General features: G+C 42.1%; 2 protein-coding genes across 5 annotated transcripts; both read left to right on the top strand.

Annotated features, from left to right (window-relative positions):
• The first annotated feature begins 60,679 nt into the window (after positions 1 to 60,679).
• Positions 60,680 to 142,593, top strand: SCML2 (Scm polycomb group protein like 2). 4 transcript variants are annotated; one of them, XM_055121696.1, is made up of 14 exons: positions 60,680 to 60,751; positions 77,560 to 77,604; positions 81,549 to 81,596; positions 88,358 to 88,428; positions 89,619 to 89,853; positions 91,686 to 91,774; positions 103,122 to 103,365; positions 117,407 to 117,621; positions 119,387 to 119,495; positions 122,514 to 122,717; positions 125,132 to 125,317; positions 132,541 to 132,651; positions 139,230 to 139,366; positions 140,918 to 142,593. In XM_055121696.1, the coding sequence occupies exons 2-14, from the start codon at positions 77,583 to 77,585 to the stop codon at positions 141,044 to 141,046; spliced, it is 1,800 nt and encodes a 599-aa protein (XP_054977671.1). In that variant the 5' UTR covers positions 60,680 to 60,751; positions 77,560 to 77,582; the 3' UTR covers positions 141,047 to 142,593. The 4 variants fall into 4 exon arrangements, with proteins under 4 accessions (XP_054977671.1, XP_054977672.1, XP_054977670.1 ...); XM_055121697.1 differs by having other exon boundaries at positions 119,384 to 119,495; positions 125,132 to 125,272; XM_055121695.1 differs by having other exon boundaries at positions 119,384 to 119,495.
• Positions 142,594 to 157,589: 14,996 nt separating this feature from the next.
• On the top strand, positions 157,590 to 223,181 carry BEND2 (BEN domain containing 2). Its single transcript, XM_055120135.1, has 17 exons — positions 157,590 to 157,704; positions 174,128 to 174,268; positions 176,052 to 176,081; positions 177,995 to 178,143; positions 182,316 to 182,475; positions 183,755 to 183,853; positions 184,965 to 185,102; positions 186,266 to 186,415; positions 189,188 to 189,325; positions 192,897 to 193,016; positions 194,511 to 194,603; positions 205,829 to 205,948; positions 208,530 to 208,724; positions 210,785 to 210,906; positions 212,918 to 213,125; positions 215,846 to 216,049; positions 219,626 to 223,181. Exons 1-17 carry the CDS (start codon positions 157,590 to 157,592, stop codon positions 219,817 to 219,819), a joined length of 2,376 nt encoding a protein of 791 aa, XP_054976110.1. The 3' UTR covers positions 219,820 to 223,181.
• Positions 223,182 to 288,358: the final 65,177 nt, after the last annotated feature.

Below are 288,358 nucleotides of genomic sequence, written 5' to 3'. Positions count from 1 at the left end.
TACAAGCCACAGAGCCCGAGACCAAACTCAATAAGAAGCAGGCCGGGATGAGTGAAGAGCATCCAGGACCATTGACTTGGTTGCTCTAAGGCGTGTCTGTAGGAAGGCAGCAGCGTTGGGTGAGCACGTACATTCTTCCACCGGCCTCTTCAAGTTCTGCTCAGCCACTTCATAGTTGACCCTGGACGAACTGGACAAGTGACTGAAGTGCCTTTACTGCTCCGCAAGGTGGAGAAGACTGACCACACTCTTCCTCTAGGGGTGTCCAGAGGATCAAGTGAATGAGCGCCTGTGAAGGATGTAGAGCAACGCTGGCACACTACAAGGGCCAAGTGATTGTTCGCTGATATTATTATGGAGTCAGCAGGTGATTCTTCACAGGCAGGCACTTTGGAGATCAATAACCCTGTGAGCACAACAGCTCCAACCACCGTTTCACCACCATCCTGGTTTCATGGCAGGCCTCTGGTGACGCTGGGAGCAATCCAGCCTCCGATGGAAGCCAGAATCGATTGGCACGTGGCTCCGGATGCCATACTTGGAAGGCCAACTCCTTGGCACCCATCTGTGCAGCTTCTTCCTCCAGATCTGGGCTGTTTCAAACTCGACCACTTCCCCCAAACCCAGGCCGGATCCTAGCTCCCTCCCAGCCCGAGTAACTGGGTTAGCCGCCTCACCGCACTCTTCACGAATATCTAGGCCTCACACGAATCTGTGTCAAGTGCAGATTTCCAAACGTCCAAGATGAATCTCTCTAAGCTTCTCACTTTCTCTTCATGTGACCTACTGACCTTTTGAGAGAATGCCACAGAGCAGTGATTCTGCAAGTTTAGGTTGTGCAATTTCAAGTGGGTGTGCAACACCGTTGTGGAATCTTGCAGTTCATCTCCGTCTCCAGAACTCACTGAGCAGTCTCTTTCAAAACTCGCTGAGCTTGAAACACCAAGTCTACCCAAATCCCTTATTCCCGATTTATACCCTCCCGTTCTACTTTGAGGACATCAGGTCATGAAACATCTTTTTCTTTATCTGCATCTGTTTTGTCCTTATTAATGACTAGAGGTTGCAGTCCTCTTTCATTCTATATGCATTTATTTTGTGGTGCTAAGGATCAAACCCAGGGCTTCCCATATGCAAGGCACTTGCTCTATTGCTAAGCCCCATTCCTTGGCCTACAGTATTCCTCCACCCAGTTTTTATAAGTGTGTTTATTTTATGTTATTATTATTATCATCATTATTATTACAATTATTTTGCTTTATCAGGTCACACCCGGTGATATTCAGGGGTTACTCCTATCTCTGCACTCAGGGATTGCTTCTGGAGATGCTTGGGGGACCATATGGGATGCCAAGGATTGAACCCGGGTCGGCTATGTACAAAGCAAAAGCTTTACCTGCTGTATTATCGCTCCAGCCCCACACCTCCAGTTTTTGAACCACTCTGACTGTGCTCAGGGCTTACTCCTGGCTCTGTGCTCAGGGATCATTCCTGGTGAAGTTCAGAGGACCGTATGTGGGATGGAAACCGGTTTGGCTACATGCAACGTAAGTGCCTTACCTGCTCTACTATCTTTCTGGACCAGCCAGTTCTCTTTTTAAAAACCAAATCCCCGGGGCTGGAGAGATGGCATAATGGTCAGGGACACGCCAGGTGTGGCTGAAAAAAAAAAGTAAAAAGGAGAAGGAGCAGGAGAAGAAGAACAACAGCAACAAATACTACAACTACTATTACTACTTCTGGACCTCGTAATATGTCACCCAAAGAATTCTTGGTCAGCATCCAAATGCCAAAGCATACAGTACTTGCCTGTCCTTTTGTGCTGGACACTATGAACTTTTAAAGCTTTTTTCAATTTCAAGACCCACACCTGGTGGTGTTCAGGGGTCGCTCCAAGTGGTACTGGTCGGGGAGAGGGTGATGCTGAGAATTAAACTTGGAACTTCTACATGCCGAGCATGAACTACAGCCCTCTGATCTCTCTCTCTCTCTCTCTCTCTCTCTCTCTCTCTGGCTTCTTTATCTTCCATATAAGTGTGATCATCCCATATTTGTCTTTCTCCTGCTGACTCACTTCACTCAGTATCACCTCCCCAGTTATATCCATGTTGTCACAAATAACAAGATTTCACCTTTTCATTTAGCTGGGCAGTATTTTGGCAGGGGGTAGGGGTGCTCAGGAGCTACGGGAGCCACTTCCTGTGATACTTGCCAGGCCATGCACATCTGAAAATTCACACCAGTACTTGACCTGGAAGGTACTTGCGGGGGCGGGGTGGGGGAACACTCAGTGTTGTTGCTCAAAGTCAGGGCTCAACCCTTGAGCTATATCCCTGGCCCTTATACCAACTGTTTTGTCCACTCCTCAGTAGAACATGGGTTGTTTCCACGTCCTGGCTATCGTAACTAGGTCTGCAATAAAGTCGATGGGCATATATCCTTGCAAATTAGTGGTTTTGATTTCTTTGGCTACATACTTAGGAGTGGAATTGCTGGATCACATGTTAATTCTCTTTGCAGTTTTTGGGAGAACGCTCCATCCTGCTCACCACAGAGGCTAGACCAATTTCCATCCCCACCGACAGTGAATGGGGGTTCTTGTTCTCTACACCCACTTGTTTTTTTTCTCTTCTGAAAACCTTTCTTTTCTCCCTTTGCTGTTGTGTCAACAGGGGGCCCAGCCCATACTGGGTTGCTGTGCCCCACTGGGAGTGTGAATTTGGCATGTGGGCGGCCTGTGTGTGTGGAGGGTGGGCACTGGATCCCATAGTCCAGGCCTTGTGTGAGATGATGGCTCATGAGTGTTTGGACTTACAGTCCCCTGGTAATCAGTGATGATGAACTTTTTCTCCAGTGGCTATTGGTCATAGTTCTTTTATTTTTTGGAGGAATATCAGTCTCTGCTTCTTCTTCTGGGGACATTTTGCATCTGTCTCTTTCCCTGGCTCCTTCTAGCTTCCATCTCTAGTCTCCAAGAAAAGGCTTTTGGGGCATCTTTATTCCCTTTCAACCATTCATCTCAAAAAAGTGTTCCCGACCCCGAAGTTTCTATTGAGTGCCCAAACCTGTGTGACTTAGCTCAGAAACCCCCAGGCTCAAATTGCCCGTTTCACAGACTGCTGGCCAGCTGACATCATTTTAGACTCGACATTTATCAAAGGAACTTCTACTCTTCCCAAATTTGCCTCCTCTCCCAAATCCACGCCCAGAGCGAGCCTCCAGACCCCCGGGCACCTCTCCTCTGCCCCGAGCATTCTGGAGGCAGCAGTCACCCGGTTCTATCAACGACTGCCCAGTTTCTTTTCGTTTCTTCCCGACCTGCTCTCCTGAAGCCCCCGTGCAAGTTTGGGCCATCACCTCCACACCCCTTTCCACACTAACTTCCACCTTCTGAACAGTGCTTCCTGTCTCCGGCTCTCTCTTCCCTGTCGTCCACCCGGTGCCGAGTTGCCAAGTCGATCTGCCTAAATCACAGCTTGGATCCTGTCACACTGCTTAGCTAAGAAAAGCTATGACTGCCCACGCTCTACAAAGAAAGATCCAGGCTCCTTAGGGGGCTTCGGAGCCTTTTGCAGGCTGCTCTCTGCCTGGCTAGCGGAGGCACAGCAGAAGGGCCCAGGCGGAGGTAAGCTTCAGGAGTCCTTCCTGCTTGGAACCGCAGACCCCCCCCCAACCCTCAGCTACCAGCCGACCACGAGGGGGTCCCACAGGGCTCCACACTTGCAGGGGTTGCTTTAAGAAGCGCTGAGCCTCTCCCCACCTGCTCCCCAGATTACCCGGTTCTACTGCAACGCCACCTTCCCAGGACCTCCCAAGCCCGGAGGAAGGTCAAGTTCCACACGGCTCCTGGGTGCTTTCTACGCCACGGCAAGTTTCTTGCACCGGCATATCAGATTGCTGGCTTTCTCTACATTCTGGTATGTTCAGCACAAAAAAGATCACACTACATAGCAGTGAGATATATTTAACAACAATCAGCGCAATAGCTAACATTGCTAAATTTTTTAAAAATTCTAACATACAGAAAGAGACCAAGAAAACAGACATGTGACCAAGCTCCAGATTTAACAGATGCTAATATTTAACAAAACTTGTTTCAGAAATGTTTTCAAAAGAAAGACAATGGAAATATCCCAGAGAACAGTCAGTCATCCCACTCCCCCAAGCCAGATAGACACGCGCTTGGTACCTTCTGTCCAAAGGTCAAGGACAACCCTTGTCCCCCAGAACGCTGGAGTTTCAGAGATCATGTAGATTTCCAGTAGGAATAATATCTACAATTACTTTAATTATCTAGCCTGGCAAGCCCCCCCCCCCGTGGCATATTCGATATGCCAAATACAGTAACAATAACAGGTCTCATTCCCTTGACCCTGAAAAGGGCCTTCAATCGTTGGGAAAGACGAGTAAGTGGAGGCTGTTATAATGTCAGGGCTGGGATGAATGGAGATATTACTGGCGCCCGCTCGAGTAAATCGCTGAACAACGGGATGACAGTGATACAGTGACCTAGCTATAATTTCTTTGTGTGCCTCAATATTTTACACAGTTTTTCACAGTATCCAAATATATTGCGCCTACTTATTTCCAAGGGACTTTTACTCAAAATCTAAGGTTATGCTTTTGAATCTGTTTATGTTAATACCTTCCTCCTCGCCAGTAATTGCATCAGAGTCCCTATGAGAAATGGCAGATTGACTGAAGGGAATTCACAGTGGGGCATTTTCGAGAGATACTGGTAGAGGGAAGGGAACCGAGGAAGGACAGAGAAGCCCTCTGGAGCAGCCCAGGATGCATCCTTCACTGCCGGCAGAAATCTGAGTTCTCGTAACTCAAGCTTGAGCTGCCGGGAGCAGCCAGCTGGGGGTCCAGGGCACCTGCCTCTGAAGGGCTGGCAACCTCCACTGAGACCCCTTCCTCCCTTGGGGGCTTGCCCTAGAGCCCTGAGACCTGATTCCCAGCAAGTTCCCTAGTCCAGGGGCCGGGGCGATAGTACAGCAGGTTTGCCTTGCACACAGTTGAACAGGTTCGAGTCCCAGGATCGCCAGGAGTGATTCCTGAGCACAGAGCCAAGAGTAACTGAGCATTGCTGGTTGCGGACCCGAAATAATAAAGATTGTTAACTGGGGTGGGGAGATGAGAGTCTGGTTTTTCTCTTTACAGAAGGCGGGCTTGACTGGTTTGGGGCACATTTCTCCCTGCAGCAAAGTTAACCAGTCAACTACAGGATGCTGGTCCAATGTGAACGTCAGAACAACAACTGATCTTTAGTACTACTATGCCCTAAATATCGCGGTCCACAGAGTTATGCTTCCCCCCCACCCTGCTCGCTGCACAACCATTAATCATTCCACCCCGAGCCGCATGTCCCTGGGAGTCCTTGTCTGTGGAGCTCTTCCACCTGGGGAGACTCGTGGGCAGATCTTCCCAGCAGGTTCTCTGGCACGGCTTTCTGGAATTGCGTATGATGTTTCTGGAGTTGCATAGGACGAGTTGGCTTCATGTTTCAGCGATGTCCCCAGTCTTCGTAACCCCACATCAGATATGCCTTCGACAGGTTCTGCAGGCAGAGCTGTGAAGGCTGGTGACTGCGGTCAGGGTAGCAACCTTCAATGAGGAAGATTGTCCTCAAGGAGAAAGGAGCGTCCCCATCCTCACCTCCACCCCAGACAAACTCTGGACTAGCCGCCACCCCCCCCCCCTTCCCTCCAGTACTGGCAACTGCCAAAGGCCCATGCGAGTTCACCTTTGCACCCCAGCTCCCTCCCAGAGTCCCTGTTCCCTGAGTCCTAGCGCCCAGTGGAGTGAGCTCAGGGGCCCACCCTGACTTATACTACCCCACCCCATGCCTCACACCATACTTCAGCTTCTCCCTGGCAAGTCTTGCCTCTGTGGAAGCGTTTCTTTGCTCCCTGACACCCGTGGATTATATGACAGAGCCAGGAGACCAATTCATGCCCACAAAAGGCATTCAATCTGTTGCCTGCTAGGAGTATTTTCAGGGGGGAGGCAGCCAGGATTGAACCCAAGTTCTCAAATATGCAAAGTAGAAGACACACGCCCAGTCCCAAGAGATTTTGTGGTTTGCACAGTAATGCTGGAGTTTTAACATGGATTGGGGGGTTTGGTTTGGGGCTGCACCTGGCGGTGTTCAGGGTCTATGACTGCCTCAGTGCTCAGGGATTGCTCCTAAGCAGTGCCGGAGGGATCAGTGCCAGGGACTGAACCTGTCCCTCCCAAATGCAAAATGTGCGCTCAGCCCGTGGGGCTATCTCTCCAGTCCCTCTAACACGGATTTTAAGAGACAAATTCAGAGAAACTTTGGGGCACTTAATACAGTCATGCAGCTCCTTTCTCTTCTTCCCGAGGCAAGTTCTTGTCTCTTTTTAAATTGCCTCCTCCGCAAGCAAGATTATTTCACTTTCCCTTATCCAGAGAAGTTCCTAATCTTCTGAAGAAGAAGCAAGAGGATAAACCAGAGTAGCACACACGCTGAGCCAGGGGACTTTTATAACAACCTTCCTTGGAGATGGAGATTTTTAAATAGGTCCAGATCTGTCTGCAGATTGTGGTGTTGGAGGATCCTGCTTTAGCCCGGCTTCCTCCCAGCCTCAGGAAAAAGCGGCTTTAGCCTTGTCTCACAGTACCATCTGCTGCCTGAAAGCAGCAGGTGCTGCGAGTTCAGAGAGCTGATATTTTACAAGAGCAGTTTTTTTCTTAAAGGGAACGCGAGCTATTTAGCTTTGCGTGGTTTCACTTTGAAATATTGATGAATATCCGTGCGTCTAGAGCACTGAAAACTTGTCAGAAGTTTAGGTCCGCTAAGAAGGCATTCTCCAAGGAACAGATCGGACCTCAGTGGGGGTCCTGGGTTACAAATTCTGTGCTGTAAGAAGCGGAAGCGCCGAGGACCGGCGTTTGCGAGCTCTAGCGTAGTCCCACAGTGCCATCTACCGGTTGAATGAGGAAAATTCCTGAAAGTTGGTGCATTTCAATGAGCAGAGTTCTTTCCTGATGCGTTTGTTTCTTGGGTGTTCTTTGTTGTGTAAGACAATCAACTCCTGCGGATCTATTTGGCAAAACCTTTCTATAAAGTCCAAAAGTTCTTTATAAACAACTAAATAATGATTCTAGGACTTGTTTGGGGACTTGCATGCTCTATTTTGTGGCTGCTGCTGCTTTCTTTTGGGGCCACATCCCAGAGCTCTCAGAGCTGACTCGTGGCTCTGAGCTCAGGGATCACTCCTGGGGGACCATATGGAGTGTTGGGAATCGAACCTGGGCCAGCAGTGTTCAAATCAAGTGCCCCGCCTGCTGCACTACCTCTCTTGTCCTAAGTGCTTGCAAGATCGAAAGCTCTGATTTTCCGTGTCACCATTGGATGGTGCCAGAAATGGTGTTTTCGTTTAGTTAGGCTGCTGGGGAGAAAACAATTTCTCCTCTCCCTTATTGTAGGTAGGTGTTGGCTGAGACCTCCCTGTAATGAAGGTTATAGTAACGGAAGGAAAACAAATAAAAATTTAGTAACACGTGTGCATTATAGAAACCCAGGAAAACTTCCTGAAATGGCCCAAGCCACCTTTTTAGTGAGTTCCCCCCACCTTTCTCTTTTTAAATTTTTTTTGGGGCACAGCTGCGCACAGGCTTACTTCTGATTCTGTGCTGGTGCCACTCAAGAGACCATATGTGGTGCTGGGGGCTGAACTTGAATTGGCTAAGTGTGCGCAGGGCAAGCGCCTTATTCCTATACAATCTTTCCAACCCCAACCACCATTGCAAATACTAAGTTCCACTAAAGACAAAAGATGTTGAGCAGTGGGGGAAAATCAATTATGGGAAGATTTTTAGGCGCAGCAAAATTAATAATTTCAAATAAGAGAGTGGAGGTCCTGGAGCAATAGTCAAGTGCAGCGAGTAAGACTCTTTCTTGCCTTGAATGCGTCCCACTCAGGTTCCCAGAACCACATATGGTCCCCCAAGTCTCACTGGGAGTGATCCTTAAGCACAGAGCCAGGAGACAGCCCTGAACACTACTGGATGTGACCTAAAAATGAACAAAAAAGTGAGGCCATAGCTATTATACAATCCAAATTTGTGCCTTCTTAAAAAAGATATGGATTGAGATTCTATGGTTTGCAATACTATTAATAGTGGTTTCTCATGCACAGAATTCCAACACTACACCCATCGCCAGAGACCCTCCTTTCAGACAAGTTTCTAGAGAGTCTGAAATTTCAGAAATCTCTCTTCCTGGTCCAGAGAGGAAGACAGACACCCTAACAATGTAACAATGGGAAATTTCCCTTGAATAAAGAAATGTCTCTTTCTAAAAAAAAATTTATTTATTTTTTAATTAGTGAGTCACAGTGAGGGTACAGTTACAGATTCACACATTTTCATGCTTGTTTTTTCCTCATGCAATGTTCGAGAGCCCATCCCTCCACCAGTGTCCATTCTCCACCACCAATGAACCCAGTATCCCTCCCACCCCCAATCCCATCCCCCCAACCCACCCCGCCTCTGTGGCAGGGCATTCCAATTTGATCTCTCTCTTTCTTTTTGGGTGTTGTGGTTTGCAATAGGGGCGTTGAGTGGTCATCCTGTTCAGCCTCTAGTCTACTTTCAGCACGCATCTCCCTTCCCGCGCAGGATCTCCAATCACATTTTACTTGGTATTCCCTTCTCTACCTGGGATGACTTTCCCCCAGCGTGTGAGGCCAGCCTCCAAGCTATGGAGCCAACCTCCTGGTATTATATACTACTATTTTTGGGTATTAGTCTCCTACTCTGTTATTTTATATTCCACAGATGAATGCAATCTTTCTATGTCTGTCCCTCTCTTTCTGGCTCATTTCACTTAGCATGATACTTTCCATGTTGACCTACTTATATGCAAAGTTCATGACTTCATCTTTTCTAACAGCTACAATGGAACATCTATTCCATTGTATAGATGTACCAGAGTTTCTTTAACCAGTCATCTGTTCTCGGGCACTCTGGTTTTTTCCAGATTCTGGCTATTGTAAGCAGTGCTTCGATGAACATATAAGTGCAGATGTCAGTTCGACTATACTTTTTTGTTTCTCTGGGATATATTCCCAGAAGTGGTATTGCTGGATCAAATGGAAGCTCAATTTCTAATTTTTTGAGAAGCATCCATATTGTTTTCCGAAAGGGCTGGACCATTTGGCATTCCCACCAGCAGTGTAGAAGGGTCCCTTTCTCCCCACATCCTCTCCGACAGCGGTTGCTTTTGTTCTTTTGGATGTGTGCCATTCTCTGTGGTGTGAGGTTGTTTTGATTTGCATCTCCCTAATGATTAGTGATGCAGAGCATTTTTTCATGTACCTTTCAGCCATTCCTATCTCTTTCTTGGAAAAGTTTCTGTTCATTTCTTTGCCCCATTTTCTGATGGGGTTGGATGTTTTCTTCTTGTAGAGTTCAACTACTGCTTTATATAACCTTGATATCAACCCTTTATCGGATGGGTATTGAGTGAATATCCTTTCCCATTCTGTAGATTGCCTTTGTATTCTGGTGACTGTGTCTTTTGCGGTACAGAAGCTTCTTAGTTTAATATAGTCCCATTTGTTTATCTCTGTTTCTACTTGATTGCTTAGTTCCGTGTCATCTTTAAAGATACCTTTAGCTTCGATATCGGGAAGAGTTTTGCCGACCTTGTCTTTGATGTACCTTATGGATTGTGGTCTGATGTTGAGGTCTTTAATCCATTTTGATCTGATTTTTGTGCATGGAGTGAAGGTCGAGATCTAAGCCCATTCTTTTGCATGTGGTTGTCCAGTTATTCCAGCACCATTTGTTAAAGAGGCTTTCCTTGCTCCACTTCACATTTCTTGCCCCCTTATCAAAGATTAGAATATCATACATTTGGGGTTGTGTATAAGGATATTCCACTCTGTTCCATTGGTCTGCGGCTCTGCCTTTGTTCCAATACCATGCTGTTTTAATTGTTACCGATTTGTAGTAAAGTTTAAGGTTGGGGAGGGTGATGCCACCCATCATCTTTTTCCCAAGAATTGTTTTAGCTAAGGGAAATGTCTCTTACAAAAGACTAAGAGCTTTCTGTTTTCTCTTGTGGTTTGCAGTACTTTTCCAATATTTCTATTTCTTAAAAATAACAAACACCAATACTCCTACATTGTTAAAAAAATAACAAATATAAAATAATCGTTATACCAAAGAGGCATATATGTATATATATATATATATATATATATATATATATATAGAGAGAGAGAGAGAGAGAGAGAGAGAGAGAGAGAGAGGCTTGGGTTCTCTTTTTTTTTCTTTTTTTTGCTTTTTGGGTCATACCCGGCAATACACAGGGATTACTCCTGGCTCTGCACTCAGGAATTACCCCTGGCGGTGCTCAGGGAACCATATGGGATGCTGGGAATCAAACCCGGGTCAGTCGCATGCAAGGCAAACTCCTTACCCGCTGTGCTATCGCTCCAGTCCCAGAGAGAGAGAGTTTTGTTTTGGGCCACACCAAGCTGTGCTCAGGGCTTACTCCTGGCTCTGCACTCAGGGATCACTCCTGTTGGTGTTCAGGAGCCCATATGGAATGCTGAGGATTGAACCTGGGTCAGCCACGTGCAAGGCAAGTGTCTTTTTTTCTTTTTTTTTTTTTTTAATTTTGTTGAATCACCATGAGATAGTTACAAGCTTTCATGTTTGGGTTACAATCACACAATGATCAAACACCCATCCCTCCACCAGTGCCCATTCTACACCACCAATATCCCAGGTATACCCCCGTTTCCCACCCTCCCCCTGCCTCCATGGCAGACAATATTCCCCATACTCTCTCTCTACTTTTGGGCATTATGGCTCCAAGGCAAGTGTCTTAACCTGTGTAATATCTCCAGCTTCCATTCTTTTTTTTTATTAGTGAATCACTGTGAGATAAAGTTACAGACTTATAAATTTTCATATTCCATCCTCCATTCTTATTTTTGACAATTAGATGGGAGAGCACAGTTCTGTGTTCAGAACTTTGCGGGGACTCATGTATACAGAGAGTGGTCTGGATGCTGCTGGAACAACACAAAATAAAAGGTCCAGAGAGAAAGCTCAGAGTGACTTCCTGATGGGAATTGGGGGAAGGAGGAGGCTCGAGGTGGGGTGATGGTGGTAGGCGGCTGGCAAGATGCTGGAGAGGCACCATCTCCCTGTTCCCTGGGTCAGGAAAGGAGTCTACTCCAACAGGAGTACTGAGATCACTCCCAGCATCAGGACTCAACCCCCAAACTCCTCTTGCCAAGAATCTTCCAAGCCCACTATGGTGTGACTCATGTGCAAAGGCACAAATCAGGGGTGACCTTTGCCACTCCTACAGAGTCTAGGTGAAAGCGTTTCCCACTTTAACACTTTAAAATGTGAAAAGGCTGCTGCGGAGATGTGACCCTGGGGGCCGCACATGTGTGCGGCCTCTCCGCAGCTGCATGAACGTGAATCCAGACCCAGCTAAACTACTTTCGGCATGGGCAGCTCCTCGCAGAATGTCTCCAGCCTGAGAACTAAGCCGCGGCCCCGTGCCCGCCCAGAAGGGGAAAGGTATTTCTCTCTCTCGCCTCTTCCTTTCCGGGGATGAAGGGCGTCATATTATGACGACCACAGATGGGGTTTACAAGCTGCAATGATCCAATATCTGGAAGAAATCTCCCTGGACTTAGTTGTTAAAGTACAGAAATACAAAACCGTGTGGCCGCGGCGGACCTCATTTCTCTTCACAACAGGTCTGACTCTAGTAGGGTACTCCTAACAATAATAGTGAGGTTTGTGTTGAAATATTGAATGTAACCAAAGTAAACAGAAAAACAGAAAATAAAGTGAAACTTATCAGTTACAAGGGGGGGAGTGCGGGGGGGGGGGGGGATGGGAAGGGATGGTTGTTTCAGCATTGTATAACTGAGACTTAAGCCTGAAAGCATTGTAATTTTCCACATAGTGATTCAATAAAATAAAATTCTTATTAAAAAATAAATAAAATGTGAAAAGCTTCTTGTCCCTCCCCCCAGTTAAAAGACCGGGTTGGAAGGGAGCAAGGTCAGGAGATCAATTCAAGCCTCAGTTCCTTTCTGGGATTCTTCACAAAGCTAAGAGTGGGTCAGTTATTGCAGGAAATTTGAGTCTTTGTTTCTGTAGGAATTGTTTGTGCCTTGGGAAGTTCCTCAAGCTACATCTGGGCCTTTGCAGCTATAAGGGTCAGAAAGTCAAATCAATTGACTTCAGCAAAAAGGGGGAATGTATTGGCTTGTGCTACTGGGAAATCCAAGGTCGAACTGGAGGTCTGGATGCATCCTGAGGCAGCCGTGCTTCAAGAGAGTTTGCTCTCTTTCCGGCTCCTAGCTCTGCTTCCTCTCCGGCTTCATTCGCTTCCTGTTTCATTCACTTCATTGCATTCTCCCTCATTCGCTTCACTGCATCCTCCTTGTGGGTAAGAATGTGACCAGTGAAACTTTGGTTTAGAACATCACACTTGGGACCCCAGGAAAAGAGTGGCTCCAGCCCTCCTGGGGCCCAGATGTGTGCTTCTCAGACCTGCATTCTGCCTACCCAGGTTTGTTGTTGTTGTTGTTGTTGTTGTTGTTGTTTGCTTTTTGGGTCACACCCAGCGATGCACAGGGGTTACTCCTGGCGGTGCTCAGGGGACCCTATGGGATGCTGGGAATCGAACCCGGGTCAGCCGCGTGCAAGGGAAACGCCCTACCCGCTGTGCTGTTGCTCCAGCCCCTGCCTACCCCTGTTTGAGGCCTTCCTTGAACATAGCAGTGGCGAGGGCAATGGGATCATACTGACCTCCAACAGAAAGCAATCAGTTATTTCATTACTAAAAGAAGTTAATTTGGAACCACAGTGAAAACAATTTGGAAAATGTAAGGTTATGGGAAGACATAAGTTTGCTCCCCTAGAGCTAAAGCCAGAGCCTCCTTTTGGAGCAGCTGCTGTGACTGGGTAAAAACTTCCTTCTGCAGGGGGGAGGACACAGCATCTCTCCTGCCAGAAACGCAAAGCATGCTGGGGACTGTAGTCAGCTGATTGTGGGTGTGTGTGTAGTCTCATCTCCTGATTTCACCTAAATAGGGTTTCTGCATATTACTCTTCACATTAGCCTGCTTACCTAAGAGAGTCACCTTTTTTAATTGAATCTCTGTGAAATGTAGTTACAAAACTTTCATGATTGAGTTTCAGTCATACAACGATCGAGCAGCCATCTCTCCACCAGCGCGCATTTTCCACCACCAGTGTTCCCAGTAGCCCTCCCACCACCCCCACCCCACCTCACCCCCTGCCTCTATGGCAAACAATTTCCTTCTTAGTCTCGCTCTCCTTTTGGGCATTAGGGTTTGCAATACAGATACAACACAAATACAGATACAAAACAGTTTGCAATACAATACTGAGTGAGATGGCCACCTTGTTTTCACCTTAGCATTATGTAACATTTTTCCACATTATGGAGGTCTGCTGTGAGCAAAGCAACAAGGCAAATGTGGTGTAATGTTTCTTTTGGAAGGGAGCAGTGGGGGGATTCAGGTGTACCTTGTGTTTCTCAGCCCTCCTGCTTCTGCCCTCAGGGATCTCCCCTGGTAGGCTCTAGAGACCATATGGGGTGCAGAGGATTGAACCCCAGTGACCCACTTGCCAGGTAAATGCCCGACACTGTATTTATTGCTGCAGACCCTGAAATGTCAGGTCCTAACACTTCCTACAACTTCTTGGCCATTCTGATGCAGGCAGGCAGGTAGCTAAGGAAGGGCCCCTATGGCATTGGAATTCCGAGATATCATGAAACAAATCGCCCTGAGGCTGCAAAAAGCCCACTCTGCAGAAGCAGGAATGAAGGCCTGAGAAGGCCTCACCTAGCATCAACGGACCCAGACAAGGCTGGACCCCCTCTGAGAGAAGCTCCAGCAGGAACAAAGACCAGGAAAGGAATTCCAAAGAGGACCCTTGACCACTCACATGGCCAATATAGGGTTGCAGAATCCCTATAAATGCCACCTTTGAACAAAGAAAGGGCGTTCATACGCTGCTCAAGCCCATGTGCTGCTTGTGCCCATGTGGCCGAGTACATGTGGCGCCTGAGCACATGTGTCGCCCACATCTCTCCTCTTTTTTTTCTTATGATTGCTTATTTTTTAATTTTTGCTTTTTTGGGTCACACCCGACAATGCACAGGGGTTACTCCTGGCTTTGCACCCAGGAATTACTCCTGGCAGTGCACAGGGGAACCATATGGGATGCTGGGAATTGAACCCGGGTTGGCTGTGTGCAAGGCAAACGCCCTACCCGCTGTGCTATTGCTCCAGCCCCGCATCTCTCCTCTTGAGATGTGTTCTGGGGCTCTCTCCATCTTTGCAGAGGCCCGAATTCTTTTTTTTTCCTTTTGGGTCACACCCTGCAATGCACAGGGCTTACACCTGGCTCTGCACTCAGGAATTACTCCTGTCGGTGTTCAGGGAACCATATGAGATGCTCGGAATCGAACCCGGGTCGGTTGCGTGAAAGGCAAACACCCTACCCACTGTGCTATCGCTCCAGCCCCCAGCCCAGTCTTTCTTGAATGCTTAACTCTCTCTCTCTCTCTCTCTCTTTCTCTCTCTCTCTCTCTCTCTCTCTCTCTCACACACACACACACACACACACACTTACTCTCCCTCTTTCCCTTTCCTTACAACCTCCAAATAAAATCTATTTTGACTTCACGGCTCATTTAGTCTTGAAATTCTTTCCCGTGAGACAGGACAAAGTACCTGGGAACCCTGGGTAAGGCCTAGCAGTGACTTTCTTTTCCGGCAAAGAGCAGTTCCTCTCCCCAGGCGGACTCCGAGGCTCCCAGAGAGACCGGGTGGTGGGGATCAATTCCTGTGCCGAGAGGACCAAGTGGACATCAGGTGTGGCTTGACATCCCGGTGGGGCCGGCGGGGCTCTGCCCCGTGCCATGCAGGGGTTCATCCACAGACTTTATCAGTCCTGGCCTTCCCAGCGGTCCGGGGTAGGCAGAGGAGGATCGGGAGAAAGTGACTCTTTCCTCTCCACTTCATATAAGCCACCCGTGGGGGCCCACCGGCTTCAGTGCTCTTCAATTCCCTCTTTGGAGGAAGCCTGGGGGGGTCTGTAGCCTGGGCCACCATCTGCACTGTCACCACGTGAGACACCTGGAGACAGAAGCACCCCCCGTGAGACCCCTTCTAAATTCCCGAGCTGGCGTGTATGCCGGCCGAGCCCGTGTGCTGCCGTACTCATATAATGCCCAGCACATGTAGTGCCCAAACACATATGTGTCCTGCATTTCCCTTCTTGAGATGTGGACTTTCATACGTGCAGATTTAATGCTGGGGTGTGTTGTGGGGCTCCCTCTCCACTCTGGAGAATCCTGTGATCTCTCTTGAGTGCGTTATTATCTCTCTCTCTCTCTCTCTCTCTCTCTCTCTCTCTATCTATCTATCTATCTATTTCTCTCTCCCTCCCTCCCCTCTCTTTCCCCTTCCTCAAAACTTCCAAAAAGAACAGTTTTTTACTAAACAGGTAAACTAAATCATTAAACTAGTATTTCTGAGTCATTGGAAAGTGTGGGCTATAAATGTTTGCTGTTGAAAACTAGTAAGTTTTGAAGGACTCTTTGACCAGTCCCTGTGCCAACCTCTGTGGTCAGGGAAAGCCGGTGATGCAGTTTGAAATGTCACCCAAGCCAGAAGCAAACTGAATAGGGTAAGTGGCAGTTGTTTTTGTTTTTTTTTTTTTTTTTGGCTTTTTTTTTTGGGTCACACCCCGCAATGCACAGGGGTTATTCCTGGCTCTGCAGTCAGGAATTACCACTGGAGGTGCTCAGGGGACCCTATGGAATGCTGGGAATCGAACCCGGGTCGGCTGCATGCAAGGTAAATGCCCTACCCGCTGTGCTATCACTCCAGCCCCGCAAGTGGCAGTTTTCTGAAGAAAAAATGTAGATCTTGCTGATCCTGGAAACAATACCGGGTGGGCCATAAAATTAACTGCCCAGAATTGGGCGCTTACTTGCCTTGCATGCAGCCCACACGGGTTCCATCCCCCATGCCCAGTATGAATCCACAAGCCAGGGAATAAGGCCTAAGCACTGCCAGGTTTAAGCCCCTAAACAAAACAAAACAAAAAAAGCTGTCCAACAACATCCTTTTTTCCCAAGCGGGACTCAGCTGCCCGCCAAGCCTTTGAGTTTTTCCAGGTGGGTCTGACGCTCAGCCATGGGATGGGCTGGGGTTGCAGGAGCCACCACTACTAGAGGGTTATCACTGTATCAATGTATCATTGTCATCCTGTTGCTCATCGATTTGCTCGAGTGGGCACAGTAACGTCTCCATTGTAAGACTTGTTATTACGTTTTTGGCATATCAGATACGCCACGGGTAGCTTGCCAGACTCTTTCGTGCGGGTGGGATACCCTCAGTAGCTTGCCGGGCTCTCCAAGAGGGGCAGAGGAATCGAACCCAGGTTGGTCGCATGTAAGGCAAACGCCCTAGCCACTGTGCTATTGCTCCAGCCCGAAGATTATCAAAATATGAAATTATTCCTGGTTCTCATTTTCCCTGCCACTAAGAGATGGAGCTGGACTGCCAGCTGTGTAAAAAGCAGGCGACTTGCCATTCTCCCTCATCTGCCTCATCTGCAGCATGAGATAATAGTTGTATCCACCTCTTGGGGTGATGGTGAGGATAAAATAACATCCATGTGCTTAGTTCGGTATCTCCCACGTGATGCATACCAATAAACACTGTGGTTACTATCACTTATATCTGCAGTAAGCTAAGTAATGCCCCTGAAAACATCAGGTTCCACCTCTGAGATCTTATATGTAGACTTTGCAGATATGTTAACCTAAGGAATTTGAGGTCAGGGGACATGCGAAGTCCTGAATCTGATCCCTGGCACCGCAAAATCATGAATGATATTTATAGTAACAAGAGGAAAAGGAAGACGAAGAACAAGGAGGAAGAGAAATAACATAATTTAAATTGAGGATATAATCCTGGATTATCTATATTGACCTTAAATGCAATCACAAGGATCCTTATGTCAGGGAGCTAAAGGGAGATTACACACCACATACACACACACACACACACCCCCCACACCAAAGAGGAGAAGGCAATATGAATATGGAAGCAGAGGTTAGAAGTATGCTGCCACAAGCCAAGGAATATCAGCAGTCAATGAAAGGCAAAAGAGGCAAGAGAAGATTTTCCCCTCATGCCTCTGAACACCTTGATTTCAGCGTAGTGAAGCTGATTTCAGACTTGGAGGGGCCTCCTAGGGCTGGAGTGATAGTACCACAGTTAAGATGTTTGTCTTGCACCCGTCCAGCCAGGGTACAATTCCCAACACCTCATATGGTCCCTGAGTGCAGAGCCAGGAGTAACCTCTGTGTATCCCAATATGTGGCCCCCAAACAACAATAACAACCAAAACTTCTGGCCTCCAGAGTTGTAAGAAAGTAAGTTCCTTCTTGGAAGTAAAAGGTGGGGTGATAGCAAAAGTAGAGAGTATGGGGAAAATTGTCTGCCATGGAGGCAAAGGGAGTGCTGTAAAGGGGGGTATACGTGGGACATTGATGGTGAGAATGTGCACTGGTGGAGGGATGGGTGTTTGAACATTGTATGACTGAAACAAACATGAAAGCTTTGTAACTGTATCTCATGGTGATTCAAATAAATAAATAAATAAATAAATAAGAAAGAAAAGAAAGTCATCACAAAGATAACTTCAGCTTTTTTTCTTCTTTCTTTCTTTTTATTGCATACAGATGAAAATATGGATGCTAGCAGACTCTCCTGTGATTGTTTTATAATGTTTGTAAACATGACCCTCCTTTTAAAAAAAATGAATCCTTTACAGTGGTTTCACTACTTTTAGTTTTTCTGCCCCTCTCCTTTAAAAAACAACCCCCACGTTGGAGGCCAGAGAAATAGGAAAGCTGCAGGAGTAAATCCTGAGCACAGCCGGGAGTAGCAAAACAGCAAGAACTGCTTTGCAAAAACAGCAAAACCCTCCCACCCCTTCCTCTTCTCCTCAGGTAATCTTAGCTGTCCTCAGTAGTCATTGGTTTCTCTTTTTATTTTGTTTTGTTCATTCACCAATTTTGTTTCTTTAGAGTGGACATGTAGGTGCAATCAACCAGTATTTGTCTTCTGACTTATTTCACTATACATAATCTCCTGGAGTTCCTTCATTTTTGTCACAAATGGCAAAGTTTCATCTTTTTTTTTTAAACTTTTTATTAAATCACCATGTGGAAAGTTACAAAGTTCTCAGGTTTATGTTTCAGTTATACAATATTCAACCACCCATCCCTTCACCAGTGCCCCTATTCCACCACCAAAAACTCCAGTATACCCCCCGCCCCCGCCCCCTACCCCCTACTGTATAACTAATGAATTTCACTTCATTTTTTCTTTACCTTGATTACATTCCATAATTCAACACAAAACTCACTATGGTTGTTGGAGTTTCCACCCAAGAGAGACAGACCTACTACCAAGGAAGCATTTGATAATTAGTTTTCCATTGCTGGAAATGAAGAGATATGTAGCCCCACTGCTACAAGTACATAACTCTCTCTTTTTTTCCCCTTTTTCCTTTTCCCTTTTTTTTCCCCCCTCATCCCCCTTCCCGCGCCTCATAGTATGCTGTACGCCACGCCGAGTCGGCTAGCGTGGGTCTTTTGCTTAGTTCACAGTCCAGAGAGGTGGCTGCTACATTAATAACCTTCAATATTTCAACAAAAACTTACTGTTATTATTTGGAGTTTCCCCCCCAAGTCAGACCTGTTCAAAAGGAACCGTTTCACATTGCTGACAATTATAAATGTTAAGTTGCGCGGACGCAACAGCGTCCGCGCGGTTTTGGATTTCTGTATAAAGTCCAGGGAAAATTCTGCCAGAAATTACATAGCCCAGCTCACAGTCCCAGTGCATTGCTGTAAGAAGTCTCTGGAATCAAAGTCTTTAGGCGCAGAGGGTCCGCTTCACGCTCAGCGGCTCCGGATTTATCTGGGCCGAGGGCGTGCCGGTTACGCCCCCTTCCCATGAGTTCCTGGGAGCCCCAAAAGTAAAAACCGAATACCTCTGGGTTTGGAGTCATAGAAGATGGCGCCTGCCACGTGGGTGCCGCCAGCCCGCCGTTTTCCGTGCAGGAAGACAGGGTGGGGAGGAAAAGAAAATCCACCCCCTGGCAGCACAGAGTTGTAGCCCAGTTCGCAGTCCCAGTGCATTGCTATTAGATGCAGCGCTGGATGCCCGAATGTGTTAGATCTCTGGAATCAAAGTCTTTAGGCGCAGAGGGTCCGCTTCACGCTCAGCGGCTCCGGATTTATCTGGCCAAAGTTTCATCTTTTCAAAAAATTTTATTTATTTATTTATTTAATGAATCACTGTATCACTGTCATCCTGTTGCTCATTGATTTTGCTTGAGCTGGCACCAGTAACAAATCACCATGTGGTGTATATATACAGTTACAGACTTACAAACTTTCGTGCTTACGTTTCATCCAGTACCCTTCCCTCCACCAGTGTCCATTCTACACCACTAATGTTCCCAGTATCCTTCCAACCCCCCTATGCCCCTCCTCTGTGGCAGTCACATTCCCTTTTACTCTCTCTTTCTCTCTCCTTTAGGGTGTTGTGGTTTGCCGTGCAGGTATTAAATGGCCATCATGTTCGGTCTATAGTCTACTTTCAGCATGCATCTCCCATCCCTAGCAGGCCCTCCAAGCAAAATGTTTCATCTTTTAACAGCTGAATTGCATTTCCCTCTACATATCTACCACATCTTCCTTCGGCAATCGACTATTAACATGCACTTAAGTAGCTTCCAGATTTTAGCTGTTATAAATATATAATGTTACTGTAAACATGGACTGAATATAGCTTCTGCATTGATATTTCCATATTCTGTGGAAAAATATCCCAAAGTGAGCCAATGGGCTCTCTCTTAGCTCCTTTGTGGGGTGTGGGGGAGTTTGGGACACATGCAGTGATGTTCAATGCTCAGGAACTCTTTACAGTTCTGCACAGGAGTGACCCTGGCAGTGCTCAGAGAAACTTGTGTGGAGCTGGGAACTGAACCAGCGTCAGCTGCGTGCAAGGCAAGTAAAGTGCCTTACCGCCTTGATTATCTGACTGCCTCCTAGGTTCTTTTTTTTTTCTTTTCGGGTCACACCCAGTGATGCACAGGGGTTACTCCTGGCTCTACACTCAGGAATTACTCCTGGTGGTGCTGGGGGACCATATGGGATGCTGGGAATCGAACCCGGGTCGGCCGCGTGCAAGGCAAATGCCCTACCTGCTGTGCTATCACTCCAGCCCCATGCTTCTTAGCTTCTTAAGGAAACTCCATGGCATTTTCCAGAATAGTTGCACCAATTTATATTCACATAACGCACTAGTCCTGGACCTTTCCCCCCTCCGACACTCCTCTTTAGAATTTTTCTTTACCAACTTGTGATTGCCTTTGCGTTCTGGTAGACTGAGAATATGCTAGTAAAATTTGTCAGCGGAGCAAAGATTTATCTAAGCCATCTATTCAAATTCTGTTTTTCAGGCTTCTATTTCAGGAATGTAATTAAAATCCACTAGAGCAGCTTGAATTCTCGCTGGATGGAATCTCTGTTGGCCAATCTCTTGTGGATTTTATGTTAATTTTATATTAATCACAAGTTTCATCTAATTAAAGTTTCATTACTTGTGGTCCGTCTCCTACCCCATATGCCTTGATATTCCTAAGACAAGCCTGGCCGTGATTGTTTTGTATGTGCATTAAGCTTGTTTCCTGAGTGCTTGCAGGCAGTCCTGCTATGTAGAAAATTAGAATATGTGCCTTAAAATTCATGTTGTCTGGGGTGCCGCGGATGTGGCTCAGTAGTTGGGCATGTGCCTTGAATGTGTGAGGTCCTAAGTATGATATCTGGCTACTACAAAAAAGGGAAGGTTTCCTATTGTATGGGGACTATTTCTCGCAAATATTGCCCTCATTGATGGGAGATCTGTAGCTCCGAGATCTTGGTTCTCACCAAGCCACCTTCTAAATCACCCTCTCCCGGGTGCCAGGGCAAAGAATGTTAGAACTGCATGGCACAGATGCTTGGGTGTGATACAGACAAAACCCCAGATGGTACAGCCACAGAGACAAGAGCTCCTGCTGCTCACTGATTTAATTGTTGCGTGTGGATACCAAAAATAGAAGTCGATTCTACCTCTCCTTCTGTGACTTCCCACTAATGACATAATGATGGAGCAAATGTCAAAACTTCCAGAGCTTAAAAATCCCGATTTCACAGTAATTGAGCTTCTTTAAAATTGTCACAACCATGTGACACAATGACAAAGGAGGGGGTTGTGCGAGGCACGAACCGTGTAGAACAGAAGGAGGAGAGAGAGGCGCACAGCCCATATGCCCTATAGACCACGTGCGCGGGGATCCGAATGAGGCATCGCTTCAACAGCAAATTCCACCCCGTGGCTCCTGGGCTTTGCATCATCTGGGTCTTGGCGCCCTGGTCTCATGGCCTTTGAAACTTTATCGTGTTTTCATCTGTGGTCAATTGCATGCTATTTCTCTTCAGCAGCTCTGGGTTTGTGTTGTGTTCAGTTTGTTCTAAGCTGGAAATGAAATTACGTTTAAAAATCGGGCCAGAGAGCCAGTACAGGGATGAAGGGTATTGCCTTGGATACGGCCAACCCCAACCTGATTCCTGGCACCCCACACCCCCTTCAGAAAAGTAACCGAAACACACCTCCTCGTTTGGCCTACAGGGTCTGAGAAACTACAGGTCTTTGGGCCATGTTGGAGAATTGCTGGGAGGGGCCTCCAGGTCTTCTGAGCACTGCTTGGGAGCAGCCCTCCCCTTTCAAATAGTGAAACAAATAATCAATCAAAGGCAAAGACTCTGGGGACTGGAGCAATAGCACAGTGGGCAGGGCATTTGCCTTGCACACGGCTGACGGGGGTTCAGTTCCCAGCATCCCATATGATCCTCCAAGCACCGCCAGTGGTAACTCCTGAGTGTAGAGCCAGGAGTAACCCCTGAGCATCGCCGGGTGTGACCCAAAAAGTTTTTTTTAAAAAAAGCAATGACTCTGAAAGGGAATCTCTTGAAACCAAGCAGAGCCTTCCAGAAGGCCACACTGCCTGCCTATGACACAAGACAAAGAGGCTGCTTGTCAGTTACAGAGATATAATATCTTCTCAAAAAATCATTGTCCCTGCTGCTGCCTCTGATAATTACAACTAAATCCCCATGAAGACTTTACCAGCAACATTAACTCTGTGGTTGACTTGAAGCGGATCTTTGAAATTTTTTTGAAATACAAATGGAAAATCTGTTCAATTCATTGTGTAGAGGAGGAAGCTGATTTCAATTCCTTTTGAAGCAACCCATTCCAGGCAACATGTATAAAACACTACATCAGCAGGCTAATAACAATGTTCTTTTATCTGTATGCTAAAATTAATTTCCTGAATGGTGTGTTATTAGTCCAATTATGGGACCAGGTATTCCCATCCCCTTTTCTTTGTTGGGATTATTGCAATGACAGATATGACAGAGTCACACACACAGACACATACACCCCGTGGTGCTGCCCACATCACTCAGCTGGGGTACTTGCTGGTGGTCAAATAATTTCAGTTGTGGTGTTTGTCCATATGCTCCACACCAGGAGTTAGTTGCATTCCTTAGTTATGGGACCCCCATATACCTGCCTGCATGCACATGAGGTTGCACACTTCACTGTGGCACCATGGAGGGGCGTCCCAACTATTAGTACCACCAGGAATAGTAAATGCTACATAGTGAATACTATGAAAACATGAAGCGGTCCCCGGCATCCCATATTGTCCCCCAAGCACCACCAGGAGTAATTCCTGAATGCGGAGCCAGGAGTAACCCCTAAGCATCGCTGGGTGTGATCCAAAAAACAAACAAATAAAGGACAACTGAAGATGGGGATGTGACAAAAAGGAACACACATTCCTTGCTGGTGGGAGTGTCACATGGTCCAACTTCCATGGCAAACCAACATGGAGGTTTCTCAAAAAAAGTGGGAATGGAGAACCCATTAAAATCCAATAATATCACTGCGCGGTATTTATCCCTGAAACACAACATTCATTTGAAGAGATATTGACAAGCCTAAGCATTTCAGCCCTTAGTGCAATAAGCAGGATATGGAAGCAATATCAAAATGAGTAAAGAAGTCTTAGTGTAGGTATTACACAGCCACTAGAAAAAAAAAGTCATGTAGTTGTCATCAACTGGGATGGAATTGGAGAGCAACAAAATGCTGAGCAAAAAAGCCAGAGGCAGAAGGACAAATACAGGATGATCTCACACATCTGTGGCAAACAGAATCAAATAAAGGGTAAGGACGGTCGCAAACAACAATAAACTTTGAAGACTAGAATACAGACCTGACAGTGTCAGGTTAGGTTGGAATGGGAATGGGGGTAACGGAAATAAGCTGCTGGAAAGTAATGCAGGAAGGTAGAAGGAGGGTCTGGAGCCCATGGGCACCAACCATAACCATCAGTTAATAAATGGGGGCAGGGCTGGGAGGGAAGGAACATTGTACCAGAGTGGATGTGTGCTGGGAGTGTTGTGGGCACTTCAGTGGTGCGGGAGTATCTTTGTGCCTCTGTATCAGAAATTTGAGCACTATTTTAATCCAATCACTTAAACTATAATGAAAAAGTAAAATAAATAGAATAAAATTACAACGCAAAAGATGAGTCTGGAGATAGCCTGGTGGGGTGGCGGGAAGAGCCATCAGGCAGAATGCAGTTCACGCCCAGAGGGTCAGAGGTGAGAGAGAAAGATAGCTTCTTTGAGGAACTGAAAGAAGTTCCGTGTGTCTAGAGCCTCTGACTGCGAGGAGAGGGAAGAGGAGAGAGAGAGGAAATTGGAGGAAGAGAATGAAATCTTGAAGGGTTTTTCCAAGTCTGTTAAGGAGTTTAAGATTTCTCTAAGGAGCAATAGAAAGCCACTTAAACAGACAGCGAACGTGATTACATTTGCAATGCAGAAATTCACTGTGACTGCCATATGGAAAATGGATTGCAGGAGAAGAAACTGGAGTCTGAGGGACCAGCTGGAAGACTGTTGTCATGGGCCAGGGAGAGACAATGATAGCCTAGATGAGGGCAGCAGCAGATGGCAATGTAAGTGACCCAAAATACCTTTCACAGACAGATCTTCAAGGCATCCCTTTGAGCTATTCTTCTGAAAATGAAATTATATTTCAAATCGTGTAAATGGAAACGTGGACTTTGATACTCCTCTCATTTGTGCACATGGAGTGGCCTGACCACTGGGATACCCTACGAACAGACACATGCGCAGCTGCTGAAGTGAATGGCTTAGGGCAACATAGACCATAACCAAGTCCGATAAGGTTGTGGTGCAAAATTAAATCAGTTATGTGATGCCAAATATCTCTGAAGTTTCTCCAACCGAATGTTTTTTAGCTGTTTTGGGGGGGCACATCTAGCTGTGCTCAGGGCTTGCGCCTCATGGGACTTCAGGTCCATAAGGAGCTAGGGCTAGAACTCTGGTTGGCCACATCCAAGACAAACACTTTACCTGCTCTACTGTCTCTCCTGCCCCTCCAACTGAATTTTTTTATGTAAGAGAGAGAGAGAACACAGAGAGAACAGAGGAAGAGAGGATAGAGGGTAGGGCACTTGCCTCGCATGGGATAACCAAGGTTCCATCCCTGGTACCATATGGTCCCTGAGCCCTGCTAGGAGTGACCCCTGAGAACAGACACAGAAGTAAGCCCTGAGTACTGCCCACTGTGGCTCAAAAGTCCCCCTTCCCCTCAAAGCAGGGGCTTTACCCAGTAGTTCTCAAGTGCTATTCCTCACTCTCAGCTCAGGAGTAACCCTTGGTGATGTTCAGGGGACCGTATGCAGTGCTGGGAATTAGAATTAAAGTAAGTCACATGCATGACAAGCACCTACCTAACCTCCTGTGCTAAGTCTCTGGACTATAAGAAAAAACATTTATAGTGACCACACCTGTTGGTTCTTAGAGAGTCACATGGCCAGGCCAAACTCAGGATCTCACATATGCAAGATATGTACTCTATCACTTGAGCCACATTCCTGGCTCTCCAAATAAATTCTTTGGTGAGGGGCCAGGGGCATATCTGGCTGTGCTCAGGGCTTACTCCTGGCAATCTTGGGGGGCCCTATAGGGTATTAGGGATCGACTCCCAATCAGCCATGTACAAGGCAAATGCCCTACTCTATCGCTCTGACCCTTCCATATGAATCCTTTTGTATTTTTTTTGCCAGGTTCACCCTATAAAAGGCATTTTCTTTCTCCCTCTGCTTCTGAACCTGCCTTCCTATCTGCCTTCCTGCAACAGTAAAACCAACATGAACTATTAAATAAAAATTGTAACACCAATACATCCTGTCATTAATTTTTATGCCCAAATTGTTCCATTTTCTATTAATAGGAGCACCTCAAGGTACTTACAACTCATTGGTCCTTGAACTCGGGGTCTTACCAGCCTCAGGATTTAAAGACATTTTTTTGCCTCTCAAAGCAGTTTTGCCTTTGGGCTTCCCCTGGAGCCCCAATTCAATAGTCTTTGATAGCTCTTTCACTACCTGATTAAAAAAAGGATATTCTCATGTATCACACACACCAGATCTGGAATCAGCCTTTCTTCAAAGAGCTCTGGTTCCCTTATGCGGAGAATGGTATTTAAAGACTACAGTCTGTGTATTCGGAGAAGATTACTTATTAGGTCACAAGAATACAGGAGGGCAGAGTGGATGAATGCAGGCCTGTTAGGAAGCTATAGCAGTGGCCCACATCAGGCGGTTTAGAAAAAGGAAGCCATGGTGGAAATGGGGATACAATGGATAAAATGGATAAAACTAAGGATATTAAGAAGGTGAAATTGACAGGGTTTGATGGATGGTGATGATTCGGTATGATGAAAGATAGACAGGGAGATGCCGGGTCTCACTCATAGCTTTCTGATAGATCTGTCAGTAGGGTAGGCTGATTTTGAGAAATTAATTGATTACATCAATTTCTAAGAAAAAAATAATGTAGACAAACTTTTTTTTTTAATTTTTATTGAGTCACCATGTGGAAAGTTACAAAGTTTTCAGGTTTAAATCTCAGTTATACAATGCTCGAATACCCATCCCTTCACCAGTGCTCATATTCCACCACCAAGAATCCCAGTATAGCTCCACCCCACCCCCTCACACGCCTAACCCCCCCACGCCCCTAGCCCCCCCACCCTAAGCCCCCCCCACCTGTGTAACTAATAAATTTCACTTTGCTTTCACTTTGATTGCATACAATATTTCAACAAAACTCACTATTGTTGTTTGGAGAGTCTCTCCCCTAAAGTCAGACCTGCTGAAAAGGAAGCATTAGATAATTTGAGACAAACTTTTTTTTTCGCAAGAAAAAGGATGTCGGAGTGGACCAGATATATGTGGGAAGATCATAATTCAGTTTGGGGCCTGATAAGTTGGAAGAACATTTCAGTCATCCAAGGGAGGATGAATACAGATGTTTGGCGTTCATGGGAAAGCCTGGGATAAGGATAAAAGTGTGCATATATGTGTATAAGTGACTGTTTCTGTTTTCTCTAAATGAACCCTAGCTCTTGGCTGGAGACTGTAGTTCAGGGATAGAACACATGCTTCCTATTTGTTCGTGTGAAAATGGATTTTCCTATGCTGGTGCGTTCTTGAGAATTGTATGAAAGATTTGCATACAAAACTCGGAAGAGTAGAGATACTTTATTGTCCAGAAAAGGTAGATGGTTCCAGGTCCCTCCCGGGACAGCCAGGCCTCTCCTGTACCTGTGAACGATGACCAGGTCCTAATGCTGCCCGTCCCGTGAACGACTTCCCTGTCCTGTCCCATGCTGTCCGCTCGCCTCCCGTGCACAATGGCCGGGTCCTGTCTCTGCGCTGCTCTCTATTGCTATCCCTAGGATGGTTTCCTCCGTCTCCAGTCACAGCTGCCCCGCCGCAGCAAGAGCCCTAGGTTCCGAGTCTCACTGGGCCTCCCAGCTGTCCCCCAGCAGTTCCTGTCGTCTAGTCCTGGTTTTCCTACGCTCTGCCATGGCCACTTGCTCAAGGTGAGAGTCCTGTGCTCAGTACCTTGTCACTACCTGGGCACCTGAGCCTGCCTGTGCCTGAGCTACCCTGGGCACCTGAGCCTGCAAGTTCCTGAGCTACTCTGGCCTGTTCCTGAGCTACCCTGGGCACCTGAGCCCTGCCTTTGCCTGAGCTACCCTGGGCACCCGAGCCTGCCTGTACCTGAGCTACCCTGGGCACCCGAGCCTGCCTGTTCCTGAGCTACCCTAGGCACCCGAGCCTGCCTGTTCCTGAGCTACCCTGGGCACCCGAGCCTGCCTGTTCCTGAGCTACCCTGGGTACCTGAGCCTGCCTGTTCCTGAGCTACCCTGGGCACCTGAGCCTGCCTGTTCCTGAGCTACCCTGGGCATCAGCCCTGCCTGTTCCTGAGCTACCCTGGGCATCAGCCCTGCCTGTTCCTGAGCTACCCTGGGCATCAGCCCTGCCTGTTCCTGAGCTACCCTGGGCACCTGAGCCTGCCTGTGCCTGAGCTACCCTGGGTACCTGAGCCTGCCTGTTCCTGAGCTACCCTGGGCACCTGAGCCTGCCTGTGCCTGAGCTACCCTGGGCATCAGCCCTGCCTGTTCCTGAGCTACCCTGGGCACCAGCCCTGCCTGTTCCTGAGCTACCCTGGGCATCAGCCCTGCCTGTGCCTGAGCTACCCTGGGCACCTGAGCCCTGCCTGTACCTGAGCTACCCTGGGCACATGAGCCCTGACTGTGCCTGAGCTACCCTGGGCACCTGAGCCCTGCCTGTGCCTGAGCTACCCTGGGAACCTGAGCCCTGCCTGTACCTGAGCTACCCTGGGCACCTGAGCCCTGCCTGTGCCTGAGCTACCCTGGGCACCTGAGCCTGCCTGTGCCTGAGCTACCCTGGGCACCATCCCTGCCTGTACCTGAGCTACCCTGGGCACCTGAGCCCTGCCTGTGCCTGAGCTACCCTGGGCACCTGAGCCCTGCCTGTGCCTGAGCTACCCTGGGCACCTGAGCCCTGCGTGTACCTGCCCCTGTCTGGCCCGCCTGTACTGGGACCATGTCTTGGTGCACTGTCCTACTTGATGTGGGCAGAGGAGAGAGTCCAGAGAGAGGGAGGGAGAAAGGGAAAAAGAGATGGGGCTGGGGGGATTCCTTTCATCTTCTACCAAATCCCACCCAAAGTTATCCCATTCTACATTCTGATTGGCTACCTGTTCCATGAGTGGAGATTTAAAGTGACCCAATACTCCAAACCTCAGCTTCTCCTTTATCAAACTTGTGAAACCTTGGATTTAATCCCTGGTACCCTACTCCCTAAGAAACTCAGATTTTTATATATTAGAGATATTTATTTTTAAAAAATATTTGTTGTGAATTTCAAATATTTGTTGCAAATATTTTCTACTAGGTACCTATTTTTAAACTTGTGGTTCTCTTAATATGGGACACAGGTATAATTTTTACTTCAAGTTGTTCATGTTTCCCTTAGATGATAACTGGTGAATTTTTTCTTGCTCAAGATAACTGACACTATATCAAAATTATAAACACATTCCTGTGTATATTCTTGTAATATTTTAGTATTGTTTTTAGAGTTGTACCCTTAATTCATCTGGAATTTTTTATTATGTGAGATATGAATCTTCCCCCCTGATAGATAACCAGTTATTCCAAAACTTCTACTGACAAAAATGTTCTCTTCCCCACTGATTTTAAATAATATCTTTGGGAGCAGAAGAGATAGTACAGGAAGTAAGGCTCTTGACTCATACACAGTCAATCCCTGTTCAATCTCTGGCACTACATATGGTGCCCGAGACTGCTGGGAGCAGTTCTTAAGCAGAGCCAGGAAGAGCTCCTAACCATCACCAGGTAGTGCTCCAGTCCCCTCTATATAAAATAAAATATAGTGGTAGAGAACTTACCTTACATCACAGAGAACCTGGGCTTCATTCCTCATATCTCAAAAAAGAAATAAAAAAGCAAGTCAACTTTATTATGCTAATTGCTCATATATTATAGTCTATTTCTAAATTCTCTCTTAAGTTTTATTGGTTTTGTTTCTTTAGTGGAACCATACTGTTTGATTTATATAGCTTTAGAGAATGTTTTGATAGCTAGGGTAGTGCTTTCTTCACTTGGGTATTATTTAATCCAATATTCTAGTTCTGACATTCATTCCTCTTGGTAAAGAATTCATAACATCCATGTTGGTTACAAAATATAAATGCACACTTTACAGTCCCCAGGTTTACTGGAAAATTTCCTTCACATTTTAGATTGAGAACAGATGGTAATCTTAGCATTAGTCTGTCTAAAATAACGCCAAGCTGATGGATTCTGGGGTACTTTCTGCTTGCCAACCTTCCATGAGATCTAGATTCTGGTGAAGACTTATAATATATAATTTTTATTGTGTATCTTAATTTTGGATGAAGATTCATGTTAGTTTTGACTAAACTCTAGCCACTTGTTAACTATCCACATTAAATTGGGGAACTTGGAATCGTAAACATTTTGCATTTAATTGAATGTCACCAACTATTAGCTTTACTTTTATTCTGACAGAAAATTCCGTTTTTGTTTGCTTTTGTACATATGTTTGATTTGGATTATTTTGCGGGGAAGAGGGATGGGTCACACCCATTGGTGCTCAGGGGCTATTCCTGGCTCTGTGCTTAGGAGTGACCCCACTGGTGCTCAGGGGGATCATATGTGATGTTAAGGATTTGAATTGGGGTACGCCACGTGTAAGGTAAATGCCTTAGCCTCTGTACTATTTATCTGACTCCCTTACCAGACTTAGAATTTATACAGTTAGAAAGTACAGGGGAGACTTTTAAGTAACTTTTGAATTGCTTTTAGAAAAATATTTTTCAGTACCTCCAACGTAGTGTTAGCGAAAGCTTCATGTGAAGCTAACTTTGTAGCTAAGAAAGAAGGGGTGACTTAAATACTAAAACTTGCCTAATGCATTCCCTTTAGGTTGAAAAAAGATATACATATTTTTAACTTGAAAAAAGAGTTTGTCATTAATCTGATCGAGATGTTACTATTTCTTCTGGGGATGTAGCTCAGTGGTAGAGCACTTGCTTTGCATATATGAAACTCTGGGTTCAATCTCTGGCACAGGGAGAGGGGGCGGAGAAACTAGTTAAAGTTTTCATCATTTATCAAAATCCTTATCACTTCAACTCTTAGAAGGATTTTTTAAAATGTGAACACTTCACACACAAAATGCAACAGAAATTAGTTCTAAAAATAGGTTTTGTCAGAACTGTTTCAAGCCTGGAGTCTGCCACATGTTCAGAATTTTGAAACCTATTAGACATCAGTTCTTTTACAAAAGGAGCCTTTTTAAAGCACTAATTTGCATACTAACTAGACAAGTCATTTGCATGTTCATTGAATGCCTCACAAATTCTTATACTTACCTTGCTTTGCTTTAAAACTTTACCATACATTTGTACATTTCCTGTTCAGTCCTAAATTTATCAGGACTATTGTGACTTCTCTCTTGTCTGCAAACTCTAATTCATCTATAAACATCCATTCAAATGTCATATCCTTGATGAAGCCTATTTATTTTGCAAGTCATAATTATTCACTTTTTTGAGGTGGGGGGTTGCTCTCCCAGGCGGTGGTGGGGTATTATGCAGTGCCAGAATCAAACATGGGCTTCCACACAAAGCTCCACCCCTTAAAACTATCTCTTCTACCCAGAATTATTCACCTTTTCATAGCAGACTCTCCTTTGCTTTGTATGTTCGGCTGTTTGTCTTCCTTTCAAAACTCTGAGTTCCTGGACTGGAGAGAACTCTAAGGGCTGGAACACATGATTTGTATGCAATAGAACAATTTTTACATGGTCTTCCAAGAACTGCAGGAAGTGACCCCTAGCACAAAGACGAAGGAGCCCATGAGCACCACCAGGTGCAGCTCCCACACAGAAGAAAGAAATAAGAAAAACTCTGAGTCCCTCAGTCCTAAACAATATTGCACAAATTTATGCTCAATTAACTCAATAGATGAAGGCATATTAAAAGTTGAGGTTGGCAATCTCAATTATGAAGGTTCACGAGGCTGAACCTGTAACAACATGTTAGTAATATCTTCTACAAGGGATTAATGGGTCCATAGTGAGATACAACACTATTCATACACTTTCTTCTAAGGAAATTTTAAAAATAATTTTGAGTGAACTACAATAAGCAATATTAAATAAATTATTCAGGGCCTGCTATAGGAGCAGGCTTGAGGGATGGTTGGGAAAATTGGAAATAATGGAGGTGAGAAGGTGCACTCGTGGTGGGATTGGTGTTGGAATATTGAATGTGATAAATCATGAACAACTTTATAAAAATAAATAAATAAATGTTTTTTTAAGAGTTGAGGCTCAGGGGAGGGGGCTGGAGCAATAGTACAGAGGGTAGGGTGCTTGCTTTTCATATGGCCAACCCAGGTTGGATTCATTGCATCCCATTTGTTCTCCCGAGCACTGCCGGGAGTGATCCCTGAGTGCAGAGCTGGAGTAACCCCTGATCATCGCTGGTGTGAACCAAATAAATAAATAAAAATTGAGATTTTCTTCAAATAAATAAAATTGAGGTTTCTTATCTTTCTCTTATTAATATTCCAGTCCCTAGTATTTTCCTTAATATGCTCTGAATTCTTCAATAATAATAATAATAATATTCTGTTTTACAGAATTTTTTGGTTTTGGAGTCACACCCAGTGGTGCCAGTGGTGCTCAGGACTTGTGCTCAGGAATCACTCCTCGAGGGGCTCAGGGACCTATATGGGGTCGTGGGAATCGAACCCAGGTGGACCACATGCAAGGGAAGAATCTTCCCCCTCTACTATGGTTCTGGCCCTTGCTTTTCAAAGTTTTACAATTTTTGTTTTTTATTGAATCACCATGTGGGAAGTTACAAAGCTTTTAGGCTTAAGTCTCACTTACATAATGCTCAAACACCCATCCCTTCACCAGTGCACGTATTCCATTACCAAGAACCACAGTAAATTTCCCCTCAGCCTCCCAGCCCCCCAAGCCCCCACCCCTCCTGTGTAGCTGATAAATTTCACTTTACTTTCTCTTTACTTTGATTACATACAAATTTGTAAGTAATAGTTCATTTATTGTGAATTAAGATGCAATTTATCAATTCCTTTTAAACCTTTCAGCATTTTCCCCAGTGGTTACTACCCCCCGTGACTCTATCATTATATTTATTTAATTATTATTATTGTTTTAATGAATCACCATGAGATACACAGTTACAAAGCTTTTCATGATTGAATTTCAGTCATACAGTGTTCCAACACCCATCCCTTCACCAATGTACATTTCCCACCACCAATGTCCCCAGTTTCCCTTCCACCACCCTTCAAACTCCCCTCTCCCTATCTGAGCCTATGGCAGGCACCTTTCTTCTTCTTTATCTCTCTCTCTCCTTTTGTGCATTATGATTTGCAGTACAGATGCCGAGGTTATCGTGTTTGTTTCAGGGCGTTCAACACTCTTACTGGGAAAGTACATCTGGAGTAGTTTTTTTCTTCTTTTTGGGTCACACTCAGCGATGCACAGGGGTCACTCCTGGCTCTGCATTAAGGAATTACCCCTGGCAGTGCTCAGGATGGGATGCTGGGATGCTGAGAATCGAACCCAGGTTGGCCGCGTGTAAGGTAAATGCCCTACATGCTGTGCTATCGCTCTAACCCCTGGAGTAGTTGTTTTTTTTTTTAGAAAAAAAACTGGATTGCAGCTTTGGGATATGGATGTAATTGCTGGAGCTTCTGGAGGTACAGGGAGGTGGGAGAAGGTAGCCTATGCTGACTCTGAGAAAGCCTGGATATTACAGTCAGGCTGAAATATCCAAATTTTCAGCAGATTAATAGCTTGGTGAAGTCTGTCCCAAGACCTTGGCCAGCCGGGGGATTGTGGAGATTTGGATTGTGGGACCAAGTGACTGCTGAGGGATCTGCTTGGGCAGGCATGAGGTAAACCCACCCTTCTCTGGTGTACGCTGGTCTGTTCAGCCTTGCACAGGTCCAAGACTAACTGCAGCTTTTGATCTCTTCTGAGATTATTTATGGGTCTCTGGAGCAAGGCTGATAAGTGAGCTTGTATGGCTGAGCTGTATATGGTTTGTGGGCGTGGCTCCCATATACCTAACTTGGCCGCTTAATTTCTGGGAAGACTTGGTCCTGAGTTGTTGAAGTCCAGCCAGAGGCAGAGCGGCAGTTTTGGGGTGTCAGGAAGGCTGAGGGTACCAACAGATTGCTGATGCCCTCACCCCTCCACCCCATATCCAGGTTGACCTGCTGGTGGCGCTTTGCCTTCTGGGCCTCTGTGGTGGTGGCAGCCAGAGCCTAGGCAGAGACTTGGATGGAAGCCAGCTTTGCTACCACTTGCGGCTTGGGCTCTCTGGGTGGGTATAGCCACCAGTCTGGCCGAACCTACCCAGAGGTCACATGCCCCCATGCTCAGTCTCTGGACAGTTGGTGCTCAGGGAGGTTTTCCTCCATAATATGCTGTGGGCAGTTGAGTCTCATCTAGGGCACCCCGGAGTGGGGGGGCATGGGTGTGTCCCACCACTCGCCCCAACAGAGCTCTAGCAGCTGAAAACCTCCAGAACCTCCATGCTCACAGCCAATCTCCACAGGCTCGAGAGAAGCCTCATCCATGCATGAATCTGCCGAAAAACTCAGGTATGTGGGTTTTGTGACGGAAATCTCCAGGCTCTCACAGAGCTGGGAATGAGCGGCCTCCCCCCATCTCCCTGTTCTTCTGAGAGCCTGGCAGTCACACCCATGAACTGCCTCATATAAACTCATTTACAAGCCACAATCCAGAGACCTACAAATCAACCCCAGAAGAGAGCAACAAGCTGCAGAGTTGCCTCCTGACCCCAAAGTCACCATCCAGTTAAAAATGTAACTCCAGCTGTATTTAAAATTTTAGAATTCCTGGAGCAAATGGAGTGGTGCAGCATCTCATACTCTACACCACTGATGTACCAAGAATAGCACACCTCATCTGATGGGGTGTAAAGTAGAAGGCAACTGTTCTCATCTAAATATATATATATATATATATATATATATATATATATATAGTATATATAGTATATAAGAGAGTCTCTTGCCCACACGCCTGGCTGTCTTCTCCGGGACCCCTTGGAGGGATGGGCTCCAGCTTCCTTCCCCACCCCGAGCAGAGCTCCTGGCGGCCGAAGACCACCGGAACCTAGCTACAGCCATGCTCGAGGCCCCTCTCCACACATTTGGACAGGCCTCACGCATGAAGGTACCAGCAGAGGAACCCAGGTGTGTGTAATCCCATCAACAGCCAACATCCAGAGACTTAAAAGCAAGCTCCCAGATATCTTTTAGCCTACTTCTCCCTCTGGGAGAAACTGGCAATCTTCTGAGAGTTTCCTGCCCACATGGGACAGCTTTGCAAGCTTCCCATGGTGTATTCATATGCTAAAGCCAGTAACAAGCTGGATCTCATTCCCCTGACCCTGAAAGAGCCTCCAGTGCGACATCCTTGGGAGGGCCAAGTCGAGAGAGACTTCTAAGATCTCAGGGAAAGGATGAATGGAGAAGTTACTGAGCCCGCTCGAGAAATCGACGATTAACGGGATATCGTGATCGTGCGTATATAAGGCTCAACCTGTAACAACATGTTAGTTATCTCTTATACAAAGGTTTAATGGCTCCAGAGTGAGACACAACAATCCTCATACACTTTCCTCTAAGGAAATCTTTTGGGATCATTTTTACCAGATTATTCATAACAACCAATACAAAATAAATTATTTAGGACTTGCTTTTGGGGCAGGCTTGGGTGGTGGTGGGAAAATACAAAATACTGGTGTGGGGGATGCCCTGCTGGAAGCGAGCTGCCTGACCGGGCCTCCCATGGTGGGAATCTGGGCATCCCTTCAACTTTAGGAGCCTCGTTCTGCAGTAGTGCCAGACTGGACCCAAAGAGCCCCACTTATTCACACTAAGTTACTGCCACCATGGCAGCTGCTCAGAGTCGAGAATTCTGGTCAGGCATCCCATTCCCACCCATCTTCATGAGTCCCACTCCGGCCAGTACTCTGCTGAAGCCACCGGTTTGGTTCTACTTCAAGCCACTCTTTTTGAGTGATAATATATAAAGGGTACTTAAAGTCATTCACCGGTTATCCATATCCATATCCACACAGTGACCAAACGCATTGAAGTTTCGCGAGAGTTCAAGATGCCGCTCTGTCTAACGTTCATCAACTTAAAGAAGGCCTTTGATTCTGTTGAGACTGAGGCAGTCATCGAAGCCCTGGCCAAACAGGGCATTCAAACTCAGTATATCAAAATCCTCCACGAGCTGTATTGTGGATTCACCACCAGGATCTCACCATTCTACAAGGAAGTGATCATTGATGTAAAGAGAGGGGTACGGCTGGGTGATACCATTTCACCGAAACTCTTCAGTGCCACCCTCGAGAACATCATGCGATGACTGGAATGGGAAGGAATGGGAGTGAAGATAGACGGTCGGCAATTACACCACCTCCACTTTGCTGATGACATTGTTCTCATAACACCAAACATTAGCCAAGTGGCACAAATGCTGGCCGACTTCGACCACGAGTGTGGAAAGGTCGGATTGCAGCTGAATCTCAACAAGATGATGTTCATGAAAAACGAACTGGTCCCTGAAGCTCCATTTGCTCTCAATGGAACGAACATCTCCAAATGCAGCAGCTATGTGTATCTGGGTCGAGAAATCAACATGAGGAATGACTTGGTGCCAGAACTGCGCAGGAGGAAGAGAGCAGCGTGGAATGCATTCAAGAACGTCGAAGAGGTGGTTAAGAGAAAGAAGAACCTCCGACTCCAGGCACATCTTTTCGATTCCACCATTCTTCCTGCACTAACATATGCCTCAGAGACCTGGGCCCTACGCAAACAGGTTGAGAATGCTACTAGGGTATCCCAAAGAGGAATCGAAAGAGCTATGCTGGGAATATCATGTCTCACTCAAATGAGAGAAGGAATCCGGAGTTCTGACCTCTGTCGACGGTCAAGAATCAGGGATGCTGTCTCGTTTGCCAAGGCATCAAAAATCAGATGAGCTGGTCATATAATGTGATTCGGAGACGACCGCTGGACTAGAGCTGCTACCGACTGGATTCCACAGGACATCAAAAGACCTCGTGGCCGCCCACCAACTAGATGGTCAGATTTTTTCTGTCAAATCCCTGAATGAACGATTTGAGGCTCTTCCTGTTCCTGGAGCAAGCAGATATCATTGGGCTGCACTAGCATGTGATAGGGACAAATGGAGACGTTACTGGCGCCCGCTCAAGCAAATTGAAGATCAATGGGACTACAAGTGACAAGTGAAAGTCATTCACACAGAAATTTTATGACCCCTATCAGCCCCGCTGTTCAGAGAGCTGAAAGCTGCTGCCACTGTGCCAGCTCTCACGTCTGCTGCCGCAACACCACCATCTTCTCTCCTTCCCTACCCCCAGTGGCTCTGGAAGGACCAAGGGTCACTCCTGATCACTTGGTGCTTGAGCTCCATTCTTGTGCAGGAGTTATAAAGATGGCACACAGTGGTAGGGGGCACACAGTGCGAAGGATCCAACTCACAGTACGCATATGGTAGTACGCATATGCTCTCTCTCCAGGCCTTAAGCATCATTGATGGGCAGGTGAGACCCCCCCCCTATAACCAAACTTTCACAGAGCTTAATCCTGGCTCTGTGGTCATGAATAACTCCTGGCTCTGTGCTCAGGAAAAACGCCTGGCAATACTCAAAGAACCATACTCGGTGCCAGAGATTGAATTTAGGTTGTCTGCATGCAGGGCAAACACCTTAACACATGCACTATCTCTTCTTCCCACACACTTATTTTGTTTTTGGTTTTTTGGGGAACCATACTATGTGATGCTCAGGGGTTACCCCTGGCTCAAAACTCAGGAACCAATCCTGGTGGTGGTTGGGGGACCATATGGGATGCTGTGGACTGAACTCAGGTTGGCCATGTACAAGGCAAGCAAGGCTATGCTACCTTTCTGGCCCCACCCCATTTTTATCAATAAGGAAACATCCTAAAGTGCTAATTGGCGGTCGGGGTCTGGAGCCCCAGGCCCCCTGTCTCGCGCCTCACAGGCCCCCCGAGGCAGCCCTGAACTCTGACTCCCCACCAGGTAAATTGGGACTTTTCCTCTGAGACCGTGCTGCCGGCCCAAGAGCACGCCGACTCCCCCCACGTTTGCGGTTGGGGTCCGGAGCCCCAGGCCCCCAGTCTCACGCCTAAAGTGCTAATTGCCATAAGATTGTCCAACAAAGTAGAGAACCAGAAATGGATTTTGGTTTGCTGAAAATCGCGTAAGTTTTCTCCTCATAACACCACACTTTTTTCCTACTGTGTCTTCTATACTTTAGAGATCTTTATTTTAAGCACAGCAAATTCAAAGTAAATAAAATGTTAATGTGAAACTGTTAAAAGCTTTTCTTTTAATGAAGAAAACATTAAAATGACTATTTTTGCCACTTCGAAATGATTTTTTTTTCTTTTTGGGGCACACCCGGCAAATGCTCAGTGCTGACTCCTGGCTCTGCACTCAGGAATCACTCCTGGCGGTGCTCGGGGGACCGTATGGGATGCTGGGAATCGAATCTAGGTCGGCCGCATGCAAGGCAAATGCCCTACCCGCTGTACTATCGCTCCAGCCCCATGAACTGATCATTCTTAAATGCTCGCAATATTGCACAATTTGATTAAGGGCTGGAGAAGTAGCTCAAAGGGCTGGAATTCATGCATTGGATGCAGGAGGCCCAAGTTCTATCCTTGACCCCCCAGAGAAACACTTTGAGAAGCTCCGAGTACCATGCTGGGAGTAGTCCCTGAGTACTCCCAGCTGTGATTCACCTCCCCCCTCCATAAAAAGTACCTTAGAAAAACATAGTCCCCAACTTTCCAGTCTTTAATTCCTGCTCTAAATAATAATATTTCTTTTAATCTGGAAAAATAACTTTGAGTTTTTAAACAGATACTCTAAAATATATCCAATCCCTACACTGACATGCTTCAGACATTTTGGAGGACTATGTCTCTTTGTAGGACTGGAGTGATAGCACAGCGGGTAGGGTGTTTGCCTTGCACATGGCCGACCTGGGTTCGATTCCTCCGTCCCTCTCGCTGAGCCTGTCAAGCTACCAAGAGTATCCCGCCTGCACGGCAGAGCCTGGCAAACTCCCCGTGGCGTATTCAATATGCCAAAAAGAGTAACAACAAGTCTCACAATGGAGATGTTACTGGTGCCCGCTCGAGCAAATCGATGAACAACGGGACAACAGTGCTGTCTCTTTTTTTTTTCTTTTTGGATCACACCCAGCGATGCACAGGGGTTACTCCTGGCTCTGCACTCAGGAATCACCCCTGGCGGTGCTCAGGGGACCATACAGGGTACTGGGAATAGAACCCGGGTCGTCCATGTGCAAGGCAAAGGTCCTACCCGCTGTGCTATCGCTCCAGCCCCACAGTGCTATGTCTCTTTGTAACATCCACATGACAAGTTTTATAAATTACCTCAAAGGGAGAGAGAGCAGTACAAAATATGGTTTTGATTACTGATCATTTCTTGAAGTAGCGTTTGAACGTTCTGAAACTCTCCCTCTATTGATTTGAAATCTGCTATCTTCTGCTCCTCATAATTGATATATCCTGAATCTCGTTCTTTGTTTCATTTTTTTCTACATCAACTGTGCTTCTCCTTGGATGAGTCTAGCTACTCTCATGGTTTCACCTAATGGGCAGCAGCTTACAACTGGCACCACTGTAACTCCACCATGATCAAAGCCCTCTCTGCGTCTCACTACCTGATATCTTGATATCTCTCCCCTGAAGTAGCAGTCAGACTAAACATGGACTCAATATTTTTAATCATACACCAGGGTTCTGCCTTCTTCCTCCGCCCCCTCCATAATTCCTAGAGAACCCTCTCTAGTTACAGGCTTCTTCCTTGTTCAGGTCATTATCTCTAGCCTAGTCTGTTTTATCTGATCCTTAATGATCTGTCTTCTCCCACCCGAGCCCATTCTCTATACTGCCATCAGTTTCCCTCCCCCCAACAAACTCTGAAGGGGGCTGGAGCGATAGTACAGTGGGAAAGGTGCTTGCCTTAACGCTCTAAACCCGGATTCAATCTCTGGCATTCCACAAGCTTCCCCCAAGAACTGCCAGGAGTGATTTCTGAGTACAGAGCCAGGAGTAACACCTGTGCATCGCCTAGTGTAGCCCCAAAACAAAAACAAGCAAAATCTGACAGTCTAATTGTTATACTTAATAAAATCCCCTAGGGGGAGCAGTGTGCTAGTACAGAGGTTAAGGGGTTAAAGCCTTGCATGTGGCTGACCTCAGTCTCATGGTCAGCATGGGGTATGGCTCTCCCCCCTCCACACACCACCACTCAGAGTGACCCCCAGCACAGAGCCAGTTTTAGCCCCTGAGCACTTGCCAGGTGCGGCCCCCTAAAACAAACAAATAAAGCCTCTGTAAAGTAGAAAAGAAGTATCTTTCATGCAAAATTCTAAAGAATGTATCCAAATACGATATTTGTCCTAGAAGAAGTTTCTCCTGAGGGAAGGACTTTACATCTGTTGATTGTATAACCCCACCTGTGTGTAATTAACTACCCCCCACCCCTCCTGATTTGGGGATATAACTAAGGTTGTATATATCCCTTGAGTGGGCACGGGGAGAGGGAGAGGAGGAGGTGGAGGAGGATTACAGGAGTGGCCGAGACCCGGAAGGAGGCAGAGGGAGTGGAGATTGGAATAAACTGCAACTGATCAGCAACCAAACAAAAAAAGAATGTATCCAAATACTCTTAATTCAAAGAGGTGAGCTTCTCTCCTCTCTCTCTGTGTATCTCTCTGTGTCTGTCTGTCTCTCTCTCCCCCTACTTGAGTGGGGCTGTACTGAGTGACTTATTTCCAAAGAAGTTGTTCAGTGTCACAAGTGTCCAGTTCGGGATGAGATGACTCACTTCACAGTGTAGAAAGCTGATGAGGCCTGTCTCGGACAGGAGGTCAAGGTTGACATCACCAATGGGAAGTCATGTTGACAGCGTCCCCCCTCCCTGTAGTGTGATGCAATGAGAATGGCACTTCCCCCTCCGATCTTCGTGAAACAGCACAACTCCTGTCTAATACAGTCTAAGGCATACTCCAAATATGGGACATTGCACACAATTTCTGTCCAGTCCTCCTCGAAACTGCAAGGTCATCTAAAAAAAATGAAAAGAGGGTCCAGAGCTATAGTGCAGAGGACAGGGCATGTGCCTTGCTCAAGGCAGATCTGGGTTCAATCCTTGGCACCTCATGATCCCGCAAACCCTGCAATGAATGATCCCGGTGTGCTGAGACAGGAGCAACCCTGGAGTATCGCTGGAGGTGGCCCCCAAACCAAAACCAGACCCAACAAGTAAAGCACACAGCAAGTCCTGAAGTTCTCAGCCAACAGGATCCCAAAGGACATGACAACAAAATATGATGTGGTATCCTAGCTAGGTTCTTCAAACAGTACATAGAGAATGGATAAAAGCTGAGATCTGAACCCTGGGTGGGCTTTAAGTAATCATAATATATCAATAGTTTTCTTGAACGTTGGTTGGATCATTAATTGTGACAAATTTACCACACAAATCTTAGATGGTAACAGTAGGAAAAACTGTTTGAAATGTTTATGTGATTCAAAACAATTTCAGATTTGAAAGTGTATCTCAATATCTTCAAAGGAATTTAAAACCTCTCCTGTTAACTATTTGATACAGATCACATCCAAGTCCAATATTTTTGACATTGGAAAAACCCTTCAGCGTCCAGCCTCACCCACCCGCTGAGTCGCCTTCTCTGCCACTTCCTACATACGTAGTGTTTCAGCCTCAATGAATTTTTCACTGTTCTCCATATGTACCCGTTTCCACATATTTATTGGGCCAATGATTAGATCTGCCCACAGAGCTCTACTTAGCCAAATACACATGTGTTTGGCTGCACTCCATTTGTTATCTAAGCTTCTTGAAAGAGCATGGCAAGTTGCCTTCTCCAGTTTGTTGCAAAGCACCCAGAAAATTTCCCACGTAGTGCCTTCTGCTTAGGCCACTAGAGGCCATCAGGATTTCAAAGAATCCCAGTAAGATCAGGGCAAAATATTAGTAAAGAGGGAAAAAAACAGTTTGATCTTGATTTTTTTTTCAGTATAATCTCAATGTCGTGAAAACACACCTCAAAGGGCATTTGTGCCTAGAGAAAAAGAACAGCAAAGAGAAGTGTGGTCCTGGAAGCCCCGCATTGGTGGGGTGGCTCTGGTGCTCCCCAGTGCTGCAAGGCCATCCATAAAGAAAATTCATAAAGATGTATACACTGCATATTCCTAAATGGTATATTATAAACAATTTTTCTTTTTTGCATTTTGGGTCACACCCTGGGATGCACAGGAGTTACTCCTGGCTCTGCACTCAGGAATTACTCCTAGCGGTGTTTGGGGAACCATATGGGATGCTGGGAATTGAAGCCGAGTCGGCTGCATGCAAGGCGAACGCCCTACCCGCTGTGCTATCGCTTTCAACCTCAATTTAATCTTTTTATGCTTTCCCATATTTACTATTTTTAAATTAGGAAGATAGCCCTCCCAATGTATTTTTAATATATGCACTTTAACCATTGTAACGATCACTGAAACCATCAGAACTATCAGTGACATGAAGCTTCCCCACCTACCATCTCCTTGATCAGGACCACAAGCTGCTCTTCCAGAGGGCCCTCCTACGGCCAGTTAATCAACTCCTGGTTTTCACATCCCTTCTGGGGTTTGTTTTACCCATACATAAGTTTGCATCTGGTTGTGAGTATTGTCTTAGGGAAATCATACTTTAGGGGTTTCTCTTTCTTCAGGTATTTAACCCAGTGATTGTGAGATTCTGTCCATGTCACAGCATGTAACTGCCTTTGATTCTGTATTCATTCCATTGAATGAGCGCATCACTTGTATTACTTGTATCACTTGTCGACCCATTGATCTTCGATTTGCTCGAGCGGGAGCCAGTAACGTCGCCATTTGTCCCTATCACATGCTAGTGCAGCCCAATGATATCTGCTTGCTCCAGGAACAGGAAGAGCCTCAAATCGTTCATTCAGGGATTTGACAGAAAAAATCTGACCATCTAGTTGGTGGCCAGCCACGTGGTCTTCTGACATCCTGTGGAATCCAGTCAGTAACAGCTCTAGTCCAGCGGTCGTCTCTGAATCACATTACGTGACCTGCCCATCTGATTTTTGACGCCTTGGCAAATGCAACAGTGTTCCTGATTCTTGACCGTCGACAGAGGTCAGAACTCCGGATTCCTTCTCTCACTTGAGTGAGACGTGATACTCCTAGCATAGCTCTTTCGATTCCTCTTTGGGATACCTTAATAGCATTCTCATCCTGTTTGCATAGGGCCCAGGTCTCTGAGGTGTATGTTAGTGCAGGAAGAGTGGTGGAATCGAAAAGATGTGCCTGGAGTCGGAGGTTCTTCTTTCTCTTAACCACCTCTTCGACGCTCTTGAATGCATTCCATGCTGCTCTCTTCCTCCTGCGTAGTTCTGGCGCCAAGTCATTCCTCATATTGATGAGTGCATATATACACATATTTTGCCATTTTATTAAATGGACATGTATGTACATACATATATTGCCAATTTATTATAGGTGGACTTGGGGTTTTCATTTTGGGGTCTATTATATTCTCCAATGAAAATTCTTTTTTCTTGTTGATTTTTCTGTCATAGTCAGTGCCATTTAGAGGTTAATATGGTCCTTGGGGTATACACTGGGAGTGCTCAGGGAACCATGAGGTGTTGGAGATTGAACCCAGTACTTCCAGTCCTCAAAAGCCTGAGCTCCAGCCTTTGAACCCTCTCTGCCCCCAAATATTATTGAGCACTGCTCTTGTTAACAAGGGGTATGCACACGTGTTTCCAGTATGCACATAAGGATGGAAATGCTCGGACTATAGGATGTGTTTATCTTCAAGTTTATTAGATAATAACAATCCGTCTTCTGAAATGATTATACCAATTTATATTTCCATCATCAGACTGTGAGAGTCCCTAGAAGATGCATTATTATCAAGAGCTGATATTGTCGACCGTTTATTTGAACACCTTTTTATTGATGCATAATTGGCATTCTTTTGAAGAGGCTGCCAATTAAAAATTTTGCCACTCTGCTGGGTTTATAGTGGCATCCCACTGTGGCTTTAATTTGCATTTCCCTAATTGCTAATAACTGTTGCATATATTTATATTTAAAAGCAAAATCAAAAAGGGAAAATTAAGCAAATATGACATTTGCAACATCAACAAAGTATAACATCCTTTTTTGCCCTTTTCCTGGAAGTGTTATAGAACATTTTAACTCCATTTACCTATCTTCCAATTTACATAGCCTCCAGTTTGCCCAGAAAAGTCCTGTTCAATGCTCTTGTTCCTCTATTCCCTTTCATTCTTAAACTGTCCTAAATGGTATATAAAATAATATATTCCGGGGTGGAACAATAGTATGGTGGGTAGAGCATTTGCCTTGTAAGTGGCTGACCCAGGTTGGATCTCTGGCATCCCATATGTTCCCCCAAGCACCACCAGGAGCAATTCTTGAAGGCATAGCCAGGAGTAACCCCTGAGCATTGCAGGGTGTGACCCAAAAAGCCAAAAAGGAAAAGAATATGTTCCATCATATTTATGTGCTATTTCTTTGTATATTTTAATTCTCTCTCTCTTTTTTTTGCTTCTCTGTCTTAGATGTATACTTCGAATCCCCAAACCTCCCTGTGGTGGCTGAACCCCCATGATGGCATTATTGCCCTTAGAGAAGAGAGAGATGCCCGCCTGCTTCTGGGCAGCGGTGAGGTTGTAGGTGAGGAGAACTGCAGAACCCAACGCTGTGGGCACGCTCCCCTGGCATTCCCCACCTCCTGGACTGGGAGAAGCACATTTCTAGAGTTTAAGCTAAGTAAGCTTCTTAAACTTTTCCCACCCACAGCCCTTTTCCCCTTGAGAACTACCACATGGTATTGAGCTGCCAGAAACAGCTCGAGTTCACTGGTTTTGACTTCAAATTCGTTTTTGGTTACTGCACAGTCGGAAACCTTTTATTATTGCCACTTTTTTTTGCCTTTTGGGTCACACCCGGTGATGCAGAGGGGTTACTCCTGGCTTTGCACTCAGGAATTGCTCCTGGTAGTACTCGGGGGACCGTATGGGATGCTGGGAATTGAACCCAGGTCGGCTGTGTGCAAGGCAAACGCCCTACCTGCTGTACTTACCGCTCCAGCCTCAGATGCCATTTTTCAAGTATGTGTGAGTCCCGTAGTAACTTTATTGTTGCCACTTTTGTGTGTGTGTGTATTTGTGTGTGCCCCTGTATGGGGTGTGACTCACAGTTTAAGAAGCTAGGTCCCAAGGACCCAGTCTTTGCTACTTGCTTATGACCTTCTGAGCTGGGCGAGTTGGAGCTCCTGCAAGACATCACTATCATCTCATGCAGTCACCGTGCATTGAGATCCACCATCTACTTAGCAAGTTCTTATCCTTTCATTGTATCTGTTTTGTTTTGTTTAATCTGCTGACTCCCCCGCTGAAAACGCTTCAATAAAAAACCAAGATTCTTAATTTACCTTACAATAATGCATACCATTTGGCCTTTGCTGACCTTGCCAGCAACATCTTACATTATTACTCTCTGCGGTGATCTATTCCTGCCTCACAGACCTTTTGGTTACTTGAACATGCCATATATTTCTTTCTCTCTTTCCTTTCTTTCTTTCTTTCTTTCTTTCTTTCTTTCTTTCTTTCTTTCTTTCTTTCTTTCTTTCTTTCTTTCTTTCTTTCTTTCTTTCTTTCTTCCTTTTTTTTTGCATTTTGGGTCACACCTGCGATGCACAGGGGTTACTCCTGGCTCTGCACTCAGGAATTATTCCTGGAGGTGCTCAGGGGACCATATGGGATGCTGGGAATTGAACCCTGGTCCGCTGCGTGCAAGGCAAATGCCCTACCCTCGGTGCTATCCCTCCAGCCCCACCATACGTTTCTTGACTTGTAATTCCTTCCATACTTTCTCCACCTAACTTTTCTCAGGATAACATGTTGTTGTTTATTTGGTTTGGGGGCCATTACCAGTTGGCGCTCAGGGCTTACTCCCAGCTCTGTGCTCGGGATCAGTCCTGGCAGGCTGGGGGACTCCTGAGATGGAACCTTGCTCTGCAGCGTGCACAGCAAACGCCCTCCCCCTCGAGCTTGACTGATTCTTCCCGAAATCTGCACCTGTGTAATCACACCCACCCCCTAGATCTAGGCCTTGGATGTTGCCAGTGCTGTGGTAGTCTCACTTGCATTCCCCAAGGGCTAATGCTATCCTTATAGCTAGAATGATACATCAGTTCTTCCCTTTTCTTTTACTGTTGTTACTTTTACTGTTGCTATTGCTGTGGGGGCTGCAGCAGGCGAGGTTGAGGCCACTTTTTTGTACCTGGGATAAACTCCAGGGCCTCCGCACCCCCAGCCCTGTAAATAAGTTTCGCTTTAAAAATTAAAAGAAAGAGGGCCAGGGCTGGAGTGATAGCACAGCGGGTAGGACGTTTGCCTTGCACGCGGCCGACCCGGGTTCAATTCCCAGCATCCCATATGGTCCCCTGAGCACCGCCAGGGGTAATTCCTGAGTGCAGAGCCAGGAGTGACCCCTGAGCATTGCTGGGTGTGACCCAAAAAGCAAAAAAAAAGGGGGGGGGCGGAATGACAGTACAGAGGGGACGGTGTTTACCTTGCATGCGGTCGACCTGAGTTTGATCCCCAGCATCCCATATGGTCCCCTGAGCACTACCAGGAATGATTCCTGAGCACGGAGCCAGGAATAATCCTTGAGCACCTTCATGTGTGGCCCCAAACTGGACAACTTAAAATTAATAGAAAAACTACCCAGCTCGCTCTGATAACATCTTAGGGACCTAAATAGAGTGGGATCTTCTCTGGTTTTGATTGGTGGCCAGTGCCTCTTATTTGCAATTCCAAACTTCTCTGTTTGTTATTGGACTTCATTTTCCCCCATCCTGCAAGTTTAGACCAATACCGATGTTCCCGTTTTAAATTTGGTTTGACTCTTAGTTCAAACCCCGCCTTTTTCCTACTTCCGGACGCTGGAGTGGTACTCTGCAAATCCTATTTTCTCCTTTGGCCGTGTTTGCTTATGCTACGGCAATAGGGGGCGCTGGAGGGCTTTCTGCCTGCTTACTTCTGCCCATTACTGTCAAGGGCTTGGTGGATTTGTGTGTTGGGCTTTTCTCACAGTTCTGCCAGCTACCGCGGGGGTGGGGTTGGCGTTTTCTCCTCACCATCGCCCCAAAGGTCAGAATCTCAGCTCCGCAGCGGTAGGGTGGAGACTGTCCTGGAATAGTCCAAGTTCCTTCTACGTCATTTTCTCCTCATCCTTTTTCAGGTTGTGTGTGTGTGTGTGTGTGTGTGTGTGTGTGTGTTTGATTGCACCGGGGCTACTCCCAGATCAGTGCTCCATGTAATGTTGGGGATTGGACCTGAAAGTACTGCATGCAAAGCATGTGCTCCCGCCCATCGAACCATCTCTCTGGCCCTTAACTAGTTCATTTTTAATTTATTCTTTTCTGTTCAAATCATTGATGTGACTCCTGTGTCCTGGCTGAACCCTGATTTAATTTTGATTCTCCTTTTTCTTTTACTGTATCACCCCTTATAAATCTCCTTCAATCCGTGACTTTCAGCTGGAGATCTGTACCTTTCCCGAAGACTCCAGTTGAACATGACGGATTGTAAACTGGTTCAGATCCCGCCTCCATCTCTTTCCCTTGCTGTGATCATGTGATTTATAATGAGAAATACATATTTGATCTCTGGCCCATTCCTGGCACACAGCTCTTAAAACCCTTGGGCCTTCCAAAATGTTGAGCACTGTAACAGTGTACTTCATATTAATGAGGTGACTTGGGGAACAAATCTCAGGATGGGGGATAGTTGCCAGGGGAACCACCACCCTGTTACAGGGTTGGAACTTTCAGGATCGCCCCTCCCCCACACGCCCCCTAGAAGCGGAACGGGACTGGAGGGCGAGCCATTGCCAGTGGCCAGTGATTTGTCCACTCATGAGTCTGTAAGGAGGTTCAGAGAAATCCTAGGTTGGTGAATATGTGGAGAGGGGGGAGAGCTCTGGCGCCTGGAGGGTATGGCAGCCTTGTGACCTGCCTCATGCCGGGCCCCAAGCATCTTTTTCATCTGCTTGCTCTTGATTTCCATCCTTTTCTACTAAAACATGATCTAGTAAGGAAACTGCTTCTCAGAGTCCTTTGAGCTGCTCTAGAAAATGAATCTAATCCAAAAATGTCATAGGAGGGGCTGGAGTGATAGTACAGCGGGTAGGGCGTTTGCCTTGCACGCGGCCGACCCGGGTTCGATTCCCAGCATCCCATATGGTCCCCTGAGCACCGCCAGGAGTAATTCCTGAGTGCAGAGCCAGGAGTAACCCCTGTGCATCGCCAGGTGTGACCCAAAAACCAAAAAAAAAATGTCATAGGAGGGAGCTGGAGAGGGTAGGGTGTTTGTCTCGTATGTGCCAACCCGAGTTTGATCTCCAGCACCCTATCTGGTCCCCTGAGCACTGCCAGGAGTGATTTCTGAGTATACAGCCAGGAGTAACCCCCGAGCATCACTGGGTGTATTCCCTGCCCATAAAAACCAAGGAAGTCATGGGAGTTTTTGATTTAGAGCCAACGACATTTATTTATTTATTTATTTATTTATTTATTTATTTATTTATTTATTTATTTATTGCTTTTTGGGTCACACAAGGCGATGCACAGGGCTCACTCCTGGCTCTGCAGTCAGGAATTACCCCTGGTGGTGCTTAGGTGACCATATGGGATGCTGGGAATCGAACCCGGGTTGGCTGCATGCAAGGCAAACGCCCTACCCGCTGTGCTATCGCTCCAGCCCCAGTCAATGAGATTTAGTATCAGCAACTTGCAGTCTGGACTTGTGAACCTCCAACTTGCAGTCAGTAGGCCAGAAGCACAAGATGACAAGCTGGACTTGTGACGACTCCAAAGTGGTGAGGCCACCTCTGGTAAGACGAAGCCTTGATTCTGTGGAGTTGGAAGCTCTCTTGAGTACACAGTGTCAGAACTGAGTTAGATTCTAGGAATCCCAGCATGGTTTGTGGCTGTCAGGGCCCTCCATGTGAAAGCGGTGACCAGCAATCCAATTACCTGCATCCCTATTTCTGTCAAACACACACGGTCGGTCGTTCTCCTAGTTTGCAGTTCACACACCAAAATCACCCTTGACCCGTGAAGGCAGAGAAGAGGAAAGTATCAGTTGTGGCAGTCCCCCCTTCTATCTCCTATTAACTGTCTCTCCTCTGCCACTCTGATAGCCTCGAATGGAATACTCCCGGCAAGCCGCTGTACGCGCACTCCACAAAGACTCTATTTTCTGTTGTTGTTACAACAAAAATATTATGGTCATAGGGGTGTCAACCCACTTGGTTGTGCACTCACACATTTGGTGGAAACTTGTTGACAATTGGGTTTAAGGTTCCAGGCATAGCATCTGTCTGTACATTTAATGGCATGTGGGATGATGCAGGGGATCAAACTCAAACATGCAAGACTGGTGGCCTTCCACTAAGCCACATTCCTGGGCCCCCTGTGGTCATTCTGCATTGTCATACTTGCAGGAGGCAGTTTCTACTATCATATTATAGACAAATAATCAGGAATATATATATAATTCTTTTTTTTTTGCTTTTTGGGTCACACCCAGCGATGCTCAGGGGTTACTCCTGGCTCTGCACTCAGGAATTACCCCTGGCGGTGCTCAGGGGACCCTATGGGATGCTGGGAATCGAACCTAGGTCGGCTGCATGCAAGGCAAATGCCCTACCTGCTGCACTATTGCTCCAGCCCCAAATCAGGAATACTTTTGTGCACAAGACAACTCCCCGGTACAAAAAAGTTATTTTTTTTTCTTTTTGGGTCACACCTGGCGATGTACAGGGGTTACTCCTGGCTCATGCACTCAGGAATTACCCCTGGCAGTGCTCAGGGGACCATATGGGATCCTGGGATTCGAACCCAGGTCGGCCGCGTGCAAGGCAAATGCCCTACCCGCTGTGATATTGCTCCAGCTCCAAAGTTATTTTTTAAAAAATAGAATCACCTTGATATGCACAGTTACAAAGTTGTTCAGGATTGGATTTCATTCATACATTGTTTCAACACCCATCCCTTATCCAGAGTTCAACTCCTGTTCCACCACTTCACCTCTCCTCCCTTCCTCTCTCTCTGTCTCCCTTTCTCCTGTTTTCCTTTTAGGCACTATGGTTTGCAATACTGTTACTGAAAGGGTATAATGCATATTACTTTACCTCCTTTCAGCTGCAAACAATTCAAATGTCCCAGAACAGATGACTGGATAAAGAAACTATGGTACATCTACATAATGAAATACTACACAGCCATTAGGAAAAATGAAGTATTGAAATTTGCTTATACATGGATGGACATGGAGAGTATCATGCTAAATGAAATGAGTCTAAAGGAGAGGGACAGACATAGAAATGATCAAACTAGGGGGCTGGAGCTATAGCACAGAGGGTAGGGCATTTGCCTTGCATGTGGCCGACCCGAGTTCAATTCCCAGCATCCCATATGGTCCCCTGAGCACCGCCAGGGGTAATTCCTGAGTTCAGAGCCAGGAGTGACCCCTGTGCATCATCGGGTGTGACCCAAAAAGCAAAAAAAAACCCGAAATGATCAAACTTATTTGCGGGATATATAAAAATGTATAGCATGAGAATAATATCCAAGGAGAACAGAAATGAGGGTCAGGAGGACTTGTCTATGGTAGGACTGAATCCTGCCTCTGTGTTCAGAGGTCATTCCTGGTGGGGCTCAGGGGACATAAGAGGTGCCAGGGAGTTGGGCCACACCTAGTGATACTCAGGGTTTACTCCTGGCTCTGTGCTCAGGAGTTATTCCTGGCATCGCTCAGGGGACCATATGTGGTGCTGGGTTTGTATTGGGGGTGGTTGCATGAAAGGCAAGAGTCTTAAGCTCTGTATACTCTTATACTACACTTCTCTGGCTGGAGCAATAGCACAGTGGTTGGGCGTTCGGTGTTCGCCTTTCACGAGGCCGACCTGTGTTCGATTCCTCTGCCCCTCTTGGAGAGCCTGGCAAGCTACCTAGAGTATGGAGCCTGCATGGCAGAGCCTGGCAAGCTACCCGTGCGTATTGGATATGCCAAAAACAGTAACAATAAGTCTCTCAATGAGAGACGTTACTGTTGCCCGCTCGAACAAATCGATGAGCAACGGGATGACAGTGACAGTGACAGTGATACTATCTCTACGCTCTTCCATCCATTTTCAATTCAGTGTTCTTGAAATTAACTGCATTCTAGAAAGGAGCAGGGCCAAATGTAACCCAGGTTCTCTAGACTCTTGGTGCTCTGTTTTGTTGTTTTGTTTTGGGCCACAAGCAATGGTGCTCAGGACTTACTCCTGGCTCTGAGCTCAGGGGATCACTCCTGATGTGCTCAGAGAGGACCATCTGGGATTCTGGGGTTGGACACGTGCAAGGCAAAAACCCTAGCTGCTGTACTATCACACCATCCCTGACTTTCTGTGCTTTCTATTACTCTCGTGCTAGATCCTAAGTGCTCAGAAACCATGAACACAGGCAACAGGGGTACCACTATAAAGTGTATACAGGATGTTTGAATTGTAGCTTCATCTTTCTGAATTCAAGCCCAACAAATTTGACCAACTATGCCTTATCTGTCGCCCTCTCCAATATCACCCATCCATTATCATTGTTATTATTATTTATTATTTGGGAGGGACGATGGGCCACACCTGGCAGTACTCAGGGTCACTCTTGGCCATGTCAGAGAGACGTGTGGTGGTGGGGGTTGAGCCTGGGACTGCCCCAGGCAAAGTATGCACTTGACCCCTTGAGCTCGATATCCAACTCCTCCATGCTGGAGCAATAGCACAACGGTTAAGACGTTTGCCTTGCACGCGGCCAACCCGGGTTCGATTCCTAGCATCCCATATGGTCCTCTGAGCACCGCCAAGAGTAATTTCTGAGTCCAGAGCCAGGAGTAACCCCTGTGCATCGCCGGGTGTGACCCAAAAAGCCAAAAAAAAGTTTAAACTCCATATTTTGTATATAGCTCCTTATATCTTTCTACAGACTGATTTACTAAATCACAGAACAGCTTGAACGTTCTATTGCTGCCATAGCAAGTCACCATAATCTTAGCAGTTCAAAACAACAGAAGTTTATTTACCTCCTCGAAGTTTAGGAGGCTGGAAGTCTTAAACGGGTGGGCGGGGCTTTTTTCCTCCTGGACTCTCAGGAGAATGAATGCGTTCCCTGCCCTTGGCAGTTTCTAAACAGCACCAGCGGTTTTTGGCTTGTGACTGCTTCCTTCATCTTCAAAATGGCATCTTCAATTCTCTTTCCCTTTCACTTCGACCTTTTCTTCCATTATTACGCTGTTCTGACTCTTCTGCCCTGCTCTTGCCTCTGTGAGGCCTCTGATTACATTGGTCAGACCTAACAGGGTTTCTTTTTTATTTTCCTTTTTTCCCCCAATCGAATCACCATGAGATGCGTGGCTACAAAGTTGTTCACGATTAGATTTCAGTCATACAATGTTCTATCACTTCTCCCTTCACCAGTGTATGTTCCCACCAATGTTCCCAGTTTTTCCTCCCACACCTCCCCCAAGCCTGCCTCCAGGCATTTCCTCCTCCTACTCCTTCTCATAGTCTTAGTCTTCCTCCTCCTCTTCCTCCTCCTCCTTCTTCCTCTTCTTCTTCCCCTTCCCCTTCTCCTTTTCTTTTTTCTCCTCCTCCTTCTCCTTGTCCTCCTCCTCTTCCTCCCCCCCTTCTCCTTTATCTTTCTTTCCTTTGGATCATTGAGGTTTGCAATACAGGTGCTGAAAGGTTATCATGTTTGACCCTTTCCCTACTTCCAGCACTCAGTTCTTGACCCGAGTGATTATTTCCAACTATCATTGTCAATGTTCCCTTTTCCATCTCTTAACTTCCCTCTCCTCCCACAACTTATGGAAAGGTTCCAACCATAGAGCCTTCCTCCTGGCCCTTGTTTCTACTGTACTGGGCTATTAGTCTCATATCAATTTTTAAAATATACCACAAATGGACTGGAGCATAGCACAGTAGGTAGGGCGTTTGCCTTTCGTGCGGCTGACCCGGGTTTGATTCCTCCATCCCTCTCAGAGAGCCCACCAAGCTACCGAGAGTATCCCGCCCACATGGCAGAGCCTGGCAAGCTCCCCGTGGCATATTCGATATGCCAAAAACAGTAACAACAAGTCTCACAATGGAGACATTACTGGTGCCCACTCAAGCAAATTGATGAGCAATGGGACAACAGTGCTATAACAGTTATGATCCATGTGGTAGCTGCAGTGCTACCACAAATGCGTACAATCATTCTATATCTCCCCCTTTCCCTATGACTCATTTCATTCAACACAATACCCTCCATGTCCATCCATTTGTAAGCAAATTTCATGCCTTCATTTTTTTTCTGGTGGCTGCATAGTATTCCATTGGGTAGATGTATCATAGTTTAAATTTTTTAAATTATTTTGTTATTATTATTATTAATATTATTATTTGCTTTTTGGGTCACACCCAGTGATGCTCAGGGGTTACTCCTGGCTTTGCACTCAGTAATTACTCCTGGCGGTGCTTGGGGGACCATATGGGATGCTGAGGATTGAACCTGTGTGGGCCGTGTGCAAGACAAATGCCCTAGCCACTGTGCTATCGCTCTGGCCCCTCCAAGTTCTTTAAAAATCCATTATTCAGTTCTCATGCACTTGGATGTTTCCAAATTCTAGCTATTGTGAATAGTGCTGCAATGAACATAGAAAATGCAGATGACATTTCTATTGTGTGTTTTTGCACCCCCAGGTTACATTTCCAGAAGTAGTAATGCTGGATCATATGGAAGCTCAATTTCTATGTTTTTGAGGAATGCCCATATTGTTATCCAAAAAAGGCTTGCCCAGTCGGCATTCCCACCAACAATGAATGAGAGTCCCTTTCTCCCCTACATCCCGCAAGCTCTGGTTGCTCTTGTTCTTTTGGATGTGGGCCAGTCTCTGTGATGTGAGATGATATCTCATTGTTGTTTTGATTTGCATCTCCCTGATGATTAGGCGTGTAGAGAATTTTTTTTCACGTGTCTTTTGGCCATTTGTATTTTTTCTTTGAGGAAGTTTCTGTTAATTTCTTCTACTCATTTTTTGATTGGATTGGATTCTTTTTTTTATTGTAAAGTTCTACCAGTGCCTTATATACTTGGATATTAACCCCGTATGAGATGGGTATTGAATAAATAATTTTTCCCATTATGTGGGCTGTCTTTGTATCTTGGTCACCATTTCTTTTTGTTGTTGTTGTTTTTGGGTCACACTCGGCGATACACAGGAGTTACTCCTGGCTCATGCACTCAGGAATTATTCCTGGCGGTGCTCGGCGGACCATATGGGATGCTGGGATTCGAACCCGCATCGGCCACGTGCAAGGCAAGCGCCCTACCCGCTGTGCTATTGCTCCAGCCCCAGTCACCATTTCTTTTGAGGTGCAGAAGCTTCTTAGATTAATGTAGTCCTATTTTTTTAATCTTTGCTTCCACTTACTTGGTCAGTGGTGTTTCGTATGTGAAGTTTATAATTTAGCTTATATCTGTAGTGTCAATGGCATGGAGGGTCCTACACACACATTCCTTCATGTACCTTATGGATTCAGGTCTGATGTTGAGGTCTTTAATCCATTTTGATCCAACTTTTATGCAGGACATTGGAAAGAGGTTTGAGTTCATTTTTTTTGCACATAGCTACTCGGTTTTCCCAGCATCACTTTTGAGGAGACTTCCAGGGTTTCCAATTTGTTTTGGCTTTTTGGGTCACACCCACCCAACGATGCTCAGGGGTTACTCCTGGCTCTGCATTCAGGAATCATTCCTGGTTGTGCTGAAGGGATAAATGGGATGCCAGGGATTGTATATACCAGAGATATAGGTATATATAATATGAATACAAATAAAATATTCATTGAAAATTAATCATAAAGAAAAATTTTAAACAAAATTGTTTAAACTTACCCCATATAGGGTTAAGACCCATAGTTCAAGAAGTGAAAAAACCCAGATAATCCAAAATTATTTCCTAGAAGACAAAAAAAGAAAGAAAACAGAGAACAAAAACAAACAAACTAAAAACAAAAGTAATTTCTCCATGCAGGATTCATCATTTCTTCATACATTCATGGCCCCATACAAGCCCTGTAAGATCACATCTGCTACAATCTTTTTTTTGCCACAGGTTCCATGAGATTAGGATGTGGACATCTTTGTGGCAGGGCATAACAATAATATGAAATATAACCATAATACCATAAAATAATTAGAAATAATTTGTTAATTTTATCACCTGTACATTTATTTTTCCCATTATCAGTTGTCCCATAAAAATTGCTATGGGACTGAGGAAATTCAGATCAAAGTGCTAGAGCACATGCTTTGTATGCAGGAGGCTCAGATTTGATTCCCAACACCACGTGATCCCCCAGGTACTTCTGGGAGTGACCTGTGAGCACCCAGCCAGGAGTAGGACCCGAGCACTGCCAGGTGCGGTCGCCAAAACAAGCAAGATAACAAAGCAAAACCACAAAAACAAGAGACCCCTTAGACCTATGCAGTTCTAAAGCAAACACATTGCAGTAGGATGGCATATTTTTGAAGTCTCTTTGTTTTTCCTCTTGATAGTGCTAGTGTTTATGTTACGACTATACAATGTTGCTGCACCAAGCCTCCACCCAAGAGGCCAGATGCCTCTATGAGCTCTCCTACTGTTTAAGTCCCTCCATCTCTTTTTCCTTTGCAATTCATTGGTTAATGAATCCTGGTTCCCCATGCTCTGTATTTTGCTAATTGTACCCTCGTGGTTTAATATATTGCTCTGTAATATTTTCTTATAAATTGCTTTTCACAGTTATCTTTAACCTTCACTCTAGGATTCGATCGTCAAGTTGTGTTTGCTTGTTTTGTTTTTAGCCACACCTGGTGGTGCTCATTGGTTACTTCTGAATGGATGCTGGAGGGCTGGCTCTAGGTAGTGCTGAGTGGGGACCAGGTGGCTGTGCTGAGGATCGCCCCATACCTCCTGCATGCATGACAAGTGCTCTACCACTGACCCCTTCCTGTCCCTCCAAGTTGATTTTATCTACTCTTTTTAAAAAATCCTTTTTGGGTCACACCCAGGGATTCACAGGGGTTACTCCTGACTTTGCCCTCAGGAAATACTCCTGGCGGTGCTCAGGCGACCATATGGGATGCTGAGGATCGAACCCGGGTTGGCCGCGTGCAAGGAAAGCCCTTTACCCGCTGGACTATCGCTCCGGACCCAGTTTTATCTACTCTTGGTTTGAAATATTCTAGTGATTTGTTAATCCCTGTCTCAGGTGGTGAGGCACGTAGGGGTTATGGGCCCAGTGCTTTAGGTCTGTAGAGTTCTCATAGGACTTACAGAAGTATTTGAAACACCAACCTACTCTCTCAAGTGGCTGACTTGAACTATAAAAACCATTTCACTGATGCTTCTAGCAGGAACAATGATGGAAGATTTTGAAGAGGATTTAATGATTCTTTACGGAGAAATAGGTAGGTTTAAGGGAACAAGGAATGTTGGGGCTGTCCAGAGGCTAGGAACTGGAATCTGGGAGGTCTATCTGCTCCTTAAGACCCAGTGAAAGGCAGCCCCCTGAAAGATGGGACCCTGCCACCAGGAAGTGTCCTTGTGGAGCTTCTATCAGACATAGGTCTTAGGAAGGAAAAGGAGTGGATTAAAAGTTTCTCCCTCACTTTCCCCCTCCTGCCTTCGGTGTCTCGCTGGCTCAGCTAGGGCTGCTAAGAGAGCTATGGCAGCATGTTACTGAGTCTTCTGGGGCAGAGAGAACAAAGTGTGATGGTTCATGCCAGAGGCTCTCAGCTTGATTTGACCTCTTGGCCTTGTTCCTGAAAAAAAAATTATACTCACTCCCCCACCCCTCCCCGGAAATCTATCTTCTTTAAGCAAGAAAGTAGAAATAGGGCCTCCACCCCCAATTGTGCTGGAGGCTACTATACTCCCTTGGGTCTTTCTAGCACCTTCAGGGGGTGGTATCAGCCACTTTGCAAAACATTCATCTAATTATACTCTACATATATTAAAATGTTGTGATAAGGGGTGTGATAAGAGGTCCTAGCTCTTTTTTTTTCTTTTTGGGTCACACCCAGCGATGCACAGGGCTTACTCCTGGTTTTGCACTCAGGAATTACTCCTGGTGGTGCTCAGGGGACCATATGGGATGCTGGGAATGGAACCCGGGTTGGCCATGTGCAAGGCAAACACCCCATCAGCTGTGCTATGGCTCCAGCCCTGAGGTCCTAGCTCTTATGAAGATCTTAACTTTGGACTTCTTGCTCAACTTTGGACTGATACAAACTCCAGGAATTTTCAATTCACCAACTTATCTTAGTATTCCTGCCTCTATTGGAGTCACATTAATCAAGCATTCAATCAATTCTTGGTGTCTGAATGAAGGACTGAGTGAATGGAACAGTGCTTATGTGTACTATATAATGTTCATTGAGGTCATGCCAGTTTTCACAACCTATTAAATACTTGTCTTAGCCAAAGTCAACTTAGAATGGCTATCTATTTTGTTGATAAAAGATAAACCTATGTTTTAGATAATGTAGGATCTGTTAAAGAAGCCATGTTTGTTTGTTTTTTTATAGATTTATTTGAGTGGCACTTTCTCATCTGTGCAGTAAGCGTGGTGGATTTTATTATTTGTGCTTTAAAAATGGAAAGAGCCGAGGCATGCAAAAATTCAGAAAAATCTAGGGAGCAGATGAGAGACTGGATTCAAGAAAAGAACTCTGAAGTCTGGGGCAATAGTACAGTGGGTAGGCACTTGCCTTACACACTGCTGACCTGGGTTCAATCTCCGGCATCCCATATGATTCCTCTGAGCCCACCGAAGTGCCCCCTGAGTAGAGAGCCAGAAATAAGTCCCGAACACCTCCGGGTGTGACCCCTCACAAAAAAAAAAAACAATGGTTGCCTGTTACTATATCTTGTGAGCCACCAGCTTCACTCATATCAGACTTCACCTCACAACTTTCCCAGGAAGTCAACTCCTTGCAAGATAGGAAAAGAAATTTCTTGCAAAGGATAGTAGCAACACTAAAACAGCTTTTATCCTACTGATAAGTGTTCTTGATTCAGTGGAGGAAAGGGGTAATTTATTAGAAGCAAGGCAGTGGAAGTCTAAATTCAATTATTACTGTAGTAAATTCATTAGTCATTTAATACTTCACATGGATTTCCTCCTCTATGGTGGAGATATGGTGAGTTTACTGGTAATGCCTCAGATGTCTAATCTCTCCCACTGTGTTTTACGGAGAAAGGAATACACAAAGCAGCTTAACTAACTAGAGGAGAGAGACTCGATTAATCACCCCCAAATGTTAACTTTACCTATACAAGTACTATCATTTCAATATAAGCATATATGTTGATACAAACCTTGCTTTATTTGGGCTGGGGCTTGGGCTACAGCTGGTTGGATTTACTCCCGTCTCTGTGCTCAGGAATCACTCCTGGCAGTACTCTGGGAATTATATGGGGTGAGAGGCATGCAAGGCAATTCCCTAACAAGCTGTACTATTTTCCCAACCCCTACGAGCCTTTATTTAACCTTCTCTAGGAAAAAAATCATATTTTCATTCTGATGGACTAATAGTGCACCTTCACAAAAAGTACTAAAGGAAGTAACTAAATACACATGAGATATAGGATTTTTTTTTGTATTGCGTCTCAGCTGGGTGGAAGGTTGTCTCAGATTTTGGGATGAATCAAAAGAACTGTAGAAGATAATGTAGAAAGGAAAATCTAAGGTTTAAAAAATAACTCTTGAAAATGTGGATTTTTACCACTCTTAAGTCTTTATTCTTTCAGTTCAAATAGGCTCCTTATTCTTATGTTTTCCAGGCAAAATTATTTGACCACAAATCAATGGGATTCATTTGTTCATTCTCTTAGGAATTTGAAATCTACTAAATCCCTGCTATGTTTAATAAAGAAATGATGATGTCTGAATAGCATTAAAATCAGTCTCAAGTTTTGATAAAGGGAAAAAATCAGTTTTACATAACTGAAAGAACTATTATTGACTACTTACATACTTGGTGAAAGACAAAAGGACACATTTGGTGAAAACATTTGATATTCAGATGCTGATTTGCTATGCAATAATTGCCTCGTAAGATGGGAAGAAGGGTCCCTATCTCATTAAAACTTTGGGAAAGAGCATTGTGAACACTGAAAATCATGCATCTGAAGAGGTATCCTGACCTTCAGCACCTGACCCTGACCTTCAGAGTAAGTGCTAAGTGGATGGGAGCTATGGCTATCATTACCAATGCTCATTTATCATAACAAAGAGCCACACTCCTAGACATCCTTTGGTGAATGCAGTCATCAAGATGCCAAACACATAAAATGCAAATTTTTAGAGTGAGGTTTAAAGTAACTTATGTTAAAGACATATGGTAAGAGGCATAAGTAGTATTACTCATATTTAACAATCAGAGTAATATTCCTATAATTTTATAAGGGTGCCACATATATTAAAAGACAAATATATAACCTAAATCTCTCATATATAGAATGTAGAGATAAAATTCAAATATTTCCATTGCATTAGTTTTAGGATAAATGCCACCAATTCAGAACTTAGGTCTCCCAGTCTTACTGTAGCCCATATTAAGTCTACAAAACTTCTGTTTAATTTCCTTATATTATAGATCCTTTCTGGCTTTTAAACACATGTTTGAAACTTCATGGTAAAACATTTAGACACCTCCTCTAATGTGCTAAATATTGTACACTGGATATGACCCAAACTCTCCTTAATATTTGCACAGAAGTGTCTCAGTCTTTATAGTTTCCACTTTAAGGTTTTTTTAAATAAAATTTGGGTGAACACTTAGGAATTCATCTGAGAAGATTTGACATCAGGGAAATTTGGTTTTGTGCCATTCGTCAATGTTGAGATATATAAAAAAAACCCAACAATCACTTTAACTTAAGGATTGACCCTTTCTAATACGGCAAATTGGCTTATAAGATACTTTTCTTCTGTGCTGTAGAAAACGGATATATCCTGCTTCCCCCCCCCCCCCTGTAACGTCTAAGACTTCTATTTCCGAATTAGGATTTGGAAAATGCATCATGCTCCATATACTAAGTTAAGGCGATCGCAGATGCAAAACCTACATTCAGCTTTTGGAAAGAGTTATAGAGCCAGGAAGCCTGCCAATGATTTGCTTTTGGCTAGCCCAGCACATTGTATTATTTTTCAAACAAAAGTTAAAATCTGCTGATACTCAGCCTCACTACGAGGGGTGGGATGTTGTTCTCTGGTTTTCTGTTTCGTACATTTTGTGCTGAGAAACCGCTACATCGAGGGGCCAGCCCGGGGCTACTTTTTGGCGCCCTCCCCCTCCCTATCTTAGAGACCTCCACCTGCGCAATCGCTCAGTCTGTGGCGAGGCGGGATCGCGGAGAGGAGACCCCCGCCTCCGTGCAAGCGCACCCTTGAGGATCTCGCCGATCGCCCCTCGAGCCCGTGAGCAGCTTCTTTCTTCCTCCGGGTTAGCCGAGTTCCCCCTCGCGGCGTGAGTCGGGCTAAGTCTAGAAAGCGGACTTGGAAAGGGGAATGCATGGCCCGAGGCGAACAAGAAACGGGGTGGGGGGGGGAAAGCCATTTTAAGGAACTGCAGCCACCCGCCAAGGAGTGGCTTCGCTCGAGCTGGATCGGGTCGCTTTTGCTCTCGCTCCTCGAACTTGCTCGAGTTTTTAGGGAAGTGCCCGGCCGGGGGAGGGGGGGTGCGCGGCGGCCGGGCCGGGCCGGGGCGGAGGGCGGCTGAGCGTCCACGGCTGTGCCCGGGGCTGGAACTTGACTTGGCTCCGGGGGTCCCGGCTCCGGGGCCGTCCTCGGGTTCGCGTGCGTGCAGGGGCTTTTTTTTTTTTTAATTTTTTGGCGGGAGGGGAGCGGCCGGAGGCGGCCGGGGTGTGGGGGGGGCGATGAGCGGCGCCCGGGCCGGGCCCTCGGCGGGCCGGGTGTCGCGGCGTGGCCCCGGCCTTCCGGCCGCGCGGGGGCCGTCCGGGCACGCGGCGGCGGTCAGAGGGCGACGGGCGGCGGGCGCGGGGCACGCGGGCCCGCGGGCCGGGGGCGGGGCGGCGGCGGCGGTTGCGGGGCATGCGCGGCGCGGCGCGCGGCTTCTCAAACATGGCGGCGGCGGCGTGAAGTCCGTTGCCGGCTGTCGGGATCGGCGTGTCACACTTGCGCCTCTTGGCCCGGACGGGAGAGCCCAGGTGCGTGGCGAGGCCGGGGACCCCGCGGGGACCCGAGCGGCGGCGCGGCGGCGCCCGCGCCCCGATACCGCCCCGAGGGCCGGCGGCCGGCCGGGAGCCCGCAGCGGCACGTCCCGCGCGAGGAACGCCCCCTCAACCGTCACTCGGGGGGTCCGGCGGCGGCCGCGGCCCGCGCCCCTCGGCGCCCCCTCCGCGGCCCCGGGCCTCAGCCCCGAGATCGGGGCGCCCCGGGCCCGTGGCCGCCCCTCGCGACGCCCCCCCACCCCCGTCCGCCCGCGCAGCGCCCCTCACTCGGCGGGGCCCCCCGCGCGGGTTCAGCCCGGCCGCCGCTCGGGGGCGTGAAGTGGCTGGCGGGCCGCCGGCCTCCTGGGGTCCCCGAACTTGAAGCGGGGACAACGCCCCCCGGGGCAGCGGCTCTCCTCGGAGGGGGTCGGGCGGGCGGGGGCGCGGAGCGGGGGGGTCCCAGGGCCTCGTGGGCGGACTTCGAGGCCGAGGAGCCCGGTGACTTGGCGGGCTTGGGCGGGGAGTCGCCGGGCGCCTCTCCGGGGGACTTTGGAGGGGGACGAGGCTTTGGACACGGACCCTGCAGCCCGCAAGGATGCTCCCCGGGCCGGAGCGCGGGCGCGGACGCGGGCCCCGGGGCCGGCCACCCGTGGGACTGGCGCCCGGGGCTCCCGATGGGGACGGGGGTCCGCTTTGCGCTCGGGACCGAGGGCGCGGCCCGCGCGCGGCGCCGGGGCGGGGGGGGGGTGCGGGGGGCGCCCCCACGGCGGTTGGAGCGGTTGGAGCGGCTGGAGCGGCTGGAGCGGCGAGCGGTTATATCGCCGCCGCACGCTGGCGCCCGGGACCTTTGCAGCTTGCATCGAGACACAGAATTTTCGGCTCCCCCCACTCCCCCGCCGGTGCTCCCTTGGAGAGTGGCAAGTTTGGGGGGACAGCAGGGTGGCGACAAGGGTGGGGCGAAAATTTGGCTGCCCCCTTCCCCTGCCCTTTTAAGTGTTGGGGTAACTCAAAGATTTAGTTAACTCTGCTCCGTGGAATCCTCGATTTTTTTTTTCTTCTGAAGGTTGTTGTAACCCATTTGTCATTCCTTCCAAAGCTTGATTTCCGTTTGAAATGAACCTCGGCTTTGAAGAATGACGAGATTAGCGTTTATGACTTACCTGTAGGATAGCTTGGGGCACCGTTAAGAAGTCTGGGGAGGACGGGCGGGGAGCGTGAGTGCCCCTTGGATCCTCTCATTTATCTAGTGATTGGAGCTCATTTTCTTGGCCCCAACACCTTGCAGGTGCCATGCATTTTTAATGCCCCCCAGTAACTGAAAGTTCTGGAAGGAAGAGTGATTTAAGATGTGCAGCATTTATGACAAGCCTTTTTATTGTAACGATAGTCCCTAGACGCATCAATTTTGTTTTTCAGTAATGGAGCTTGAGAATGTTCTTCAATAATGACAGTTTGCCTTTCTTGCCACACTTTTAAATTACTCATTAGACAGCATCTTTCCAAGTTCACTGTTCTTTCTAATCTGTGGTTTTGTATATTTGATGGGAGGAATGCAAAAAATAGCCTTTTGGAAATTAGTCCAGTTGGAATTTTGAGAAGAGTCTTGTATATGTTGAGCTGTAGTTTTATCCATGGTCTTCACAACAATCCTCGACTTTTTTTTTTATAAAAAGAAACAACATTTGATATTTTTGAACAAATTTCATGTATGTCATGCAACTTCATAAGGAAACATGCCTGTTTCCCCCAGAGATCCTGAATTGTTTTGGAATTGATAATTCGGAAAAACAGTCAATGTAACCATTTCATTATTGACATCAGTCTTTAAAAGATAATATGGTTTTTCTCACGAGGCAGCAGGTCAGTCCTTTTGATTTATGTGTCAATCATATCTTTATTACTTCCCTGTGATGCCTATATAGTATGGGGTTAAACTAAATGGTTCATTTATTCAGAGGCTGCTGTGTGTGCTCGTTTCTGTAAGCTTCCCAATCAGCTTATTCCTGAAAATTTCAAGGTTATAGCTAAGAAAAATCAATATAAATGTGGAATATGTAGCTCTTTATTTCAAGGGCAAATTTAAAGAGCCAGTATTTGGGTCATAGTTCTCTAAGCAGAATTCTGACTTAAGTAGTATTTGGTGCCTTTTGCTATCATATAAGACTATATTTTAATGAAAGATGATTTTCTGGGTCAAAAGGCTAACATACTTGTTAGATTTGAGGGGCAGATAAATTACAGGTATGAATTGAAATCAGTGTCTCTGGAGATGATAGGATAATTTTCAATGCTAAATGACTTCACTTCTATGATCAAGTATAAGATATTAACTGATTGATAATTTAGACTATGTTCTTTCTTTCAAAATGTTTCAGAAATCTCCCTGAGCTCAAAAATAACAAATAGGGGTTATTTGGTCATCTATAAGCCAGATGTGACTCTCATTTTCTTTCAGGTTTGTTCCTTTTTAGCTGCCTGCCTGTTCCTCCCAGATGCTTCCTTTCACCCCTCTTCCTGCCCGTTCCCTTTGCTGTTGGTGTCTGTTTCCGCATCAGTGAAATGGTCAGAGTAATCCTGCACTGTCTCACTGAGAAATAATTGATGATGGCAAAAGGCTGAGTAAATACCAAGTCTTTTGAATGAAAATGATGCAGTCTCTTCCATATAAGGAAGACCTGAGCCCTAGTTTTAGTTTGAATTCTTGGGGCGTGGGGAGAGCTAGAGGGAGGAGAGAAATTTCATTCGTGTATTTCACTGCTCCTCTCTTTGGGGTAATAGAAGTAAACTTGTTGACTTTGGGAACTGGAACCTGGTGGGCTCAAGGGATCCTCTACTATTTGAGTTATTAATTGCCTCTAGTCCTCTCACTCCCCGCCCCCGCCCCCAGCTCACTCTCTCACTTTTCCCAAAACCCTTTATATTGGTTCCTTGCTCTTTACAGTTGTGAATGGAACTGGGTCCTATTCTCAACTTGTCCTGTTCTCTATTAGTACCCTCTCAGGGAGTCAGATTGTCTTCTCAAAGTCACATTCCTGGTTTTTAGGATAGACAAGATATGACAAAGAGATCTCTGCCAGCCATGCAATGGAGGCTGTGGTGTGAACATTGGTTTGACATTGCCAGGAGGTACTTCGTAGTTTGGAGTGAGCAGATTCATCCCTAAGATTTCAGAAACATCACTGCTTGAAAATTACTGTATGTTATCTTAGAATTTAAAGTGAATATCGACTTTAGGAACCAAACTTTTTTGTTAGTTTAAAAAATCTGGAAGTTTTGAAATGGCAAATGGTGATTTTGATAGAAATAGTTATCCTTTTCTGACTCTTAATTTGTATGATGCTTTTGTCTTGAAATAGATGAAACAAATCTCTACTGTGCATCGTAGATTAAAATAGCTTGGCATAATTCAGTAGTAAGTTTTCCAGGTTCTAACTAGCTGAGGCTTAGGTTACTCTAAGAATAAAAATGCCTTTATTGTAGTGATAACATCTTATCTTTAAGAAGATAGCAGAGGTGCTATGGTTGGCTTTATATGTGTTGTTGTTTGGTTTTTGAACCACATCCAGCAGGTACTCAGGGCTTACTTCTGGCTCTGTGCTTAGGGGTCATTCCTGGTGGTGCTTGGGGAATATATGTGGTTCTGGAGATGGAACCAGGGTCAGCAGCATGTAAGGCAAGTTCTTGAACCTCTGCACATCTTTCCAGCCCTTTCTCTGGTGTGTGTATGTGGGGGGCAGGGGATGTTTTGAGAGTGGTGGTTCTTGAAATAATTTAAGACAATTTCAGGAGCCATCTAACATTTAAAACATGCATACTTTTTTCATTTTCATAAATAGGATAGTTTTGCTTATTTTAACTTTATTTTTTAATATGACTAAACACTGAGCATCTTAGAAATGGTAGTACTGATGATTTTTATACTACGTTATTTCTTCCAAACATATGTTCCTAAACCTTTCTCCTAGTTTCACTTTTTGAGCATGTGGTTGAAAGGAATGAGAATACCCACACTGTGTGAAAAGTGAAAACTTTGGGGCATCTAGAGCAGTTTATATGATGGTGTTATTCAGCATAATTTCATAGTCATCTGACCTGTGCCGGATGAATTCCTTATTTAATGAAAGAGTTCAAGAAACCCAATTCTTTCTATAAAGAGCTGGGAAACATTTGAAGATAGAGAGCATTTGACTACCTAATACTTGTGACCTGTGTTTATGGCTGTGGCTCTGCCCCTTCCTAAGTTTATAGGAGCAAATTGTTGTAAGAGCGGAAAGTGCCCAACTTTTGTGGTAACGTGCCATTGTAAACTTCAGAAGAGCCAGATATATTGCATTCTGTGGCATACCTTGAGGATGCCTTCTTTTCTCAGGGAAAAGTTGATAGGATTATTCTTTGCTTCTTGTCTTTTGAATACATTTGATTTTTATTAACTTCTGTTTATCATAAGGATTAATTGGTGCCAAATTCCAGACATAAACTGTTCTGTTTGCTTGGTATGTACTTTGTAACCTGGCATAGTCTTTAAAGCATATATATTGACAAAGTACTCATTTCATCATTTTTAGCTGGGTCAGATTTTTATTGTATATTTACTTTCAAATTATGCAGCGAATCAATGTGTTTCTTCAGTTTTCTTGCCTCTCTGTACCCATGTGTCATCTGATGTGAAATTGTTTTTCTTATTTTGAAAGACTTAAAGTATGATTTGGGTTATTTTTTAGTATACTTTAAAGGTATTTGAAAAGTGATGATCAATATTATCTTAAGTTTTTTTACTTGGTACTTGTCTTTGGTTATGAGAATTAAAAACAGTACTCAGTTGTGATGAGTACACTAATACATATTGCGTGGTTTTAAATTAGAAATTCTGACTAGAGATTCTTAGTGTGTGTGTGTTGTTGAGGTTTTGAGGGATTGTGGAGATACTTAAATGGGTAATTTACTGACACCTGCCTCATGTTTGAGGTATTGTCAAGGATGTTTAGTTTTCTGGTCACATCAGGTTGTGGTTTATTGCATGCTTTTCTGTAGTCTGTTGTCTAGCAGGGATTGCTGTTATCATTTCCATTATTTCTTATAGGGCCAGTGTTAGAAACCATAAATCTATACTGCTGTGATAATAGAAACAGGCTGTAACCTGAACCAGTTCTTTTGTGAAAATATCACACCAATGGCTGCCTGTAGTAAATGGACATGCCCTGCTATTAACTCCAGTCCTTCACACATGTCCGTGGGCAGCAGGTCTTTGGGCAATTAACCTTAGGAATTTACAACTAGAAACTGGGATTTTGGCAACCCTTGACTTGTCTTTCATTTATCTATTTTCTGGCTATTCTTAACTAAGTGCATAGCTTAAATTATTTTGAAGTTGTTAGTGATTATTTGAATCTGTAGGCTAGAATCTCAAACATAACATTTCTTGAAAATAGTTTCTTGAGTTTGTTTTGACACAGATAATGATGAATTTCTAATTTGTTGTGGTAGACCTTATTAAAGGATAAGTTCTTCTGGGAGTTTTGATTTTCTATCCCTTATTAGGATATTAAGTTATTGAAAAAGAAGTTTTACTTAAAGGAGCTAGCTTATCTTTGTCAAAGGAAACTTTATAACTGTATCTTGAATTACATTTGTGGGGTTTTACATGGAAGTATAAATGTAAATTGCTTCCTGAAGCCAAAGTCATAAACTATTTCAAGTCAAAATTTAAAAAGTTATCTCAGATTGTAGACAACTCAGATTGTACCTGTTATTGTTTTGCACAATAAATTGGTGATAAAGATATTTTTGTTTGTCATTCAAGTTAGAAAGCTGTCTTTATAACAAAAACAGTGGAAAAGTAAAGAAATCTCCTTGTGCTATTTCATTAGTAATCTCTGGTGAGTTATGAAGATTACTCTTTATCAGTTGTTCCAACATGTGCTTTAAAGCTATTAGCATATTTGTGAATCTTCCTAGCCTTGAAACTTTGATATACTCAAGAGTATATCAAATATATAATGAATATATTTCTATGACTGGATTATTTTGTGTGTAGAGACCGTCTCCCCATATTCCCTCCCACCCCCTTTTTTGATGATCATTGGTTTAATCCCAACTGTCTTAGTTCCAGTTGCGCTGTAACTAGAATTTATAAAAATGAATTCTGGTACAGCATATATTCCTACCCATTCTCCCTGAAAAAAAGCTGAAAACAAAAACCACTTATAGCAGTAACTCACTTACTTTGTGGCCTGTCTCTTTGAGACCTTAGACTCCCTAAAGGTATCAAATCCAGGGGGTTCTGTCATATGTTGGGAGGTAGAGAGATGTGGGAAATGGTGAACTGTCTCAGATATCAGAGTTTTCTCCTTGGTTCTTGGTCCACGACATGTGTAAATTAAGACTGTATCTTAAACATTGCAGAAAGAGAGGAAACAGTGACATTTCAATGAAAAATACCACCTCCCCCAAGGTTTTTAAAACCTCAATGTACTGGGATTACACTATTTAGGTACAAGTAGCTTGTAGTCAAGCAGATTTTACTTACTTATGGAAGCCATTTAAGTAGACACTGGAGACTGTCACTGTCATCCCATTGCTCATCGATTTGCTCGAGCGGGCACCAGTAACGTGAAACTTGTTACTGTTTTTGGCATATCGAATATGCCATGGGTAGCTTGCCAGGCTCTGCTGTGCGGGTGGGATACTTTTGGTAGCTTGCCGGGCTCTCTGAGAGGAACGGAGGAATCAAACCCAGGTCAGCCGCGTGCAAGGCAAATGTCCTACCCGTTGTGCTATTGCTCCAGCTCCAGGGGACTATAATCTTCATTTTTCCCTCTTGGATCCATTTCTGATCAGGATTTCTGATGTCCCCTCCTTTTCAAAGCATTTATAGTGTATTGGAAGTCCTGTCTTTCGGTGTCTTACCAATATCTGTTTGAATCATTTTTCTGATTTTGAAGATTCAGTAGAACTTGATAATTGATATCAGACACAAGATGATGGGAATTAAAGATGATCTTTATTTCATATTATTTTTTTTTAATTTAGGCACTAGGACTTACAAAGCTGTTCATGATAAAATTTCAGGTTTATAATGCCCCAACTTTGAACCCCACCAGTGTTGACATCCCTCCGCCAATGTTCAAAGATTCCCTCACCCCCCACCCTACAAAATGAGCAACTGATGTTAAAATGAGCAACTCATGTTAAAAAATGAGGGCTGGAGTGATATTGCAGCAGGTAGGGCGTTCGCCTTGCACATGGCCGACCCAGGTTCGATTCCTCTCCCCCTCGGACAGCCTGGCAAGCTACTGAAGAGTATCTCGCCCGCACGGCAGAGCCTGGCAATCTATCCATGACGTATTCTATATGCCAAAAACAGTAACAAGTCTCACAATGGAGACATTACTGGTGCTCGCTCGAGCAAATTGATGAGCAACGGGATGACAGTAATACAGTGATGTTAAAATGAGCAAACTAACTTTAAAATCTAGTTATTAGAGTTTTGATAGCATATTTACAGTATTGTTGGCTCTTATGGTTTTTATGTATAGCATCACCTCTATACCTCCAAAGTGTCCAAGCTCCTGACCAAGGCCATTATGTTGCTCTCAGGCCACCTCCTGCTTTCCTCCTCCTCTTCACCCATTCCATTTCTCTAATCCAGAGCCCAGGTTTTACCCACATTTGATATCTTCCATTACCTTGTGTTATTATTTGGTCTACCAAAGATAAGTGATGATATCAAGTATTTATCCTTCTCCCTCTGACTTAACTACAGTTCCATCCAAGTTGTAGAAAACTGCATGATTTAGTCCTTTGTGGCTATTTAGTATTTCATTGTGTAAATAGATCCTACTATGTGTGTGTATATATATATGTATATATATAGTGTAGATAGTTTATCCACTCATAAACTATAGTTGGACAAATGGGTAGTTTATTTTAGTGATGCAGTGAACATAGGTGTGCATATCTCTTTAAAGAATTAGTGTTTCTGTATATTGGGGGTAGCCAAGAAGTAGAGTTACTGGGTTATATGGGAGCTCTATTCTTACTTTCTGAGTAATATCCATATTGTTTTCTATAGGGACTGAGCCAGATTACATCTTCACCAGCAATGAATAAGAGTTCCTTTTTACTACATCCCTACCAATATTTTTTTCTTACATATGCCATTCTCAGTGTGTGAGATAATACCTTATAATTGTTTTGGTTTGAATTTACCTGTTAAGTGTTGAGGAACACATTTTCATAAACTTAATTGATCATCTATATGTCCTCTTTGTAGAAGAATCTTCATCTTCTCTTCCCATTATTTTTTTGTGGGGGTTGGGTCATATCAAGTGGTACTCAGGGCTTACTCTTGGCCATGTGTTCAGGGATCACTCCCTGCTATACTCAGGGGATTATATTCAGTGCCAGGAATCTGGGGTTGGCTGCATATAAGGTAGTTGCCTTACCCCTATACTATCTCTCTGGCTCTTTTTTCTATTTTTTGAATAGAATTATTGGTTTATTTGTTGCTGAGCTTTGTGAGACTCTACTCTACCAGGGCTATTAGTTTCTTACCTGATGTATTATGTGTGGATGTTTTCTCCTATTTGGTAGGGTGTCTTTTAAATTTAGCTCGCATTATTTTTGAGTTTTAATATATTTTAATTGAACCATAGTGAGATACAGTTACAAAGTTGCTCATGATTGAGTTTCAGTCATATAATGTTCCGACACCTGTCCTTTCACTAGTGCATATTTCCAACGACCAATGTCCCCAGTTTTCCTCCCGTTACCCCCCCCTTCTCTTTCTCTTTCTCCCAGATTCCCCTGCTTTCTTTCCTTTTGGCCATTATAGTTTGTAATACAGGCACTGAGAGGTTATCATGTATATCCCTTTACCTGCTTTCTGGATGGACTTCTTTGACATCTTCTTTTCCTGGCCTTTGTTCCTGCTGGAGCTTCTCTCTGCGTCTGTGCTGTTGCCAGGTAAAGGTCTTATCAGACCTTAGTTTCTGTGCTCACAAGGGTTATTTTTCTTTTCTGTCTTGGGGCTATCAGTTTTATTATTTCCCAAGAACTCATTGCCATGGGAGGGCCCCGCCCTGTCTACCTGCCTGCCTGCTTCACTGTGACTCAAAAAGGCCATGCATGGGGGCTGGAGTGATAGCACAGCGGGTAGGGCATTTGCCTTGCACGCGGCCAACCTGGGTTCGAATCCCAGCATCCCATATGGTCCCCTGAGCACTGCCAGGGGTAATTCCTGAGTGCAGAGCCAGGAGTAACCCCTGTGCATCGCCAGGTGTGACCCAAAAAGCAAAAAAAAAAAAAAAGGCCATGCATGGTACCCGATCTGACATCTTTGCCCTGTGCAGCTCCTCTGATAGTTGCCTTTGTTCCAGAGTCCTCAGTTGGGCCTGTGGAGATTTTTTCAGCTATAATTGGGGATCTGATTCTCCTCCTGCTCATTCCTTCTTTTGTTCTCTGTCATACACCAGTGACCCTTTGCATTATGATCTCTGTCCTAGCATTTGAGCATCTGCTTCCTGGGAACCTGGAATTTTTATTTTTTTTTCAGGAACTCTTGATGTCTGGCACATGGGTTGGCACTATTTTTTTGAGTCCTGAGTTTTTCAAAAGATCAATTTCTGGATGAGGCTTGTCCTGAGCGTGGAGTCCCAGTCCTGAGCATAGCCATGATTGTGTAGTAGAGATTTTGGGCTGTTGGGGCTCAATTTGAGTGGGTGCTAGGCTCACCCACCCTGCTCTGTGTGTCCCAGATGACTCAGACTGGTGCAGGGTCTGGAAGCATCCCTGAAACTTGTTGATCTCTTTCAAGTTTTATTTCTGAGTCTCTAGATCATGGCTGGTTAATGAGCTTATTTGTCACTAGAAGCAGTTCATGGGCATGATTGCCAGGCTCCTGAAAGAGCAGGGAGGTGGGGGGAGGTAGCCCATCCCCGAATCTATGAGAGCCTGGAGATTTTAGTCACAAAACCCGCATACCTGAGTTTTTCAACAGATCAATTTCTGGATGAGGCTCTTCCAGACCAGTAGAATTCCACCCTATTAGCTCACATTTTAAAGGTGATTTGTGTGTGATTTGAAATGTCATATGTGAAACATGTGCTGTACCACTGAACTACATCCCCAGTCTCCCCAAATGACTTCTAGTTCAGAAAAAAATAAGATTTTATGTTCCCTGTTAAAAAAAGAGAGAGCAAAGGAAGAGAGGTCATTTTTTGAGGGGAAAGAATTGATTTTTGTTATTTTTTCCCCTTTCCCTCACCCGACTCTTTTTTTTCTTTTTGGGTCACTTACAGTGATGCTCAAGAGTTAATCCTGTCTCTGCACTCAGGAATCACTCCTGACGGTGCTTGGGGAACCATATAGGATGCCGGGAATAGAACCCGGGTTGGCCGCATGCAAGGCAAACACCCTACCTGCTGTACTATCACTCTGCCCCCCCCCAACTTTTTTCTTGTTGCAATGACTGGGGGTTTCAGGACCTTGCTTGCAGTGCTTGCATATAGGTTCACCAGGGATGAAAGTCTTTAGTTGTGCTCATGCACATTTTAATTTCAGTGTTTGCTAGGAGTAGTACTCTGTTTTGGGGCCACACTTGGCTCAGGGCATACCCTTGCTCAGGGATCACTCCTGGTGGTATTCAGGGAGCCATATGTGGTGCTGTGGATCAAACCCAAGTTAGGCACATGTATGGTGAACACTCTAAGCATTATCCTTACTCTCTGGCCACAGGGAGTACCACTCTTTAGTTTTGAACATGCTTGCTGGGAGTTGCATTCTGGGTTGCAGTGCTCACACAGTTTAATTGCAGTGTTTACATATAAATTAATTGCAGTCCACCAGAGATTGTATACTTTTATTATGGCATGGTGCCCAAATGGCAGTGCTATGCCACCAGGATCACTGCTGGTGCTAGTGGCATGGTGCTGGGAATCAAACTTGAGGCTTCACCTCTACAGGGTAGATGCTTTGCTGCCAAGGTATCTCTGGGGCCCAAGAGTTTCTTTTTTTTAATAGAGTCTTTCCTCAAAGTTCTTAGAGGCTTGGGATCTACTTCTGGCCTTAGTCCTAGTAGTGTAAGCCTAATGGTTCAATGCATGTGATGCTCAGGTACAACCATGCTGGGGATTACTGGGGCTATCTTAGTGGAGCTCAAGTGCCACCAGGGCCATACATGGTGGTACTCAGAGGGTCATGCATGACCAGGTATTGAATTTGGGGCCTCCAGCATGCAAGGCATCTTACCATTGAGCTTTCTTCCATACCCAAGGGTTTGGTGTTTCACTTATGTAGTTTTTGTGGTAATTATGAGGTTGATGTGATAGTTGGCTAGATAAGCATTTTGGAGAGAGAGACACTGGAGCTAGAGATGCTGCTAGTAAAAGAGCCATCTATATAGGACATCAGTCTGGGAATAGAATGATATTCTAAAGTCTAAAACCTCTAAAACCTAGAGGAAGAAGCTGAGTGACTATTGAGAAAATTATTAGGACAGAAGGAGGAAGTGGCACAAGAATAATTGAGATAGAATAAAGGTTTAATAACACATACCCAAGGTTTGCGGAGGAGAGGTCTGGAGTAAGGGGTAACCTATCACAAAGCACTGTAGAAGCATCAAGGAGAATGAGGTCTGAAACACTTGAATGGGGCTTGATGTCTGGAATGGATTTGGGGCCACAAAAGTAGTTATAGAAGAGCGAAGGTTGAGATCAGATTATAGTAGTTAACTGTTTTATGGGTGTTCTGTTCACTACCAAAAGCTGAATAGTTGAGAAGTTTTTGTACATTGATAAAATGGAATATTTAAACATAAGGTCATTTTACACATTAAAAATAGTGGATTTTAATATCTGTCAAATGAGAGGTTCAGTTAATAGGTCTATAAATAATTGCTTAAGTTTGGACCTTTTACGTAGGTTGGTAATTCTTTCCTATGGGACATCTGTCTGGGAAATTTGGCAGGAAATCTTGCTCTTAATATGAAAACAAATATACATTTTTTTCTTAACATCTGTATCTTGTTTATTTTTATATTCTCAGGCTGAGATTCTATAATTCATGCATATTTTAATTGCTGTATAATTGACATAAGTTTTCGGTATGCAGCATTATAGTTTCATAATTTATGTACACAGCAAAATAATCACTGTATGTCTAGTTAACATTTATCATCATACATTCTTACAAGAATTCCATTGATTTTATAACAACTGACCAATGGCCTAGAGTTGTAAAAGTTCCTGGGAGATTTCTTCCTTGTCAGGTTTATTTAGTTCCTGTCCTTACCAATTTTTTTACCTTTTTAACTCTTCAGGTAATGGACTTTAGTGATTCAAGAGATCTTAAAAACAAGACAAAAACCAGACGGGGGAAACAAACAAATAATGGAAAGACCCTGTAATCTTAGAATTCTAGACCCATTAAATCGTTAAATCGTTTTTTAAAACTGTCTTTCTCATAAACCTCTAGGATTTCCTCCAGAATTAGATAAGAGCAATGGGAGTTTTATGTTCAATAACTCTACTAAATCATTTTGATGGTGTCAAAATGGTTTAAAACAGTGCAAGAGAAAGACCAGGAAGATAGTAGCAGAGTTCAAGGTGCTTGCCTTGCATGCAGCTGACCATTGTTCTATCTCCAGCACCACATAATCCCTTGAGTGCCACTGGATGTGGCTCCAGTGCTTCTGTCCCCCAGAATTGGCACTGCAACCGTGGGCCTCACATTGAACTGTCGAGACTTTTTCTGAGAGTGGCCCCAGGACCCCCTGAGTATAGTTTGACAGGTCCCCCTGCCCACGCAAAGACTAGGTAAGATTTTTAAAAAGTATTTGCCGATCTTGTAACATTAATTCTATAACAGGATACAGTCTGCGAAATAAGTATTTTTATGAATAATATCTCAGCAAAACAAGGGAATAGGCAGTATTGAACAATGACATGACCTTGGAGTACAAAATTTACCAACAGAGATGGAGGGAGTGGGGGGGGAATGGAATAAGCTCGAACTAGAGTTGACACAGAGATGTTGGCACTTTAGTTGTGGTGGTGTGAAGTAATTTTATAGTAACACTATATGTGTAAACATTATTGCAACTAGATCACCTAAATTATAACAAAACATTGAAAACAGCAGACTTTCTATATGCTTGCTCAAAGGCTGCTAGCTACACGGCTAGATTTTGTGTAACTAGCCATTTTTTTTCTTTTTGGTGGTGCCAGAAATCAAACCCAGGGTCTGATTATAAAGCAAGTGCTCTACCAGGGAACCACATACTCAACCTGTGACTAGTCTTTTGGTAAAGGAAATGTCAGTGTCAGACACTGTAAAATAGCAGTAACCTTCGAGCTTTGATACCTGCTAAATGGTATCTGGAAACACAGTCTGAGAACTCTGCAGGGAAGCTTCCATAAGGCTGAGGCCTGGCTTTGTTAGCTGATTTCTTGTGGGCATAACCCCCTGACACATGGGATTAACAGTGTCTGTAAATAAATGTCTGTAAATAAAGTCTTGTGTCCAAGTGAAACATAAAAGATTGTTCTGTTGATTGGTTTAAATGGATTAGCTTTTGTAGTTTGAGGGCCCATTAGCGAAGCACTTTGTATACTTACTCTGTTTCTTTGGAATTGATTTGTCCATTCTCCATCAGGGACTTTGATTGCTTTTATTTTCTTTTTAAAGCTTTGGGTATTTTTATAACAAGAGGGAGGCAGTAACATTTTGCTATACAGTTCTGACTGTATAGTGCATGGAATTTTGAATTCTAAAATAGTTTACTTAATGGTAGTTTCTAACACAGAAATTTTTATTTGCTCAAGAGTGAGTTTAAGCATTCAATTTGATCTTACATCTAGTGCTTCTGTGCAGTAAGAATTTACATACTTGTATATGACAAATAAAAATTTGGATAGTAAGAATATTGAGGAAAGACAGGAAAAAATATTCAATGAAAAGTTTGAACTTCACTGAATATCTAATTGTGTACAGTTTTAAGTATCATGTACTTAACACTGACTTAGGTGCTGTGGACTATATATAAAGGAGATAAAATAGACCCAGGATCATAGTCTTTTAAAGGGGAAAGTAGTTAATTTTAACATGAAGTTAGTAACATACTGAAATACAGAAGCACATTTCTCAAGAGGGAAGCCAGTATTGTCTCTGTATATTTTGCATAGCAAAGGGAAAGCCGTTTAAAGTCTTCGTATATTTTGTACAGTAGTACTTTAATGTAATGCACAAGCTTTTCATCTCTGATTAGAGTTGGTGCACCCGCTTTATAGTTCATATAGTCTTTTTTCTCTAGCCACTGCACTATCATCCTCAATGACAGCGTATTAGCAGCAGCATCAAATAGCCAATCCATTGAATTATTCCACTGTGGCTTTCAGAGGAGAGGGCTGGTAAAGGGAGGCAATGCTTTGTTTTGTCTGCATGTGGGTGGCTCTGGATGCAATGGTCCCGAGAAACTGAGCGGGGTGGGCCCCCAGAAGGAACCTGAATGGTGAATTACTTCATAATTAAGTGGAGGAGGCAGGAGCCTCTTTGGTCTTCACTCATTTTTTGTCCTCAGCCTTTAAATTCCTCCCTCTTGTCTTCACTCCTTACTGAAGCACTCATCTTTAAAGGACCGGTTCAAGTGCCACTTCCTTTGAGAAGCCTTTTATATTCCCCAGTTAATTGTGCCTTCTACTTTACCACAGAGCATAACTTTTACCTCTTAGTAAAACTTGTGTTTTATTCCTATTTGTTAATATGTCTCCCCCCAGTTGATTTTCAGCTCTCCTGTAGTAGGTTGTTTACCCCCTATCCATACAGCATCAGGCAGCGCATAATAAGAATTCTGTAAGTATTTGTTAAGTAATTGACTAGGTCACATCTGGAAAAGGCCAGTGGTGATGGAGAAAGGAACCAGAAAGGCTTTAAGAAGGAAATGGCATTTATGTTGGGCATTAAAGGATGGATAGGATTTCAAGAGGCAGAGGAGGAAAGGGTATCCTATGCAGATAAAATACAACATGATAAGTTTTCTGTAGATTCTCGGGATCAGTGGATGGTAGATATTAGGTGGCTTTGAAATTCTTAAGAGAACGAAGTATATACCCCACAGAATTAAAAAAAATTGTAGGTGCCTCCCAAGCAACAATCAGGGGGCCCAGGGGCAACCCCTGGTGATACTTCACCAACCAGATCACATGATTCAAGGCTCAGACCCAGAGATGTTGATGCTTGGGCCCAGCCATGGTCCGAGTCTCTAGGATCTACAAGGCAGTCCTTGGGAGCACTAGGCTCATACCTAGGGGTCTTCAAAGGTTTCTAGGGTTGCACGTGGTGATATTCTGGGGGGTTCATGTGGTGCTGAGGATTGAGCTCAGTCTTATGCACGTAAAGCATGTGCTCTTTGCGCTGTCTCCCCAGCCCAGAAGATTTAAAAAAGAGTTAAGTCAGTAGGCATTGAAATTATTGAGGCTATGGTGTGATTTGGAGGAAAACAACTCAAACCATATCTGACATGTGTAGGTAAGGGATGATGGAAAAACTCTCGTGGCAAGTTAGAGTTAGGCCATTGTCAGCTTCATATTTGACAAGGCAGGTGACAATGAAGCTGTAAACCTACCAGTGGCAGGGGAAAAGGGAAATGAAAGAGCTCACATAGAAAAGTTATTGAATGTGTGAGTGAAAGAAGAAAGCCTCACATGTTCAGTTTTGACTTTTAAGGTCAAATACTCAGGAAAGCAGGTGTTAGTTAAGAGAAACGAAGTGTTAGAAGGAGCAACTTGAATGTTAGACTGCCGAGGCAGTGGCTCTTTGGATGAATGCATTCTCTACAAAGCTTCCTTTAAACATCAAATCACCATCAGTTGTATTTGTTCTGCCTCTAGGCACATAGGTGCATATTCTTTTGCCATATTCCTGTGTTCATTCCTCTTTTATAGAACTCATACTGTCTTGTCCATATGTCTATTTCTGACTAAACTGAACTATTGGAAAACAAGGACAGTCTATAATTTATCTTTGTTGCAGAGTGCCTGTTATGTTGAGGGCATGGAAGAGAAGTCTGAATGAATGAATGAATTAATGAGTGCTTCAAAATCTTGGCCCTCCAACAAGTAATTGTCTTCTACCTCTTGACAACATGGACTTAAAAGTGGATTCTGGGGACAAAATTCAATTTGTCTAACTCTATTAACCATCCGCTCTTTTAAAAAATTATATAGGGGCTGGAGCGATAGCACAGTGGGGAGGGCTTTGCCTTGCAGGAGGCGGACCCAGGTTCGATTCCCAGCATCCCATATGGTCCCCTGAACACTGCCAGGGGTTATTCCTGAGGGCAGATCCAGGAGTAATCCCTGTGCATCGCCGGGTGTGACACAAAAAGCAAATAAATAAATAAATATATATAATCATAAAATCAGCCCTTTTAAAAGTGGACAAGTAAGTGGTTTTTAGTGTGACCACTAGGTTCTACAACCACTAATTCCAGGATTTTTAATCATAGTAACCTTTACCTGTACATACCAATTCCCAGTAGCAGTCACTCCCTAGTTTTTTTTCTCAAACTCTGAAACTAATTTACTAAATTTATTTCTTTCTCTTTTATTGGTGACAAACTCAGGGATCAAACCCAGGGCCTCATACATGTGATATAAGAATGCTACTGTAGAGTTACACCAACAGCAAAACTTATATTTTTTACTCAGGGAAAGAGATTAAAATGATCTTGACTCTATAACTAATTTTTATAATACTATCAGAAATGTCTTGTGCTAAAAAGAGGCATTAATTAATTTCTCTCTTTGTAGGAAAAGTATCAGAAAGACATGCCATGGGGCAAACAGTGAAAGAAGGTAAGATTTACCTCTCTAAAGATATTTGTAATTTCTTTGGGTATACTTAACTTTTGAAATAAAGCCTTTATTTTATTTTTTAGTGGGACTTGATGGAAACATTAAATTTAGGTTAGATTTAGATTAGGTGAAGCACAGCACTATAAAGCTTTCAATACCTACACTAATACTTCTGCTACATTTACATAGAATTTTCATGCCTGAAGCAAACATACTTAGTATATGAATGTAACATAAACATTTAGCTTATTTTTAGTATTATATTTGTCTTATTAAAGAACCATGATTTACAGAGTTGATAGTTGAGTTTTAGAAAAAATATTCTAGCATCAATTCTGCCACCAGTGTCAACTTCCCTCCAGCAGTGCTCTGAGTTCCCTCTCATCACCCCACCCCCCATGAAATAAAGCCTTTAAAAATAAAGTTACACTAGCTATTAGGTTCTAGGCACTAAAAATGGGAAATTTAGGACAGAATAGCTGCTAAGGGTAATTTTGTCTTCCCTTACTAGTTTTACAAATTAGAAAAGTGAGAGGTTAACTAAGCATGTCATTTGGCAATCCGTGACAGTTAAAATAATTCAGATCTTCTAACTCTACTATGAATGATTAAAAGTGGTTTATCCTCTCCTGATCTAGTGATAAGTCTACTCACTGCCCCATGCACACATTTATGCTCTGTTTGGAGGTATATTTTCTTTCCCTTTTGCCATCCTAAATCTTGTGGCTTCTTCGAGACTCAGCTTAAGTTCTGTGTCTCTCATGACTTTCTCCCTGGCCAAATGCCCAACCTTGTCCTTCAGTATTTTCAGTTTTTGTCAAGTTTATTAGTTTGGTGTGGTGTCTGTGACTAGATTCTTAGGTTCTTTAGATCAGAAATCATACCTTTGCAGTTTCACTTTCTTTCCTGTTAAAAACCTTTCTGTAGAACTGTTTAGTAGATAGAAATGTGTACTTGCCTTGTATTAGTAAATCATTCAAATAGGTATTAACCTGTATATCCTGTCCAAGTGTTCACGTCTCTGTTCTTGCTAGAAGCCTCCCACATAGTGCCCAGAGGGCCCGGTGGCCACCTGGCCAACTGAAGGGCCTGAGGATCAACCCTGTGATGCAGGGGATTACCTGGGCCTCCATTGGTTCTGGGTAGCCTTTTGGACTACACCTGGTGATGCTTGGGGAACCAAGCGGTGCTGGGGATCAAACCAGGGCTGACTCCATGCAGGACATACACCTGTACTACCTCTACTGCTTCGTATTCACATATCTTGAAGTAATAACCAGAATTAGATCTGTTACCTAAAAAGGTACATCTGGGGGGGGGCAGACAGATAGCACAAAGGTTAAGGCACTTGACTTGCATGCATTTGGATCCTGGTTTAATCCCTGGCATCATATATGGCTCCCTGAGCTCCACTAGGAATGATCCCTGAACACAGAACTAAGAGGAAGTGTTGAGCTTCACCAGGTGTGGTCCAGAACATACAAAAGTACATCTTTTTTTCATTCATAAATCCAGTTGGCAAGAATCCCCACCAGTGGCCCCCAGGCCCTCAGGGCACTGTGTGGGAGGCTTCTAACAAAAGCAGATTAGTAAACAATTGCGAGGGATATATGGGCTAGTACCTATTTAATAATTTACTAGTACAAGGGAAGTACACCTTTCTATCTAGTAAATAGTTCTACAGAAAGGATTTCTGATAGGAAAGACTATAAAGGTATGACTTCTGATCTAATGAAGCTGAATTTTAATACTAAAGTTGTGTTTTCGTAATGCGAAGTGAAGTTAGGAGGGGGACAGACACAATGATCTCTTGTATGCTGGGTGTGAAGAAGCATATTAGGGAAATAGCAGATGCCCAAAGGCAATAGAAACCGGGAGCTGGCCTTCAGTGGGAAGCTTGCCATATAAGTGTGTCGGGGGAGACCCCTGGGACAGTGATGGAGGATAGTGGACACTTGTGTAGGGTGTGGTGCGGACTGTTTTTGTATGAAACCCTACCACTAACAGTTTTGTAAACCACAGTACCTAAAATGAAATTTAAAAATCCAGGGGCTGTAGAGAGAGTATAGTGGTAAAGCACTTGTCTTGCATGTGACCAGCCTGGTTCAGTTTTCTGGACCCCAGTGTACCTCTGAGCCCTGCCAGGGGTGAGTTAGCCCTGTGCCCCACCAGATGTGGTCCCAAAGCCAAAAATAAATAAGTAAATAAAATTTAACATCAGTAAGACTAAAGGAACAGCAGAAAATAATACAAGTTTTTATAAGTGTGTGAGGTCCTAGTAATACCAAGAAAATAAATAAAACTTATTGGTCATCTATGGAGAATGCTTGGGATACAGCTCATTATCCTGAAAAGTAGAAAATAAAAGGAAAATAATAATGTTCTGATTGTGACTTGCTCATGTGAATTGTGCCACAGGGTAACTCGAATGAGTGTATCCATTTGCAGTCATTAATGAACTAGTGAAACTAATCAGTAGCCACTGTGATTATTCATATCACAATTATTAGAAACCTCCTGTACACAGCATCTGTGAAGTTTACCTTTCTCCTCCTTTCCCTTTACTTTTCTCCTCCCTTCCCTTCCCCCAAACTAAACCTGAATCCGATTAAGCTCTTCTAGATTGAAATTCCACTACCTGTTTGAGAGAGGATATACGGATTAGAGGAATCCAGCACCCCGAGGAGGTAACACTTAGCAAAATCTGGACTGGAAAAATAAACTGGTATTGTCAATAAAAAATTGCTAGGGGAAGGAAAAGAATAAAGAAGGAGCCAAAAGATCAAAAAAGACTTGAGGGGCTTGAGTGATAGTACAGGGGTTAAGGCACCTGCCTTGCACCCACTGACCCTCGGTCTATCGCCGGTATCACATATGGCCCTCTCAGCACTGCCAGCGGTCACTCCTGAGCACAGGACCGGGAAGAGCCCACGGGCACTGCCACCAGTGATCGCAAATCCTCAAAATTAAGTAAAAAAAGATATGAGATGTACTAACCATTGCTATGTTTGGACATTACTTGGGCCTAATTCAGACAGACTTAAGATAAGACAATTAGGGAAATATGACATTAAGGAGTTCTCATTAAATTTTAGCATGATAGGGACCGGCAAGATAGTACATGGGTGGATAGGGCACTTGGCTTTCATGCGACCAACCCGGGTTTAATCCCTGGCATTCCATATGGTTCCGTGAGCCCACCAGGAGTGATTCTTGAGTGTCAGGAGTAACTCCTGAGTACTGCCAGGTATGGCCCCCAAACAAAGCAAATTCTAGCATGGTAATATTATAAGTTACTTAAGATTTAGTATCACTGTCATCCCATTGTTCATCAATTTGCTTGAGCAAGTTTAGTAATTTTAGGGAAGCATGCTATAATATATATGGAGGAGATTAAATAATATCTTAGATGTGGTAAAATCTTAGATGTGGTAAAATACAAGGTTTTGTTTTTCAGCTCAGCGCAGCGGAAAAAATGCCTAGGAAATTGCACTATATTCTAGCTTCCCCATTGTTTTACACTCTCAGAAACATCCATTTCTATGATCCTTCTTTCTAGGGGTGTTAATTTGAACATTGTAGAGATCAGCGCAGCTCATTTTAGCTGGTTGATTTATCTAACAAATGTTTCAGAATGTTCTGCTTGATAGACCCTGTTATAGAATGCAGCAGTGAACAAAGCAGTTAAAATAGATAAATTCATGCCCTTTTAGAACTTATATTTGATTGGAGTGTGACATACAATAAGCAAAAAAAATATATAAAATAGTATAGTAGAAAATGAAGTACTGTACAGAAAATGAGTATATTAATTACATAATTAAATTTGGCTCCTGTTACACAGTAGTTTTAGTTTAGCTTTTCTAAGTGTTTTATTTTTCCAGAGAGTTGCTGTGGATTTTCAGTAACTAGAAAATTTCTTTTTTTCTTTCTTTCCTTTTTAGATTCAATGGATACGGAGGAGGAGAATCAAGAGAATGCTTCTCAGTCAGGTATATTTTATATGCTAAGTGGTAGGTTTGAAGTGGTTCAATACATAGAAAGCAAAGTACCTAAAATAAAAAATTGTAAAGTACTTTAGTACAGCCTATTTTTCTCCCTAACTCAGTGTTGATATAAACTTGTCTTTTTTTCTTTTCTTTTACTTTTTTTGGGTTACACCTGGAGATGCACTGGGGTTACTCCTGGCTCTTTGCTCAGGAATTATTCCTGGCGGTGCTTGGGGGACCGTATGGGATGTTGGGAATAGAACCCGGGTCGGCCGCATGCAAGGCAAACGCCCTACTCATTGTGCTATTGCTCCAGCCCCTAAACTTTTCTTATTGCTTTTGGTATATCTACGTATAGTAAACTATAGGCATAAAATATAATCAGGAGGAAAGGTAAAAAATTAATTTTTACTTTAGTTTTACTTAGTAAATTTTAGTTTGTACTTTACCTTTATGTAGAGACAAGTGGTATGGGATTAACTAAAAGATAACTATCTTTTTAAGTGCAAAATTTGCCAAACTAAAACGTATTTGGTTATTACTTCCGTGTATTACCAAATTAAAAATAATATTAATAATTTGTTTTGACGTTGGAGTTACTGTGAGATTACTTTTTGATGGGCAAAAGACAGTTCAGTGGTTAAGAGTTTAGGCATTGGGACCTGAGGAACCTGTTTTAGAATCCCAACTTCATTTCTTACTGGCCTTGAACTCTTAAGACAAATTACCCACTCTTTTTTTTCCTTCTCTGTACCACAAGTACAATACTACTTACTTTGTGGTACTGTTGAAGATTAAAGAAAATGAATGTATAGCACCTCAATGCCTGGACATATAATAGACATGAATCAAATATTAACTTTATTAACTCTGAGTTATTCATGTTTTAAGTTCTTTATTGTGAACAGTATATGTTTAGTGCTGCATGAGAGAACTGGGAGATAGAATCTGACCCAATATACTTGCTCTTAAGAGAATAAGAAAATAAGTCACAGATATAAAAAATGGCTCAAAAAATGCTGCAGCAAACTCACTGTATTGACTAGAGATTCCCTGGCAAATCTCTTAATCTTTTTTTGTTTTGCACCTGCCTTGCCAACTCCTCTTTCAGAGTACTTCACCTACTTTCTCTTCCTATAGGAAGATTGTCTGTAGAGAGTCCCTATGGAATAATTTTCTCTTACTGGAGCTGGATCGCTAGTACTTTTTTTTATTCCCCTTTCCCATTGATTTTATTTGTTCTGTCGCTTTTCCCTCCAGCCCTCCTTCCCTTCAAGGGAGTAGAGACCATAGATTAACTTGTTCTTCCTCATCCCTGCAAAATTCCTCTCAATCTGTTTATAATTCATGTACTATACTATAAAGTTCACCCATTTAAAGTACATATGATTTAAAGGTTCTCAGTATATTCTTAAGAGTTGTACATGCACCATGACAAATTTAGAACATTTTCATCATCTAAAAATAAACTTTTTACCTAATTAGCAGTCTAAACAGTATCTAGATGTTTTTACTAGAAATGTTATAAAGATATGTTCTTAAAGGGGCAAGAGAAATAGTATAGTGGGTTGGGTTTTTGCCTTTCACATGATGAACCCAGGTTCTATACCTGGCACCACATATGGTCCCTAGAGCCCCTCTAGGAGTGATCTCTGAGTGTAGAGCCAGGAATAAACTCTGAGTACAGCTGGATATGCCCAAAAAACCAACCAAACAAAAAGTTACCTTAAAGTTTGGAACAAGTAGCTTTTCAAAAATTTCTAACTTAATTTTAATAAATGAGATCACTTCGTCTATTTGACAGATATTTGCAGGTATTTCTCTTTAATTGTAGTTTGGATAACTTGGTTCCAATAGTATTGAGTGTCATGGGTTTGATAAACATAGTCACTTTACCTTTCACCATTACCAAAATGCCCAAGACCCTTCAGAACTGTTCTTGTATCACTTCTAGTTTACTTCTTCTTTTCCATACTCTGTGCCCCCACCGCCCCTTCTGGCTTGGTTATCTCAGTTTTGCAATCAAAGGGTAAGTGTTTGTCCTCATTTGATATTACCAATTTCCTTGATTTGTTTCTTTATATACCAGAGATGAGTGAGATCATTTGTATTTGTTCTTCTCCCTATGACTGACTTCACTTAACATGATGTTTTCTGGTTCCATTCAAATTGCAGCAAACTGCAAATTTTCATTTTTCTTCATAGCCGTGAAGTATTTCATGCTTTTTTGTATGCCTCAGCTTCTATATCTGATAACCTTTCATTGGGCTTTAAGATTGTTTCCATCTAGGCTATTGTACTAAGTGCTGCAATGAACATTGGTATGCATACATCTTTTCAGATTAATGTTTTTATGTTCCTTGGATAGATGCCAGAAGTTAGATCTCAGGGTCATATGGAATCATTATGTTTAGTATTTTGGGCCACACCCATTTGTATTCAGAGCTTATTCCTGACTCTGTGCTCAGAGATCACTTCTCGTGTGCTTTTGGGGACCATATGAGCTGCCAGGGATCGAACCTGGACCTGTTGCTTGCAAGGCAAGTGTCTTAGCCACTGGACTAGCTCTCTGGCTCTGGTCATAGTTTGGTTTTGGTTTTGTTTTTGGGTCACACCCAGAAGTGCTCTGGTATTTCTCCTGGCTCTGAACTCAGGAATTACTCCCTCCTCTTTCCTCCTTCCTCCACCCTTCCCCCTCCATTCTCCTCCATTCTCTTCCCTCTTCCCTCCTCCCCTTCTTCTTTCTCTCCTCCTTCTCTCTCCTCCTTCACTCTCATCCTCCTTTCCCTCACTCTCTCCCTTCTCCTCGGACCGTTATGTTGTGCTGGGCACTGAACCCAGGCTGGCCATGTGCAAGGCAAGCACTTGACCTGCTGTACTTTTTCTCCAACCCCCCAATTTCATTTTTTTGCATATGGATATCCAGTTTCCCCAGCACCATTTGTGGAAGAAACTTTCCTTGCTCCACTTCAGGTACTCAGGTCCTATATTATAGATTAACAGTTCGTATATCGGAAAATTTAACTTTGGCTTAGTTCAGTTCCATTGGTATGGGAATCTATCCTTATTACAGTACTGCAGTATTTTGGTTTTTATGATTTTATACTATGATCGCCCTTGAAGAGTGTCTTCAGTATTTTGAAGGGTATTGCTTTTTTTTCCCTTTTTCTTTCTTTTTTAAATCGAATCACTGTGAGCTACAGTTAGAAAGCATTCATGTTTGAGTTTCAGTCATCCAACGATCAAATACCCATCCCTCCACCAGTGCACATTTTCCACCACCAATGTCCCCAGTATCCCTCCCGCTACCCCCACCCCACCCCATCCCCTGCCTCTGTGGCAGAGTTTACTTCTTATTCTCGCTCTAATTTTGGGCATTATGATTCCTCATCTATCCTTTAAATGGTAGAGTTCAGTTCATTGACATTTGGTGATATTATTAACATGAAAGATTTTGTTGCCATTTATTTATCAATGAGGATTTTGGTTGCCTTTCCATTTGACCTTTACTTTTTATGTGAGGCCATTCAGTATCTCTAGCAGAACTGATTTAGATGCAATAAATGCCCTCAGCTGTTGTTTGTCTGAGAATGTTTTTACTACTCCTTCAAATCTGAGTGATCATTTTGCAAGGTAGAGGATTCTTGGTTGGCGGTTCTTTTCATTCATATTGGACCATATTATTCCATTCTCTTCATGATGAGATGGGACAGGCCTTCGTTGGTTCCCCTTGCCAGTAAGTCTGTCAACCTGCCGACATTCTGCAGGTAATGCTCAGGGCTTACTCCCTGATCCTAACATTTAAATCAGTGAGTGGCTGTTAGAAGGTACTCACCAAGAAAGAAGTTTTGTCTATTGCATTGTATTTGTAGTACCTAGTAAGTGCCTAACACACTGGTGCCCTCCTGTGGGAACCCAGTAATGAATAAGACAGACCATCTTCCTCTCTGGGCATGGGTGGTAAAATACACACAAAATGCCCAGTTTTACAGCTCTGATAAATGCTGTGAAGTATTACATGCTGATCATACAGATTCTTGACTAGGTTCCATTTCTAGATACTTTGCCCATCTCTTTACATGAGCCTAGGACTAGTGAAAATATTATAAATTTACTTTCTATAAAGAAGACCCCGGGCCCCATGTAGATGATATTAGCTTGACAAAAAGGAGTTTGAGCTAGTGTAGTGATTAGAATGGAGAACAAGTCAAATAAGGACCATGGGTATATGCAGATAACAATTGGGTCACAAAGTTACATGTGGACACCTGTCTTACAAACGGGTCTTTTTGATGCCAGTTCTATTTGCTGACAACATAACCTCCGTATCTTCCAGTGAGGATAGTGTGCAGTGGCAAATTGGGGCCTCAGGCATAACAAAGATTTTCAGACTATTTTATTCCTAGTCAGTAATTCCAGTGGTAGCATTGTTTTATACATGCAAAATCTAAATTATTAAAGCCAAATTTAAATTACTGAAGCCTAGAGTAAAGTGTGTTTCCCCATTATGTTACTCTTAGTGTCTCAGAACTTAGGCAGACAAACTGAACAATTTGCAGACTTAAGGTTTTACCTTCTGAATAAGGAAAACAATTGTGGTCCTCTAGTTAAATGCTATATACAAGAATTAGCTACGAATGTGACAGAAAGTATTACGGAAGCACTAGCTCAAGCTATAACCATTCAGATATAAATGGTAATGAATAGATCAAATAGATTTTTTTCATTGTGTTGGAAAAAATAGAGTTAAGTATTTTTCTACTGTCTCAATTTTTACTTTTGACAGATCTATCCAGTTTTCATAAATTTAGGCATGGTGTCTAGTTGCTTAAAAATATAGAGAGGCAGTATAGCTGGTTGGGTGTTTGCCTTGTATGTGGTTGCCCTAGGTTCAATCCCTAGCATCCCATGTGATACCCTGAGCCTTGCCAGAAGTGATCCTTGAGTGCAGAGCCAGAGCGAACTTTGAGCACCACTGGGTATGGCCCTCAAACTAAAGAAATTTTAAAAATACACACATCATGTATGAATGACTTGTATATGTAGGCTACTTCACTTCATCCTCAAAATGCCTCTTAGTGTGTGTATTACTTTTCGCACTTTGCAGATCAAAGACTGAGGCTGAGAAGGTGAACTGACTTGCTTGGCTAGTCACATAGAAGGAAGAGGCAGAGGCTGACTCCAAAGAGGCATGTTCTGTGCATGCCTTTCTGCACTGTGCTGGTGCTTATTTCATGTCACCTGAAAGTAGTTAAGCCCAGTATTTTAAAAATAAAAAAGGTCTTAGATTTATTCTTAATTTGAAAGTATATAGTATCTAACAATGGCATACCAGAATGACTCCCACCAGTTTGGGGTTTTTTTGTTGTTGTTCATTTTGTTTTGGAGGTCACATCTGGCAATGCTCAGGACTTACTCTTGGCTGTGTTCTAAGGTATCCCTTCTGGCAGGGCTTGGAGGACCACATGGGATGCTGGGGATTGAACCCAGGTCAGCCCATGCAAGGCAAGTACTGTACCTATTGTACTGTACTGTGACTCCCACCAGTTTGGAAGAGCCCATTATCCACATCTCTTTCCAGCTTGGTAGTGGCTAATTTCACCTTGGCACATTGCAGTCAGCTGTGGTGATAGTATTTATATCACACAAATCTTCAAGCATCACTAGTCAAGATTGATTTTAGTTTTGTTTTGGGTGCCACACGTGGCAGTGCTCAGGGGCTGCTCCTGGCTCCTGAGTGCTCTGGGGTCACCACCAGCAGTGCCTGGGGGGCCATGCCATGCAAAAAATTGATTCTGGGCCCCTTATATGCAAAGCATGTGCTCAGCCAGTTGAACTATATCTCCAGCCTCTTGTTAGGCCTTTGTGTATTTTCTGGAAAGTTGGTTGTACAGTACTTGATGTGAGGTGTGTGCATGGTGGGGTATGTGTTCTTAGGAGTCTGTATGAATGAATAGTACAAGTCTTCTTTTTTATCTTGATAGTCTGACTGGCACAGTGAATTGAAGTGTTCAAGTCAGGCAAAATAGATTCCTTCCAGATATTCTCCCCTAGTGTTCCAGTATATCCCGAGGACTAGGTAAGGCAAGGACAATGAGAGTTTACCAGAAACATAGATCATGAGAATAATCTGTATCATCAGTGACTCTACTGTTGACCGATTTACTACTTTGTTCTGCCACCAGATTCTTGACAACTTGGTGCAGATCTAATAATTAAGAAACAACTCTGATTCTCATAAAGTACTGCAGGGGTAAAATTCTGTTAGCTAACATTTTCAGCTCCCAATCAGATGCAAAGAAGCACCTTCATGTTAAGGTGAAACCACATGTTCTAAGTTAGAGATAGGTGGATAGAATTTGATCTCCTATAAAAATTCCTTTAGTTGTTTTTAGAGTCCATATTTCCAGAATCACTGTGCTGTATCCTCAGAGAATATAGATTGTATATAGATTTTAATTTATATCAGAACCATTAGGAAGTTCTGTTATTTTTTATTTCCATGCTGGTACTCAATTGTGGACCAGGAATTTTGAATCTGTCCTTTATGAGATATTGGTTATTATTATTTTGTCTGGTTCTGGATTGAACCTATGACTTGACACAAATGAGGCATGTGCTCTACCACTGAGCCACATCCCTGGCATTTAGGAGTTAATTTTTTTAAAGAGGTCTTAAAAAAGATGTTAACTAAAATGCATTTTATCTTGTAAAGTTAGCATACATTTGTATGTGCTCTGAAACTATTTTGTAATTTTTTCCAGATGACTTTCACTGGGATAATTACTTGAAAGAGACTGGCTCTGAAAGTGCTCCTTTGGAATGTTTCAGACAGGTATGCCAAAATTCTGTAGATATTTTTATATTAATGAAGCTGTTAACTTGTTGAACCTGCTTGTTAAGTTCTGGTAGCCTGAGGAGATGGTGGGATAACGGTAGTACTACTTAAGAGCCAGATGGTTTCTTGCATTGATTCTTTAAAGATGTGTTCTGTTTCAGGTATAATAAACCTTGAAGCTTTCTATTTGGAAGGAAAAAGTTTGTAAATAATTATGAGAAGTGTAATAAGTTTATACTGGGAGACTCACAGAAGAGGTGCTATCTTGTCAGAGTTGGGTGGAGTGAGGGGAAGGATATGTAAGGCAGCTGGAACATCAGAAGCAAAGGCACAGAGTATTAAACTCAGTGCTGAGGGATAACACGGGTTATCGGGAAACCAAAGTGGATAGAGGTGGTTGTGTGTGAACACGGTTGAAATTGTGGGGACTTTCAAATTGTATAGAGGACTTAAGCTTGTTTTATGTTGTGGTGAACTGCTGGCAGTTTATTTCAAGGGGAATGGTCTAATCAGATTCTTCTTCGTGGTATATTTTCTTTAATGTAATTTTTATTTGGGGACCACACCCAGGTGTGCTCAGGGCTTATTCCTGCCTGTGTTCTCAGGGATCCCTCCTGGAAGTGCTCAGGGGATCATCTAGGGTGTTGGGGATAGATCCTGGGTTGGATATGTTCTAGGCAGGTGCCCTACCTGTTACATTATCTCTCTGGGCCCCTTTGTTTTACAATTTTAAGTGAATTTTTAAAAATTGAAGTAATATTAGTTTACATAAATGTTAACAAAGTTGCCATATTATAGGTGCATTTTAGAGGACTGTGTTTGGGTTGCCTGAAGTGGGCAGATGAGTCAGACTGGCAGGCACAGTTTTTCTGTTGCATGTCAATATAAGTAGAGGATTTGGAGAAGATTTTTTATAGGAGACACACCTGGCTAGACTTCGAGCCCGGGACCATCCCCAGTCCGTAGTGCTTGATCTGTAACAGCCGCAGTGCTCAGATCCACGGTGCACGGGAGCCCCAGCAGTGCTTGGGTCCACAATCTTTTTCTGGACTAGTAATTCACAGTAGTTCACTGTCAGCTTTGACTGTTAATCAAAACATTCCCCAGGTAATTTTGATCACATAAGAGATCATTTGTTTTTTTTTACATTGATGCATTTTAACAGAATTTTACTTATCTGTATATAGTCCCAGATACCACCAACTAATGACTTCAAAGTCGGAATGAAATTGGAAGCTCATGACCCACGCAGCATTACTTCAGTATGTGTTGCTACAGTTGTGGGCATTACTGGTGCCAGGCTTCGTTTAAGACTAGATGGTAGCGATAACCGAAACGATTTTTGGAGACTCGTTGATTCTTCAGACATACAACCTATTGGGACATGTGAAAAGGAAGGGGACTTACTTCAGCCTCCACTTGGTAAGGAAAAACAGTTTTAAAAGTAATTTATGAATGCAGTATCAATAGAAATAGTTTTAAGTAGCCTTTTGAAAGTCTCTGCTAGGCATTCTTGCACATGGATAGTCATGTGGTTACTGTGGAGAATGTATGAGAGAGGAACTTGGTACCATATGTTGTAGAGTCTCATTTAAGTACACTTTAGGGATATGTGTGCTGAAGGTTCCCCACTTCAGGGCAAGGCTCATGTTGTCTTCAAATTGGAAATGTCAAAAGTAACTTTACTAAATTAAACATGCATATTCAGAGTATTTTCTTAGGGAAATGTCTGTAGCATTTGATAGGAGTTGCTTACTCCCTCAGTGTTGTGTATTAAATCATTTTTGATGTGGTAGTGACATGGGGATAGGATGTGATTCCACATCCACACTCCAGTTTCAAACTTGAAAATTTCATTACAACTATAATGGGAAAGAATTACAGTGAGAGGCACTCAGGTACCTTAGGGCCATACTTTGATGCTTGGGGGACCGTAAGGTGCCCAGAGATCAAATCAGGTCCCATAGCATATAAAGCATGTACTCCTGACCACTGTGAGCTATCTTCCTGATCCTATATTTGACTTTTTGTCTTATTTTATTTTTGTTTTGGGACAAACTCAGTGCTGCTCAGGGGCTTCTCTCAGTTCAGTGCTAAAGGAGCTGCCCCCAGCAGTGCTTGGCAGGGGTGAAGGTGGGGGTGTATAATGTGATGCTGGGCATCAGACCCAGGGATTCTGCACTCAAAGCATGAGCTAGCCCTTTGAACCATCTCCCATTCTCCCAAATTATTATTTTTTGCTTTTGGCTCACATGTAATGATGCTTGGAGCTACTTCTCTTCCTCTTGTTCTGGGGTTACTCCTCTTGTTCATGGGTTTCAGAGACCATGTGGTGCTGGGGACTGAATCTGGGACTCCTTTGTGTAATGCATGTGTTCCGCCCTTTTGAACTATCTCCCTGACTCTCTCTTCTTATTTTTAAATGCATCTCAGAGTAAGTTATTGAGGTCAGTATTTTCCCCCTGATATTTTAGCATGAATATCATTGACTAGAATTCAATGTTTATAGGTCTTTTTCATGTAAGGTAAATTTTGCTTACAATAAAATGTAGACTATCATATATGAAATTTGGGGTTGACAGAAAACTGTTTCTGAAGGAAATAATGCAGGGTCTCTGAGTACAAGGGCTGTGTAAGTCTTTTGCAGATTTTGCCATGCTTATATGGTAGTTGGTGGGAAATGGAAACGCTCCTGGCCTCTAACTTGGGGCATCCCTAATACTAGACCCATTTCCAACATACATGTGTATGTTGGTGAACTATATAGCTAGTGACTTCTCTAAAATGAGACTTTCCCCCTTCTTTTGTGTTTGTTTTCTGGCTTTCCTAGCAGTATGTGGGTGGCTTCATGGTCCCTCTCAGCTATACTTGGTCAACAGACCAGATGGTTTGATCCTAGGGCTTGGCAGTGTGGCACTGCTCAGGCCTAGCAGTGCTGGGACCACCAAGGCTATAACCAGTGACAGTGGTGGGAGTGGGGTTATGGTGTTGTGATGTAATTCTGGGCCCTATACAAACAAGGCATGTACTCCTGAATCTGGAGGTAGACCACAACCCCGAAAATGAGGGTTTTCACCCCAAGCAGTACAGTGCAGGCAGGAGCAGTGATTGGAGAGTGTAGCTCTCCCTCTTGCATATTTCTTGTGTTCCTCATCTATGGAGGAAACTGGGTGAATGAAGCCTAATTCTTATAGTAGCTTGCTTCAATATCCTAGAGAGGTGTTTTCTCAGATCTGATTTATTTTATAAAATAGGTTACCAGCTGAATGTGTCATCTTGGCCAATGTTCCTTTTGCGAACACTAAGTGGATCAGAAATGGCACCTGCAACTTTCTTTAAGAAGGTAAGAAAGAGGTTATGAAAATCAGTGGGCTGTGCTTCTGTTGTCTTAATCAGAGTACTTAAATGTGTTGTCTCAAACATGGAAAACTAAAAATCATTTGAAAATTATGAATTGGCAACTATGTTAGTTTGCTAGGGCTGCCATAGCGAAGTGGCTTATATACAGGTGCTGGAGGCTTAAAGTCCAAGATCAGCGTGCCAGCAGGGTTGGTCTCCTGTGGAGATCTTTTTCTTCTATGATAACAGCTTTTCTCTGTAGTCTCATATGTTTTCATCTTTGTCAGGGCTTTAATGAGTTTTGGGGAGACGGAAACAGAGTTCATTCCCTAAATGTGGGTTAAACAACAGAAATTATCATTTTTCATAGTTTTGGAGACTAGAAATTAAAAATCAAGGCATTGGTAGTCTTGATTTCTTTTAATGCCTCTTTCCTTGGCTTGTGGGTGCTGTGTTCTCTGCTCAGGATCTGTGTGTCTGTGTCCTAATCTCCCTCTCTTACAGAGTTATCAGTCATCTTAGACTAAGCCCCATCCAAATAACCTCCTTTTAACTTAATTTTCTCTTTGGGGACTCTATATCCAAATGTCACATTCTGAGATACTGAGGGTGAGGATTTGATATCTGGCTTTGGGGTAGTACATTTCAACTCTTAGCAATAAAATAGGTTACCAGCTGAATGCATCATCTTGGCGAGTGTTCCTTTTGCGAACACTAGTACATTTCAACTCATAGCAACAAGTCATTTAAAAAAACCCTAATTATAACTAACCATTATTAAAAATTAATGAGTACCTACTTTCTTGACCTTTGTTATTGAAAGGGTGTTCTACTGAAAGTAAATAGTTACTATTCTCATTTTGCTGTTTGTCGTCTCTTTGATACTGGAGCAAATGATAATGAGCCAAAAAGCCACTTGAAAGTTATTTGAAGAGACCTGATTTTAGAAGTAAAAGAATATTAAAAATATTAAAATATTAAAAATAATTATGAGGGTCTGGAGCAATAGCACAGCGGGTAGGGCCTTGCACGCGGCCAACGCGGGTTCGATTCCCAGCATCCCATATGGTCCCCCGAGCCCCGCCAGGAGTAATTCCTGAGTGCATGAGCCAGGAGTAACCCCTGTGCATCGCCGAGTGTGACCCAAAAACCCAAAAAAAATAATTATGAGTCTTTCATAAGATTTTTAAGTAGAAAAGAGAGATAATTCCAAAAATAGTTTATGCTCTTGAGAAAATGAAGATGAAGTAACCTTAAATAAAATAAAATCCAAATTTCTGTCAAAATATTTTTTTTCTCACCCTCTATCCTGAATTGTTTTAATCACATATTTTATCACGCCTATTTATATTTAGAATAGTAATCATTGACTAAGATCTTTGGAGAAGAAATGTTTGAAGATAAAGATAAAGACATAAAGGTGAAAGCATCAATTAATATAACTCCTGAATTACTAATAAAAACATTTTGCAGCATAGTTGCTGAAAATGGGTTTGCCTTATCAAGGGATGCAAGCAAATGCAAGCCCTTTGGGGACTGTCTAAAGCGTATATGTAAAGCATACTACTTAGCTAATAACAAAAGGTACTTGCAGTAATCTTTTAAACATCAGCATGGACTGTGGCTTAGAAAAGCCAGAGAATCTATTTTTCTAAATCACATTGTTTTATTAACTTGTGCCATATGCCACTTGTATTATGTTTTTTAATTTATAAGTTATCAAATTATTCATGTTTTGAGGGGAATCAAAGTGTACACAGCTAGAATGAAAAATGATTATGTCATCTCCAGTGAGAACTTACGGAGCTTTTTCTTTAAGTGTGAATGTCTGTATTCTTAGAAGTAGAATTACTGTTTCATAGGGAATGCATGTGTTAAGTACTTATGTGTACTTTTAAATTGCATCGCAAAAGGATAAAACCAAAACAAAGTAGAACCAAAGCAGACTGAAACCAAAAAAAAAATTCTTGGATTCTGATTGCAGAACTGAGATTCCCAGAGGAAGAAGGAGAAGGTAGAAGTAATTTAATAGATGATGATGGAGAAATGTACTTTGTGATATACTTAGGTGATGGGTCTGGTGTAGTTAATATGCATTTAAAGAGTTTGAAATTATGCTCTTAATACAGTATTGTAAGTCACTGCTACTTCAATGAAAGCAAAAGGGTATTCCAAGCTCTGATCCATTATTAGTATATTAGTAAGGGAGTAGTGTATATAATAGTGTATTTTTGCACTTCCACTAACGTTTCGTGTTACCAGTCCTTTTTGGAGGAGAAGGGATTTGGTCATACCTTCTGGTACTAGGGTGCTACTCCTAGTTCTATACTCAGGAACGCCCACCCATTTAGTATCACAATTATTTCTTTTTTGCATCACTTCTTCTATTTTTATTTTTGACTTTTAATTTTGTTTTTAAAATAAATTTTAATTTAAAGGACCATGCTTTACAAAGTTAATGATAGTTCAGTTTTAGGCATATAATATTTCAACACCAGTACCACAACTAGAGTCAACTCCCCTCAACCACTGTTCCCATATTCCATCCTCACCCTTCGCCTGCCCCTGCCATACCCCCTGCCTGTTATCTTGACACCTTGACAGGCACACTACAGAATTCCAGGGATTGCAGTTTAGACTCAGGTTTTCAGTGTTGTTGAGTCTGTGTATTGGATATATAGCCATATCATTCTCCAATATCACCAATATAACCGAAGCTGGATCCCTGTTTGCCCGTCACTTCTCTCTCTTTCCCTTCATTCTCCCCCTTGATTTCTTTCCTTCCCTGTCCTCTTCTCTAAACTCAAGGGTGATCTTGGCATTCCCCCTTTGCTACAATACACTTCCCCATCCAGTTATTCTGTATACCACAGGTAAGTGAGATCATCCTATGTTTGTCTTTCTTCTGGCTTACTTCACTCAATATTATATCTTCCAATTCCAGCCAGGTTGCAGCAGACTGCATGAGTTCATTGTTTCTTGTAGCTGCATAGTATTCCATTGTATATCTATGCCTTATCTTTAAAGTCCAGTCATCTGTTGTTGGACACCTAGATCTGTTCCATTCTTAGCTATAGTACTAAGTGCAGAAATGAATAATAGTGTGCATATGTCCTTTTGAATGAGTGTTTTTATGTCCTGGGCATACGTGTCCAAAAGTAGAACTGCAGAATCATATGGCAGTTCAAATAAAAGTTTACTGAGGACTCTCCATACTGTTTGCCACAGGGGTTGAGCAGTCAGTATCCCCACCTGTAGTGAATGACAGATAGTTCCTACTATTTTTAATACGTGTTACTCTCACTGGTGTGAGATGGTATCTTAACGTCATCTTGATTCGTATTTCTCTAATGATAAGTGATGCTAAGCATTTTTTTCATGTGCCTATTGGCCATCTTCCTTTGAGAAGTGTCTATTTCTTCTTTTTATTTTTATAGGGATTTTAAATTTTTTGTTGTTAACTTTTGTATTTCATATATTCTGGATGTCAACCATTTATCTGATTTATTGAATATGAATTTTTGTTTCCAGTTTGCTTAACTGTCTTTCAGTTTTGACCCATTTTTTTGCTTTGTTTTTTAATTTTATGTAGTCCTGTTTTTTAATTTTTTATTTTGTTGCCTTTACAAACTGTGTTACCAGATCATTGTAGATGCTTTTAAAAGTCCAAATCTTGGCGCATTCTGGCCTCTCGGTAATTATTGCAGGATTGGTTTAGTTGTCAGAAGCTCTGCCTGTTCTTGTTTGTCTGAAAAGGTTCTTATCCCTCCCTCAGATCTAAATGACAGCTCTGCATGGTAGTGGACTCTAGGCTGGAAGTTTGTTCAGCCAGTACTTTGAATGTCATTTCACTTTCTACTGGCTTGTAAGATGTCACAAGGAAGGTCTGTTGTGATTCTTATGTTGTTTCCCTTTTATTTGAACATAAATAAAAGGATTTTATTTATGTTTATCCCTCGGTTCAGAGGTTTTCTTATCTTTCGCTGCCTTGTCTTTTGACTGTAGCATTTTGGTTACTATATGTCTTGGTGTTGCTTTGAGTATATTTTGTTGGTACTCTTTGGGCCGCTTGAATGTGTGCAGGAACCTCTCTCGAGAAATTAGAAAATAAAAAGTTTTCAGTTATTTCTTCCACCACCTATTCTTCCCCTTTCCCCTATCCACTCCTTTGGTATGCCTATGGTTTGAAGATTAGTCCTCTTGCCATTATCTATCACAAATCTTAATTTCTCTTCCATTTGTTTACTTTTATTTTTTCATTTCTTTATTGGTGATGGCTAGTATTTTGTCTTCAATATAACTGATATAGTTTTCTGCATGTTGAATTCTGTTGCTGTGGCTTGCAGTTGCCTTTTTAACTTCTTCAGTTCCCTGTGTATGGACTATCTGATGTTCTGGATCATATCATCTTTGAGTTGGTTGAATATTACATCCAGCAATTGCTTTATTTCCATGGCGATTGCATGGAGCATTGATTTGAGCTCCTCGTCCATGAGACTTGAGGGTCTTTTTTTTTTTTTTTGCTTTTTGGGTCACACCCGGCGATGCACAGGGGTTACTCCTGGCTCTGCACTCAGAAATGACCCCTGGCGGTGCTCAGGGGACCCTATGGGATGTTGGGAATCGAACCCGGGTCAGCCGTGTGCAAGGCAAATGCCCTACCCACTGTGCTATCACTCCAGCCCCTTGAGGGTCTTTTTGAGCTTGATGACTTGCCAGGACTTCTGACCAGAGCAGGTGAAATCCTTTGTTTCGCCATTGTTTTTAAAGATTTTAGGGTGTTGTGATGTGAGCTTCAGAATTGCAAATATCTAAGATCTGATCTAATGCATTATTTTTCAGAAAGCAGTCTTAAAATCTGTTAATCTAACAATGACTGTACCCTTAGGATGCTATTTCACTGGTCATGCAGTTGAATATTTACTATTTCTCTTTGCATGGCAGGTTTACTACAGATACATTTGAGGAAAGATATTTAGGCTCAGGAACCCTTATGGCTGGTGGCAATTGTCACTTGGTTGCATAGTGTCAGCACGGTTTTGGGTTTGAGAGGAGGGTGGCAGGGTTTCCCTCGGTTCAGGGACTCAGAAACATGGCACTCATGATGCAGAAACAATGGGGTGGGAAGGAGGTTGGAGCCCTTGACACACCTTGATGACAAAACAAGCAGCATTGACATCGTGGGTCCTTCCAGGTGTGTCCTGGGTTTGAGAGGAGGGTGGCAGAGCTTCCCTTGGTCCCAGAGACCCAGGAACAGGTCAGAGATGGTACAGGAGCAACGGGATGGGAATGCTGTTGTATTACCTCTTTTTGACTTTACCTCTACTGCCTGTTGAGTAGACATATCTCTTGCTTGAACTAACCTTAAAACTGACTCCAGTTGGGCTGGAGATATAGTACAACAGGTAGAGCGCTTGCCCTGCGTGGGACTGACGCGGGTTTGATACCCAGCATCTTACACGTTCCTGTGAACTTATAAGAGGAGTAATTTCTGGGAACAGAGCCAGGGGCAACCACTGAACATTGCCAGATGTGGCCCCCAAAACAAAAAACTGCCTCTAATCTTTGACCTTTCTGATCTGGCTTACAGTTTGCAGTCTTTGCTTTGGATTTTATGTACTAAATCGCTCATAATAGCTTATTGGTACCATGTTCCTTTTTTAAGAGCTAGTTATTTCTAGTTATCTACACCCGGTTGTGCTCAGGGGTTACTCCTGGCTCTGTGCTTCAGGATCAGTCCTGACAGGATTGGAGGGCCATATGAGGTGCTGGGGATTGGACCCATGTTGGCTGCATGCAAGGAAAATGCCCTACCCATTGCCCTATCTCTCTAATCCTCTCCTGCTTTTAAGATTGAGGTACAGAGTTAAATCCTCCATTATACTTCCCTAGTTCTCTCTCTCCATTATTATCTTCTATAGCACTTTGTGAACATGTCTTTTATGAATATAATTATTATTTTCACTATTTCTTGCTTCCTAGTCTCTTGAGTTTCTTCTGAGCAATTCACCTTTTTATTCTCAGCACCTATCATAACTTCTGGTACATACATGTTTATTCAGTGAATGAAAAAGAATGGGGAGTACAGAAAGATGAATATGTATAGTGAGTAGGTTTGGACACATCAGGGTGTTTCTGGGAAATTTCAGAAATATTGACTACCAGCAGACTATTGAAACTAAAGTGTGTAGAACTTAGAAATGACATTTGACTTGGGTATGTGGACTTGGAGGCCTAGGCTTAAATAGTAGTGGTAGCAACCTTGAGCCATGAGTAAGGTAGTCCAGAGAAAATATACAGATGAAGTGAGAAGATTCAAGGTCAGAACCCTAGGAGTATTCATTTACACTTATGATTATAAGTACCCATTATCAAATATTTAATAGAAATTGCTATAGAGGAAAACTGATTGGTTTTTTTGTGGGGGGTTGGGCCACATTCAGCAGTGTTCAGGGTTTACTCCTGGCACTCTGCTCAAAGCTTATTTCTAGTTCTGTGCTTAGGGATCACTCCCAGCATTACTTGGGGGACCAGGGATCAAACCGTCATTGGCGACATAAGACAAGAACCCTACTCACTGAAATATCTGTTTAGCCCCAAAGCTGATTCTTGTTTGATGCATAGGGAATTTTTATCAGTTATATTAGCATGATCAGGTGAAAAGTGCTGTTCGAGATAAATTTGTAATTGTGGAGACAGAATATTGATGAGTTCCTTTCTAGGGGTCAGAGCGATTGTACAGTAGGTTAGGTGTTTGCTTTGCATGTGGCTGACCTGGGCTCAACCCCTGGTACCTTGTATTGTCTTCCAAGCCCATCAGTATTGGTTCCTGAGCACCACCAGCTATGACCCCCCAAAGGAAAATAAGCTAATTTCTCATGACTCCAATTTCTTACTTCCAATTTGTGAAGTAGCAAACTGACAAAACCTGAAAAAGAGGCTTCATACATAGTTTTTTTAAGTGAAGCAAGATAGTTTTTATTGAATGAAACTTATTTAGAAACATGTGAGAGGAAAGAAAAAGGAAATCCGTGTTCAGGAGAGAACATGGACTTCCCCAAAGTTGATAGAAAAGCAAGCAAAGAGGCATGAGACAAGAAGCAGGATACATGTTCCAGCGAGGCTTGAAGAGCAGGCTTCAGACATAGTTTTAATGTCTGCTGTATTCTAACATTGAGACACAGAACTTACTCTGGCTGAAGAGAGTCCATTGACACAATGGTGAGCCCATGAAGCAGATACATTACATGCTCATTATTTTGAATGGAAAAGAGGAATAGTGAGTGGTAAAGGTTTGGAATAGCTCCTCCATGGGATGGGATGGGAGAAGGAACAACTAAGAGGCACTTGGTAGCGTTTTGGAGAGCTTAGCTAAGGATGTGCGGCACTGTATATAAGTGGGATTTTTCTCTGGCATTGCTGGGCAACTAAGTATAATTAGGTAGGTAAATTGTGGTATTGAATTCCGGTTTTGAAATGATATCACAAGGACAGAGGGTTGTGTTTGGGTGTGGAGGAGAGTGTGGTGATGTTCACTGTGATGGTATGGTAGACTGTATGTCTTCTGTACCAGTGTCAGGGGTCCTCAACCTAAGAGGGGCTTAATTTGTGCCCTACTGGACATTTAGAAATTAGGGCTTTTTATGGTTACCATGGCTGTATGCAGGGGAATGCTGCATTAGTGTAGAGAGACTTGGAATCTGCTAAATGTTCGATAATGGCACAGAACAGCCCCTGCAACAGGATGCTCTGGCCCCTATAGCAGTAATGTCAAGGTCGAGAAACTGATCTTATAAATTCTTTGGTGATATTATCTAATTCCTGGTTTTAAATACAGTGTATAGGGGGCTAGATAGCACAGCAGGTAGGGCACTTGCCTTGTATGAAGCCAACCTGGCTCAATCCCTGGTACCCCATGTGGTCCCCTGAGCCCCGTCAGGAGTGATCTCTGAGCACAGGGCCAGAAGTTAGCCCTGAAAACTGCTAGGTATGGCCTCCAAACAAAAATAATAACAGCAATAACTACAGTGGATATGTAGATTACACTCAAATTGGTATTGCCAATTCAGACTTCTCGCTTCCACCTCAGACTCTTATATCCAACACCTACTTATCATCCTAATTTGGATGACCTCATAGATTCTCAAATTGTCCTTTCCATTTCAGGAAGTGGCAACTAACTTCAGTTGCTCAGGCCAAAACCATTGGTAGTTTTTTTTTTCATTTACAGTATATATATATATATATATATATATATATATATATATATATATATATACACACTCCACAGGGAACTCCTACTGAATTTATTTTCAAAGTATGCGAAATCCAGTCACTCCTTTCTAACTCGATTGCTGTCAGATCGGTACAATCTGCCTTATCTCTCAGCTGTATCACCGCACTAGCCTCGTCTTCAGTCTCTTCACGTATAAGCTTAGATTTCGTGGTTCTCATAACAGCCAGAGTATTCCTTTTTAAGCATAAGTGAGACGTGTTATTCCTCTGCTTAAAACCGTCCAGACGCCTCCCCCCCATTGTACTCAGAGTAAAAAGCCAGACTCTGTACAGTGACCTCCAAGGCTCAGCACCAGATGTTCCCAAACTTACTTGGCCCTCTGCCCTCCTTTTCAGAGAAAAAAAAACAGTGTTCCCCACCCCCAGAAATCTTAAGATCACAAGCAGAAAATGCCCTCTCACTTGTGTCTGAGGATACCGCCCTCGTCTGGATCATTCCAGCTCCCCCTGGGGAGCAGCATCACCCATTTTTGGAAACACTGCTCTGTGTCATCTGATCCCTCAGTATCTGACAGTTGTCCTGCTCTCCCGTGTGTGTGTCCAACTTAGCCACGCTTGCTTCCTTGCTGTTCCCCAAGCACTTAAGCCAGTCCTTCTGTGGGGCCGTGGCCCGATGGCTTCCCGCTTTCTCTAAATATATGCTTGCTGAGTAGTCTGCTCCTTCAGGTTTCTACGTTTCTGTCACTTTCCTTAAGAGGTTCGTCCTGTTTACCCTACTCAAAATTTCACATATCCGTCCCCTGCATGCCTTTACTCTTTTTTTGGCGATCACTGACCACTTCTAACATAGAATGTATTTTACTTTTCTGCTTCTCATCTCTTTTAATGAGTATGATTACCCCAAGAATGGGATTTTGGTCAGAAATGTCTGACATAGTATGTACTTGTTGCATTGAAAGAACTTGTTCTTAAAAGAACATTATTTAGGACTAGTGCTATGACTCAAGAGTGCTGGAGCACTGTACTGGCTCAAGCATGGCATGCCCCCACCCTCATCCCCATCTGTGACCCTGACAGCCCCCAGCACCGTTGACTGGAGCCTGTGAGGTCTCGCCAGGAGTCCCCCCCATCCCTGGGTATGGCCTCTGGGGGAAAACCCCACAACATTCTTTTCCAGCTACATCTAAAGCAATATAGGATTTTTTTTTCACTGTAAGAGAAAAGAGAACGAGCGTTTATTTATTTTAGCTACTGCTTGTGCACATTACATCTTCGTGTTAAGTCATTCAAGAACTGATGGTGACAAACCATAGAAATACATTTTCAGATGCCTCTACCTATTGTGGACAGTAGAGGGAGCCAGTTTGCCAGTTACCTACAGCTCCAGGCCGCTTATCCTGAGATAAAGCCCTTACATTCCTTCAATTTATTTTTAATTAAATCACCACGAGATACACAGTTACAAAGTTGTTCTTGTTTGAATTTCGGTCATACAATGTTCTAACACCGTCCCCTCACCGGTGTACATTTCCCACCACCAGTGTCCCCAGTTTCCCTCCCCCAACCCCCAGTCTGCCTCTACAGCAGGCAATTCTCTTCTCTCTCTTGATTTTTTAGAAGTAAAGATTCCGTTTATTCCAGAACTCTATTAATATTCATTTATATGAGTACACTGATATAAGTGATATGACAGAATATTTTTATTTTGGTTTTGTTTGTTTTGGTTTTAGGGCCATGCACGGCAGTGTTCATTATTCCTAGCTCTCTACTCAGGGATCACTCCCATGGATTCTGGAGACCATATGGGGTGTGGGGAATTGAACCTGAGTAGGCTTCATGCAAAGCAAGTGCCTTCCTGCTGTACTCTCTCTGCCCCCTTGAAAGAATATTTGTGGTATTTAGAAGAATTAATAAATAGCTTATAAATCTTGGGAGAAGATTGCATTTTGTAATCATTTCTGGTTCTTGTTACTTGCCAGATGATAGTGGCATTGAAAATATAATGCCATGTGTGAATCTCAAAAATGTAAGGGCTGTCTTAAGTGTTTTAATTCTTTTCCATACACACCGTGTATCTTGCCATTACAGCGATTTATGCACATTATAATCACCTATGGAACTAAAGCTGCTGATGTCTGGATGCATCCCAGAATGATTTTGTCGGTATTAACTGGTGGCCTCACAGGTGATTCTAATGTTCAGTAGGATGGCGAACTGCTGGTCTAGGACTGTTTCTAGGCTTCTGGCTTGCATAGCTAGGCTGCAGACAGTGTCATTTACTTTTTGCAGATCAAAAAGCAAATTAAAATAATTGTTTTTAACAAAAATATTTGGACTTTCTAAGACTCCTGTTAGCCGTTGCCTGCTTTAGTTTTACATAAGAAATACTTTATAACATGCACAGCAAGTGCCGTACCTGTTGTACTACTTCTCTGACACAGAAATACTCTTGAAATATCAATATCTGAGTCGATAATGAACTACATGATTTTCATGTTCTTTTATTCTCAGTGTGAAAGATCAAACTTAGGACCTTGCTCATGGGAGGCATATACTTTGCTTCTGAGCCTAGGTGCAGGCCGACTTTGATGTTTTTGTGTCTGCATTTCATACTGTGAACTTTATTGGAGGGATGTTATGTACTGTTTCTTCTCTTTAGATTTATCACCTTTCAACACGCCCTATAGTTTACGTACATATTAGGCTTACTCGACTCCCTGCATTAAAATTTCTTGTTGAGTTTTCCCCTCTTCCTCATCCAAACTCTCGACCACCACTACCAGCACTACTAAATGTTAGCTGTCTCAGAGCAGGACTCTTTGATACTTTTGCTTACCAATGAACTCGAAATTCCTGGTTCATACATAACTGTATGAGTACATAGTGTGAATGAATGAATTTCAGACTGGTTTTGTTTCCTTTCAGATCTTGGTTCTGCTCCAAAAAAACATGTAGGAAAGAGTTTCAGAGAGATTTGGGAACTGTTGGTTTTTTCCCCCTGTATTTAATTTGTAAACATGGAGCTTAATTTTGGATGCTAAAGTTTATAAGAATATAACTGAGTAGATAAATTTTAATGTATCTTAACAAAAATTATTTTAAAAATATTTTGGTAGGAACCGCCAAAGCCACCTCTAAATAACTTTAAAGTGGGAATGAAACTGGAAGCAGTAGACAGGAAGAACCCTTACCTGATCTGCCCTGCAACCATTAGTAATATTAAAGGAGATGATGTTCATGTCACATTTGATGGCTGGAGTGGAGCATTTGATTATTGGTGCAAGTACGATTGTCGAGATATTTTCCCAGTTGGATGGTGTCGCCTGACGGGAGATGTTTTGCAACCGCCAGGAAATAATGGTAAGATAATACATTATTTTTATTTATGTTTTGACTAAATGCTTTTGGTATTGAGGTAAGATTTCATTCCCGGCTAGACAGCTAGCAGAGCAGTTAGGGCACTGTCAGGTTAGAGACCTGGATGCGAAGGAAGACTGATTAGAAATCCTGGGGTCACCCCAGCATCATGTGGTCTAAGTTGACCACCTCCAGTGGTATTGGGACCTTTGAGGCCTTGTTGCCTTAAGCATTCACAAATATTTCCATTATTATTATATTTTGGGGAGCCATACCCAACAGTGCTCAGGGCATCCTTCTGGCTCTGTGCTCGGGAGTCACTCTTGACAGGACTTGGGGGAATATGGGGTGCCGGGTATGAAACTTGGATTGAACGCGTAAAGCGTTTTGGAGTACTTAGCTACATTTTAATTGATACTCAATTTTAAATTTCAGAAGGCATTTATTTGCCCCTATCTCAAAGTTAGTTTTGTAAAGGCTGAGCATGACGCATATTAAATACATGTTTACATGGTTTTGATCATTTTTCAGGAGAGGGGCGGGTTTGTGACACATAAGATGCTTGGGGGCTATGACCAGCTCTGTGCTCAGGTCGTGCTCAAAGAACTATATGGTACTGTTTTCGAATCCAGGTCACGCACATGCATTTTTACAAATTAAATTTGTACTTTGATAGTCCTTTATACTTTGAGTGGCAGGGATCACACCAGTTGTGCTCAGGGCTTGCTTACCCCACACTTGGCTTCGAGATCACTCCTGGTGGGGCTTGGGAACCGTATGTGGTACCAGGGATCAAACCTTGATCACCTGGCCTGCTGTATTGACTCTCTGGCCCCAATATTTCAATAGTCATAAGTAAAATATACATATCAATGAAAATTTTTGAGTCTCTAGAAGCCACAATATATTGCCATGTTATTTAGGATTTATCAGCTTTAATACTATGATTCCTAAGTTATTGTCTAGATAAAAATACTGTTCATGTCTAGATACTCTTTCAGAGAATCTCCATCAAAATATTACAAGTGACTCTTTCACGGTCTTAAACATGCATAATCTGATCTTCTGTGGTGAAATAACTGCTGAGATTTAAGTGAGATCTAATACTAGAATCCAGTTATTGGTTTTAATTAAATATAACTTGTTAGTGGAGTCAGATGTAAATATAATGAAAATTTACCTCATTGAATTTATTTATCATAGAAAAAGACAGGTATCTGTGTAAATTCTTGTGATTTTTTCTTGTTTCTTTATTAACATCCCTTTTAGTGCTGCTTTTCTCCAAGCTCTAGGTTCTTATAACTTATGCCTTCATTTATATGTCTCCATGATTTTTAATTATCTCCCTTCATTTTCTCATTGACCCATTGTTTGCTGAGAAGCATATCACTTAGAGTTTTTCTTGCTTTCTTTGGTGACTGATTTATAATTTTATAACATTGCGAGGAAAATATATACTTGGTATGATTTCAGTTTTCAAATTTTGGAGGAAGAATCTGGATTCTATATACCAGATCTGTAACAGTGATTATTTCTGGGAAGGATGTAGTAAAGGAAGGGGTATTAGAAACTTCTGCCTTCATCTGTGAATTAAATCATAAAATGGAATGGTATAACACATTTATATAATGTCTCTCTGATTTAATGATGGTTTACCTTATTATATTTTTGGCATAAAAACTCTAGGTATCCAGTAAAAAGTGTAACTTGAGATTTTGAGTTTGGATCATGCTCCAGCTAGTGGCCCGCAGGTCACACCTGTGACGCTGGGCACTGGCAAAGCCGCCGAGTCAGCCATGGCGTAGCAGTCACTTGCTGCATATTCAAGTGTCTTATGGTGAATATGACTGATGCTCTTCTTTTCAGTTAGGGGCTAATATAAATGTTTTAGCATACATAAGATAAGCAATAATGTTTGATGGGCTAGGTAGATTAAATGTTTTTAAAATTTTATGAGATTTATCTTAGTTTTATTGGTTCACGACCCCATTGTAAGTAGAAAGAAATCTGTACTTTAAACTAACAATATTAGTTTAAAAAGGGATTATCCCACATGATTATCTTTTGCCTATTTTTACATACTGCATTGTGACTAAAATTAAACACCTCATATTAAATTTTATTTTTTGTAGCCCAGCATAGCTATATCATAATTTAATCAAGCAGATTAAATATTTTATTTATTTATTTTTTATAAATAAAATAAAAATTATTTTATTTAATTAAGAGACTCCATGGCAGGCTGTTTTCACTCAGGGCACCCCAGAGGGGTCGGGCGAGAATCCTCCCCGCCCCTAGGGACCCAGCCCTGCAGCCAGCCTCTACTACCCAACCACTGACACACACACACCACACACACACACACACACACACACACACACACAAACACACACACACCCCACCACCACCCCCCCACCTCTTGGAGAGCCTGGCAAGCTACCGAGAGTATCCTGCCCACACGGGCAGAGCCTGGCAAGTTCCTCGTGGCGTATTCGATATGCCAAAAACAGTAACGATAGGTCGCATTCCCCTGACTCTGAAAGAGCCTCCAGTCGTTGGGAAAGATGAGTAAGGAGAGGCTGCTAAAATCTCAAGGCTGGGAGGAATAGAGACGTTACTGTTGCCCACTCCAGTAAATTGATGAACAATGGGATGACAGTGATACAGTGAGATTTTTATTTATCTTGGCATTCAGAATGTTTATGGGTTTATGCTATTAAACAAGATGAGGTGATGCTTATATGTAGTTATTTCTGTATACTAAATTTGATGAGTTAAGGGTTATGTTTCTGAGACTGCCAAGTTGTCTTCCAGAAAAGTTATACCATTTCCACTTTTCTCAGAGGTAGATGAAAGTGTTTATTTTCTTTTCTGTCAATTTTGGTAATTGTGTTGTTTTTGCTAATTTCATTTTAAATGCTAATTCTAAAATTTTCATTTGTTAGAATGTTAGTGAAGTTGATTTTTTTGTTTCCATGCATTTTGACCATTAATATTTGTTTATAATTTTCCTGCTGATCACTTTTTTTCTCAGTGTTTCTTGTGTTTTGATTGAGTCTTTATTCAACATGCCAACCTTTTATCACAAAATGTAACCATTTTTTTCAGTATCTTTTAAAATATTATTTGTGTCCATTTTTAAAAGGACAGAAATATGGTCAAGGATGTGATCTTGTAGAGTCTTGCATGTGTGAGGCCTTGAGTTAGATTCCTATACTGCAAGAAAACAATAAAATTAAAGTACAGAAATATGGGGGCCAGAGCGATAGTATAATGGGTAAGGTGCTTGCCTGGCATGCAGCCAGCTTGGGTTCTGTCCCCAGTATCCCATGTGGTACCCTGAGCCTACCAGGAATGATCCCTGAGTGTAGAGCCAGGAGTATTCCCTGAGCACCGCTGGGTGAGGCCCAAATGCCAAAAAAAAACCCAAACATACAAAAAAGTAGAAATACTAAATTAACTTACTTGAACATAATTTATGAGCCTTAGACTTAAATATTATCAAGTGGCACAAATATTAAGTTTTGTAATAAAAATTCCACTCATTTTGAATAGTTTCTGAACATGCTGAAATGTTCTCTAAACCTTTATATAATTGCTTTTCCAACATATTTAGGAATGGAATACTTTAAGATGTTTTAAATAACGACTAGAGACAAGTCGGCTTGCATTGTTTCCTAGAGAGATCTGGTGAGGCATTCATCAGTGCTTCTTGGCTTTACATTTAAAAGCTGTTTGTTCCCCAGATAGTGCACAGATAGTGCAGCCAGTACGGTGCTTACCTTGCACAGAGCTGACTCGGTTCCCATCCCCAGCACCCCAGGAATATAGCCAGGAGTAAACCCTCCACACAGACAGGTGTGATCCCAAAACAAAACAAAAAAGGCTAGAGAAGTATAAATTCAACTTGAAAAAATACCGCAATTGGGTTGGAGAGATGGATCAGAGTACTGAGAGTATTCGTTGCCTGTGGGAGGCCTGGATTTGATTCTGGCACCAATATAGACCCTTGAGCAATGCCAGGAGGGATCCCGGAGCACCACCAGGTGTGCCCCACACCTAGTAAACGAAAACAAGAAAATAGACGCCAGAACAAAATACTGCTTGTTGGGCCGGAGAGGTAATGCACAGGATTTGCTTGTGGCCAACCCTGGTGTTTGAGTCCTGGCACCACATATGGTTCCCTGAGCTCTACCAGGGGTCCCTCCTGAACACAGAACCAGGAATAAATAGTCTCTCAGCCCTAGTGGCTGTAGCCCAAGTACCTCCCCGCCCCCACCCCGTCAGTACAAGGACAGCTCAGCTGTTGGGACCTACCAGATGACTCTGTGGCTTAAAGCACTTGCTTCACCTAGTCCAAGGCCAGGAGTCCAGACCCAGTGCTGTCAGCAACCCAGCATCCTGGTCTGGGATTCCGGGGAAGGGAAAAATAAGTCAATAAACTACTGCTTATGTCAACTTTTGTGATTTCCCCCCTAGAATAATAAGTTTACTTCACTTTAAAAGATTTTCTAACAACTCCCAGAACCCCCTGCTAAAAAAATCCATGAGAAACAAGACTTGAAAATTCAGTGAGCTTTGTGCCTTTCCCCCACTCCTGTGTATTTGAATTTTTTCCTTCCTTGGCACTTGTTCTGACTACAGCCTTTCAAAGCTCTTTGCTTCTGGCTGGTGCCGTCACAGCTCATCAGATTCATTCTGGAGCCTGTACAGGTAGGTAGGGTGTCTGGCAAGAAAAAGTACAGAAGTGTGTGTGCTGTTATGCCCTTGGCAACTAAAAACTGTGTAAGAAATTAAAATTGTAGATTTTCCTCTCCTAGAATCTGTTTGATCTTGTTGTTATGCGTTTTAACTTGTTCCCACATCACTGCCTTTACATCTCAGTTCTCAGAAAATGAAAGAAATCTAGGAGTGTCCGTCAGCTGTTGCTTTCTTCATATATTGCTCTATCTTTGTCTCTGGAATATAGTTACAGGAATTTATGATCAATTATTCAAGTTCAAATGTTTGACTTTAAAATGAAGGTGCAAGACTCAGAATTCAGAAACCTCTAATGAAAACTGGAACTGCTATTATTTTACAAACTGCTATGATTCTTAAATTTTTTCCTAATCTTGGGAAGGCTTGTAAGCAAATAGGTTACTATTTTGTTTCAATACTTTTATCAACAGAATGAATAACTGTAGGCTTTTATTCTTGAGAAAATCAGAGGATTCTTTTAAAAATTTTGCCTTGGGCTGGGGATTATCTCAGTGAAAGAGTACATGTGGGGCCCTGGGTTTAATCCTTGGCACTCCCCACAAATGCCTCACAAATTTCCCCAATGTTGTAGGATATTCAAAGTTTTTTTAAAAAACATGTAAATTGTTACTTTATGAATCATTCTATCTGGTATTAAAGGTGCTGAAATATTTTTAGTTAACAATAAATTATATTTTGAGCTTAATGTTCCAAACATTATTTTTATTTATTTAGCTTCAAATGTATGCATCATTGATTGTGAATTAATGACCCACACTGGTTTAAAGTGTCATCTTGTAGTCTATTTCCTTAAGTAGTTGTGACCGTACACTTCTGCAAGAAGGGCAGCAAATGTCCAGATGCTTTGCGTATAAAGTTGCAGAATCTCAAGGGTATAGAAGAATTCCTCTTTGTCTAAAGGGAATGTGGAGAAGGGGGAAAATGTAGACTCAGGAAGGTATAGCCAAGCAGTACTATTTAGTGGCCATCTTAATTCCTCTCTAGTGGGCCATCTTAACTATTTTTAAAAATTAAACCCTTCCATTTATTGTCTGCCAGCCCACAGCCCGCCAAGGAAGCAGCTTTGATTTAGAAGTAGAACTCAGTGATAACATAATAGGACAGTGCCATCAATTGCCATGGCAACTTTCTTTGCTTGTTTATTTGGGGGCTACACTTGGCTACACCTCAGGGTCTACTTGCACGGTGCTTAGGGATGGCGCCTGGAGATGCTGGGAGATCATAGAGTTATCTCTTTGACCTGCCACATCCTTGGAAAGCATTTCCGGTAAGGAATATTTGATAGAACTGGTATATTAGGTTTTTGTTGTTAGTAATTCAAATAAATATATGAATAACAACTTTCCACTTCAGATTAACATTAAAACATTTTAAATGTAATTATATAAATACTGTTAGCTATGAATGCTTTTTGTTTTATGTTCATTCTGTATGCATGATAGTGTGTAGATGGTTCAGTTTTTTTTCTTTTTTGTTTTTGGATCACACCTGGCGGTGCTCAGGACTTACTCCTGGCTCTATGCTCAGGGATCACTGGTTGTGGGCTTGTGGGACCATATGGGGATGGAACCCAGGTTGGCCACATACAGGGCAAGTGCCCTAACTGCTGTGCTATTGCTCTGGCCCCTGGTTAAGTTTCTTAATTCAGATTTTTAAGGGAGTGAATTTTAAATCTAAAACTGCCTTTCATTTTGGTTTTTGAACCACACCCAGTAATACGTAGGGCTACTCCCAGCTTGTTGCTCAGGGCTTGTTCTGATGGTGCCCAGGGGACCACGTGTTGGGGCTCAAGCCTGGGCCTCTTGCATGCAATAAGTGTACTCCAGTTCTTTGAGCTATCTCTCAGCCCTAAAATCTAAACTTTGATCTTTGAAAAATTTTAACTGGTCATTTTATGCAGTAAATATTTTCTTAATATAAAATATTATGAGTATGTATCTATTGTATATGTAGTTTAATTAGATTAAATATACAAAATTATTTTGTAAACGTCTTCCTATGTAACAGTATCCTTTTGAACAATTTCAGTCTTGTAAGAAGTATTTCAGAGCTTCCTTTCAGCAAACAAGAAAGAATTCCACTCCTCACCTTCATTCCATTTTCATGTTTTTAAAAAAACAAACTCAGGGCAGTCCTGGGAATGGCTCTGGCTAGACACACCTGTCTTGCAGGCATGGGGACACGAGAGTTTGATTCTAGTGCTGTCTGCGTGCCGCGAGTGCAGCTCTAGTAGTTCCTTTAAGATCCTGGCACTGCAAGAGTGTGTGATCTCTAATCCACATATGCATGTATGTATGTGTGCATGTGTGCAACCACCACAGCTAAAGAATGTGACTCCTACAAACACCAGAACTAAAGATGTCTGAGTGCTGCAACCAGGGGCGTGAGCATCACGGCAACCCCCTCCCTGCAAGCACTAAACCAGAAAGTGTGCAAGCCCCACACTCAAGTGTGTATGACCTCCCCATCCCCCAGTGGGCTCATGTGCTGCAAATACAGAAACTAAAATTGTCTGCAACCGGTGGTCATCACAGCAGCAATAGCAAAGGGAAGGAAAGGGGGCAAAAATAAAAAATCAGAAATAGTGGCTGCCTTTGCTTTTTGTTCACACAGATGCAGAGGATTATGTAGTTTTGGTAACTCGTGCTTTACCACTCCTAAATTTAGAAATTAAGAATTCATAGTTTTTGTTTGCTTGTTATTGGGTTACACCCATTGGTGCTCAGGACTTACTCCTGGCTTTTTGCTTGAGAATCACTCCTGGTGGTGCTCAGGAGACCACATGGGATGCCAGGGATCAAACCTGGATCGGTTGCATGTAAAGCAAGGCCCTTACCTGCTGTACTATCTCTTTCTCGCCTCACCTCTTTGTATATGACGTGTAGTTTCAAACCACCAAAAGCAGCACTTTTTCTTTCCATATAGTGCGTCAAAAAATAACAGAGGTACATATCATTAAGACTGTGAAAAGTTGAAGGTATGCCAGCCTTGTTTTGAATAAATACATATTTATTTAGATCTTTTCCTTTATTTTTTTATTTTTATTTTATAAATTTATTTATTTTTTAATTAGTGAGTCACAGGGTACAGTTACAGATTCACATATTTTCGTGCTTGTTCTTCCCTCATGCAATGTTTAAGAGCCCATCCCTCCACCAGTGTCCATTCTTCACCACCCATGAACCCAGTATCCCTCCCACCCCCCCAGTCCCATCCCCCCACCCCACCCCGCCTCTGTAGCAGGGCATTCCAATTTGATATCTCTCTTTACTTTTGGGTGTTGTGGTTCCAAACATAGCTTATATTAAAATATGGATCAATATACTTAGCATGTTTAACACTCCTTTTTGGTTGGTATAAATGAAATAGAAATGCTACCAACCCAGATTATTTACTCAGACGCCCTGGAACTTCATTTTCATATGAACAGCTTGGAACAAATGCTTTGCTTGTGCAAATGAGGTGACTATTGTGATGCAAAGGAGTATTTTTTTAAAAAACCTACCAAGTATCTTTTCTTCATTTTAAGTATTTCAGCTAAATACTACAATAATTGCAAGCGGAACCTGGACCTTCTTTCTTGTTTCTGTTCTCTGATAGATTTTAACAAGTTCTCTGGAGACTATTAAAACATCTTAATTTTTAGGACATGCGGTCCAGTGGGGATAACTTTGTCTCCAGATGCAATAGATTGCAGTTAGATTTTGCATGACTTCTCATTTCTTTCCAGATTCTCTGACCTAGCGTAATCTTTGGTTCTTCTCTGAAGGCGCTAGTGAAGGAAGTTTGAGCAGGTGACTGATGATCGCTGTCTATACAGCTCACAGACAATGTGTGAATTACTTTAGCAGTCTTCTGAGTCCCCTCCTCCCACTCGTCACCCCCCTTAAGCCAACAAATGCAAATAGCTTCATCCCCATTTGCTGGATAGTCAGGCTTGCGCTGGCAACATGGGCTTTGTTGTTGACTCGCCTTCTGTAGAAAAGCAGTTTTATTTCTGGTAAAGAGGAAGACTACCAAGTGGAACCCGGGTCACCTTCATGGTAAACACTGCAACAACTTCTTTCTCAGGAACATTTCTAAAGGTAGGAATTACCATCAAGTTCCTTTACATTGTTGTTGAACTGTGGCTAAAGAAATTCATTGTCTGCTTTGTTAGCTTTTGTATACTAAATATCACAATAATTCCTGTTATCGCCCCCAAAATCCTCTATTCAAATCTTGCTTATTGAAAATATTGTTGGCACTATGGTTCGATCAGTCACTCCTAAAAATCATTTTATGTTTTAAGGCAATTATTTCAACCACAAAAGCTTTTTAAAATTAAAAAGGAATGTTCTTATTGTCAGACTATTCACTTAAACCTCTAATTTGTGATAAAAAGTTGCCAATATTTTTCTATGTGTTTAAAGAATATGACATGATTTTTCACTGGTATTACATGTGACTAATTAAAAGTATTTTATGGCATATAAATTTGGTAACCTTTTCCTAATGAAATATTATCAATACATTTAGTTATTCGGAATTTGTAGCACTGAGTGTTACAGTTTTTTAAAATAGCGTAATGAAAGTTCGTCTGTAGAAGTCACTCAATAAAGAAAGGATGCTATGATTTAACATTTTGAGCATTTTTTAAAGCTCAGTATTGTTATATGAATTTTGGGTTGGCCCTAAACAACTGAAGTTACTTCTTTGCAGGTGAACTTTTCTTCTGAAAATGCTAAAGGCCATGGAATTTTCATTTTCATAATGTCATTGTGGCTAAAATCTTGATTTCTTTTAAAATGAGCTGATATGAGTAGCAGTGAAAAATAAATAAGTTTTCTTGTTTCATGAAGCTGAAAGTACTTTATAAGGCATCTGTGATCTGCAAATAGAAAATCAGCATATTTTTTAAACCAAAATTCTTAAAGCTCTTCAAAATTAGTTTTTAATTGTAGTTTAATTTATAAAGCCCTCCTAAATTTTAATTGTGATTTCTAACTTGTTCTTTTGCTTTAATGATTTCCTTCTCAAGCTGTTTATGAAAGATATGTTTTAACAAGCATGTATGTTTGATTAATTTTGCTATTTTAAGGAACAGTATTGGGTAGAATTTATTAAAAATCTAGCATAACTACCACAGAGCTATTTTGTAAATCCCATTTAAGGTAATCTGACATTAAGTAAATTTTTTTGGTCTTGCAAATAAACCATAATTTATTTGAGTTTTTTGTTTGTTTGTTTTTTATACCAAACCCAGCAGTGCTTGGGGCTTATTCCTGGCTCTGCATTCAAGGATCACCCCTGGTGGGCTTCAAAAACCATATGTGGTAAAGGGGATCGAACCCGGGTCAGCTACCTGTGAGACAAGTACCCTACCACCTCTACTATAGCTCCTACCCCATTTTTAAAAAAAATGTTTAATGTACATTTTAATTTTTCTTCCTTGCGTGCCTTTTTTGTTGGGGGTGGTGTTTGGTCCATACCAGCTGCTCTGGGCTCTGTGCTCAAGGATCACTCCTGACATAGCTCAGGGAACCACATCGGTGCTGGGGATCAAAAGCAGGCCAGCTGCATGGAAGGCCTGCACCCTACCCTCACTATGTCTCTCCAGCCCCTTTACCTTCACTTTCGTTGTTGCCATGAGCAGGGGTTGCAAGAGGCTTGGTTATAGTTCCTACACCCTTGGTTATGGTGCTTGCTAGGGGTTGTACATTTGATTGCGGTTTTCACCAGAGATTGGGCACATTTTCAGTTGTGGTGCTTCCTGGGGATTACACTCATTGAGTTGTTGTGCTTGCACACATTTTTTTTGTAGTGTTCACGGGGGGTTGTTGTGGTGCTCACATGTGTTCACTAGGGTTCATACTGTTACTCACCAGAATTCACACACTTTAATCGTGGTGCTCACCCATGACATTTGTGTACTGGATATCACAGATCCTGTTGTAATGCTGAGGTTTGCAGACAGTAAGCTCATAGGGTTCTGCTGTGTGTGTGTGTGTGTGTGTGTGTGTGTGTGTGTAGCACCAGGAACAGAACTCGTCCTCATGCTTCCAGGTGGCACTTTTAGCCACTGAGCCAATCTCAGGGCCCCTACGTTTTCTTGTTTTAATTTAGCATGCATTCCAAGAATAAAAAGGCACTGTCATATAGGTATACAGACAGACAACTGTAACTAAATGTTTATATTTTAAGTTAGGAACACTCCTTTTACTTTTTTCGATTGTGTTTGGGAAATTTTTCTCACTAATATTTTTACAACTTTTCTGTAATATTCATATAGAATATTCTATGCTAACTAAGGTTATTTTAAAAAGGTACATGAAGCATCTCTTCCCTTAAATCTGTTTATCTTACATCTCCAAGCCTTATTTTTTTTTGGTTTTTGGGTCACACCCGGCGATGCACAGGGGTTACTCCTTGCTCATGCACTCAGGAATTACTCCTGGCGGTGTTTGGGGGACCATATGGGATGCTGGGATTCGAACCCGGGTCGGCCGCGTGCAAGGCAAACGCCCTACCCGCTGTGTTATTGCTCCAGCCCCTCCAAGCCTTATTTTGAAATGGGGAAGAGGGAAGTGAAGATTCTTTCAGTACACTTGGTTTTAGTGTACCTGTTCTGACATAATTTATGGAAGATTCCGGAAAAGCTATATCAAGAAAATGGAGAAACTCTGTCAGACACCAAAAGCAAGCTCGTTTAAATAAGACCTTAATTTTTCGGAGTGAATGAGTTTTCTGTGTGTGCAGGAGCTATTTTTATTGTATGATGAGGGTTTTTATAAAAGTATGTAAAATTGTGGTTCTTGAAGGTGAGGTCATTAAGGAGCCGGAAAGGATGGTAGAGGAGTGAGGAACCCAGGGCGCTGCTTTCTAGGTAGGTGTCTCAGTACAAGACCCAAGAGGGGTTCAGATGTGAAAAGACAACTTTGATTTCCATGGAAATCAGGACAGGTACCACTAAAAATCAGAGAACTTGTTTTTCTTTGTAATTTCAACAGCATTTGCCATTCTTTTTCCTTGTAGTGATTTGGTTGTAAATTCTTTTCAAGTGCAAGTGGGTTGTTTGAGAGGACTTTTGTGCTTGTTTTGAACATAGGAGGAAAGTCAGAGATAAGGAAAAAAGCAGCACAGCAAGGAAAGCCGTGGGCATTGATGAAAGGAAGAGTAATAATCAGAGACCTTAGGGAGGCTGGATTGAGGTATGGGGTGGGGATGTCTGACAGATAGGACAGAGCGTGTCCCAGCTACTAAGAATAGAAGCAGATGTCATATGTCTCTGTCAGTCATTTAGGCCGTAGAGGTACTTTTGCCATTACGTTCTACCTCCTTGGCTTTTTGGAAAGGTTTCTGCTGTAATACTGAGGGGATTCACTTTTCAATTCCACTACTGCTACATGCCGAACTGCAGATTAATTGTGTTTTATTTGTGAGGAAATTAAAGGTCACTGCCACTAAACCTGCATGGGTATTTCTAATGTTATTTTAAGGTGTTTCTGTATGATAATCTAAAAGTTGTATGGTTTTTTGTGAAAATAGAAGAAAATGCCTATGTAGAATAACTTTTGCTCTATTTGTAAAGATTATTGTATATAAAATATTGGAGGTACAACATTGACTTGCAGGATGAAAAATTTTATATACTTATTAATTATTTTTATTTTTCATTCACTTAGTGTTTTAAGACCTCCTATACTTATAGGTTGTGTCTTAAACTGACATGGCACAAGAATCTAAAATCAGATCTTAAACTCCAATGTATTTCTTTTTGTTGATGCCATGGAATCTGAAGTGAGATTCACACATTTGAAAATAAGTAGATTAAGCAAGAGAATGAAAGGTTTATTTGGATTTAATAATTAGGAAGAAGTAATTTTTAACCTTGGACTGGAGGAATACCACAGCGGGTAGGGCGTTTTGCCTTGCACGTGGCCGACCCAGGTTTGATTCCTCCATCGGCTCCCCTCGGAGAGCCCGGCAAGCTACCGAGAGTATCTCGCCTGCACGGCTGAGCCTGGCAAGCTCTCCGTGGCATATTCGATATGCCAAAAACAGTAGCAAACAAGTCTCACAATGGAGACGTTACTGGTGCCCGCTTGCGCGAATCGGTGAACAGGACAACAGTGTTAAGTGTTACTTTTTAAAAAATAATTTTATGTTAATGAAATTGTCACTGTCGCTGTCATCCCGTCGCTCATCGATTTGCTCGAGCGGGCACCAATAACGTCTTCATTATGAGACTTGTTGTTACTGTTTTTTGGCATATTGAATACACCACGGGTAGCTTGCCAGGCACTGCTATAATGAAATTGATAAATGATTAATACTAAATATCTATTTAATTGTAAATAAGTAAAAAAGGAACCTGTCATGTAACTTTCATTTGAAATTTTAAAACTGTTGGGCCAGAGAGAAAAGATAGTACAGGGTTAAGGCTCTTTCCTTGCACGTGACAGACCCTGGTTGGATCCTGGCACTGCTTATGCACATGTGGCCCCTCTCTACCACCGACACCATCATGACTGAGCCATGAGCACAAAGCCAGGAGTAACCCCTGAGCACTACCTGGTCTGACCCCCAAATAGAAACCAAAAAAATTGCCTAGATTGGACTACCAAGGAACTACTAGACACAAATCTACTTGGGTGTGATAGTGGTAGTTCCATTACATTGACATGGAATCCGCATTGTAGCATATGAAGCTTTGTTGTTTGACTTATATATGGTAATATAATGTGCTTTAGCTACTGAGAAAATGAGGTTTCGGTGATTTCCCTGGCCTCTGGAGGATGGCACCATCTGTAGCTGCCTTGCTAGTTTTCTATAATGATGGGCAAAATGATTTCTACATATGGAATAATTAGTATTTTTGGAAAGAAGGATTGTCCTGTAATAATAACTACAAATATGAGGAGAAGAAGATACGTCAAATTTGAAGTTACTGGTTCTGTAAAAGCCTCTTTTTTCTGAAGAATTAAACTGTTTCTTGATAATCTGATACCTTAAATACTTAAGCTTCATCTTAAATGCTACCTTCATTTTGATTAGTCTTTGATGAATAATCTTGAGGATTATGTTTAAAGATCGAGTTAAGCTTATTTGAGGCATAAGAAGATAATACTTCTCTTCCAAAATTTTATAGAGGTACTATGACTTATAATACTGTTAATAATTGTTTCAGTCATGTGACATTCTAACTCTACACTCACCACCAATGTCAGTGACTCAAGGCTGTCTTAATTATGTAAGTTTTTTTTAAATTTTAATTTCGTTTTTGTATTGTTTTCTCCCTTAGTTTCTACTTCAAAGAATACAGCCAAAGCACAGTCTTGCTCTTCCAAAGCAACTCAGCGTTCAATGCAGACGTCACAGAAAACTGCTGTAATATTACCCACACAGCAGGTCAAGAGATCAGGTCGGCCTAAAACGTCTGCTGCTTCAGTCTCCAAGAGGGGACATTCTGCTAAAATTCCTGCACCAAGAAAAAGAGGCCCGATTGCGGGGAAGAAGGTTGGTTCTATTGCATACTACTTTGTGTTATAGGTCTCTGTATTACCTTACCACTTGTAATGTATTGTTTAGAATTTTCCTCGGAGTGTCATGAGGCCTTCTGGGAATGTCCTTAAATGTGTGTAAGAGGCTTGAAGGCATACACAGTCATTGATATATTTCTTTTATTGGGTAAACGTAAAACAGTGTTTAACTTTTTTAAAGCCACTGTGAAAGTACTTGGATGGGTGTACTTTTGTTCAGACCAGTTTATTTAAAACTCAGTGTATATTAAAATCATTGTGAAGTGAATTTTATTGTACATCAATTCTACCTCAGTCGTGTAGGGGGCGGGTTTGAGTGTGATCAGTGTAGCTCGGGGAGAGACTCTAAGGGTCTCAGCTTCCATACCTAGGACCACTTGGCCAGCATGGACAGTCCCCGAGAACTCCTGAGGGGACCCACAATAGAAAATAGACAAAAAAAAATCCTTTAAGAATGCTAAAGTGACACCTCCTACTTGACACTTCCAAAGAACACAACCCTAAAAACTGGAGGTGACAGAAAGGGCGGCTCCTGAAGACCCTGGAGACCCTGGAGAATAAAGGGCACCAGGCAGAGTTGGTCGTGGGCGGGCAGGGTGGGCCACTCGCAGGAGCGACGGGTGCTGCAGAGAATTCTTTGTCTGGCAACAGTATTCTTGAAGAGCGAAAGAGTGTCCCAGGCTCGTGGGGTTTATGCCGGGAGCGCCGGGCCTCCCTGGAAGGAAGGGCTTCCTTAGGTTGGTTCTGCTGCCTCACCTGGATGGACTTGCTGCCCCCAGTGCTTGGAGCTTGGGCGCGAGACCAAGGCGGGACACAGAGCGCCGAGAGACTGCATGGGGACAGGAGGAGACGGGGATGACGGGCAGTGTGATACTGGAATGGGGCGCGTGGGGAGAATGGAATAAACGGCAGCTGACCACCAACCAGCTCTGTGGGCCTGTTCCCTCCTTTATGCGTCTGCTGGCCGCGGCTGCAGGCGGGGTGGGGGAAGCGGCTCGTGGCCACCGAACGCACGTGGCAGGCTAGAGACTGCTGCCGCTGCACACTTATTTTGTGATCACACAGGCAATAATTAATATTTTGGGTTTTTTCCCCTGCTTTTCCCCTCTCCCATTATTACTTACAGACACAAAAGCCTCTTCTCTGGTATGGAGAACTGTTTTGGCTTGTACTTCCAAAAAAAAAAAATCTCATGAATTGATATAAATGAAACACCAATGGTGTTTAACAGTGCCCAGAAGACTTTGATTTGTTTGTTTGATTTTTAGACCATACAACTGAAGTGCTCAGGTGTTATTCTTGACTCCACTCTCAAGAATCAATTTCTTTTTTTGCTTTTTGGGTCACACCTGGCGATGCACAGGGGTCACTCCTGGCTTTGCACTCCGGAATTACTCCTGGCGGTGCTCAGGGGACCATATGGGATGCTGGGAATCGAACCCAGGTCGGCCGAGTGCAAGGCAAATGCCCTACCCACTGTACTACTGCCCTGGCCCCAACACTTGATTCTTATATACAATCAGCATAATTTTGTATTGATGTTAGCAAGCCACTTCTAATTTTATTATCAAATGTTAAATCCAGAAAATGCAGGCTATATGTAGTAAATACCAGGTGAATGAGTGCTCACTAAAGACAATCTAATTATTTGTGAATCAGGAATGTTGATGATTATTTAACTTCCTTATTAAGGAGTTTATTTGAAGAGTGATGTATACTTGTGATTTTTTTTTTTTAAGCAGGAGAAGTCTTCTCTTTGTTCCACCTCTTCAGCTTCTGTAAATGTGCTAATGAGAGACTATGGGAATTCAAATGATGATTCCATTCCTTCTAAAATAGTGATGTCAACAGGTAAATTAGTGTTTTTTAAGAAGTATAAAGTTAATCATCTTTTCTTTATTATTTTCAATATGTTTGAAGTCCTGGGAATTACAAGTAAGGGGAAAGAAGACAATATATTTTTCTTTCAGCATTTTTCTTTTATAGTGACCCATCTGGTGTTTATTGAAACTCCTTGGCACTTGGAGCCCCACTTGTGCCATTCCTGGTGGTATGGGAAGGTGGTATGAAGTTCTGGAGCTCAAACTCAGAGCCATGTACATGTCAGGCATGTATTCTGTTCCTTGGGCCATATCACTGGCCCTCTTTTAGAATTTTTATGTTAAAATATTTCAAAGTTTCACTAAGGAAAAATAGTCTCTTTAACTACATAAGGCACTTGAAGTTTATACCTTTAAATTATTTCTACGTCTTTGTAAGATTTGAAAAATTTTCATAATTCATAAATCTATTCGATGATTAATTTTTTCCTGTTTTGGTATTTTTGGGTTACACCTTGCTGTACTTGGAACTTATTCCTGGCTCTGGGAGAAGTGCTCACAGATCACTGCCGTTGAGGCTTGAGAACCGTATGTGATACAGGGGATTCGAACCAGGATCAGTTGCATGCAAGTCAAGCAAATGCCTTACCCCCTGAACTATTTATCCAGCTTAGCTTTTATGTTTATTTTCATCTCAGCTTTTAAAATCTTGACATCATTGTCTGTCAAAGGACAGCATGACTTTAAAATGCCCTGATATATGAAGAGTATGAAATGCCACAGACCCAAGCAAAAAAGTTCCTTTAGTTCTAATTTCATAAACATTTCTTTCTCCCTTGTTTCAAAAAGCATAATCTACTGCTTTCTCTCCTTTATAATTTTCTGATTCCTGGATTTCTGCCATCTCCCCCACAAATTTTCTTTCCTGACTAAAAATAATAATAATAATTCATTTTTTTAATTGGAAGAAATCATGTTAAAAGATATTTGTTGTAGAGTCCAGAAAGATAGCTCAACAGACTTGAGTGCATATTATGCTTGCAGGAGGCCTGGGTTTCAGCGCTGGAATTGCATGTGGTTCCCTGAGCACCATCAGGAGTGTCCCCTGAGCAGTAAGCCAGAAGTAGCTACTGGGCACCATGGCACAAAAACTTTAAAAAATGTTTATTGTAACATCGTTTTGTCATTTTATTTTTTCCTGAGTCTCACAGTGAAGATGTTACTGGTGCCCGCTCCAGCAAATCGATGAGTAACAGGATAACAGTGATACGGTGATACAGTTTTAGTTTACTAGCAGGAAAAAACTAGCTAAATGAAATGATTCAAGAGATAAAACCTTGAAGTCCTTGTTTAGCTTTTCTGTGCAATCAGCACCACGGGTTAAAATTTTAACAGCTGTTCATTCTCATGACAGAATTCTTATTCTATTGCCACAAAGTTGAATTATTATATATTGCAACATAATGAAAGGAAAATAAGTGTTTTTAATTGTACTAACTATAGACTATGTATAAAAATTATGGCACAAAGTAAGTAATGGATAAAGTGCTTTTTGATTTAGAGTGATAGTGTGTTTCTTATTTGGTAATAATGTATTCTCATATTGTATCGAGTATTGACTGATATTTGTTGATTCTCAGTGAAGAAAATTATGGAAACAATATTTGATTATAACTGATTTGTCTTTTTGTACTAAGGAAAAGGTTTATTTTAAATATTCTGCAGCAAACCTTGGTATGCATATTAGAAATATTTTTAAATTTTCTTAAAATTAATAATATCTAGGTCATTAGAACTTGGACGATGTCTATCTTAAATTTCATTTCTTTAGAAAATGTAATGAAGGTATAATATTGGTAATTTAAAAGAAAATTAATCCATTTAATGAATTTAGTAGGCACCTGCCCCATTATCGTGTGCTTTCCTCTAACTGCAATGAACCTATGTCTGCCAAGTTGGTTGAGGTTCTTTGTGCTGAACACCAAATCAGTTTAATTAAGGCTTTAACGGAAGCAAAGTAAGGGAATGGACCGGTGTCTCTAAAACTCACAGAGGGGAAAGTTCGCAAAGTTATTGCCTGCATTTGTGTGGTAGCTATGTACTATCACAGAGAAATTCAGGCCAAGAAGGTCATTGAGGAATATTAATGCAAGAAATGAAAACAAATAAAAATTTTGGCTCTTGGGCTGGAGAGATAGTACAGCCTTGCATGCAGCCAACCTAGATTTAATCCCCAGATCTCATATGGTCCCTTTACCACCGCCAGGCTTAATTTTTGAGTGCAGAGCCAGGAGTAACCCCTGACCACTGCTAGATGTGGCCCAAAACCCAAAAGTAAATTTTTTTTGTCCCTTGTTTCTCAAAACAAAAGTTAATTTTAGAAAAGATTGTCACTGGTGGTGGGATTGGTGTTGAAATATTATATGCCTGAAACTCAACTATCAATAACTTTTTAAATCATGGTTCTTTAATTAAAAAGAACAAAAAAGATTGGACTGGGTCCAGAGTGGTAATGCAGCAATTAGGGTGCTGGCTTGCACTCAGCCAACTCCGGTTCAATCTCCGCCATCCCATATGTCCCTCAAGCACTTCCGGAATTGATTCCTGAGCTCAGAGCCAGAAGTAAGCCCTGAGCATTGCTGGATGTGGCCAAAAAATTTTTATTAATATGATCAGTTTTGAGGGACTATTCTTGTACTGTGTGTACAGTTAGTAGGTGAAAATATTCATACGCCATTTTATGTAATACGGATATCTGACTAGCGCTTAACAATTTGGGTAAAATTCTAGAAAATGAAATGTGTTAATATTATTTATCTTCATGAAATTAGAATCATTTTTCTCAAGCTATAATATCTTTATGCAAATGTAAAATTACATTTGTGTATTTTTTTGAAGCAGAATTGATCATTACTTTGAATGTAATTAGATTCTCTGTGATATATGGCTAGTGGGATTAGTGGATATTATAATTGATTCCATAACATATATATTATGTTCCTTTTTAAGCAATTTCATTCTTATATTGTGTAAACATTTTTTTCTCAAGTCTGTGTATACATAAACAAAAATGGAAATTCTGGCCCTCATCTGGATCAGAAAAAAATCCAGCAGCTGCCTGATCATTTTGGCCCCGGCCCTGTGAATGTGGTGCTCCGGCGGACCGTGCAGGCCTGTGTGGACTGTGCCTTTCAGCAGAAGACTGTCTTTGGATTCCTCAAACCAGACCATCGTGGTGGAGAAGTGATAACTGGTATGCTCATCTAATTACTTAGTCAGGATTTTTTTTCCTGAAATTTTAGTTTTTGAGAAGGCAAACATTTTATTATTTGTAATATTAGCTATTCTCTTTTCTATATAATAGAATACTTTTGGTAATTATGTTTTATGGTCTTTTAACCCTTGTTTATTTTAAAATAGACAAATCATGTCAAAATGATACTGTAAGCTGATTTCAAAGGTACCTCTATTTTTTAATATGTTAAGCTCACTATGGGAAAAGAAGATTGATTGATAATTGGTTATTTCAGGAAAATGGAATGATCTGTAAGAAGCTCTAAAGAAAAATGTGATTTAAGAAGTGATGTGGTAACATACAGCTAGTTCTTGTATGATTGTGTGATAGGATGCTACGTTTGGACCCATGGAATGTTTGGACTGTTAGGAAGTGCTATGGGTTTTTGTTATTGATTACTTCATGAATATCTTAAAATGATGATGTTTATTATATACTTAACCAATGTAAGCTGTTATATTTGAATGATATAAACTTCTATAATTTTAGAATATTTCTTTTTAATAATGGCCAAAACCACAAATCAGACTTAAAATTTATTTCCTGAATTGATAGCTTTTTAAAAACTTCTAGTTCTCACCTTTCCAATATTGAAATTGTTTTTTAGTGGGGTGTCATAGTTTGCAGTACTATTGGAGTTGTTTTATAGTTTCAGAGCTACTACACAATTCCTTCCACCAGTGTTTCAGGATCCCTCCATCATTACCTCATGGTCTCTTCCCTATCTGCAACCTCCCCGTTCCCCCAAAACTTTCTCAATTCTATTATTCATGTCCCAGGGTTTGCTTGGTGTTTTGTTGGTTTGTTTTGTTTTTGGCCATCCTTGGCTGTGTTCAGGGCTTACTCCTGGCTCTACACTCAGTCAGGGATCATTACTGGCAGGACTCGGGGGACATATATGGTGCCAGGGGTCCAACCCGGGTTGACTGCGTGCAAGGCAAGTGCCCTGTCCATTTTACTATTGCTCTGATCCAGGGTTTGCATTGCAGATTGCCTAATTCCTTTTTTGTTTCTTTATACTCTGTATACGATGGGATCATCTGGTATTTTTCTTTTTCTTTATGACTTACTCAGCATGACGCCCTCCAGTTCTATCCAATTCCAGTTCCATCCAAGTTGCCGCAAATTAAAAAATTTATTTCCATCATGCTGTATAGTATTCCATTGTGTAGCTATACCACAGCTTTTTAAATCCATTCATCTGTTGGACATTTGGGTGGTTTTCAGATCTTGGTTATTGCAATTAGTGCAACAATGAACATATTTTGTGTTCTTGCTGTAGATGCCCAGGAACAGAATTGCTGGGGTCATATGAAAGGCTTTTTTAATTCATTATATTTTTTAATTTTTTTTTTTGCTTTTTGGGTCACACCCAGCGATGCTCAGGGGTTACTCCTGGCTTTGCACTCAGGAATTACTCCTGGCGGTGCTTGGGGGACAATATGGGATGCCGGGGATCGAACCTGGGTCGGCCGCGTGCAAGGCAAACACCCTACCTACTGTGCTATCGCTCCGGCCCCAATTCATTATATTTTTAAAACTCTCTAAACCAATTTTCAGAGAGACTGAACCTCTGAAACAGCCTCACCAACAGTTAATGAGAGTTTCTTTTTTATCACATCCCCTTCAGCACTTACTGTTTCCTTTTTTTTTTTTTTTTGGTGTTTTGGGTCACACCTGGCGATGCAAAGGGGTTACTCCTGACTTTGCTCTCAGGAATTACTCCTGGCGATGCTCAGGGGACCATATGCCATATGTGATGCTGGGAATCGAACCCAGGTTCATCAGCGTGCAAGGCAAATGCCCTACCTGCTGTACTATCGCTCCAGCCTCCTGTTTCCTGTCTTTTCATGTACACCATTCTCTTGGGTGTGAGGTGGTATCTCATTGTTATTTTCAGTCTCATTTCCCTGATAATCAGTGATCATAAATATTTTTTGTTGGCCATCATTATGTCTTTGAGGGGATGTCCATCTGTCCCCATTTTGGGAGGTGGTTTAGGTGACACCTAGTGGTGCTAAGTGCTTACTCCTGGCTCTGCGCAGGGGTCTCTTCTGGCACTGGCTTGGACCATATACAGTGCCAGGGATTGAACTGGAGTTGGCCACATGTAAGACAACCACCTTAAACCCCTATATTATCTCTCTGGTCCCGCCTCCCCATTTTTTGATAAAAACAAAAATTACTTGTTATTTTGTTATTGTTGTTGAACTTTGAGAGTGTGTTGTGTATAAAGGTCTCGGATCTTTATATAGGGCTTTTATATCAGCCCTTTGTATGGTATACAAATGTGGTATGCATATATTTTCTCCTGAATATATGGTTCTTATTTTTTATGATGCAACTTTGGCATTTTTTTTCTTGTCTAATAGCGTCTTTTGATGGCGAAACTCATTCTGTCCAGCTCCCTCCTGTGAACAGTGCATCGTTTGCTCTTCGCTTTCTTGAAACCCTCTGCCACAGTCTGGAATGTGATAATCTTTTGAGTAGCCAGCCTTTTAGCTCATACAGAGGTAATAACCCTAGTTCTTCTGCAGAGCATGATAAAAATAAATCAGGTGAGAGATAATGTATATTTTCTACTATAAATGCTTCTATTTTATAATCTTATAATTAACTTGAGATTCTTGAGCAATTCAGAGTTTTGCCTGGAGTCAGAGTTTTGCCTGGAGTCCTGCTCAAAATAACATTTTAGTCACAGTGGACAAGTTAAACATATATGATTGTGTGTGTGAAGGGGGGTTGTTGCTCATTGAAAATGGGAAAAAAATTTCTTAGTATAGTCATAAAAATCTTGAGAATCAAAACCAGACAGCTCATTATGGTTTGATTTGTATTCCTTAATGGCTAATGTTGAGCATTTTTCCATATACTTATTCACTATTTATACAGATTTTCCTAACTTGTGATGGGGTTATATCCTGATAAGCCCATCATAAGTTGAAAATGAATTTACTACACCTACTTTACCAAACATCATAGCTTAGCTATGATTACATTGTTTATACTTGTGATAATGGCTGGCTGGGAGCTTTGGCTTTCTGCCCCTCTCTAGCATCATGAGAAAGTATTATACTGCATGCTGCTAGCCTCAGAAAAGATCAAAAGCCAAAGTGCTGTTTCTGCTGAGAGCTTACTGCTTTTGCATCATCATAAAGCTGAAAAATCGTAAGTCAAACTGTCTTAAGTTTTGGGCCTGTCTGTGTGCTTCCTTTGGCGCTATGTCTATCCAGATCCTTTGCTCATCATAAAACTGGGTTCTTTGTCTTTTATTATGTAGAAATATGTTTATTATATATAATTTGTATTACATATAACAAATATATCAAGAATTATTTGTATGTTCTGTATATTATATCGTGTTAGATGTATAATTTGCGTATATTTTATCCCAACATGTAGGTTGTCTTTTAAATATTTTGATGGTGTTCTTTGAAGCACAGAAGTTTGTAATTTTGATGTTCTTTTTTTGTTGTTCTTTTACTATTGGTATATGATAAAAAAATTGCCTGATACAAGTTAAGTAAGATTTACTGGTACTATTTTTCTCCTAGAGGTTTTGTAGTTAGTTATAGCTTTTAAATTTAGATTATTGACTTACTTTGAGTTAATTTTTTTCTATATTTGTCTAATTTCATTTTTTCATATGTGGATATCCAGTTGTCTTGACATGTTGAAAAAACTTACTCTTTCCCTTTTGACTTGCCATGGCTCCTTTGTCAAAAATCACTTGACTAAAAAAAAAAAAACAGGGGCTGGAGCGATAGCACAGCGGGTAGGGCGTTTGCCTTGCACGCGGCCGACCCGGGTTCGATTCCCAGCATCCCATATGGTCCCCTGAGCACCGCCAGGGGTAATTCCTGAGTCAAGACCCAGGAGTAACCCCTGTGCATCGCCGGGTGTTACCCAAAAACCAAAAGAAAATCACTTGACTATAACTATATGGGTTTATTTTGTACTTTGAGTTCTACTCTGATTCATTTATTTCCCCCTTTTATTTCTGTATGAATTTTAGGATCAGCATATAAATTTCTACAAAGACTCCAGCTGTGATGTAATAACTGTGTTTAATCTGTAGATCATCTTATGGATGTTACCATTTTAACAGCATTAATTCTTTCAGTCTGGGAACATGGGATGTTTTTCTATTTATTTATATCTTAAATTTATTTCAAATAGTTTGATGTGGCTCAGTTTGTATATTTTTGCTTTTTTTTCTATGCCAATGGGGTCAAGTCATAGAAGATCCTATAAAGTCTATATAGCATGGAAAGTTCAGTCAATGCTTTTTTTTTTTCTTTTTGGGTCACACCCAGCGATGCACAAGGGGTCACTCCTGGCTCTGCACTCAGGAATTACCCCTGGCGGTGCTCAGGGGACCATATGGGATGCTGGGAATCGAACCCGGGTCGGCTGCCTGCAAGGCAAACGCCCTACCCGCTGTGCTATCACTCCAGCCCCAGTCAATGCTTTTCTTAATGTGCTTTATGGATTTATTTTTAATGTCAAGGTCTTGAGTGCATTTTCAATTCATTTTTATATATGGTAAGAGATTAGACTCCAATTTCTTTTTTTTTCACATGTGGCTAACCAGTTTTCCCAACACTGTTGAGGTTTTCCCTGCTCCACTTAATGCTCCCAGAACTCTTGTAATGAATTATCTGTACATATATCTGAGGATTTACTTCTGGGATTTCCATTCTGTTTCATTGGTCTGAAAGTCTGTTTTTATTCCAGTACCACACTGGTTTTGATTACTATCACTTTATGTGTAGTTTATATTCAGGGAATGCATTACTTCTCATCTTTTTTCCCTCATTATTGCTTTGGTTTTTCAGCAGTTTGTGGTTCCATACAAGTTTTAATAGGATTTGTTCTTTTTAAAAATTTTTTAAATGTGGGAGCAATAGCATAGCGGGTACGGTGTTTGCCTTGCACGCGGACAACCCAGGTTCGATTCCCAGCATCCCATATGGTCCCCTGGCATTGCCAGGGTAATTCCTGAGTGCAGAGCCAGGAGTAACCCCTGTGCATTGCTGGGTATGACCCAAAAAGCAAAAAAAACCAATAATTTTAAAATGTTATTTCATTTTTATTAAGTTGTTAACAATAATTTATTGCATTTAATATTTGAACAGCAATCCCACCACCATTTCACCTTCCTACCACCATATTTCAAATGTTTCCACCCAAAATCCCAAACCCTGCCCCCAAAGCAGAACTGAAATGATTAATTTTGTATTCCTTGTTATCAATAATCCACTAAAAGTGGTCCAATAAAATTTTTTCTTTATGCTGGAAGAATACCATTAAAATTTTGATAGAGATTGCATTGAAGTTGTATAATGGAGTGGATAAAAGAGTTATTTTATTTATTTATTTATTTATTTTGCTTTTTGGGTCACACCTGGCATTGCATAGGGGTTACTCCTGGCTCATGCACTCAGGAATCACTCCTGGCAGTCCTTGGGGGACCATATGGGATGCTGGGAATCGAATCCGGGTCGGCTGTGTGCAAAGCAAATGCCCTATCCGATGTGTTATCACTCCAGCCCCAAGATGGTTATTTTAACAATATCCTTCCTAACCATGAACATGGAGTATTTCCCTATAGTTTTGTGTCCTCTTCCATTTCTTTTATTAGTGACTCAGTGTTTTTATGTATACATCTCTCACTTTCTTTGTGATACCTGGGTACTTGATTTTTTTCAACACATTGTATTCCTTGTTTGCATATAGGACAGGATCAGATTTTTTGTATTGATTTTTCATCTTGCTACTTTACTGTATTGGTTTATTGTTTCAAGAAGATTTTTTGGTGGAATCTTTAGGGTTGCCAATAAATATTACTATCAAAGGGGTTCTGGGCCACAACCAGAACTGTGCTTCGGGTCTACTTCCAGCTCAGTGCTTGGAGGTTGTTCCTAGTGGTACTCAGGGGACTATGTAGTGCCAGGGATCAGACCCACCTTCTTGCATCACGACATCCACTCAGCTCTTTGATTGGGGTTCTTTAGCCCTATTTTAGTGTTATGAACTACTTGCTATATCTAGGATTTCCAAAACTGTGTTGAAAAATTGTGGTGTAAATGGACATCCTTGCCTTCTGCCTGACCCTAAGAATAAGGCTTTTAATTTTTTGTGTTGAGAATGATGTTATTTGTGGGTTTGTTGTGTATGGCCTTTACTATATTGAGATAAGTTCGTTCTGTCCTCATTTTGGTGAGAATTTTTATCATGAATGGGTGTTGAATTTTGTCAAAAGGTTCCTCTGCATTTATTGATATGGTCATATGATTTTCCCTGTCCTTGTAATAATACTTTGCAGGATTTCTGTTTTCATGACTTTATGAACGCTTGGTTTGTGACACGTTGTACTAGATTAGAATGTGTATTCAACTTCTGGGGGTGGAGAGCTCTGCACATGTCTATTAATCCCAGTTTTTCCAGTCTTCACTTAGAGCTGTTGTTTCCTTACTGATTTTCTGTCTGGTTGATCTGCCCAGTGATGAGAATGAGTTGTTAAAGTTTCTTACTGTTATTGTGTTTCTGTACACATACTTTTCTATTACTTGTTATTATTAGTTGGTCTATTAGTTATTGAAATTTGCTGCCCCTTTTTTGATGCATATATTTTGAGAAGCGTTTGTTTTTTGTGTGTATTAAACCCTTAATATATTATGTTTATTACTTTCTGTTTTCTTTATTTAATTTTTGCTTTTGGGGTTACACCCAGCAATGCCCAGGGGCTACACCTGGGTCTGCACTCAGGAATTACTCCTGGCAGTGCTTGGGGGACCATATGGGATACCGGGGATCGAACCCAGGTCAGCTGCGCACGATGCAAACTTCCTCCCCTCTAGACAATTGCTCTGACCCCCTATTACTTTCTTTTTTAACGGGGGCTGCCCACCCAGTGATGCTCATTGCTTACTCCTGACTCTGTGCTCAGGATCACTTCTGGTGGGGTTTGGGAGACCACATAGGGTTCCAGGGATCAAACTAGCGTTGGCCACATGCAAGGCAAGCACCCTACCCTCTTTTTGATCTCCCCAGCGACAATCCTGTTTCTTCTTTACTTTGAATTACCTTCCTAAGTTAGAATTATATTTTTCTGAGAAAATGATGGTCTTCCCAGCTTTTCTTCAGACTATTTGCCTGTATGATTTTTTCCCAGCCATTTCTCTGGGTCTGTGTTTATAGTGAAAATTATGTATATCTCATGAATAGCAGAAAATTGGTGTTTGTTTCCTAATTCTTACAATTAATTTTCCTAATTCTATATCGTTTGATTGAGTTCATTTCACTGACATTTAGAGTAATTATTGGCATAAAGGAATTTATTACCATTTCTCCATAAAGATTTTGAGTGCTTCTGCAGTTTAACTTTCGCTTTCCATTATTTTTTCTTTTTTGCAATATGATCTGCTTTTCGCATAATGATCTGCTTCCATTTCCCTCTTACTAGTTTTTCCTAAGTATTTTAGTGTTGAGGGTACCAGTGTATTATACATCAGAAATTACGCATTTATTCCCCCTTTAAAATTTAAGGCAAGTATTTCTTGAGTTTATCTGCTTTCCCATATATTGTTCTTTCCCTCTACTTTATGTTTATGTGTCTTTCTGTTTCTCTGTAGAGTTTCTTTGTCTTTTACAAAACACCAGGATGGAGCGATAGCACCGTGGGTAGGGCATTTGTCTTTCACGCGGCTGACCCGGGTTCGATTTCCTCCTGTCATCCCGTTGCTCATCTATTTTCTCGAGCGGGCACCGGTAACATCTCCATTGTGAGACTTGTTGTTATTGTTTTTGGCATATCGAATACGCCACGGGTAGCTTGCCAGGCTCTGCCATGCGGGTGGGATACCCTCGGTAGTTTGCCGGGCTCTCCGAGAGGGGCGGAGGAATCAAACCCGGGTCAGCCACGTGCAAGGCAAACGCCCTATCCGCTGTGTTATGGCACCAGTCCAGTGCCAGTGACAGTATTTTTTGCAGAGCTGGTTTTGAAGCCATGAATTCTTCATTTCTTCATTTAGCCTGGTGGGAGGAGTAGAAATCTGAGCATGAGCTGACCTGAGCAATGCTCAAGGGCTCGTGTTTACAGATTCAGCCTGTGACTATAGCTTTGAGGTGCATGGGCCTGAAAGGTCACTGAAGATATGTAGTTATGTGTGACTCATAGCAGTTATAATGCAGCTGGGATTGATGACAAGCTTTTCTGAGTCAGCTGTATGTATCCCTAAGATTGGGTAAGTCAGTGTTATAGCATCCATAACCCCAAGTGGCCTCCATATCAGGATATTTGCATTTACCATAACCTTGCAATCTGCATTACAAGCTCCAGCTGGCCAAAGGAATATCCTTGTGGTCCCGCCCTGAGTTTTACCAGATTTGAGCTCTAACCAAATGGTCAACACAGAAAGCAGAGATAGGGCTACTGCCAGCTTTCCTTCGTTACTGAAGAAAGCCTGCTTTTAATCCACCTCCTACAATCAGTCTGGTGTGTGTTGGGGTTAGTGGGCTGGTTTACTTTTTGGTCTGGTATAGACTGGTATCTCTTCCCACTGCTGTTCCTCACTTAGCTGGAAGTGGTGAAATTAGCCTTCGGTCACTTCCTTCTGGGGCCTGTCACCCTCTTGCTGAATTTCTATCTTTCTGGCTCTGTGTCTTGCTTCCCTCTCTGGTTTTGTTAGAGTCAAGATTTAAAGCTGGGAATTTGGTTCTCCTCCTGTCTCAGTGCAAAGTTCCCAGATTTCAGTCCCGACATGGGAACTCCAGTGGGTTTTCTCAGCAGGACCTGTGTTATCTATGTTAAAGTCACTTCTTAGTGTGCTTTGTCTTGGTGCCACAAGACCACTCAAACCCTTTTCTTTTCAGCTATTTTGACCCACCTTCTCTTGGTTTTTCTTTTTGTTGGAATTTGAATAATTATAGAAATATTTACTATTCACTGAAGTATGTTTTGGTTTTTGTAGTTCATCATTAAAAATAAAATCAAATGATAAGAATTCTCAGCCTGGTCAGTAATCATTCAGTAACTGAATGGCTGTAAAGATTGCTCACCAGATGAATTTGAGAGGCATTCCTGGTCCCCAGATATTTTTGAAACAAAATGAAGTTTGACTTTGGTCCTTCCTTATCAAAATCTGCCTTCTCTGTAGAAGTCTGTTAACAAACTTTTGAGACTTCTATTTTACTTTAATTGTCCTTTTAGTTGGAGGTTAGATCAAGGTATTGGTTGCTGTTTAGAGATTATTTGGTAATTTGAGCTGTCTTTACTTACAGAATCAAGTCTTAAATAGTAGTCATTTAGGCAGAAATGAAAGTGTTTTAATGGTAAATAATCAATATAATCAATAGAGTTGTAAGGTTAGCCCCTCAGTCAGGATTGTTGCCTCTCAGTTGGGAAGTCCTTTGTATTTCTCTTTACATTCTCTGGAGTTCTTTTTTTTTTCTTTTTTGCTCCTGGGAGAAGTTTTTCTAGGACTTCTTAGACTCATTGTAGTTAGTTACTTCACTGACACTGCCTCCTGAAATATTTAGAGATATGATTACCTCAGAATAAATTAAGGCTAGATATACTCTTCAGAAAATGCTTTTTTATTATTGAATATGATTGCACTGAAAATAAAAAAAGCATGATTTACAAAAACATATAATTGACACATTGTTGGTGAAGTTACAATAGGCAGATTATTTAGAAACAAGAATTTAACAATGATGATATGAAAATGTGTAAGTATATTAATTAGTTACCACAGACATTTTTTTTTGAAAACAGATAAAGAAGACTTAGAAAAGAAAACTACTAAACGACCTTCTGAACAATCTCCACCTTATGTTGTTCCTCTCTCTCCTAAGCTAACCAAAACAAATATGTATGCCTCTAAAGGTAATTAGTGTTTACTCATAAGGATTGGGAATAATAGTTATTACTATCACTTAGTTATTCTCTTGGGTGGTGAGTAAGGGAAGTGTATTTTCCCAAATCAGATTGTCAGTTAGGCTTAGTAGGTCTTTCAGACTTTGGGTGGTTTAATTGAGCTCTTCATTTCATTTAGAAATGCATAGTTACTATTTATCCTTAGATAAAAGCAAGTATAGTAATATTTTCCATTTAGCTTTGTATTGCTAAAAGCTAATAGGGTAAAATAAAACCTAGTTCATAGTGAAAGTTTTAAGTACTCTAGTATTAAGCAAAAGTTACAAACCAACATATGGATCATAACAGATAATTCTGAAGAACTGCTTTTTTGGGGGGGGCACACCTGGTGGTGCTCATGGTCTCTTCCTGGCTCTATGCTCAAGGATCACTCCTGGCAGTGATCAATGGACCATGTATGATGTCAGGGATTGTACCTAGGTCACTTGTTTGCAAAGCAAGTGTCCTACCCACTGTACTATTCTCTGGCCCCAAGAACTGCATTCTTAAAAACTGAGTGTTTTAAGCCAAGGGATTTAGCTCAGCAATAGAATATTTGAACCCCAGTACTACATAAAATAACAAGAAAAATGTTTTAGTGAAGTATTCACAGTTTTTGGTGAAAAAGACCATCCACGGCTAGTTGCTGTGAGGAAAATAGGTAATGTCATGGAATCAATCTGGATTTTAGTACAGTTTCCATTAATACAAATGCCAAGGAGAGGACGCCCATGTGGTAGAGGTCTGTTTGTGATTGATTTTGGGTAAATTTTTGGAGATTAACAGGGTTTGGGCTTTTCAAGGGAATTTGAGTTTTAAGACTGTTGTGCATGTTTTTTTTATTGTGTTTTTTTGGTGGGGGGGCTTCACCTGGCTGTGCTCAGGGATTACTCCTGGTTCTGGGCACAGGTATCACTCCTGGAGAGTTTGGAAGACTATATGGGGTGCTAGGGATTGAATCCTGGTCAGCTACATACAAGGCAACCACCTTACCCACTTTCTTTTAGACCCCTTGAGCTTTACTTTTTAAAAAGAAATAATGTAGGAGTACTGGTATTTATTCAGCCATTGATTAAGCTTATTGAATTGGGCATAAACTCCATGTTAATTTTTTTATTCTATTCTGAATGTTAACTTTGTTATTTTACTATTACCCCCTTTTTTGATTCACCATGAGATATAGCTACAAAGCTTTCATGTTTGAGCTTTGATCATATACTCATCAGACACCCATCCCTTTACCAGTGCACACTTTGCACCACCAAAATCCCCAGTATTCCCCTCACCCCTTCCCATTTTAACCCTTCCCCTGCTTGTGTGGCAAACAATTTCTCCCATATTCTCTCTCTACTTTGCTTACAATCGATATTTCGACACCAGTCTTACCACCACTCAGACCTGCTGAAAAGGCAATGCTAGATGATTTGTTTTGTATTGCTTGTTACGGATAGAATATAATGTCCAGGGAATTCTGTGTCATTCTATTCCGGAAGCTTTAGTTTATAGTCTCTGGGTCTTGGCCATTGATGAGATTACATGGCGCCAAGGGCAGTTCTATAGGTGTGACTGCCAAGCTTCTGGAAAACTAGCGACCTGGGGGGAAGAGGCCCAGTCCCAATGCAAGTGGACTTGGAGATCTCAGTCACGGATTCCTGCATATCCAGGTTTTTCTGCCGGTCCACTCTCTGGTGAGGTTCATCCTGTTTTGGGTGAGGTTTGTGTTCTCTTGGGTGAGGTTCATCTGAGCATGTGGAGAGTGGCCTTGGGCATGGCGGTAGTTGGGTTCTGGAGGTTTTCGGCTGCCAGGGTTCTGCTTTGGGGCAGGGAAGGAAACTCACCCCAACCCCCTCCGAGGTGCCCCAGTGAAGACAACCTGGCATAGGGTCAGGGCATTATGCGGCACTTTCTTACAGCATTAGTTTGTAGTCTCTGGGCCTTGGCCATTTTATGAGATTACATGGCACCAGGGGCAGTTTGTGGGTGTGACTGCCAAGCTACTGGAGAACTGGGGACCTGAGGGGAGGAGGCCGTGTCCTGATCCAAGTGAGCCTGAGGCTCTCAGTCATGGGTTCCCACCTACCTCTGCACTACAGGCCCTAACTGCATCTTTTGATCTCTTTCGAGATGTATGGGTCTCTGAAATAAAGCCAATATATTGTATAGCTGAGCTGGAGGTGGTTTGTGGGTGTGTCTCCCACATACCTAATTTTTGGCCATTTAATTCTTGGTAACCTTGGCCCCAAGTTGTTGGGGTCTGGCCAAAGGCACAGCAGCAATTTCGGGGTATCTGGAAGTCTGAAGGCATCATCAAGCTGCTGATACTCTCGCCCCACAGGTATAGTTTTACCTGCTGGTGGCACCATACCCCCAAGCTTTACTCTTGAAGACGGTTTAAGACCTTTGTCTTTAATTTTCCTATAGAAGAATCCTTGTCTTCTGAGGATAATGGCATACCCAGAGAGATTACTGAAAGTCCCAAGAACCCAACACTAAGTCCAGTGAATTATTTTAATCCTGCCTGCAGAAGTCCTATTAGCTCTCATACTACTCTTTCAAAAATTTTATTTCAAATTTGCCAGGCCCCTCAAGTTTATTACTAGTGAGGACCAAATCACGTTGTAGGAACAGTGACCATGAAGTTAAAACTCAAAAGCAAAGGAGAAGCAAAGGTATATTCTAAAATGGCAATTATCAATCAGTGTTTTTATCTTTCCCCTTAAAGTTCCCATGCCCAATATGCCCAGAATGTGTATCACATAGCAGAAAATGCCAAAATTGAGTTCAGATCTTCCCCTTCACTCACTCACTATAGGGCCAGTCACTGTGAATACTCCACTCCTCACTGCATCACTAAAGTGTATCTGCGGATTTTGTATCACTGATGATGTCTCTGAGAGGAACATTTATATTAGTGGTTCTCATTCCATTATAATTTATCATTTTTGATGCAATCTAGACTCACAAATTTCCCATGACTCCGGTCTAGAAAGATGTATTCTCTCCCACTTCTGATACCATGTTCCTTGTCTCTCTTCAGACTTTTCCTGGCCCCAGATATTACTGCAGCCATTCCCTTAATTCCATACCCTCAGTCATTCCTTAGACCAGCTGGGAAGACATGGCATGTATAAACAGGTCAACATCCTGTTGTCTATTGGGAAGAGTCAAGGCAGCCTTCATGTACAAAGATAGCTACTGCCTTACATCCTTTTAAGGTGCAGGGGAGTAGGAGATAAAGGTAGCAATGTGTTTTCTCCTTTTTTTCCAGATAGGCAAGGTTGAAGAGTTAAGAGCATGGGAGCTTGAGAAACTTTCTTGCCTTTCATCGTGGATATTATCTAAGGGCAACTGTATACATTCTAGGACATATTTAATATTATCTCCTCTATCTCCCCCTCTGTGTAGATGGTCTATTTTTATTTATTTTTTTGTTTTTAGAGTGATATAGTTTGTTTCATTTGATGATAGTTTATTCCTTAAAGGGGGTAGCTTTCCCTTAATTTCTAGATACTTTCATAAAATATAAACTTGAATGCCAGGCTTTCTGAGTAAAAGGATTTGAAAGTTTACCTCTAATGCAGAATATCTCGTTTCCAAGTGTCTCTGCCTAGTACCACCATCCCAAAGTAACCTGTACTTGGGCTTGAGAACATTCGCTTCTGGTCTTAGGAGCAGAAAGACTAATAATATTTATCATTTTCAGCTAGTAATTTAATAGAAATCTTTATAAATATCTGACATGTTCTAGATATATAATATTTTACACTGCTTCACATACTACACCTTTAAATCTATTTCTTTTTTATTTTTTTAAATTTTTTTGCTTTTTGGGTCACACCCAGCAATGCTCAGGGGTTACTCCTGGCTCTGCACTCAGGAATTACTCCTGGCAGTGCTTGGGGGACCATATGGGATGCCGAGGATCGAACCTGGGTCGGCCGCGTGCAAGGCAAACGTCCTACCCGCTGTGCTATTGCTCCGGCCCCTAAATCTATTTCTTGAGGTGCAGATGCACCAGACATTCTTAGTTGAGAAATCTGAGAAACATTTGACTAAGATCCTACTAATAGCAAGTGGCTGGCCAGTCCTTGGACCCAGGCTCTCAGCCTCTGGGGCTCTGCTCTAACCGCTCTTGCTTCCCTCATCCATGGAACATAGAAAAGCATTTGGAAATTATCTAGAGGTATAAGTACCTTATTTTTCTTAAAGTATTAGACCTGGTACATGAAACCAAATCCTCCTCCTGATTATTCAGGAGATTATGTGAGCATATTTATTACTTAAGTGAAACAAATTATTGTTTATAATAGGAAAGAGATCATATAACATCATTTGGGGATCAAATAAAATGAAATCACATTAATTTTATTAAGTTCACAAATACTTATTAATATCCTAGTGTATGTAAAACAAAGCCACTCAGGAGAAAGTATGACTGTGCTTTATTTTTCACATAATTAGTTTCATGTAATTATTTGAACAGCACTAATGTGTAATGTTTCCAACCTTTTCTGGCTATTTTGAAGATGTGGGTGCAATTAAATTTTTTCCATGTTAGATTAAAAATACATTATGCTACAGTTTGTTTTAATATAAAATTAGATTTCCATGCTGGAAATCTCACAAAAGCCTAAGTCAGTGTAGAGGTATATTAGTCTTGTCAGTACCGTCTTTGTAAATTTACTTTTCCTCGAGTTAAAAAGAGACTCTAAATTCTTATTAGAATGTCTTAGGCACAACACTACTTAAGCCAGTGTTTCCCAAAGTGGGCAGCACCACTCCTTCGGGGGCTCTGGTGGGCATTTCTGTGCACTTAGAGGAGGTTGATTTCTGGGAGCAGGGGCGGGGTGCTTAAATGATTTCTTTTCTGAAAAGAGGCTGGTAGACCAAGTAAATTTGGGATCATCTCGTATCAAGTAAATTTGGGATTGTCTCGTCTGTGCAATCATTCTCACTTGGGTTGATAGTGCCCAGCAGTATTTCTTGGCAGACGTGGCCAGGTTTTGTTCTTTTTTAATCTCTGACAAATGAGAGGAAGGATATATTTTACAGAAGAGTAATATTGTAAAAAGTAAAATTCTGAGCTACACATAACATACTGCCTATTAAATATGTTTTTTAGCTTCTGTTTCACTTTGTTCTTTTCTTGGACAGATACTGAGAATGCTTTAAAAAGTAGCCAGTTCCCAGGTGATAGGCAAGAAGAAGGTATACATTTGTCTTTTTCCCGTGCAAAAAGCTCAGATATGCGGTGTTGGTCCTTGGTGAGAGAAACAGATCTTCCTAGGGAATTAACTATGAAACCCACTTCTGTTATCATGCACTAACCTTAGGGAGTTGAGCAAACAGACGGATACTTGTCCGGACACAGATACCTCAGCACAACTTAGTGAGCAGCACAACTAAACCTTTTCCAGATAAGAATACTTAAAATTTTTGGTTTCGTGTCTCAGTTAGGTTGTTTTTTTTTTTGGCGTTTTGGGTCACACCTGGCTCTGCATTCAGGAATTACTCCTGGCAGTGCTCCGGGGACCATATGGGATGCTGGGACTCGAACCCGGGTCGTCCGAGTGCAAGGCAAACGCCCTACCCACCGTGCTATTGCTCCAGCCCTCAGTTGGTTTTTTGAATGTAGAAACCTTCAAGCCGACCTCCCATTACTATGCAATTAAACTTGAAACAGCTCTTCAATATAATGTTAAAGATACTTCTCACCTACCTAAACAGAACATGACCTTGATTCAGAATTCAGAACTTGAGCCTTGAGAGACAGTAAAGTAATGCCAAAAATATCCATATTGCAGATGTTTGGTAAAGATTTGGTAAAAGAACTACTTTGCTTCATGAAGATAATGAGGGTTGTTGCAGTTTGTGGATTAAATAAAGTTGAATAATTATTAAACTAAAAATTGGAGGATATCTATTGTTTTAGCTTGTAAAGCAAACCTAATATAGACAGACTAAAAGAGAAGTTGTTGAAAAGTGTAAAAATGTAACAGCTTTGTTTAGGTTCATCTAATTTAACCTAAGTAACAGTTCTTTTGCTGTATTTGCCTGTGGCCCAGAGCTTGTGGTCTTTCACTGTCTTTGAAATTTTAAGGTAACTTCTGAATCTACTTTTGTTGTTTGCCCGGAGTTCTGATGTGGCGCTCCTGGGCAGCTGTCTTCAGGTCAGCCTTTTCTTTTGGGGTAAGGGGGGTATACAAGTGTTTTCTCAGGGACTGCTCCTGAGGCAGTTAGTGCTCAGGGATCACTCCCAGTGGTACCTGGGGGACCATACAGTGCTAGACCTTGAACCAGGGGCTCCCATATGCAAAACTTGTGCTCTAGCCCTTTGAGTTATCTCCCGGGCCTTCCAGTCATCTTTGTCTAGACTTTCACTGGATTTTATTCTTAGTTTTCTGGGTGGTTTGGGGGCACTTAACTGAGGGTTCAAGAAATGACAGTGTTACTTCCTACTAGTATCTCTCATTCCGGGATAATGATAAGGTCAAGTATGATATGTTGTGTTTTTTTCCTCTCCCTCACTGAACCTTCAAATTATTCAGCTGGACCGGACTCCAGTGTCCTGAAACAAGGTCTCTCTAAGGACCCTTCAACCTGGTCTGTGGATGAAGTGATCCAGTTTATGAAGCACAAAGATCCTCAGATATCAAGCTCCCTTACTGACCTCTTCAGACAGCATGTAAAGTATCTTTTACTCAGTTTTCTTACCATAATGTTTTTGTGAATAACCTCTGTGGAGCCTTCAGTTGAACACTGATTAGTGTGTAAGGTGTGAGAACCCGGTAAACTGGGTTTTCCATGGGTGAGAAAGATGATTTTGCATCGGATGCTCTGCACAGTTGAGGTGTAATCTGTTTAAAATGGTTGCCCAAGTACCTAGCACACTCCGAGTCCTTGAGTTCTCAAGAAAAGATGATTCAGCCTGGCCACTTTCAGGTCTCTGTAACAACAGCTGCGAGGCTCCTCCTCCCCATCTGCTCCCTGTTCCCCTGAGAGTAGGATGGAGTTGACGTAAGCTGTGGCAGGATATCCTTGTTGTGATGCCCAGTGAAACCAGAAACGGGAGAAGATTAAGTAAAGCTTTATTTATTTTAAATAGGTATTCAAGACTACCAAACATGTTTTCATCTCAAACCAGTTAATTAGGAAATAAAAAATTGTAAAATGCCTCATATCAATTAAGGAATGTGTTCATCATCTGTTTTTCTAGTCACGCTAATGACCAGATATGTGCTGTGTTTTTTGGTCAGTATTTAAGAATGTCAGTAATTATGCATCTATTTGACAGACTTACAGCCGTTTATCTGCTGCCAAGGTTTCCACTGCAGAGCAAGGGAAAAAAGTGTCCTTGCACTTTCTGATTGTGGCAGCCCAGCTTGAATGGGGGAACACAGGGGAAAAACAAGGACTATAAGCAACTCAGAGAATGTAAGCAGTAGGAGTCTGTTTTGCCTCAGAGAAAAATCTAAAATAATTCGAGTTTACAAGGCTGCTGGAGTGATTTCCCTGATTATACCTGACAAAAGCTAGAGTTAAGGCTAATTAAAATAAGTGAAGGATTGAAGAAAAATAAAAGAAAACCAATAATTAGCCTTAAGATCTAATTAGCTTCAGACAAGTGATTAGCTTTCCACATCAATACAACATGTATAGAGGTGATCTGGATTTGCACGGATGCAGATGCCATCATATTCCTAGTCTTTTGAAGAAAGTCAGTGAACGTCAATTATATCTCCACAACACAGAATTTTCTGTCCTTCCTTATAGTCGTATAATATTTTGTTTTTGTTTTTGTTTTTGCCTTACGATGCTCAGGGGTAACTCCTGGCTCTGTGCTTAGGAATCTTTTTTCTCAGTACTTGAGGAGCCGTATGGGATGTCAGGGAGGGAACCCAGTCTGGCCACATGGAAAGCAAGTGCCCTACCCGCTGTACCATCTCTCCAGCCATAGATGCATAGTATTTTAATTCAGCATACTGTACATATAAAATGAGGTATTTTCATGTGTAGGCCATTCTTCAGAGATACTGATTTAATTGGAAGTGAATTTACAAACTGTGAAATTACATTTCACTATATAGTACATTTTAATAGCTTTTAGCAAATAAATGCATATTAAGTAAATATGTTAAAATGCTCACTTGTTCTATTTTACATGCTCTTATATGTGAGTAACTTTTGGCAAAGTATGAAAGCATTATTAGTTACTCTAATTTCTTTCTCTCTTTAGGAGATTGACGGGAAGGCTCTGTTGCTACTAAAAAGTGATGTAGTGATGAAGTACCTGGGGCTGAAGCTGGGGCCAGCCCTAAAACTGTGTTACTATGTTGAAAAACTTAAAGAAGGAAAATATGACTGAAAAAATGTGTAAGTTTAGACTGGATATAATTCTTAGTTGTACTGTTACCTTTTTATTTAAAGCTATTTTTGTTCTTTTAGTCCATTCCTCTAAACACACATTATATCTAGAATTGCAGAAATACATTGCAGTCCAGTCTACTTCTTTAAAGATCATTTGTCATGTTACTATTAGCGTATTTAAATAGGCAGTTCCGTATGGTTTTTACTAATTGTATAGTTTACAAATGTATTTTGTATAGAGAAAACAGTGACATCTTTGATTTTGGTTGATCTTTATATATAGAACCAAAACAGCTAAATCCCAAAGGGGAAAGTATCAGTAACTGACAAGTTTTCTAATGAATCTCATGAAAAGTTTTCCTTAGAAAATAATTTTAAAATGCAACTGTAGCAATTCATCTCTTTCTCCAAAATGTTTTATGTCTGTTACTGCCGTGTTCTGTTTGTGCCCTACCAGTTTTCAGAAAGGAAATAGCCATATAACTTATTTTCCTTTCATTATTATTTCTTTATATGTTGTATATCTTCATATTTAAAGAAAAAAGGAAACTTATAAGCATTCATAAAGTGTTCTTTTCATCTTTTGAACAATTATATGATAGAGTAGTTGTTTTATGCAGGAGATATTATACTACAAAGGTGGTTTGGATGGCGTCTCATTACATTTTTCCAACAAAGTCTTTGTTTTAAATTCTTAATATTTTTGCTAAACTTAGACATTTAAACTACACATTCATTTCTCATATCTATATGAATACACCTGTGCCCCAAATTTTAAAATATATATTTTATTGTCTGGTTTATTCCTCATATGGAGTATACCATATTTATATATTAATCTATATCTGTAGGTATTCAAACAAGTAAATCTGTTCTTTTTGAACTTAATATGGCACTTTGTACTGCCACAGAGGTAATGACCAACTATATATATGGTTAGGTATTTTTATTCTGTAATAAACCATATGCATCATTTGCTATCATTAACTAGTACCTCTCAGCTTAGTCTTCAGGGGATAAGAAACAATCCAGAGATTGGTTTCCATACAGGGAAGTTCTCTGTCCTATGCAATGTTTCTGGTTAATTTGCTTAGTTCTGAGCCATTTATTCTGCTAAATATTGGAAGGTATATTAGTTCTGACTTACCATTTTGATCTTAATTTTTAAAGTTAGAACTTTCAAGGGAAAATGGTGCTAAATGTTTATGTTTTTACTTTGTATAACTTTGGTATAATGTTTATAAGCTATGAGAATCTGTGCTAAAAGTATTAGCCATTTGTTGTAACTGCCCCAGAAGGAGACAACAGGGGCAAGAATGTACATTTCACTTTTGGAAAACCAAATGTACTTTATACGTGAATGCAACTATTTAAAGGGTGGTTTGGTCTATGTTATTCATTTTATGTTATAAGACAGAATTATAATTTAATCCTGGTCTTCTTTCAAACTGTTTGTGAGAAGATACTGTTTCCAGCTGAACAGTCCTCAGGTGTTTGTATAAATACTGTTTTACAGATTTCAGATTTTAAGATATAATAAAGTTAAATAACTGAAAAAATGAAAGTCAAAGCCTTTGATTTGATTTTCTTACTTTCACCATATATATTAATATATAGATTTGTCATAGTTGAAAACGAAGTACTCTAATCAGCTTGTGGCTTTATATGTCCAAATCCTTGAGTTTTCGAGCTGGACCTCAGTCTCCGGTCCAGCGATTCCTAGGAGGAAAGGGTGGATCTCTTCAGAAGGGCCTGAAAGGAGCCCCAGGGCGAGTAGTGAGATGGTCAGTGGATCAGCTTTATCTGAGCTCAGCAGGGCTTCTGGCCTCTGTCCACTGGGGACCCCTTTTTTCCTGAGACATTCTGACACGACCTTGAGCATAGAAGACAGGTGGAGAAGTGCAGCACGCACGGAAAGGAAATCTTAGTTGATTTGAAAGCCCAAGTTTCGCAGCACCCACATCCAGGTCAGCAGCCCCATGCAGGCTCCGGCCCCGCAGTTCCGGGGAGCCTGAGGCTGAGCGAGCGGCCTTGGGGCTCGGACTCCGCCTCAAGCAGAGGCTCTGGGCGCGCATCCCACTCGTCCTGCTGCTCAGCAGCGTGTCCTTCCGTGCCTCCTAGGAAACAGGCCCTCGGGGAGGCTTCGGGCAGGAGGCTCGGCTGGCCGCAGTGCAGCGGCGGATTTGTCACGGACACTTGGTGAACCGGTTTCCCTCTGCTGCTCCGTCACTGTTCAGGGGGCAGAAGATGCGGCCGTGTTCACCTGCGCGAGCCTCCCGGGCTTGGCAGTGATCGCTCCCGAGAAATGAAGCGGGGGGAGATGCAGAGCCACGTGGCCTTCCCTTCTGCTTGGCCTCCCGGTCTGTCCTCTGACCCTTGTCGCCAGCAGGATTCTGCACCGTGAGCTCTGAAAGCCCCTGGGCACATGGAGCGTTTCCTACGCCTTTGTCGCCAGGATTTATAATCCTTGCGGTGTCTTGTAGCGCCAGTGCCAGAGGAGGACTTCACGCCCTTTGAACCCAAGCCCTTAGGTACCAGAAGCAGAGAATTAACACAGGGCGTAGGAGCACTGTAACCCTTAGGAGAAGCGCTGCTCATCCAAACCGCACAAGGGCTTGAAGTGGCAGCGGGCAGACGAGAGTGGCTGGGGCTGCTGTGCCCTGTGGCGAGCGCTGGCTCACGTCTCAAGGCCTCTGAGGCTGAGCCAGGGCTGGCGGGAGAGCCGTCTGGGTAGGGAGGATGCGCGAGCCTCCCTCAAGGCCTTCCTCCCCCTCCACACAGTTGCCTCATCAGCAGCCGCCCTGCTCTGTGAGCGCCGCTCTGGGGTGACGGGCTCCTGGCTGGACGGCACGGATGGCGCAGTGGCGTAGGGTGCCCCGGACACAAGGAGCAGTTGGCATCGGGGCTGGCTGAGAAGCCAGATGGGGGTTGGGAATGGGAAACGTCACGCAGCCCCTCAGTGAGTTTCCACTTCACTGGCTGTGGACGGAGGATCTGCAGGTCAGGGTGCTGGGGGCGGACATGAGGCCGTGGGGTGCCCGGCGGGGGAAGCTACTAGAGCCGAAATGCTTTCAGTCCATGCACCAGACGTGTATCTTTGCTCAGTGCAAAACACGTCCCAGTTCTGGGGGGCGATTTGGGGACCCCCCACTCCCTGGGCCCTGGCAGCCTCTGACAAGCCCAACGCCCTTTCCTCACTCCTGTGCTCCTGCGGGGGGCAGTGGTGCGGGGAAGCGTCTGTCTCATTAACAGCTCGTGACCTCAGCCATGCTGGGTGATGCTCAGAGCACAGGGACACTGCCCCGAGATCTGTCAGCTCCTGGGACCAGGGGGCACCGTGCCCAGCGAGCTGAGTCGGGGCAGACAAGTCCAGAGTGATCTCTCACACACAGCACGAAGGGACGTAGGAAGCAAGTCGCAGTGGCCAACAGAACAGACCCCCAGAGTCCGCCCACGGAAGTGAGTGCTAAGTGGGGGCTCGAGGTTCGGTGACGGTGGCAGACGGATGTGATGCTCAGAAGTGGGTACATTGCAGCAACACTGTTCCTAAACTGCAGCGTTGTCAATCAGGATGTCCAGCTGAGAAACAAATCGCTCCATTTCCCTGCTCCTCCCTTCCTCTCTGAGCACTCTCACCCGGGCTCCCTGTTCCCCCCCCCCCCCCACTGGCTCTTTTCTCCCTAGTCCTTAAACACAGGGCTGTGTCCTACCCTTGCCATGTGAAAAGCGCTCATGCTCGGCCTTTGCTGTGGGATCGCAATCCTCCCTGAAGAAAGCAATCTATTGTCCCCGCACTGCTGACCTTGGGCCTTCCTTTGGCCAGTGGGGCGCACATCAGTGGAACCAAAGTACAGCCCTTTCCTGGAATAACCCTAGTGTCTCGGTTATCTCGCGCTCTGCTTCGTTCCCTTCTGCTCGGAGCACAGCGTGTGCCAGAGAAAGGCTCCCTCCCCAGTGCTGAGCCTGTGGGGTGTGCGGAGCCCTCCCGCTCTGCCCTACACCACAGAGGCCCTGGGCAGGAAGGCAGCGAGTGTGGTGGTGGGGGTCTGGTTGGGGGGGCTTGGCAGCTCAGGTGCTGCCTCCCGTTCCTCTCATGGCAGGTTCCTTGTCTTCTCCCCCCCTCTCCCCCAGCGGGGCTCAGCAGCCTGCTAGCTTCTCCCTGACTGTCAATCAGTGTCCAGCCTGGCACGGGTCCCAAGTCTGCCTGGCACTGGGCTTGGCTACAGCTTACTCCAGGGAATCCGGTTTGGCTGTCCATTAGTGCCCCCCCCCCAATCCTGAGCCACTTCAGAAGTAAGAGAATTCATGGCAGATAGTCCTTTGGCCTTTACGTGACTTTCTGGTGCTTTGCAAATACACCGCTAACCATTGACTATTGCCATAGCTTTGGGAGATCACTGTGACTCTGGAGAGAATGAAAACAAGAAAACTCTCAATCTTTCTAAATGTTGAGTCTGGTTTAGACCACCGATATCCACCCTCTCTCATCAGCGCCCCTAACTCAGTTGTGTGGTTCGTTCTCCTGATGTGTTGCTTTTGGCCCTTGGTCACTCCCTGGCTGTTTAAGTCCCACAAATGAGAGCGTGCTCTGTATCTACCCCTTTCCTGCACTCAGCAGGTGCTCCTCATCCCATCCAGATTGCTGCAAATTGCACGATTTTGTTCTTAGAGCTGCATCTATTCCTTGTGTGCATAGACCACAGCTTGTTTTCCTTTTTCTTTTTTTTCTTTTTGGGTCACACCCATCAATGCACAGGGATTATTCCTGGCTCATGCACTCAGGAATTACTCCTGGCGGTGCTCCGGGGACCCTATGGGATGCTGGGAATTGAACCCGGGTCGGCCGCATGCAAGGCAAACACCTTACCCACTGTGCTATTGCTCCTGCTATTGCTTCTTGATCTGCTCATCTGTGCTTGGACATTTGTGTCGTTTCCGTTCTTGGCTCCTGTACTAAGCAGGCAGTGGACGCGGGAGTGCCCCCGCTCATGTACTGGACACGTTCTCTAGCCACCATGAAATCACTCCTGCGGGCTTCTCCACTAAGAGCTTGTATGAAAACGAAACCGTGGCGTGCACGGAACCCCTGAAACTAAGATGGGCAGGGGAGCCCCTAGCGTTTGGGAGCTGCTCCTGTGGACCGCACTACTTCTGTAGCGTCCAGCCCCCCTACGGAAGCAGCTTTAAGCCCACAGGGCTGGCGAGCTCATGCGGGGTCGGCGCCTCTCCATGCATGTACGCGACTCGGTTCGCTGCGGGCAGCGCAGGCGTCCTGCGCACCAGCAGGGTGGCCCTGGCGGCACCACAGTCTCAGGTCGGAGGCCTGAACTGCGGGCCCTGGAGTGGCTCCCGGGTCCCTATGCATTGCCCGGGACCCCCGAAACCCCAAAGGATTTGGGCAGCTGCTCTGCATCCATGCTGCGGCCAGTGCGCAGGAGCAGTGAGAGGCCCGTGGCGGCGCCTGGCGGGGTCGGGGCGGGGCCCGGGCGGGACAGCAGCTGAATGACAGCACGCTGGTGGCAGAGGTGGGTGTCACTGGAAAGGCATGGCCACAGGCGTTAGGTTGCAGAGAGGAGGCAGGCGCCATGGGGAGGGCAGTCTCCGGGAGCTTGCCCCGTGTGCGCCAACCCCGGGTTCGATTCCAAGCACCCTGGGGTCCCCGGACAGCACTGGGCGCAGCCCTGAGGCCCTGGAGGGCCCATCCCCATGAGGATGCGCGGGTATCCCCAACCCCTCAGCGCCTGAGCAGTATCGCACCCTTGGACCCTCGCATCAACCCCCGGACTGTTTGACCAAGAATCCCCCGTGGCAGCCCGGAGCACCATTTGGGTCACACCCTTGCCCCCCAATTAGAAGAGAAGGCCGCTTTCAGAGAGCCCTGGGACTTCCCCCAGGTTGAGTCAAAGGAAACAAAGGAAGGGCCCCTAGAACCATCCCCGGAGCTGCAGAATTGCAGGTGAGAGGTTGGGGGGCGGGAGGTGGCGGAGGCGGGGCTGAGCAGAGGTGCCGCAGGACAGTGGGTGGGCTTGGGCCCTTCGCTGCTGCCCGAGGTGGGGAAACCCGGAACAGCCGGCACACAGGCGCGCTTTCCGCAATCATGGAACTAAAGTACAATAAGAAGCAAAACTCCAACCCAGTCGTGTCCAACCGGGTTCCTTTCCAGCCAGGGAGATCTCGATTTCTAGGGCTGTAGCCAACTGTCCACCGGCATGTGGGCCCCAGCTCCTCTGCGCTCTCCAGTCCCGGCCTGTCAGTAGCCTCCTCACCTCCCACAGCCTGGTACCCACCGTGAGCCGGCACAGTGCTCTGGTTACCCTACAGTCTGAGGGCAGCAGCCCCACAAATTCTACCTACCGTGACTCTGTGTAGGCCCCTACCCCCCTACCCCAGTCTGTTTCTCACATTTGCTACCAGCTGGCATTTCAGAAGTGGGAAATTTCTTCACTGTGATGACGCTGGGGCAGATGTTTTGTTTTCCTCAGTTCTTTTTGTTTTTGTTTTTTGTTTTTTGCTTTTTGGGTCACACCTGGCGATGCACAGGGGTCACTCCTGGCTCTGCACTCAGGAATCACTCCTGGCGATGCTCAGGGGACCATATGGGATGCTGGGAATTGAACCCGGGTCAGCTGCGTGCAAGGCAAACGCCCTACCCGCTGTGCTTTTGCTCCAGCCCCATGTCTTCCTCAGTTTTGTGTCCCGGGGTCTAGTATAGTATCTCTGTAGATGCTGGTTGAATAAATAAATGAACCAAAATCCAAATTTGTTATTAAGAAGTTAGACACTTATAACCATTTCCATTTCCATTTCCAAACACCTTCCAGTTTCAGGAAATACTTTTTTTAAAGTGTAGATTCCTACCACTAGTACCGTGCAACATGTTAGATATGTTTAAGGCTTAATTCATGATTTGATGCTTAAACCTTAATTCAAGATGCATGGTCCAGTGTTGTGTCCTGAAATATTTGCCTTGTGATTGGAGTATTGAAAAAAATGCAAAACACCATATTGTTATTTGGCAAAGGATTTTTTTCAGCTGTAAACTATGTACTTCATAGGTGTTAGCGTTTCCTCTGTGTAATTGGTATGTATTGATTTGAAGATGTAAAGTATGGGTGGTAAACACTTAAAACAAGTTTTAATAAAGCTTTTTTTTTATATCCTGCAGACAATTTATATCTTTCAAGTTCCCCCCAAATGGTAGGTTGTTTTTTTTTGAGACAAGTTAATATTTTTTCCAGTATAGATGCTAATTTCAAATTTTCTTTCTTTTAAATTATTAAAAAAATACTAAGTCACTACTATGCCCATCCCTGGTATCTGTTATAAAACACTTGCTTGGGGAATGTTCCCGTGAAACAGATGCCAGTGGGCCTGTGTCCCCGGGAGCACTGCAGGTGGATATCACAGGGCTGAAGGCCTCGCAATCCTGAGGTTCTAACAAGATTTTGTTCCACTCCAACTACTGCAGGTAGGCCCCAAAGGGTGTCTGCACCCCCCCCCCCCCGAAAACCCTGCAAGAGACAAGCATGACTGAAGAGACATCCCAGCCCTGAGATGCCAGCAGGCTGGTACTCCACCCAGAGATAAATAGCAACAAATTCCTTCATCTCCCTAATTTCCCTGTCAATAGACTGAACTCTCCCATGTAAAGACAGAGTGGCTGATGGATCAGGAAATAAAATCCAACTTTCTACTACTTACAAGAGACACACTTGAACTCTCATGATACACACAGCCTTAGAGGACAATCAGAGCCAACATTAAACTAATAAAAGCAGGGATGGTTGTACTTGTATGAGACCAAATAGAATTCAGACTGGAGAAAGTAATAAGAGATAGGATGGACATTACATACTGATTAAGAGATCAGTAAATCAAAAGGGCTTAACTTTGATCAACATATATGCACCAAATAAAGGGGCAGTAAAGTTTGTAAAAACAACTGCTGAGAGACCTGAAGAGATAAATTGAAAGCGACATCAAAGTACTGGGAAACTGTTTGTTTTTGGGCCACATCGGCGAAGCTCAGGGTTCACTTCTGGCAAACGCCTTACCTACTACACTAATCACTCTGACCCCAGTGCTGGGGGACTTTTAACACAACTTTCACCACTGGACAGATCAGCCAGACAGAATATGAACAAGGTGAGAAGAGCCCTGAATGAAAAGTTGGAGAAAGGGGATTATTAGGATTATTAGACATGTACGGGAATCCACCATCAAAATTCCCATTGCACACTCTTCTCTAGCGGACATAGATGTCCAAGATGTGCACCTTCTAGGGATGTGCACTTAGTAGGGCACAATTTGACTGTTCATAAATCACAAAAATAGAAATCATATCAAGAATTTTTTTTATACCATGAGACCATGAAAGTACAAACTAACAATAGAAAGCCAAGAAAAGTGTTAGCATCTGGAAACTAAACAACATAGCATTAAACATAATTTAGGTCTAAGAGGAAATCTAGGAAGAAAACAGGTTCCTCAAAGGACTGAGAATGAAGACACAGATTATGTGAACACATTGGAGACAGCAAACGCAGTACTAAAGGGGAAGTTTATAGCAATACGTTAGGAAACAAGAAATGGTTTAGTTAAAAACAGCCTCACGGGCTGGTGTGACAGCACAGCGGGTAGGGCGTTTGTCTTGCACACGGCTGACCCAAGTTCGATTGATTCCCAGCATCCCATATGGTCCCCTGAGCCCTGCCAGGAGTAATTTCTGAGTGCAGAGCCAGGAGTTAACCCTGTGCGTTTTGGGGTATGACCCTAAAACAAAGACAACAGCAACAAAACAAAATACAAAACAAAAAAAAACAGCCTCACATCTGGGTAAACTAGAAAAAGAACAACAAATGAATTGCAAAGTAAGTAGAAAGAAATGATAACAATTAGAAGAGAAATCAGCAATACAGATATAAGGAACGCTTTAAAGGGAAATGAAACCAGGAGTTGGCTTTTCAAATAATAAGCAAGAATGACAACCCTGTAGTTTAAACTCATGAGAAAACAGAGAAAACTCAAATTGGATTGGGGATGAAGTGGGAGAAATTCCAACAGATGAGCAATATGTAACATCATAAGAATTTAGTATGAAAAAACTTGTGTCGCTAAGCTCGACAACTAGAATAAATGAATGCATTTTTGTGCTCAGGATTTTTTTGGAGGGGAGGCATACCCACCTATGCTCAGGGCTTACTCCTGGCCCAGTGTTCAGGAATCACTCCTAGTGGGCTCCAGGACCATATGAGGTTCCAGGGATCAAACCTGGCTTGGCTGTGTGCATGGCAAGCACCCTACCCACTGTACTCTCGCTGCGGATGCATTTTGGGAACCATATAATCTCCTTAGACTAAACGAGGTGGAAACAGAAATTCTTCAAGACCATCATGAGTAATAAAACTGAAACTAATGAAAACTGTTCCCAGGAATGAAAGTCCAGGTGTAGATGAGATCACTAGTGAGTTTTACCAAATCTTCAATGGAGACTTACTATCTATATCCTCAAAATAAAAAGAAAAAAAACATACAATCTCATTAATAGGCGAAGGGAAAGAACCAAGATTTAACATTCATTCATGGTAAAAACTTTCATTAGAATAGGGTTAAAAGGTTACCTCAAGATTGTAATGTCTATTTGCAACAAACCCACACTGAACACCATATTCAATGGCGAAAAATTGAAATCCTTCCCACAAGGCAAAAACATGTCCACTCTCTGCACTATGTTGTCCAATATAGTTTTGTAGGTCCTTGCCATTAGGCAAGCAGGTAAGAAAAATAAATGAAAGAAATTCAAAGTGAAAAATAAGTTTAACTACTGGGACTGGAGAGATAGCACAGCGGGTAGGGTAGCCTTGCCTGCTGTACCTTGGGTTTGATCCCTTGCACCCCATATAGTCTCCTAAGCAATGCCAGAAGTAATACCTGAGTGCAGGAGTAACCCCAGAACATCAGTAGGTGTGACCCCAAAATAAAACAAACAAAAAAGAAGTGAAACTATCATTTACAGATATTATGGTGATATATATAGAAGACTTTGAAGATTATACTAAAAACTCTTAGAAAAAAAATACAACAAAATAGCAAGCTATTAGTTCAATAAAAAATAACCTGCATTTTGACATGCAAACATTAAATTAGAAGATAAATTAAGAAGATGAATTCATTTAAAGTAGTTGACAGGTTGGGGGGTGGGAAGGGAAACTGGCGACACTGGTGAAGGGCAGTGGGCACTGGTGAAGGGATTGAAATTGAAATAATATATGCCTGAAACTTGGTATCTTGTAATTCATGGAGATTTAATTAAAAAGGGTGCAAAAGTATGTTATCTCCAGTGTACACAATTAAGGGTATGAACACCACAATCTAGGATGAGACCTCCACAAACACAGCAATAGAATGTGTGTGACCCTGGTCACTGCACCCACAAAAGGAGAAAAGGAGAAAGGGAGAAAACTTCAGCTGACACACTTTCTAAGCATCAGTTTTCACTGTAAAGTAGGGGAAATCATGGTCGCTCCACTGGAAAAAACAACCCTTCCAGCATGTTTCACACTACTGCTAGGGGAAAATTACTCACAGCACCTTAGCTACTGTACATCATCACTCTTTCTAGTGGTTAGTAAGAAAGCTATGAAATTTTATTTATCCAAATAGGGCTTAAAATAAATTTAATTTTCTAATTGTCTAAAAAAAAAGTAGTGTCCAAAAACATGAGTACCAAGTACAAAGGAGGTGAAGGAATTTCTACATTGAAAATTGAAAGTTGCTTTTTTTCTAAGTAGACAAAAGGTAGCAAGTAAATATCCAATGTTCATTGAGAAAATTTACAGTGTCAAAATGACTGTGAAACAAAGCATTATACAAAGTCAGTGCAATCTACCCAAAATACTGATAATACTCTTCAAGGACTTAGAACAAATGTTTCTAATATTTATTTGATATCATAACATTACAAACTCCCTAAATAAACAATTCTGAGGGGAAAATGATGGGAAGTATCACGTTTCCTGATTTAAAAAATATTCTATACACTATAACAATCTAACAGTTTGATACTGGAAGAAAGACAGACTCTTGGACCAATGGAATTGAATAGAAATAAACATTCAGAGATAAACTCTCAGATATAATAAGAGTTAATCTATGGCAAAGGAGTTGCATACATGAAATGTAGCAAGAAATTCTATCTTCGAGAAATAGCGTGGACCCAAGGACAGTAGAGACAAGGGCCAGGAGTATTGCTCCATTGTTGGAAGCTTGCCTCATGTGCTAGGCGAGAAGGCAGTTGGGATAGGAAGGGACCACTAAGTCAATGATGGTTGGAGGGTTTGCTCTGGATGGGAGATGTGTGCTGAAAGTAGATAAAGGACCAAACTTGATGGCCTCTTAGTATTGCAAACCTTAATGCCCAAAGAGAAAGAGCAAAAAGGAAAATGCCTGTCATAGAGGCAGGGGGTGTAGTGGGGTGGGGTTGGCAGGGAGGGATACTGGGGATATTGGTAGTGGAAGAAGAGGAAGAAGAGGAAAAAGAATAAATGCCTGGAGGCAGGCTTTGGGGAGGGGGTGGGAGGAAAACTGGGGACAGTGGTGGTGGAAAATGTGCACTGGTGGAGGGATTGGTGTTCAATCATTGTATAACTGAAACACAGTCATGAAAGCTTTGTAACTGTATCTCACAGATCTTCAATGTACAGTGACTCAATTTAAAAAAATAGTGTTGGCAAAACTGGATAGCCATATCAAAAAAAAAAAAAAACCAAACAGAAAAGAAACAACAAAAAACCGAATCCTTATCTCACACCTTGCAAAAAGGTTAATTCAAAGCATATTAAAGACTTCATGATTAGACCAGAATTCACAGAATATTTTGATGAAAAGTATCTTTAGTCATTTGATTCTAGTGACAAAGAATACCAAAAATGAACAAATAGGAGTGCATCAAACTGAAAGGTGTTTTTGCATGTCAAAAGAAACATGGGGGGGGTGGGCTGGAGCAATAGCACAGTGGGTAGGGCATTTGCCTTGCACGAGACTGACCCGGTTCGATTCCCAGTATCCCATATGGTCCCCCGAGCACTGCCAGGAGTAATTCCTGAGTGCAGAGCCAGGAGTAGCCCCTGTGCAAAAAAATGGACTAAAATAAGAAGACACTCTTACAGAAGGCAAAGAATAATTTGTCCACTATATATCAGATAAAGGACTAATATCCAAGATATTAGATATTAGCAGAAATGACAGAAGCAAAACCAATCACCAGTAACTCCATTAAAAATGGAGTGGAGATGAACACATAATCCTCTGAAGAGGTCAGTAGGCATATTAAAAATTGCTCATCAGCACATGTTATTAAGGAAATGAAAATCAAAATGTAGATAATAAGATATCATCGCATACCAGAGAAAATGGCAAAAAGAAACAACCAGTGTTGGTGATAAGGTGGTGAAAACGGAACCTACTTTCACCGTTGATGGGAATGTTGCCTAGTTCAGTCTCTAGGGAAAACGGCATGGAATTTTTTCAAAAAAGTAAGAATAACGTTTTCATATAAACTCGGTGATTCCAATCCTTTGCATCTATTCGAAGGACACAGAATCATTGATTTGAAAGATCTATGCACACATATGCATAGTGCAGTGCTAAGTGCATAATTAAATTACATAATTAAGTGCTAAGTACATAAAAGGAAGTTGTATAATGGATAAAGTTTTATATACACATATATACAATTGAATATTATGCAGCTAAAAGAAAAGATAAAATCTTGCACGTTGCTGCAGTTGGATGGAGACCATCATGTTAATTGAAGTGGTTGAGGGAGAAGAACAAATAATAGATGATATCACACATGTGTAGGAGAGAAACAAGACCAGGAATAGACTCTATGGAATGATAGCTGACCTTTGGCTTTTGATTTCAGGACTGAGATTACCAAGCAGTGTGGGGAGCGCACGGGGGAGGATGAGGCCGACTAGAAGTGACAGAAGGACAGTTTTGGAGGGTCATGGCCATTTCAGGAGTGGTCGAAGTACAGCCACTTTGAACATCAAAACTATAAAAGTTAACTCTTTTGTACATATGTTACCGAAACTACAAATTTACATAAAAGTAAATCAAAGATCTCATTTTTTAGTAAATAGGTTAACATGTATATATAAAAGATACCATTTAAAATGATTGCATTTTGAAAATTAATAATTCATTTCTAACACTACTATGTAAAAGGATCTGGGGCCCTTTGCAGAAATCAACAACTGTCTTATTTCAGCATGTTTCATTCAAGTGTTCAGTAGCCCTGTGTGGTTGCTCTTTTAAAAGACCCAGTCAGATGGCCCTAGCCATAGTGAGTAGGGCGCTGGCCTTGAATGCAGCCGTCTTGGGTTCCAGCCGGCCAGAAGTGAGCTCTGAGTGCAGAACCAGGAATAAGCCCTGAGCTCTGCCCTGTGACTCCCAAACCAAATAAATTAAAAAGACCCAGTCAGGGGCTGGAGCGATAGCACAGTGGGTAGGGCGTTTGCCTTGCACGAGCCGACCCGGGTTCGATTCCCAGCATTCCATATGGTCCCCCAAGCACCGCCAGGAGTTATTTCTGACTGCATGAACCAGGAGTAACCCCTGTGCACTGCCAGGTGTGACCCAAAAAGCAAAAAAAAAAGACCCAGTCAAATAGATCAAATGAAAGTGTGGTCTGGAACCAGAGGCATCAGCTTTATCAGGGGAACTTGTTAGAAATGCAAATTCCCAGGCTATACTCCAGATCTGCTGGATCAGAAATGCCGAGGGGGGCGGGGCAAACAAGCCTGGGCCAGAGGAAACATCAAGTTTGTAAACCATTGCTGGGCATTAGAAAATAGGATTCAAATGCTGATCAGAAGCAAACAAAGAGCTATTAGAAATGAAAGAATGTTCCAGAAAGAGTGCTATTTAGATAAAGGAGGGATTCAGAAGCAGAGAGGGTTTTTAAATTTTTTTAAAGGAGGAAATAGGTTTGAGCTGGGGGGTATGGGGGTAGAGTTGTGAATTCAACCTAAGGATGGGGTCTGAAAGATAATACAGAGATTTAGGTGTTTGCCTCCTCTATAGAAGTGTGACTTCCTCTGTGACCCCTGAAACCATATATGAACCGTGAGCACACAGTTAAGAGTAGCCCCTGGGTACAACTAAATGTAGTCCTAACACCTCCCCTGCCCATAAAGAAAAAAAAATGAGAGGAAATGGGAGACAACCTGGGAGGGATTTTCTTACAGAAACATCCCTACTCTCCTTGCCCCTTTGCTGGGATCCTAGAAATCATAACTTGGAGGGAGAAGGGAGAATTGGCCTGGGAGATTATGAGGAAGCAGTGTTTAGCCTTGAGACTGCAGCCCTTCTGGTGAGACACAGTGACAGTGAGAGAAATCTTGCCAAGTATTGAGATTTTCTATTTACTAGTGCCTGTAGCATTCCCATCTCAAGACGCCGGCCCACGGCTGTCTGTGTTAACCCTCACACGTTGTCTTTATTTTTATTTTTTTATTTTTTTTTGGCTTTTTGGGTCATACCTGGCAATGCTCAGGGCTGATTCCTGGCTCTGCACTCAGGAATCAATCCTGGCGGTGCTTGGGGCACCATATGGGATGACGGGACTCGAACCCGGGTCGGCCTCATGCAAGGCAAATGCCCTACCCGCTGTGCTATCGCTTCAGCCCCCCCACACGTTGTCTTTAGTTGAAGACTAAAGATGTTGAAGACCATGGATGGTGGTGGGAGTGAGCATGAGGGCTAGCAAAGAATAGAAAGTTCTCCTGCAATTTTTATGGAGTTTAGGATTTAACAGAGACTCCAAATTCCAGGAGCTCTGCAAAATTGTGTCCGTACTATCTGTGAAACGCACTCCACATCTATCAATGATCCATACTCCTCCCAATTTATTTTGCTTTCCTCACCATGTGATTTCTGTCTCATGACGCAACATAGTTGCTTTAACTCCTGCCATCACATCCACATCAACACTTAGCCTCTGGGAACTCTTTAACTTGATACCAACCCGTCCAGGCAAAATGTTTTTAATTTGAGAAGTGGACAACAACCAGCATTCTCTTCTACACATATGATCTTTAATAATCATCCATGTAAATAAATATGGTAATTGACAACTGCCCAGTTGAAAAATAAAGTAGTAAAAGTGGCAATTCATAGGTTCATAGCATGGGAAACTAAGAAGGGTTAGACAAGGGACTTGAGAGCTAGAGAGAGGAGGGGACGAGTTCAGAAGTGTTTGGGAGAATTTCTGATTTGTGCCCCGTCAATGATTATGGAAGGCCAGTAAATATTAGAATTTCTTGGTAGTAGTGGAACATGCGTCCCCAGTACACATCCACACCTTGGAATTGATGTCCCAGAAACAGTACATCTTGGGAGAACGTGGTTTCATGAGCCCCGGGCAGAACTGTAAGTGGAGTTCAGAAGGCATCAGAGACGTGAATCCTCCTGTCACATTTTTCCTCTCAATTGAGAAGTGGGTAGAGCAACAAGGCAAAAACCAAAGCTTTAGCTTTGAAGGCGAGAGATCAGCCCTGACCAGGGCGTTTGTTTCCCCTCAGGCAGGTTGGCCCTGGTCTTGAGCTGGGGCCTGGCCCTTCCTCATTGAAGAGAACAATGTGGAGCTGAGGTGCTGGGGGAACCCAGAGGGGCTGGTAGCAGCCCAGGGAACTGAATGACTAATGACTGCCTCCAGCCCAGGAAAGAAGCAGGGCTCCGGGCAAGTTTATGGCCTCAGTTAAGAGGCCAAGGAGACCCAAAGAATCACCAAGGCCAAACAGTGCCAGCAGGCAGCCACCGGGGGCCCATCTCTGCAGTGGGTAGGCCCTGGAGCTTAAAACAATAGTCCAGGGGCTTCTTATATAATCCCAGGCCTCCAGAAGGATAAAGGGGTGCTGCCGGGGTGAGTAAGCAGAGGTGAGAGAAAGGAGGGGGGTGAGTAAGCAGAGGTGAGAGAAAGGAGGGAGGCAGAGGAAAGATCTGATCTGCGTTCTGCACTGTGAGGAGGGCATCACACCACCCCCCAACCAAGATTCCTATGAAGAGTTCCCATCTCTGCTGTGGTATGTTCCCTACATGTTCCCGAAGGCAGGCTGGGAGGTGGGGTGGGGTGGGGGTTCCTTCTGATACTTCCTGTTGCGGTGACCCCGCGTTCCTTTTTCTGGTTGGCCAAAGAGGTGGTGGGAGACTCTTCGGGGAGAGTGTGGGGACGAACCTTTGTTCCCGTGGGACGGAGAGCTCCCTGGGCTTTCCTGCTCAGCCGCCCCCTCCCGCCCCCACCGCGGCGGCGGGACTCGCTGTTCCAGAGCGTTCGGAGCTCAGGTCCAATGAGAAGAGGCTCCGCATCGCAATTCAGCTGCTTTGATGATAAAGGAGAGACTTAGAACGTGCCTTCACCATTCCTGGCAGGTTCTGGACAGCAGCAGACCCGGGGCTGCCACAGGACGCTGCTCTCGGCTCACTCCCGCTTGGCTGCGGTGCCAAGGACTCCGAGACGCGGTAGAAGAGGGGTCGGCATGGAGGAGGGAAGACGTCCTGCAGACCGGGAGCCTGGACAGAGCCCGCCGCCCGTGCTGCGGGGCGCGGAGCCGAGCTCGGAGCCCGCGGAGCCCGCCAGCGACTCTTCCACAGGTATTTCCGCGGGGCGACCCCGGCGATCCCCTTCTCTGCGGAGCGGAGGCACCGTCGGAGGGTGGCCCGGGGTGCGACTGGGGGTCGGGGCAGCCCAGCGCCGGGCGCGGGCTTCTGCCTCTCCGGCCCCTGCAGAGGCGCGCCGGGGCTCGAGCGGGACCGTGGGGACCCCAGCGCGTGGCTGGAGCCGCGTCTCCAGGGGCTCCCCGGGAACTGGGCGCCCGGGACACCGCGCAGCCCGCGGCCAGCTGCGCTCCCGGCTCCCGGCTGCAGGGGCGCGCGGGGTTCCAGGGGTCACCGGGGGCTGCGAGCCGTGCGGGGGGTGCGGGTGGGGGGAATCTGCGGTGGGAGTTTGCCCCGCGGCGAGCTGCAGCTGGGCCTCTAGCCGACCCCCTCTCCCACCTGGGGTCCCGCACCCTCGCAGCGCCCCGGGGGGGACTCAGCGGGGAGCCGAGCGGCTCGTGGCCGCCCCCGGGCGCTGCGCGCGGTGCAGGCGGAGTGTTTACTTGACTGTTAAGCTCTCTTGAACATTTTATTTTTTTTGCCGAGTGTTGACTTTTCGTTCCCCAGTTTCTTCTCACTTGGAGTTCCGTGTCCGTCCGTCCTTCATTCATTCACGCTCCCCCCCGCCCCCGCCCGCCGCGCGCACAGACACGCACAAGCCCGCGCTTGCCGCACACGGGGCGCACGCGTGTCGCCGAACCCGTCAGTTTAGGGACCGAGTTGGCCCCCCGCTACGGCGCGGCCGTGTGTGGAATGGCCTGTCCTTGGCTTTCCGATTCCTCAGACCTTTTTGCTTTCCGCCGGCGCCGCAACCCCGGTCTTTACCCGCGTCAAAGCCCCACCCCAGGAGGCTCACGGGGGCCCCGAGATCCCCACGCCGGGTCGGGGGTGCCCCGCAGGGGCCGAGCAAGAACCATCTGGGCTGGGTTTCGGGTCACGTGATTTTTCGCTCTGGCCGGCGGCGGCTCAGGGCTTGGGGTCTGGGTTTCGCTCTGGGCTCTGCGGCGTTTCCTGCGTTGGCTCGTCCTCCGACCTCCCGGGTGCAGCAGCCTTAATGGGGCCCCGCGGGAGTGATCGGCGTGCGACCCCCCGAAAGGGCCAGTGCACATAGCGGGAGTGCCGTGGCCCCTCCCCCAAGGCTTCAGGTGGAACCTTCTTGTTGCTAATACCAGGTGGCCGCTGGCTCCGCCCCGCCCCCCCGCACCGGGGATGACTGTAGGGTTGCAGACACTGATCCTGTGACCAGCGCGGGGCCCGCGGGGGGTACGGACCAGGCCCCTGCAGCTGATGCCCGAGAGAATCCTCGGAGCTCGTCTGCCCCAACACTGGGCACCCCGTTCCAGGCAACTGGGACTTTAGGGTTCTCTGGGTGACTCTGGATGCAGCCAGGGCCAAGAAAAAGCACCTGGGGCTGGGAGCCAGCACAGAGCCAAGGGCGCTGGTTTGCATTTGTTTGGCCTCATGCATCGCCAGCAGTGCTCGCTCCCCCTTCCCTGCACCTGTGGGCGCAGCCTTGGGGCAGCACAGGGTGTGACAGGGTGGCCCTTTGGGCCCCTGGACCCAAGCAACGCAGCCTCCTCAGACCCCATTATCTGGGGACCAGGCAGGGCCCCCGGGCCCCAGCACTGCTTGGCAACACTCCCCCCTCCCCCCTTCCGCCCACACCCCCCAAGGGGAAAACCCAGGCGTCTGGAAGGGTGCCCGAGCTTTGGGGGCGCTGCCCCCTCCCTGGAGGCCCGGCCCTCTCTCCCCCTCCAGTTCCTTTAGGGGGCAGCACACCCTTCATTCCAAGACACCCCGTTTCTGCTTTTCTGTTCCACGCATGTGTCCCTGGCGGTCAGCTCCACACACTTCCCAGCCTGCTGCCTCCTCTGGCTTTGACGTGACCCTGAAACGGAGCTGGACAGGCGGGGGCCAGTGGGCCTCTGTGTGGGCCTTGCCTGGACAGTTTTCCCCGGCTACAGAGGAGAGAGGCTCCTCTCTGCACGCCGGGCTCCGGGCGCCGGAGGATTTCGGGCTGGCCTCTCCCCGCCCAGTCCTGAGATGCTGGCAGCTGCACTTCCTTGGTGGACCAGGCTAATGGCCAGGAAGCGTCAGGGCCCTCTGGAGGGAATGGCCTCTTTTTCAGGGGTGGGGGTGGGGGCAGGGGGGTGCAGCAGATGTATCTGCTGCCCCAGCAAAGATGTTTTCATCGCTTTTTTTTTGTTTGCTGCTCTATCTTCTCCTCCATCAAACTCTATTTCCATCATGGTAAACATTCTATTGAAATATTGCTTGTCGAAATAACGATGTGATCTCACAGGAGGGAGGAATTTTTCTTTGCCCAGAATGCTAAATCCTGCCATGATCCGAGACTGAATTACAGTTATTGTGTCATAGACCCCCATGTTCTTTGGCTCTTGAGAAATAGAAATTTACAAGAGGCCAGCGGTTCTCCGCCTAGATAAGGTTTATTGTGTGAGCTGGCCGCGGGGGAGCTCATCTGTTTCAAACGCCAGGGAGGCGGGGGGGGGGGGGGGGGGCTGCTGCAAGCTGCGTTTCCAGAGGCAACAAGGCCTCTTTTGAAGGGTGTGTGGAGTGTTGGATTCGGGGATAATCAATAACTCTCTGATCAGCAATTTGCTCTAGTACCTTCCTCCTCGTGGAAATTGGCTTGGCGTCTGGCAGTGTTTCTTCTCACAGCTCTGCGGCTGACAGGCCAGCAGCTCGATGTGGGTTGATTCCGGGGCTTTTCTGAGCTCTGGGAAAGTTCTTGGCCTCCCATGGGAGGGGAGATGTCGGCGTTAGTCAAATAGGAATGAGAGGATGTTGATGTCGCTAACATTTGTGACATGAATCTTTTTTTTTTTTGCCACACCTAGTGGAGCTTGGGGCTGACTCTTAAGGGCTCCGTGCTCAGGGATCATTCCCTGGCTGGCTTGGCGGGGAGGGGGGGGGCGTCCATGAGGGGTGTCGGGAGTCAGCCACATTCAAGGCAAGAGCCCTGCCCTCTGTACTATCTTTCTGGCCTCTAAGATTTGTAATAATCTGTGCAAGGAAATGTTTTCTCGTGTGAGTTTAGGTCTTGTAATCTGAAATCTATCTCCCGAGATTTTCTAGCCCTCTTTTTGGAGGGAATCCCGTATCCAGCAGTGCTTGGGCAGACCACACAGTGCTGGGGATTGAATCCAGGCCTCCGGCATGCGTAAAAAAAAAAAGGTGCGCTTTACCCTTTAAAGTCATCTCCTTGGCACAATACACTTGTTTGTTTGTTTGTTTTTTGGGTCGCAAAACTCTTGGCTCGGTGCTCAGGGAGCGCTCACTGTGCTTGTGAGGCTTAAACCCAGGTCATCTGTGTGCAAGGCAATGCACTCTACTGTTGTCTAGCCCTACACGCTCATTATTATTATTATTATTTTTTGCTTTTTGGGTCACACCCGGCGATGCACAGGGGTTACTCCTGGCTCTATCACTCAGGAATTCCTCCTGGTGGTGCTGGGGGAACCATATGGGATGCTGGGAATCGAACCCGGGTTGGCTACGTGCAAGGCAAACGCCCTACCCGCTGTGCTGTCGCTCCAGCCCCGTCACACTCCTTTTTCTTCAGGGACTGAGGGTAGGTAAAAGTCATCTCTCCTGAAACTGGTTCCTGCCTACTCAACATGTAGTCCCGGTATGCCCTGGGGTGTAAAACTCTTGTCAGTGAGAGGCCAGAGAGAAAGCACAGTGGGTAAGGCACATCCTACTAACCCCCCAGAAAAGATCCCCAAAATATAGGTCAGCAATGGTGCAGCATGAGAGACGTGAGCCTCACCCAAATTCGATTGTGGCACCACACAGTCTCTCAGGCATCACCACTGGGTGCGGCTCCGGAGGCTCCAACCATCTCCAGGAGAGGCCCTGGGCCTCCCCAGCATAACTAGGGTGACCCGTGGACCCCTGGCACCGCAGTGCCTCATCAGTATTAGAATCAGTTCTCGTGAGCACTGCTTGGGAGGCCTACAAACAAACAAGAAATCAAATAACCTAGATTGATAAATAAAAGTCAGGCTTTGGAGTTTCGTTGTCATAACCCAGCTAATTCATCGTAACGCCAATCGTTGGTCTACTGAGCACTTCTTTGTACTAAAGTTTCTCAGTTCAGGGACCACAGACATATTGCGGCAGGCCAAGTGGCATCACAGGATCCCTGAGCATAACTGGGTGTGACTCCCGAGCACAGAGCCAGGAGTACCCTCTGAGCCCTGCTAGGTGTGATACAGAAAAAAAATTTAAAAAGAGCTTATTTTTATCTTCGGCAGATAGACCAGCCTGTCTGGATTTCCTTCTGCTATCTAGCACACAATGTCTATTTCTAGAATGCAATCGAAGTCCATGAGATGATCAGTGCCCCCTTTCCTGTCATATCCCTTCTCCGGTCTTCCTCAACATCTGCTGTTTGACTGCTCTGCAGGGGGAGGCAGAATGAAAGAAGAAACACTTTCTTATTTTATTTGGGGGAAGGCTGGGGGTTGGACTACGCCCAACAGTGCTTGGGGCTTACTCCTGGCTCTGTGCTCAAGGGTCGCACCTGGCAGCACTTGGGGGAACTATATACGGTGCTGGGCATCAGATGGGTGGGCAGCATGCATAACAGGAGCCTTACACCTGCCATATGATTTCTCTGGCCTGACAGGAAACACTTTCTTAGTGTTACTCTTTTTCTCTTTTTTTTCTTTGCTTTTTGGGTCATGCCCTTCGATGCACAGGAGTTACTCCTGGCTTTGCACTCAGGATTTACTCCTGGAGGTGCTCAGAGGACCATATGGGATGCTGGGAATTGAACCTGGGTCTGCTGCGTGCAAGGCAAATGCCCTACCTGCTGTGCTGTTGCTCCAGCCCCTGTTTCTCATTTTTTTTTGCTTTTTGGAGTCACACCCGGCGTTGGACAGGGGTTACTCTTGACTCATGCACTGAGGAATTATTCCTGGAGGTGCTCAGGGGACCATATGGGATGCTGGGAATCGAACCCGGGTCGGCCGCATGCAAGGCAAATGCCCTACCCACTTGCTATCACTCCAGCTCCAGCCCCTGTTACTGTTAACTCGGGCTTTTCTCCTGCTCTGCCTATACTGCGTGGAACTGAGTGGGGCAAAACACAGGGGGGCAAAACATGCGGCAAGAAAGAACTCCCGGCAACGGGAGAAGAGGCGAACTGCAGGGCCACTGTCTGTTCTCAGGGCAAGCTCAGCCAGAACTACCTACAGAGCAGGTGTCTCTATCAACCCCTAGTGCTGCCCAAAGCACCCCAAATTCTAACTCCATTAGTAGGAGGCTAAGCGGGGGCTGGAGCTATAGCACAGCGGGTAGGGTGTTTGCCTTGCATGCGGCTGACCCGGGTCGATTCCCAGAATCCCATATGGTCCTCTGAGCGCCGCCAGGGGTGATTCCTGAGTGCAGAGCCAGGAGTAACCCCTCTGCATTGCCAGGTGTGACCCATAAAGCAATTAATAAATAAATAAATAAATAAAATAGGGGGCTAAGCACTGCAGAGTAGCCCTACCGCAGAAACAAAAACAACCCAGCATAAAAAGCTGGATTAAATGCCATTGAAATAGTCTCAAGAATGTAAAATCATTGATCTTTGGGCTGGAGGGGCACTGGCGAGACAGTATAGAAGATACGGTGCTTGCCTTACACATGGCCACCCCGATATCTGTCTCTAGCATCATATAGGTCCCTCTGAGCCCTGCCAGGAGTGATCCCTGAGCACAGAGCTAGGAGTAAGCCCTGAGCTCACCCCCCAAAAAGGTGGGCTCACACACATTTAAAGAACATTAAGATGCAGCAAAAAACAGTAACATAGAAGTCACACGGGGGTTGAGGCGCTTGCCGACTCCGTTAGATCGTCCATACTACACGGGGAAGGTCCCGCTAATGTTGCCCAGTGAGGCTCCTGAGGCCCCTGAGACCCCGCATCGAGAGCTGGGAAATAACCTGACAGGGCCCACCGGAGTAGCACTTATGCCAATTTTTTTTTTTAATTAGCAAAACAGGGGGCAAAGTGATAGTACAGTGGATAGGGTGTTTGCTTTGCATGCAGCTGACCAGGGTTTGATCTCCGGCACCATATATGGTCCCCCAAGCCTGCCAGGAGTGATCCCCTGCACACAGAGCCTGGAGAAAGCGCTGAGCACCACTGGGTGTGGCCCCCAGACCAAAAAAATACAAGTCAAACTAAACACTGAGCAGTAATTGAGCCACTACGTCTGCAAAAGGCCAGAGAGGTGGGAAATACTGAAGATGTCTTTGGTTCTAGGGCGTCCACTGCTCCACAAGAAGCAGAAAGAGGATGCACAGTGCTCAGGGGATCCTCCGGGCCCTGTGATTAGGGGATCTAGCCCTGTAGTGCTCTGAGAACCATGCCGTGCCGGGAATGGAAGCCAGGGCTTCTGCATGGAAAGCATACATTCCAGTCCACTGAGCCGCCTCCCCGGCCCAGAAGCGAACACTTCTTTTTTCACTTATAAGAAAATTTTATTATCTTATAGTTCTTTTATTTTTTTTTCTGTTTTTTTTAGAAGGGAACACTTTAAAACACATTTTCTTTCTTTTTTAAAAAAATAAAATCTTTTATTATCTTTAATTTCTTTGTTATCTCAATTCAGTAGCTTTTGCAGACATTAAATTAAAAATATAATAATTGGGACTTCTAGGTATATGCTGCATTCATGATAGGCACAGTTTAAGATCTGTCATATTCGGGGGCTGGAGCAATAGCACAGCAGGTAGGGCGTTTGCCTTGCGCGGCCGACCCGGGTTCTATTCCCAGCATCCCATATGGTCCCCTGAGCACCGCCAGGAGTAATTCCTGAGTGCATGAGCCAGGAGTAACCCCAGTGCATTGCCGGGTGTGGCCCAAAAAGCAAAAAAAAAAAAAAGATCTGTTATATGCTACCATATTTAACACTCGCAATTATTAGTACAACTTTACTTATGCAGAAACTGAGGCTAAAATAGACTTGTTTGGGGCTGGAGCACAGAGGGTAGGGCATTCGCCTTGCATGTGGGCGACCCGGGTTCGATTCCCAGCATCCCATATGATCTCCTGAGCACTGCCAGGCGTAATTCCTGAGAGCAGAGCCAGGAGTGACCCCTGTGCATCGCCAGGTGTGCAGGTGTGACCCAAAAAACCAAAAAAAAAAAAAGACTTGCTCAAGTTTAAATAGCGCATAGTCAAAGCAAGGAATTGAAACCAGATAATTTACTGCTGACCATTAAGCTTGACTGTTTATAAATGACTGCTAAATGTGTTCATACCTATATGATCTGCAGAAAAAGTTCAATTCAGGTGATAATTGTTGAGAATATTTGTGTAGAGGGCACTGGGTTTAATGTGGTGACATTATTTTTTGTAGGGAGAAATAAATCCACCCTTCATTTTACTTATTTATTTGTGTATTTATTTATTTATTTATTTATTTATTTATTTATTTATTTATTTATTTATTTATTTATTTATTTATTTTTTAGTGAATCACCGTCGGGTACAGTTACAGACTTACAAATTTTCATCCCTGGTGGAGAGATCGGCACTCGATCCACTAGTTTGTAAATCTGTAACTGTAACCCACGGTGATTCACTAATAAAACATTTTAAAAAACTGTAAAAACTCTCTCCTTTAGTGTTTTGTGCTCTGCAATGCAAGTATTGAGTGACCATCATGTTCGGTCTATTGTCTACTTTTGGCAAGCAACTCCTGTCCCGAGCGGGCCCTCTAAACACCCTTTACTTGGCGGTCCCTTCTCTATCTGAGCTGCCTTTCCCCCAGCATGTGAGGCTGGCTTACAAGCCATGGAGCAAACCTCCTGGTACTTGTCTCTACTATCCTTGGGTGTAAAACACGTTTTCATGAGGCTGTTACTGTGATATCAAAATCATACAAGTCAGGAAAGAAACAGAACTAGAATTCAACATTCGTGATGGACAGAGACACAAAAATCCTCAGCAAAATATTAGCAAACTGAGTTTAAGTACTTTAAACCTGTGTTCTTCAAGTGACAATCTGAGAAAAGATTGAAGAACACTCAGAGTATTAGAAGGACCATATAACTATTACTGAGTGGGATTTGTTTCAGGGATGCAAGGAAAGTTCCAATTTTGCTTTGCAAATCCATCAGGATGATATACCACATTAACAAAATGTGGTGTAAAAGCGTATGATCAGGGGCTGGAGTGATAGCACAGCTGGCAGGGCGCCTTGCGCGCGGCTGACCCGGGTTCAATTCGCAGCATTCCTTATGGTCCCCCAAGCACCGCTAGGAGTAATTTCTGAGTTATTACACCGCTAGGAGTAATTTCACGCTAGGAGCACGAGCCAGGAATAACCCCTGTGCATCGCCGGGTGTGACCCAAAAAGAAAAAAAACACAAAAACCAAAAACAAACTGTATGATTATCTGAATAAATGCGGAAAATGCATAAATGCATTTGCAAAGTTAAAAGTCCGTTTGTGATTTAAACAACTGGTTTTTCCACACCTGGTTGTCCTCGGACCTTATTCCTGGCTCTGCGCTCAAGTCTCACTCTTTTTTTCCCCATCCCTTCCCCCCAAGTCTCACTCTTGGTGGGCTAAGAGGACCATATGGGGTCCACATACAGGGTGCCAGGGATTGAATTCTGTTTGGCAAGCACCATACCTTCTATACTATCTCTCTGGCTTTATGATAAAAAGTTTTAAAAAGGTGGGTATAGTGGGAATGCACCTCAGCATCGTAAAGGCCTGTGACAAACCCACAGCAGGAAAATAAACCCATGCATTAATTAATTTAATGCAAAGAATTCATGCATGTACGAAAGGTAAAGGACAGTCACAATAACTTTTTGTGCATGTGTGTGTGTGGTTTTAGACCACACCCCACAATGCTAAGGGTTTACTCCTGGTTTTGTGCTGAGGGGTTACTTCAGGCAGGATGGGGAACTATATGGGGTGCCAGGTTGGCTGCGTGCAAGGCAAGCACCCTATGTGCTGCACTATTGCTCTGACCCCTCAATAAGTGCTGTTTTTTTTTTTTTTGCTTTTACTTTATGAGTCACACCCAGAGATGCACAGGGGTCACTCCTGGCTCTGCACTCAAGAATTAACCCTCGTGGTGCTGAGGGGACCATATGGGATGCTGGGAATTCAACCTGGGTCGGCCTCGTGCAAGGCAAACACCCTACCCGCTGTTCTATCACTCCAGCCCCCAATAAGTGCTGTTTTTAACTCTTATTTATTTATTTTTATTTATTTAGTTTTAGATTTTGGGCGAGACCCAGGGATGATCAGGAGTTATTCTTGCCTCTGCACTCAGGGATCACTCCTGGCAGTGCTCAGGGAACCATACGGAATACCAGGAATTGAACCCGGGTTGGTTGTTGAGAAAGCAGGAAAGCCACTTGTGAAACAACACATAAAAATGATCTCAAAATTGATTCAAGACTTACATGGAAGACCTGAAGCATAGCCGTGTTACCTAAATAATAATAGTAACAATGATGATATTAGGTGCAGTATGGTATATACAGCATGGTACATAATTAATAACAATACATTATTTTTTAAAGTCATTAAGAAAATAACTCTTTAAAAGACTTATCTTGCGGGGCTGGAGCTATAGCACAGTGGGTAGGGTGTTTGCCTTGCACTCGGTCAACCCGGGTTCAATTCCAGCATCCCATATGGTCCCCTGAACACCGCCAGGAGTAATTCCTTAGTGCAAAGCCAGGAGTAACCCCTGTGCATCACCAGGTGTGACCCAAAAAGCAATAAATAAATAAAAAACTTATCTTGGGTTCAGAGAAAATAGAATGGGGAAATAGAATGGGGAAAGTACTTGCCTTGCTGCTGCTTGACCTGGGTTAGGTTCTGGATACGGCCCCTCCAGCCATGTAAGGAACGATCCCAGAACGAATAGCCTAGAGTAAGCCCCGAGCATTACTGGGGTGTGGCCCCCAAACAAAACCAAGGACAAAATCCATATCACAAGAGAAATATTTTGGTAAGTGCGTAAGTGTGTAAGGATTTGTTACTAGGCTTACTGGTGGTGATTATTTTACATCAAATACACATCGCCTTTGCACCAGCAGTCTGGGTCTATTCTTGTTTGTGTGTTGGACCACACCTGGTGGGCCTGTGTGCCAGGAAATCCCTTAGCTTGTGTTGCTACCTTGCTGCTGTCCAAACTGAGAAAATGTAACAGAAGGAAGTGCATATGGCCATTGACACAAGGACGCATTAGCTAGGACAAAATAAAACTTACAGCCTTGTTTTACAAATACTTATTATTTCATTTCTTTTTTTGTTTGTTTCTGTGTCCTGGAGGCCTCCCAAATGGTAATTAGGCCTGCGGGAGCCACCCCCCACGTAGCCATTCTCAGTCAGCCTGCTGATGTTTCCCAAGCAAAGGCTGGGGAAGACATGTTCCTTCGGGCCTGGGGTGCTGGGATCCCCCGGCCCCCTGAGCAGGACTGCAAGCCTCCAGGGCTGCACCCCGCAGTGCTTGCGGCCCGTGTTTTACAGAATTGAATCCACGTTAGGCTTGAGCCGTCATGTACTATCACAGACCCCCTATAGTCTAGCTTTGTTTTTGACGGGTGATGGGGGGGGGGCGGGGTGTTGTGCTACAGGCCGCTGTGCTCCTGACTCTGTCCTCGGGATTGCTCCTGGAGGACCTCCCGGGGATTGAACTGGGTCGATGACCAAGTGCAGGACCAGCGCCCTGCCTGCTGTACTATTGCTCCGGCTTTTTGGACAGAAATGACAGCTAATTAAGAAATTACTGAGGCTGGGGCTGGAGCCATAGCACAGCGGGTAGGGCGTTTGCTATGCACGCGGCCGACCTGGGTTTGATTCCCAGCATCCCATAGAGTCCCCTGAGCACCGCCAGGGGTAATTCCTCAGCGCAGAGCCAGGAGTGACCCCTGTGCATCGCCGGGTGTGACCCAAACAGAAAAAAAAAATTACTGAGGCTATTTTACGAAGTCTGAGATAAAGGGAGCCCCGTTTACGAATCATTACCCGGTACTATCGGAATCATTACCCTCGCACTTTCAGGATCATTACCCTGCCCCTGCACTATCGAATTATCATTTACCTCCTCCCCCGCACCCCACTAGCCGCATGCCTGGGAGTGATTTAAGTCAGCTTCATTTCCTCATCTTTAAAATGGGGCACAATTTTCTTCGCTGTATGATAGCACTTTAAAAAGATTTGTAATAATGAAGTAAAACTATAAACATCTACCAAAAATCCACACTCTATTATTAGTATTGCTTCTGAATTTGGTTGCATTGGTTCCAAGCAAGGCAGGAACTTGGAAGGAGACTTGGTGTAATTTAAGTCTTTTAATATGATTGCCTGTTTATTTTAGGAGAGTGTTTTAATATCTAAAGCATGGGACAGTAACACCACTGCTTCCCAGCGAGGTTCGATTTACCAGTGGCGGGCTCATGGTGAACATCCATAAATGGCCTTATGGGGCTTTCCACATTTTCCCCGGCAAGCAGCGACTGACTGAAAAATGCCGAGCAGACTGGGTAGGGCACCTATCTTGGATACGGTCTGCCTGGGTTCGACCCCCCCGGCACCCCATCTGATCCCCCCCAGCACCCCAGGAGTGATCCCTGTGCATTGTTGGGTGTGGCCACCAAACCAAAAACCCCGAAAATGCGGAGCAGGCTGCAGAGGCATGGGCTTGCAGGGGCGGGTTTCGGTGCCAGTTTGAAAAGTGCAGTTTATTCCCTGTTGGCGCGCGCGGGAATCATATTCCTGAAGTCAAATGTCGCAAGCATATACTCTCAGGTAGCTGCAGAGCACGCTGGGCACTTTTCAAAAGTGCACACTGCCCCTGATTGGTCCGTTCAGCGTATGCCCCCGTGGAGTGACACAGATGTAGCTCCGGGCACATCCATCACGTGCGTGCTCCGAGTGAGGGACGAGGCTCGAAAATCGCCTCGCCCCGCCCACTCCGCCCCGACGCCCCGCCCCCAGGACACCAGTGCGCCTGCGCGCCTGAGCTTTTATTGGGCAGCGCCGGCGGCCCGCGCTCGACAGTCCGTCGAAGTCGCAGGAGGCAGCAGGTCGAGATCTTGGGGCTCCGTCGACGGCCCCGCTTCGCCGCCCTGTGCCCCGGCTGCCGACTCACCATGTCTGACGAGCCGGGTAATGACGGTTGGGAACGCGTGGGGACGGTGGCGGGGGGCAAGGGAACCCTGAAGGGGAACTCGGCTTCCTGAGGGCTGGACCGCACCGGACCGCACCGGACCGGGTCCCGGGTGACCATTGCCGTGTTCGAAGGCCTTCGATACCCGAGCGGTCCGCAGGTTTTTTTTTTGTGACACAAAAGATTTTCGGGCCGGGGGGCTTGTTGGGTCTCGGGTGTGGGCTTTGAGGGTCCAAACTCTGAGGTGGGCTTTGAGGGTTCGAACTCTGTGGTGGGCTTTGAGGGTCCGAACTCTGAGGTGATGTGGTGGGGACGTCAGAGCCACCGGGAGGTCTCTAGGGGCGGGGTCAGTGGGGGGGAAGTTCCGCGTGGGCTTAACGGTCACAACACCTCAGGGGAACCCGGGCACGAGGAGGCGGGCTCCCGGGGGCTTCCAACGAACTGTTTTAACGGTTCTTCACGTCGGCTCACAGGACCACGTCCGGGCTTGGCGGCCGGGGCTCCGGGGGGCTCGGGGCCGGCGCGGACGGCGGTTCTTGCCGGGTCTGGGGGTGATAACCTGGCGGGGGTGAAGGCGGTTGTGGCTTTTCAACGACTCGGGGTGCCAGGCGGGTCCCCCGGGGCTTGAGGTAATTTGGGCGGGCGCATTCGCGGGGCCTCGGGGGGACGCGGGAGTTAGGCGTGCCGGGGGGTGGGGGACATCTCGGCCAGGGGTTAGGGGAGAAGCTCGTGCTTCGTGGCGTGGGGGCGTCAAAACCCCCTGAGGGCTTCAAACGCTCGTGCTCGCACCTTGGGCTGTTCGCGGGCCTCAGGGAGGCCCAGGGCGCGCGAGGCAGCCCCGACGCTCGCGCGGTGGCGACTCTAGGCTCCGTGGCCCTCTCGGGGCTGGCGGCGGCCCGGGGCTCATAGCGTCCCCGGGGGGGTGGGGGGCGGCGTTCGGGACTCCAGGGGCTTGAGGCGCCGGGCGCCCTCGCCCAGACCCGTCGGGTTTGGCCAGCGGGGGCCAGATCCTCTGAGAGGCGGCGGCGGAGCGGCGTCGCCTCCCGCCGCCAGGGGGCGCCCGAGCCGCGCGCGCTCTGGCGCCCTTTTTCGGTTCCTTTCGCCCTCCTCCTGACCCCGCCTCCTCTCGGGCGAGGCGGGGCCGTCGCGCGAAGGGAGGATTTGCGGTGGGATTTGTTTGCCTTGGGCCACATCTCGGTTCAGCCGCGCTGGGGCAGAGGGGGCCGGGGTGTGGTTCGTGGTTTGCCACGGATTTTCCGGAATGCCGGTGCCTGTGAGAGGTGGCTTCCCCCCCCCTCACCCCCCCACCGCGGTGATTTGGCTGCTGTTTAAGTACTTGGTGCTTACTTGGTGCTACCAGTTGACCCCCTATTCTTTCTCATTCCGTCAGAGGAGGCAGGGCTGGGGGTGGAAGCACCAAGATTTTCAGCTCTTTTTCGTTGCTCTTTGGTGGTTTGGGGCCACTCCCTGCGATGCTGAAACGGCGGAGGGCAACTCCTGGCCGGTTGAGGTTGCTCGCAGAGGTGCTGGGCAGTGACACCCAGGGCTCCCCTGCCAGCTTGCCCAGCCCTGCGCAGACGCTGAGGTTTTGATGTTTTTTTATTGGCATGGGGCACACACCCAGAACTGCTGAAATGTACAGGCTCTTTCTGCTCTGGTGTTGCTCCTTGCCCAGGACTCTTGCCTGCAGAGCCTGCGCTCCAGCCTGCTGCGCTATCTTTTGGGACCTTACATAGAATTATAATTTAAAGACTGAATGAGGGCGAAGCTGCTTGTTTTGCCTATAGCGGAACACGGCAGGGTCCCCAGACTACACAGCAAGAATTACTACCCCACACCATAGACTGTGCCCCTCCCATCAACAAATGAGCAGCTTGATTATTAACGTCTTAAATGGACATATTTGTTGATTTTTTTGTTGATGTTGATTTGAGGTGTGATGTTGATTTTATTTGATGTTGTTTGATTTTGTTGATGTTGATTTGAGGTTTGGATGGTGGCTGTGTTTGAGAACAATACAACTGAGCACTTTTATTATGGAGTATGTAAATGAGGGGGAAATGTAAGAATGAAGTTCCTATGCACGCAGCCATTTTTTGTGCCAGTGTGAAGACCCCTTTAAACCTGGCAGCCCTTAACTTCTCTAAGGCCCCTTCCATCTGCTGTATAGTAGAGCACGGCTGCTTTTGGTGTATTTTGCCATCCCCATTTGTTTTGAGTTTTGGGCCATGTCCAGTGGCGCCTTGGGGCTATTCTTGGGCAGCTGCTGTGCTTAGGTGTTGTTCACTGCATGCTCGAAATGCCTAGAACAAAACCCCTCCGTGACCCAGCCGAATGGAGCAACCCCTAACCAGAGTGCCAGAAATAGCCCCTAAGATCAGCAGAATGTGTCCCCCAATAAAAACCATCAAACAAAAAAAATAAAGGTGCTGTAGAGAATCTTACAGAGAAATTCATAACCAGTAATAATGTCTTTCTACTCAATGTTATACTGTTAATTTTCTGCTTGCTTTTTTGGGGGGAGGGAGGTTCTCAGGAGACTGGGGTTCCTCCCTGGTGATTCTTGGCCAACTTGGCAGTTAAATGTTTCTCAAGACCTGCAGTGGTTTAGTACCATATTTTTGTGTCCTCGTTGAACCCATTTACCTGATGTTTTAGCCTATTTCAAATATTTCAAAACCCAAGTTCATAATGCAGTTAAAAATTTGATCTGCCTATTAAATTTCAAACTGAAATATGTTTTTATTTTTCATATTGACTTTAAGAAATAAAAATGCCCTTTCATATATTAAAGCATGTTGAATAATTTTCTTATTTATTAAAATGATTTCCCAAGTTGATAGTTTACATATGATTTATGTTTGGCCCACAAATTCATAATTTTTGAAATTCCATTTGAATTTAATGTTTTTTATAACAGCATTTACTTCTGCATCATGTATTATATTAAAGGTTAAGGCAATTTTTTTCTTTTTTGAGGTCGCACCTGATGATGCTCAGGGGTTACTCCTGGCTCTACATTCAGGAATCACTCCTGGTCGTGCTCAGGAGACCATATGAGATGCCGGGATCAAACTCCTGTCAGCTCCATGCAAAGCAGACACTCACCAGCTGTACTGTTGCTCTATCCCCCGTTAAGACTAGTTTTTAGGGAACAACTTGGAACTCCACATGACTTTTTGGTCACCACAAAGTAGCCAGATAACATCAGTTTCGTTGTTTAAAAGTCAGTGATCTGAACAGTATCCTGCTGGATGAAGTCACTCAGCAGGAGAGGGTCAGATAAAGAATGGGCTCATATGTAGGCTATAAAGAAGCATAGGCATGACAAATGCCCCAAAACAGCAGAACCTGAGAATTGGTCTACAGAACTGAGCTTACCCAGATGGGGTAGGTTGGCGGGGGGCACTCTGGTGGAGGGTGTAGTGTTGGAATACTACGTGCATGGAACCTGATCATTAATAGTATTGGAAGTAATGGTGCCCAAAATAAAAAAAATTAAGAAGACAAAGTCAGTGATATATTGTTAAACAGTAGCATGGAGCATGTTTCTTAAACGAGATGTATTGCTCTCTAAAACTGGATGTACTAGAAGTAAAATATGTGTGTACATACACAAAAATGTACATATTTAGGGGGCTGGAGTGATAGCACAGCGGGTAGGGCGTTTGCCTTGCACGCGGCCGATCCGGGTTCGAATCTCAGCATCCCATATGGTCCCCTGAGCACCGCCAGGGGTAATTCCTGAGTGCATGAGCCAGGAATGATCCCTGTGCATTGCCGGGTGTGACCCAAAAAGCAAAAAAAAAAAAAATGTACATATTTATCTGAAAACGTTGTACTAAGCAGTTGATTTCTTAACTTGCAATGATTACAGATGCAACAATATTTAACTCATTTTTCAGCTAAAATACACTTTTAAGAAGCACTCCATAACTTTTTTATCACTGTATCACTATCATCCCGTTACTCATCGATTTGCTCGAGTGGGCACAGTAACATCTCCATTGTGAGACTTGTTACTGTTTTTGGCATAACGAATACCCCATGGGGAGCTTGCCAGGCTCTGTCGTGTGCGCAAGATACTCTTGGTAGTTTGCAGGGCTCTCCGAGAGGGGCGGAGGAATCGAACCCGGGTTGGCCGAGTGCAAGGCAAATGCCCTACCCGCTGTGCTATCGCTCCAGCCCTCATAACTTTATGATTTATTCTAGACGCTAACATGGTACTCAACTCACCCTTTCTCTTTGTTTATATTTAGATTACATCATTGTGACTATTGAGGATAGTGATGACGATATCACTGAGGATGAGGATGAGGAAGTTATAGTAATAGAAGAAACTGAAGAAGATTCTGCTTCTGAAGTTGAAGATTTTATGCCTATACAACCAGCTTCTCAAGGTATCAGTGACAATAATCAGCAATTTATGAATTTCCTCATAAGTGAAATTTTTCTTTCTGGCCTTCATTTGTAATAAGTTGCTCAAATATCCCTGCTATTTTAAGCTTAATTAGTTCTCAGAGAGCCAAAACTCATGGTAATGTCATGAAGTTTATTTATGTTTGCCCTTTGTTGAAACTTTGTCTCCTTTCCTGTTCTAAGGTGATGGAGTGAAAATGGATGGTAGTTCCAGAAATTGTGGGACGAAATAGATCTTCTTTCTCTGCATATTAACTTAAACCTGTTCCCCATAGTCATAACTGTTTGGTGGCAAAGCAAAAATTGAACTTAGAGGAAAAATAGTTTGGGTCAGTAGTTCATGGAAAAGATGAAATGTTATGTACAAGATCTTAAAAAATCAACAACAACACCAACTAGTAAGCAGTTTTAGCAAGATTATAGGTTATTAGGTTAATATGTAAAATTCCCTTTCCTGTGGACCAGCAATTAACAATTGAAATTTGAAATTACAGTCACAGCACCATTTTATTGGTGAAAGGGGCTGTTTAGCCAGATCTGCTGTAGCTGCTTGGTTGCTCCTTAACCACAGTAATGAAGGAAATGTATGATCATTCATTTTCATACACAGAGCCGAGAGAAAATTGAAGATCTCTTCAGTAGCTATATGACAAATTATTCTTTGACTTTTACTTAGGTTTCTACTCTAAAATATTTAAAAGTTATTACTTAGTTTGGGTTTCTACTCTGAAATATTGATAAGTTATTACTTAGATTGGAAATCAGGAAACTTCTTTAGTAGAGGCCAGAGTAAATGTTTTATGCTTTGCAAGAAGACAGTTTACATTCTTACTAACAAATTGTGAGCATTTCAATTTCTCTATATCCTTGGAAATACTTATATTCCTTTCAAAAAAGTAGCCTTTCTGGTAATATGGAGTTTGTTTAAAAATAGGAAAAAATAGCCTTTTGATACTCTGGAGTTGTGTAAAAATGAGATTAGAATTGCCATGTAAACCAGTGATAGTACTTCTTGGCATCTACCCCTCAAACACAAAAACATTAATTCGAAAGGATATATAGACACCTGTATTCATAGTCACACTTAGTACAATACTACTTAGAAACAACGTAAATTAACTACAGATGAATGGATCAAGAAGTTGTGATCTATATACATACTGGATTACTATGCAGCTCTAAGAAAGAGCAAAGTCATGCAATTTGAAGCAGCATGAATGGAACTAGTAGATATGCTGAGTGAAGTCAGTCAGGAGGATCTGTAAATACAGAACGCTGTCATATATGGAACTTACATACATCAAGGTAACACAGGGCCAAAGGCAACAATGAGATAACTGATCTACACAATTAGTTTGAGGGGTTTGAGGAATAGGAATATTTCGGTCCTTGGAGAAAGGAGGTAGGGTGCACTGGTGATGGGTGTGGTGCTGGAATTATGTGCATGAGAAACCATCATTAATAGTATTGTAAACCATAGTCTCGATAAGTAAAAATGATTGCCTTTCTGGGGCTATAGAGATAGTACAGGGGGTTAAAGTGGTTCAATTCCCAGCACCACTTTAGGGTCCCCTGGGCATGAGCACGAGCCAGGAGTAATTCCTGAGCTCTGCCAGGTGTGTCCCCCAAACCAAAAATAATGGGTGTAAAGTGGAATCTAGTTGTGCTTTTGATTTACATTTTTAAAATATTGATATTAAGCATCTTTTCGTGAATTTATTGGTCATTTGTTTATATATATGATTTTTTTGTTTCTTTTTGCAGTGGTAGATATTGAACCCAGAGCCATGCCCGGTAAGTGCTCTATTGTGCTACATCCCCAGCCCTGTGTACTCTTTCTGAGCAATATTAATTTAAATCTTTTTCACATTTGAATTAGGTTGTTTTGTTGGTGAATGTTTTTTATATTCTGGATCTTAGTTTTTGTCAAAAGACATTTGCAAATGTCTTCTGCCATCCTGCAGGTTGTCTTTTCACTATTTTGGTAATGCCCTTTAATGCCCACAGCTCTTAATGTTGATGAATGTGAATTTTTTTATTTTTTACTCCTGCTTTTAGTTTCCTATATGTACAATCATTGATCTGTAACTATCTATGAACTATGACTCAAGTCCAAAGGGTCATAAAGGTTTCCCTCAGTAATTTTTCTGAAGTATTATAGTTAGCTCTTATATATTTAAATCTTTGATGAATTCATTTGCAGTCAATTTTTACACATTATATAAGGCAGATGACCCACTTGATTTTTTTCTATGTGAATATCCAGTATCCCAGAACCATTTGCTGAACGGACAAATTTAATTCTTCATAAGATGTAGTATTTTGAATATCAGGTAGAACAATCAGTTTAAAGAATAAAAATGGAAATTACAGCTGAAATAGGTGCTTTATAAGTGAATCCCCTCCCCCATATCTATTTGTATTTATTTCATGTGAGGGTTAATTCTGTTTTCCTGATAACTTTTTGATATCTCTCTTCTGAAACTTTGTCATCAGTATCTTCACTTTAGATTAAAAGTGAAATAGGAATAGGGCTGAAACTTGAATTTCTTTGTTCTGCCTTTTTGCACTGCCCTGGCACAGGATGTGTAAAGGTGTTAAACTCAAATCATTTCTGCATTCAGGTGAGAAGAAGAACTAAGATTTTCCAAGTTAAACTTAGATTGCTTCTCTTGAAAAAAGAAAGGTCTATTGCCCCTAGCCCCCCATATGAATGCAGAAATAGGGACTTGAGTGATAATACAGTGGGTAGGGCGCTTGACTTGCATGTAGTAGACCCAGGTTCAATCCCTGGCATCCCATACGATCTCCCAAGAACCAGCAGGGGTAATTCCTGAGTGCAGAGCCAGGAGTAACCCCTGAGCATCTCTGGGTATGGCCCCCAAAATGAAAACTAAAGGCTGAAATGGTCTATCATAGGGAATTAGCTCACTAACACATCTGGATCAGTACTCTGATGCAGTTATTCAAATCTCTCCACAAGATGCAGTGTGTTGACATTGGGTGGGTTCAGTGTCTTTTCTTGCTTGCAGACATAGATGACTTAGAATCATAATTGAGATTCCACAATTTTAGGAAATTTTCTGCATTGATTAAGTTTCATATAAAATTTAACTGGGCCTGGAGAAATAGTATGGGTTGAAGGTGCTTCGCTGGGGGTATAGCCCTATAAAGTAAAAAATAATGAAAAAATAAATTATGAGGCAGTCATAGTCTCGAGATACTTTGGACCAGTCTCACTTGGCAGATGAGTCCTGTCTGTAGTGGTTGGTCTAGTCTACATGGTGGTGCTGGTGGGGGGCGGGGGAATCAAGCTGGAATATAGTGAGCCTACATTTGGAGACCTGCTACTTGTTTATAAAATGGCTTTTTGGGTTTCTCTGCTGAACAGGATTGCTCATTTATTTCGAGCATTTACTCTGTAGCTTTTTTTTTTTTTTTTTTTTTTTTTTTTTTACTCTGTAGCTTTTAAGTTGAAAGTACCCAGTTGACAATTTGGGGTTGTTACTGATCTTGATTCTTATTTCTAGGCATGGACAATAGAATCTTCCTATTTTTAAGAGTTTATTTTAAACCACTAATAAATGATTTACTTGTTATGCTCAAAAACTAAAAACTCAATTTGAGTTGCCATTCTGAGAACATAACTGTGTTAAGTTCATTAAGGTAGTAAGTGTGTGAAGTAACTTTTCTACATTGTTTTTCAGAATTTGAAAGATACGAAGTGATAGGTAACCAGCTAGTTCCAATAAGGGACGCAACAGATATACCAAGAAATGACACCATTTTGGAGGAAGGGACATATATCCCATTGCAGAAGAGACAGCGACTCTCTAATTCAGGGGAGAATACTCAGGTTTGTGTGTTAAAATGAAAATATCCCTCCCTACCTACCGTATTCCCTTTGTTTAAAGATAGAATGAAATACATACAGTGAAGTGCACAGTTTGAGGAGTCAGGTTTGGTGAGTTTTAACAAATATGTGCACCTACACCCTTATCAAGATAAAGATCATTTCCTAGAAAGTTTACTTATGCCTCTTCTCAATAAGCTCTGAACTCTTCAAACTTTGGAGAAAATACTATTTGATGTTTTCTCCATTGTACATCAGTTGGACTGTCCTACAAAGAACATGCTATACATAGAATTGTATGACATGTTCTTTCTTGTCGTAGTTTATTTTCCTTACTGTTTCAGGATTCACCTAGTTGTAGCAGTATTTTATTCCCATTTATTATTGAGTAATAATTCATTCAGTCACTATTAGAATTAAAAAAATTCATTCCCCTTTTTTTTTTTGGGGTCACACTTGGCAGTTTTCAGGGCTTACTCATGGCTCTGCGTGTAAAGATCACTTCTGGTGGTGTTCAGGGCACTCTGGGATGCTAGTGATTGAACCTAGTTTGGCTGCATGCAAGACAAATGCCCTATCCTCCGAACTATTGCAACAGCCCCAGATTCCCTATTTCATGAATATTTAGGTTGTTCCAACTTAGGGGCTTTTATGATTTAAGTGGCTATAAACTTTTATTTTGGAAGTCACTGTGAACAAACATAAGATTATATTTAACTTGAGTTAAAAACTAGTAGAAATACTGGGTTGTACGGTAGGTGAAGTTTTTATAAGAAAAGGCAATTTATAATTATTGTGATGGACTAGTGGTTTTAAATCGTTTATACGTATGAATTGATAGTTGAAATGAAAACCAGTAGATAGTTCTCTTCTCTCAGACCCTAAACTACATGCCAAGAGTCATGGTTAATGACATTAAATGAAAGCACTTTGGAAAGCATACAGCTTTATACTAGGGAAGTATTGTTTATTTATTAGAATTATTAAACTATTTTACTCTTTGAATTTGTATGTCTATTGAGTTTTTAATGTAGGGATGACTCAGACTCAGATAATTTTTAAAACAAAGACATTAATAAATACTTTGTATTTTTTTCTGTTCTTCCTTCTTGTGCCATACCCAGCGATGCTAAGGGCATACTCCTGGCTCTGCACTGAGGAATTACTCTGGTGGGATTGGGGAACCCTGTGGGATGCTGGAAATTGAACCTGGGTTGGCCTCCTGCAAGTGCCTTTCCTGCAGTACTATCTCACTGGCCCCTACTTAATTTTAATTAAAATTATTCTTAGGACTGAGGATTCATGTATGAGACCCTGGTTTTGATTCCCTGTATCCCTCACACGATTCTTTTAGTCCATAATTCATCCTTAGAATAAAGAGGTATTATAATTTAGTGTGATGGCTTTTTGTGTATCCCTTCAAAAAAAGTTAGGTGGCTTAAGGATTAGTTTATTAAGAAAAATACATGTTAAAGCATTTTCCTGTTCTGTCCACTGAGTGTCACTGTTGGATTATTTGAAAACCAAAAGCCACAGTTGTTTGGTTCTTTGTTCGTGGTTAGAAATATTTGCTTTCTTTTTAAAACAATTGGGGCCACACCTGGAATTCCTCCAATCGACCGAGGTTACATCTGGTGATGCTCGGGGGCCAGTGGGGATGGGGATTAAACTCAGGGCCTTACACACGCCAGATATGGGCCCTGCCATTCTTTACCATATGCCTTGTCTCAGAAATGCTTGCTTTTCAAAGTACTTTTGGTGCTCGATTACTTGAAAATGACTTTCTCCCCTGAAGTATGAAAGGAGTTAATCTTTCTAGAGAACAGTATCTTTAGTATAGTTGTTCTAAGTGGTTCTATAGGTACATCTTTCATATTGTTATATTTTCAGTGGGTAAAGGTCCCCTAGACCTTTGGTGTTTCTTGAAAGCAAAATTGAAGTCCTGAACTATTCTTTCATATTTCATTTTTGTTTATTAATAAATCTTTCTTAGACAAAAACATGAAGGCCCAATTTTGAAAAACGTAGAAGTACCATTAAATAATGCATATCAAACTGAGTATATAGTAACAACTGCTAATTGCCAAACCCAGTAACACTATCAAAAGAAAATTATGTAAATTATTTTTTCAGCTTTCATAAACTGGAGTTAACTCTTCACTTGAGTTAGAGGAATAATTTCTCATGAATTTGTAAGATTTTTTCAGTGAGCTTATGTTAAGCATTTGTATCCTAATGGCCTTAAAAAATCTTTAGCAGCTTCTTACCTTGTGCTGGTAGCTTCGTTAAATTTTGAAATAATTTTATATATGAAGAGGGTTTGCAAAACTTTATCAAATATAATTATATTTATACTTAACCTTCACACAGATGCTCTTAATTTTGGCTTACCTGTAAAACTTGCTATTATGTTAATTGTATAACCACAGTACAGTTTGCGAAACCAGCACGTGAACATTGTTTTTTCCCAACCTCTGGCTGTCTTTTATTCTTTACCTTGTTTTTCATGTCTTTGACGTTAATTTTTTATTGAGGTATCTTATGTGGGCTTACAAGAGTGTAAATATTTGTGTGTTTTAGGGGTACAATTTTTTTACTCCATGCCAACACCAAAGTGCCAATATCCCTCCACTACAGTCCACTGAACCCTTCAACTTAACTCCCCCACCCCATTTGTGGTCAGTCTAGGGTTAGTCTTTGTTGAACACTTATTTATTTGCTTTGTTCCTCTATATATAATATGAATGGGAACATCCAGTATTTGTCGTTCTTCCAGCTTCACTTAGCACAAACTTCTGGAACTCCAAGAGTTGTGAAATATCAGTTTCTTAAATCTAGTTTTCTAATATAGCAAATCAAGGCTTCCTTTAGTTCATTTAAAGTCATTTGACAATAGGAATTTTTCTGTATTAGGTCATGTGTGACTGTCACTCTTATGGTATATATGGAAATTTCTAGTTAGAACAGCATTATTGGGTGAAAAAATGAAATAAAAATGGGTTTTGCAACTTAAAAAACCCAACCCTAACTGGTCAAGTGTAGTTGTCTTTTTTCATCTAGATTGTTCAGTATTTGATTTTTATAACATACTTATGTAAGAAAATGAGCTAATTTAGATGAAATGTAAAAAATGCCCCTATGCTTGTCAAGATACTGCTGTTGAAAAAGGTAGCCCACCTTTGGTTTTTCATTTCTTCTCCTCCTTATGCCTTAATTTTAAAATTTTCCTGCGGTGGCACATTCTCAATGTAAAATGGCTCCATTTTTTATTTGTGACTTAACAGCAATCCTGGTGCATTCGCTTTCAGGGACTAATGCTTCTTTAAGTGCTTATATGACATGGGATAATTAAGTTGCCACTCCTTAACTTGGACCGCTTTTCTTTATCATCAACAAACCCGGCATCGAGGGGATAACAAAATTTCTTATGGCCTGAGAACTTTGTTTCTAGTAATGAAAATTTGGGTTAATGCTATTTGGGTGTTAGTTTTGTTTGAAATAAGTGCTATTTTTTTTTTAATTACAATAGCATTTGGGAGAAATGATTGAAAGCACGAACAGACAGGTTTATCAGCTTTGTGGACTTGTCTCAAATATGCAGCGCTTTCTGGAGACCCCATTGCAGAGCAATGTAAGTGTACAAATTGTTTTACTACTTAGATAAAACCTCTGTTTTTAAAAATTCCAATCAGATGTGAGAATGAACAAATAATCATGAGACGAAGAAGACTGATCTATATTTACCTTAGTAGCAGATGGAAGACTAAAATTCTGTTGGACTGATTCTGTTGCAAGAATCAGCATTCAAAAATTCAGGTTTGAGGAATCATGATACTGAGTATTTTTATGCTTGTAACTATAATGTATAACATATACTGAAAATATAGGACTGTAGAAGAATAAAGATCATACGAGTAAAAATTCTGTTTATCAATAACCGTAGAAAATGTTGCAAAGAAAATAGGCATTAATACATTCACTAACTTTATAATTAATTCATATTTTAACTCACAGTTTATTTGTACTGGGTTTGTGGAATTTTGTAGGTTATTTGGATGTACGGAAGTTTTGCCTGTACACCTCATGGAGAAATTAAAATCCTTATGGAGAGATTAAAATCTATGATGCAGGGGAAGAAGGGACTTGAACCTATTTTGTTTTTTGATCTTGAATAGGGAAATAGTTACTTCTTGATACCAGTGGAAATACGGAACAGAACTGACAATGGAAACACTGTGAGAGCATCTGTTCTGCTAGATAGGCTGATCCTCATGGAAAACCCAGAAACTCCCCGAATAATCTCCACACGCTCACTGGCGCAGCAGTGGGGATCAGGTAACACGTTTTCAGGTCTGACTTCTCGGTGGATTCCAGTGAAGGGGCTCAAAGTACCTATGGTGTTAGCTCATTCTTTCAGGTGCTGTAGCAGGCACTATAGTAATTCTGCTTTAAAGAGAACCTAGTTTGGTAACCATCTCTGAGAAAATTACTCAACTTTACTAGGAGATGCCAACAGGTGTCCAAACACTCATTCTTGGTCACCTGTCTGCATCCCTTTGAATGTTGGTGAATTTGAAGTGGTACATATATTTTTTAAATTTTTTCATTAGTGAATCACTGTGGGGTACAGTTACATACTTACAAACTTTTGTGCTTGCGTTTCAGTCATACAATGATCGAGTACCCATCCCTTTACCAGTGCCCATTATTCATCACCAATGATCCCAGTATCCTTCCCGCCACTCTCACCCCCACCCCCCTCGCCCCCCCCCACCCTGCCTCTGTGGCAGGGCATTCCCTTTTGTTCTCTCTCTCCTTTTTGGGTGTTGTAGTTTGCACTAGAGACATTGAGTGGCCATTGTGTTTAATCTATAGGCTAAGTTTGGCTCGCATCTCTCAACCCGAGTTGGTCCTCCAAATACCCTTTACTTGGTGTTCCCTTCTCTATCTGAGCTGCCATTCCCCCCAGCATTTGAGGCCGGCTTTTAAACCATGGAGGAGACCTCCTGGTCCTTATCTCTATTACTCTTGGGTGTTAGTCTACCATTCTGTTACTTTATATTTGAAGTGGTACATATTATTAAGCACACTCTTTAGATGAAAAATACCTCCAGTGATGATTCCCTGCATTCATTTTCTTCTGTTCTCATGTTTGTTTCTTCTTGATGTTCAAAGAGCTACTCTCCTATTGTATCTTTTTGGCTTGAAGATTTTTCATTCAGCCTCCTCTGTGGTTGGTGTTCAGGAGGCCCAGGGTCCCACTGACTGTTCTTAGCCTATAGTCCAGTGGGTCAGTGCAAGACCCTGAGAATGTGGTTTTGGGATTACCCCAGCCACCCCAGTGGTGCTTGGGGGCCTCTAGGCCTGCACCTGGCAATGTTTGCAGGACTAGGTTGTGCCCAAGATTGAGCTTGGATCAAGCACATGCTATACATCCAAATAATTGTACTCTGTCGGGTCCCCTTTCAGCTATTTTTTGAAAAGGGAAGTCTGAAAGACTTAGTTTCTTTCAGTTTTCCTTCATGTGTGGATGTCATTTACCATACATTAATAAGGTTTCATTTGTATAGAATTAATAACTGAGATTTTTCAGTACTTAAAACTGTTTTTGTAGATGCATCAGAAGTCACCCCTAGGACTATGAATTGCAGTACTTTGCTGATAAATCGCAGTGAACAACCTTCATCATCTGGCAGTGTCCCACCAAATTGTGGTGAGTCTCAGGTGTCAGTTATCATAAGTGGCATTATTTAATTGAAATCTGCCAACATTCTGATATAAGCTAGTGGAAGCTCATGTAAAATTAAACTTTCTAATGTAAAATCCATTTAGATTTATTACATGTATGTTCAGAAATATTGAAATCCCTTTTACACTTGATCCCTTTCCCCAAAATGGTAACACTTGGTAAAACTACAGTTAAATAGAGCAGTCAAGGTGTTGACAATGGTACAAAGCACATGTAATTGAGATGCCCAGTTTTATTTGTAATTTGTGTATGTGTGTCTGTTTATCTAACACATGGTATGTTTGATCTCTACCATTGCAGTTAAGATGCATAACATTTTATCACCACAAAACCCCTCAGTTGCTTGCTTTTATTATTCTGATACTCATTTCTCTGAGATCCTGACCTTTGACTTCCTCACTGCCTATTTCCAAACTCAGGACTCTATATTATTGATCCGAGAAGTATAATATCAAAGAAACTTTATGGTATATAACCTCTCAGACTTGGTTTTGTTTTACCTGATGAGACACTTATGTTGTTGCATATAACACAACTTCCCTTTCAGTGACTGAGTAGTATTCCTTGGCGTCACCGTGCAGTGATTGATTGCTTTTAGCAGTTGACCTATTGAAGGACATTAGGCTTCTTGCCCCTCCCAAGTTTTGGTATTTAGGAGTAAAACTATTATGACCAGCCATGCACTGATTTTTATACATATGTAAGTTTTGTTTCTCTGTCATCACCGCCAAGAGTGCCATTGTTGGGCCTCATGGTAATAGCATGCTTAGTTTAAGAAAAATCAAGTTTGCAGAGAAATCTGTCATCTTTCATTGTTATCACCAGTGTTATCGGTGATCTGTTTTCTCTAGTCCATGCTTCTATGTTTTTCATTCTTCCTCCATTCCTGGTGTTCTTAATTCTCTTCAGCATATCCTTTCTGTTTAATGAGTTTTCTTTAGCATTTCTGTGTGGGTAAGTCTTCTTAGGACATATTCTTTACATTTTCCTTCATTTTAGATTGTCCTTTCTACAGTTTCCCGAAAGGTAGTTTTATCTTGTATAGCATTAATGTCTGAGAATTCTTTCATTTCAGTTGAAAAATTCATACTGGTTGAAATGCCAGAAATTTCAGAAAACACACTGGAAGAAAGCCTTAAGACAATTAATTCTTCAACATTAGTGGGAAATGATGGTGGCGAATCCTCATCTGGTGGGATCCCACCCAATTTTGGTGAGTTTTAAGTATTAGGCATTACAAGTGGCACTATTTAATTAAGATCCACAGTCCTTATGCAAGCTAGTGGAAATTCATGTTTACTATTTAACTTGCAAGTGTGAGATCAGTGTATATTAACAAGTATGCTCAGAAATAGATTATTGAGATCTCTTTTATATTTGATACCTTTCTTCCAAATATTATCACTTGGTGAAACTTCAGTAGAACCAGGGTGTTGCCAGTGATACAAAATATAGATATTATTGAGATGCTGAGTTTTATATATAATTTGTATATTATGTATCTGTTACGAGTAGATTGGATTTCTGCTGCCAGTTAAGATGCAGAACATTTCCATCATCGTCGAACTCCTCATCTTGCTTGCTCTTTTTTACTGATACTTCTCTGAGATCACCCTTGACTTCCTCACTGCCTGTTTCCAAACTCCTGCCGAACTCCGGATTCTGTAATCTTGTTACTTCAAGAGTATAATATAGAAGGAATTGTGTGTGCCAGAGACAACTTCACAGACTGGAGCGCATTCTTTCCATGTAGGTACAAGTCCTAGCACCACATGGTTCCTGAAGCACTGCTGGTATTGACCCCTGAGCACTGACCCTTGCATGTAACACATCTTCTCCCTTTTTGTGGCTGAATAGTATTCCTTGGCTTTACCATGCAGACTGTTAACAGTTCACCCATTGAAGGACATTAGGCTTCCTGTCCCACCACATTTTTGGTATTTCGGAGTAAAGTTGCTATGACTAGTTGCACACTGATTTTTGTATATGTGTAAGTTTCATTTTTCTGTCATGAATGCCAGGAGTACAGTTATTTGGCCTCATGGTAACATATTCAGTCTGATAAACTAACTGCCTTAACAGTTTTTCAGTGAAGCTGTGCCATTTTGCATTCTTACCAGCAGTGTTGTTAGTGATAAACTTTTCTTCAGTCTGTGCTTCTGCTCTTCTCACTGTTTTTTCTTCCTTCCTGGTGTTCCAGATTTCCTTCCGCATATCCTTTCTGTTTGAGGAGTTTGCTTTAGCTTTTATGTATGGGTAAGTTTTCTCAGGACACATTCTTTTCATTTTTCTTTGTTTTATAATGTCTTTTTTACATTTTCCCTAAAGAGTAGCTTTGCCTTATATAGAATCCACAGTTGAAAATTTGTCTTTCAGATGCTGAAAAATTAATACTTATTGAAGTGCCAGGAAACAGAGAAAGCAGCCTGGAAAATGATTCTGAGAAAATGTATTATCCAGCTTTATTGGGAAATATCAATAACCCCAACGCTGACACTTCATCTGTCCCCATTCCGCCCAATTGTGGTGAGTTTCAAATGATACAGGTAGCACTCTTCATCTGGATTTACCAATATCCTTAATACGGTACAAATTTTTAATTTTGATGTAATTTAAGATTCATTTGGAGTTGTAAGAAATAACAGATTCTCTTTTTAGTTTTCATCTGTTTCCTCCAATGATTACATCTTGTAACTAATGGCATAGTATTCCAGTCTGATGTCGATATAGCTCACCTGTGTTACTGAGATTAACCAATTAACCTTGTATCTGTCTGTGTACTTGTTTCATGTGTGTAGTTAAGGCTTGTACATCTGTACACAAAAATCATGTACCACTAGAGTCAATGTGAAGATCCTTTCATTTACTTACATTGCTCCTTTACAACCTCACTTCTTTTTCCATCCCCTGTGAAGGATCCACCCTTCACACTGCACTGCTAATGGTATTTCTTTTCTGTAATTTTGTCTCTTAAGATTGCTGTATAAGTGGGATAAAAATTACCTTACATTTTGGATTTGAGGTTTTTCCCCTCATAATTCCGTGAAGACTCACATAACTTGTTGTATGCATTCATCATATATTCCTATTGAATAGTATTCCATGCTGTGGATATGCTACATTTTGTTTAACCACTTACTGAAAGACATCTGATATTTTTAAATTTTAATTTTTTAAATTAAACCACAGTGAGATAGTTGCAAAGCTCTCACAACTGAGTTTCAGTCATAAAATGATCGAACACTCATCCCTCCACCAGTGTACATTTTCCACCACCAATGTTCCCAGTATCCCTCCAGCCACTCCCATCCCATCACACCCTCTGCCTCTATGGCAGGCATTTTCCTTTTTACGCTTTGGACATTATGGTTTGCAATATAGATATTGAAAAGCCATCATGTTTGGTCCTTTATCTATTTTCAGCACACATCTCCCATCCTGAGTGATCCCTCCAACCATCATTGAATTAGTGGTTCTTTCCTCGTCCCAACTGCATTCTTCACCAGTACATGAGGCAGGCTTCCAACCATGAAGCAATATTCCTGGCCCTTGTCTCTACTGTCCTTTGGTGTTAGTCTGATATTATGTTACTTAATATTCTACAAATGAGTGCAGTCATTCTATGTCTGTCCCTGTCTTTCTAACTCATTTGACTTAGCATGATACTCTGTCAATCCACTTACTAGCAAATTTCATGACTTCATCTTTTAATAGCTGCATAATATTCTGTTGTGTAGATGTACTGTAGTTTCTTTAACCATTCATCTATTATTGGGCATTTGGGTTGTTTTCAGATTGTAACTATTGTGAACAGTGCTGCAGTGAACATACCAGTGCAGATGTTATTCCTACTCCGCCTTTTTGCACCCCTGAAATATATATCCAAAAGTGGTATTGCTGGGTCATATAGAAGCACAGTTTCTAGTTTTTTGAGGAATTCCCATATTATTTTCCAAAAAGGCTGGATCAGTTTGAATTCCCAAAATACATCTGATATTTTGTCAGATTTTTAGGAGCAGAGCAGATATTTGTATTCCTGTACACATTGAAAGATTTTTTTTGCTATAGTAAGTAAAAAAATAGGTTATTAATTTCCCCCTGGGCACACAAGTAGCCTTGGGTACAACTGGAATGGGGATACTTTCTGCCTATTTGGGTAATAAAGATATATTTCCAAAAAATAACGTTAAAATGTTCAGGTTCCTGGTATTCATGCACACAGTTTTAAGTTACTTATGTAAATGTGTTTTAGTCATAGTCTTTAATTGATGGAAGAGTTACACATGCAAGATTTCAATTTGTGTGTGTGTGTGTGTGTGTGGGTCAAACCTAGGGTTTCACATGTGTAACGCAGGTGTTTTACTTTGAGCTGCACCCTGGCAGCTTTTTTCATTCATGGGCTGTGGAGATAAAGATTTGAGGCACATACCTGCCATGCAGTAGGATCTCAGCTCAGTTCTCCATTGGGGTTGTCTTGGTGGACCCTAGCATCACTGGGCCCCACCACATCACTGGGCTCATGAACTTTGAACTGTTTTGCCTTTACAATTAGGTCAAATATGGCTGTGAGTGATGACCAAGCTCCACTGCTTGGGAGGGCCCCCAAAGTAAAACAAAACAAAATGCATCCTTTGAAGGCCATCCTTTTTTTCTTCAGCTGAGATTGTGATTCAGTGCCAAAAAGTGCTGCTTGGGATCCCCAGACCACCGGAGCTACCCTAGAGGTGTTCAGGACTCTCCAGGGCTCTACCTGGTGAATGTCTGGTGCACTATGTGGGGCCTGGAATTGAAGTTGGATCGAGTATGTGCAAGGCATGTGCTATGTACTGTCTCCCTGGCCCAGGAAATCTGTTTTTTCCTAAGTTTTTAGATATAACAAGTAAAGATATCAGGAACATTTGTGCATGAAATTTGTATAAATGTTTCATTCACTTGTTATAAGTGCTAAGAGTGTGATTGTCAGATCTTAGGATAGTAACATGTTTGATTTTATACAAAGCTACCAGTTTTCCATAGAGGCTTGCCATTTTACATTCCCAACAGCAATGCATTATTGAACCAATCCCTCCAGCCATCTTTCTGATTTTTCAGTGTTATTCCTTTCCCCTGATATTTAAAGATTCCTTCTCATATGATTTTGTGTGAAGGTTTTACTCTAAATGGTCTTCTTTTGAGGACAGTTCTGTCTAGAACAATTAAAAAATGTTTTCCTTTCTCTCAGAATGTCTTTATTTTCCCTTTCCTTAAGAATAATCTCACCCAATATGGAATTCACAGTTAAGAGTTCTTGTCTTGCAGCATTAGAAAAAGTTATACTTGTAGATGAGCCTACAAATGTAGAGCCCAGTGTGCAAGAGAATTCCCAGCCTCCGAGTCAGCCAACTGCTTCGAGTACCCTGAAGCCTACCTGCTATATCTCGGTCATGCCCAATTTGGGTGAGTTTGAAAAGATACATATTTCAACTAGCACTGTTTAATGTAGATTGTCTAATACCAATAATGTAAACTAGTGGTAGTACTTTTTGAAACTAAACTTTCACTGTTGTAGTGATTTCAGATACACACATAATTGTAAGAAATCAAGATCTCATTTATACTTTACCCATTTTTTTCTGGTAAGAACATCTTGCAGAACTGAAATAGAACATCGTAGCCAAGATACTGATATTGAAGCAATGAAAGGTAACTTTGCTTCTCTACCACTGAGTCAAGATATGGAACATTGCCTTCGCCATAGGTTACCTCATCTGCATCTTTTGTATCTATACCCACCTCAGCCCAAGTTCTTGAAGATTGAGATCTATGTGAAATGTTGTGTATTTCAGTTATTTTTTATTTTCACTGCTGTTAGTGTATGGGATAGAGGGCTAGCAGTATTTAGATCAGTTGAAGTGTTAAAGATCTGCACTTCACTGCACTTAGTAAAATTGGCTGTGGCCATTCATGTGCAGGTTTTTGTGCAAAGTTGTTTTAATGTTTGGTAAATAATGCCTGAGAGTGAAAATGCTTGGTTTTGTGGTAATCACATATGTAGTTATGGAAGTAAATAAAACATTTTTCTAGATATTCTGTAGCATTTGACTTTGCTGCCAGCTCTGTCTGCATGATCCACTTTTTCTGCAGCAATGTTTCTGCCACCTTCTTTGTTCTTTCCTTTTTGATGTGCTACATTTTGCTCTTTTATCATTTCATTCTGTTTGAAAACTTTAGTCCTACTCAACTGTAAGTCTGCAAGTAATATAGTTTTATTTTACTTGAAAATATCTTTATCTTCCATTCATTATTTAAAACAATCTGGATGTTCAATTCTTCAGCTTTCTTGAAATATAAATTGTGAAATCAATTTATGATCTATTTGAAGTGTATAATGCGATGTTTTGAGAAACACTTCCATCATCTCGCATATTTACCTTTTTATTTTTTGTGTGGCGAGAATGCTTAAGTTTTCATCTTAATAAATTTCAGTTATACAGTGTTATCAGCTATATTCCTCATGTAACACATTAGCCAGTTTGACTTTACTACTTATAACTGAAAGTTGGCACTTTTAATAGCTTCCCTCAATGACTCCTTTACCCCTCACCCTGCCCTAACAGCTACTATTCTATTTTCACTTTCTATGAATTCAGCCTTTCCACCCATCCTCCAATTCTCTTCCCTTTGTTGTTGTTGCATGGTCTGGAGATTGCACACATTTGCTTGTGGTGTTCTGGGGTCATACACTTGAGATTCTGGGGATTACATTCACAGCACCAGGGATTGAATTTAGTAATGTGGAGCAGTGCAAGGAGATGGAACCTGAGTCCTTATGCATGTGAGGAATATCATCCTACAACTGAGATACACACAGTATCCCTGGGCCTGACTTCTTTTTATTTATTTACGTATTACAGTATACTAAGGAACACACTCAGTACCTTAATCAGCATTTTTATTTTTTAAGATTTCACATGAGTGGTCAGAGGAATAAATAGTACAGGGTTTAAGGCACTTATCTTGCGTGAGGCCAGCCCTGGTTTGATCATTGATACTACATGGTTTCCTAAGCACTGCCTGGAGTGGTACAATCTTCCTTCTTCCCACTTAAAAATAAAAGAATTGTGCACATGAGTTCTTGCGTCTAGTATTTTTCTTTCTCTGCTTACTTCATTTAATATCAGTCACATTAGGTTCATCCACATTGTGCCTGTTGAAAGGTAGTGTTGTCCGATAGAGAATTATTCATTTCTTAAAATATTTTCTTTATAAATTTTGGTAAAAATTCGAGTAAATTCTCTTTTAGAGAAAGAACCCTGAGGTAACCAATTGTCCACTTTTATTAGAATATATAAGCCAAGATATTTCCTCATTATGTCTCTGAAATCTCTCATTTACGTTGAAATTGAATTGTTACTTATGACATGGAGCATATTTAGTCTAGGTTCATCAACATACTTAGTGTAAGATAATAGTACCCTTTTCTATTTTCAGAAAAATATGGATGTACATGCAGCTATAATAAATAATACTGAGAGATCTTAAATTTCTGCTGCCCAATTTTCCCCAAGGATAACAGCTTGTAAAACAATAGAAAACAATCACAGCCAGTACATTAACATACTACCCAGGGATATTACTGAGATGTCTGCATTTTCACTTGCATTCATTTGTGTTTGTGTGTATATTTAGTTGTTTATAATCTTAAACAACTTATGTGGTGGGTTCACATATACTCTGCTACAGATGAAGAGGCAGTGGTAGTGAAAAGAGGTCTCTCACTGCCATCATCCCTTATAGTACCTCTTTTTGTGAACCTTGGAATTTGAACCAAGGTCCTCTATATACAAGGACATGTACCTTACTATTGTTTTACACCCCCAGCCTCACAGTGCCGTTTTAACCATGCCTATCTCTCTTTTTTTTTTTTTTTTTTTTGCTTTTTGGGTCACACCCGGCAATGCACAGGGGTCATTCCTGGCTCATGCACTCAGGAATTACCCCTGGCGGTGCTCAGGGGGACCATATGGGATGCTGGGATTCGAACCCGGGTCGGCCACGTGCAAGGCAAACGCCCTACCCGCTGTGCTATCTCTCCAGCCCCATGCCTATCTCTCTTGACTTAACAGTTTTCCCCTGCTTCCATCTTCAGTCTCTTTCACTGCTGGCAATCACAAATATTTTTACCAGCTCTAGAATTTGTCTCTTCAACATTATTACAAAAAGGGAATCATGGTTTTAAATGGTCTCTTTCTCTTAGTGCAGTTGCCTGGGGACATAGCCACACTGTTGTATGTATAAGCATCCTCATAAAGTTTTAATTACTGAGTAGTGTTTCATGGTTTGGATGCACTATGGCTTATGTACCCATTGAGAACCTCTGTTTCCTTTCTTTGGCTGTAGGGCTAAAGCTTCTATGAGCACTCATTGATAAGTTTTTAATTTCACTCATTCACAAATGTCTTCATTTCTTTGGGATAAATGCCCCAAAGTGTGATTGTTGGAAGTATTAGAAATGGCATGTTTAGTTTTATTTTAAAAATACCTTGACAAGCTGTTTTTCATTGCACCTGTGCCCTTTTCCATTCCTGCCAACATAGGCTATGTTCATATTTCTGCTCTTTACGTCATTCCTTTTCCTCATCTTCTTTTGTCTTTTTGGGTTACACGCAGCAGTGCTCAGGGGTTACTCCTGGCTCTGTACTTGGAATTACTCCTTCTGGTGCTCAGGGCTATATGGGATGCTGGGGATCAAAGCCAGGTTGGCCACGAGGGAGGGAAACACCCTACCTGCTATAGTCTGGCACCTCTTTTCTTTCTTGATGTTCCAGAATTCTTTCTTATATTAGTTTTCTGTTTGAAGATTTTTTTTCCCTTTAGCTGTTTTAAAAGCACAAGTTAGTTAGTGACATATTTTTCCTTTGTCAATGTCTAACATGGAATCATTACTACATTACAACAAAGGATAATTTTATGGTATATAGAATATGAGATTGGGAATCTTACAGTGTTTAAAAAATGTTTTCCTCAGAGGTGGTGGTCAAAACAGAAAACGGCGTGCAGAAGAACACTCAGGTGGTGAATTGCCCATTTTTCTTGGAAAATAGGAGTGGTCAAGATATTTCGTGCTTTTTCTTGCCTGCCAATTTTGGTGAGTTTGAAAGGAAAAGGATGCTTAAAATAGCACCGTTTAAGTAATCCAGGTTTATTAACACCCTTACTATCAGCGAGTATAATTAGAAATTAAAGCAATTAGTTGAAAATAAAGTTTTGAGAAAAGCTTCAACTGCACACGGCAGTTGCTAGAAATAATACAGACATAGACACTTATATCCAGCGATAATGTTTCAAAGAGTATGGAATTAAAACCATTTTTTAATCAAATCATTATGTGATACACAGTTACAAGGTTGATCATAAATTTCGGCCATACAATGTTTTAATACCCATTCTTTCATCAGTGTGCATTTCTCACCACCAGTGTCCTAGTTTTTGTCCTGTCCCCCTCCCTACCTGCCCCCCTCCACTCCAGCCTGCCTCTATCCCAGGCAGTTTTCTTCTTTCTTTCTCTCACTCTCTTAACTTGTGGACATTACAGTTTGCAATTTCTGTACTGAGACGTTATGTATATCCCTTTACCTACTATTTTTAGCACTTAGTTCTTGTCCAGAGTGGTCATTTTTCCCAGCTGTTATTATTTTACTGATCTCTTCTCAGTGATAGAAATAATGATACAATTCACAAATTTTGAGATACCCTAGATTTTATGTTTGTGTATATATATGGATAGTCAGTTTTATAGTAATTCATGACTTGTACTGGTTTCATATCCTTTATCACAGTCCATATTTGGAACATTTCTGTCACCACAGGGATCATTTACCACACGTAAAAACCATGCCTTATTTTTCTTTCTCACGTTTTTACTCCTTGGTCATGTCCTTGGCCATGTCCCACCTTTGAAAATAGTAACATGCTGTTGATCTTTACAATTTTGTCATTTCAAGAGTTTGATATAAATGAATCACGTTGTACATAAACTTTAGGGGTTGCCTTTTTTCAGTCACTGTAAATCTGGAAAGCCATCCAATTTGCTGTCTGTGTATTAGTAATTCTATCTATTGCTAAGTAATATTCCATCAATGGGTATATCATGTTTTTATCTGTTCACCAGATACTGGCTTGTCTCTAGTCTGGGGCTATAAGAAGTAAAGCTTCTGTAAGCAATTATGTATAGGTCTGTGTGTATACAGTTTTTTGTTTTCCTGTGATAATACTCCAAAACACTGTTGCTAGATCCTATGCTAATGGTAACTAGAGTTTTATAAAATAATGTCAAACCTTTCCATTGTAGCTGTACTATTTTGTATTTATGTATGATATAGTTTCTCTACTTTCTATTGCTCTTTCTCATACTTTGAAGAAACCTCATTTATAATATTCCTTTAGTCTTTAACTCTTTCTTTAGCTATTTAAGGATAAATCTGTTTCTTGTAAGAAATGTTTTTCCTTTGTTTAAGGATATCTTTATTTTTCTCCATTCCTGAAGGATAATTTCAACTAGTGTAAAAGTCACTACTGAGGTTTTTTTTTTGTCTTTTAGCACTTGGAAATGTCTTTACATATTTAAATGTTGTTCAAACAGAGTTGAAACCAGAAACAAGTCAGTCAACTTTAAGGAAAACTAATGGTGCCCCAGATGATAATTCAGAGTCTTTGGTCTCCACTGAGGGTGTTGGTAAGTTCTATGCAATAGATACTATAAATAGCTTTTAAATCTTGATTAATCAGTGTTCACGATATTCTTTTTTTTCTTTTCTTTTTTTAAATTAATTTATTTTTTAATTAGTGAATCACCGTGAGGGTACAGTTACAAATTTATACATTTTCGTGCTCGTGTTTCCCTCATACAATGTTCGAGAACCCATCCCTTCACCAATGCCCATTCTCCACCACCAATAAACCCAGCATCCCTCCCACCCCCCAATTCCATCTCCCCCCATCCCACACTGCATCTGTGGCAGGGTATTCCCTTTTGTTCTCTCTCCAATTGGGTGTTGTGGTTTGCAATAAGGGTGTTGAGTGGCCTTCATGTTAAGTCTCTAGTCTACTTTCAGCATGCATCACCCTTCCCCCGCATGGCCTCCAATCACATTTTACTTGGTGTTCCCTTCTCTATCTGAGCTGCCTTTTCCCCAGAATGTGAGGCCAGCTTCCAAGCCATGGAGTCAACTGTCTGGTACTTATTTCTACTATTCTTGGGTGTTAGTCTCCTACTCTGTTATTTTATATTCCACAGATGAGTGCAATCTTTCTATGTCTGTTTCTCTCTTTCTGAGTCATTTCACTTAGCATGATACTTTCCATGTTGATCCACTTATATGAAAAGTTTATGACTTCATTTTTTCAAACAGCTGCATAGTATTCCATTGTATAGATGTACCAAAGTTTCTTTAACCAGTCATCTGTTCTCGGGCACTCAGGTTTTTTCCAGATTCTGGCTATTGTAAACAGTGCTGCGATGAACATATAAGTGCAGATATCATTTCGACTATACTTTTTTGCTTCTCCAGGATATATTCCCACTAGTGGTATTGCTGGGTCAAATGGGAACTCAATTTCTAATTTTTTGAGAAGCATCCATATTGTTTTCCAAAAGGGCTGAACCAGTTGGCATTCCCACCAGCAGTGTAGAAGGGTCCCTTTCTCACCACATCCTCTCCAACAGCGGTTGTTTTTGTTCTTTTGGATGTGTGACAGTCTCTGTGGTGTGAGGTGGTGTCTCATGGTTGTTTTTTTTTTAATTTTAAAATTTATTTATTTATTTATTAATTATTTTTTACGAGGTTTTTTTTTTCTTTTTGGGTCTCATCCGGCGATGCACAGGGGTTACTCCTGGCTTTGCACTCAGGAGTTACTCCTGGCGGTGCTCAGGGGACCATATGGGATGCGGGGGATCGAACCCAGGTCGGCCGCGTGCAAGGCAAACGCCCTACCCGCTGTGCTATCGCTCCAGCCCTACTAGTTTATTTTTAATTAGAGAGTCATCGTGAGGGTACAGTTACAGATCCATACATCTTTGTGCTCATGTTTCCCCCATACAAAGTTTGATAACCCATCCCTTCATCAGTGCCCATTCTCCACCACCAGTAAACCCAACATCCCTCCCCCCCTCCCCAGTCCCGTCTCCCCCCACCCCACCCTGCCACTATGGCAGGGAATTCCCTTTTGTTCTCTCTCTCTCTGATTAGGTGTTGTGGTTTGCAATAAAGGTATTGAGTGGCCATTGTGTTCAGTCTCTAGTCTGTATTCGGCCCGCATCACCCTTCCCCCACATGACCTCCAACCACATTTTACTTGGTGGTCCCTTCCCTGAGTTACCCAGAATGAGAGACCAGCCTCCAAGCCATGGAGTCATGGTTGTTTTGATCTGCATCTCCCTGACGATTAGTGATGTAGAGCACTTTTTCATGTGCCTTTTGGCCATTCGTATCTCTTCCTTGGGAACGTTTCTGTTCATTTCTTCAGCCCATTTTCTGGTGGTGTTGAATGTTTTCTTCTTGTAGAGTTCAACCAGTGCCTTATATACCCTTGATATCAGCCCTCTATCTGATGGGTATTGGGTGAATATCCTTTCCCATTCTGTAGATTGTCTTTTTATTCTGGTCACTGTATCTTTTGTGGTGCAGAAGCTTTTTAGTTTAATGTAGTCCTATTTGTTTATCTCTGTTTCCACTTGGTTGGCCAGTTGCATGTCATTTTTTTTGTTTGTTTGTTTGTGTTTTTTTTTCACACCCAGTGATGCACAGTTATTACTCCTGGCTCTGCACTCAGGAATCACCCCTGACAGTGCTCAGGGGACCATATGGGATGCTGGGAATTGAACCCGGGTCGGCCGCGTGCAAGGCAAACGCCCTACTCGCTGTGCTATTGCTCCAGCCCCTGCATGTCATCTTTAAAGATACCTTTATCTTCAATATCGTGGAGGGTTTTGCCGACCTTGTCCTCAATGTACCTTATGGTTTGTGGTCTGATGTTGAGGTCTTTAATCCATTTTGATCTGACTTTTGTGCATGATGTCAGTTCGAGGTCTAAGCCCATTATTTTGCATGTGGTTGTCCAGTTGTGCCAGCACCATTTGTTGAAGAGACTTTCCTTGCTCCACTTCACATTTCTTGCTCCCTTATCAAATATTAGATGATCATACATTTGGGGTTGTGTGTAGGGAAATTCCGCCCTGTTCCATTGGTCTGCGGCTCTGCCTTTGTTCCAGTACCATGCTGTTTAAATTGTTAACGCTTTGTAGTAAAATTTAAGGTTGGGGAGGGTGATGCCTCCCATTGTCTTTTTCCCAAGAATTGTTTTAGCTATCCGTGGGTGTTTGTTGTTCCATATGAATTTCTGGATTGCTTGATCCATTTCTTTGAAGAATGTCATGGGTATCCTTATAGGGATCGCATTGAATCTGTATAATGCTTTGGGGAGTATTGCCATTTTGGCAATGTTGATTCTCCCTATTCATGAGAAGGGTATATGTTTCCATTTCTTCATGTCCTCTTTTATTTCATGGAGTAGTGTTTTATAGTTTTCTTTGTAGAGGTCTTTTACTTCCTTGGTTAGGCTGATTCCGAGGTACTTGATTTTCTGTGGCACGATTGTGAATGGGATTGCTTTTTTCATGTTCCTTTCCTCTGTCTCATTGTTTGCATATAGGAAGGCATGGATTTTTGGGTCTTGATTTTATAGCCTGCAACTTTACTCTATAAGTCTATTGTTTCCAAGAGTTTCTTAGTAGAAGCTTTAGGCTTCTCTAGATATAGTATCATATCGTCTGCGAATAGTGAGAGTTTGATTTCTTCCTTTCCTATCTGGATGCCCTTAATCTCTTTTTCTTGTCTAACAGCTATCGCAAGTACTTCCAGTACTATATTGAAGAGAAGTGGTGAGAGTGGGCATCCTTGTCTTGTTCCTGATCTTAGAGGGAAGTCCCTTAGGTTTTCCCCATTGAGGATAATGCTTGCCGTAGGCTTGTAGTAGATGGCTTTGACTATCTTGAGGAAAGTTCCTCCAAAACCCATTTTGGTGAGGGTTTTCATCATGAACGGATGTTGGATCTTGTCAAATGCTTTCTCTGCATCTATTGATATGATTATATGTTTTTTTTTTATCTTTACTCTTGTTGATATGATGGATTATGTTGATTGATTTCTGAATGTTAAACCATCCTTGCATCCCTGGGATGAATCCCACTTGGTCATGGTGCATGATCTTTTTTTTTCTTTTTGGATCACACCCGGCGATGCACAGGGGTCACTTCTGGCTCATGCACTCAGGAATTACCTCTGGAGGTGCTCAGTGGACCATATGGGATGCTGGTATTCGAACCTGGGTCGGCTGCATGCAAGGCAAACACCCTACCTGCTGTGCTATCACTTTAGCCCCTGTATGATCTTTTTGATGAGTTGTTGGATCCTATTTGCTAATACTTTGTTGAGGATCTCTGCATCGGTGTTCATCAGGGATATTGGTCTATAGTTTTCTTTGTTAGTGGTGTCTTTGTTTGCTTTTGGTATTAGGGAGATGTGTGCTTCATAGAAACTATTTGGGAGAGTTCCTGTTTTTTCAATTTCCTGGAAAAGCTTGAGGAGAACTGGCAACAGGTCTTCTTTAAATGTTTGGAAGAATTCGCCAGTGAATCCATCTGGACCTGCGCTTTTGTTTTTGGGGAGATTTTTGATTACAGTTTCAATTTCCTTGATATTAATGGGCTTATTCAGGTATTCCAAGTCTTCTTGGTTCAGTCTTGGGAGATTGTAGGAATCAAGGATTTCATCCATTTCTTTTATTTTCTCATGTTTTGTGGCATACAGACATTTGAAGTAGTCTCTGACGATCTTTTGAATTTCATTGCTTTCTGTTGTGGTGTCCCCCTTTTCATTCCTGATTTGGTTTATTAGGCTTCTCTCTCTCTTTCTTTGTGAGTCTTGCTAGTGGTTTGTCAATATTGTTTATTTTCTCAAAGAACCAGCTCTTGGTTTCATTGACCTTTCAGATTGTTTTCTGGTTTTCCATGTCGTTAATTTCTCCTCTAATTTTTATTATTTCTTTATTTCAGTCTGGTTTGGGTTCCTTTTTCTGGTCCTTTTCTAAGGCCTTGAGCTGTGAAGTCAAGCTATCTATGTAGGCCCTTTCTTCCTTTCTAAGGAATGCTTGCAGAGCTATAAATTTTCTCCTTAACACAGCTTTAGCTGCGTCACATAGATTTTGGTAGCTCGTGTCTTCATTCTCGTTTGTTTCGAGGTATCTCTTGATTTCTTCCTTGATTTCCTTCCTGATACAGTCTTGTTCAACACTGAGCTGTTTAATTTCCAGGAGTTTGTTTTGATTATTTGCATCTGTGTGTGATTAGCTTCTATCTTCAGCGCATCATGGTCTGAGAAGATAGTTGATACAATTTCTATTTTTCTGATTTTATTGAGGTAAGTTTTGTGGCCCAGTACATGGTCTATTTTGGAAAATGTTCCGTGTGCACTGGAAAAGAATGTGTATTATTCTTTTTTGGGGTGTAAAGCCCTGTATAGGTTTATTAGGCCTCTCTCTTCTATTTCTTCTTTCATAGTCCGTGTTTTGTCCGTGTTTTTGCTGAGTTTTGTTCTTGTCGATCTATCCAGAGGTGAGAAGGCAGTGTAAGTGTTTATGATATTCTTAGTGGTGATTTTTCAAAGTTAAACTTTACGTTTTAAGACATTTCAGAATCACGTTTAGGTATAAGAGTGTAAACTTTATCCAATTTCACCCAATTTAATATTTTAAAAATCAATAAAATAAAACTTAGAAGTTATTCAGATGCTCCCAGCTTTACTTACACTCTTTGATTGTATGTGTTTAACAGTTATCTGCATTTTGGGGATACCTTCAGATTTAGGTATTCACTGTACTTAAGACATAGAACTTTTCTGTTTTTTTTTTCCAAGAAACCACTTGAAGCCTTTCTGTAACCACACCCACATCCATCATATCATTCATTCCCTGATTTATTTTTTAAAACATTAAGAGATAATACTAATAATGGTTTCTCATGGACGTAATTCCAATACCACACTATCACCATTCTACCCATCTCCCTCCCCTAGAAACCTCAGTCCCCCTCCCTTTCACCCCCTTTTTACCCTTAACCTAGGTAAGTACTAATATATTCTCCCTCTGTATAATTTTCATTGTAGCACTGTCTTCCCATTGTTCATCGATTTGCTCAAGCGGGCACCAGTAATGTCTCCATTGTGAGACTTGTTACAGTTTTTGGCATATCGAAAACCCAATGGGTAGCTTGCCAGGCTCTGCTGTGCAGACGGGATATTCTCGGTAGCTTGCTGGGCTCTCTGAGAGGGACGGAGGATTTGAACCTGGGTCGGCCACGTGCAAGGCAAATGCCCTACCCGCTGTGCTATCGCTCCAGTCCCTTTATAATTTAGTCATTCCAAACTAGTGTACATATAAGTAGTTTTGTTTTTATTGACGATAACTAATTTGTGGTATAGTTGTACCACAATTTATTCACCCATTAAAGGATATCTGGATTGTCTGCACATTTTGGCTAGTAAGAATGAAATACTCCTTACATTGTGTGAACTCTTGTGTAAAGGTTTCTGTGTGAATATTTTGATACTTCTGTGACTAGAGCCCAAGAGTACAATTACTGAATGGTGTGGTAATTATAATTTTAGTTATACAGGAAATGGTAGAATTTTTCCAGAATGATTATACTGTTTCCTATTCTGCCATCAATGTATGAATAATTCAGTTTTTCTACATCTTCACCAGCATGATGTTTTTACTATTACTGAACTTAGTCATTCTTATGAGTGTATAGTAATACTTCATGATGTTTTTCATATTTGTTCTCCCTTGGATAATAATGTTTACTGCCTATTCATGTGCTAATTCACAATTAATGCTTTCCTTTGAAATAGTTTTTTTTAATTCTTTCTTTTTTATTTAAATTTTTTTATTTTATAAATTTGTTTACAATGTTCCATTACATTCAATATTCAAACACTAATCCTAACACCGTTACACCATATTTTGGGTGTTTCCATCCCGAATCCCAATCCCTGACCCAAAGCAGAACTGAGATAATATATTTTGTGTTGTTTGTTATCAAAAATCGCTGAAAGTGCTACAAAAATATCTTTAGAGGAAAGAGGGTGGGGATTGTTGTATTTTACCCAGGGGTCATTAAGCCCTTCTATAAAAGATCATTAACATATTGTTAGAGGTTGAGCATTGTGTTCTTTTATATAAATATATCTGTGAAAAGTATTTCCCTCTAAGATTGGTTGCCTCGTACTTTGTACCCTATCTAATGCGGTGCAGTACTCTTGGAGTATGGGTCAGGTACGTGATATGAAGTGTCGTGTGGCCACAAATGCAGCCCACGCGGTCCAGGAATAGGTTCACTCATGAATGAGGCTCAGCCCAAGTGGCAGTGTGCATGGTAGCCCTAGAGTCCTGGAGGTTTTCAGCTGCCGGGGCTGGGTCCCCTGGGGCAGGGAGGGGTCTCACCCGCCCCCCTCTAGGGCGCCCCAAGTGAAACAGCCTAGTGCAGTGTCCCACAGCATGATTATGGCAAGCGTCATGTAATCTTGTTGGTGGCCAGTGACGAGATTTTCTGGCACCAGCCAGAGGTGGCTTACGGGCATGACTGCTGAGTTGCCGGAGACAGCGGGACATGGGTCCTCTTAAATTTTTTTTTAGGGCTTAAAATTTTTAATAAAAAATATTTTTAATAGTTTAATCACATGGTTATACTAGTATTAATGATTTTAGTTGATGTACATTGTTATTGCATCACCATCAAAGTGCTCACATCCCTCCACCACAAATTAATTCTATTTTAAGTTATATATTTTCACTAGTGTGTGACAATTACAGTTTTGGTGTATATAGTTACCTCATGACTACCAAAATGCCTAAGACCCTACACAGTGCCCTTGTGATATTTGCAGACCATGTCATGGCTCCCCACCCTTTCTTCCAATCTGGCATTTTCAAGTCAAGGCATCAGATTTTTTACTTCACTGGGTTCCTTTTGTGTCTGTATTTTTAGTTTCATTCTTTGCTATTTATATATTGCAGTCTTTTTGCTTATTTTGAATTTGTTCTTAGTTTTTGGTATACATAACTTTAAATTTGAAATCTGATTCTGCTCTATTTTTCTTTTTTCTTTTTATTTATTTATTTTTTATTAATTTATTTATTAGTGAGTCACAGTGAGGGTACAGTTACAGATTTATACATTTTCGTGCTCATGTTTCCCTCATACAAAGTTCGAGAACACATCCCTTCACCAGTGCCCATTCTCCACCACCAATAAACCCAGCATCCCTCCCCCCACTGTGGCAGGGTCTTCCCTTTTGTTCTCTCTCTCTAATTAGGTGTTGTGATTTGCAATAAAGGTGTTGAGTGGCCATTGTATTCAGTCTCTAGTCTACATTCAGCACACTTCACCCTTCTGCATTGCCTGCAACCACATTTTACTTGGTGTTCCCTTTCTGCTCTATTTTTCTAATGTAAGATTTCCATAAGTTTTACAGTAATGCTTTAGTTGCAGCCCCTGTATTTTGATGTGTCATATAGTCATTAAATTCCATGAATTTCATTATTTTCTTGGAGTCGTTCTCTTTGATGGCATTATGTAAGAGTGTACCACATAATTTCTAAATGTTTGAATCTTTTTTCTTTAGTTTTATTCCATTATGATAAAAATGTACTTTCTATCATTTTATTTAAAATTTTTTGAGAGTTTTTCTTCAATTCAAGATGTGGGCTATCTTGGTCAACAATTCACATTTTAAAAATGTATGGGGTCTGGGGAGATAGTACAGTTGTTTGGGCTCTTGCCTTGCATTCGACTGCCACCCTGCATACCGTATGATTCCTCAGGCCCTATCAGGAATGATTCCTGAGCGCTAGAGCTAGTAGTCAGCCCCAAGCATAGCTGGGTGTGGCCCCAAACCAAACCAAACAGTTTATTGCTTTTATTGGGTAAACGGTATTTTATTGAGAATCTTGTTGGTTGATTATATTATATGTCTTTATAATGTCTTTATAAGTCTTTTATGTTATTATTGATTTTTGGTCAGCTTGTTCCATCAATTGCTGAGAGGAGCCTGCTAAACTCTTCTTCAGTGATCTAATTGAAATCTTTCAGTTTCCTATTTTTTTTCATGTATTTTGAGATTGTTGTTTGGTATGTTGGAGTCTGAAGTAACATTCAGGATCATTATATTAAGGTTGTTCTTTAATTCTAAACAATCTAGTAACTTCATCTGATAGTAATATAGCTTCTCTCATTTTTGTGGGTAGAAGAATTAATATTGTATATGCATGCAGTTGTCTTTTTACCTTAAACCCACATAAGTCAGAATTTGTAGATTCTTATAAATAGCATATAATTGGTCTTTTAAAAATATTATTGGGGGGGCTGGAGCGATAGCACAGCGGGTAGGGCATTTGCCTTGCACGCGGCCGACCCGGGTTCGATTCCCAGCATCCCATATGGTCCCCCAGCACCTCCAGGAGTAATTCCTGAGTGTAGAGCCAGGAGTAACCTCTGTACATCGCTGGGTGTAACCCAAAAAGAAAATAAATAAATAAAATAAAATGGCTCTATTTAAAAAAAAAAAAAAGTAAGAGGCAAAAATATTATTGGGGAGCTGGAGCAATAATACAGTTGAGTTCTTGCGTTCTTTATTTTTATTGTTGAACAGTATTCTGTGTTACTGGCTTTATCAGTTGGCTTAACCATTTGCCTGTTGAAACATGTCCGGGTGGTTCACCTGTTTTTATTCTCTTGTATAGAATAGCCAAGAACACTCGGCTGCATGTATCCAGTCATCAGACTCCACATGGTGCCTTGATTAACACAGCTCCTTGCCAGGAACAATCCCCAAGCACAGAGTTGGGTATTGCCAGATGTGACTCAATCCTCCCCCAAACAACAAATACCTAAATCTGCAATGTGACATAACACAGCCAATTGTGATGTCACAAAAACTTGGAGCTGAGTGTTATTCATACTTGTGTTTTTGAAAATGTTGCATCACTGATCCCTTCGATAGTGTCAACTTCCCTCCACCAATGTTCCCAGGTTCCCTCTCCTACCCCACTGCCCTAGCCCCAGCCTGCCATCTTGACAGATACCTTTTAAGTTCAGTTATTAAAGTTTGGGTCTTAAAATTTCAGTGTTGTTGATTCTGTGGTTTGGATATTTAGCTGTAGCATTACTTAACACCACTGATGTACCTTGAATTCCCTTGACCCCTGCCTCTGTTGCTTCTCATGTATCTCTTCTCCCCTTCCCTTTTGCTTTAAATACCTCCCCTTTAAACCATTGGATTTCCTCATCCAGTAACTCTAAATACCGCACCTAAGTGATAATCATCATTGTTTGTCCTTCTGGCTTCATTTAACATGATATCTTCCAGTTCCATCCATGTTGCAGCAGGTTGCATGATTTTATCATTCCTTACAGCTACATCATATTTCACTATATATGTATGTATGTGTGTACACACACTGCATTCTTCATGATCCACTGATGTGTCCTTTTGAATGAGTATTTCTCCATCTTGGGGGTTGATACCTAGATACCAAGATGTGGGATTTCTGGATCATGTAGTAACTTAATTATTACTTTTCTGAGAAATTGTCACCTCCACTGAAGTTGAACCAGGCAACATTCCCACTGATGGTAGGTTTAGTTTTAAAAGAAACTGTCAGTATCTGAAGATGTATTGAGCAGTTTGTTGCTGGTTGAGCCTTTTGTGTTACTACTTTTGCTTATTGGGCTTCTATGCTACTTTTCCAACTAATTTGCTGTACTCCTACTGTGCGATCAGTATTGTGGAATTTGGGGGTGTTGTATAGTTGTGTATGCAACTGCTCACTCCAGAGCTGTATAGAACTGGGATGATTCCTCTGCTTTATATCTCTTCTGAGATTAGTTATGAAGCTGTGAGGCTGGGCCTTTTATAGACTAGAGGCTGTAGGATGTGGGTGTGACTTCTGGGCCTGTCATGATTTTCACAAATTTTATTTTACTGAACTATTTCTTTATAATTCCATTTGCAATTTTTTTAACCACTATAAAAAGATTATTTCGTGCTTTCTAAGGGGACAGACTTGTGTGGTGAGGGGTGGGAAACTGGGAACAGTAGTTGAGGGAGGGTCACACTCTTGTGGGACTGGTGTTGCAACAATGAATGCCTGAGACTACTGTATTATATAAACAGTTTTGTAAACCATAGTGTTGAAGTAAAGTTAGAAAAAAAGAAACTGCCAAACTGCTTTTCATTGTGATTCTTCCATTTTATATTGTTTTCTGCAGCAAATGAATGAGTTTTTATGCATGGGTGCTTTTGCTCTGTTGTTTTCTCATCTTCTCAGTGCTTGCAGATTCCTTTGTAATCATTACCTTTTTGTTGGAAGATCTTCATTTTGCTGTTCTTTAAGACTAAGGCTGTAATGACAAATACTTTTAGGTTTTGTGGGTTTGAGAAGTTTTTCTTCTTCTTCTTCATGCTTGAAAGAATACTTTGCTGAACATAGACTTTATGGTTGAGAGTTTATTTTTCTTTTAGTTTTTTTGGGGGATGGGTGCTTCTGAGTGGTGTTCAGGAGGTCTGGGGACTCAGTAACCATTCTCAGTCACCAGACCTGCAGTTCTATGCAAAGGCCTGAGGATGCAACACTGCTTGGACCATTCAGTACCAGGGATACCACTGTCACCCTGCTGGCATTGGGAGCCTCCAGGGCCACGATGGCTACAGCCTTTGTGGACCTCAGGGATTCACCAAACTTTGCTATATGAACCATGTGGTACCAGGAATTGAACTTGGGTCAGGTGTATACTAGGCATGTACCCTAACCACTGGTCCCATCTTTTGACTTTTCTACTTGTAGAAATAATAAAAACAGAAGATGAGGAAAACCTCGCTGGGACATCGAAACAGCCAACTACACCGGGAGATGACAGTGATCAAGGTTGTGCCTTATCATCTTACAGTACTACCTCCTTTTTGGGTGAGTGTGAAGTGATGCATATTTTAGATGGCGGTGTTTAACCAGTATTCTTCAATGTTCATGAAATAAGATATTGGAAGCTCTTTGTTTTCTCTTTTGAAGGTTAAACTTTAGGCAATATTAAAAATAATTTCTAACATTCATTAAATGTGCCTTATGTGCAAGGCATTATGCTAATCAGTGGGTGTGTCTTTGTCCCCCTGTTAACCTTTATAATGGTTCCATGATGTAGATACAGTAATTACTCTCATTCCCTAAGACATCGAACTGGTGAGTGGCAGTTCCAGAACTCTTTAACTGTACATTCTGACATCAGAGCTCCTGTTTCTTAACATTGTGTTGTATAGTACAGTAGGCCACAGTGGCAGAGAGATAGAAACCCTAGGTTTTGTGGTCAATAGGGCAAGCCTTCCTAGTATTTTATATTCTCTTTGCTTGTCTAGTTTGAAGTAACAAAAGTTCCTTAGTATCCTAGCTTAGGACTCAACAGACTCTTTTCTGTATGGAGGGCTGGAAGAGGGACTATTATAGGTTTTGTGGGTCTATATAAGTACATACCTCTATTACAGTATTGTGGACGCAGCTACCAAGGTGGATAGAAAAATGAGTGTGGCAGTGTGCCCCTGCAACTTCATTTACAAAAACCCATGGCAGAATTAACCTGGTGACTATAGTTTGTCTACTGTCCTAAAGGAGAGACTTCACTTACGTGGTCTGGCTAACTCTGCTAAAAGAAACTTTGAAAGCTGTACATTTTGTGCTAAAGGTTGTTGGGACCGGCCAGAGCAATAGTACAGCAGGGAGGTACAGTGTTCTTTGCCTTGCACAGGGCTGACCCGGGTTCGGTCCCCGGCATTCCATATGGTCCCCCGAGCACCACCAGGAGTAATTACTAGTGCAGAACCAGGAGTAACCCCTGAGTATCACTGGGTATGGCCCAAAAAGAAAAAAAAAGAAAAAAGATACCCCAAAACAAGCAAAGGTTGTTGGGAGAATAAGATGGTAGAAACTTTCTGGAGGAGAAGTTGTACAAATACCCTTATTTATGCCAGTTAAGTTAGTCTCTGGCATAAATAAGCAAATATAAAGTGATGTTTGCATTAAAATATTGGTACAAGAATGTTCTTTTTTACGGTGCTGGGGTACAAGCCCAGGTCTCAAATTTGCAAGGCATGTGCCTTTGCCACTGAGCCACAGCTCAACCATGAAAAATTTAAATAGCCAAATAAGCAACCATAGGACTTAGTTAATGATTCCTGGATTATCTATATACTATGTAAGACAGCAAAACATAATGGTTATCGTAAGAGTATGGGTTTCCAAGTCAGATGGTCTGGATTCAAATTCCAACTCCTTATTGGACTTCAAGCCACTTCTCTAAATTAAATACTAATTTCTTCACCAGTGAAATAACAAACATATTACTTAACATAATCGTGAGGATTAGATATGATAATTATTTGAAAACTTTTAACACGGTGTCCAGAGCTTAAGTACAACATAAAACTCACCTGTCAAAGAATCCATGACAGGAATGCAAACGTGAAAGAAAAAAGAAAGAAACTGGAGAAAAGCTTAAAAAATAATACTAAACAAAAACAAGGTTTCAAAATCATATTTAAGCTGTTTTACAAGGCATAAAAATAGAAAAGAATGCAAGATAGCAGGTTAGTGTGATAGAGCTCTTGCTTATAAACTGACATTTTAAAGTTGGTAACTTGGTTTTAGAACAGACAGTATGACCTTTTTCAAATAACTTACCTCCTCTAGGCATCAGTTTTCTCATATACTAAGAACATGGGAGGAAATTGATTAAACTGAACTCATCAATATAAAATATATAGGGCAGTGCATCACACATATTCAGCAAATGGTAGATGTTTGGATTTTTAATTATAACAAATTACTTTTAAAAATGTCTTCAGCAGGGCCTGGAGCGATAGTGCAGCGGGTAGGGCATTTGCCTTGCACGCGGCCGACCTGGGTTCAATCCCCGGCATCCCATATGGTGCCCCAAGCACTGCCAGGAGTAATTTCTGAGTGGAAAGCCAGGAGTACCCCCTGAGCATCGCTGGGTATGACCCAAAAAGCAAAAAAAAAAATGTCTTCAGCGGCTGGAGCAATAGCACAGTGGGTAGGGCGTTTGCCTTGCATGAGGCCGACCCAGGTCTGATTTCCAGCATCTCATATGGGCCCCCGAGCACCACCAGGAGTAATTCCTGAGTGCATGAGACAGGAGTAACCCCTGTGCATCGCTGGGTGTGACCCAAAAAGCAAAAAAATGTCTTCAGGGAGCATGTATTCACTTAGTTATAGAGTTCTGATTATGAGATGTTAACATAGATATCTTGGACTCAAGAATAAAATGTATTCAAGACATTGAACAGGTTAACTCAGGTATAGCAAATTTAAGAATAGTAAAGGTGAAGAATCTTAATATTCAAATGGCATCAGAGACCTGTTTAAGGAAAGGTATAAAAATAGAGTATAAATTTGTGAATCAGAGATTAAGATGTTAATGGGGGACATTTCATGGTAGCCTTGCATGAAGGAGAAGTATTTTACATTTCCTATATTTCAGCTTATCTTGGTGATCCAAGAAGAAATGTCAGGATACTTAGTCATCATTTGACAATTGCACAACAGAAGAGCAGTCCTGAGCATGCAATCTGCTACCTGGTTGGCATTGTGTTCTCAAACGAAATCATGGCTTACAGTTCATCAGAAACCAAAAATAACCAACCCCTGGATTCAAACAAAGTGGCTGCAATCAGAGGTATGGCAATTCATTATGGAATCTTCTGTCATTCTCATTTGGTAACCTTACTGGTAGTTGAAATAGTAATGAAAAAGTGTGTAAATCTTAAACTGTACATATTTTCCACTTGTCAGATATCAATTTTTTTTTGCTTTTTGGGTCACACCCAGCAATGCACAGGGGTTACTTCTGGCTCATGCACTCAGGAATGACTCCTGGCGGTGCTCGGGGGACCATATGGGGTGTTGGAAATTGAACCTGGGTTGGCCGCATGAAAGGAAAATGCCCTACCTGCTGTGCTATCCCTCCAGCCCCAGTTTTCAAAATTTTTAATTAATAAGTGACAACTATTATTTTGGTGAAACAAAACTTTTATTAAGATTTATTCAGAGAGATGTGAGGGAGAAAAAGAAAGATAGGAAAGGAGAGGAGAAAGGTAAATGTGTTCAAGAGAGAACACAGGCACTAAAGAAACATAAAGATAAGCAAGGGAGAACATGGATCAGAAGCACAAGTCATGTGTGACAACTTTTAAGGAATAAAACTAGTTCATAAACTGGAAGAACCAAAAGTTGTGCTGATTATGATTGTATATAGTTGATAAAGTCAGTTCTTAAGGATGAATTTTGGTACTGAAATGTAAAGAAAAAGTCAAAATGTGGGTGAATGAAACATATGTAAGTGCTAGTCATTGGCAAGACAGAAATAGCCTCTCAGGGTTAATCAACTTTAGTCTCCCGCTTTCTTGCCTTCTAGAAATGTTTATGGAAATCTTTGAACTAGTAGGCACCAATGATACAACAACAAATTATTATTTCTGACTTGAAGGATTTCACAGATCTTTAACAATATAGAAAGGGACCTAATGAGGCAAACTAATTCCTATCTGGCATGGCAATGTGTAGAACCATAGATTGCAGAGCAACTACTTTGAGGTCATAATGGAAGACTTACTAAGGACAAGACCTTTGAGCTAGATTACGAAAGATTCCTTAACTCCAAAGAAAAGAGTTGGAGCCTGGAGCAATAGTACAGCAGGTAGGGCATTTGCCTTGCACGCGGCCAACCCTGGTTCAATTCCCAGCATCCCATATGGTCTCCCAAGCACTGCCAGGAGTAATTCCTGAGTGCAGAGCTAGGAGTAACCCCTGAGCATTGCTGGTTGTGGTCCAAAAAGCAAAAAAACAAGTTGGTGAGTGACAGTATCAACTCTCAACAGTTCTGACTTTCAAGCTCAGAGGGCTGAGGTTCACTGGTTTTTAAGGTTCACACAAAACCTTGAATTCAGTCCCTGGCATTTCCACATTTCAGAGTGTAATTGTAATGGTGCTTTTGGTGTGTTACCCTGTACTTTAAGTGTGGGAACCCTGGTGCACTGCATCCTAGTATGTAACTATCTAAACATTGCAACAACAACAAAGGAAGAAGGGGAAATAAAGTCATTTAAAAAAGGAAGTAAGGGTGTTCTGGGCAGAGGGAATAGCTATGGAGAAAAGAGATAGGTGATATATACGAAGAACTAGCCCAGGGTGCAATAATGTTTATGATAACACTTTTCTCTTTACTGATTTCATTTCATTTTTTTAGTTCTAGCTTACTATAAGTACTCAGATAATTTCATTTTATTCTCAAAGGGCTTGCTGTCATCTCCTTATGTCAGTGTTTTAGAGACTTGCATGTTATAATGAGAAAGGTAAACAGCAAAGTGCTCTTTTGGAATGTCTAAATTCTTAGAAAGTTAGAGAAAAGAATGAAGAACCAAAAAAATTAGGGGCTGGTAAATAGCTCAGAGTTGTGTTGCATTCAGGTGCTAGTGCCCGGCATACATGAATTTGAGTCACCAGATGTGGCATTGGTTGTCCTAAGTATGGCTAGGAACACCTCATCATCAGACCCGAGCACTGTACTATATGCTCTGCCCTCATAGCTCGACCGAATACCACAAGAAGTATCCCCAGCTCCCTAAGCACTGCTTAGAAGGTGTCTCCTGAAATTAAACGAAAATCTCAGTATTTAAATTAGAACTTAATAGTTTTTCCCCCCTCTCATATTTCATCAATGTTTTCTGCTTTTTGCAGAATATGTGGCAACTGTCTTTCCCAACTATGACTTGTGTGAAGGTGGAAAACACTGGGAAAACTGCTTTTCTGATATTAGATCTCTGGTGACCTGTATTTGTTCTGAAGCCAAAGCATTAACCGTAAGCTATTTTTCCTGTAAATTTGGTCACTGCTGTATAAGTACATACTGAATACAATACCATTGCTGATTCATGATACCCAGGATCTTTAGGTTATGTGCTTTAATAGGTTTTTTAATTTTAGAGGTAAGGGATGTTTCCTTAAAAGCTTACTGCCTGTTTATTTCATCCTCGACAATTGATCAAGACCTTGATAAAGATAAAGGTAAGAAAATAAAATATAGTTAGAATTGGTTTATTTGAAGCCATGGGCTGTACTAGAAGAAATTTTAGCTGCAGAGATATTTGGCAAATCTTTTATAGTGTTCCACTAAGTAACACCAGAAATGCAGCGTATGGTGTTGCTAGATGTCCTGGTGGTAGTGAAGGGCCGCACGGGGAAAATGAAAGCATGTCGTTACTTGTTTATGTGATGGCAAAACCTGGTGAAAATGATGGGTATCTTGAGGGTAAGCTGTAATATGTATTTCATGGAAATATATAATAAACAGGAATCTACTTTCTCAACCTTTCTTCTGTAAAATGTGCATTAGAGATTTCTTTTCCCATAGAAAGAATAGGGAAGAGTGTCATGTGTATTACCTTCTTTTGATGAGAACTTAACCGAATGACAATTCCTAATTGGCACCCATGTTTCTCAGACTCCTATTTTCTTGTATGTCTAGTCACTTCTGTATCTCCAGAGTAAGTTTATGAAACTATTTTCCAAGAATATTTGTAGCTGAGCTTATGTTTTCTTGGTGAACGGCTTGATTTCAGTGATAACTCAAGCACCATCTGTCTGAAACCAATCTGCTTATTTTTCACATTCCCTTTTATATCTTCCAAAAACTGCACCCTAAACATTGGAATGTGAAATGAAGATGCCGCCTGGAAAATGGTCATTTGCATTTTTGCTTAGGTGTCAGGAAGAGAAATAGCATCTGCCAGTTGCCTTCTGGGTACTTCCTAAGAAGCAAGATAGGGCCTCGGTTCTCTGTGGGTTTGTGAACCAGCAGCAGCACTGGACAGTTTATGAGAAATGTAGTCTTGAATTCTACCCATACTCACTGGGTGAAAGCAGAGACTGTTTCTTCACTTTAGCAAGACTACCCAGGGAATTTCTGTGCACACTGGAGTTTGAGAAGCCCCAATCTAGAGCCTTGGATACGTATTAGAATCATGTGAGATACTTTACAAAAATAAAGTTATCAGTGTCCTAGGCCCTTTCCCCTCAGTAAGAGATTCTGATTGAGTTTCTTGAGATTGGAACTCATGTACAGCTTAAATAATTGTTTTCTTTTCTTTTCTATCTTTTTTTGTTTTTTGCTTTTTGGGTCACACCCGGTGATGCTCAGGGGTTACTCCTGGCTCTGCACTCAGGAATCACTCCTGGCGATGCTTGGAGGACCATATGGGATGCTGGGAATCGAACCCGGGCCGGCTGCGTGCAAGGCAAAGGCCCTACCCCCTGTGCTATCGTTCCAGCCTCAAAAATTGCTTTCTTAAAGATCCCTAGGGTAATTCAAATGTTTAAATCTACAGCCAAATTTAAAAGCCACTGGGGAAAGAGCAAACAAAAACATTGAAAACAAAAAACTGTCATCTCCTTGAAACTTACTTGTTTATGAAATGTTTGTTAAACATTTATTTCCTGCAAACAGTTCATTATATAGAGTTACTGAGTCCCTCACGAGGCGATGTGTTTAGGAAGGAAGTCTTGATTGAAAATCTCCACCTACACTATTCAAAAATCCTGGTGTATTATACCCAGGGTTCAGACCACCTTACTTGTAGTCTGTAGTAAGTCTGTAGTAAACAAAAAATTGTTTTCAATTTGAAGCGCCATGATTTACAAGACTATTTATGATAGGATTTCATGCATATGGCGTTTGTACACCATATCCTCCTGAGTGTCCACTTCTTTCTACAGGTGCTTAGCTTGCTGCCAACCGGGGCTAGGAGGTAGTGGAGCACAGCCATATTTTCTCAATGCGGGATTTTGTTGAGAGATAACACTTTTGTATTTCAGCATCCTGATGACAACAGTCAAGACCTTCTTACACCCCTATCTGCAGCAATGAGGGAAATAGATGGTCCTGGTGAAAGCAGTTCCCAGATGTTTCAGCCAGCACTTGCCTCACAAAGAAAGAGAAAAATTCCTCAGTACACAGCTGTTGTCATTGGAGAAACAAGTGGAAATTCCAATGGTGGTTCAGTGGCATTGTCTGAAATGTTCGGTGAGTTTTCAAATAATGTTGATGATAAAATAATGTTAAATCTGAATGATGCATCTATGGGGCTAATTGTGCTACTCTCTCTGCTTGTATGTACATTTGAATTTTTTTATGACCAAAGCGTTTATCTCCTATGAACAAGTTGATCAAAGTTAGATTTACCTAGTTCTAACACTGTTCTTGAGTGTTAAACTGTTCTTTTAAGTTGGGAAAGCAGTTCTTGGTAGATCCTCTCACCAGTAGGAACTCTCAGGTTAGGCATTTTGCTACTCAGGTGGAGGAGGAGCTACCGTGGAAAGAGCTGAAAGCATTTTAGGGTCCTGTTGTCTGTGTGCAGGGCACATTGCAGGGACTCCATAAAGAGTTGACAGGAATAAATCAGTCACATCCCTAGACTTCTGTGCCCCCGTTGCTGGCATGCTGCTGGAGGCTCACCTTGCTTGCTAGTGTCAAGTGTCTGTTTGCTCATCGGTGACTAGGCTGCCTGCCACTCATGCTTCCAGATGCCTCCTTCCAAGGATACTGGGGTCTAATAATACTCGAGGTAACTCTGTTCTGTCTTTCCTATTTCATGTCAACCCTAAGTACAACACAGGTACTACCCATGATCCTGATCAATTGAAATCATTGTAGTGATTTGTGGTAAAATTTTCCAGTATAAACACAAGCAATATATATCCCCGTTGTATTTGTTAAAACTGCCCATCATAGAAACAGACCGTCAAAACTTAACCACCATGACAAATCACTGGATAAATAGCCAGTACACTTAAAGAAGCAATGAGCAAACCAAGCTATAGGCAGGAGCCTGAGTGATCTCAAGACTGTGGCCTGTGGGGTCCTGAATTCCCCTGGGACTTCATGTCTACAGCTTCCGTATTCTCAGGGTTTTAGTTTTCACTGTTTAGAGTCCCAGGAGAACAACTAAGCTTTGAATCTTGGGTCATAGGTTGACCTCAAATCAGGTAGAACAAGGGGGTTGGTCACCAAAGTCAGTTGTGAGCCAGGAAGTCATGCTAATTTCTGTGCAGTCTCTTAATGATGCTTCATTAAATACATCAGGAAATGTGCAAGGAAATGAAGTTCCTACAAACATTTTCTTAAAAACTATTGTTAACATTTAAATTTTCTTTCTAGGTCTTTTTAAGAAAACACTGAAAAGTGTTATAACCTGCATATAACTACTTTTAAAAGATATTTAATATGTATGATTTTAGTAAGTAGTTTCCTTAAGAATCTACACGTATTTCTTTCTCTAAAATCGTGGTGGCCACCACCCAGCAGTGCTTAGGAATCATGAAGTATGAGGATGGAATATAGGACTTTGCACATGTGAGGCATATGCTCTATCCATGAACCACATCCCTGGCCTCCATAGTCACTGCTTTTAAATGGTTAGATAACGATCTGTTAAATAAGTTGTACCTTAATTAACTACCTCTTTGTTGTAATTCTTGGAGGGCTTTCTGAAGGGAATTATCAATAATAATATCAAAATAAGATTTTGCATAGATATTTTTACATTTTTATTCTAGATGATCAGAATTTGAACTATCAGGTAGAGTAGTATTAACTCTTTTCTGACTCCTGACAGTTACTATTAGGTTAATCTTTCAGATTTAAGTCTTTGGACCTATCAAATGAATTTTTTAATAATTTCTTTTGAATTTTTTAATAATTTCTTTTGCTAGCTAAATGTTTGGTCTGAAGAATTCAGTAATTTATAGTGGCTCCAATTAATGATGGATGTTCTTAGATAAAAGTTACTCTTATTGACTGGCAAGATTCATATTCTCTGATCGTTTATTCAGCAAGTAATTACACATAATTATATTTTTCAAGTATGGTTAGGTTGAAGCAATCATAATGGACTGAAGCGAATGATGATTAGATTGTAGAGCTACAGAAAACCTGCATTTAAAAGATTACAAGCATTCAAATCTGAATCACTGTGCTTATTTCTGAAAAAACTTCTTTTAAAAATTAGGGAAATTGCATTAAGCTACTTTAAATTTATAACTAAATATAACATTAAAGCTCATTTTATCCTAAAAATGGACTGAATCATCCTGAACAATAAAGAGCAAGTGGTGGAATCATGTCCTTGGTCATACTTACACCAGTTTTTATGCTGTTTCAGTGGTACACCAAATAACCTCTTAAATTCTTGAGCCTAAAAATTAAAATATTAAACGTGCTATTAAAGCCTTTTGCTGACCTTGTCTTCGGTGTACCTTATGGATTGTGGTCTGATGTTGAGGTCTTTAATCCATTTTGATCTGATTTTTGTACATGGTGTCAGGTGGAGGTCTAAGCCCATTATTTTGCATGTGGTTGTCCAGTTATGCTAGCACCATTTGTTGAAGAGGCTTTCCTTGCTCCACTTCACATTTCTTGTTCCTTTATCAAACATTAGATGATCATACATTTGGGGTTGTGTGTAGGGATATTCCACCCTGTTCATTGGTCCATGGCTCTGCCTTTATTCCAGTACCATGCTGTTTTAATTGTTACCGCTTTGTAGTGAAGTTTAAGGTAGAGAATGGACACTGGTGAAGGGATGGTCTCACAAACACTGTATGAGGGAAACACAAGCACGAAAATGTGTAAATCTGTAACTGTATCCTCACGGTGACTCACTAATTAAATAATTTTTTTTTAAAAAGCCTTTTGAAAATTTGAATGTAATATCTGCCACAAAATTTTACATATTTCTATTTCAGGTTATTTTGGAAATCCATGTAGAAACATACTGCTGTCGATTGAAGTTATGACTGTAGCAAAAAACAAACCTCGCCCAGAGCTGTCAGCCAGATACCTTATTCGCAGACTGTTCTCAGATGAGGTCCTGATAAGAAGCAATGTCTACGGCCATGTGACTCTTGGCATAAATCCCCTTAATGCCAATAAGATTGGTGCTCTTCGAGGTTTGTTGTATGATATTATGTGAGAATAAATCAATGAAAATTGTGTTATAGAAGGCAGAAAGAAAGATCCATTCAGAGCTTTACAATTCCCTCCTAGGGTGTGACAAGGAGCAGATTCATGAGTTATGTTCCCTTTTGCGTATGGGTTCTCAAGACTAATTGGCTGTCTTTGCATGGCATCATTATACTAGGGAAGACAGTATTGATTGGCTCCCGGGTATGGATTGTATGGATTGCCAGGTTTATGGAAAATGAAACACCATAATGTATTGAGGAGCAAGGCAGAAGCTACAGAACTTTGCCAATTTCAGTTTTAGTAATAGTGCTGCAGGTTAATGTTCTGTTTTATTTCTTATGTGCCTGAGCATAGTATAGTATTTGTGATCCTCATAAATGAGATAACAAAGCTGCTAAAAGCAGGAATCTAATCCAAAATATGGAGAAAGCAGAAAGCAAAGTATTTCTTTACTCACTTTCCCACAGCAAAAACATGAATTTGAGCCTTGATCAGGTATCAGTTGGTTCCCCTTGGTTCCTACATAAAGCCCCCTTCCCCCTATCAAGTTCAAAAACGAGTGAGAGAGAACTACTAGTATCAGGCAGGTAGGGATAAAAATGACAGCTTTATCATATCTGCTCATTCTTTCAACCATTTTGATTTGGAGATCCCTCTAGATGTAAGCCTGAGTATTGGAGAATAAATATTATTTCCAATGTTTTCCCAGTAGTCTTAGACTCTTACAGCTAAGTTTCTTCCACTTCAGTTATTAATCATATAAATACTTCCGGTCTTTCATGTTAAGATTCAGTGACTATTCTCAAATGTGTTCAAGTTAACCCATAATACAGTAGGACTATTAGATCTAGGCTGTTGATGTAACCTAAGAAAAAACATTTACAATTTCAAAACTTATGTTCAATTAAAACCTCCTAGATACTTTTTCCCTGTTTCGTTTTGTTTTGAGGGTACACTCCTGGATCTACACTCAGGAGTCACTTCTGGTAACAATATAGGATGCCAGGGATAGAACCCAAGTTAAGCTGCATGCAAGGAAAGCACCTTACCTGCTGTGCTATCTCTTGGCTTCAGATACTCTTATTCTATTTGTTGACTTTTATCCAGTACATAAATTTATATTTAGGTAATTTCTGTGTATATTCTTAGTATCTTTTAATGGAAATGTAGTATTTTGTAGTTATTCCTCCTGTTAGTGTAGAGCAGTTTTTCTTACATGACCGTGACTACCTTCTGGCCTTGCTTTTTTTCTGTGGTCACTCATCTCTTATTAGTTTGGGCCACTAGTGTTCTGTCTGTTCTGGTCCCAATTTTCATGATTTTTGTTGGGGTCCCTCTTGGAATTATGTGGGCATCTTCAGCCCTCAGATGAGAAATGCTGGTGGAAAGCTGCCATCCCCAGACCATGTTTCTTGTAGAAACTTTACTGTTAATCAGGGTTTCATGAGTAAAGTAATTCTCTAGTCATTCCAACGTAAGATCTTTGTTTTCCTTGATATCCAATTCGTCCTTAGTATATTGTTTCACTGTTTTGAATACCTTTAACTGGCTAGCCCACCAAGATCACCATAGTCCTGACTCTGTTGTCTTATGTGTTCATGAACTCTTACCAAGGCATCTGCATCTGTCAACTTTGACTTTGCATGCCTCTTTGCTGAGGAATTTATGGGGGGTTGGAAGGATCTAACCAGAGTATAGTATTTCCAATTTGCCAGAATTAGAGCCTTTTTCCACAAGAAATTTTTTAAGGAATTGATTTTCAGAGAACAGATTTTTGGGATCACCAACCAATTTAAGTTTGTCATTGTAGCTTGTTGGGCTGGAGTGATAGCACAGCGGTAGGGCATTTGCCTTTCATGCGGCCACCCCCCGTTCGATTCCTCTGCCCCTCTCGGAGAGCCCGGCAAGCTACCGAGAGTATCAAGCCCACACGGCAGAGCCTTCCAAGCTACCCGTGACGTATTGGATATGCCAAAAACAGTAACAATAAGTCTCACAATGAGAGACGTTACTGGTGCCCGCTTGAACAAATCGATGAGCAACGGGATGACAGTGACAGTGAGTGATTGTAGCCTGTTGAAAGCTTTGCAGGTATTGTCTTTGTCTCCAACTCTTCAAGTTATCTATCGCAGCGTTGCTGTCTTGTGCAGGTGGCATAACTAATTTTATTAATAGGAATGTTCAGTCAGAGCCTGGTGTTGAATCCAGTGACATTCTTAATAGTCATTAAATACTTCTTCCAGATATCACTGATCTATTTTGTTCTTTGGATATGAAAGTTTTTCATCTATGTTGCATGCATTGATGAAAAATACTTGGATCTGAGCTACACTTACAGCATTGCCCTGATTTCCCAGCCATCAATCCTAACAAGAAACAAATGAGGTTAACATAGTCAGTTAAGATGGCCTGGAATATCTCTATATCCTTTACTTAGGGCTCAAAGGTACTTAGAAAATGACATACACAACAGGACAACTTCACACTTTTAGTTAACACCTCTTTCACCATCCCTTTTGTCTGGCCCACTTTCTCTTAAGAGTGCTCCTCGAGTGGGATGATGCTGTCTCTGTCCTTTATAAATCTTCCACTTCAAGACACACTAATGGTTATAAAACTTTCCTTTTGAGATAAGCCAAGCAAATAGCAAAAAAAAAACTTAGCATTTACAACTTCTTACCACTAAAGGTGTGAATTACAAAGCCTTAGAATGTTTCCATTTGTTATAACTAAAAGCTTGTATGTTTGAATTTTTTTTCTTTTTGGGTCACACCCGGTGATGCACAGGGGTTACTCCTGGCTTTATACTCAGGAATTACTCCTGGCGGTGCTCAGGGGACCATATGGGATGCTGGGAATAAAACCCAGGTTGGCCGTGTGCAAGGCAAACACCCTACCCACTATACTATTGTTCCAGCCCCTGTATGTTTAAATTTAAGAAAATTTTACCTTGAATAAGGAAGGTAGTAGATTATTTCTATTCTGATTATGTAGCAAGATCATTGCATATTGTTCTATTGCAATTATTGCAGATATTTAATATTATTCTTTTATTATCCTTTTCAAACTTTTATTTCTTTGTTTATTATTGGGGCATCTTTAGCAGTGCTCTAGGGCTTTTGGGGACCTCCCCTCTATCCTCAGCCCAGTGGTGAGGGTGCAATGGTTTGGTGCTTGGGTCATTTATGTGATGCTCTTTGGGCCAGTTCTGCTGAGGGGCACAAGAGCCACACTCCTAGTGGTGCTCAAGTGCCACCAGGACTACACTTGGCAATGTATTAGTGGCACTTAGTTCAATTCCTGGCAGTGTATTATGCCAGGAATTGAACTAAGGACCTCATGCATGCAAGACTGATGCTCCGCCTCTCTGAGCTATCTTCCCCATTATATTCTTTTAGATTTGAAGTTCAGTTCAACTAATTTAATAATAGTTAAGAGCCCACGTGCTTAACTTAGTTTAAATAGTCCTTACTCTTTTATAGACATAGGAATAGATGTATAAATTTTAATTTATTTCTCTGATAAGTGATTTTTAAGTAATGGTTGTTTTTAATCCTCAGAGTTCCTCCAGGAGGCCTTTCCAGATCGTGACCTATCAGAAAGTGGAAGTGACTGGAAGTTGTGTGTGACCGCTATCAATAGCTGTATTCGTAGTCTCAGGCATGACTGCAGGAAGGGCAAACTCAAGTTGACTCAGGAAACTATCCCAACAGAAGAGTCAAGAGATTCTGACTCAAGTGATGAAAGCTCTTAAATGTCAATCATTCAGCTTTTCCTTTAAACTGTAATATCTTTAAGTTTTCTAAGTTGATATTTTAAAATTATCTGGTTGTAATGGTGATATAGTTCTGTATTTACACTTGGAGACTTAGTCACTTTCCTGCCCACAGTAAAGGCAGAATTGCATTTGGAAGACATGTTACACTTTATCTCTTGAGCAAAATTATAGACACTGTTCTGATGAGCACTTACTATTAATGGATTTTTTAGGGCTTTAGTACCCATAAGTTTTCATACCTCTTATTAATGCAGGATGAGGATAATATGTTTATTTCTCAGTGCCAGATGAAATCTGAGCATCAGTGAAGCAAATATGTTTGAGTAATTGGATAGTCAAGCCATAATGCTTTGTGAACTTTTATTATTTGTCAAGTGAATGGTCACTTACAGAGCTCTACCATTTAAGAATGGAGGTATGGTTTACATACCACCAAAACATTCATTGTCTGTCTTAAGTATCCATCAGAAGATTCATTGACAGTCATAATAATGCTGTGTCAACTTCATTTGTTAAGTGAATGGTCATTTACAGAGCTCTACCATTTATGAATGGAGGTATGGTTTACATACCACCAAAATATTCATTGACTTTGTTATGTATCCATCAGAAGATTCATTGACAGTCACCATAATGCTGTGTCAACTCTATTTGTCAAGTGCATGGTCACTTACAGAGCTTTATCATTTAAGAGTGGAGGTATGGTTTACATACCACCAAAACCCTCATTGACTGTCTTACGTATCCATCAGTAGAAGATTCCTTGACAGTCATCATAATACTGTGTCCACTTTATTTGTCAAGTGAATGGTCATTTACAGAGCTCTACCATTTAAGAATGGAAGTGTGGTTTATGTACCACCAAAACACTCAATGACTTTGTTAAGTATCCATCTGTAGAAGATTCATTGGATTGACAGTCACATGGTTTGACTGAAGCTTTCTAGAGATGAGACAATATTCTTTTGATTACTCCTGAGAATAGCATTCTTTCAATTACCTCCTGATAATACTTTATCAAAGAGGTTTGCTAATAGTCACATAGAAAATTCTGCCCAGAGGTTTTGATTCCACTCAAGTAAGTTGTGAATCACTCCAGTGAAAAAGAATTGGACTAAATTTAGGCACTAACTTTTGTTTTTTGTTTCTGAAATGACTGGTTGAAGATTTTCATGTTGACAGTATTTTTCTGATTGCTTCTACCGTATCATAAGATTCAATTGCACACACATTTAAATCTGTGTGATTTAATGCTGACAGAAGTTTTGAAGAACTAAAAAAATTAATGCATTCGGTTCTTGGGATTTTATTTTTAATCATTAAAAAAACTTTCTCAAATTTTAACCCTCAATTTTGATACTTTTTTTGAGGTAACATTTAAGACTGTCTTAAGAGTACAGTCTTAAGCTCTCAAAATGTATGTCACTATGCCACGCCTACCTCCCAAGTATCCCTCCACTGCAGTCCACTGGACTCTCATCCCTCTCAGCCTCCTCCCCACTCCTGCCCACCTGCAACCATAATTTTCAGAGTTCAAGGTTTTCTTTGATTTTTTTGAGTCCAATTTTTTCTTTCTTTTGCTCTTCTGTTTCCTTACTTTGAATTTGGTCCTCTCATAAAATATTTGCCTTTGTTATGCTTTTCTTGAAGGCAGGAGTCAAACCTAGCAGTGCTTGGGAATCACTTTGAGCCATATCCCCAGCCCCCTTCTGACAGTTCCTTAGGCATTTTATTTCAAAGAAAATTGACTATTCAAGCAGTAGAAAATACTGCATAATTTTGATTTTTGATCATTTAAGAACAATTTTATCAATAACAATTGCCATCTTTAAGCTTCAGCCTTTCATTTCATTACATTTGTTTTAATATAAAGTAGGTTTTTGTAGTTCAAAAGTGAATTATTTTCCTTGGGCGAGTTCAGTCTTTAGTTATGGTAATTTGCATATAACACATGGTCTTGTTTTAGATAACTGATGTTAATTGGCGAAGTAATAAGTAGGTCAAATAGTATAATTTGAGTAACAGTAGGCAAGTTATTTTTGTGCACTTTGAGACTTTACAATAGTTTTATATGAATAATATTTAGACTACAGACATATTTCATATTCTGTAGCTTTGGAAAAGTAAATTAAACTTTAGTTTTGAGTACTTTAGTGTGTTGTAGTGTAACTCGTTCTGTAAAGATAAACTAAATGTTTTAGGTTTTAAAGATTAGTCTTAAAAAAAATTGCAGTTTTTACTTTTAGCTTAATAAAACTACTATTTTTACATGACTCTTTATGCTTTTAGATCCCACATATCTTTATACTTTAAGTTACCATAGGTCTTTATACCATAGATCTTATACCATTAAGATACAGCAGTGGTCTTAAAATGTAGATAATTTGATCCCCCCAAAAAAACTTTCATAGAGGCAAAATACTTGATCAAAATGATTCAAATAAATTTATATTTGGTTTTACCTTCACCATTCACTTAACAAATAACTGTACAAATTACTGTTAATAGAGCTAATGTGGAAAAATAAAGTTGTAGCCTGTGAAAGGTTAAATTTCAGTTTTTGTATGCAGATTTCAGATAGCATTTTTCTTTTGTTGTCTGAAATATTCCCTGAATTAGAAGGAAACTAAAAAGCTTATTTTACAAAACTAAAAACTTTATATTGACATTTTTTCCAAGTTTTATATGTGGTTAACTTAATTATGGTGGTTTCTTAAATAAGTAGACTAACCCATTTTCTACTATGCTGGTAATTTTCCATAGTTTCACATTTTCTTGTATGGTAAGTAGTTACTAGGTAGCTAAATATGACTACATCACTGGAAATGTGGTTAATTAGGGAAATACAATTTAAATTTTATCTTTCTGCCTTATGTGGATAGAGAGTTCAGTATTGGATATCATAATTTAGAATATTTAAAGTGCCTAAAATGTTTACCATGATTTGAATCTTATACATGTAACTTATTTAAAATTACACTTGACAAAATAAATTTCATAAAGTGCTTTGTATTTTATTTCAAACAAACTTGGAACTTTTAAATGTAAATTTTATCGATATACTTGTATTTTACAGTAATTTGAAATTTCCAGAGTCAGTCTTTCCACCTCTGTGTTAACTACACCCCACCAAAGTTGTACCCTCACACTATTCAGATGACTCTCTCTACTTGTTCCTCTCATTCCACCTTCCATTTCCCTCTGGTAACTACCATATTTAGATTCCACTGGTTATAATTAGACCTTTTCTGTCTTCAAAATTGTTTAAGCTTTTGAGTTTATTTCCTGACACCACCAAAATTGTGTTATTGTATTAGTACAATATTGAAAAATTTAAATGCCTGACCACTGTTTTTGATAAATAAATGTATATCTTTAATATAGTGTTTTTCCATATGAATACAGTGAATAAACATTTGAAATATTCTTGAATACAGATGCTTTCTTAAAATGTAGTGGTTTTTTTTTTTGTTTGATCAGAGACCTTTATTTGGGTCTTTGTGATCCATCAAGAAACTTGCACAGAACATTCTCTTTATATCCACCCCAAGCCATGGCAGCTGCTGCCTCCAGGTCTGAAGCGAAGACACAAGAAATGGAAGCCTTTGTAGAGAAAAGCTAATGGATGAGTTCTCTGTTTAAGCCACCTGAGGTGAAGGCAGGACAATAAAGACATCCAAGTGCAATATCCCAAAGATTCTGTTCTTCAAAGCTGGGGCCCGAAGAACGGGGTTTAACCAAAGAATGGAGGTGAAGGGTCACAAAACCATCCAGCTCAGCAATCAATCCAAAGTACCTTCCAGAAAAGCAATTTCATCCACGGCTTCTATTGCATTATCCAAATCTCTCCTCTGCAGAGTTTTCCTCTTTCCTTGCTGGGTGCAGCAGTAAGCATCTTTTGCAATGGTCTCTACAAACAGTTTGGGCTCTCCGGGCGGCTGTCTCACTGCCCGCATTCTGTCTTAAAATGTAGTGTTTTCAACAGCAGTGAAACTTACTAATGCTATCCAGTTTTTTAAAAAATTAATGACTGTATGTTTCCAGCAAGTACTTTAAATATGACATTGAACATGTGCTTCCTTGCTTTTACAAGCAAAGCAAAAATCTCTCAACCTGGTAACAATTTATTAACGTGAATTATAATGGTAAGTATATTCAATATTTTGGAAGCATTTTGTTCTTCCTAATTGATACATATATTACTAAAGCATACAATTTTACACTTTAATATTTATTTGAATATATGGCAATATTTTACTGGGGCAAGCAAAGTCAGGTTTTTAAGCTCTGCTTTTCACTTTTCTAGCTCATATTCTACACCTAGCAGAGAAGCCTCTGCAGTATTGTATGACAGTGGCCGTCTAATCATACTAACTTTTTAGTAGGAGTGATGTGCTTGCCACTCCTTTCTTCCACCTAATGTTCTTTTATGGGGGGCCTCCAAAGATGTGCTCAGGAGACTGGGGACCACTTTTGGTGATTCTCAGTTAACCCGGGAGGATGGTTGAATGCTAGGACTCAAGGATGAAGTGCCGTTCAAGACCCTGCATTTTCAGGAACCACAAACTCTAATATGGTGGTACTCAGGGGCCACCAAGGATTAAATCAGGGTGGGGTACATGCAAGGCATGGATCTTACCCCCTGTACATAGCCCCCTGCCCCTGGAAATAATGTTCTTTGAGAAGAATGAATATCAAAATCCAACTGGTTTTCCTTTTATCTTTTGAAAAGAAGGAGGTTCTTTATAAACGCATTTCCAGTCACTCAAGTTACAGAGATGAGGAGCTTGAGATCAGAGTAGATAACACTCCTTCAAGTTGGTGAATTAGAGCACACGGACTGTTTCTAGCTGCCTATTTGCCTAGAATTTAGTTTCCCCACTCGCCTGAGCAGTCTGAGAACCAAGCCTGTGTTGTCTTCAGTGGGCACCATCTTCGGTAGGTGTCTGCCAAGTAAACAAAGGCATTTCCCATTAATCCTGTCCTATTCCCGCAATTCTACCAATTAGTTTTACTTCTCTGCTTTGCCATAGTTTGACCTAATTTCACCTTTCCCCATTAGAATATTAAGTTGTTTTCATCTAGAATATGCCTTTATGGAACTGAGTTTTTGTAGCTATTGCTCAAAGTTGGTTTGATTTGCAGAGAGCAAGAGAACTTACTCTTCAGAAAGACTCCACAAAGATAACTGTGCAATTAGTATTGCAGCACCCTCTAATATAAAAAAGGAAGCAATGTGTTAAATGAGTTTTTAAAGATCAAGAAGGGACCAGCAAAAGAAGTTATTAATAAAGCATAATAGTCCTGGGTTCAATTCCCAGCAACTCTTTGCCCCCTCAAAAAATACAAATTAAGAGTCTGAGACATACAGGATGTTAATGATTTTATTTAAGTTACTTCTATTGAGGCAACTGGCAATGTGTCCTAATCATTCCAGAGAATAGACACATTTGTAGACCAGGATTATTGAAAGTGAAATGGAGAGGATTGGTTTCCACAGTTGAGCGGGATAATCAATTTAATCACTAGATTTCATTTGCTTTTCTATAAATAAGATTGTTTTGCATTGATAATAGGTAAAATTTACAGCATTGACTGCCTGAATCATATAACCAAAAATGATATGCTCTAAACAATGTACAGTTTTAAACTGATATACAATTTTCTTGTACAAATATAAATACTAGTAGAGAACTGGTAACAAGGAATTACTACACTAGGGAAATATACATCTGTTAAAGATGGCAGATATTAAAGGAAAATGGATAGAAAATATTAATATGTTAGAGAGGACTTGTATACATTATAATGTAAATAGTCAAATAATGAACATGAGTAACAAAACAGGTAAATCTCGAATTTAGCATAATAATATGGAGACAGTTTAAACGTCCAACTATCAAATGGATCAAGAAATTATATATTTTTTTATATGCAGTGAAATAATACGCAATTCTAAGGAAGGACAAAATCATGCAATTTGTAATGACTAGAGGATATCATGCTAAGCAGTCAGAAGGAAAGGGGTAGATTCAGAATAACCTGAGACTTAAAGATACACAGCAAAGTGCAACAGAGGGGCTGGAGCAATAGCACAGCAGGTAGGGCATTTGCCTTGCACGAGGGCAACCTGGGTTCGATTCCCAGCATCCCCTATGGTCCCCTGAGCACTGCCAGGACTAGTTCCTTAATGCATGAGCCAGGAGTAACCCTTGTACATCGACGGATGTGACCCCAAAAAAGCCCCCCCCCCAAAAAAAAACAGTGCAACAGAAAGAACTGAGCCACTCAAAATTGTGGGAAATACAGAGGGGTGGTTGAAAGTGAGGGACCTTGGGGACCTAGCAGGGGGATGAGTTCTCTGGTGAAGGGTTTGGTGTTGGAATTAGGCACACATGGAGCCATCACTAACAGTAAATTGTGGTACTTCAACCAATAAAGATAAAGCTTTTTAATAGTCAAGTCTGTGGAAATGAATTCATACAACACTAAGTAGGAACCACATAATCATACATGGAAAAGTACATGATACATGGAAAATATGCAAAAGTATACAACTTCATTGGCCATCAGAGAAACGCAATTTAGATGGCAATGAGGTAGCATACATTCAGTAACATGGCTAATTACCTCAAGGACTGACAGTACAAAGTGCTGGTGACAATTGAAACAGAAATTGCCGTACACAGTTGGTAGGATGTCAAATGACATGGTCATTGTGAAAAGAAAAATTTTGGTGGTCTCCAATAAAATCGACCACAAAGACAAACCCCCCAAACTACCAATACCTACGCAAACATGATGCATGAGCCATACCTCAAAGTACTTGACAGAAAGAGGTAACTTAAGTTTCACAAATTGGTTTGAACATAGTGCCCCATCAAAGACAACTCGATTTGCAACAGCAGGCCACAAAAGAGTAAGTGTAGTATTCCATTTATACTATAAAAACCATGCATGTATGTGTGTATGTACACCACGTGAATGTGTGACAAAAGATGGAAGACTTGTCTGGATGTGTACTATGGCTATTCTTGGCAGTGTATAGGAATAAGTGTGTGTGTGTGTGTGTGTGTGTGTGTGTGTGTGGTGGGGGGTGGGTAGGTCTTTGAATCACTTAGAGTAAAAGCATACTTTTTTTGATTTGGGGACCTTACAACTATGTTCGGGGCTTATCCTGGCTCTACACTTAGGGATCAGTCCTCGTGAGGCTCAGGACTCAGGGAACCATATATGGTGTCAGGGACTGCTGCATGGATGGCAAGCACCCTAACCACTATACTATCTGGCCCCTGCATGCATAGTTTTAAAAGGCCAATATTAATTCAAGTAATACTAACTTATGCTGGAGTAGCTGACCAGTAGTAATTGGAGTGCAGAAAGGAGATCTCAGTTGGACTAGGCTTGGCCCTGAGATCTCGACTGTACTGCTAGTAAAAGTTCCTTTGGTTAAACAGTAGTTTTTAATCAATTTTTAATAAAGCTATAGCCATACTATTGAATGAATCTGGTTTAGTGTAAAAATGAAATTTTGATCTTGGCTTTCTGGCATCATGTCCTTGACATTCACTGCAAGCCATTTCCTTTTTATTGATGTGAAATTAGTTTAATGAGTTGACATTAGGATTTTAAAAATAGAGTAGAATAGGAAATATCAGAGGACAATGCAGTTTTAGAAAAATCATAATGTATATAGGAATTGGGTCACCTTTTTTTTTAAAAAAAATGTGTATTGGGTTTTGTGGTACCAGGGATTGAGCCCAGGGCCTCTTACATATGATATATATATATATATATATATATATATATATATATATATACTGTACCAATGAACAACAGAACTATCCCTTAAATGTACTTCATATTCAGGCAAGAAACAGTTGAAAGACACTGGCTCTGGTAACTTAAGTTCTGTTCTGCTTAGCTTGCTGAGCTGACTAGTGCAGGTGACTGGTTATCCTCTGCCCTGTAATTTAGGGGTATTTGGAGGGGACAGTTCATAGGAACAGGAATTATTTGCTCTCTGGTTATGAGAGCAGTAGCCTCCCTTCAATCCCAGTTACAGTTGACTCCTTTAGGAATGGCCTTTGGCATCCAGATCAGGCTGGGCAAACCGGACAAGAACACAATGGACTGTGTATGGTGGAACAAACTTCCCCATCTTTACATTTCACCTGTTACCTAACCCTTGAAATCCTTGCTGGTTTTTCAAACAAAAATATTTCAGGTGTTGTTTAAAGGAAATTCCAGCTGCCAGCCTTCAACACAGGAAGTGGTGATGATGCTGTGTGTGTATCTGTTGGGGGAAGGGAGGGAGGAATACTCACACAGTCATTGTTTAATATATTATCGTTATTCCTAAATGTCCACATGAAGGTTCCACATAAATGCAGTATCTGACTTGAGGGGTCCAGTCCAAGTACCGCCCCCAGGAGGCACTTTTACATTTGCATCTCTAATAGACTCCATTTCCCAAGAATGTTGACACTTCAAGTTTTTAATGGCACCACTTAAGTGAGTTTCCAAGTAAGTCACTTTCTTGAAAGTGATGTTCTTGAAATAAATTGTACGTTTTAGTAGATATCACTTTTCTCTATTAGCACTTGTGTTTTCAACCTAATTGTTGGGTTTCTTAAGTGATGAATGATGTCTATTTAAGGAAGATATAACACATTGATGTTTTTGCAGTGCCTGGCAGTGCAGTATCCTAGACTTATACTTACTGAGTTCCAAGAGTAATTATTGTTTAAACACCCTTTTGATATGCCTAAGAATACCAACCTAATAAGAAAAGCTGTTACCAAATTTACAAACTGTGGGCTGGAGAACAGAAGTGTTCACATAAGCACACTTAACAGCTTGTCAATTTTTAAAGGATATTAACCAACTTGTAGACTTTAGCGTGTATCTGTGTATGCAGGCAGGTATTCTAATGTGTGCTGGGTTTGGCTATAGACTTCTGTTTGGGTCTGTATGAGTGTAGCAGGGGTGGTTAAGCTTTGCTATTTATTCTTGCTATTTTAAATGTCATGGATGAGCTTCAAAACTGACCTTCTTTTTTTAGATTAGCCTGTATCTCTAGGTACTACTCTAGAAGGGTAATTTTTAGACTTTATTTTAAGCAACCTAAGGGTTTCACAAATGTTTGACTAGAGGTTACTGAAAGTAATGTTTGAAAATGTAAAAAATTATTATTTATACAATTAATTTTCATAGGTATAATTATAGTATTGTTAGAGTGTAGATTGTATTTTTCTTGGGAAATTCATGCAAATGTATTTAGCAGACAAATGATAGGATGTCTTCAGTTATCCTTTCAATGGTATAAGTAAAAGGAGAAAATGGAAATGATTAAGTATGCTAAAATGTTAAGAATTATTAAATCTTGGTGGAAGTACAGAGTGTTCATGGCATTAATTGCTCATCTGACATTTTCCAAAAAATTAGGAAACTATGTATACTTGTTATAAATGTCTGTACAATCATGCATCACTTAATGACAGGGATATGTTCTGAGAAATGCTCCATTAGGTGATTTTGTCCTTGTGGGAATGTCATAGACTGTGAAACTAAATGTGTGGTATTACCTACTCCACGCGTAGGTATATGATAGAAGCTACTGAGGCCACTGCTTTATATTCACTCAGTTCTTGTGGAAACAATCATTAAATGAACGCTTGACTGAACATGGAAAGGAAGCATTAAATATAGCAAAATGAGAGTACTTGTTGGATGCAGCTATAACTACAGATGGGTATTCGCTGTTGTAGTTGAGAGGAAATTTCTCCTATTGCTCTGGGTTCTTAAGCAGGTCAAGCAATCAAATTCATATCAAATATAGTAGGAGAAAACAACACATTTCATCACTCGAACTAGAAGAACCTACATAGATGTAAGCACTAAAGCCTGTGGGTTGGCTGCGTGCAAGGCACACACTTTACCTGCTGTACTATCTGTCCAGCCCACAATATGAGTATATCTCACTGAGGTAAGACTGACATGGGGGTGTCCTGGGGCTTCAAGGAGAGCAGAAGAGAAGGACACATGGAAGGGAGTTGAGAACTAAGACAGGCGGGGGGAGGGGCTCAAATTGGCTAATACTGGGCTTTAAGTCTGATAACGATTACTGGGAGGTGAGGTACAAAATGTATCCTTAAGGCCTTTCACCTGAGGACCAGAAAGAAGGCAAAGATTTAAATAACAAACCCAATCAGTTCTGGATTGAGGACTGTATAGAAGGAGTCCTCTGTCCTGAAGGTTATTTGGGCTTCATGCTGGTGACCTAGGGTGTGGGTGGGTATTTTATATTGACTAGCCAAAGTAACATTAACAGCACTTCAACATGACCCAGCACTCTGACCACAAAAGAATTATTTCTGGTGATGTAGGGAAAGAGGCAGTCTCCATTTACATGAGTTGAAAAACAGGGGAGGGGGGGGACAATGCTTTTTCAGTCTCAGGTGCATTTATAGAATCTCTGAAACACACCCAAAATGGAAGAGACCAATTCACAGGACTTGATGGCTTGCAAAAGGAAAGAAAAAACGGGCAGTGAAAAGCAGTGAACCGGCACCAGTAAATGGAGACAGATCTTACTCAGCTTATTGTCATTGAACTCCAAAATGTAGAATTTCCCTTGATTTCATTTAGGTCCTGTTATCTGAGTCATCAGAAAACTGCCCTGGAATGTGACGTGGTTTCAGTTTAGGAGAGATGGCTAGCTGCTCCTGGTCTGGTCACATGGAGGTTCAGATTGTTCCCATCCTGGCACTAAAGATACCCAATAGGATAAGCAGAACGATTTTCACCTCCATGCAAATGGAGGTGAATGGGATTCTCATAGCATGTGGAGTGTGAGGCCAATGTTTATAAATATTCCATATTATCTTGAAATGAGTGTTTTCCACTTGTTAAGTGAATATTCAGTGTATTCATTCTCTACCACCCAGCACTTCAACCACAAAAGAATTGTTTTTCACTCCGGTGTGGATTAAATTATGTATATGTCCATCTTATTGATAACTTTCTGAGAGAAGGTAACTAAAATCTCCCATGGCAGTGGATTTGTTTTAAAATGTGTATTTAGAGATGACTTTACTATGAGTATACAGGTTCAAAATTATTATACCTTCCTACTGCCTTGTCCTTTGTGTCATCAAATGAAGTTCTACTCTAAACTTGCTAAGTCTTTCTTCTTTAAATGCTATTTGCCTGGTATTAATTTTGCTGTATATACTTTTCTTATTTTTCCAGTAGCTCATTTAGCATCACTTTGAATTTAACTTGTGGATTGTTGTTATGTGTGCCATTTGTAAATAGCCTATGTCTAGTTTTATTCTTAATGCTCTCAATATGAACAGATTTACTTGTCTATGAAAACAAGTCTTTAAAAACAGAGACTGAGGGGGCTGGAGCTATAGTACAGTGGGCAGGGCACTTCCTTGCACACAGCTGACCCAAGTTTGATTGCCAGGACTCCATATGGTCCCTGAGCACTGCCAGGTGTGCTCCCTGAGCATAGAGCCAGGAGTAAATCCTGGGCATTGGCAAGGTGTGGCCCCCAAAGAAAAGAAAACGAACAAAAAATACAGATCGCTGATCTACTTGGGTTTAAATTTTGCTTTCTTGTTTTTCTTGTCTATTCAACATTTGCTTCCTTCTTGTTTGGAAGTTATTCTGATTTTTAAGCATTTATTTATGTGTTGCTTGTTTTATTTCTCTATTTCCTCCTTCTATTCCCTTTGTTGGTCTTGCGATGAGTCTCTCAGTTGGTTGTGGCACTGATGGTCGCACTCTGTGCTGCCCGGTCCATTCTAGCTTTCTATAATCCAGCTCAGGCTGTCACTTTTCATTGCCTCTGGATAGATGAGGTTGCTGATGAGTTATGTTCTGCTGGGTCACTTATACTTCCTTAGCTTGGAATAGAGTACACAATGTGATAAATAGTTCCCTTGTGGATAGTTTGAGAGTTATTGCTGTATGCTTAATGACATTAAATGTATATAGGGATTAATTTTTTCAACTCATTTCACTTTTTTCTCAACAGTATAGGAGCAAACTAGTGAAATCTTCCCAAACTTTATCTTTAAATTTAAAAGAAAAATTATTTTTTGGTGTTTGAGCCACACCCGGTGATGCTTAAGGCTTATTTCTGGGTCTACACTCAGAAATTGCTCCTAGCAGTGCTCAGGGGATCATATGGGAGGCTAGGGATCAAACCCGGGTCACCTGTATGCAAGGCAGATGCTTTACCTGCTCTACTATCTCTCCAGCCCCCCAAACCTCTTTAGTATTGGTATCCACAGAACTTAGTTGACATGCCCTCTTTTCCCTTTTTTATTTCCTGTGGTTTTTTCCAGTAGCTTTTGATAAAGAACCTTAAAGAGTGTTGATAGAAGTTCCATTTAGAGGTAGCATGAAGGAAAGTTCAGTTTCTCAAGTCATAAAACTTAAACTACCTAATTCTGTGAAGTTTGTAGTTTAATTACTTACTTTATTTTTTTGTTTGGGAACCTCAGCTGGCGGTGGTCAGGGCTTATTCCTGTCTCTTCAATGCAGAGATCACTCTGGATGGGGCTCGGAGGACCATCTGGGGTGTTGGGGATCTAACCTGGGTCGACTGCATGTAAGGCAAATGTACTATCCTCTGTGCTATAGTCCTGGCCAAAATTCACAGCTTTAAAAGAGACCTTCTTTCCTCTACTTTGCATTTGTGAACTGGCTTTGTCCTGTGACATGTGCACCTTCAGCTGACTTTGGAAGGCCTGCTATTTTGGAGGTCATAATTTTGATGGATGGGCCTATAATTAGTAAGTGCTCATTAAGTACTCTGTCCTGAGTATTTCTGTGGGGTGGTAGAGAATGTTCTTCACAGCTGCCAGGGTGATAACAGTCCTACAATTTGGCATGCCTCCAAAAAGAACCACAGAACTTTATAAAGATTAAAAGCAAACAAACCCAAACAGCATGGCAGTAGCTATAGCAACGCAGCAGCAGCTACGGAAATGAGGCAATGAAAAAGTAGCATGAAGGCCTCCTGGCAGTCAAATTTAAGAACCGTCTTACCTAGTTGTCTCCATTGGGTTCAAAGCACGATACTTTGTTTTTCTCCTGTTGTTTGAAATCATGCCTATCTCTTCTGGCTTTTTATTCTGCTGCCTCCTAGCTACAGGTGTTTTTCATGTGTTTACCTAGAGTCCTTTTCACTCTTCCATACGCTCTCCTGCACAGAGCATCTCATGCCAATGTTTTCACATGGCTTGATGTTGTCCAATTCCATAGCTCTATCTTCTCATTTCACTCCCACATTTTTAACTGCAGCTGAACAATTTCTCCTGAAGTTCTCTGAAACCTTGACTCAATACACCTAATGCTTCCATACTTTTGGACCTGGCAACCCTTCTCTTATAACAAGAGCCAAAAGGAATTTATGCAGAGTGCACTAAAAGGCATATTTAAGAAATTTCATATAACATGTTGTCTCTATCATTTGCAAAGTTGGGTTGAAATTTAAAAAAATGAACAATGTAATTCACCACATTAACAGAATAAGGGATGAAATTTTAATAGATGTATAAAATTAATTTGGTAATATTAAATGTCCACTTTTGTTAAAAATTATTGATAAAGAAGAGGTAAAAGGAAACAAGCTAAATTTCTAGAAGACTGACTGAAAATGTACGACATGATAAAATGTTGAAAACTTTCCCTTGGAGATCAGCAACAAGACAAGTATGCTCCTAATAACCACAGATATTAAACACTGTTTACCATGTACACAAAGAGCAGGCATAAGAACTGGAAGGAAGCATAAAACTTATTATTTTCATTGGATATGATTATATTTCTAGAAAATACAAATGATTTGGCAGATAAGTTATTGGAATAATAAGATAATTTAGCATAGTCTCTGAAGATGAATACTTGATATCAAAAAATCCAAATGTTCCTCCATACTATCAACAAGCAGAAAATGGAATTATTATCAAATACTTGATATAATAAAACCCAATATGTGATATGATTTTAGTGAGTGAAATATTTGGAGCTCAGGTTGACTCAATTACAATCTTCAATTATAAGAAGGGAGATATTCTAGAACATAATACATCAAAGAGAATGAGGTCCTTTGATGCAATTTTCTCATTTTTTTCCCTGACATGTGAACATTTCATGTGACCAGTGAGACAATTCCAACGTCTCTCTACTAGACATAGGCCTTGAACTTCTCAGAAAGAATGAGAATGGTTCTTATTCTATAGAGACTAAGACATTTGTAGAAAGGATAAGACCCCTTTATCAACTAGAGAGTTCGGAAGAAAGGGCAAACTAGGTGACTGAGTTTCATGGAAAAATTCTGAGTAATGGCCCTCCAAGGAGCTATCCAAGGTCCTGAACAACTAGTTCTCTAAACTGAGGGAAACTTTCACTACTGCCTCTCCACTCAAGGTTGCAGTCTCTGCTTATCTTGGTGCTTTCTCTCACTTATTCTCTGACCCCTGTCAACTGGGCAGTCTGCATGTGACCCATAAGTAATGGTAGTCCAATGACTGCCTGTACTTTGCATGTACCAGTAGTTTAATTTAGAAGGTTCCTTTTAAACGAAGTCTGGTTCAGGTTATCTGAGTAGGAGAGAATGTATGTCTGATTAACTCTTTATTCTACTATTGCAATGTAAGGGAATGCAGGAAATAATTTTCAAATATGGATATTTCTAGCTAAGTAAATCCTATTATGTAGTATTGCATTCTGTTGCTGCTGAGGCATATAGGCAAATATCTAATAGCAGAATACATCGAGGGAACAAAGAGGACACCAGCAGAGAGTTGAGAGATATAAAGAGCCTGCATATAACTTATCTATCTTAAAAGTTTCAATATTTCTGTCAATTACTGTATCACATATAAAGTTAAGATGCCTTATAGATGGGTGTTCTGGTAAAAAGATTAATGCTAATTGAAGCACTAGAATAATAGTTGTTCTAGTCTTTGGTAAGAAACTCACAATCTTTGCCATACACTTTAGATTCTGGTTTTCTCAACTATAAAATTATGCAAATGGTATCTGTCCTTACTTCTCCACAAAGTGATCATGAAGAGCCAAAGAAAGTATATGCATAAAAATACCTTGAAATCTTTGCATAGTTAGCTTAGAATGCTAATTTTAAGAGTAAAAAATGTTCTTTAGTAGGACTCCTTATAGTCAGATTCAGTAGAACCAGAGAATAAATATGTTTAGGGAGATAATATAAAGTACTTTTATGTGGGGTAAAAATAGAGGTTTTAAATGGACCTTTGATATTTCATAATTTAAATGACCGATATATGTATACTAGGGTGAAAATACCATTTTACCTTCAAATCTAGTTTTTTTCTAAGCTTCTTAAAATGCTTATAATCTCCTGGATAATAAAACCAACCATAAAAGCAATAAAATAAAATAAAATGAAATGGGGGCTGGAGTGATAGCACAGTGGGCAGGGCATTTGCCTTGCACGCAGCCGGCCTGGGTTCAATTCCCAGTAACCAGTATGGTCCCCTGAGCACTGCCAGGGGTAATTCCTGAGTGCAGAGCCAGGAGTGACACCTGTGCATCGCCGGGTGTGACCCAAAAAGCAATAAAATAAAATAAAACCAACCATATATTTGATATTAGGGTGTATAATCATATGATACTTAGCATTATTTTAGGCACTGATTACTGGAAATGGAATATCTGTTGCGATCATGATATATGACATACAATTATTCACATAAAACATGCTCCTCATATATAGCCCCTTTTTCTTTTTAAATTTTTATTGAATCATTGTGAGATAGTTACAAGCTTTCATGTTTGGGTTACAATCACACAATGATCAAACACCCATCCCTCCTCCGGTGCACATTCCCCACCACCAATATCTCCGGTAGACCGCCCCTTTCCCATCCTCCCCCTGCCTCCATGGCAAACAATATTCCCCATACTCTCTCTACTTTTGGGCATTATGGCTTGTAACACAGACACTGAGAGGTCATCATGTTTGGTCCATTATCTACTTTCGGCACACATCTCCCATCCCGACTGATTCCCCCAGCCATCATTTTCTTACTGATCCCCTCTCTATTCCATCTGCCTTCTCCCCTCCACTCATGAAGCAGGCTTCCAGCTATGGGGCAATCCCCCTGGCCCTTGTATCTACTGTCTCTGGGTGTCAGCCTCATGTGATGTTATTCTATACTCCATAAATGAGTGCAGTCCTTCTATGTCTGTCCCTCTGTTTCTGACTCATTTCACTTAGCATGATACTATCCATGTCTATTCACTTATAAGCAAATTTCATGACTTCATCTCTCCTAACAGCTGCATAGTATTCCATTGGGTAGATGTACCAAAGTTTCTTTAACCAGTCATCTGTTCTAGGGCACTTGGGTTGTTTCCAGATTTTGGCTATTGTAAACAGTGCTGCAATGAACATATAGGTACAGATGTCATTTCTACTGTGCTTTTTTGCATCCTTGGGATATATTCCCAGAAGTGGTATTACAGGGTCATATAAAAGTTCAATTTCTAGTTTTTGAAGGACTGTCCATATTGTTTTCCAGAAAGGCTGGACCAGTCGGCATTCCCATCAACAGTGAAAGAGCATCCCTTTTACCCCACATCCACACCAGCACTGGTTGCGATTGTCCTTTTGAATGTGTGCTAGTCTCTGTGGTGTGAGATGATATCTCATTGTTGTTTTGATTTGCATCTTCCTGATGACTATCGATGTGAAACATTTTTTTCATGTGCCTTTTGGCCATTTGTATTTCTTTTTTGAGGAAATTTCTGTTCATTTCTTCTCCCCATTTTTGATGGGGTTGGAGGTTTTTTCTTGTACAATTCTACTAGTGTAGAATTAATCTGGATGTTAATAGAATTAATCTGGATATTAATCCTTTATCAGGAGGGTAAATATACTTTCCCATTCTGTGGGCTCTTTCTGTAATTTGGTCACTGTTTCTTTTGAAGTGCAGAAGCTTCTTAGTTTGATGTAGTCCCATTTGTTTATGTTTTCTTTCACTTGCATGGTCAGTGCTGTTCATATAAGGATGAAACCATCCTTAAAGATGCTTTTGACTTCAATGTCATGGAGAGTTCTGCCTACATTTTCCTCTATGTACCTTATAGATTCATGTCTGATATTGAGGTCCCTTTTGCTTTTATTCTGAGGCCCTTCACCTTCAGAAGTCAGAAACTCCTTCACTTGTATCACTTGTCATCCGGTTGATCTTCGATTTGCTCGAGCGGGTGCCAGTAACGTCTCCACCTGTCGCTGTCGCACGCCAGTGCAGTCCAATGATATCTGCTTGCTCCAGGAACAGGAAGAGTCTCAAATTGTTCATTCAGGGATTTGACGAAGAAATCTGAAGATCTAGTTGGTGGGTGGCCACGTGGTCTTCTGACGTCCCGTGGAATCCAGTCTGAGCACCTTCAGAAGTCAGAAACTCCTATTCTTTATAATTTACAAAGCAAGAACACTAAAAATATCGCCTCCTTCAACTTCTACTTCTCAGGTTTTTCATAAATCAGAGGATTTGATAGAATTCCATTATGTGTATACACCCAGCAACATGTCAATGATTTCTGAACACTGATCACTCTTTAGTTTCATTATATTTTGACCTGAAGCTAGCATCAGCCATCTGGGAAGGGCTGTTATTTTAGCAAACATCATTCAACCAGTTGTGACTGAGGCACTGGATCATGCTGAACTGTGAGATTTCTTCTAGGGATGAAAGGAAATATACTAAAAAAATCACAATAGCAAGGGACATTCTTTGAGATCCAGCTTGCTTCTCAGAAAGGAGAAAAAGAAAGACATTTGTTTGAAACTTAGCAGCCTTAGGGTAGTTCACCAGAGCACACTGAGTCTTAGGAATAATGTTTAATTTATCTTCGAGCAGGTCGACTCATGACTTAAAAATTCAAAGCAAAGATAGTTCTATTCTCAGTATGTATAAAATAACTGAATGTAAACATGACCTAAAGGGAATTAGATTATGCATAATCATGCATTGTGATGCACTGTGGTATTTACTTGAAAATAGAGAGCCTTGGGTTTTGTGGAAGGAAATGGAATTTAAGATGTAAAATAAAGGAAAAAAGGAGATTCCTTTGCAAATATGAATGCTATCACTGCCAGAGGGATAGTACAGTGGCCAATCTGGGCTCACTCTCCAGCACCACAAATGGTCCTTTGACTCCCCAACCAGGTGTGCTCCCTGAGCACAGAGCCTGAAGTAAGCCTTTTTACACAACCGGGTGTGCCGCTAAAAAAAGAAAACCAAAAAACCTTAAAAACACCAAATATGAAAGTACTGACTAATAAAATAAAAGACTTATACGTTTAAATTATCTCTTGGTAACTTGGCTGTCTCTTAGCAGTGTAAGCCAGCAATTTATAAAAGATCTCTTTCAGGGGCCAGATTAATTGTACAGCTGGCAGGGCACTTGACTTGCACGTAGCCAACCCAGATTTACTATTTGGCATCCTATATGGTTCCCTTAGCATCGCCAGGAGTAATTCCTAAGTTCAGAGTCAGGAGTAACACCTAAGCATCAATAGGTGTGGCCCAAAAATAAAAACAAAATCTCTTTCAGCTGGACAAATTCTGGAAGAATTCAAGTCTTTTCTATTGCATCTCAGTGGAAATTAAGCAAGTTTTCTTACCAACCACTACCAATATCTTCTTGGATTTCATTTTCGTTTGTTTTCTAGTCACCCTACATGCCTCATGAATACATGCATATTTTAGAAGCTAAAAATTCTAGAGTCCTAAAGCAGACTGGACTAACCATTTTGTCATTAACCACTAACATTTGTCAATACCTTTTTATTTTGATGTCTACGGCAGCTTGAAAATGAAAGGGAGATGGTTTTGCAGACAAAATTATTTGAATATTAAAATGTTATATTTGTAACAAAGTATTACCCCATTCCAGAACAGAACAAAAAAGAGATATTCCTAACTATCTGAGGAAGATGACAAAAGGGATTTTGGTGGTAATAAGAGAGTGTAAGAAGGGGCTGAAGAGATTGTATTGTGGATAGGATTCTTGCTTTGTATGTGGCTGACCTGCTTTTGGTTTGCTTTTTAGAGACAAATATGGTCTCCCTGAGCATCACCAGAAGTGATCCCTGAGCACAGAGCCAGAAGTAAGACCTGGGAACCACCAGACATGGCACAAAAAGCAAAGCAAAAATGGAAATAACTGGAATTTAGGGGCTCAGGAAGCCTGGTGTGACCTGTTGGCTCTCATTGAATATAAGACCTAGGGAAATGATCAATCCCCCTAAGCCTCAATTTTCTCATTTGCGAAATAATGGTAATTATAAGCAAGTGAGAGTCAGGGTGGTATAGTGGACAAGTGTGCACTTTTCAGAGAAAGATGACACATTTCTTTTCTTCTTTTTTCAATTTAAAAAATTATTTATTTTTTAAGTAGTGAGTCACAATGAGGGTTCAGTTACAGATTCACACATTTTCGTGTTTGTTTTCCCTCATGCAATGTTTGAGATCCCATCCCTCTCAAACATGGACACAGTGTCCATTCTTCACCACCAACGAACCCAGTATCCCTCCCACCCCCCCAAACTCATCCCCCTCAGCCCACCCCGCTTCTTTGGCAGGACATTCCAATTTGATCTCTCTCTTTCCTTTTGGGTGTTGTGGTTGCAATAGGGGTATTGAGTGGTCATTCTGTTCAGTCTCTAGTCTACTTTCAGCATTCATCTCCCTTCCTGCGCAGCATCTCCAATCACATTTCACTTGGTGTTCCCTTCTCTATCTGGGATGACTTTCCCCCAGCGTGTGAGGCCAGCTTCCAAGCTATGGAGCCAACCTCCTGGTATTACATTCTTTGGTGTTAGTCTCCTACTCTGTTATTTTATATTCCACAGATGAGTGCAATCTTTCTATGTCTGTCCCTCGCTTTCTGGCTCATTTCACTTAGCATGATACTTTCCCTGTTGATCCACTTATATGCAAAGTTCATGACTTCATCTTTTCTAACAGCTGCATAGTATTCCATTGTATAGATGTACCAAAGTTTCTTTAACCAGTCATCTGTTCTCGGGCACTCAGGTTTTCCAGATTCTGGCTATTGTAAACAGTGCTGCGATGAACATATAAGTGCAGATGTCATTTTGACTATGCTTTTTTGCTTCACTGAGGTATATTCCCAGTAGTGGTATTGCTGGGTCAAATGGGAGCTCAATTTCTAATTTTTTGAGAAGCATCCATATTGTTTTCCAAAAGGGCTGAACCAGTTGGCATTCCCACCAATGGGAATGTAGAAGGGTCCCTTTCTCCCCACATCCTCTATAGCGGTTGCTTTTGTTCTTTTGGATTTGTGCCATTATCTGTGGTGTGAGGTGGTATCTCATGGTTGTTTTGATTTGCATCTCCCTGATGATTAGTGATGCAGAGCATTTTTTCATGTGCCTTTTGGCCATTCATATATCTTCCTTGGAAAAGTTTCTGTTTATTTCTTTGGCCCATTCTCTGATGGGGTTGGATATTTTCTTCTTGTAGAGTTCAACCAGTGCCTTATATACCCTTGATATCAACCGTTTATCAGATGGATATTGGGCAAATATCTTTTCCCATTCTGTAGATTGCCTTTGTATTCTGGTCACTGTGTCTTTTGCGGTGCAAAAGCTTTTTAGTTTAATATAGTCCCATTTGTTTATCTCTGTTTCTACTTGATTGCTTAGTTCCGTGTCATCTTTGAAGATACCTTTATCTTCAATATCGTGAAGGGTTTTGCTGACCTTATCTTCGATGTACCTTATGGATTGTGGTCTGATGTTGAGGTCTTTAATCCATTTTGATCTGATTTGTCTGCATGGTGTCAGGTCGAGGTCTAAGCCCATTCTTTTGCATGTGGTTGTCCAGTTGTGCCAGCACCATTTGTTGAAGAGGCTTTCCTTGCTCAACTTCACATTTCTTGCCCCCTTATCAAAGATTAGATGATTATACATTTGGGGTTGTGTGGGTAGGGATATTCCGCTCTGATCCATTGGTCTGCGGTTTTGCCTTTGTTCCAGTACCATGCTGTTTTAATTGTTACCGCTTTGTAGTAAAATTTAAGGTTGGAGAGGGTGATGCCTCCCATCGTCTTTTTCCCAAGAATTGTTTTAGCTATCCGTGGGGGTTTATTGTTCCATATGAATTTCTGGATTGCTTGATCCATTTCTTTGAAGAATGTCATGGGGATCGCGTTAAATCTGTATAATGCTTTGGAGAGTATTGCCATTTTGATAATGTTGATTCTCCCTATCCATGAGCAGGGTATATGTTTCCATTTCCTCATGTCCTCTTTTATTTCATAGAGTAGCGTTTTATAGTTTTATTTGTAGAGGTCTCTTACTTCCTTGTTTAAGCTGATTCCGAGGTACTTGATTTTCTGGGGCACGATTGTGAATGGTATTGCTTTTTTCATGTCCCTTTCCTCTGCCTCATTGTTTGTGTATAGGAAGGCCATGGATTTTTGGGTATTGATTTTATAGCCTGCGACTTTACTGTACAGAACAATTGTTTTTGAGAGTTTCTTACTAGAGCTTTTAGGGTTCTCTAGATATAGTATCATATCATCTGCGAGAGTGAGATGAGAGTTTGATTACCATTATACCTTATTACCTGTAAATCATTTGTTTTCAATATGAGTGAGAGTTTGTTTTCTTCCTTTCCTATCTGAATGCCCTTAATATCTGTTTCTTACCTAATGGCTATTGCTAGTACTTCCAGTACTATATTAAAGAGAACTGGTGAATTCTTCCAAACATTTAAAGAAGACTTGTTGCCAGTTCTCCTCAAGCTTTTCCAGGATATTGAAAAGACAGGAACCCTCCTGAACAGTTTCTATGAGGCACATATCTCCCTAATACCAAAAGCAAACAGAGACACCACTAACAAAGAAAACTATAGACCAATATCCCTGATGAACACCGATGTGAAGATCCTCAACAAAGTACTAGCAAATAGAATCCAACAACTCATCAAAACGATCATACACCATGACCAAGTGGGATTCATCCCGGGGATGCAAGGATGGTTTAACATTCGGAAATCAATCAACATAACCCATCATATCAACAAAAATAAAGATAAAACCATATGATCATATCAGTAGATGCAGTTATAGCATTTGAGAAGATCCAACATCCCTTCATGATAAAAACTCTCACCAAAATGGGTTTTGGAGGAACTTTCCTCCATATAGTCAAAGCCATCTACCACGAACCTATGGCAAGCATTATCATTAATGGGGAAAAACTAAGGGCCTTTCCTCTAAGATCAGGGACAAGACAAGGATGCCCACTCTTACCACTTCTCTTTTATTTATTTATTTGTTTATTTATTTTTATTTTATTTATTTATTTAAAAAATTAAATTTTATTGAATCACCGTGAGATAGTTAAAAGCTTTCATGTTTGGGTTACAATCACACAATGACCAAACATCCATCCCTCCACCAGTGCACATTCCCCACCACCAATATCCTGGGTATACCCCCCCATTTCGACCCTCCCCCTGCCTCTAAGGCAGACAATATTCCCCATACTTTCTCTCTACTTTTGGGCATTATAGTTTGCAACACACACACTGAGAAGTCATCATGTTTGGTCCATTATCTACTTTCGGCATGCATCTCTCATCCCAACTGGTTCCTCCAGCCATCATTTTCTTAGTGATCCCTTCTCTATTCCATCTGCTTTCTCCCCTATGCTCATGCAGCAGTCTTTCAGCTATGGGGCAATCCCCCTGGCCATTGTATTTACCGTCCTTGGGTGCAAGCCTAAGATGACACATTTCTTATTCCAGTCTGGCTCTTATTACCTGTAAATCATTTGTTTTCAATTCAGCTATATTGCTGGTTGCAGAATATCACATTTTACTTTATTTTAATTAACACACGTTATTTTAGAACACTTTAGACTCACAACATAGAGGAATTGGTATAACAATTTCTCACATACTCCTTGTCCCACTCATGTCTAGTTCCATCATACTCCTAAAAGTAACAAATTTATTATAATGGGTGAATTTGTTTGGACATGTCTCCCAATGTTCACAGTTTATGGTTATCTCTGGACTTTCTCTGTACATTTTATGGTGTTGACCAAATTTAAAATGACATGCATCTACCATTATATTAACCTATAGAAGAGTTTTCACTGCCCTAAAAATTGTCTGTGCATTTTCTGCCTATCCATTTCTCCTTTCCCATTAACATCTGGTGACCACTAAAGGTTTTACTGTCACCATAGTTTTGACTTCTCTGGAATGTCATCTATTTGAAATCATGCAGTACGTATCTTTTTCAGATGGGCTCCTTAATTTTGTAGCATTAATTAAAGTTTCTTCCATGTTTTTTCATGCCTTGGTAGCTCTTTGTATCCTTAAAAATAGATAATATTGTATTGCTTGCATGCTCCACAGTTTATCCATTCACAGACTGAACAATATAGTGCCTTCTAAATCTGGCAATTATGAACACAGTACCATAAACATCTGTGCAAGCTTTTGTGTGAACTTAAAGTTTAAAAAATTTAATTAAGTAAATATCAAGAAATACAAGAGCTGAATCATATGGCAGAAGTATTATTTCCTTTTTAAAAACAATTTATCGACTGTCAATCTTGCCATATCCCATCATTCAAGGAATTTGTCCGTTGAATTTGGTTTGTGAAAATTTTAGCAGAGTTGTTCACAATATTCTTTTATTATCCCTTTAATGCCCATGATCTCTTTAGTGATTACTTTCTTATTAGTAGCTTGCTTCTCCTCTTTCAGTTTTTTCTTAGGTAGACTGGGTCATTTTTATTTAATTTCTTATACTTACTGTGGATTTAATCAGCTCACTTTCTCTTGCTTCCTAAGATGGAAGTTGATATTGATTTTAGATCTTTCTTTTCTAATATATGCAATCAATGCTATAAATTTCGTTCAGCATTTTTTTTGGTGGCGGATACCACATATGGTATTACTCAGGGTTTACTCTTAGCTCTGTGCTCAGGGATCACTCCTGACAGGGCTTTGGGAACTATATGGGGTGCTAGGGATGGAACTTGGATTGGCTGCATACAAGGGAAATGGCCTACCAACTATTTTATATTCCTGGCCCCTAGCATTGTTTCTTATGCGTCCTTAAAATTGTGATAACTTGCAATTTATTTTTATTGGACTAAAAACATTTTAGCCCTGTCTTGAGATTTCTATTTTGACTCATTAATGGAAGTGTGTTATTAATCTCTTTGCATTTGAAATTTTTCTAGCTTTTTTTCTGTTATTGATTTCCACTTTAATTCCACTGTGGCTTGAAGATACACATTGTATGATACGCATTTTAAATTTGTTTAAGTGTATTTTATGGTTTACCATGTGATTTATCTCAGTAAAATGCTCCATATAAGTTTGAGAGAAATGTGGGAATGTGTATTATATCATTGTTGGATGAAGTCTTCTGTAGATGTCAATTAAATCCAGTTGATCGATGTTGCTGTTGAGTTCAACCATGTACTTACTGATTTTCTGCCTGCCGGATTTGTCTGACCATTTCTGATGGAGAGAGGGGTGTTGAAATCTCTAACTACAATAGAGAATTTATCTATTTTTCTTTGTGTCTTCTATTTGCTTTTAAGTCACAAATTTTTATGTTCTGTTGTTAAGTGCACACTCAAAACTTGTTATACCTTATTGGCATATCCTTAATCACTTGAAATGCCATTCTTTATCCTTGCTCTAAAATTTATTCTCTCTGAAATTAGTATAGCCAATTTTGCTTTCTTTTGATTAGTGTTAACATGATTTATCTTTTCTATGTTTTTATTTTTCAATCCACATTTAAAGTATGTTTTGTTTTGAAGATATATGGCTGAGTGCAGAAAGTAGACTAGAGACTGAACACTATGGCCACTCAATGCCCATATTGCAAACTACAACACCAAAAGGAGAGGGAGAACAAAATGGAATACCCTGTCACAGAGGCGGAGTGGGGAGGGGGGGACGGATTGGAGGGTGGGAGAGATACTGGGTTCATTGGTGGTGGAGAATGGACACTGGTGGAGGGATGGGTTCTCAAACATTGTATGAGGGAAACACAAGCATGAAGATGGGTAAATTTGTAACTGTACCCTCACAGTGACTCACTAATGAAAAAAAAATTTAAAAAAAGATATATGGCTGAGACATGTTTTTTGATTCATCCTGACAAAGTCTTTTAATTGGTATATCTAAGCCATTGATGTTTAAACTGATTTTCTGTACTGTTAGAGTTCAGACTACACATTTGTTACCATTTTCTATTTGTTGTTCTTGTTCTTTCATCTCATTTTTGGCTTTCACAATTTTTCTGCTTTTTGTGGTTTAAACTGTACATTTTCTGCTATTTGATTTTTCGTTTTTTGAGTGTAACAATCATGCTTCCTATTTAATGATTTTAGTGGTTTCTCCTAGAGTTCTAAGTATGTATTTATAGCTAATCCAAGTCCACTTTCAAAAAGCACTATATCAGTTTATGAGTATATACAGATAATCAATTATGTCATTGCAATTATTTTGAACAGTTATCTGTTAGAGCAATTAGGAATCAGAAAAAAATAACTTTTTAAAATTTTGCCTTTCATATTCATTTCCCGATGGTCTTTTTTTTCTCTATGTAGACTCAAGTTTCTGGCTTATAAAAGTCTCCTTTTATATAAAATGTTCTTGGAACATCTTACAAATGCAAGTTTATTGATAACATGTTCCCTCAACTTCTCTTTGTCAAAGGAAATCTTAGTTATATTTTTGTTTGAAGGTCCCTCTCAACGGTGCTCAGAGCTCACTGCTGGCTTTGAGCTCAGGAATCACTCCTGGCATTGCTAGGGATCAAAGCCCGGTTTGTCATATGCTAGGCAAGAGTCTTCCCTCTGTACTATTGCTTTGACCTCAAGAAGTCTTTTTTTTCTTTTTTGTGTCACCCCAGGCAATGCACAGGATTTACTCCTGGCTCATGTACTCAGGAATTACCCCTGGTGGTGCTCAGTGGACCATATGGGATGCTGGGAATCTATCCCGGGTTGGCTGCGTGCAAGGCAAAAGCCCTATCCACTGTGCTATTGCTCCAGCCCAGTCTTATTTTTCTAAAGGATAATTTCATAGAATACAGAATTCCAGATTGGTGGATTCTCTCTTAGCACTGAATGTTCCACTCCACTTTCTTCTTTCTCTCATGGTTTCTGTAACTCGTTGCTCCTCTTTTGGCGAGGCGTTGTTTCTTCTGAGTTTCATTCAAGCTTTTTTCTTTATTTTTTAATTTTCTGGTTTGGATATGCAGCCTTTGTTGTTGGTGGTTTGATTTTTGCATTTATCCTGCTTGGTTTTCTGAGATTCTTGAATCTGTGGTTTGGTGTCTGACACGTGCCTCGGTGAATCCATGTGTCAAGTGGGGATTATATTAGCCATCATTTCATGAGATAATATGGGAATTAAGAAGAATTTGTTATGTGACAAGAGTAACTTAGGAGAAAACCTGAAATGTAGCTAGCACTACACAAGTGTTAACTAATATTTAAAAGGCACTTGTCAAGCAACAAACTAAGTACTTTCTATGCAGGATCTCATTTCTTCCTCGGAGAAATCTTGTTCTTACTAGGTATCTTATTATCTTCTCATTTTACAGATGAGTAGACTGAGCTTTAAAAATTTAAGTGTCTTGTCTTTAGTTACAAGCTAGCTAAGTGACAGTGTTGGAACTCCTATTCAGTCAGCCTGCCTGCTACAATCATGCCTTGCATTAAATTACCAAGCTAAAGCATCTCAGAAGAGGATTGGATTCTGGTTAATCTCTAAAATCCCTTCTAAAATGAAACCACTGCTGTATGAACTTTAAAATAATGCCAGAATAATACTGTGGTAAAGTGCACAGGCTTAGGAATTGAAAAGGCGGTGTTTTGGCAAGTCGGGAACACCCTTTGCTTCTCCTTCTGTGAGTTGAGGCTAATCCACATACCTTAGCTAATTGTTTTCAATGAGCTACTGTATGTAAAACACTTTGCATAGTGCTCTGCAAGTAAGTGGTACTAGCATATTGTAGCTACTCAAAAATGTTCAATAATACAATTATCTAAAACCCTCATTTGCCAGCTATATAGCACTGAAAGGATTCAGAGAATACCTTGACTTACTGACCCTCATATGTTCAGGCAGGAGGGCATGTGACGGGAAATGGTTGATGCAGGACTTGGCTGGAAGAGAACTGACTATCTTCTAGTATAGAACCTAGTCCTTGAACTGCACAGAATACTTCGTGGGCAGGAAACTGAGATAACTGTGGTATGTGGAAGTTTTATTTTTTATTATTTTGGTTTTTGGGTTACACCCGGCGATGCACAGGGGTTACTCCTGGCTCTTCAGGGGACCATATGGGATGCTGGGATTAGAACCCAGGTCGGCCGCGTGCAAGGCAAACGCCCTACCCGCTGTGCTATCGCTCCAGCCCCGGTATGTGGAAGTTTTAAAAAAGATTTTATTTAAAGAAAATTTCATGATCTTTATTTTTTCCATTTTTTTCTTAAAGAACCATGTTTTGCAAAGTTGTTGATAGTTGAGATTTAGGCATATAGCATTTCAAAACCAATACCACAACCAGTGTCAACTTTCCTTCACCAGTGTTCCCACATTCTCTCCTCACCTCCAACCTTACCCATCCCCGCCTGTCAACTTGACAGGTGCATTACAAAGTTTAGTGGTTATAGTTTAGATCTCATGTTTTCAGTGCTGCTGAGTCTGAGTATTGGAATATGACCGTACCACTACCTGGTTTCAACAGTATAACTGAAGCCCTGATGCCTGTTCACCCATTACTTCCCGTTCTCTTCGTACCCCCTTGACTTCTTTCTTTCTCTGTCCTTCTCCTCTCTAAACTCTGGGGTCAAGGGTGATCTAGGCATCCCCTTTTTACTACAAAAGATTTCCTCATCCAGCATTCTATATTCCACAGGTAAGTGTGGGTAAGATAATCCTGTGTTTGTCTTTCTTCTAATTACTTCACTTAACATGTTATCTTCCATTTCCAGCCATGTTGCAACAAATCACGTAATTTCAGTGTTCTTTGCAGCTGCATAGTGTACATATGATTGGGTACCTATGTCACATCTTCATAATCTGTTCATCTGTTGTTGGACACTAGGTTGATTCCATGTCTTAGCTATTGTACTGAGTGTTTCAACAAATAATGGCTTGCATATGTTCTTTTGAAAGAGTGGTACGTGGAGGTTTTATTTCTAATGCTGGCAAATTGAGAAATAGGACCCCTCTTTTCTTAATACCATAGATTTTTATTTTATTAAATTTTTAATTCCCTCTTCCATATTTTCATGGTATATTCTATTTCTGTTTTTTTTCTATTGTTATTGTGATGCCTGAGGGTTGCAAACATATCACTGTGGTGGTCGCTTCTTTTAGCTTTTAGCACCAAAGTTTGCTTATTTGGCTGCAATGCCTGCACCCTTGACTGTATTTCTCACCTAGGTTTACATTTGTGGTACTTGCACACATGCTTCCCAGGGAGAGGCACACAAGTTATGCTTGTGATGATCACCATAGTTTACTGAAGAGCTCACACATATACTCACCAGGGATGACAATTCTTTGCCATGCGGCTCTCACTTCTTCCTTTTTATTGAATCACCATGAGAAAGACCATTACAAAGTTGTCCATAATTAGGTTCCATTCATACAATGTTGCAACACCCATCCCTCCATCAGTGTACAATTCCCACTACCAATGTCTCCAGTTTCCCTCCCACCATCACCCCATGCCCATTCCCCACTACCTCTCTGACGGGCACCTTTATTCTTTCTCTCTCTCTTCTTTTGCATTATGGTTTGCAATACAGGTGCTAAGAGGTCATCGTGTTTGTTCAGGGCATTGAATATTTTTATCGGGAAGGTACAGCTGGAATAGTTTTTTTTAACTAGGTGGCAGTTTTGGGGTGTGGACATGACTAACAAGGCTTCTGAAGGTATAGGAGGTGGGGAAGGTACCCATCCTAACCTCAAGAAAGCCTGGAGATTTCAGTCACACAGCCCACATATATAAATTTTCAGCAAATTAATATCTCATTGAGGTCTGTCCCAAGATGGCATAATCTGGCTGGGGGCATGGTGGCAATTTTGGATTGTGGGAACAAGTGGCTGCCAGGGGCTCTGCTTGGGCAGGCACTACCAGGCAAACCTGCCCCCTCCAACTCTGGGGCCCATACGGTAGTGCCAAGTTGGACCGAAAGAGTCTTATTCATTCACATTAAACTTCTGTCACCACAGGGGCTGCCCATAGCGCCAAGAACGGTGGTAGCTCCGTGAGCTTTGGAGCCCAGGCCTGCGGGTGCCCGTCCATCTTCACGAGTCCCACTCTGGCCAGAGCTCTGCCGCAGGCACCAGTGTGGTTCCACTTAAAGACAACATTTTTGGGAGAAAATATTTAAAGGGCATTTACAATCATTCACGGAGAATTTCTTTTTTTTTTTTTTTTTGCTTTTTGGGTCACACCCGAAGATGATCGGGGTTACTCCTGGCTCTGCACTCAGGAATTACCCCCTGGCAATGCTCAGGGGACCATATGGCATGCTGGGATTCGAACCTGGGTCGGCCACGTACAAGGCAAATGCCCTGCCCACTGTGCTATTTTCTCCAGCCCCACATGGGGAAATTTTATGGCCCCATTGACTACTGTTCAGAGAGCTGAGAGTTGCTTGCCACCATCTTCTCTCCCAATCCTCTTTATTTTTCAGTTGCGGTGCTTGCTTGAGCTCTTCCCCCTTTGGTGCTTCTCACACACCTGGCTGCAGTGTGGCCAAAACTGTTTTGCAACACTCTGAATCGTAGCAGAACTTCGTGGCTCTAAGAGCAGTATTGGTAAGATGGCAGTTGGTGTATGTGGGACACCAGGGATTTGAATCCATGACCATATGCAAGACTTGTTTTTATCAAAAAGTCTGCCTCAGAGGAGGTTTATGGAGGTGGGAATGTTTAATGCATGCTTGACTCTGAATATAGTAAGGCCCATCATAAGCTTCAAAGAGAAACCCTCAGAAAAGGTTCACTCAGTGATGTGACTTGGTCATCATGTTTCCAAGAACAGGAGAAACGGAGATATTCTCATGAAAAGCAGACGTGACAGTGGGTGGGGGAGAAGAGTGATAGTAGGGGGTGTACCAGTGAGACATAATGAAGGGAATAATGAGAAGAATGCCTCACATTTCAATGTGTGTGTGCATGTGTGTGTAATGCTGTTAATATAGTTTTAATATCTTCTGAACAAACACAGAAGAACTAAAGTAACAAATGTACAAATGTACTCTTTTTCTTTGTCTGTCCAAGTAGTACTACCTTCAAAAATGCAGATTCCAGAATTCCTCTCTAGCTTCTTTCAGTAATGCATGCCTACTCAAATCCCATTCTACAATGCTACTGCTGGGTTTTCCACCTTCTCCCTCTAATGGAGTATAGAGATGGGCCAGCTACTGGGGCAACATTTTGAGAATATGAATAAGAATGATGTAAAGTCTTTTATTTTAATTTCAATCATTTGATTTTCAATTTTATTTTCATAAAGTCATTGACAATAATCGATTACATCCAATATTTCAACACCAATCCCACCACTATTATACCTTCCCACCACTATTATACCTTCCCACCACCATTATTTCAAATTTTCACACCACCACTCAAGCTTTCTGCACAGAGAGATGCTAAATAATTTACTTTGTATTGCTTTTTATGCTTAGCATGAGATGTCATGCGGCCACAAAAGTGGGCACATGCTTCTGGAATTCTAAAGTTTTAAATAATTGGGGTCCAGAGACATCTCTGTGGAGTGTTTCTCTCTTCCAAGATTCATTTGTGAGTCTCTGGATCATAGCCGTTAAAGTGCTTAAATGGCATATGGATGCAGTTCATGGGCATGACTTCCAGGACACTGGAAATGCAGGGAGATGTGGGAAAGAGCTCATTGCCAGCTCCAGGGGTCCTGGAGTTTTCAGTCACTGGTCCCACATACTTGGGTTTTTTCAGTAGTTTCATTCTCGTGCGTAGGGGGCTCAGTACGAGCCTGTGAAGATAAGCCGTGAGCTTGGTGGCAATTGGGTTCTGGAGGTTTGCGACTGCTGGGGTTCATTTGGGGCAGGTGTAGGAACAATGCCTCTCCTTTCTGAGGCTCCCTGGTGAAATCATCCTACCGCAATGTCCGGAGACATTTCTGCAGTGTGCTGCTCTCTTCTGAGATTCATTTGTGAGTCAACAATGATGTAAAGTCTTGACCCTCAGAGGGTACTCGGGATAGCTGGGAACGTTAAACAGGTAATCACAAGGTTGGGGAATGGGCTGGGAATGACAGATGTTAGTTTGGCTTTCCTTTAAAGAGCAACAATGTAGAGCAACAAGGATTTGCATGCAAGTATTTTATAAGACATGATCCTAGGAAACACTGCATGAAAAGGTTGGGAAATTGAGGCAGGGACTAGAAGAAAGTCAGTCAAGTGTGCATTTTAATAAATTAAATTCAATTTTGATTATTATTTTAGGCCTGGTAAAATATTAAAATTTAAAATAAAATTTTATTTTATCAATTCATTTGGAGGACTTCCCCAGCAGTGCTCAGGAGGCTGTGGTCCCATCCTGGTAATTTTCAGCCAACTGGACTGGTGGTACAATGCAGCGGCCTGAGAATGTGCCACTGCTCTGGGCGCTACATGCAAGGCAAGTGCTTTAACCCTGAACGATTTCTTCGGTCTCAAGGGTGCATTTTATTTTATTATTTTCCTAACACACATATTTTAATGCAAGAACAAACCTGTGAATGTGATGACATTTAGATGGTAAGATTTCCTCTTGTAACAGACAAGACATGTGGGGTCCATCCTAGGAAGGTTTTGCAAAGGTTTGTGATCTCACATTTGCTTTCCTGAGGGATCGGGTAGGCAGAACAGGTGGTTGCTCTTTCCTCTAAGCTTCCTGTCTGGTTTATTTATTTTTCATCTCTGTGAGCGTCACTCCAACAGTGGCAAATTCATCCCCATCCAGCTCACTGGCCTGGAGTCAGCTCCTGTAGAATCAGCCTCAGAGATGGTGGTGCTCCCTCCTTTGGACTTTTAAGTTCTTAGGACCCCAACTTTCTCTTTATGGGTATGCCAGGGGAGCCCTGCTTCCTGCAGCTCCCCTCACTATGTCATCTCAGTGCCCTTGGCCTCCCTCGAGCCCTCCAGTGCCTGTGGCAGCCATTTCTCCTCTGCTCCAGTTTTCCTGCTGCTAAGTTGGTGCAGCGTGGTCCTTCTGCCCACCCCCTGGCCGACCCAGCAGCAGAAGATAGTGTGTCTGGGTAGTGAGCTTAGATGGGAGGATGTGAGTCTGTGGTCCCTACCTTGATTTGGTCACCTCAAAGCTCTCAATAGCAGGGGCCAAATATTGAGAAGGGTGCTGACTGGGGCATCTTAAAGAGGAATGTGCAAGGGCCCTGAGAGGTGGTGCAACAAGCTGAGCTCAGGCTTTACCTAAAGAATACCAGATTCATTCCCTGGCACTGTGTGGTTCCCCACGCACCACCAGGACCTACCCCTGAGCATGGAACTGGGACTAATCCCTAAGCACCAAGCTGGACACCCCTCTCCGGCCCAGGAAAGAAACACCAGAGGCAGTGATGCAGCTATAATGGATTTGCTTCTCATGGTGTGTTTTTTGGGTGCCACTCGCTGCTTTAATTGCTTTGCATATACCGTTACCTCCATCTTCACGCTATGCCAGAGAACTAGGTCAGTGCTATTACTCTCCGTTTGTCAGTTGAAGACCCCCCAAGTCGCCAAGACTCTAAGTTATGTGCCCAAGGTCAAACAGTTAGTAAGAGACTGGGGACTTGGAACTTGAGCAGTCTGTCCCCACCCTTGGGGCTCTGTATCATCACAAGGTGATTTTACCGCTCCCGGCTTCTCCGGTCCATTGGACACATGACTCGCCACCTCCATCATCGTCTATGGCTTGACTTAAGGATTCCGCTCTGGCAATACATTTCCAAGAAGCCCCTTCACAGGAAGTCAGGAGAGAGGGGTTTAATCTGCAAAGATGAGAGGGAAGACAGGGGCTACTGGGGGGCCATGGCTTCCTTTCTGCAAAGGCACAGATGGAAAGGAGACAGGAGAACCGAGAGTTTATCATTCTCTGAAAGCTTAATTAGGTCATTGGCGGGCACAGAATATTAAAAAAATCCCATCAGCTAAAGACCTGTGGGATTTAATTCCCTCATTCCTGCTCCTTAGTCTTAGAATAAATGAAGCCTTTTCCTAGTTACAAAAATGATGTCGAAAAATGATTGATTGTCCTAATGAGGAAAGAGAACAGCTGCCTGAACAGCAGATGTAACTTTTATAATCATTTCCTCTTCATTGGTTTTCTCCCTAACGACCCCGGCACTGATGATAGTGTTTAAGAAGGAGGGTGTGTGATGGGCAGAGGCCTGGAATGATCAGGAAGCTTGGGCAGAGAGGGGAATGGTTGGCATGAGGCCCTTGTGACTGGCTGCATTTCTAGCAAGTTTAAAGTCATGGTTGCTCATTAGGATGGTTGAAGACAACAGAAGCAGATTTCATGGCAATACCATGCCGCCAAGACTAAGAACTTTTTATCATTTCTAAAACCCTTGGGTGAATTGTCCTGCTCCAAAGCTTGGACCCTGCTTTTTCCCCCACACCAGACAGTTGTAAGTCTGCAAAGTATCTGAAGTGTGAGAGCAGAGGAGGCAGGATCTGGTGGTCAGGCATTTGCACCCTGGTAAACAAATCTTCAAATCCTGACCCTACCACTTTTCAGCTATGTGACTACAGGCAGGTCACTTAATCTCTCTGTGCCTCACTTTCTATTGGTGAAACTTGGAGTAAGTTTCTGGAAGTCTCTGTGCCACAGACTGATTCCAACGGGTTGTTGAAAGGATTACATTTAAATAAGTAAATGTTGGTTAAGCACTTTAAAAGAGTACCTATGTGGCATAGAGCAGGTCTATATGTTACTGAACCTGTGTTTGGGTGCTCGCCCTTTGAAGATCAATTACTTGAGAGACAAGGGTTGATGTGAGAGAAAAAAGAGCTTATTTGAGGCTAGCAATCTGCTAAGATGGTGGGCTCCTGTTTCCAAAACAAAAACAATAACAACCGATTTTTTTTCAGGTTGGGGTTAGAGGTTTGATCAGGGTTTGCTGGGAAAGTAAGTTGGAAGAAATTTATGACTGTGGGCAGATCAGGAAACACTTGGATCTTGAGATTGTCCAGGCGGTGGTTAATTGGTCTTTGAGGCATGGCCAGGAATTCCTCTCCAGGACCTGACCTTGGTCTTCTACAGCTTTGTGTGGACTTTTCCAGGAATGAAGTCCAAGGGCAGGATAGTGACAGGACCCAGGAATGTTCTCACCATCAAGCGCAAGAAGCAAGAGGACATCTGAGGACTGAGGGCCAGGGCAAAGGCCTAGGGGCAACTCTCCCCCTTGTTTCCACAAGCAGTGTATCTGAGAGGAGTGAGATGCTTGCTCACTTACATATAACTTTTTGCAATAGTGTAAATAGTCCCCCCCTGGGCAAAGATGACTTCTGCCCTCTCTGAAGTGTGACTCAGCAGAAGGAATCCTCAGTATGCCCCAGGTTCTGTCCCTTTGCTCCAGTGCCGTGGGATCATTGTCCCACTATCATTCTGTATAAACATGCCATCTAATCTCAGGAGAGGCTACAAAACCAGTCCCCAGTGATGACTTACACGGTTCATCATCCCTCTCCCCAGAATGAGATTTTGGGATTTACAATGATGTTAATGATGGTTTCTCATGAACACAATTCTAATACCACCTCCCTCTCCCAATGCCCCCTAAGTCTCTCCCTTTTAACCGCCCTCCCCCTGCCCAAACTCAGTTGCGTGTGTGAGTTCTCACACTCTGTTGCCATTGACCCTTTGTTGCTCCCTTGCTGAGTCCCACCTAGGAGTGAGAGCATTCTGTATCTGCCCCTTTCCTTTTGGCTGACTGCACTCGGCATGATACTCTCTACTTCCAGCTATGTTGGGGCTCACACATTTTAATGGCAGTATGTGTAAGTTCACAAAATAAACAAGTGAGCGGTGAGGTGTGGTCTCTCTCGCTGCGGTGGTCATGAGCCACATCCTTACTCAGGCCTGCATCTGCCGCCAACAGAAGCATGAAGGAAAAAACAGGCCCCCCAGGCTGGTTGATGATCAATTGCCATTTATTCCATTCTCCCCACATGCCTGTTCCAGTCTCAGATTCCAGTCTCACGCTGCCCCTCATTCCCGTCTCCTCCTGTATCCCTTGCTAGTCTTGCTGTGCTCTGTCTTGTTGTCTTGGTCTAGCCCTTAATCTCCATTGGGGGTAGCAACTAAACCTAGGTCACTGTCACTGTCACTGTCATCCCGTTGCTCATTTATTGGCTCGAGCGGGCACCAGTAACATCTCCATTGTGAGACTTGTTGTTATTGTTTTTGGCATATCGAATACACCACGGGTAGCTTGTCAGGCTCTGGCGTGCGGGCTCCATACTCTCAGTAGCTTGCCGGGCTCTCCGAGAAGGGCAGAGGAATCGAACCTGGGTCGGCCCCATGCAAGGCAAATGCCTTACCTGCTGTTCTATCACTCCAGCCCACACCTAGGTCAGGTAGCAGAATCAACATATGAAAGCCCTTCCTTCTGAGGGAAACTCTTCTAAGATAAGACAAAGATCTCCTGCAGCTAGGAGATCTGCTCAAGGAAGAAATACCAGCTAGGGGTGTTTTTCTCCTTTCCTTAGTCCAACAACCATTCAAACATTCATCTTAATTCTACTTCTTAATATTAGTCATTTTGTAAGGACACAGTAAGAAATACATTAAGCTTGTAGGGTGACTCTCGTGGGGACATCTCGCTATAGATCCCAGACTACAGTGCTCAGGCCAGATAAGTCTTTCCTAACCCTAGCAGGGTCCTAATCCAGTTGTTACTCTTTGGATCATGACAGAATTTATTTGTCTATAACCATGCTCTCAACGTATAGTTACGTTTTAATGCGCTTGGCCTGGCCCATTTTCATGCCAGGGTAGCTCACAGCTTACCCTGGGACCATCCAGTCCCTCGTCAGGACCCTGCTTTTGGGGTGCTGGGAACTAAGGGAAACTTAGGCTTAAGTTGAGAAGACAGATGCTGAGGAGTGAATATTATTTTGAGTCAATTAACTCCCAAGTTACAAAAGCATAGCATTAACTGTCTTCCTATGTCTATACAAAAAGGGCATTGCTTTGAACTAAACTATGCAAAGAACATAAGGGAAGGAGAAAAGCAATATTTCACTTACAAATACAAAATCAGAGATTACTAGGTAAGTTAGCTTTAGTTACAGGTAATGCTTACGGGAAATAGGTGATTAACTGGTTGAGGAAGAGAGCACAGAGAATTTAAAGATAAACACAGAGGTATGGAAGTGCCTCTGGAGCACTGTAAATGGTGTTACCCAATAAACCTAAGCCCCCTGCGGGAGAAATGACAAACCAGTGTTATCATACATCAGTATGCACACATACTAAACTGCAGGGAGCCTGACATTGTATGTTCTGATATGGCTCTGAGGGGAACAGGGGCCTGACAGCAGAGTTATCAGGCTTGTGCTAGGTGCATATTGGTGGCACTGTGGACTCCAACTAGTGGCCATAACTTGCAAGTGGTTGTTTTTGCTATAGTTATCATTGGGTTCCTGAAGACCAATGCTGTGTGGTCCCTCCTCTAGCTCAGAAGTGCTAGGCTTTTAGTTGTCCCAGCTGGGACACCAAATCCATAGCATCACACCCTGTCCAGGCACCACTAAGCAATGATCAGGTCAGCCTATTGACTACGCTTCTGTTGGTTCTGAACATGTAGAACCAGAACTTCATAGTCTATCAAGGGAGGTATCTCAACTTTTGTTTGGTTCCGGTAGATTTAACTATCCCTAATAAAAAGCATGCTTTCATTTTTCCCAAAATATCTGTCCTCATTGCTTTTGCCTAAGGATATCCTCATTTTCTGTTTTTAAAATAGTTATTGTGGTTGTGATGAAATGGTTACAGTAGTGTTACTCTTCCTGCTTTTGGTATCTAAAGTCTATTTTTTCAAATGGGAAAAAAAATCAGGCTTGGTCGCACACAGGAGAAAACGTATCTCTTGTTTTGTTTTTGTTTTTGAACCACATCCAGTGGCATTCCTGGCTCTCTGCTCAAGGATCACTCCCGTAGAAGGGAGCCTGCCACAGAGGCGGTGGTGGGGGGGTAGGGTGCGGGTAGCAGGACGGATACTGGGAACAATATTGGTGGTGGAGAATGAGCACTGGTGGAGGGATAGGTACTCTATCATTGTATGACTGAAATGTAATCATGGAAGTTTGTAAGCCTGTAACTGTATCTCACAGTGATTCATTAGCATATATACATGTATATATGTAAAACTGTAAAAAATTAAAAAAGGATCATTCCTGGAGGTACTGGGGGGATTATGCAGAATGCTGGGGATCTAACTGCAATGGGCCATATGTAAGGGGAAGCACCCTACCCACTGTACTATCTCTTCGGCCCTGAAAAACTTATCTCAAGTGACTTCAGTATATGAGAAGTTTCCTGTCCCCTTACAAAGGCAAAGCCCAATGCAAGGCGGTGAGCAGCTCTGGTTCTAGCAAAATGACGTCTTTTATCTTGGGAATCTCCCTGTTCTCTTCCACACGTAGCTGGACTCAGGCTGGCAAAGGGTCTGCTAGCACACCTGGGGTTCAGAGCCACACCCCGAAGAGCCCATAACATATTATTTATTTATTTATTTTTAATTTTTAAATTTTATTGAATCACCGTGAGATAGTTACAAACTTTCATGTTTGGGTTAAATCATACAATGATCAAACACCCATCCCTCCACCAGTGCACATTCCCCACCACCAATATACCGGGTATACCCCCCCTTTCCCACCCTCCCCCTGCCTCTAAGACAGACAATATTCCCCATACTTTCTATCTACTTTTGGGCATTATAGCTTGCAACACAGACACTGAGAGGTCATCATGTTTGGTCCATTATCTACTTTCGGCATGCATCTCCCATTCCAACTGGTTCCTCCAGCCATCATTTTCTTAGTGATCCCTTCTATATCTCATCTGCCTTCTCCCCTCCACTCATGAAGCAGGCTTCCAGCTATGGGGAAAATCCCCCTGGCCCTTGTATTTACTGTCCTTGGGTGTCAGCCTCATGTGATGTTATTTTATACTCCACAAAAGAGTGCAGTCCCTCTATGTCTGTCCCTCTCTTTCTGACTCATTTCTCTTAGCATGATACTCTCCATGTTTATCCACATAAAATACTATTTCTTCCAGTGGTTTTTTTTTAAGAAGCAACCAAAAACTGCTCTGCTATGCCTTGGGGCAATCAGTGCCCACATTTGCTTGCTTTATTTCTTGCTTCCTGGTATTCACACACAGGAATATGGAATAGGACTGACTCAGATCACTGATACTATTGCATGACTTCCAAAGGTACTCATTGAAACCGTTGTGACTTCTATCCTTTTGGTACCACATTGTTTCCTCTGGGGAAGCCAGCCAACATGGCAAGAGGACATACACAGAGGAAGTGAGGCCTATAGGCCTGAGACTGCCACCTTTTGTGTGCATCATTTTGGAAGTGGATCTTGATCCAATCTCTACCAAACTGATGCCTTTCTGCAAACTCATGAGTGACCCAGAGCAATAACAACCCAGTGAAACTGCTTTTGAGCTGTTGAACTTCAGAAAACCATGAGCAATGATGAATGAGTCTTGCTTCGTGCTTGGGGGTGAGTGTTTTGTCACAGACTTATACAACGGGGCTAGTATCCTTCAATGGTTCTGGTGTTATTTTCAGGCTTTAGGGATTCCCTTCTCTCTTTCCTTTGTAAATAATTGCAAATGACATGCGTACTTTCTTTTTTTAAAATTTATTTATTTTTATTGAATCACCATGTGGAAAGTTACAAAGCTTTCAGTCTTAAGTCTCAGTTACACAATGCTCAAACACCCATCCCTTCACCAGTGCACATATTCCACCACCAAGAACCACAGTAAACCTCGCCCCCACCCCCCACCCCCCCAGCCCCCCACCCCACCTGTGTAGCTGATAAATTTCACTTTGCTTTCTCTTTACTTTGATTACATTCAATATTTCAACAAAAAACTCACTATTATTGTTTGGAGTTTCCCCCTTCAATAGTGTTTCCTACTTCCATTCCCTCCCATTTTCACTACTTCATGGACCATGTAGCTCCAACCACATATGTTTTTATTAGGAACTTCACATGTGTGTGGGGGGTGGGGACTTCAGAACTGAGTTGTGCCAGAGAAGACTGGTACGGAAGACCCTGCACTAAGACACTGCCTGAGAAATAAATCCGAAGTTTATGAGGCACGTTGATGCAGAGCCAATCCTAAATGAACAAGGGTTCTACGAATTCAGAGAAGAACAGTTTCCACTTTACAAATAATCAAGCTCTGGAAGCATGGTAAAGCTGAGATGGATCCTAATATTTCACTTACTCTTTTCCTGATTATATAACTGTAGCTCTGTTCATAAATTTGCTTGAGCAGGCACCAGTAACGTCTCCACTGTGAGACTTGTGGTTACTGTTTTTGGCATATTGAATACACCACAGGTAGCTTGCCAGACTCTGCCATGCGGGCAGAATACTCTCGGTAGCTTGCCGGGCTCTCTGAGATGAACAGAGGAATCTAACCTGGGTTGGCCACGTGCAAGGAAAACACCCCACCCGCTGTGCTATCGCTCTAGTTCCTACTGATTATAAAGTTAAAATTTTCATTGTAGAAAATGTCAGGGATAAATACTGAGAATAATAAAGAAGGAAGTAGAAAACACACATAATCTCACTGCAGAGACCACCATTAACATTGTTCATTGCCTGCTCCTATGCATTTCACTATAAAATCACAATATGAAATATGCAGTTTTATATCTTGCCTTTTGCATTATGTTCTGTGCATTTTCTCTTGTGGTTAAATATGCCTTAAAAACATGTTTTTTAATGGATGTTAAAGTTTTATTAAATAAAGTGTGCCATCATTCATTTAGCCATTCCTTTGGGTTATTCTCAGTTTTTCTATTATAGACGAGGCTTGGAGTGGGTAGGACATTGCTTGTAGATTTGTCATTACATATTCTTCACATGATCTCTTTAAGTATTGAAAGTACAATAGTCAGGGCAAGTTTGTGGTGGTTTTCTAAAGCCATTGATCCAAATTGTCAAAGTGTCCTTCAGTAAATCTTGCCAGTTTATTTTGTTTGAAGGCCATGAGACTGTATGTGTCACTGAACATTTGTTAAAATCAAGTAGTATAACCTATAAGTTATAGGCTTGATGATGAATATAGTATCTTATTTTAATTGACATTCTTTTATTAGTTGGAAGTTGACCATTCTCTCATCCACTTATTAATCATTTGTGTTTCTTCTTTTCTGAAGTGCCTATCAGTCTTCATCTATTGTTTTCATTAGAACATAATCTTTTCATAGAAACACATTTCTAAAGCATCTAGATAATTATTTTCAACACAGTGCAGTTATTTGCTTTGTCATCAGCCTTTAAAGTTTTGCTTGTTATTTTCCAATGACTTAATTAATGTCTTTCTCTTTTATATCATTAAGGGCCATTCTCATGTCAATTTGATTAAAAGACTTGTTTTTAAAAATAATTTTTACTTAGGCAACATGATTTGCCATGGTGTTAGCAATAGAGTTTTAGGCATACAATGTTCCAACTCTAAACTTATCACCAGTGTCAACTTTCCTCTACCGATGGCCCAAATTTTCTCTCCCAACTCCACCCAGCCCCCTTATCAAACTCATTTGTAACTTAATTATTATAGTTTTGAAAACAGTCTTGGAAAGCATTTGCTTTTATAGTTTTGATATATACATATTTTCTTACCTCTACACCCCCAAAGTGTTCAAATTCCCAGATCAATGTCTCTTACTCTTTCCATTACCACTTTTTACTTAAATTTTTAAAAATTGAATCATCATGAGTTTATTGTCTTTTTAGACATTCTCGTTTATGCAATCCAATGCCAAGGATTTACCCACAGTGATAAGTTCCATTCCCTTGTCATAACATTCTATATAACACAAATAAGTGAGAACATGTGGTATTTGTCCCCTCTATGACTTAAACTTTGCTTAGCATGACAGCTTCCACTTCCATCCAAGTTACAGCAAGTTGCATGATTTCATCTCTCCTTGTATCTGCATAGTATTCCATGTGTGTGCATATATATGTTTATATATCTATCTACATTTCATATACATATATATGTATGCATACTACAGCTTTTTTATCCACTTACCTGCCATTGGACATTTGGGTTATTTTCATGTCCTGGCTATTGTGCTAAGCACTGAAATTGGGATAGATGTAACATAAATCTTTTTTAATAAGCTAATTTTGTATTTTCAGGATAAAATACAACTTATCACCAGTTAATACAATTTATCTCCTTGGCTATTTATGCCAATGAGATAAATAGCCAAATGGGAGCTCCAGTCTTACTTTTTGGAGAAATATCAAACTGCTTCACATAGATCTGAACCAGAACACATTTCTATCAGCATAGAAGGAGTGAATGATCTTTCTTTACTGCCAACACTGTTTGATATCTGCCATTATCCCTGTTATGAGATAATTCATTGTTGTTTTAATTTGTATTTCCCTGATAATAAGTGATACTCATCTGTATGTCTTCTTTGCGGAAATATCTGTTAACCCCCATTTCCTGTTTATTTTCATGGGAGTTGTTGAATCTTCTTAGAAGTTTTATTAGAAGAAAATTCAGTAGTCCTTGGTGCCTGACACAGAGGCTATGACAGCTAATCCAACCCATTTCCTCTCCCTGGGCACATATATAACTATTTCTCAGCCTCTTTGTAGCTAAGTGGGTCATGTGACCAGTTATAATTGGATAGGAATGATGCACATTACTTCTAGGTTTGGCCTAGGACACGGCCCATGTGTTCTCTTGTATTCTCTCATTCACTTCATTTATCAACCAGTCAACTTCACATGATCCCAAGCCTAAGTAAATGACAAGACTGGATCTCTGAATCACTTCTGAAATACAAGCTACCTGGGAAAAGCATCTAAACTAGAAAATCCATGTTAGATTTTGGGGAGGAGAAATAATCTTCATTAAGACAGGCAATTAATTCGTTATCACTGCATAGTCTGTGATGCATGATGAATTCAAGAGTTCAGAACATTTAACAGGGCAACTCTAGGAGCCTGGAAGAAGACTTGGGGCAGACGTATCGATGGGTCTATACACACATTTTCGAGCTTGTTTGTGGCTGGAGGAATCAGTTGGAATGGGAGATGCATGACGAAAGTAGATAATCAAAAATGATGACCTCTCAGTGTCTGTGTTGCAAGCCATTATGCCCAAAAGTAGAAAGAGAGTATGGGGAATATTGTCTGCCATGGAGGCAGGGGGAGGGTGGAAAAGGGGGGGTGTATACCGGGGATATTGGTGGTGGAGAATGTGCACTGGTGGAGGGATGGGTGTTAGATCATTGTGTGATTGTAACCCAAACATGAAAGCTTGTAACTATCTCGCAGTGAGTCAATAATTTAAAAAAAAATTTAAAAAGTAAAAAAATGGGTCTGTACATATCAATGAACAAAATGCTGTCATTTCCGTTATTTTAAATGGTGCATTATAAATGCAAAACAAGTTGATGACATAATAAAAGTCCTTCAGCCAAGGTTCTCCAGAGTAATCCCAAGGCTGTCTCAGCTACATATCTAAGAGTCAAGGTAGCTACCAGGTGTGGCCTACTAGCATTCCCCACACAGCAATTCTGACAGCGCTTGCCAGTACATTCTCTTCAATACAAGGCCCTGAAGAAAGTTTACATTTTGCTTACTTTTCATCAAAGTTGAGGGATGAGATTGAGGGATTCATTCAGCCATATGAAGATAATAAACTAAGTCAACTGAATGGCAGATGTTGAGGGAGGCCAGGCATCCAGATGTTTAATCCTTCTTATTAATTAGAATAAGATTCCTGTGTAATGTGAAGGGTTGAAGGTCACTGGGTTAAATTAATCTATGGCTTTCCTTAGACGACTTAAGGGAATTTGAAATTGCTGCCTTTAAAAATGCTAACTGCATTGCACTATTTACATATTTTATGTGGGAAGTGGCAGGTTTTAATTTTAACTGTGCACTACCTTCTCAATTGTTCCCTGAACAGAGTCGAAACTTAGAGAGAAAATTACAAGGGGAGAGGGACACAGTAATAAAAACTGGGGATGGAAATGAGTTTAAAGTTCAAACAAAGTGCATTCCATAGCTGGTACATTGTATAATCCATGCACATTTGAACAGGAAAACGATATGTTCTTTTATAGTGCTTTTGACTGTCTGAATAGATGCAGAGCAAGAAAAATTCATTCTAGAAGAAAAAAATGGGTAGATTCATGATATGTACCGACATAGCTCTAGGGTTTTGATGATTTCTTTCCCTGTGATGTAAAATTCTTTTTTTCAAGGACTGATTTTAGGCTTTTTTTCTTGGTTTTGCGCTTTGGAGTAGAACCTATCTTTTACTAAAATCATGTAAAACAATGTTAAATGACAAACACTGAAAAATGATAATGTAAGTGTTAAATAGCTTTAAATCTTCAGACACACCTTCTCTCTCCCCCCCTCTCTCCATCTTCCTCCCTCTCTCCCTCCTTCTCTCCCTCTCTCTCTCCCTTCTCCCCCTCTCTTTCACACACACACACACACACACACACACACACACCAAGCCAGAAAGGAAGGCCATTCCTTTTTCCTTTTAATTGGTCAAGTTCCTCTGTGTTCTGCTTCATAAATTGAAGTGCTTGACTTCAAGCATAGGAGATACTCTTGGAAAACCTATCCCATCACTTTTGAGAGCATTTTCTTCGAGTCCCATTTATAGGTACTTGCCTTCAGCTTCCATTAAGTTCTTTGCTCTCTATTACAAGTTATTACATTCTTCAGGATAGACAAGTCATGCCATAGTAACACAACTGTCGTTGTGTTTATAGCAAGAGCTGTTTCCTCTGCACCTATCCCGCTTTCACCTTCAGAATGATTATTTGCTCAGAGGCATCAAGGTCTTCTTCCGTGCAATAAAATCAGAACAGCCTTTCTTTGCATTTTACCTCCAATAATTCTCAAGGCATTGTAGAGGCACCAGGTTGTTCAGAAGAGTCACCGACAAGCAACTGCAGAAAAGAATACCTCTAAGGTAAACATTTTCAGGGGGAATTTCTATAGCACATGCCTGCAATTCCTGGCAAGCATTTAAAGTTTTGTGGTCTTGGAGCTGGAGCGATAGCATAGCAGGTAGGGTATATGCCTTGCACGTGGTCAACCCGGGTTCGATTTCCAGTATCCCATATGGTCCCCCGAGCACCGCCAGGAGTAATTCCTGAGTGCATGAGCCAGGAGTAACCCCTGTGCATCGCCTGGTGTGACCCGAAAAGAAAAAAGAATAAACTAAAAATAAAAATTTGTGGTCAGATCTTGGGTGCATAGCACTAAGGCTCAGCACTGTGTCCCTCTGGGCTAATCTCTATGTGAACAGATATAAGCAGGTTGGATATTTAAAAATATGGATTAAGGTTCTGTGATTTGCTATATGGGTTTTCCAAGCATCTAATTCCAACACTACATCCACCACCATTACCATTGTACCCATTTCCCTCCCCCCGGGACCCTAAAAGCCCCTCCCTAAAATCCACTACCCCACCGACTCAATTGTTTGAATCAGTTCCCACATTATGTTGCCGTTAGGTACAGGTATTTTTTCCTATTTTTCAGTAGTTGTTTCCTTTTTGATCAAGGGATAAATCACAGAAGTTCAGAGAGAGAGTAGGAGATACTTGGTTCCAAAGTTTGCCAAAATGTTAAATTTACTTGCATACTAATAGTGGCACCATTTTGAAATATTGAAACTTGTTGGGGTTTTGTTTTGTTTTGTTGGGCCATCTCTGGCAAAGCTCAGAGCTTATTCCTGGTTCCCTGTGCAGGTATTACTCTTAGAAGTGCTCAGGAGACTATATGTGGTCACTCCTAGAAGTGCTCAGGAGACTAATCTGGGTCAGCCACAAGCAAGGCATGTACCCTATCCATGGTACTACCTCTCTGGCTCCTGATTTTTAATTTTTTAATTTTTATTTATTTATTTATTTATTTTGGTTTTTGGGTCACACCCAGCGATGCTCAGGGGTTACTCCTGGCTTTGCACTCAGGAATTACTCCTGGCAGTGCTTGGGGGACCATATGGGATTCCGGGGATTGAACCCGGGTCGGCCGCGTGAAAGGCAAACTCCCTACCCGCTGTGCTATCGCTCCGGCCCCGTCCTCATTTTTTAAATGATGTGAACATTTAATATATTATCTAGACACCTGAAGGTTAATACAGATCCTGTGGAAAATCACTGCTTAAGTAATGAGCTGATAATATCTGAAATCCTGGTGGTGGAAACACATGATGGGGAGATTTTGATAGAGACAGGAAGATTTTGATGGCAAAGGGGTCAGAAAAATCTTTGTTCTGGAAATTTCTGGTTGTCTTTGCAGTGATGGAAGACTAATTTTGTCAGACTCAGGATACAAGATCGTGACATTTTATTCCCAGAAAGTACAGCTCTGTATCAGTAACTGCTGTGATAATGGTAACTAGCAATTTTTCTTGAATCAGTTCTCCTTTTGCAAAATGTTAGCCTGGACATAAGTGACACTAGAAGGTGCTCAGACTCCTCAAGACTGTATTCTGGAGTCTGGTAGAAGGAGAAAAGGAATATGAAGTAGAAAGGGGAAGCAAAAGAGGGGAGTCAGAGGAAACAGCATGGAAGAACTTTCTCTGGAGCGCAATTTAAAATGATCCCAGTTGTTGAGGTCAGGAAAGGCCCAGGGGACAGCATAAGCTTTGATATCTCTGGGGGCTGGCATCATGTTCTTTAGAGAAGCCACAATGTAGAATAGATTTTCCAAGGCCAGGAATTTGGAAGTTATAGGTTACCCCCAAAGAAGAAGCTTTACCACCTCCAGGAGAGGAGGGAAGGTAATGAGTAGCTAGCTGATATGGCATGATTGTTCACATCTCTCTCTTCCCAATTTGTATGTTAAAACCTATTACTTAAGATGATAGATATCTTTGCAGGTATGGCATTTGAAAGATGATTAGGTCATGTGGGGTCCTAACCTCTTGTGATGGGGTTAGGTTCCTGACATAAGGGACTCCAGTAAGGACAGAGCAAGAAGTTGCCAACTGTGGACCAGGAAATGGTGCTTTTCCATGTGTTGGACTTACCAGCTTTCAGAACTAGGAGAAATAAGGTTCTTCTGTTTATGAACCACGCAGTCTTGTGTTTGTCATGGCAGTTTGAAAGAAACCAGATACCATTCCATCCTAGAGTAAAGTCTAGCTCTGTCTCCTGGCCCATCCTATCTCTGGTGTGGGAAGAAATGAAGGTGTGGTCTGACATGGGGACACTGGGACATGATGTTCCACTGACAGAAGCCTTTTTCTGGCCTTCAAATTATTTTATGAGCCAACTCAGACCTACTGCTATCACTTACATCCCAAGGATGGATCTGGTCCTCGGCAGGGAGAGTTCCACAGCCAGCCACCGGAGAAGGCTTCTTCTCTCACACAATCCTCTCCACTGTCTAATGCCAGTGGGGGTTGATCGCAGAGAATGAAACAAACACATATGGACTGTCCAAACTCTAGCATTGCGTGGGCTGCTATGAGTGAGTGCACAGGCCACTTATTCAATACAATTTTGCTCCCCCATCACCATTCCCAACACGTGAGTTATTGCTAGAGATGATGAGAACTGTTATTAAGCACGTCAGAATTCAATGGGTATGGGTACAGTTAGAGCAGGGACTGGAATATTTCACATAGCCAATCAGGAGACACCCTTAAAGCTTAGAGTTGGGTCATGACAATTTTCTATTCCATTTTTGCCCATGTTGCTCCCCTCCAAATTCTAAACTATTTTATTCTATTTTTTTTTCTTGGTGTATTTTTGCTGCCAGATTATTTTCTAAGACCTAAACAGTTTTTGACCCTGGGACTATCCTGACCCTGGGGATTGTAATGAGAGAGATGATTTATCACACCCAACAGAGACCAGGCAGTCCAGTTCAAACTTGCAGCCTGCTGAGGGTTGAGTACAATCACTTCTCTTAACCTCTAGTGTCCCAGGCTTCCATCTGCAGAAGGGAGCATGTTGGTGAAGAGTTTGGACAAATGTATGTTTGTGAACGCAAATGTGTCACAGAAAATTGGACAAAGGAGAGAGGAAAGATAAACAAATAGATTAGCTGGGACATAGAGACCAAGAAAGAGGGGAATGGGGTACTGTGTATGAATGTGGGTGTGTAAGTGAATGTATGTGTACACGTGTGTATACATGTATATGTGAATGTACACATGGGTATTCAGGTGCTATGTGTATTATATGTGCATACGTATGCATGTGTGAACCTATGAATATAAGTAAATGTACATGTTTGTACGTTTTGTGCTTGTATATATGTTAAAATATATGTATAAATTTAAATGTATGTATTGTGTTAATATATGTGTATATGTGAATGTATATGTGTGAATGCACGTGCTATGTAAGTTTGTATATGTGAACTCATGCCAATTGGATTGGCATCTTCAACCTCCATCCAGTGGGGGTTGATCGCAGAGAATGAAACAAACACATATGGACTGTCCAAACTCTAGCATTGTGTGGGCTGATATGAGGGAGTGCACAGGCCATTTATTCAATACAGTTTTACTCTCCCATCACCATTCCCAACACGTGAGTTGTTGCTATTTATGAATGTGTGAATGTATGTGCATATGTCAGTATGTGTGTTGTAGGAAAGGACGGGGCATTAAGGTGAAGAAAAGCATGAATGGTAGAGCTAGACCAACAGAGCGCCACCCTTGGCTTGGGTTCTCAGGGTCACTCCCTGTGAGGAGTGGGTTGTGACAGGATAGAAGAAGCATCTGGGTGACCCAACAGATGGTAAAGAAGACAGAGGGATGAGTGAGCCAAGGAAGCAGAGGGCTGGAACAAGGTGTCAGGTTCTGGGCTGATGTGAAGGCCGGTCTCAGCTTGAGCAGTGGGGTCGTACACCTCTGATTCCAGAAGCAGGACCCAGGCCTTGCATGCTTTGGGAATATTCTTTTTCTTCTTTACCCCTCTAAGGTCCTAGTTCAGTGTTTAACTACTTCTTACTGGCTAAGACCAGTTCTGGGGTATAGGAAGGAAGCCCGGGCTGTGTGATTTGTTGTACCCCAAGGAGCTGGGGCTGCTCTGAGCCCAGCCAACAGCAGAAAGCAAACACGACTAGATTTCTTCTTCATTAGTATTCCCTACTCTCTAAAGAACTGTTTTTCGCATGTTTTCATTCACTATTCTCACTTGCTTATTTTTCAGTGGAAGTGAAGTTTTGTCAAGTTAAAAATGTTCCAGTGGAATTTTGATTTTAATTGTGTTAATCCAGTATGTTACTGCTTGTCATTAAACTGAATTTGAGGCCAAATAATAAGGAACCGGTTTTTTAAACTATTTTTTACTCATTCATTTCCCAGAGATATAAACTGAGAACCCCGGAAGCTGGCCCCATTTTCCTAGACACTGAGAAGCTCTGGAGGCCAAGGGGTGGGAAAGATGGTCCGTGTGTGCATGTGGCTGTTGCCATTTACCTTCCAGGTAGGGAAACCCACACGAGTACACTGGAACTAGCCAGCGTGTGCAGAAACCCAGGTACTAAAGTTGTGGGAAAACTTCAGCTGGGCACTAGCAGCTATGCGAGATCCACCTAGTTAATAACAGTTTCACCATGGATTCATATTTGCCTTTATGGAATATTTCCAAAGCACTCCATGTGTTCTTCAAATGTATTTGGGTATCACAATATAGCACCAAATATAATAGTGGTCAAACCCCCTTCTTTATGGCTCATTCCAGTGACTATTCTCAAGAGTATAAGTTTTGCCATCACAAATGCTTGGATTTTTAATGATTATGCATTCATTTAAAATGCCATCCTTCAGTGTTGTACCAATCAAATACAAGGTGATTCCCCTGCTTGGTTAGTTTTCTTCCCCCCTTGGTTTCCCCTTCCATTCCCTTTGGTGATGTTATTGTGATGCCTGGGATTGCACAGCCAGGGTGTTCACACGTTTAGTTACAGCATTCATACATGCGCTTGCTGGGAATCATACTCCTGACCACAGTGCTCACGCACCTTGAGGTACAGTGCTTGCACACACCCTGAATGTGTGTCAGAGATCACACACACTGTTGCATCTGGCAGCAGAAATGCTGGGACCGTGATTGGTACATGTGGGTGGCAGCACGGGCTCATGAATTTGTGGACTCATGTTCCCGAGGCAGCCACTTTTGGCTACTAAGAAAGCCATTCCTGGACCCTTTTTGTTCTTGGTTAAAAAAATCCCCATAATTTCTGGGCTGGAGAGCTAGCTCAATTTGTAGAGCATAAAGTTTGCATGCAAGCTGCCATGGTCCAACGAGCACCATTGGAAGGGACCCTCAAGCACAGAGCTGAAGGGAGCCCCGGAGCGCTACCAGGAGCAGCTGCAAATGCTTGCCCCTCCGAAACAGGAAAAAGAAAACATCATTTCAGAGACTGGTAGAGCTCTATGTATTCTCAAGATAATTAAAGTCACAAGTCAAGCAATTTCTGAAGAACACAGCAAAACCAGGACCAAAGCCTCAGGTTTCTTCCTGTATTTCCCCAGTAGCATGGCATTACCTGAAGCTGGCTAGTTTTGGGGGTTTTGTTTTATTTTGGTTTGGGGGCTGCACCTGGCAGTGCTCAGGACTTACTCCTGGCTTGCTGCTCAGGGATCACTCTTGGTGGTGCTCAAGGGACCATGAGTAGTGTCCGGGATAGAACCCAGGTTAGCTATGTGCCAGGTAAATGCCTTAATTCCCACACTATTCCTGTGCATACCTTTGCTTTATATTGTTTTGAAAAGCAAAACCTAGTGTTTGAACTGCACGCTTATACGTTGTGATAGGAGTGGATGCTGGCACCAAGTTTCCATAAAACAATTGGCAAGAAGCCGTAAGAACAGAACGAATACGCAAACATTCCCATTGACATGGTAATTCAGCTTTTAGGATTTAGTCTAAAAAATAATTTGAAAATTGTACATGATTTATATACAAGGCATACGAATTTAGTCTGGCAAAAAAGCATGCTTGAAACAACTAGTGAAGGGATGAGGATACACAGCTTCATGCATTGCCTGGCTTCATTTGTAAATTTTGTTCAGAAAGATCCACACAGAGAAGAAATTCTGTGAAGCAGTCGTGAGGGCAAGTGCGTGGAATAATTGCTCTTTCTCCTGGCATTGCATTTTGTTTGATGGGTATGTGTGTTTTTAATCACCCAAGAGAGGAGAGTATAACAATTTTCCCCCCTAATTTTACTTCTAATGAGAGCAGAGGAGCCATCGATGGATACTTATGTGCCTTTGTCTTGGGAAAACCGTGCGCTGTTTCAGACCAGTACCATATGCTGATGCCCGCCTGCTGGCCAGTGTGCCAAGGGTGAAGACACTGTACTGATGACTGTCTTTGTGGCCTTGTTCTCCCTTCACTAGAGCTCTTTTCCTCAGGCGTCTCTGGGACCTGGATCCCCTGTCAGCAACCTCCACTTCCATTCCTGCTTGTTGGGGTGCCTGCCTTTGTTGCCTTCCTCCCCATCAGCTTCCTCTTCATTGTTTGCACTTGCCTCCTCTCTGGAAGCAGAGCTGCACTCTGATCTTTTTCTCAGCCTTTCTCCTCAACTTGTTTGCAGCAAGTGAAGCCTGATGAAGGATTTCAGCTCATCTTACCTGCTGTGTTTTGCTTTAGGAATTGCCTTTGGAATCAAACGCTTACCGGGCACATGAAAGGAAACAAGCCACCTCTTAAATAGACCACCTTTGCACTTTCCAGAGATGCCAACTTTGCCAAACACCACATGAGCCCATTGCCAACCCCCGCTCCCCCCATGGCAACACTTCCCAAAATGCGTACTCTCTTCCAAAGCCACTGAAGAACACAGACCCCCTTCTTCCCACCGAACAAGGCTGTTGCTTCCGTCCCCCACGTTGCTACCATGTGGGAATGTCATGGTGTGAGAAAATATCATCACCCACAAGGCAGATTGCACTTGCTCTCCATCAACTGTGAAGGGGCCATTAATCATTCTCTCTGCTCCCACCTCTCCCCCATCTTTAATACAGAGAAACGGCTCTTGTCATTTCTGAGGAGTATCTGTGGGTGGTGACTAACCTTTGCCATTGTGCATGTGGAGTAGTGGGAATGGTCTAGTCTCCTAGCATCAGCCTGGAGAGTTCAAGGGCAGCGAGGCAGATCCCATGGTTAGGTGCAGTGGAGCAGAAGGGAGCGAACAGGCTGCGATGGGGCGGCATGAAGCTGGCTCCTGTAGGCCTGCGGCTGCTGCATTCTTGTGGCTTTGCTGATGAGCGTTCTGAAAGCATTTGCTTGTTTGTCCCTGGCTCAGCTGAGCAGACAATGCAACCTAGGCGACAGATGCAATAGAAAACCGTGCTCCCAGGGCTTCTCCAAGTTTTCTTTGTGGAAAACCTTGCTCTATATCTGGGTGCTACCATATTTCAAGCCTAGGAAGGACACTAAACTAGATCTATTGGGGCTCAGGGCTGAAGAGAGAAGGCTCCTTAGACGCTTAAACAGAAAGCTCTTAAATCCAGAGAGTTAAATGCTTACTGTATTAAAAATGATTCCTTAGGTGGAAATATAATTGACAGAGTCAATGTTCACATCAGATATACAACACAATGATTCAACATTTATGGAGATTGCAAAATGATCATCACAGTAAGTCTATTCATCATCTTAGTGATTTTCAAATTTGCGGCACCCATCCTTGTGCTTATATTCCCCTGCTGTAGATTACATGCTCTTTGCATTATTAATTTTTATAATTGGAACTTTGTACCACTTGATATCCCTTCACCCATTCAGCCCACCCCCTTCTGCTGTCACTCTGGTGACTACTAACACTTTGTCTAAGAATTAGTTAATTCTTAAAACTAAGAATTAGTTTTGGGGGCATTACAGCTTGTAGGGTACTTGCCTTGCATGCAACTTATCTGGGTTTGATCCCTAGCACCCCAGATGGTCCCTTGAGCCTGCCAGCATTGGCCCCTGAGCACAGAGCCAGGAGTAAGCCCTGAGCACTGTTGGGTATGACCCAAAAACAATAACAAAGTTAGTTTTGCTATGTTTGGTCAGCTCTTTTTATTTTACTTATATCCCACACATGAGTGAAAACATACAGTACTTGTCTTTCACTTCCTCAATTCTTTCACTGAGCATAAGCAACTTATATTCCATTTACATTGTTGTCAGTGGCATGAGTTTATTTGAATAGTATTTTTTTGAGAAAACTTTTTATCCAGTATAGTGATACTGGAGTGATAGCACAGTGGGTAGGTTGTTTGCATTGCATGCAGCCGACCTGGGTTAATTCCTCCGTCCCTCTCGGAGAGCATCACAACCTACCGAGAGTATCCAGCCCCCACAGCAGAGCCTGGCAAGCTACCCATGGTGTATTTGATATGCCAAGAACAGTAACAACAAGTCTCATAATGGAGATGTTACTGATGTCTGCTCGAGCAAATCAATGAGCAACGGGATGACAGTGATACAGTGATAGCTGTACTATATCCTCAAAGCAGGACCCAACTTTGAGCCCTGACAACATATGCTCCTTCCCCATGCCCAGCTCTGTTGAGTGCAGATTCGGATACATCTGTATATCTCCAAATGCCACCCCAGAGGCCACTGGCTGGAACGGCTTTGGTATCTGTATAGCAAGATCCTTGTGCATTAATTTTGAACTACGAGGCCTGGTTGAGTATTGCTGGGAGTGATACACAGATCCCCTGAGCACTGTTTGGGAAGTCCTAAATTAATAAATGAATATCTTATTCACCCTTTCTCTAAACTCATGTATATCTTTAGATATGTTATAAGTTTTTGCATGCCTAATACAGATGAATACTGCCTTTTCATTTATATAGGCACTCTGTCTTTTGGGTGATATGGTCAGACCATTCATATTTAGGATGATTTGCTCTATGGACCTTGGTTATTGTTATGGAAGAAGTGAGCGGAAGACACTGGAAAGAGGAGGAAGGGGTCAGACCTCTGATAAATCATATTATAGATACTAAATTGAATAATAACCCTATTGGTTATCCCACAGATTCTCATTTGCATAGAGGCAGGCGAGATGTTTCATGCCCAATTAAGGGTTGTGCAAGCTAATGTTCCATAGTCATGCCACCCCTCATTTGTATACAAAACCAGATTTGTTCCAATTATATGATCTATAGGGCATAACCAATCAGATAGCCAAAAAACGAAGGCATGGGGATATGTCGTGTATATCTATATAATCCCAGTAAGTTAGAAGCATCCCCTTTCTCCCCAGCTTCTGACCCTGCTTCCCTACTACCCTGTTGCTGCTAACCTATAGCAACGTTAAAGAATTGTAACACCCAAGACTCCAGTGGTCAGCACTTCAGTGGTCAGTATGATAATCTTACATGCTATTAACAAAAACCCAGATCAGATGAATACTTGCTGCAATATTACTGCCATTATATCTTTTGTTTTCTGGTTATTTTGTATTTTTCATATTTCTTTTCCCATAAATTTCTATCTATACTTTGTTTTGAATGGCTTCTCCTTTATGATTCAATTTTTTTCACTTTTCTAAGTGTCTCTGCTCCAGATTTTAACTTTGTGATTACTACAAAAATTATGTCTGTTTTTCTATATCTAAAATTGTCTTTTTTGTTTGCTTGTATCACCTCATCTTTAGACTAAACAATCTCTCTCTTCTTCCTTCTTTTTGAGTTTTGTTGTCTTATTTCATTCTTGCAAACAAGAATATTTCTGCTTCTGATTTTGTATTTATCACCATATTGAAGATTTATTTTTTCTTTTTGGGTCACATGCAGTTACTCCTGGCTCTGTACTCAGGAATTACCACTGGTGGTGCTCAAGGGACCATATAGGATGCTGGGAATCGAACCGAGTCGGCTGTGAGCAAGGCAAACGCCTTACCAGCTGTGCTATTGCTCTAGACCTGAAGATTTCTTTTATTTGCTTTTTATTTTCCTTTGAACATCTGTTAGAGCGGGCACCAGTAATGTCTCTCATTGAGAGACTTATTGTTACTGTTCTTGGCATATCCAATACACACGAGTAGCTTGCCAGGCTCTGCCGCGTGGGCTCCATACTCTTGGTAGCTTTCCAGGCTCTCTGAGAGGGGCTGAGGAATCAAACTCTGGTTGGCCGCGTGAAAGCAATAGCACAGCAGTTGGGCGTTCGCCTTTCATGCAGCCTACCCGAGTTCCATTCTTCCGCCACTCTCGGAGAGCCTGGCAAGCTACTGAGAGTATTGAGCCCTCACAGCAGAGCCTGGCAAGCTACCCGTGTGTATTGGATATGCCAAGAACAGTAACAATAAGTCTCTCAATGAGAGACGTTACTGGTGCCCGCTTGAACAAATCGATGAGCAACGGGATGACAGTGACAGTAATGACAGTGGACATCTGAAGAATCTGCCACCAGTACTCATCAGTACACTGGCTCAGCTCTTCACACGCTACCTGTCCAAATGCAAGGTTCTGTCCCAATGGAAAACCAACAGAACCATTCTGTTGTACAAGAAGAGAGACATCCATGACATCGGCAACTATTGCCCAATCTGCCTGCTGTCTGTCGTCTACAAGTTGTTCACTTGAGTCATCCTGAATAGAATAGGCAGAACACTAGATGAAGGACAACTCTGCGAGCAAGCCAGGTTCTGAAGGGGATTCAGCATGATAGACCATATCCACACAGTGACCAAACTCATTGAAGTTTCACGAAAGTTCAAGATGCCGCTCTGTCTAACGTTCATCGACTTAAAGAAGCCCTTCGATTCTGTTGAGACTGAGGCTGTCAAACAGGGCGTTCAAACTCAGTATATCAAAATCCTCCTCGAGCTGTGTTTTGGATTCACCACCAGGATCTCACCATTCTACAAGGAAGTGATCACTGATGTAAAGAGAGGGGTGCGGCAGGGTGATACCATTTCACCAAAACTCTTCAGTGCCGCCCTTGAGAACATCATGCGATGACTGGAATGGGAAGGAATGGGAGTGAAGATAGACGGTTGGCAATTACACCACCTCCACTTTGCTGATGACATCATTCTCATAACACCAAACATTAGCCAAGTGGCACAAATACTGGCCGACTTCAACCCGAGTGTGGAAAGGTCGGATTGCAGCTGAATTTCAACAAGACGATGTTCATGAAAAACGAACTGGTCCCTGAAGCTCCATTTGCTATCAATGGAATGAACATCTCCGAATGAAGCAGCTATGTGTACCTGGGTCGAGAACTCAACATGAGGAATGACTTGGCACCAGAACTGCACAGGAGGAAGAGAGCAGCGTGGAAGGCCTTCAAGAACCTCAAAGAAATGGTTAAGAGGATGAAGTATCTCCGGCTCCAGGCACATCTTTTCGACTCCATTGTTCTTCCTGCACTAGCATATGCCTCAGAGACCTGGGCCCTATGCAAACAGGATGAGAACGCTATTCGGGTATCCCAAAAAGGAATCAAAAGAGCTATGCTAGGAGTATCATGTTTTACTCAAGTGAGATAAGGAATCTGGAGTTCTGACCTCCGTCGATGGTCAAGAATCAGGGACGCTGTCTCGTTTGCCAAGGCATCAAAAATCAGATGGGCCAGATACGTAATGTGATTCAGAGATGACTGCTGGACTAGAGCTGTTACTGACTGGATTCCACGGGATGTCAGAAGACCACGTGGCCGCTCACCAACGAGATAGTCAGACTTTTTCAAAACCCTGAATGAATGGTTTGAGGCTCTTCCTGTTCCTGTAGTGAACAGATATCATTGGGCTACATTAGCACGTGACAGGGACAAATGGAGACATTACTGGCGCCTGCTTTTGCAAATCGAAGATCAACAGGATGACAAGTGATTTTATTCCCCTGTGAGAAAGAGTCCTTGAAATGTTTCTTGCAGTGTAGGCCTAGTAGTAATAAATAATTTGCTTTTATTTATCTTGGAAAACATATTTCTTCATAATAATTAAATGATGATTTTGCAGGGTAGCGTATTTGTGGCTGGAATTTTTTACCCCTCAGAATTTTGAATAAGTTATTCCATTTTCTCCTAGCCTATATAGGGTTTCTGCTTAAGAGCCTGATCGGGATCCCTTTGTGTTTGAGTGTTCTCCCTTAATAACCTTTAATACTTTTCTCCAATGTTGAATTTTGATAATTCAATAACTATGTGTTCTTGTATATGTCCTTTGTCTTTAGGGATTTGGGTGTTCATTAATTTCTTGCAATTTTTTTTTGCTAAATTTTCCTTAAGCTTGCAAAATTCTCAGTTATTATGTTGTTATAGACACTGTTCCCTTTACTTTCATTTACCTTTTGTTATACGCATTGTCCCAATCTTGTCTTCTAATGGAGTCTGATGGTTCTCAAACGCTTTCTTCATTTTTCTTAACTATTACTTTTCTTATTTCAGTACTGGAATTTGATATTCTGTTTTTTTTTATTATTTTCTTTGTGAGATTGAACCTGTTTATTATGCTTTCCATAGATGTTACAGTTTTATTTGTTGGTATTTTAAAAAAATATCTAACATCTATGTTTAGAATCTTTTTTTTTCATAATACACAATATTTTTATTTTCAGTCATTTGAAATGATTAACCTTTCAAAAACGGTTTGCCATCTCAGATGTTATTTCAGTGAAACTTTTTCTTTTTCTTTTTTTTATTTTAAATTTTATTGAATCACCATGTGGAGGGTTACATAGTTCTCAGGATTATGTCAGTTATACAATACCCAAACACCCTTCCCTTCACCAGTGCCCATATTCCATCACCAACCACCCCATTATACCTCCCGCCCCCTCCCGCCCCCCCCCCCAGTCCCCGCCCTTGTAAGTGATAAGTTTCACTTCGTTTACGCTTTATCTTGGTTACATTCCATGTTTCAACACATAACTCACTATTGTTGCTAGGGTTTCCCCCCAAAAAAGAAAAGACAGTCCTACTGTCAAGGGAGCATTTGATAGCTCTCCATTGCTGAGAATGTAGAGATATTAAGTCCCGTTGTTTGTTACATAACTTTTCTATTTTTCCCCCCCTCGTCCCGCGCCACCGAGTTCACGCCTGTTTAGTAATCACCACGCTGCTTGACAAAGAGGAAAAAAAAATGAAAAAGATGGTTATTTTCTGTCATCAGCCGGCGTGGGGCTCTGGCTTAGTTGATAGTCTGGTAGAATGTCTACAAGCAGTTTCTGGAACCAAAAGTAATACGCTGGTATCGGCCCCAGCTCGAGATTCCACCAGCGTCCCGCTGTTCCAAGTACATAATAATTTATTCCCTTGTATCCCATTCCCACGCCACCAGGTCCGTGTCAGCTTAATGGACATCACACTATGGTTAACGCCACGCCGCGTTTCTTCCCGAGAAAGGATATTTCTTCTCAGCCGGCGTGGGGATATGGCTTAGTTCAGTCTATAGAGATGGCTACCACTTTGGTAGCCTTCAATATTTCAGCAAAAGACTTACTATTCTTGTTAGGATTTCCCACCAAAGTCCGACCCGTTAAAAAGGAACCATTTCATATTGGTGATGATTAAATGACATTAGGTCGCGCTGCCATGGCAGCGGCCTCGCGTCTTTGAATTTCTGTATAAAGTCCAGGGAAAGTACAGCCAGAAATTACACGTCACTACAAACTTTAACCCTATTGTGATTCCCCCCAAAGTCCAACCCGTTACAAAGGAACCATTTCATATTGCTGATGATTAGATGACATTAGGTTGCGCGGCCGCGGCAGCGGCCGCGCAGTTTTGGGTTTTTATATAAAGTCCAGGGAAAATTCTGCCTAAAATTCTATCGCTACAATCTTTTACCCTTCAACAAAAAACTCAGTACTATTGTTTGGAGTTTCCCCCCACGGTAAGCTCTGCTAAAAAGTAACATTTACACGTTGCTGACAATCAAGAGATATTAGGTCGCGCGGCTGTGATTTGGATTTCTATATGAAGTCCAGGGAAAATTCTTTTGGTAATTGCATCACTCACTGGTGGCGCCTGGGCCAGTAGATCCGAGCACACAGTTTGGAGGCATTTTGAGGGCGCTGCTCATGTCCAAAGTGGTTCAGTCGCCTCCGGGGTCGATCTCGCGCGGCGGCAGAAAAGAGCGTACCCACATGGCTCTGTGCTTAAATACGGACACAGGGCGGATCCGGAAGTCCTGCCCCATTGGCTTTCCCAGGCTTCCCGCATAGTTTAAAAACTGGCTGTTGCCTCGCTGCTTTCAAAAAGAAAGAGTTGAGAGAGAAAAGATCATACCCCGCTGGCGGCGCCTAGGCCAGTAGCTCCGAGCACACAGTTTGGAGGCATTTTGGGGGCGCCGCTCGTGTCCAAAGTGGTTCAGTCGCCTCCGGGGTCGATCTCGCGTGGCGGCAGAAAAGTGTTTAGAATCTTTTAACAGCTTCAATCTCTTTGGTAAAAAATTCTCTACTCCCTTGGGGCTGGAGCGATACTACATCGGGTAGGACGTTTGCCTTGCATACGGCCAACCCGGGTTCAAGTCCCAGCATCCCATATGGTCCCCTGAGCACCATCCGGGGTAATTCCTGAGTGCAGAGCCAGGAGTGACCCCTGTGAATCACCGAATGTGACCCAAAAAGCAAAAATAAAAACTAAAACAACTCTACTCCCTCATTTTTTTGAATTTCTTGATGTTTCATTTTGTATTGGTATGCATATGATATAACTCATTGATTCTCTTTATAACCAGATTTTTATTGGGTTATAAGAATCACTTTTATATTTTATATAATAAGCTTTTATTGGATGCTAATTGTGAATATCTTCTCCTACTAAGCAGATTTTTGTTTGTTAACTTTGAGATTTTCACCTCTTATTTAGGCACTGTGATTTACAATACTGTTAATAGTAGTGTTCCTATACCACACCCACCACGAGAGTGCCAGCATCCCTCCACCAATGTTCTCAGATCCTCTTAATTTCCATTCCCTCTCCTCCACCTTTTTGGCAAACTCTATAGACTGCTTGTATATATCCCTTTAAATATATTTTTACAGATCCACCTTTAAAGTTGGTACCTCTAATCATTCATATCCTTCTGATAATGTTGAATTCCTTACATGAAGAATCCTGTTATATGGGATGGAGAGAGAGGGTGGGAGGAAATGAGAGAGAATACAAAGGTAAAGTTAACTTTCTGGCAACTGGGTGACTTTGGGCAACTGCTCATTAAGATCTCATTATCTAAGTATAAAATATAGAGTCAAAATCTGCTCTGTGAATCTTCTGCATAATAGTAAGCTTAACATGGAATAAAATGTTGCTGATAATATCATTTTTAAGCCATAGAGAACTTAAAAATTTTAGAATTTGGAAATCATTATAGGTTTGTGGGATATTACAAAGACATATATACAAAGGACCAGCGCATCTTGCACTCACCTCCCTCAAAGCTGTTCTATTGTTTATAGTACAAAGTCAAAAGCAGAGCTTACTAAAAATTTGCCAGTTTCACTTGTACTCATTTGTGTACATTTTTTGAGAGGCTGTTTGTTTTGGGGCCACATCTGACTGTGCTCAAGGCTTATTCCTGTGTTTGTGCTCCAGGATTACTCCTGGTGGTGCTTGAGGGACCATATGGGATGTTAGGGATTTAACCCAGGTTGGCTGCATGCAATTCAAGAGCCTTATCTGCTATACTCTCTGGTCCATCGTTTGTGCATATATGTAGCTTCATAAAACTGATCACATGTAGCTTCATGTCATTGCCATCAAAATTATGATATAGGATTTCTATCTTCACCAGACTTCCTCATGCAAACTCTTTTACCTCCCTAATTCCTAGAAACCATTCTGTTCTGCCATGAATGTTATTTAAAGTACACCAAATCACAATACATAGTCTTTTGAGATGGGAATTTTCACTTAGCACAATTGCTTTCAGGTCCATCTAAGTTGTTGTCTGTGTCATCAGTTCATTCCTCTTTATCACTGAATAGAATTCCATGATATAGGTGTAGCACAGTTGGTTTAATCATTCTCTGACTGAAAGACATTTGGGTTGTTTCCCATTTTGGGTTATTACAAATAGAACTGCATTGCACATTTGCATACAGGTTTTTGAGTGAACATAAATTTCCATTTCTTTGGCATATGTACAATTCTGTGCTGTGTAGTAAATGTAAATCTTGATTTAGATGAAACTACAAAACTATTTTCTAGGGTTTGTCATATCATTTTGATATAAAATTGAGCCATCAATTTTCTCTGTATCCTTAACAGAATTCTGTTTTCACTATTTTTCATTTTAGAAATTCTGATATATGTGTAATTTCAGTTCAACTTTGCATTGCTTTAAGAAATGCTTATTTATTAACTGAATATTATCTGGGGGGCGTTCAATGCTTAAGCCCTACAATGCTGGCCACTTCCAGGGTTATCCTGGCTATGCTCACAAGTTTCAGGGCTTCGTCTAGAAATGTTCATGGGTCCATGTCATAGTGGGGTTTTAAGGGCGATCGATCTGTCTGTGCTATCATAGACTCTAGACTATCTCCCTGGACCTGAATATTATTTTTGGTGAACTCTCTGGTCATGTCTTTTGTCCAGACCCCATGTTTCCATTTTATCCCTTCCAACTTAAATTTTATTTCCTCTTTCTCATGCAAGGTCCCATGTTAGCCCTTGCACTAGAGACTCATTTCACTGGAAACTGAAAATCCAGAATAATCTCCTCAAGATTCTTTACTCAATCACATCTGCAACCCCTTTTGCCATATTAAATAACATAACTGTAGTCCGCAGGGGTTACATTGTGGGCATCTTTTGAGGGAGTGGGTGCTATGCAGTGTCGTATGGAGGGTGATAGTGCTCATGTCACTATCACATGACACTATCACTGTCATGTCACTATCACGATCAGTCTTAGGTGTTCTAAGGAGCAAGACTGTGAGTTAGACAAATTGTGGCTTGTATTCCCTTTCCAACTTTATAAATGGTGTGATTTCCAGGGAGTTTCTTAAGCCAGGTAAACCTTTGTCTGCCAAACTGTCACCCCTATCGTGGTTGAGATGATAGCTGCCCCTCCAAACTACTGAACCCTTCCATAGCATGTGCTTATGATTGGGAAGCAACTTTCTGCAGGGTGTCAGCGTCTCATTTCACCACTTGCGTCTTAGAGGGAGGCTTATTCCTAGCTCGCACTAACAGAATGTGGGAGATTGGAAGTGATATGTGTCACTTGCGGGCTGAAGCATCTCTGAGAACGGGTGTATTCTCGACGCTATCCTCTTTATATGCTCATCCATGTTCATCCCCAGGTGACCTTGGAAAGCTAGTGGGGACGATGATGAAGATTCTGCTAGCCTGGGTACCTGAATAACCACACAGAACAGACTCCTTCCTCCTCTCGCTGCCAAAATGGATGAAACATTTCTGCAGCTTTGAGCTACTGACATTTAGGATTATTCATCACAGCAGCTGGTGTTGTCTTGAGCAATGCATCTGCCTTGCTGCCTTGCGGGCTATTATCATCCGTGGCCTCGAAACTGCAGTAGTGTTTGTAGGACGAAGGGACTCACAATCTGGAAAGTCCTGAACTCTTCTGTCCCGGTGGTTTTCAAACTCAAGCAGGGGGCAGAAGCCCTGGAGGGCTTCTTAAAAAGACAGAAGTGAGGTCCCACTTGGGGAGTTTCTGGTCTGGTGGTGGAGTTCTTGATACCTTAAAGATCTCATTTAATTTATAGCACTTCCCTGTCTTCTCTGCTTGCTCTTGACTTCTCTGAAGGCGAGCACTGGTTCCAAGTTGAAGAAATTCCATTCCAGGGGGGCTGGAGCTATAGTACAGCATGTAGGGCTTTTGCCTTGGACGTGGCCAACCTGGGTTCAATCCCCGGCATCCCATATGGTCCTCTGAGCACCGCCAGGAGTAACTCCTGAGTGCAGAGCCAGGAGTAACCCCTGAGCATCGCCGGGTGTGACCCAAAAAAGCAGAAAAAACATTCCATTTCAGAACTAGCATTATGCTGGCAAAGAGGAGGGCCCTGACTCATATTTCAGCAAGGACACCAAGTGGGAGTCTTCTGCTGCAGGGTGTGAGTTAGAACCAATGCAGTGTTTGAGCCACTATGGTCAAAAGATGTGACAATTTGTTTTAAGCTTATGGGCAGCTTGGATGGGACCTTGGTTCTCTCTGCTCCTGCGAAGGCATCCGAGGAGCAGCCGGCCAGCAGCACCACCGAGCAGATGTTCACTCTCCACTCCTGCTGCTCTCTCTTTGAAAGTGCTCCTGGACTGCACTGACTGCTTTGCGTCCCAGCAAGTGTATGCATTCTCCTATCAGGCAAAATTTACTTTGCATTTGCCTTCTGGGAGCTTCATCCATGCATGAACGTATTCACTTGATCAGGAGGGAGGATTTCGCTTGAGAGGGCGGCTGCCTGTTTGTGAAAGTGCACGGACCCTCTTTCCTCGCAGCGGGGCTTCCCTGCCACACAAAAAAGCCCGGGATTCACAGCAATCAGTGCACACTCCTCCAGGGCTGAGCCTCCTGAAGGCTGAGGAGGCAACCTTCTGTGGTGTGTCGACAGGCTCTGGGGGGGTGCCTGGGAAGCAACTATTAAAGAGCGAGTGTTATCTGGAAAAGAGGGAGGGGGGCTAAAGAGCCTTGGTAATTTGGGGCCTTGGCAGGCAGGAGCTGTGAAAGTTGGGCATTAGCAATTCCAGAGCATGTTCTGATTTAGCAGCTGAACGCTGACTGGGAGCTGGAGGGGTGGCAGCGCGGGGCATGCCAGGTTCCTGCAGAACAGGAGGACAGGGGCTGCCTTTGGGTGAGCCTGCCCGGCCCTCCCCTCCCCTCCCCGCCCCCAGTCTCGGGCAATTCCGACAGTGAGACCACCTCCCACTTGGGTTGCCTTTTGAGCCCTGAACTAGATCCAATTTCAATTTCTCGGGTTAATTTCTCCTCTACTATAAACAAACTCTTGTAAAAGCCGAGGAGCGGCAAGGATGAAGGATGAAGAAGCTCTTTTTCCATTATGGTCTCTTTCTCCTGATTGGTTGGCAAATGGCTTTTTTCAAGAACAGCGACTCTCAATTTTGCCCTGGGTGGGGGGTGGGGATGTGGAGGGTGTCTGCTTGGCGCTGGTGGCCGCGTGCAGGGGAGCGGCACAAGGGGCTGAAAGGGGAGTGTGGAGCTGATGGGGGCGAGGCAACCCAGCCAGTCTGCGGCTTGCTTGGCTCTGTGCTGGGGGCTTTCACTTGTGCTGAAGAAGGGGGAAGGGGAAGCTGTACCCCCCTTTCCCTGGGGGACCTGGAGTTGAACAGTAATTCACAGCGTGGTGCAATGTGGGAAAATGTAAACAGGCTGTGTAGCCAGGCTTGGCCTCTCAAACTCAAGTTAATTGCTGCCTAAATCTCTTTGCTCAGCCCTTGTTCCAGTATCAAGCTATTCTCTAACTGAATTTTTAAATTTTACTTTGGGCATTTGGGGGAGTTGGGGTGTTTTATGTGGTAATTTTCTGAGAGCACGATTTTCTCCCATTTCAAATCATTGCTAATGCAGCTGATTTGGGAGCTAGTACGATTTTTAGCCCATTAACCTCTTCTCAACGGCTAAGGGGAGCCAGATCCAGGATCATCTCCCCGCGCCTTGCTTGGTTTTGATTTTCTCATTTTCATTCCCAAACCCACAGAATTGGTTTTTTCCTGCGCTGGGCTTTGATACCAAGCCGGCTGCTGATTTGTTCTACTTGTAGCTTCATTTCTGTGTGTCACCATCTATGTCCACAGAAATCTTGCAATCCCTGGGATTTGTAGACCAAAACCTTAGAATGAGTGGCCTGCGTTTAAATTTTATACTTTCTTCCAGCCATGGGAGAAAAAATGAGCATTTTCTGAATAAGCATATGTGAGTTTATTTATATGTGTGTGTCAATGGATTCTGTTTATGACTGCTGACAGATTACCTTAAACATTCTCTTTTATTCTTTATGTAGTTTATAAGTGGTTGCTCTGGTTCTGGTGTCTTTAAAATATTCAAGCATGAGCTGAGCTTTTTTTTCAGCTTTATTGAGGTATTGACAAAATTGTGAGCTATTTAAAGCAGGCACCGTAATGATTTGATACATTCATACTTTGTGAAAGGATTCCCTCATCTTGTCAGTGAACACGTTCACCACCCCACATTTGTCTTTGAAAAGCATTTGTGAGAACATTTAACTTCCCCACTCCGAGCAAATTTCATTTCACATTACAATGCCATCAGCTGTACTCACCATTCATCATTATTGCTGGACATTTATGCCTTTCTACCAAATTGCTCTTAGGTCTCCCAATTTCTTATCTCTACACTTCCTTTTCTGCAGAGTTTCTTGAACTCAGTTTGTTTTAAATAAGATTGCAGGTATGTAAGACCAAGTAGTGTTTGTCTTCCTGTCTTATTCCACCATCATAAGGCCCCGAAAATCTATCTGTATTATTGCAAATGGCCGCTTTCCCTTCTTTTTAAGGGTGAATAGTAGTTCATTATTATGTGCGTGAGCGTATGTGTCTAAAACACAGATATACATTCACAGAACAATCATGTCTTTTTTTCTCTATTCTTTCATTATTGACACTGAGGGGACCGAGATCAGTTTTAATTCAAAGCTGTATGTGAGTAGCAAATCGTCACAGGAGTAGTTTCCTGTGGTGGCGCTGTATGCACATTGCATTCATATGAAAGCTAGGAAGATAGGCCAGTTGAGTGGCAAGTTGTGTTTTGACTCTGACTTGGTACCCTCCACACAATACACCTCTCATCCACTTGTAGCGGAAAAAAACATCACAGGCTTTTTTGGATTTTTTTCACTTAAGTTTGCTTATGCCATGGACTGGAGCAATAGCACAGCGGGTAGAGCGTTTGCCTTGCATGCGGCCGACACTCGTTCGATTCCTTTGTTCCTCTCAGAGAGCCCGGTAAGCTACTGAGAGTGTCCTGCCTATACTACAGAGCGTAGCAAGCTGCACATGGCGTATTCAATGTGCCACCAAGTCTCAAAATAGAGACATTACTGGTGCTCACTGCAGCAAATCGATGAACAATGGGACAGCAGTGCTACAGTGCTAAGTTTGCTAAACTGAGGTTTGGCATGGATGGATTCTGACCATCTTTGGAACTTCTCCCCACCCTCTACCCCATCCCAGCTCCATTTGGGTTGTCACGGTGGGAAACGATACTTGGGATGCACCTATACTTGGGCTCTGGGGTCAGGCCTGCATCAATCATTTGTTTCGTGTGTCAGTTAATACGGGATGAGGTGGGGTACATAGTCCTTTCACAAAGGAACGGACTGTCTGGGTTAGTTGCATCGTGAGTGATGCTGCAATAAACGTAGGATGGAAGGAGCTCATTTGAGTAGCCTGGTGGAAAACAGTGTTCTCAAAGTGAGGGTTTCAGACTGAGCATTAACATCCCCTGGGAACTTGTTAGTACTGCTGCTTCTTAGGACTCACCCCAGGCATGCTCAATCAGAGACTTAAAGGGTGTCCATTTATATTTCTCTGAGGGATTCTGATACATGCACATGTCTGAGAAACCTGACATGGAAGAAAAAGTCTGAGAGGAGGCAGTTACTTTATAATAGAACTAGAACCTTTCAGCTGGGCATCAGAAATCTGTAGTCCAGTCATGACTGTCTCCTTGTTCTTAAATGGAGAAACACTAACTTCACAAAACAATTTGTGTAATTTAACAGAATAGTATCTTATTATTTTGTTTTGTTTTGTTTTTGGACTACAATGGTGGTGCTCAGTGGTTGCTCCTAGTTCTGCACTCATGAATTCCTCCTGGTCATGCTCATGGGACCATATGGAATGCCAGGGATTGAACTTGGGTTGGTGACATGCAAGGCTAGCACCCTACCCATAGTACTACCGCTCTGGCCCCACATAATGGTATTTTTGAGTGGCAGCGTAACAGACTAGCTAAGAGCACAGACTCAGAGTGTAGTTCTGATTCAAATCTCTATCGTTTTAACTGGTACAAATCATTCCTCTGTGACCTGCCAATATGGAGATAATAACAGTATATCTACCTCATACTGTTATAAGGATTAAATTACTTAAAATGTATAAAGCACTTACAGTGTTCTCAGAATAAGTGCATATAAGTGTTAAAGGATAATACTGTTGAAAAATGCTGAATTCTTTTCCAAATTGGCTACACTACATAATGTTCATAACTGAAATGTAAGAATGGTTCCAATTTCTCCAGACCCATACCAATATTTGCTGTTTTCTGATCATTGCCATCCTAGTGGGTGTGAAACGGTATCTCAGGATAGTGTCAATCTGTATTTACCGGATGACTAGTGATATTGAGCAGTTTTCTATTGTTATTGGCCAAGCTACCATTTCAGATAAATAGCGTTTTATATTTAGGAGTATCAATAACTCTCGTCTGTCTTTGTATCAATAACTCTCCTCTGTCTTTGGGCACACAGGTAGGAGGACTCTTTCCAGGTTGAGCCCAAGTTCCTCAGATTATTGACGGGCTCGAGTTTCCAAGAACCTAACTAGCTCCCTCCTTCCCTCCCTCCCTCCCTCCCTCCCTCCCTCCCTCCCTCCCTCCCTCCCTCCCTCCCTCCCTCCCTCCCTCCCTCCCTCCCTCCCTCCCTCAATCCCTTCCTTCCTCCCTCCCTTCTTCCCTCCCTCCCTTCCTTCCTTCCTTCCTTCCTTCCTTCCTTCCTTCCTTCCTTCCTTCCTTCCTTCCTTCCTTCCTTCCTTCCTTCCTTCCTTCCTTCCTTCCTTCCTTCCTTCCTGTTTTGGGGCATACACAGCAGTCAAAATTTACTCCAGGCTCTGAACTCAGAGATCAATTTTAGTGGGCTTGAGGAACCATATGGGATACTGGTGATTGAACTCCAGTTGGCAATGTACAAGGTAAGCACCCTACTTGATGTATTATTGTTCCAGCTCCCTAACTTGCTTTTTCATCACTTAAAATCTTTTCACCTAAAGATTCAGGAGCAAGTCTATAAACTGCTAAACTAAAATAAAACACGTTGATTAGAAAGTGCTTGATTTGTTTCCTATAAATTGATTTTTTTTATTTTTCTTGGTTTTCTTTTTAAAGCTACTTAGCCTTCTGTAGAAAAAACATCAACAAACTAAGGCTGGATATATATAGATATCAATGTGTGCATATTTGGAGGTGGAGATTTCAGTTGTTTTGTATTTTTCTTTACATTCAGAACACCTATGTGGCCAAGTGAATTATAAAATTCTAAGATATTTTCATTTGTGTGAATCTGAGTAACAAATGGTACACAGGATTCTGCCATTTTCTTAAGTGAGGAATATAGATGGTGCACAGTGGGTAAAATAAATTTGATTCCCAAGTAGCCACAGAAAATTATTGAGATGTTTCATAATACTGATGGCATTAGGATAATAGAGAAAGGGATAATGAATGGAAGTTGACATGTTTTCCAGAGTTTTGATGTATAATCCTGCTGACTCAACAGAAAAAAGCCATAAACTAAACCTCCCAGTTTCCCAGTTCCTTTACATTCCACTTGAGCTGGATACTGAGGTCTGACATCTAGGCCTTCCAGAATGCCCTGTTACATATTACAAACATATTGCTACTGGGTACAACAGAACGGTCCTACTGGTTTTCCACTGAGATGGAACCTTACATTCAGACAGGTAGCGTGTGAAGAGTCGAGCCAGTGTATCGATGAGTATTGGCGGCAGATTCTTCAGGTGTTCGGGTCTGACCTTGTCCGGACCAAGTACGCATCTTTACCAATGAAATGGTGTGTCAGATTTCAGAAGGGAGAACAAAGTTGGGAACGACATATCCATCCTGTGGAATTTGGTACGTGGGCAGGTGGACATGGCTGTCAAAGAGATCCGAGTAGAAGTCTTGAATAATCCTCTCCATTGCCTTTCTAGAAGATGTGATAGATCCATCGGGACGTTGGAGGGCAGTCATCTTGCTCTTGTAGTTGGAGAAGGACAGGCAAGCATTGCGAATACTTTTCCTGGTTTCTGCTGCACTGGCCAACACTGCTGCTGTTCTCTCTTTGAGGTCTTCCCTTTATCGCATCTCTGCACAGCTTTGTGAGCTTGGACGTTAGCTTGTGGTTGCCTGAGGCTCTCGCCAAACCACGTTGACGAATGAGCTTGAGAGTTTCCGAAGACAGGTGTCTGTTTGTGGCTTTCT

This window comes from Sorex araneus, chromosome X (genome assembly GCF_027595985.1).
Source record: "Sorex araneus isolate mSorAra2 chromosome X, mSorAra2.pri, whole genome shotgun sequence".
In the NCBI taxonomy this organism is placed as follows: domain Eukaryota; kingdom Metazoa; phylum Chordata; class Mammalia; order Eulipotyphla; family Soricidae; genus Sorex; species Sorex araneus.
The sequence above is the reverse complement of the archived record's forward strand: the minus strand, read 5'-3'. Positions and strand labels throughout refer to the sequence as shown.

What these genes read in the sequence shown, in the direction of transcription:
- SCML2 (XM_055121695.1), top strand. Translation starts at nt 77,583, where the DNA reads ATGGGGCAAACAGTGAAAGAAG. An exon ending in TAAAATAGTGATGTCAACAG is followed by an intron (nt 119,496 to 122,513) that starts GTAAATTAGTGT and finishes TTTTTTCTCAAG; the next exon opens with TCTGTGTATACATAAACAAA. An exon ending in TGGTGGAGAAGTGATAACTG is followed by an intron (nt 122,718 to 125,131) that starts GTATGCTCATCT and finishes CTTGTCTAATAG; the next exon opens with CGTCTTTTGATGGCGAAACT.
- BEND2 (XM_055120135.1), top strand. Translation starts at nt 157,590, where the DNA reads ATGGAGGAGGGAAGACGTCCTGCAGACCGGGAGCCTGGACAGAGCCCG. An exon ending in CAAAGTGGCTGCAATCAGAG is followed by an intron (nt 208,725 to 210,784) that starts GTATGGCAATTC and finishes TGCTTTTTGCAG; the next exon opens with AATATGTGGCAACTGTCTTT. An exon ending in TAAGATTGGTGCTCTTCGAG is followed by an intron (nt 216,050 to 219,625) that starts GTTTGTTGTATG and finishes TTTAATCCTCAG; the next exon opens with AGTTCCTCCAGGAGGCCTTT.